The 288,358-nt window shown below is 35.6% G+C and overlaps 1 protein-coding gene across 1 annotated transcript; it reads left to right on the top strand.

Moving 5' to 3' along the window:
- Window positions 1-72,929: 72,929 nt before the first annotated feature.
- On the top strand, window positions 72,930-271,999 carry LOC308340266 (uncharacterized protein; the record flags this gene model as incomplete). Its single annotated transcript, XM_080799408.1, has 3 exons — window positions 72,930-72,935; window positions 85,480-85,902; window positions 271,841-271,999. 3 exons carry the CDS (start codon window positions 72,930-72,932, stop codon window positions 271,997-271,999), a joined length of 588 nt encoding a protein of 195 aa, XP_080655534.1.
- Between the last annotated feature and the right edge of the window lie 16,359 nt (window positions 272,000-288,358).

Genomic DNA, 288,358 nt, shown 5'->3' with positions numbered 1-288,358 from the left:
GGGCGCTTTTCTCCAGGTTCCAGCAATTGACTGCTTTCCTCAAGGCGTGACCACAGGCCAGGGAGGCGGGGCGGTTGGGTGCTTTGCTCTGAGGGTGCACTGAGGAGCAGAACCCCAAGCTGTCGGCTCCTCCGGGCCGAGAGATTGGGAGGCCGCCATCTTCATTCCCGTCCTCCGGAACTCTAGGAAAGCGCTCAGGGAACAAAAGCTCCCGAAAGCAAACCCGAGCGGATTACTTAGCCCGGCCCCTGGCAAGGGCGGTGCGATTCCGCCTGCGGCAAAGACACTTGAGAATCACTACAACAGGCCCCTCCCCCAGAAGATCAACAAGAAACCCATCAAAACCAACTTCAGTCACCAAGAACAGCGGAATTCCACAGCAGGAGAAAGCAAATCTTATCTGGACAAAATGACAAAGCGGAAAAACCTCAAAAAAAAAAAGAACAAGAGGCCGTACTGAAGGCTGGAGACCTAATCAATACAGACATTGGTAACATGACAGATCTAGAGTTCGGAATGACAATTCTCAAGGTTCTAGCCGGGCTTGAAAAAGGCATAGAAGATATTAGAGAAACCCTCTCCGGAGAGATGAAAGCCCTTTCTGGAGAAATAAAAGAACTAAAATCTAACCAAGTTGAAATCAAAAAAGCTATTCATGAGGTGCAATCAAAAATGGAAGCTCTCACTGCTAGGATAAATGAGGCAGAAGAAAGAATTAGTGACATAGAAGACCAAATGACGGAGAATAAAGAAGCTGAGCAGAAGAGAGACAAACAAATACTGGAGCACGAGGAGAGAATTCGAGAGATAAGCAACACCATAAGACGACACATTAGAATAATTGGGATTCCAGAAGAAGAAGAAAGAGAGAGGGGAGCAGAAGGTATATTGGAGACAATTATTGGAGAGAATTTCCCTAATATGGCAAAGGGAACAAACATCAAAATCCAGGAGATGCTAAAAACGCCCCTCAAAATCAATAAAAATAGGTCCACACCTCATCACCTGATAGTAAAATTCACAAGTCTTAGTGACAAAGAGAAAATCCTGAAAGCAGCCCAGGAAAAGAAGTCTGTAACATACAAGGGTAAAAACATTAGATTGGCAGCGGACCTATCCACAGAGACCTGGCAGGCCAGAAAGAGCTGGCATGATATATTCAGAGCACTAAACGAGAAAAACATGCAGCCAAGAATACTATATCCGGGTAGGCTATCATTGAAAATAGAAGGAGAGATAAAGAGCTTCCAGGACAAACAAAAGCTGAAAGAATTTGCAAACACCAAACCAGCTCTACAGGAAATATTGAAAGGGGTCCTCTAAGCAAAGAGAGACCCTAAAAGTAGTAGATCAGAAAGAAACAGAGACAATATACAGTAACAGTCACCTTACAGGCAATACAATGGCAATAAATTCATATCTCTCAATAGTTACCCTGAACGTTAATGGGCTAAATGCCCCAATCAAAAGACACAGGGTATCAGAATGGATAAAAAAACAAAACCCATCCATATGCTGCCTACAAGAAATTCATTTTAGACCCGAAGACACCTCCAGATTTAAAGTGAGGGGGTGGAAAACAATTTACCATGCTAATGGACATCAAAAGAAAGCTGGGGTGGCAATCCTTATATCAGATCAATTAGATTTTAAGCCAAAGACTATAAGAGATGAGGAAGGACACTATATCATACTCAAAGGGTCTGTCCAAGAAGAAGACCTAACAATCTTAAATATCTATGCCCCTAACATGGGAGCAGCCAACTGTATAAACCAATTAATAACAAATTCAAAGAAATACATCGACAGTAATACAATAATATCAGGGGACTTTAAACTCCCCTCACTGAAATGGACAGATCATCTAAGCAAAAGATCAACAAGGAAATAAAGGCCTTAAATGACACACTGAACCAGATGGACGTCACAGATATATTCAGAACATTCCATCCCAAAGCAACAGAATATACATTCTTCTCTAGTGCACATGGAACATTCTCCAGAATAGACCACATCCTGGGTCATAAATCAGGTCTCAATCGGTACCAAAAGATTGAGATGATTCCCTGCATATTTTCAGACCACAATGCTCTGAAGCTAGAACTCAATCACAAGAGGAAATTTGGAAAGAACGCAAATACATGGAGACTAAACAACATCCTTCTAAAAAATGAATGGGTCAACCAAGAAATTAAAGAAGAAAAAAATCATGGAAACAAATGATAATGAAAACACACGGGTCAAAATCTGTGGGACACACCAAAGGCAGTCCTGAGAGGAAAATATATAGCGGTGCAAGCCTTTTTCAAGAAACAAGAAAGGTCTCAAATACACAACCTAACCCTACACCTAAAGGAGCTGGAGAGAGAACAACAAAGAAAGCCTAAACCCAGCAGGAGAAGAGAAATCATAAAGATCAGAGCAGAAATCAATGAAATAGAAACTAAAAAAACAATAGAACAAATCAACAAAACTAAGAGCTGGTTCTTTGAAAGAATTAATAAGATTGACAAACCCCTGGCCAGACTTATCCAAAAGAAAAGAGAAAGGATGCAAATAAATAAAATCATGAATGAAAGAGGAGAGATCACAACCAACACCAAAGAAATACAAACAATTATAAGAACATACTACGAGCAACTCTACGCCAACAAATTTGACAATCTGGAAGAAACAGATACATTTCTAGAGACATATAAACTACCACAACTGAACCAGGAAGAAATAGATAACCTGAACAGACCCATAACCAGTAAGGAGATTGAAACAGTCATCAAAAATCAAACAAACAAAAGTCCAGGACCAGACGGCTTCCCAGGGGAATTCTACCAAACATTTAAAGAAGAATTAATTCCTATTCTCCTGAAACTGTTCCAAAAAATAGAAATGGAAGGAAAATTTCCAAACTCATTCTATGAGTCCAGCATCACCTTGATCCCAAAACCAGACAAGGATCCCACCAAAAAAGATAATTACAGACCAATATCCTTGATGAACACAGATGCGAAAATTCTCACCAAAATACTGGCCAATAGGATCCAACAGTCCATTAAAAGGATTATTCACCACGACCAAGTGGGATTTATTCCAGGGCTGCAAGGTTGGTTCAACATCCGCAAATCCATCAATGTGATACAATACATTAATAAAAGAAAGAGTAAGAACCATATGATACTCTCAATAGATGCTGAAAAAGCATTTGACAAAGTGCAGCATCCCTTCCTGATTAAAACTCTTCAAAGTGTAGGGATAGAAGGCACATACCTCAATATTATCAAAGCCATCTATGAAAAACCCACCGCAAATATCATTCTCAATGGAGAAAAACTGAAAGCTTTTCCGCTAAGGTCAGGAACACGGCAGGGATGTCCATTATCACCACTGCTGTTCAACATAGTACTAGAAGTCCTAGCCTCAGCAATCAGACAACAAAAAGAAATTAAAGGCATCCAAATTGGCAAAGAAGAAGTCAAACTATCACTCTTTGCAGATGATATGATACTATATGTGGAAAACCCAAAAGGCTCCACTCCAAAACTGCTGGAACTTATACAGGAATTCAGTAAAGTGTCAGGATATAAAGTCAATGCACAGAAATCAGTCGCATTTCTTTACACTAACAACAAGACAGAAGAAAGAGAAATTGAGGAGTCAGTCCCATTTACAATCACACCCAAAACCATAAGATACCTAGGAATAAATCTAACCAAAGAGGCAAAGAATCTATACTCAGAAAACTATAAAGTCCTCATGAAAGAAATTGAGGAAGACACAAAGAAATGGAAAAATATTCCATGCTCATGGATTAGAAGAACAAATATTGTGAAAATGTCTATGCTACCTTAAGCAATCTACACATTTAATGCAATCCCTATCAAAATCCCATCCATTTTTTTTTTAAGAAATAGAACAAATAATCCTAAAATTTATATGGAACCAGAAAAGACCTCGAATAGCCAAAGGAATATTGAAAAAGAAAGCCAAAATCGGTGGCATCACAATTCCAGACTTCAAGCTCTATTACAAAGCTGTCATCATCAAGACAGTATGGTACTGGCACAAAAACAGACATATAGATCAATGGAACAGAATAGAGAGTCCAGAAATAGACCCTCAACTCTATGGTCAACTAATCTTCGACAAAGCAGGAAAGAATATCCAATGGAAAAAAAGACAGCCTCTTCAACAAATGGTGCTGGGAAAATTGGACAGCCACATGTAGAAAAATGAAATTGGACTATTTCCTTACATCACACACGAAAATAGACTCAAAATGGATGAAGGACCTCAATGTGAGAAAGGAATCTATCAAAATCCTTGAGGAGAATGCAGGCAGCAACCTCTTTGACCTCAACTGCAGCAACTTCTTCCTAGGAACATCACCAAAGGCAACAGAAGCAAGGGCAAAAATGAGCTATTGGGATGTCATCAAGATCAAAAGCTTTTGCACAGCAAAGGAAACAGTTAACAAAACCAAAAGACAACTGACAGAATGGGAGAAGATATTTGCAAACGACATATCAGATAAAGGGCTAGTATCCAAAATCTATAAAGAGCTTAGCAAACTCAATACCCAAAGAACAAATAATCCAGTCAAGAAATGGGTAGAGGACATGAACAGACATTTCTGCAAAGAAGACATCCAGATGGCCAACAGAAACATGAAAAAATGCTCCACATCACTCAGCATCAGGGAAATACAAATCAAAACCACAATGAGATACCACCTCACACCAGTCAGAATGGCTAAATTTAACAAGTCAAGAAATGACAGATGCTGGTGAGGATGCGGAGAGAGGGGAACCCTCCTACACTGCTGGTGGGAATGCAAGCTGGTGCAACCACTCTGGAAAACAGTGTGGAGGTTCCTCAAAAAACTGAAAATAGAGCTACCCTACGACCCAGCAATTGCACTACTGGGTATATATCCTAAAGATACAAACGTGGTGCTCCGAAGGGGCACGTGCACCCGAATGTTTATAGCAGCAATGTCCACAATAGCCAAACTGTGGAAAGAACCTAGATGTCCATCAACAGATGAATGGATAAAGAAGATGTGGTGTATATACACAATGGAATACTATGCAGCCATCAAAAGACATGAAATCTTGCCATTTGCGATGACGTCGATGGAACTAGAGGGTATCATGCTTAGTGAAATAAGTCAATTGGAGAAAGACAACTATCATATGATCTCTTTGATATGAGGAAGTGGAGATGCAATGTGGGGGGGTTGGGGGGAGGTAGGAAAAGAAAAAATGAAAAGATGGGATTGGGAGGGAGACAAATCATAAAAGACTCAATCTCAAAAAACAGACTGAGGGTTGCTGGGGAGAGAGAGGATGGGAGAGGGTGGTGGGGATATGGACATTGGGGAGGGTATGTGCTATGATGAGTGCTGTGAAATGTGTAAACCTGGCGATTCACAGACCTGTACCCCTGGGGATAAAAATACATTATATTTTTATTAAAATTAAAAAAAATTTAAAAAAATATTTTATTTATTTATTTGACAAAAAGAGACACAGTGAGAGAGGCAACACAAGGACGCAAGCAGGGGGAGTGGGAAAGGGAGAAACAGGCTTCCCACAGAGCAGAGAGCCTGATAGGGGGCTTGATCCCAGGACCCTGGGTTCATGACCTGAGCTGAAGGCAGACGCTTAATGACTGAGCCACCCAGGCATCCCTAGATTTATTTACTTTAAGAGTCTACTGTAATGTTAGATTTTTAAGCTCTTCTGATTTTTAATTTTTTAAAAAGGGATGCATGTGTGGGGTTCCTGGGTGGCTCAGTGGGTTAAGCCTCTGCCTTTGGCTCAGGTCATGATCTCAGGGTTCTGGGATCGAGCCCTGCATTGGGCTCTCTGCTCAGCAGGGAACCTGCTTCCCCCTCTCTCTGCCTGCCTCTCTGCCTACTTATGATCTTTCTCTTTCTCTCTCTCTCTATCAAATAAATAAAAAATCTTAAAAAAAAAAGGGATACTTGCTCATAAATATACTAATGTAGTTTTTCAAACTTAACAGAAGGATAACAAAGGAAGTGCTAAAAGAGTGTAAATCCTTCTGAAATTTTTTCTGCGTATTCTAATACTATGTGTATATATGTATATTCATATACATATAATGACCATATCAACTGATGAGTATGTTAGCAAACAGGAAGAATGAACTTTGCATGAAGTAATAGCTTCCTGAGAAAATACACAGACACCAAAGAAAGTTTTTAATGCTTATCTGGATAAACCTCTAAAGAAAACTAATTTACTAAAATGTATCTAGAATATGGCATCATATATGGTTCAGGAAATACTTATTGCAGGTGGGATTATTGCCATTGACTCTATTGTCCTACTTTTTTCTGATGTGCCAAGTTTCTGGACAAGTGTCACCTTTATCCTCTATAAGCAGATAGTTCTCAGTATTCATTTAAATTAAAATATAACATTTTCATCCTAGAAGTTGATTGAAAAGGAAGAAAGGACTCAGTGATTTTTAAGCATGATAAATGTTTTTGTCTGGCTTTGTGACTCACTCACTCAAATCTGGAGTATTGGCCTATCCTAGGCATCATCTAGATCATCAATTTCAAAGATAAAAGCCCAGTAGGAGCGATAAATCAAGTCAAATCATGTCAGGAATGCACAGCTTACCTCCCAAACCCTACCTATTTCCTAAATGTAATTGTTACTAATTCTTTTTATGAAGATCAGGTTAAATGTAGTGTTTTACACTTTGTTCCTCTTATTATTGTTTGTCTTCTGTGTAGAGGTCCCAGTATGTCCTTAGGATGTTCTGAATGGATCACTGAAAGAGAACATTTTATATATGAAGGGATAATCACGTCTCTAGAATGGCATAGCTGCCATAATTTTTAAAGGTGGAAAGACTGGATTAAAATACCTAATTAACTTTAAAAAGCCCATGCTATCACACAATGCAAGGATTTTTAAAGTGCTTTAAATTCTATAAACAGTAAGGTATATACAAAACGGTGTGAAGAATCTTTGAGGAAAGAAAGACCTAGATCATCAATAAGATAATATATACTCAAAATACATGCTGGTAACAAAAATCATTGTTGAGTAGGGATGTCTAGATCTGGATCTTGATTGAAAGGAGGTAAAGGCAGATGTGAGAAATTCAATAGGCCATGAACTTAAAACACTGGTGGATGTATGTCACCTTGTCTCAAATACAGTTGAGAGTCCAAAGTAGTAAGCTAAGAATGGATTTTCCTTAGGACTGGTTTTGAAACAAAGAGCAGGGTAGGGAATAATGATGGCACACACTTTTCTGGATGCTGACCAGAGTTGTCAAATACAGATAATCAGCAAATCTTTTAGTGCTAGTGAAACACATTTATTTCATCCATTAATTTACTCATTATTCACTAATTTTGATAATACCTATTGAATACCATATCTTTCTGTATATAGTTCCTGGAAATACAGAGAGAGAAAAACACATAGGATTTTATAGAAGGAGATTATTAGAAATACGCAGTTGTTACATGTAATAGGGAAAGAAAAATAATTGTGTGCTCTGATATACTATAATAGGTGATAGGAATTTAGCCTAAGGAATGAGGGGAAGTTTCCTTAAGAGAGTGTCATTGAAACTGAGACCTGGAGATGGAATTATTCAGACAGTTAGTCGGAAGAAGAGCCTCCCACGTGAAGAGAATAACAAGTTGAACAGCTCCAGAGTTAAAAAAAAAAAAAAAGCTGGCAAGGTTGTCAGAAACAAGGGAAGTGCAGACAGCCTTCAGTGTTGTGAATAAGAGTTTTATGTCGTGAGGATGGTGAGGTAGGTCAGTCCTGGCGGACCTTGTAGATCATGGTAAAATGTGATGTTTTATCCTCTGTGCAAGTAAAAACCATTTGAAGTTTTGGGAGAGGAAGTAATATGATCTGATGATGTATATTTTATTGATATCCTTCGGGTTGCTTTAAGGAACTGGATAGAAGGGAAATGAAAAGGTCAAGAGTGGAAATACAATAGCATTTGTCTAAGCTGGAGTTAACAGTGGCAAGGATGAGGGCAGTGTTGATGAGAAGTGTTGGCAGATGGACAGATTCTGTGGTAGGTCAGTATGCTGAAAGCATTAGGGAAGACCTTAGACCCATGGGGCCAGGAATGACATAGGCCTGCTTGGCAGACCGGACAGCTATAGCTTCAGTGACTGCTTAGAAGACAGGCATTATTAATTTAAAATCCTGCTGAGATCTAAGAAATGTTGGCAATATATTGACCCTCCATATTGCTAACACTCATATGCGCCAAAAGAACAGCTGGGATCTGTCTAGAGCATAAATTTATGAGTTCTAACTACAGTAAAGAGCTGAAATCATACTATTAGTAATGGAGTTACATCTTTGAATCACTGGCAAAGTAGAATTCTGGAAACTACATGAAGTTGTTTCTTCAGGGAATGAAACCAGTGTACACTGGAAGAAACAGAGCTCATGAAAAATAGAAAGGTGTCGAGGAGAATCCACTCTAAGGTTGGATAATTAGAAGATCCAGATAGAGCTGTTCTATCAAAGATGAACATGAACTGCAACTAAATGACTTAAAAATTCTCCAAAAACAATTTCAATCAAAAAAAAAAATTAGGGGGTGCCTGGGTGGCTCAGTGGGTTAAGCCTCTGCCTTCAGCTCAGGTAATGGTGTCAGGGTCCTGGGATCCAGTGCTGCATAGGGCTCTCTGCTCAGCAGAGAGCCTGCTTCCCTCTCTCTCTCTGCCTGCCTCTCTGCCTACTTGTGATCTCTCTCTCTGTCAAATAAATAAATAAAATCTTAAAAAAAATTAGGATGATACATAAGGTATACTTCTGATAAACTCCTGCAAAACCAGAACTAGATAGAAAAATTCTGAACATAATTAAGGTTTAAGCTAAGAATGAGTATCAGGGTTAGCGTAAGATTTAGGATTAGGGTAGGAGATTTCCTGAAACTAGTATCAGTACATTGTTAATAGTAAAAAATACCAATTACTCTTATTAAAATCAGGACTAAACAAAGATTACTCATGAAAATTAATTTCACCTTGCTCTATAAATACTAGGCAATGTAATAAATGTGAGAAAAAATGGTATCAGTATTATAAAGTTGGGAAAGTTATCATTTTCATATATTGTATATTTGTATGTCTAAAATGCTAAAAGAAACATCTAAATTATTATGAAAATAATAAGAGAAACCAGTAAAATGGTTAAAAATGAATATGGCTTTTTAAAAGTATGGCGAACTTTAAAATAATATTGTTTGCTTGTATGAGCCATACATCCAAAATGTCAATGTGTCTTTAAAAAGATTTATTAATATATACACATATATAAAATGTCTTGTTATATATTGTTACTTAAAAATGCAGGTGCAGGGGCGCCTGTGTGGCTCAGTGGGTTAAAGCCTCTGCCTTTGGCTCAGGTCTTGATCCCAGGGTCCTGGGATTGAGCCCCGTGTCGGGCTCTCTGCTCAGCAGGGAGCCTGCTTCTTCCCACCCCGTCTCTCTGCCTGCCTCTCTGCCTACTTGTGATCTCTGTCTGTCAAATAAAGAAAATAAAAATCCTTTAAAAAAATGCAAGTGCATTTAATATGATTTTGTTTTTGAAAAAAATTACAGTATCATACAAAAGAATTTATTATATATGTCCTAAAAATGTCTGGCAGAACTTATATTAATTTTTTTTTTTGGAAAGAGTTTTGTTTTGTTTAAAAGAGCACATGTGCACATGTGCAGGAGGAGGGGACAGAGGGAGAGGGGGAGAGAGAATCTTAAGCAGGCTCCACACCCAGCATGGAACTTGATCTTGTGACCCTGAGATCATGACCAGCACTGAAATCAAGAGTTACATGCTTAATTGACTGAGCCATCCATATTAAATGTCTTAATGGTTGCTTTCTATGAATAATGTAATGAAGAGTGGTGTGAAGAGTTGATATAACTTAGAGGTCATAAAAACAGTTTCTAAGGAAGGTGGTTTAAAAATCAAAGCACTACCAAAAAACAAAACAAAACAAAACAAAAAAACAAACCCTACTACTTGTTTTACTTTCCATAGGACATTATACTTTTGATAAAAGAATATCATAGATGTTACATTTTTAATCGAGTTAATATTTTGTAATTCAGTGCAAATTAGTACCACTTGCCTGTGTTAAAAGGGTTGCTCCTTAAATTGTTATATCTATTTTAAAAATTCAGATTTTCCAATACACTTTTTCCCAAAGTAGAGAAAAGTTAATATTTTTGCTGAAATTATTGGCATCATCTTTATAGTCTTTTCCAAATCAATGTTTTAGACATTTAAAATACATCCATGGGAAATGGTCAGCTCTTCCAGGAAAAAATACAAAATGATATAAAAACAATAGAATAGTTGTCTGTCTCTCTAGGTCTTCCCATTCCCATAGCAGACTTAAAATGATATCAATTGCCTAAGAAAAGGTTAAGTGAAAATTTCTTTAATTTGCTTTGAATAAATGACTGGAATTACTTGAAATAAATGGGTCTATGTTACAATGATCTATATTGGAATATCTGCAAATTTTAGAATGTTAAAATGCTCAAGGTCATGGTCTCTAAAAGTGTTATGATTAATAGAAATATATATGTTCAACTTAATTTTCTTGCTTAATTGAACATAATATAATGATGGCAATCTCCACTTTTTTCTCACTTTGCGTTTTATTTCAATACTAAATTTCATTGCACTCTTAATTCAACTTTTCTGGCTTCAGAAACAGCTAAAGAATAAAAGCCATGTGTTTCTATGATGTGGAAATATGAATTTCAATTCAGAATTCAATGTTACTTTAATAAAAAAAAATTAAAAATACCCTAGACTTTCAATTTAACCATTGTAAATAGCATTTTTCGATTTTTTAAAGTAAAGTTGACATGCACTGCTACATTAGTTTCAGGTGTACAACTTAGTGATTTGACAAGTTTATGCATTATGCTATGCTCACCACAGTGTAGCTACCATCTGCCCTGTTACATCGCTACTACAGTATCATTGTCTGTATTCCTTATGTTGTGCCTTTTATTCCTATGATTTATTCATTCCATAACTGGAAGCCTATCTCCCTCTCCCTTCACCCAACCCCCCATTTGCTTCCCCTCTTGCAACCACCAGTTTGTTTTCTGTATTTATATGTCTGATTCTGCTTTTTGTTCATTCGTTTGTTTTACATTCCACTTATGTGTGGAATCATATGGTGTTTGTCTTTCTCAGTCGAACTTATTTTACTTAGCATAATACCCTTGAAGTTCATCCATGTTCTTTCAAATGACACAATCTCATTCTTTTTTATGACTGTGTCATATTCCACTGTGTGTGTGTGTGTGTGTGTGTGCGCGCGCGCGTGCGCTGCACATGCACGTGTATGCACGTGTGCATGCTGTTTTTTTCTTTATTCTTCTATTGATGGTTTCTGTGTCCTGGCTATTGTAAATAATGTTGCAATAAACATAGGGCTGCTTATATCTTTCAAATTAGTGTTTTCATTTTCTTTGGGTAAATATCCAATAATGGAATTACTGCATCATATGGTATTGCCATTTTAAAATTTTTGTGGAAGCTCCATACTAAGTTCTACAGTGACTATACCAGTTTACATCTCCACCAATAGTGCCTAAAGTTTCCTCTTTATCCACATTCTTGTCAACACTTGTTATTTCTTGTCATTTTGATTTTAGCCATCCTGACAGGTGTGATGTGATATCTCTTTGTGGTTTGATTTCCATTTCCCTAATGATCAGTGATATTGAGCATCTTTTCATGAGTCTATTGGCCATTTGGATATCTCCAGGTCTCTTGCACATTTTTAAATTGGATTATTTGTTTTTTTGGTGTTGAGTTGCATAAGTTATTTATATATTTGTATATTAACCCCTTATTGGATAGATCATTTGCAAATGCCTTCTCCATTCAGTAGGTTGTGGTTTTTTGTTTTGTTTTCTTTTGTTTACAGTTTCTTTTGCTGTGCAGAAGATTTTAATTTTAATATAGTCCCAGCAATTTATGTTTGCTTTTGTTTCCTTTGCCTTGAGAGATGTATCTAGAAATATGTTGCTACAGCCAATATCAGAGAAATTATTACCGGTGCTCTTTTCTAGGATTTTTATGGTTTCAGGTCTCACATTTAGATCTTTAATCCCTTTTGAGTTTATTTTTGTGTGTGGGTGTGAGAAAGGGGTCCACTTTCATTCTTGGCATGTAGTTCTGTTTTCCCAGAAACTTTTATTGAAAAGATTGTCTTTTCCCCATTGTGTATTCTTGCCTCTTTGCCATAGATTAATTGGCCATATAATCATGGGTTTATTTCTGGGGTTTTTATTCTGTTGCATTGATCTGTATGTTTTGTGGCAGTACTGTACTGTTTGGATTACTACAGCTTTGTAGTATATCTTGAAATCTGGGATTTTGATACACCTCCAGCGTTGTTCTTCTTTATTAGGATTGCTTTGGCTATTCAGAGTCTTTTGTGGTTCCATACAAACCTTAGTATAATTTGTTCAAGTTTTGCGAAAAACTTGAACTATTGGAGTTTTGGTAGGAATTCTATTTAATCTATAGATTCCTTTGGGTAATATTGACATTAAATGAGATTCTTCCAATCCATAGAATGTCTTTCCATTTGTTGTGTCACCTTCAATTTCTTCCATCAGTATTTTATAGTTTTGGAGTAAGATCTTTTAATCTTTAGTTAAGTTTATTCCTAGGCATTCTTTTTGATACCAGCATTCATAGATTTTTAACAAGCATTAGGTGTATTATTTCTAAGAAACCTTATATCTGAGGTGAAAATTCATTTTTAGTTCCACTTATCCACTCAAAATTTTAGAAATTGAATATATATGCATGTCTGTGTGCATTTTCATATAGTCTTAAAAATCTGTTTTAAATCTCTATCAAGGCATCTCTTTTGTAAGCAAAGAAAAAATAAAGTGAATAAGTGCCGTAGCAATCATTTTCAAAGATATTTAATAGTCAGGTTATTTTGCCAAACCATGTGTTTTTAGACTTATTTGAAGTAATTACTTTATAATTACTTAATTCACAGTACTTAATTCAAATCAGAATAGTTTTTAAAGAGTAAATTTCCCTTTTATAAAATGTGCAAATTATTTGGAAATGAATATGTCTTTCATACCTGGTCATATGTGAAAGTAATTTGCAAAGGACAGGTGTTATATGGAAAAACCTATGCATAAATGAAAAGAAAAATAATCATATGACAATTAGGAAGCCAGAAAAAAAGGAAATTCTTTTCTTCCTTATTTGATTAGTGAGATAAACTCAATAAAATTATTGAAACAGAACTTTCGGTCGTGAAGAAATGAAAAAAATATTTCTTAGACTGAAGTAGTTCTTTTAATTCAAGAGGACATGTCATAAACTGTTGAACCAATGTCAGTGGATAAAAATTTAGTCCAATTTGTCTTTTTAATCAGTAGATGAAAAGGATCTTTCATAATATTGATTTTTAAACAAGAGAAGAAGACTCTCTGAAACTATGAACATATGCAAAAGATGGAAGTCTCATAGGTTATTGAATCTTCCGGATAACTTACATGACTAGTAATGGAGAAGAATAAATAATGTACCTATTATCTAGTTGATATGGAAGAAAAAAGGAGCAGAACTGGACAAGGTTTTTGAATAGTCACACTTCTCATCTTAATATTATTTGTTGTTAAGACTTGGTTGGTTTTTTTTTGAAGATTTTTTATTCATTTATTTGACAGACAGAGATCACAAGTAGGCAGAGAGGCAGGCAGAGAGAGAGGAAGGGAAGCAGGCTCCCTGCAGAGCAGAGAGCCCGATGTGGGGCTCGATCCCAGGACCCTGAGATCATGACCTGAGCCGAAGGCAGAGGCTTTAACCCACTGAGCCACCCAGGTGCCCCGAGACTTGGTTTTTGACAAATAATTTGATTCAGTCAACATATAACAGGACCTCTGTCACAAACTTTTGGTGTAACCTAGACAAATAAATTTACTTCGTTCAACTTTAGTTTCTTCATGTGAGAAAATGGGGATATGGCATTTTTATTGTGAGATGTGTGAAGTTTAAGCAAAGTGAAGCATGTGAAAGATTTTGACCAAGCTCCTAACAGACAAAAGATGGAGGAAGATAGGGAATAGTAGCTTCCTTACCTATAAGGGATATTTGGTGATTGAGGAATTAATATAATTTTGCATTCTCTAAAGAAAATTTATACCCTATAAGGAAAGATGTGAATAACATACTTCTGGAAGGTTAGGAAATGCATTGGAATTTCATGTCCAGGCTAAATATCTCTTTAAAACATCCCCGCACTGTGTTTCTATGAGCAGGAAGTTATTAGAATGATCATTTGGGAGCAGGGTCAAAGATTTTTTTTAAAAAGCTAACAAAACAAAGGAGAATAAATCTTTTCATCTCCAAGTCATTTAAGTCAACTATCACTTGGCCCTAATAATTGTACCTAAAGACTAAAAAAGCACTGACTTGAATAAATTCAGTATATGCCTAATCATGAATACTTAGAAGCTGAATTATTATAAAACTTGAAATTCTGAGAGCTTTCTTCTTAAACAGAAAAATCAGCAGATTAAAATTTAAAACTACAGTTTGGTATGGTCAGAACTTCAGGGGAAATTTAATTCGTCATTTTTCACAGGTGGTAAAGAAAATATATAGACAGTAATGTCATGAAAAGCACATATGTCTTGAAAAGCATGGGGAAGAGGTAAAGGACACCCTAAGGTTGAAGTTAAAAAAAGAGAGAGAGAAAGACAGAGAGAAAGAGAAGAGACTTGGGGAGGGGGCAAGTAAGGACAGTAAAGCAAGAAAAGAACCCAGGAAAACAGAGGTCTGTCTGACATGGTCAGTTGCAGCCTGAGCAGCATAGAGGGAGGGGTAAGGTCAGGGGAGCAGGAGGCAAAGAGGAGAGCATCAGGTAACTCTTAGAATTACCCTGGCTCCAGGGAAACCTGAACTCCAGTGGGAGAGCGGGTATATTTAAGGTGTTCAGGGAGCTTTAAAAAGGGGGATGGAATTGGATATCAGAAAACATTTTGTGATGCTGTAATGAGATCTCCATGGTGGTGGATTCACGCCCTAAGGAATACAATGCAAGTCCTGTCATTTGAAACGTGTTGAATTACAGAGAGAAATCTACTTGAAAGCTCTGTGAGGAATCACTCTTTTAACATCACATCATTTATTTTATGGTTAATTTTTTTTTTTTTTTTTGCAAATTCTGTTTTGTTTTGTGGTACAGCATCCTACTAATCAGAGGTACTGGAAATTAGTTGATGGGAGTTATTAATTTTTGTGTTTGTATAAAATTGCTTTTTATTCACTTTTGGTTTTACGATCTGATGACTCCACCTTTCCTTTCTTCATCTGAACCTAGACAGTGGTGAACTCAGAATCCCTCAGATAACTAGACCATCCAATTAGCACATTTATGTAGTCTTCATAAAGCATTGTGTAATTGGCTCTTTACATTGGACAATGTAAAGAACTGGAATAAAAATAAGAAATAGATACCCTTGGCTGCTTCTCACAGTTGACTTGTTTTTGCAGCTTTCTGCATGGCAGGTGGTTGCTTTGTGTTAGTTGTCGTACTAAATTCGGGAATGTTTGTCACTCACCATAGTGAAACATTTTATCTTGCTAGGGATGCAGATTTGTGCCTTTTTGCATTAACAAAAAGAAACATTGTTTGCAAATAGCCTTATATTTTTCAGTGGGGGGAAACAAAGCACCAAAGCAACACTCAATTTTTCTTAGCAAACTGAAGCTACCGTGTTTTATTTTGATAAATGATGCTAATGAAGGTTGGGGACTTGTACAGGTGTGTAATTCTTCATTTCACTATACTATTGTTTTCCATTATTTTCTGTTAAGGCACCTACATGCTTTTAAACCACTCTATTAGGCAGCCAGCTTTCCCACAGCATTGTTTTTGGCACGATATATTTAGAAAGTGAATAATCAAATATGAATCTACCCCATATTCTCTCTTCCCATCGTGCCTCCTATCCTTAATTATACTATTGCAGATAGTTCATTGAAGTAGGGGTCTTTGTCCCTGCCAAATTGCCAAAACAAGCAAATGTGAGATAGTTACTTCATAATATCAGAGTTCATTTTGGGGCCATATCACCCGCACTGGCTTACTTGGGGGGAAAAGGATATGAAAAAAAAATCATAGGTGGGCATAGCCTGCCAGTAGTTTGGTCATGGGGGATGTTACTTCCTGAAACTATATAATTTGCCAGTTTGTGACAGAAACATTTCATGACGTTCTGTTAGTAAATCAGCCTGTAGAGGTTGGCTACATCTGGCGGTAAAATCAATCCAGTCTTCATCTTCAAGTGCATGATCTTATGGGTACCCACACTTTACCAAAATCTTTTTCTCTTCATCTTGAAGACATTGGGGAAGATACCAGAAGAAGCCAGCTTCACCTAACATTCTCTACTTAGGGATTTTTTCAAGAAGTAACCAAGAACATAGACTGGGCATGAGATAGCGGCCCCATCTATTTTTTCGTTTGTGTCCCTTGGTCAGATTGAGGACACGCACCACAAATACTGACAAGTTACCCACCCACACACAAAGACCACAACTGACCTCTTACTATATATCTTATGTTGTTTGTGTGAGACTATAGAAATATTGCCTACAGTTTCACATAGTTAAGTTATGTGAAAAAGGTAAAAATGACCCCCTTTCCTTTCCTGCCCTCTGTCCCCAAAAGAAACTGGAATATCTCCTTTCAGAAATGTTCTAGGGCATACATAAACATTTTGTTAGAAATAGTATTAGTGTAGCCATATTTTAAGCTGTTTTTAGAGTAATAATGTACTCTGTCTTTTTTCAATCTTCCTCTAATGGAGTTCTTTTATGACCGTATCAAATTGTCTCATCCAAAACAGAAAAGATGACTCTGTCAACCAATATGCAGCCTGTGTTGGCCCCTGAACACAGTATAGACACTTAATTTTCAAGTACGTTCTAGCTTAGATTATACACAGTGTTGGGGATGAGGCTGAAAAAATATCGGGATCGAATGTTGGCTCTATTACATAATCTAAATCGTGGCTTTTTTGGTTTGTTGGTACAAAGTTAGAGGCAGTTTGAAATGTAAAGTTTCTTTCTAGATTCTTTAGCATTTCACTGAATCACAGAACAAGAAGGAACTACAGCAATCATATAATGCAGCTGCCTCCTTTTACAAATGCGGATGCCGAGCGAGACCCAGAGCTATCAAGAGACTTGTCTGAGGTTGTGCAGCTCATTAGTGGCAGGTCTGAGATCAGAACACTTAGTCCAGGTTATGTCCAATTACACATTATTGTCTGGGATGAATTAATAGCTTTTGGACCAAAGCTTCCAGGCTATAGTTTGCCCATACAGCTTTTTAAAATCTGCTTTTTATCTTTTTTTTTTCCCTAAAGGAAAACTCCATAAATTTACTCTGTTTCTACAGCAGCTATCACAAACATGTGAAGTATTAAGTTCCTCCCACAGTAGACCTTTGATTGCTGATGGCAAAGCTTTTCTACAAATCCTATGAAATTGCATCTCTTCGGTGCTAATTCCCTTTTTGGCATATGGTATTGGTTCATTCTAATCCTACACTTGTCTCTTGATTTTATTATTCTAAGAACTCCCCTTTGTCCCGTTGTCAAAATGGTACATATACTTAGTCCACAGATTATATAAAATACATTTTGTCACAAATTCAAAGGATTTAACTTGTTTCAAAAAACCTTTATTATCTAATATTTGCCAAACCCCGAAAGTACAGTTTTATAGGAAATGAAGTCCTACTCAATATCAGTTTTCCTAAGGTCTCCATGTGTTTCTGGCTCCAGACTGCTTTATATAAACTGTCTTCAGCACTTACATGGTAATGCTTGGAGCCTGTCTATGCAGGGGTCACAACAAAGAAAACTTTCTAAGGCCGTATGAAAGGTTCTGGAATATCTTGAAAGGATTTACGATGACTAAATCTTTCCTCTCCAATTGTAAGGTCTGGGTGACATTATTGGATTGAGGTCATTTTGAATAACCGCTGCAAGAGTGAGTTTGGTGAACTATTATTCTATCAGGTAAGATCTTGGCATCCTGTTTCCCAGAATGTTAAAAGATTTACTCTGAAGAACCTGGGAAGTATGAAATCTGTGTTTTATTATTGCTAATCACAGACTTCCCCTTCCAGGGCTGGCCGTATTTTTGTACTATTTCCTAACCAATGACCCAGGCCTGAAGAGTATTGAAGAATGAGGAAATACAAATTCCTGTTTATCTTATCTCTTGCCTTTAAGGATAAATATTTTAGCCACATAGAATATCACAACTGACATGCTTGAGGTAACTGTACACACGAAGCTAGAGACAGTTATCCTAAACTGAAACTAATTTGACACCAGTTCTTCCTGTACTTGTCCCTCTTGATTTTCATTTCTCCACTCTGTGTCCTCATTCTCCGTAACTGCTTTGACACCTTAAATTTTGAATTTAGTCAGCAAGTTTGAGTTCTCTTTTCAATTAATTAAAAGTGCTTATCATTCCCCTCCCTTCTGAATCTACTTCTGAATTTGAATCTCTAAAACTTAGAAATTCCCCTTTCCAAAAAGAATAAGTGAAACAAGATGGGATCAGGAGGGAGACAAACCATAAGACTCTTAATCTCACAAAACAAACTGAGGGTTGCTGGGGAGAGCGGGGTAGGGAGAGTGGGGGTTGGGTTATGGACATTGGGGAGGGTATGTGCTATGGTGAGTGCTGTGGAGTGTGTAAACCTGACGATTCACAAACCTGTACCCCTGGGGCTAGTAATACATTATATGTTAATTAAAAAAAAAAAAAAGAAATTCTCCTTTCCAGCCATAACTCCAAATAATACAATTTGTTGATTTAATCCCTTCTGGGAGAATGGTTTTGGCTAGTCTCAGCTTCCTTCAGAAACTGCTGTCTTTGTCCCCTTGGCTTCAGCAGTCAGCACCCCCAACAAATTCAAAATGCTCATAATCATGCCTAGAACAATTGGGACATTCACAAACGGAACCACTTGTTAAATATCTTTGGAGCTACATTTCTTTTTTTTTTTTTTAGTTGTACATTCAAGAAGTGTATACAATACAGAGCGTTAAAATGTTCAGTAGTGTTATTTCCACAAAAAATGTAACAATTTTAGAATGAAGCTTATGAACCCAAGTTTATAGCTTTGATTTCCTGGAAAGTATATCTGTTTTGTTTTGTTTTGTTTTGTTTTGTTTTTATTTTTGTTTTTAAAGATTTTATTTATTTATTTGACACAGAGAGAGAGATCACAAGTAGGCAGAGAGGCAGGCAGAGATAGGGGATGGGGGGAAGCAGGCTCCCTGCTGAGCAGAGAGCCTGATGCGGGGCTCCATCCCAGGACCCTGGGATCATGACCGGAGCCGAAGGCAGAGGCTTTAACCCACTGAGCCACCCAGGTGCCCCGAGTATATCTGTTTTAACATAAAGCATTATCAGTGAAAACTGTAGAGTCAGAAAAATGTCAACCTTGGTATATGGAGACTTGTAAAAGTATCAAAGTTAAGATAGAGACAGTGTGAAGATCTGAGGGAGTGGAAGTACCACGTCGACGCCCTTTCCATGAGTTCAGTTCTCCGGAGCAGTATAAAGAACAAGATACAAGAGGTCCATTTCCATTTTCACTTTATTCTTTCCTCTTCCTATCCTTTCTTTTTTTTATCTTCAAATAGATTACAGATTTGTTTTCAAGATAATGTTCTCCAAAATCTGTTTGAAATAAGCATGAGAATATAAGCATGTAAAACTGGGACGGGGTAGGCAATTATTCCTAATGATTTAGGAAGAAAATAAGAAACAAAATGTAGGCAGAAAAATGTACAATCTAGGCTTACTCGTCCATTCAACAGCTATTTTACTGAGATCCTATTTATGCTAGAACTTGCGTAGTGCCTAGAGCATCCCAAGGTAAATGACATATTCTCCCTTGCCCCAAGGAATATTCAGTCTAAAAGGAAGGAAGACCCAGATAACCCAGGTTTATAATAAAAAGGTATACTGACTACAGCGATGCCAATGAGGGGATGGTTTTCTTAAGTGGATGAGCAGAAATGTCATTAAAGTTCTCATACTAGACATTACATGGGAATGGTGAAGTATGGAGAATAAGGAAAAGAATTATAGAATTTCTTTTTGTAGGAACACCTGCAAAAGGAACAAAGTCATAGACAGTTCATAAAATCCTATGCATTTTGGTATTTCTGGAAAGTGACATTAGAATAGGGTGTGAAGTGTGATAAGACCAAAGTGTAATAAATAATAAGGAAACTTGTTAGCATACTGAGAATTGGGGGCTTATCTTGTGAGTAAAAGGAAGAAATGATTGTTGTAAGAAAGCAGGACAGAATTATGTCTTAGAAAAATCTCTGGCTGACAGAGTATGAATCAGAACATAGGAGATTAGATCTTATTGGTAGATAAAATATCACTTTTAAGATGATATAATAATTTTCCTTAGCATAATACCCTCTAGTTCCATCCATTTTGCTAAGCAAAATAAGTCATCAGAGAAAGGCAACTATCATATGATTTCACTCCTATGTGGAGAAACACAACAGAGGATCATAGGGGAAAGGAGGGGAAAATAAAATAAGATGAAATCAGAGAGGGAGACAAATCATAAAAGACTGGTAACTATAGGAAACTGAGGGTTTGTGGAGGGGAGGTGGGTAGAGGATGGGCATTAAGGAGGGCGCATGATATAGTGAGCACTGGGTGTCCTATGCAACTGATGAATCACTGACCTCTACCTCTGAAACTAATGATACACTATATGTTAATTAATTGAATTTAAATAAAATAAAATTTTAAAAAGATTTTATTTATTTATTTGACAGAGAGAGAGATCACAAGTAGACAGAGAGGCAAGCAGAGGGAGAAAGAGAAGCAGGCTCCCTGCTGAGCAGAGAGCCTGATGAACCACCCAGGTGCCCCCCTCCCCCGCCAAAGATTAAAAAGATGATATAATTTCAAAGCGAAAGTGAAAAAGATGATATAATTTCAAGATGATTTTAACTAGGGTAAAAGTTTGGAGGTAGGTGGATAGAACCAGCACATAACTAAGAGTTAATATTGATAGGACTAATAATTACTTGTCAAAGTGGGAGATTAAGGAGAGGAGGCAATCAAATATAACTTGTAAGATTCTTGACTTGAAAGATTGGGTGGCTTCATTGTTTAAAGCCCTGAAATAGAGAGAACAATAATAGGAGTAGATTTAGCAGAAAAGATGGTATATTCAATTTTGGATCTGTGGTTAAGGTACCTATAGGATAATTAAAGATAGGTAAGAATGTCTTATAGCCAATTCATACTCAAAAGTGGTGCCTCAGCCTGGAGATAAAGATTTGGTAGTCATCATCATATAGATATCCTGTAGTGAGTAAATGTGATTGTCAAGGAAGACAGTGTGTAATAAAGAATTCTGCAGACAAGATAATACATTGGGAGGCAAAAGATGGGCCAGTGGAAAAGATTTCGAGAATTAATAACCATGTCAGTCTGGAAGATGTCATCATACTCTATTTTGTAGATCTTTAATCACCTAGCAGATAATTAAAGGCCATGCAGTTTTTTGTTCTTATCTATGCACTTAAAATGAATCTAGGACAGAAATAAACATAAATTATAAGAACACTTTACACTTGAATATCTTATTGTTACAGGATAAATGATGCCTCTCTGAGCTTAATGGTTGAATTTAGTATATTAGGGAACTTAGCCTTTAAATTGTTTTTCACATTTTGTTTTTCTACCTTGCACTTAAACAATTAATATGGGTATTAGGAAAAATTGAAGGTAATTCATGTCAGGAAAGCAGAGACTAAAAAGTTTCACTCTTTTCAACTTTTGTCTTCATAACTCTGATTAGAAATTTATATGAGTAGATTAAAAATCCTGAAAGAGAAAAGATAGACCCATAAGAAAAGCAGAAGAGTAGAATCCAGGTGGGTGTGTGTATTTGAGGGTCTCATACAGAGAGAAAGCTAAACTCACACTAGGATTCAGATATTCCTTTGGAGACTGTAGTATCACCAGGGGTCTGTTTCATATAGTATCCGCAAGGGTTGTGGGAAAGAAAGAAATCCCAAGTGTAGAAGGAGGTAGACATGTAGGTTTGTTGCAGTAATAGAATTTCCATACTGATAACAAGGAGGATCATAATACAGAGCTTATCAGTCTTGGTCCTTCAACTCATCACCATGTTAATACTCTGTTTAATAAGGGAAGAGGACTAAAAATAAAAATTTCTCTTCCCCCGCCCCACAAAATCTGTAAAACATTATAAATAAGGGATGTGCAGCTTTATAGAATGTTTAAAAGAGCAATCCAGAAGTAAATGACAAATCCTATGTGATACCATTTATATGAGGAAGCTAAAGCAGTCAGACTCATAGAACAGAGAATAGCATGATGGTTGCTGGGAACTGGGGGAGGGTGAGATGGGAAGTAATGATACAAAGGATACAAAATTTCATTTATGCAAGATGAATAAATCCTAAAGATATACTGCACAGCATAGAGCCTATAGCTAATTATACTGTATTGTCTACTTCAAGAGGGCAAATCTTATGCTATGTGTTCTTATAGTAATAATAATAATAATAATAATAGGGCAGAAGGAAATTTGGGGAGTTAATGGATATGTTTATAGCAAAGATTGTGTTCTTGGTTTCATGGAGGTATAATTATCTCTAAACTCAAGTTGTATACATTAAATATGTACAGCATTTTGTTATGTCGATCATGCCTTAATAAAGTAGTTAAAAAAGTAAAGAGAGGAATTCTCATTAACCAAGACTGTGATGCTGGCTTTTTGTAGAGAAGTACTTTGGTGGATATCAATAGGCACTGTAGCATGGCAGACAGGCACCACTTATTACATCTCTCAGCCATCCCTTCATTATATTTGTCAGCAGAATGCCTGTTCTTTTTTAGTTGGAACTCTGACCAAGCTAGGAGGATAAATCATCAGTGAGCTAAGTCAATCAATATATTGTGTTAGTAAGGAGATAACCTGGCCACGTGATTCAGTTCTAGTCCATGCGACATCGTATTTATGCAAAAATTTTCCTCTCCAATAAAACAAGGAAAAGTACCTTTTTGTCTGAGTGTGTCTTACCTTTCCTTACCACTTAGAATGTTGTAATGTGAGGTGCGCTAGTAGTAATCATTCTGTAACTGGGAGGAATAATATTTCAACACATTGAATTGGACAAAGTGAAAAAAAAAATAGGTCCTTGAAGATAGCATCAAGCCACTGCATCCGTTCTGAAGTTGTTGACTTCCAGACTTTTGTTATATGCGATAATTCAGTGTCTCTAGTGCTGGAGCTACTGTGAGCCAAGTATTCTGTTAAATTCCAAAGCATTGCTGATGCATGGTAGCAGAAATAAGCAACTTCAACTTCAATCAGTAACCTGGACAACAGATGTTTCAGGAAGCAAAGCGAGGGTAGAGGGGAATGTAAATATCTTATGCTACATGATAAAGAAGATGACTCTGTGAAAACAATCAAGATCCCCCCCCCCCTATATTTTTGCTTTGGTATAGGGATTTTCAAAAGGGGCATTTGGAAGTCTACCCAAAAATCTGGGCATAAACAAAAAGATATTCTTTACTGGCTGTTATTGTGATGTTGTCATTTATCTCTTGGCTGTTGAACCCTAGAGAAACAAAGGTTATGAATTGAGTGGATGAAAATCATAGTTAGCAGCTAGTGAAATTAAACTGTAATCAGACTATAAGAAGAAGATAACATGCTAACGAACCTAGTTAAATGTCTGCCATAGGATAACTACCCCTAAAATGTCTGTTGAATCTAACTGAAACCTCGGTTCCATGTTTCTTGAAAAAAGGTAACCCTAATAAAAAGATCTTAACAAGAAAAGAAAAAATTACCTATAATTACCTCCAGATGTTAGTAATACAATAATTTCTTCTTTGTTTACTATCTGACTTGTGTTCTAGGGAAAGAATGAGAGAGAGAGATTTGAGTGAACAATAACCTATTTGGGAACTGCATGTGAGTGGTAGGAAGGTGTGGATGTGGTCCTGGAACGGGAAGGCAGTTGATAAAGGGTGTTCTGTTGAGTCAGCTACCACAGGGGGCTAGAGGAGCTTAAAACTCATGGGAAAATTCTGGGAAATGTGCAAAACACTTGCCTCAAAATTATCCCAGCCAAGGAGTCAGACAGTCATTGGTTGAGGAATGCTAGGTAAGAGGAAGAAACATACTAATTCCTTGTCATTTGCAGTTTCAGGAAGAAAAAAAACCCTCAGGTACAGATGAAGATACTGGCAGTATCACTTATACTGAAAGATCAGAATGGTGTGGGCAAAGCAAGGTCAGTAACTGCTCTAAAAAACTTTTAACTATATCTTGCTCTATTGGCTCCGCCCTACTTCCTCCCGCTTTTCTGGGAACATGATACATTTGAAAGGAGAACATGTTAGGGTAGAAACAGAAATGAATGCTAGTGAGTGGATGCATTGGAAGATTGTTGGCAAATATACCCATCTTACTTTCTTTTATCTTTCTTCTTGGCACGTTAAAACTGAACCTCGTGTGACTCATATGCCCAGGACAGGACCTCTGCAGTCCTCTGACACGCAGTGTGTGGTTTACTGCTTTCTTCTTTTCCCTTTGGTTTTGTCCTTCCACGGCTGGAGACCCTCTTCACCTGACTCCCAGGTACCTAATGCCCTCAGACTGCTCCCTGGTTGCTGTAAACTTCTTTCCACCAACCTGATCATCTCAAAAATTCCCAGTGTTCTAAAATCACGTTGTTGCAAGCCTTCTTCCTTTTGGTCCAATCCCTTATTCTCTCTGTGTCCTCGGCTAAAAAAGGATGGAACAAACTGAGGGATACTTAAGTACACGTGAACAGGAGGCTGCATTAACACCAAACATCTGCAAATTAGCTCAAAGCAAGTCACCTCTCACACTGTATGAAAACAATGTGACAAGCCAAGGGAGGAGATCGTCTGGAAAGCAGAAGTTGTTCCAGAACCTCTCAAAATGCCGCAGGAAGCCATAACTCATACACTCAAATCTGATTCTGTCTAGTTCCATATTCTGATCTCTGAAGATGACCTAAGCCAGAATTTCCAGGAGTAAAATGCAGGCTCTGGTGCTCTTCATTACAGAACAATCTGGAAAAGGCCATTTTAGCTCTTTTCTTTGTAAAATATTATTATCTTCCAGCAGGGCACCCTGGTGAGCCTAAGCTTCTAAAATGCTAATTGTTCATTTAAAAATGATCCCTGTGTCCCCATTTTCCTCATGGTGTGGCTCCTAAAAGGAATAACAAATTCTGTGCTTGTGTCCTGCCTCGTCAGTGTTGGGTGAGTAATGCTTAGTAATTTGACCTCAGTTTTCCATTGTTATGAAAAGGGAAAAAGAGATGTTAGTTGCTTTGCAATTTGCCATTCTCTCAGCAAGGGATGGTCCCTGGAACGATTTTAACTTCATCTCTTTCATCTCTGCCCTCTTCCTGCTCACCTTTATTTTCTCTTTCAGAGAGAGAATGTATCTTCTTCCATTTGGAATATTTCCCTGTCAGTTTTAAAAAATGCATTTGAAAGAGATGAATAGGTAGAGCACAGGGCATTTTTTAGGGCAGCAAGACCATTATTCTATATGATACTGTAATGATGGATACGTATCATCCTACATTTGTCAAAACCCATAGGATGTACAATACAAAGAGTGAACCCTGATGTAAACCATTTAATTTGATTTAATTATCAATAATGCATCAATATTGGCTCATCAGTTGTAACAAATGGACTACACTAATTACAAGGTGTTGACAACAGGGGTAATTGGAGAGGCTGGTGATGTGTATGGGAATTTGTATATTTCACTCAATTGTTTTTATGTAAACTTAAAACCAACCACAAAAATCTATTAATTGAAGAAAACTTAAATGTACACCTCCATGACTTAGCCACTCCACTTCTAGATACTCACCCAAGGAAAATGAAATCATATGTCCATACAAAGCCTTAAAACAGGAATGTTCATAGTAATTTCATTTCTAATATCTCAAACTGGAAACAATCCGAATTTCCATCAGCAATAAATGGATAAACAATTGTGGAAAACACATACAATGGAATACATTCAGCAATAAAAAGGAAAGAACCATCAGATGAACCTCAGAAAAATGATGTGGAATAAAAGATACCAGATGGAGTAGAGGAGTTATGAAGGGAATGAGGGATTTTTTGGTGATGATGGATATGTTCATTATCTAGCTTGTTGAGATCATTTCCTGGGCATGTCTGTGTGGTGAAACTTATCAGATTGCCTGCTTTAAGTATGTGCAACTTAATGTGTCAATTATAAAGATAAAAGTAATGTCAAGAAGATTATACCTTCCTCCACTTTCCCTCCCTACTCTTGTTCTTCCCTATATTTCTTACTCTTCCCAGGTCACACACCAAGCCCTGAGATATTTATAGTGCAGAAATGTTTTCTATCCGTTTTCTTAGTTCTGACCACTTTATCAATTTGGGGTTGCAGAGCACAGAGGAAAAAAAAAATACTGTTTCTCAGCACTTGAGAGTTAGGTCTAAGACCTTTCTCAGTACATTTTGAATTTAATTGGTGTACATGGCTCTACCCAATAATTACTCTATGAGGTGAGAGAAAGAGATGCCTTTATTCTGTTATTTACTCAAATCTTCAACCCACCTGATTGTTGCTAAATTTAGAGTTCTATGGAGAAAGGGAATCTACCACTTGAGGGAAAGATCAAAATTTATCTTCAAAAAAGAAGATAAATTTAATAAAATGAGGTTTTTAATTTTTTTTTTCCTGTAGCACCACTTCTCAGTATAATTCCTTATTGTATATCACTAAGATGCCAACACTACTGTCTGATCCTTTAGAGATCAAACTACAAAATGTCCAACAATTGCAATATTTAACATTATCTTTTTGGAAACGAATAGCCAGAATATATTAGCATATGGCCAGTCTTTTCCTTTATAGTAAGGGGAAAATTTCAATCTTCATTTTCTTAAAATTAATTCTGAGGCAATCTATTTTTCAATGTTATCAGTGAGAAGCAATTCACAGAATCTAGTACACTATGGAATTTTATGCTGGTTAATAATGGTAACTTGTTGTAGCTAGGAGCCCTCTCCATAGGCAAGCAACATGGATTTAAAGACTAGCCTACAGTCACTATTTTGTTGATATCCTCTCTGAGATTTAGTGTCTGTATCTGCAAAATGGATGAATGACTAAGACATATCATATAGTACTGTATTTGTCGTGAGGACTAAGTGAGATATGTTGAACACAGTTTCAGATGCACCAGAACTCTGAACATAATCGTTAGCTAATACAATTGTTATATAATCATGATGGCATATAATACGTGGCTACTTATGTAGTATGTTGTGTGAGAGACCTAACAAAACTGTTTCCTATGTTAATGTGCCAATTAAAGGTGTTCACCTCTGTTCCACAAAGGCTAAGCAGTCAATAACAACTGTCATCATTTCCTAAAAACTTTAGATGAAATGTTAGTGAGAAATAAACAATGAGATCAAACTGACACTTGATTGTGACCACACACATTCTTTTATGTGAGGTCCAAGTTACATAATTATAACTCAGCATTGTCTGAACTGTGAAAATTGTGATACATCCTAGGAAATCTTTCCCTTTATTAGAGACTTGCTGCATAAACATTCAATTATTTATATAACAAATATATCAAGGCCTTATTAGGCCAAGCATGAAATTTATAATCCAGCAAGGAAGGGAGACAATAATAAGTGATTTATTCGTTATAGTTAAGATAAGCCATTGAAGCAGTACAGCATCGTAAGAGGGTAAGCAAAAGGAATCCCCAACCTGTCTATAAGGCTGAGGTGGTTAAGAAAGATTTTGCCCCACAAAATGTACTTTCAAAACCATGCTGTCATTAAATCATGTTTAAGATAGTATTTCTTGAATTTGGCACTTACTAACTTTGTGATTTTGGCTATGTTACATAATTAAGTTTAAATCCTTTTGTTTATAAAGCAGGGATAATATTATTTTAAGGGATAATGTGATGATTAGAAAAGAAAATACGTAAATCACTGGCCAGTACTAATTATTGTCTACTTAAGTGCTAAAAACATCTGTCATCTACTCTTGGAATCAGATCTTTAGATTTTAAGATATTGTTACTGTAATTTTTACTGTAATTTAGCTAAACTTTAGAGATAATTATTCATAGATGGTTGTAATTTATACTTCTCGGAATGACTAGAATTGAGGGATGTGTGTGTACATGTATGTGTACATGTGGGGGTAGCTCAGTGTAGTGTAGAAAAGAATGCTAAAATGGAATCTTACACAACTTTGGCAGTAGTAATGAATTATTAAATAGCAATAGGGAGAAACTTGAACTGTTAACAGAAAGATCTAGTTAGTCCTGATATATACGTATTCCAGGCATTAGACACGTGTCACTGACATACAAATGTGGAGCCAATGTGGGCAGGTGGTGCACGATTCTAAAGAAATGATGAGTACATCTGAGAAGAGCAAAAGATCCTTTTTTCACTTAAGGAATACCATTAACAATTTCCCAACAATTTTTTCTCTGTGGATAAAAGAGAGTCTCAAGAGATTTTTTTTGCCCCCCTTAATCATCACACACCTCTAGGATTCTCAATTTGTAGGAAAAATGAAGAAAACTATTTAGCTTTTATGCCTAAAAGTATGCCTAAGGCTATCTTCTAGATTAGAAAGACAAAAAAGTTAGAAAGACTTATTATAATTATTTCTAATAATAAATAAACATTGGTTCAGTACAGTCAACTGGAACAAGTAGTATTTACTTAAGATAAAATTGGTAGTGTTGATGGAATTGGGAATATATTTTTCCTAGTTGGGTAGAGTCATCACTCACATCTTTGAACATGATATGTGTGGCTAGGTGAAATTACATTTGGGTAATAACTATTAACTAGAAAAGTGGATATTCTAGTGTCTAGTCCCTATGATTTTTAGAAGACATTTACAGTTATTATATTTTCCATGGATTCTAGGGTGTACCTACCTACCCTTTCTGGAGAGTGAAGCCTTACTGGACACTCATTTTTTTTTTTTTTTTACTTCCTTTGTCAGACATACAGGTCCTCAATATTATTTTTTAATGTCTCTTCTACTTAAATATAACCAGATTTTTAAAATTCTTTTTTAATCTAGGATTAAAAAGTCATGAGAAGTTAAGCATATCTTGGTGGGGGAGCCTGGGTGATTCAGTGGGTTAAGCCTCTGCTTTCAGCTCAGGTCATTATCTCAGGGTCCTGGGATCAAGTCCTGCATCGGGATCTCTGCTTGGCGGGGAGCCTGCTTCCTTCTCTCTCTCTGCCTGCCTCTCTGCCTACTTGTGATCTCTCTCTCTCTCTGTCAAATAAACAAATAAAATATTTAAAAAGAAAAAAGAATATCTTGGTGGCTGAGGGGAAAGGAAAAAATTCTAAAAAGAAAGGTTTTTAAAAAGAAATTAAAAAAAGAAATAGATTTATTTTAAAGGAGCAGAAAATTTATTTTAAAATTATGCCTAGTGGTTAAGAAAAATAAGGAGAGCAGAAGTAGCATTCTTTTAAAATGCTAAAACAGGATATTGTTGCTTAATGACAAAAATTATACTGGATTGTGCGATTTATAACATGTAGATATAAGTATATGAAGTCAACAGCACAAAAAATGGAGAGGTAGGATGGCTATGGAAATATAGAGAGAAAATTATAAAAAGCAAGATCTAAATATATGCTGTCTACATGAAATACACTTTAAATTTAAAGATAAGAGGGGCACCTGGGTGGCTCTGTTGGCTAACCATCCAACTGTTGTTTTTGGTTCAGATCATGATCTCAGGGTTGTGGGATCAAGCCCTGTGTTGAGCTCTACTCTCAGTGCAGTCTGCTGGAGATTCTTTCCCTCTCCCTCTGCCCCTCCCCTCTATGCCCCACCTCTTCTGCTCTCTTTCTCTCAAATAAATAAAATCTTAAAATAAATAAAGATTAAGAGAGGTTGAAATACAAATACGAACATAGATATACCATGCAAACAGCATAAGAAGGACAGTGTGGCTATGTTAATATTGAATAAAGTAGACTTGAAGATATGTTATATTCCCAATGATTAAGGCTATTTGATGATAAAAATTAATCAGGAAGACAATAAAATCATAAATGTTTATATACCTAAATAAAGATATTCAAAGAATATGAGGCCAAAAAAACCTGACAAATTTAGAGGTAGAAAAATTTATGATGAGAATTGGAGATACTTATGCCCCTGTATTGCTAATAATTGATAGAATGACTAGGCAAAACATCAATAAATTATAAAAGTTTTCACTGACATTAGCAACTACTTTGACCTATTTGATCTATTTGATATTTATAGAACACTGTGAACAACAACAGATATCCTATAGAAAAGAAAAGGCATTCTTTTAAAAGGCACATAGACAAGTCACAATATGGAACATATAGCAGGCTATAAAATAAGTCTCAACACCTTTCAGGAAAAAAAAAAAGAAAAAAATAGAGCATCTGCTCACAGCCAGAACTAACAAGAAGCAGAAAATCTAACTGTACTATAGCTATTAAAGAAATTGAATATGTAACCATAAACCATCATTCAGGAATAATTTGATCATATGTTGCGTGCTTTGTGATAAAAACACTCAGCATTAGATAGGGCAAGGATATCCATTTTCACTTTTTTCAACAATGAACTGCAGTCATGACCAGTTCAATAAAATGAGAGAGAGAGAGAAAGGAAGAAAGAAAGAGAGAGGAAGGAAGAAAATAGTGATAGGTGAGAAGTAAAATGATCACTGTTTGATTGTTTACATGAAGAATTCTGAGAAATCTACAAGGTAAGTATTAGAACCAATAAGAGAATACAGTGACATTGCTGAATATAATGTCAATTTATATGTAGGATGAGTTCTAAGATCTCAAGCTTCTGTTCATTGGGTGTATTTGTACTTTCTCCCAGTTTAATGGAAACCCTGATCCCAGTGCTGTAGTGAAGGAATTTCACAGATATAATTAAGATCCCAAATTAGTTGTCTTTAAAAGAGAGATTATCCTTAGTGGATCTGGTAAGCCGTTAAGTAGGACAGGGCTCTTGCTGGTGAGACAGATTTGAAGCAAGAGAGTGATTTGACATGAGGGAGTCTCCATTGTGAAAATGGATGGGACCATCTAGCAAGGAATGTGGGCATTGTTTAAGAACTTGGAATCATGTCCTCTGAGAGTCAACAAGGAAACAGAACCTCAGTCTTACAAATACAATGAACTGAATTATGCCAGCAACCTAAATGATCTAGATGTGGATTCTTCCCTTAAGGCTCCAAACAATAGCCGGTTTCTTGATTTCAACCTTAGAAGACCTTGAGAAGAGGAATTTCTAAGCTGTGCCTGCACTTCTTATCTAGAGAACTGAGAAATAACAAATGAGTATTATTTTAAATCTAAGACTAATTTTTTTACACAGTAATAGTAGACTGATACAACATTTAAAGGATACTGAAAGCAAATAATTGGAGAATGAAATGAGGGCTGGGGGGAATTCCATTTTCTAATAGTATCAGCAAGTAGTTGGAAATGAAGTTAACAGAAGAGGTTCAAGACCTCTAAACTAATAATAGCAAAATATTGCTGAGAGAAAGCAAAGCCTAAATAAATGGTACCATCTATATCATATTCATGAATTTTGAGAATATGAAATGTCAATCCCCTCAAAATTAGGCTATAGTTTCAATGTGACCCTGATTAAAATTTCAACGAAATTAGTTTGGGGAGAATTTGACAAGTTTATTTTAAACTTACATTGGTATGCAAAGGACTGAGAGCGGTCAAAACAATCCTGTAAAAATTTGGAGGACTCACACTACCTGATTTCAAGCTTGATATAGAGCGACTATTTAAAATAATGTGCCATGGGTGTAAGTATAAACAAACAGATCAGGGGAGGGAAAAGATGATCTGGTAACAGACCAAGACATAGATGAATTTCGACAAAGATGCCAAGACAACTTAATAAGAAAGGATAGTCTTTTCAATAAATAACGTGGATAAAGAGGATGAGCAAGGTGAAAATGAATCTCTACCTCTGTCAACAAATTAATTTGAGATGGATCGTAGACCCAAAGGTAAATGCTGAAACTGTAATGCTTATGAAAAAATATTTTGGGCAATATCTTTGTGACCTAAGTTAGGCAAGACTTTTTCAGAGAGCATACAAGAAGTACCGCTCATAAAATGAAATATGAGGAACAGGAGTCCATCAAAATTAAGTATTCAACTTACCAAAATCATTATTAGGAGAATGAAAAGGCAGTAAGGATGAGGAGAAAGTATTCCCATTACATATATTTGACAAAGGTCTTGTATTTTGAATTTCTATGAATGTGCAACAAAAAGGCAAACAAATTTTAAAAATGGTCAAATAAACTTCACAAAGATGTACAAATGGCTAAATAATCCCATAAAGTGTGTTCAAAATTAGGGGCACCTCTGTGGCTCGGTGGGTTAGGCCACTGCTTTAGCTCGGGTCATGATCTCGGGGTCCGGGATCAAGCCCCACATCAGGCTGTGCTCAGTGGGGACCCTGCTTCCTCCCCGCCGCCACCGCCTCTCTGCCTACTTGTGATCTCTGTCTGTCAAATAAATAAATAAAATCTTTAAAAAAAAAGTGTTCAAAATTAATCATATGAAAATGGATTCAAAATCATCATTGGTAAATAACAAAACCAAAAGGAGACACCATATTACCTGTCTAAAATTAAAATATCCAAGACTGTATCAAATTTTGGAACCCTCTTACACTCTTGGTGGTAATGCAAGTTGCTACAGCCACTCCGGAAAACAGTATGGAAGTTCTTCAAGACATTAAAAATAAAACCACCCTACGACCCAGCAATTGCACTACTAGGTATTTACCCCAAAGATACAAATGTAACAATCCAAAGGGGCACCTGCACCCCACTGTTTATAGTAGAAATGTCCACCATAACCAAACTATGGACAGGGACCAGATGTCCATTGACAGAGGTACGGATAAAGAAGATGTGGTACACACACACACACACACACGATGGAATATTAGTCATCAGAAAGGATGAAATCTTACCATTTATATTGACGTGAATAGAATTGGAGGGTATTATGCTGAGTGAAATAAGTCAATCAGAGGAGAGAGACAATTATGTGGTTTCACTCACATGTGGAATATAAGAAACAGTGCAGAGGGAAGAAATCAGAGGGAGATAAACCATGAGAGACTTTTAACTATAGGAAACAAACAGTTTTACTGGAGGGGAGGTGGGTAGGGGAATGGGGTAACTAGGTGATGGGCATTAAGAAAGGCATGTGGTGTGATGTGCCCTGGGTATTATAGGCACCTGATGAATAACTGAATTCTACATCTGAAGCTAATGATGTACTGTATGCTGGCTAAGTGGATTTAAATAAAAATTTTTGATGAAGGTACAGAGCATCTGCAACATTCATCAATGGCAGAGGTGTAAAATACTACAACTATTTTGAACAATATTTTGGCAATTTCTTTCAAAATGGAATATGTACTTATCCTATGACTTAGTAATACCACTTCTAGAGATATGAAGTGTGTCCACTAAGACAGTTTTATTCTTAACATTGCCAAATTGGGAAGAACACAGATGTCCAATTAACATGGAAATGCGTAAACAAATTATGATATGTTCAGTTGGTAAAATAATACTCAGCAATGAAAAAAATGAATAAACAATAGTTTTATAAAACTACATTGGTGAAACACTGAAGCATTTTGTTAAGCAAAAGAAGCCAGACACAAAAAGGTACATATTATTTATTTTTTTAAAAGGTACATATTTAATGATTCCACTTTTATGAAACTGAAATAAGTAAAATCATCTATTCTAATGACAATAATCACGTGATCATATATAGGATTATTGACTGGAAGAAGGCATGGGGAACTTTCTGAAGTAATGGAAATGGAAATATTCTCTGTTTTTATAAGATGTGGGTTACATAGTCATATGCATTTGGAAATCTAATCAACTTCCGCACTTTAGTTCTGTGCAATTACTTGCATGTGGATTACATTTTAATTAAAAACATGCTGTTAGGGATTTTCTAGGAGAGCTGAATGATTTATACCATTTTACTTTGTTGTCATGTCAAGCTTTTCAAAAAAATATAATTACAGAAAAATTTTATCAGAATACTGTTAATCAGTTTGTTTTAAAAGTGAACTTTAGGATCATTAGCCATTTCTTTGGAAGTTGGACACAATGAGGTTACTAGAAGAGCATGAAACGGTTCCCCCATCAGCCTGTCTAGAGAAGTTACCTTATTTGAACCTAAAAGAATAACTTTATTTCTTGCCTTATTATAATTAATTAGGTCATTTGATCTAATACAAATGAGCCCAGTTAACATAAAGTGCCATTTAAGCATTTGCTAAATCTCAATTTAATTTCTAGCAGAAATTAATAGTATTAGTGTCTAATACCCAATTTTAATACCTGAAATTGTGGTCAACGCTTTACAAAATTTTTTCACACCTGTTACTTTAGAACTCTTCAGCAACTCCATGGGGGAGGTCAGCAACTTGATGGGGGAGGTGCTTTTATCCCCATTGACTGATGTGAAAATGAGCAGTCATCGAGGTTAAAGAACCTCTAAAAAAAATGTTAGGCTATCAAGTATCAGTCAGGATTCAAAATCAGATCTTCTGTTTCTTCCCTTGGTGCTCTAGCCAATAAACGAGATCTGAGTAGTAGATGAAAACAAGGTTATTTCTTGATGAGTTCTTAAAAGCAGAAAGAGAAATGAGAAAATCTCTGCTGCAATAGGGTTGAGTTAGTTCCCATGTCTTAAGTTATAGATTAATGAAATATTTGAAGAAACTTCTAGATGACTTCAATAAAAAGTCTGTATCAAATAAAACATCTGCTATCTATAATGGTTTTATTAGGCAGAGAGTTAATTACACTGAAGGATGTGTGCCGTAGACTACAGTTTGCTCCTGCACTGAACTGCCACGCACCACCTTCACTTTGCTCCATATACCTCCTGTACATTACAGCCTTCCTTTCACCTGCATACATTTTTAAGATAGATTTTCAAAATAAGCTAAGTGAAAGTGGCAGACAGTGTATCCCAGAATTTATGATTCACAGAAATCAACAAATGTACCCAAGTGGCGATAGAGCAGAAAATGTCAAATAATGATTAAAGTGGTTATAAAAAATGGTCATTGAACTTGTTGAGAGGAAAGGTCTGATTAAGAATCTCACCAAAATTTAGATCCAGCTTCTTTGGAGGGGGTATGGGAATGAATTGGAAAACTGGAAATTATTTGATCAGTGGACAGTACAAATAGAAATCTAGCGTATCTTTATTTCAGTTGAAAACCTTGAGAGCTTCATTGCCATGAGTACTTCTCATCTTCCTTCTGGGGTTGGATCATTTACATCCTTCTTCTCAATATCTTTTGCCAACTAACCATTTCAAAATTACAGCTAAATTAAAGACACTGCCTGTTATTTGCTGTATACTGGAACTCAGATCTCCCCTTGGAGAGCTCTGAGCTCATTCAATGAGGCATGGCACTTAATTTCATTTGCAGAATTTCTGCCATCCAACTTTCCAAATTAAATGAGATCATTCATTGCTTTCCCTGTAGGCTAATGGTACTTATATTGTTTGTCCACATTTAATGTCCTAATATCTTGGTTTCATGGTCTAATGTTTAATAACGAATCAGTAATGAAATTGAATGTACTGTTAAAAAAAAATCCTTCAGTTTATTACTTTCTTAAGGCTCTATGGAACCTTAGACCTCTTCGAGCTCAGAGTTGCAAACTTAGATGCCTACAGGGATCGGGCAGGTTGTAAATGTGTGAACTGAACTTGCTCTAAGAGAAGAGAGTAGATTAGGTTCTATGATAACCTGAAGAAATCTTCTTTATTTCAAGGAGTGAAAATTCACATTAGGAGAAAAATACATGGCATAGAAATGTATGAAGTGTCTATGGATGGAATTTGCCCTACAGCTTCACCAGTTTTTCTACCTAATATTGCCTACCTCTCCCATTTTATAACTTAGAAAATAACAAAAGACCACTTATGTAATTCATTCAACCAAATTCATTCATGATTCCTAGTATAGTGCCTGAAAAACTGTACCTACAGTCACTGTACTTGAGAGGAATTGCACATATTTGTAATTGTGACCTGGAAAAGGAAGACTGGTGTTGGATTTAAGATAGAGGAATCAGAGTACATGGTATATTAATAAGCACAATGAGTACCTCACAGCGAATAAATAACCTAGGGGTGGTCAGGCGAGCAGGTGTGGTTTACATGATGCAACTAAGTTTAGATGTGCCAACCATATGGAGAGACCACACAAGCTAGGAGGAACATTAGACAGACCGACAAATCTGGCATGTTTTTGTCTATCTTGGTTTTCAGCCTAAATTCTTAGGCATTTTCAAGGAATCAAACTACAAACAAAACTGACAAACAATACATATTTATATATACATGGCATGTGGCTTCAGTAATTAATTGGAGTATAATGTTTCTTTATGAATTGACAATTTGGAAAAGAATCACAAAATGCTTGTATAATTTGTTATAAACAGTGAAAATTACTTGGAGACACAGGGGAAAACACATCATTTATATCAATTTTCTGTTTCTTAGGAAGGAGAAATAGCAAACCTAAGCATGCTAGCTCATGTGAGCAAGATTTGAAAAAAGGGCAGTGATCCTGGAAATTCAATGCATGTTTAGAGTCACAGGATGATTTCATATATGTTAACTCTTCTGGTGTGAAGTTATACCAGTTCCTGGTATTTGGTGAAAAGGAAAAAAAACAAACAAACAATAAAAAAAGTTGTTTTCATACTGTGTTGTTTTTCAACTGCTGTGTTTCACTAAGAGCTAGGAAACCTCCTAAGAAACTCATTTTTTTTTTTCAACATAGGTTTACTATTCTTTTTCCTGCTTTAGGAAGAATTCATTCTTTGGGCCATTGTAGTCCTGAAGCAACTAAAAATATGTAAAACATGTTGGACAGGTGACATCTGGCTGGAGTATTCAAATTTGTGGTTTTTAATGCCAGGAGAGGTTCCGAAAGGTGTGTTTCTAGTTGTTATTTTCTTGACTAAAAAGCAGGCAGGAAAACCTTTCATGGCTGACACTAAAAAGTACGTTTCTGGGGCAGATTTACTGTGTATGAATGAACAGACTTGCTTAAAATTGGGAACTTTTGTTTTTTTAGTGTAGAATGGTAAAAAAAAATGAGGTAGTTTCCTTTGTAAGCTAGGTGAAGGGGGTCAGTATAGCAGGTGTAGTTTAAATGATTAAACTGAGAAAGAAATATTTCAGACGAAGAGAATGTTTCAGATGAAGGAAACAGTTCAGATTGAAGGATTTTGGTGGGGCTGAAGTTGTAAATCATATTGTCGGTGTCTACTTTTGAAGATGGTTCAGAAGGGACAGAGAAACAAATTAACCTGTCTCAGAAGTAAACTGCCAGAGATTTTCTAAAACTCTGAGATTTTAAGATCTTCTCAAGGCACACTTGATACTCTAAATAATGAGGAGAAAAGCAATTTTAATGTAATCCAGATCTGTATTTTAGTACTTGAGTATAAACTGAAACTGTTTTAATCAAGTGATGAAAGCGATCTCCAGCAATGCAAAACTGGGAGGAAATTGTGATGTTGAGAGAAATTTTGATACCGTATGCTCCATTTGAATTTAGGCTTACTAGTGTTTGTGATTTCTGGTAATATTTGCATGTCAAAGTTGGTTTTCAAGAGCGACTTCTATCTGTTAATCTGATGGATCAGTTCTTTAATGTGCCTATCCAAAGTCGTCTCTCTTGCTCTCTGACTGAACAAAATTACCTGGTGAGGGAGCGCACTGGAAAAGATCTTATCCAGTCTCGCCTACTTGAAAGCACTTTTCCATATGTCTTCCTGCACATTTCCCTTTAGTGAAAGTAACATCTTCACTGCTGAGGAAGTAATCAGATTCTAAATTATGAAATTAGTTATCACTGGGTTTAAAATTTACAGTATATTCATACGTTAAAATATTTAACTCCAATGCTTTCTTAATTGTTGATGTAAGCACAGAAAACAAGAAAACATGTTTTTAAAGCGGAGGAGAGGTCATTTGCTTATGCTGGGACATCAGAGTCTGTTATAAAAATGCCAGGAAAGGGGCACCTGGGTGGCTCAGTCAGTTAAGCATCTAATTCTTGGTTTTGGTTCAGGTCATGATCTCATTGTTGTGGGATCCTGGGATTGAGCCCAGCCTTTGACTCTGAGCTCAGTGTGGCGTCTGCTTCAGAATCTCTCTCCCTCACCCTCCTGCTCACTCTCTCTCGATGAATAAACAAAATCTTTAAAAAATGTCAAAAGAAATGGGGTCAACAATCTGGCACAAGTCATTTAAAACACTCTGCACTTAGATTGTTTTGTATTTTGTATTTTAAACATATCACAAATGCATGTATAAATTTAAAATAAATCTTACGCTCCTTGAAGTCAGGTTTAGTGTCTTATCCCCCACAGTAGATCTAGTTCTAGCACGGTGCCTAGAAGCCAGAATGTGTCCATATGTAGGTCCTATATCAAACAATATTATGTTTTGTAGAAGAAATAAATTTAGGGTCAATGTATGATTTTATAAATGACCAATTTCCCAATCCTTTTATCTTAAGATACAAAGATAAACAAATATGATACATGTAATTTTCAAGGGCATTCTCTAAAATTTCAGTATAGTTCAAGTAGCAGATCATATTTGATGGAGAAGAATCACCTTAATTTTGTGTAATCGCTGAGGAAATGGTAAGGTACAAAATGGATGTTCTTGGCCTCTTCAGTGTCTCCCAGAGCTTAAAATACCATGTTTATAAACTGGTCACATACCTCATTGGGTGAGATCTGATTATAATATTGTGCCTACTTTATGTTCTGGGAATAGATACAGTTTCCTCCACATTTAATAGGGTGCATTTTTTCCCCTATGAAAATAATACCAAAATTAATTAAGCCCCTGCTATAGGTACTCTGGGGCTACAAAAGAACTTCAAGACTTTATGAAATATGATTTGAAAACCAAGACATACTAAATTCACATTGTTAATGAAATGCAAGAATATACAAAAGACCCATAAAAGAAAAAAATCAGACATAGTGGCTTCTTTTTTTTTTTTTTAAAGATTTTATTTATTCATTTGACAGGCAGAGATCACAAGTAAGAAGAGAGGCAGGCAGAGAGAGAGGAGGAAGCAGCCTCCCTGCTGAGCAGAGAGCCCGATGTAGGGACTCGATCCCAGCACCATGAGATTATGACCTGAGCCGAAGGCAGAGGCTTTAACCCACTGAGCTGCCCGGACGCCCCAGACATAGTGGCTTCTTAAAATATGGTTTCTTAATCTAGATGGTCTGTTTTTAAATTCAGGTAGGAACAACTTATCTGGCATGAAATCTCAGATTTATTCCTTGAGCCCTGGTTGTCATTTCTCATAGTGAATGCTCAGATGTGCATTCTTAAGTTCCTAATGTGTCAAAACACAATTCTCCTGTGCATTCCAAACTCTCTGGATTCATCTATGGATTTTTTTTTTAACTATTCCATTTCAGAAACATGTTATTGCAAATCCCATGTTTCTTCCATGTTGACGTTTACAGATTAAACAAAAATATAAGATACACAGTTAAAACTGAAATTCAGATAGATGACAATTGATATGTTTGGTGCAGGTGTATGTTGTTGGCATTCGTCTCAGGCTACTCTCCATTTTATTTATTTACCTAAATTTTTTTTTAATTTTTTTTTTATTGTGATATGTTAGTCACCATACAATACATCATTAGTTTATGATGCAATCTTCCAAGATTCATTGTTTACATATAACACCCAGTGCTCCATGCAATCCATGCCCTCCTTAATACCCACCACCAGGCTACCACCCACATATGCACATAATATGAATAATGCTGGAAAAAAGAATGGCATTGTTTGGACAAGGAACAAAAGACTGATGACAAATCTGCAATTAGATCAGTTGACTGAATTGAAAAAGAATGTATTGAAATGAAGAAACCTTTGACAAAACGCCCAGTGTTATTTTGCATAAAGTATCTTGAAGAAAGTGAAGTTTAGTAAAAATTGCCCTTATCTATAAATAATTGGCAGTTGCTAGACCTTAATTATTTAATAAATGATATCATATACAGAGAACTTTGTACTCAAGCTAGTGTACGGTTTTTAAATATATAGCCTATATAATTTTTTTAAATTAGACTAAAAAAATATTTGTTCCTTGATTTCTCAATAGACATCAACAATCTTCAAAATGTTTTGGGCAGGAAAAAATGTTTGCAGGTAATAAAATCCTACTTAGCCCAAGATAAAGAGATTTTTAAAAAAAATTTAAATTTAAAGAAAATAGTGCAACTGAATTTCAGCATGTCTGGAAACATGAAGCTCTAGGGAGATCTGCTGTAGGAGTTCATGGACCTTTACTCTAATGATCTACCATTACCTCAGCTAGAAACTTATTAGGTTTCTGAGTATCTTAGTTCAAATTCTCAAAAGGGAATCTGATTAATTCAGATTAGTTTATGGATTGGTTCCTCTGGGGTTGGATAGCTACTCTTGGCTCAATCAGCCATGTCAGGGGAATGACACTGCTAATTAAGGATAAGTTAGAGGAAATGAGGTCTTTCTTTAGTAGAGATATTTACAATGCCTGTACATATTTATTTATATGTAAATGTGTAATGGAAAGCAGACCATGTGGAATTGATAAAATGTAATTATCTCATTCTCGGGAAGTGTATATATGGGTGAATTGTTGACAGTTGTTACTCTTGTGTATTAAATATCAGTGCATGCACACAAGCCACCCAGTTTACTTGAGTTAAAACCCAGGTGTCTTTCTTGACTGGCACCCTTAACTTGCTCTTCACATCCGATCACCAAATCTCAGCTCTTGTATAGCCTAAGTAACAAATATATTGAAATCACCTATCTATACGTATAACTTTCCCATTATGTTATAAAATCCACAGAGGAATGAGTTGTGTGTGGCTTTTTCATATTTATATCTCTACTACCTAGTACAGTGCTTCACACCAGCAACCCTAGTTGATACACTGATTGTAGCTTTGTGGCACCCTGCAGCAGACAACTCTGTTAAACCATGTCCACAGAAATTTATATCATAAACATGTGTGGTTTAAGTTGCTAAGTTTATAGTAATGTTGTTAGGTAGCAGTAGATAATTAATGTAGTCCTTTCTTTCTGCATTATATTTTTTCTGCATTATGTTTTTAAAAACAAATGACAGTCTCATTGTAAATTCTTAATCTGTAGCTTTATTTTCAGCAACAATCTATCTTTAGCGTTTAGTAACAATTTAATATTAAATTGGCATGGAACTCAAAATGGTAGAATGTGTCAGCAAGATGAGAAATACATGTGGGTAAATTATTGATACTTTTTCTTTTGGCTCTTCTTCCCTGTCTGCCCTCCGCTGTCTGAGAGTGACATTGTAGGTCCCAAACTGTTAAAGTTCAAGGGACTTTTTTGTTTTAGTGAGGAGTCATACCTGAATCTTTGTTTAGCTTCTATGTCATACTTCTGCATTTCCTTATCTTTACTATAAGACACCATGAAAGTAGCAAGTGCTTGTTTTTGTCTCAAATTTAGATCAATCCCCCATAAGTGTTTCCTTGTTTCAAGAACAGAATGAACATTCTTATCCTATTTAGAGAACAGTAAACAATTATGGCTCCCAATCTGTAAAGTTTCATGTCTCTGTGTGTGTGTGTGTGTGTGTGTGTGTGTGTGTGTATATATATATATATATATATATAACAGAGATCATTCAAAATAACTGTTTCCTACTGGTGACTCTAGAGACCATGATATCCTGAGACATCTAAGAAATCCTAAGACATGAAAGAAATATTTTCTAGCCAATTGGCCTAATGGTATGTGTGGTGAAATGAATTTTACCACTCAAATACTCAGAAAAATCACAAAATATGTAAAAAAATGTTGACATAAAACTAAAGAAGTGGAATTTTTACATAGGTTAAAAAACCTTCCTGAGTATTCATTCATCACTGCTGTTATCGAAATACGAGCTTCTGAAACTCTGTTCTGGTCTCTCTTCCTATCAGAAGATAATAACCTTCTAGAGGGTCAAGTTCCTCCTCTTCCTCTCTTTCTGGAGTTACCTAAGTCCGCATTTGTCTCAAGTTTCCACATGCCACTTGAATCCCTGTTTCTGGGATTGCCAGGAACCATTCAAATTGCCCAAGAGTAAGACTGAGTCTTCAAGGCACCATCACCAAAGACCTTGAGTTTTGTGATAAGCAGTCTTTAAAAATAAAGAACTCAGAACATCCAGGAGACCATTTAGCTGTTAAGACAGACATTCAAGTAATTGGAAATTGGTCAAAATAGAGTAATTCTGTATTTGCAGTAAACCTAGACAAAACACAAGATAAGAAGGCAGAGGACATGTACTTGAAATTGGGAGCTCTAGGCTATCAAGAGACATAGAGTGGACTCTGAGATTTCAATTATGAATACCTGTAAACAACTCTGTTTTTACATGTTAGATAATTGTTCTGGTGATAAAAAGATCTATTCCCTTGAAAAGGAACTCTGGTTACTATAATTCATAAAACCACATTATATAAACTTAATAGATCTTGAAATATATTCGCATATGTCAGGGTCTGAAAAATGGTTATAGGGGATGAGAACTACAAATAAGCAAAAACTTAAAAACTTTACTGTAAACACTGTTTTATTGTAAAAGTAAACAAATGAAACAAAAGTCTGAATAATTTGCTGCAGTGGACATTCCTAGCTACAAGGACAGAATGACTCTGTGAACAATGTGACTAAAAATCCTGGAAATTACCTATTTGTAAACCAGTAATTATTTCTTTTTGGATTCTGTGAAGCTCGTAAATCAACTCATTATTCTTGATAAAACACAGGTAGGAAATAAAAGGCTTAGGTGCCTGAGGCTAGATGACTTAAAAAATTATTTAGTAATTTCAATGTTTGCCAATTTGTTTTCTTAAAAATAAGGATTGTATTTAAAGAGGAAAATTTGGGGCGCCTGGGTGGCTCAGAGGGTTAACTCTCTGCCTTCGGCTTGGGTCATGGTCTCAGGGTCCTGGGATGGAGCCCTGCATTGGGCTCTCTACTCAGCAGGGAGCCTGCCTCCTCCTCTCTCTCTGCCTGCCTCTCTGCCTACTTATAACCTCTCTCTGTGTCGAATAAATAAATAAAATCTTTAAAAAAAATAAAGAGGAAAATTTATGTAGCCTTAAAAAAGACGTAAAGTATTCTATGACTAAGAATTGATGCTTAACATTAATTTTAAAAGTAATAACTCTATTGCTTTCTTCTGTATTGATAAATGTGGTTACTCCAAACACAAAATAGTCAGTTGGTAGCATGGAATCCTTTCCTTCTGAGTAATTTTGATTTGTGCACTATAAATTAATAGCTAAACTTTTATAGAAATGTAAAGTAGAACATAGTAATTAAAAGAGAAAGTGTGGTTATTAAACTGTGTAACAATTGTAAAATCTAGTGTTTTCTATTAATGTTTTAATGAACCAGATAATCTAAGTTTTTATGATTCTATAGAAAAATTTTATTTCGGATATTTAGGAAAGTTTCAAGGTACGAGTCTTAAGCATTTTTTGTGACAATATTTTAGTAAATTAATTACTTAGTTCTTAATAAATTTTGTTTTTCTAATATTTTAGTTGACTAGGAAATTTAAACATGGTATTTTAATAATGGATATGTTGGAATTCTTCATTAGACTTTCTATAATTTAAAAAATTCCAGTTTTATGTATTCAAAATTTTGAGATATAAGAAAATCTCAGACAAATTTTCAAAAAACATTTTGTGTGTATACTAATTGAGCAATAATAGGGAATTCTAATATACTAGATCTCTTCCTCAAAATCCTCCCGTAACAAAAAAAAAAAAAAAAAAGGAATTTAGTGGTACTAAGTGATAATGGTAACTGGAAACTGCATGTGTACATTTGTAAGCCTTGACATAATAGCACAAAACAAAATGTATTAAGGTTTGTAAGAGAATATTATGTTTTATTAAAAAAATGAGTTTGAGCTTATTAAAGTAAAGAAGTTAGTAAAATAGTAGAACAGGATTTTGCAAGGCCAAAATTTAATTGAATATGTTAAAACATGTAGATTTTAATATTATTTGAAACTGAACACAGAAGATAGAATTGTTTTGCCCAGCCTAAAGTCATACATATGAATCTTATGCATATAAACATATATTTAACTGTGGCAGATAAACCAGATGATGGCTAAATGAAACAGTTATGCAGGGTTTCAGAGATTAAGTTGCTAGTTTTTCTTTTTCCTACATTTCATAAAGTAGGCCAACAGAACTGATTTCTACTACTCTACCAGAACCTAAATATCAATATCTAAAAATGCCATTCTTAAAAAATAAAGAACTGTCATCTGTTGAAATGATAGCACCTTGAATTTGAAATAAACTGCAACAAATCATATATCAAGTAAATACTTCTGTAGCCATTCAGGGTGAGTTATGAATGACTCTAAAACGAAGTAAATTCCATACATATGCCTATTATGATGCATACTAGAAATAGATCTATACAAGAAAACTTGAACTTAATTCAGTAGTTTCATTAGTTTATTAGGATTCCTGTGTCCTTTTGAAATTATGTCATTAATCAGTGAAAGTTTGCTTTATTTAGGGCATACTAATATATCCAAAATCTATCTTGTATTTTTACTGACACAGGTATGAAAATTCCATTGATTGAAATCACCTTGGATCCTTTTATTTGAGAATTGTGTTAGAGGTCATAATTGAGGTGCTGGGGTTGCATTGGAGGTTCATGTTGCTGGGGTAACAGTGTTCCTAGGTCCTATCAGTATACAAAGGAACAAAATAAACACACTGGGTTTACTTTAAATGTGTGCTTCATATTGATATTTCCACTTAGTTTAACACTATGGTACTTATATTTTTCTTTGATTCATTAATTGCAGTTTTTTTCCCTCATGGTAAAAATGTTTATTTCTGATATAAAAATTCATAAATCCTAATATAATAGATAACAAATGGAATTAGATAACAAAATCTAAAGTTTGAGGAAAGAAAGAAACAGGAAGAGAGTAAAGGAAATGTAAGGTGATAGATATAAGACCTGAATTATCAAGATTCTCTAATCAATGGAGAAAACATCAGTTATAGGTGAAAATTGCCTATTTGATTTTTTAAAAATCAGCTATATTTGATGTGATAGCCAGACTAATGTCCCAACCCCTAAAAATGCTCAATCCCCAGACAAAATGTTTTAATCTCCAGACCTATGAATATGTTAATTTACATGGTACAAGGAACTTTTCAGATGCTACTAAGTTAAAGATATTGAGACAGTCATTCACCATGATAAAGTGGAATTTATTCCTGGGATGCAAGAGCGGTTCAATATTTGCAAATCACTCAATGTAATACATCACATCAGTAAGAGAAAGGAGAAAAGCTATATGATCATATCAATAGATGCAGAAGAAGCTTTTGACAAAGTATAAAATCCATCTATGATAAAAACTCAACAAGGTAAGTATAGTGGGAACATACCTCAACATAACAAAGGCCGTATATGAAAAACCCACAGTGAACATCATTCTCAATAGGGAAAACAGAGTTTTCCCCCAAGGTCAGAAAGAAGACAGAGTTGTCCGCTTTCCCCACCTCTGTTCAACACAGTACTAGAAGTCCTAGCAACACCAATTAAACAACAAAAAGAAATAAAAAGCATCCAAATTGGTAAAGAAGAAGTAAAACTTTCATTATTTGTAGATGACATGATACTATATAGAGAAAATCCTAAAGACTCCACCAGAAAATGTGTAGAACTGATAAATTAATTCAATAAAATCAAAGGATACAATTGCACTCAAAATAATACCATTCCTAGGAATAAACCTAACCAAAGTGGTGAAAGACCTGTACTCTGAAAACTATAAAACATTGCTGAAAGAAATTGAAGATGACACAAAGAAATGGAGAGACATTCCATGCTCATAGAATGAAAGAACAAATATTGTTAAAATGTCTATACTACCCAAAGCTGTCTACAGAGGTAATGCAATCCCTATCAAAACATCAACAGTGGGCACCTGGGTGCTCAGTTGGTTAGGCAGCTGCCTTCGGCTCAGGTCATGATCCTGGATTCCTGGGATCAAGTCCCACATCAGGTTCTCTGCCAAGCAGGGAGTCTGCTTCTCCCTCTGACCCTCCCCCTCTTGTGCACTCTCTCTCTCTCTCTCTCTCTAATAATAAAATAAAATCTTAAAAAAACAAAAAACAAAAAACAAACAAAAACATCAACAGCATTTTTCACAGAAAAAGAACAAAAACTCCTAAAACTTGTATGGAACCACAAAAGACCCCATAGCTAAAGCAAATTTGGAAAATAGAAGTAATGCTGGAGGTGTCACCATTCCGGGCTTCAAGTTATAATACGAAGCTATAGTAATAAAACAGTGTGATATTGGCACAAATATCTAGAACAATGGAACAGAATACAAAACCCAGAAATAAACCCACAATTATGTAGTCAGTTAATCTTTGACAAAGCAGGAAGGACTATCTAATGGGGAAAAGACAGTCTCTTCAATAGCACTGAGAAAACTGAACAGCTACATGCAAAAGAATGGACCTTTCTTAAAACATATACAAAATATACAAAAACAAACAAACAAACAAAGAAACCAAACTCAAAATGGATAGAAGGCCTAAATAGGAGACCTGAAACCTTAAAAATCCTCAAAGAGAGCAAAGGCAGTAATGTCTCTGAGATCAGCAATAGCAGCATTTTTTCCAGATAAGTCTCCTGATGCAAGGGAAACAAAAGCAAACATAAACTATTAGGGACTACATCAAAATGTAAAGCTTCTGCACGGTGAAGGAAACAACCAGCAAAACTGAAAGGCAACCTTCTGAATGGGAGAAGATATTTGCAGATGACATATACAGTAAGGGTTAGTATCCAAATATATAAGTAACTTATAAAACTCAGCACCCCCAAAAATGAATAATCCAATTAAAAAATGAACAGAAGACATGAACAGACATTTCTCCAAAGACATCCAGATGGCCAACAAACACTTAAAAAGATGCTTAACATCACTCATCGTCAGGGAATTGCAGGTCAAAACTACAATGCTATATCACCTCACACTTGTCAGAATGGTTAAACTAGAAAACACAGGAAACAACAGGTGTTGGCAATGATGTGGAGAAAAAGGAACCTCTTATACTGTTTGTGGGAATGCAAACTGGTGCAGCCACTCTGGAAAATAATATGGAGGTTACTAAAAAAGTTAAAGATACAACTACCATATGATCCAGCTATCACACTATCGGGTATTTACCTGAAAAATACAAAAACATTGGTTCAAAGGAATATATGTACCCCTATGTTTATAGCAACATTACTTAAAATAGCCAAATTAGAAGCAGCCCAAATGTTTATTAGTAGGTGAATGGATAAAGGTGTAGTATGTATCTACAATGGAGTATTATTTAGCCATAAAAAGAATGAAATCTTGCCATTTTAATGACATGGATGGAGCTAGAGAGTGTCATGCTAAGTGAAATAAGTCAGAGAAAGACAAATACCGTATGATTTCACTTATATGTAGAATTTAAGAAACAAACAAATGAGCAAAGGAGAAGAAACACACACACACAGACAAATCAAGAAACAGACTTAACTATTGAGAACAACCTGATAGTTGCCAGGGAGAGGTGGTTGAGGGGATGGTGAAATAGGTGATGCGGATTACACAGTGCACTGGTGATGAGCACTGGGTGATGGATGGAATGGTTTAATCATTGTCTTATACATCTAAAACTAATATAATATTATGTTAATATCGTGGAATTAAATTTTTGAATTTTTTAAAAAAATTTAAATATTTTAAAGAATATCACGTGCTTTTTTTCTAGTTTCAGTATGTATTCAGTGAGGTCTGTAAATAAGTACTATACATGTTTAATGTAATTGAAAAATATATATGGTAAAAGGGACTAATACCCACTACCCACAAATCACCCAATCTTCAAAGAGAGTGCTCTCTCATCATCTTTTCTGTGTCCTTGGCATTTACATGTAAAATTATGTTTTATAAATATTTAGGATATAGAGCAAACTTCAATAAGGAATTTATATAACTCAGTCCCATCCTAGAGAATTTATCATCTGCCTCAGAGACTTTCCCTGTCAGTCTTAGGTTTATTAGAGAATCTTGAACTTTCCAGGGGAAATGGAAAGGTGAAACTGGAGAGTTCAGGAGTCTGAGTATAACTGAATACCAACAGTTTTGGCCAAAATTCACCATGCTTTAATTTTTTAAAGAGTTTTACACATCTGCATTTGATTTTCTTAAATTAATCACATCAAGGAAATAATAAAGAAAACAGAAATCATAAATCATAACTTGTTCTATTTTCCAAAATAATGTTTGAAGATTTTTTTCTCCTTTGTTAATAGACACTGAAGTTACTCCCTTCCAAGTTACTTTGTCATAACTTGCCAATTCATTAAGCTTTCCTGAATTTATGGCCATCTGTTGTTCTATTTTTGCTAGAACAGAATAATGCAAAAATGCATTAAACTACATGGTGATTCATTTTGCACCTTACTCAAAACTGTCAGTTTCACAATTAAAATGAAATTGTTATGTTGGTAGATGGAATGATGGTCAATGAAGCATCATTCCATCTTCTGTTGACTCCAGAAGATCTGCAATTGACCTTACAAGAGCTCCCTGATTTGGCCAAACATGAAATGTTGTTTTAGCAAGTTGGGCTGCTGCTTTTTTCTCCCATTAAGAAGAAAGGAAAAGAGAAGAACAGAAAACAAAGACAATGGAAAGAGGAAATGAAGGGAACTAAATCTTTTATGACGGTCTGTATAATAATGCCTGGCTTCCAAAATTAAGTTCAATGAGTACCTTGTTCCAAATAAAATGCAAAGATACAGGAGAAACAACACAGCCTTAATAATAATTTTTGCCTAAAGGTTTTGCATAAAGGGAACCAGACAAAATGCATAAGTCCTTTGGTCTCCCAAGATGCAGGTGATAAAATTAGGACCATTAAACACCAACATTATGGCTCACAATATTGACTGGGCCATGCCCTAAAGTTCGTTATTAACGAAAGTAGTAACCATTTCTTCAGAGATTCTGCTTGGAGAAGGAAATACAGGTGTGGATTTCCTGCAGTAAAGAAGTCTTAAAGATGTCCGTGACCTAAATGGGGAAAAAAAAAAAAATCATAAAGAGGAGACATACAGATTTAACATGTTTCTTCTCACTTGCTTGTTCCTTACTCTGTGAAATCTGATATATATCCAAATTGTTAGGCTAAAGTGGAAATCATACAGCTGAAAATGTTTCTGCTATAAGTGATATACCTCAATATCTTTAGTTCTTTCCTTCACCACTCACCCTCTACATCAACTTTTCAACCTTTGTTTCTTTAGTCTCACACAGCTCATCTGCCGTCAGGGGTTTCATACATTGAGGGAGGTCCATCTGCAGCTTTAATTTATGCATCAAAATAGTGACTTCAGGGACTTCTGTTTCTACTGGATCTTTCCATGTGAAATGTAAAAACAAACAAACAAAAAGAAAGGGAAAAAAAAAACACCCTCCTGGATCATTCGGTTTCCTCACAATAACAGTCTCCCCTCCCCAGTAATTACTAATTCAGCTAAGAGCACTATTCTAGTCTCAAGTTTTTAACATTTTTTAAGTCATTTTAAACTTTCTTTACTACTGTCTAAATCCTTATCATGTCACACACGGATTCATCCAACTATCTACCGAAGATACCATGATCATTCTTTTTTTCCCCTTCTATCAGAAAAAATATGTTCTAGAACATTCTTTGGCATTAATATTCCCTGTGAAAGCCATTAGTGCTCCTTTTTGACTCACAGCCTGATATCCAGACTCCTCAGACTATCAAAGCTCTAGATGAATGTTCCTTAAAAAATTCCCCTAACATTCCACATTGTCAGTCAAATCTTGCTTAAAGTCTTCCACAATTTTTGAACTCTTACCAGGATGGGGGGGTGGGGCGGGGGGCGGGGTGGTATTAGTATCACTGCTGAAACAAATTACCATAAACCTTGTGGCTTAAAATGACAGAGATTTATTTATTTTACAATCTGGATACCAGAAGTACAAAATGAATTTTAGAGAGCCAAAACCCAGGACTACTCTCCCTCTCAGGTTCTCTGAGAGTTTATTTCCTTGACTAGCCTAGTTTCTAGAGTTGCTTACCTTGCATTCCTCCATTCTCAAGGCCAGCAGTACATCTTTAAACCTCTCTTCTCTCCATCTTCACTTTGCGTTATCCTCTCTGGTAAAGTCTCCTTGTGCTGCCCTCTTATAATACTTAGGATCGCATTTAGGGCCCACCCAGCTAACCTAGAAAAATCTTTCCATCTCAAGTTTCTTGAGATTGGCAAAGTCCCACATAAGGTAACATTAACCAATTCTGGGAACTAGGATGGGAGTATCTTTAGAGACCACATATATAGTTCTTTTGGGATATTGTACCTAATTCCAGTGTGTGGAGAAGAGTAATTTCCCCCACCCCAACTAGTAATTCTCTGACACCAGCTGGGTGCCCTACAATTCAAGTCATCTCTGACACTCTTAGGTATTTCGTATCATATTTTATATCCTTTTATTTTGTGCTTTTCTTGAAAAAAAATATATATATGCTTTTTTTTTTCCTTTGTGGGTCCTATTTTTCTTATTCTTATTTGTGGTTTTTGTTTATCACTCACAGAGTCCCCCTTAACATTTCTTGTAAGACTGTTTTAGTGATCCTGAATTCTTTTAACTCTTGACTGTCTGGGGACCTATTTATCTCTCCTTCTATTCTGAATGACAACCTTGTTGGATAAAGTATTCCTGGTTGCATGTTTGTCCCTTTTAGCACTTTGAATACCTGTCTGGCCTGCAAAATCTCCACTAAAAAGGCAATTCATAGCCATATGGGGTTTCCTTTGCGTGTAACTGTCTTCTTTTCTATTGCAACTTTTAAAATTCTTTCTTAATCACTGCTTTTTCCATTTTAATTATTTCGTGTCTTGGTGTGGACTTCCTTGGGTTGAATTTGTTGGGGGATCTCTCTCTGCCTCCTGATCTGTGTTTCCCTAGCCCAAATTTGGAGAGTTTGCACATACTCTTTCTTTAAACAGATTTCTGCCCCTCTTTCTCTCTCTTCTCCTCCTGGGATTCCTATAATGTGAATGTTACTACGCTGGATGGAGTCACTGAATTCTCTTAGTCTGTTCTCATTATGCAGTATTTGTTTGTCTCCTGTTCATCTTGATTGCTCTCCATTATTCTATCCTCCAGGTCACTGATATGTGCCTCTGCTTCCTGTAGCTTACTATTTATTCCGTTTATTGTATTTTTTATTTCATTTATTGAGTTCCTTATCTCTGCTATGTTATTTTTTATCTCTTTGTTAAGGGTCTCACTTCTATCTTCTGCCCTTTTCTGAAACCCAGTGAGTATTTTTATAATCATTACTTTAACATCTGTATCAAGCGTATTACTTATTTCTCTTTCACTTAGCTCTCCTGCTGTGATTTTGTCCTGTACTTTCATTTGGAACATATTTCCCTGTCCCTTCATTTTGTCCACCTCTCTGTGTCTGTTTCTCTGTGTTAGGGAAGTCAGCTACATCTTCTATTCTTAAAAGTAGTGGCTTTGTGAAGAAGAGACCCTGTAGTGCCCTGCAGTGTGCTGTCCCCTTTCACCAGACTCCCCTGAAATGCCAATGGGGAGTGTCACAGGAGTCTCCTATGTGTGTTGCTTCCATCCTGTTATTGTGTCTAGTTTTTCCTTTCAGTCCAGAAGTCTGCCGTAACTCTGCATGTTATGGGTTGTGCTTATTCTCTGTGATGTTGGCGAGACCCAGGCGGGCCAGCTCCAAGGGGCTTGACTGCAGAAGGGCTCAGAAGCAGGGTGATGGTGTTAGCAAAATTTGCACTGAATGAGTAGTCCTAAGCAGATCCCCTACAGCTTAATGATTGCCATGTTGTTGTCCTCAGCAGCAACAGTGGTGGTGGTGGCAGCCTGGGGGGCTCTTGGCATCTGTGTGCAGGGTGGCTGGGCACAGTGTACATGCAGTGTTATCAACACTCACACTAAGCTGCTAGTCCTGGGCTAGATGCCCAGAAGCTTGTGGGTATGGCCTAAGGGGTGCAGTGCTGGGAAACAGAGGTTGGGCAGGGTGTGTTCTTTAAAATATTTTAATCAAGACCTCTTATCCTTCTCCACAGCCTACTAAAAGCAAGTTTTTCAGAGTGAGGATATACAGTATAAATATAATAAGTAAAGTTGAACAATTGCTGCAAAAATTTGAGGGAATATTGATCTATCACAAAGCTATGCCTACTACATGTTGACCCTTCCAATGCAAAGATTTTTTAAAATTAAAAAAAAATTTAATTTTTTGTTAACATATAATGTCTTATTAGCCCCAGGGGTACAGCTCTGTGAATTGCCAGGTTTACATACTTCACAGCACTTACCATAGCACATACCATCCCCAATGTCTATAAGCCAATCACCCTCTCCCTACCCTCCTCACCTCAGCAACCCTCAGTTTGTTTTGTGAGATTAAGAGTCTCTTATGGTTTGTCTCCTTCCTGATCCCATCTTGTTTTATTTTTTCCTTCTCTACCCCCTAAACCCCCCACGTTTCCTCTCATATTCTTCATATCAGGGAGATCATATGATAATTGTCTTTCTCTGATTGACTTATTTCGCTAAGCATAATACCCTCTAGTTCCATCCACATCATTGCAAATGGCAAGATTTCATTTCTTTTGATGGCTGTATAGTATTCCATTGTGTATATATACTATATCTTCTTTATCCATTCATCTGTTGATGGACATCTAGGTTCTTTCCATAGTTTGGCTATAGTGGACATTGCTGCTATAAACATTTGGGTACACGTGCCTCTTCGGATCACTACATTTGTATCTTTAGGGTAAATACCCAGTAGTGTGATTGCTGGGTTGTAGGGTAGCTCTATTTTCAATTTTTTGAGGAACCTCTGTGCTGTTTTCCAGAGTGGCCCAATGCAAAGATTTTTCAGAGAAATTAGTAAATACCATCCTGTGCTTCACATCAGTACTATTTGTTAAGATGTTTATTTTAAGCATAGATACTTTGCACTGCTTAGTAATTAGCATGAATGATTCAAATGCTTGGTAATTTACAGATCAGTTTTCTTTTTTTTTAAATTACATTATGTTAGTCACCATACAGAACATCATTAGTTTTTGATGTAGTGTTTCATGATTCATTGTTTGCATGTAATACTTAGTGCTCCAGTTTTCAAAATGATTTTTGAAATAAAAGCAATTAGGTCTTATCACAAAACAGTTCTCATGGTTTTAAGAAAAGCAAAGAAGTAGAAAAAAAATTTTTTTAAAGATTTTATTTATTTATTTGTCAGAGAGAGAGAGAGAGAGAGAGAGTGAGCACAGGCAGACAGAGTGGCAGAGGGAGAAGCAGGCTCCCTGCGGAGCAAGGAGCCCCATGTGGGACTCGATCCCAGGACGCTGGGATCATGACCCGAGCCGAAGGCAGCCGCTTAACCAACTGAGCCACCCAGGCGTCCTAAGAAGTAGAAAAATTTAAGAACTGAAAGCTTCAATGAGATGAAGATTATAACGTGTCCATATAATACCATAGTATAGAAGTGATTTTGAATTTGTGTGTCAGTTCTGTGATGTGGCAAGACTGGACTGGATTATGGAGGGCTAGTGAGAAAGTGCCAAAGTAACTGTAGACAGGGGGCCACACTGCCTTTTCGGTGAACTCAGCTGGAACTACAGGAGAAGAACAAAATGAGAGGACATTTTTAGAATCAGACTTCAGAATATTTGGTTGAATGAGGCATACAATGGGGGCATTTTATTAATAAAATAAAATTTTAACTCTTTGAAATCATTAATATCACTATATCACAAATATCACTATATTTGATATGCTGAGAAGATTGCCATTGATTCCAGTTTGGTGAAGGATTTCTCCCCACCTTTATCTAAAGCTTTCATGTTTTTCTTGAGACCGATGTTTGCATTTATTTCAACAATGTTAAGTGCAATATTCATAAGCTTGGAAGTTATGCAAATTGTTTTATAAAGTGGCTACATTCAGGAATAGAGAAAATATCTAAGCCCTCCACAGAAGGTTTATATTGAAATCTCAGAAATATATTTGACTATTCTCTGAAATAATAGTTAACAAAATCAAGTATCATATACACCCCCAATATTCTTTCCTCCACTAAATATGGAACCACTTTATAGATAAGCTTTGTCTAAACTTAAATTTTGTACAACAAAGTGTAGTACTTATTAGAAAATGAAACTGTTATTAAGTGTATTCATAGGGAAAAGATTGTTAATGGACCTAAAATTCCAAAGGAGCAACACAGTAGAACTTGAGTGTTTCCAAAAATCTTTTTGATTCTTAATTAGAGGGAAGTGGATTTTTTTTCACTTATTCAATCTACAGCATCAGTTAGATGCAACTGTGTATTTTTTAAGCCTTAGAACCTTTTTACAGTACATAGGGCAATGGGAGGTAATATTTTTTCATATTTTTCTTTTTGATGTCTGATTTTAAAAAATAACAAGGAGATAATAAAAATAAAATTAAAACTAGGAATTTCTCACACTTTTGAAGATTCTGGAAAACCTAGAAAAACACACAAATAAATTTATTTAAGCAAAGCCTATTTTCAATATAATTTTAAATTATAACATTATTTAAAGATTAAGATGCAAAATATAACCCTATTAATAAACCATGTAACATACATTTAAAAAAAATTTTAAACATTCATAGATCTAAAGTAATAGAATACAGAATTTAGAAGAGTTCTTTGCCAGACTTTCTCTATGACCCTATATTGAGTCAAAAGAACTATGAACTATGCCCTATTCTCTGTCATCTTTGTGTTTTAATTAGTAATAACTAATTCTTTCTGAAACTCAGTGTTCTCATCTGCAAAATGGGAAGATAATATGTTTCCTTAAAAGTGTGCCTATGAGGATCTAATAAGAAAATATAGGGGCGCCTGGGTGGCTCAGTAGGTTAAGGCTCTGCCTTCAGCTCAGGTCATGATCTCAGGGTCCTGGGATCGAGTCCCTCATCGGGCTCTCTGCTCAGTGGGGAGCCTGCTTCCCCCTCTCTCTCTGCCTGCCTCCCTGCCTACTTCTGATCTCTCTCTCTCTCTGTCAAATAAATAAATAAAATCTTTAAAAAAATATATAAAGAAAACTTTGCAAATTGCAATTGAAACAATGTACTACTGTTATTAGGGCATTTATTACTTTCTAAAAAAAAAATTCAGGCATTTACAAATTTATGAAGCAGATAATATATAAAATGCTGGTCCTAAGCATCAGACTTCCATGAAGGAAAATATGTATCTATATTGGAAAATATTCAAGCAAAAGCAGTCACCTACTCAAGTATTTACAGAATGCTAGTGCTATACTGGAGATAGAATGGTGACCAAGATAGAAATGACCCTTTCCTCCACAAACTTACAATCTAAAAGCAATCTTTATAGGACAGGGATCATTTGATGCATATTAAAATACATATTTCTGTCCCTACCTTAGATCTACTTAATCAGAACTTGGGAATCTATGTTGTCTAAGAGCAGCCTGAGAAATTTTTTTTTTAATTTTTTAATTTTTAAATATTTTATTTATTTATTTGCGAGAGAGCACATGAGAGAACGAGAGAGCACAAGCAGGGGGTAGGGGAAGAGGGAGAGGGAGAAGCAGACATCCCCCTGAGCAGGGAGCCTAGGATCTCAGGACACTGGGATCATGACCTGAGCTGAAGGCAGATGCTTAACTGACTGAGCCACCCAGGTGCCCTAGCCTGAGAAATTCTTAGGCACGCTGAAGTTTAACACCAATAGTCTAAAAGGGAGTTTCCATGGAGTATTTTTTATATTATCGTCGGGGGAAAGTGGTGGCTATCTTTCATCTGTTGTTTATATGGTAACTCCAACTACCAGCTGGAAGGAGTATGATGTAGGATAAAGAGATCAAGATTTTGAAGATGTAGGTTCTGTCAAAGAAAATTGCACTGGAAAAGTTGAATACAATTTTCCTTAAATGTTTAAGACCATAGCAGTGGGGGAGCGAGATTAGACTTAATTCCACTGAAACAAGGGTGTGGGGGAGTTTAAGGCACTGGTGCGAGCTGGTTGAAATGGACAGGGTGGGGGTGCGGGCATTAGTGGAGACATTGGTCAGCGTGATTAGACCATCTTTGTTTACTAATGAGCAGTTATTGAATTTAGGCTACTACTCTCCCACAGAGAATGGGAAATAGGGGCATTATCTTTCTTGATGATTATAAGCTGAAGGAAACATCAGGGCTGCTCTTGATCTGTTCCACCACTGTGTCTCACTAACTGTATGAATGTGAACAGGCCATTTTCCTCTCACGACCAGGACAATGAGGGCACTTGATTACAGGGTTTCCAATAAAACCTCTAATGTTAAAAGTCTGTGTTTCAAAGGCTGTTATTTAACCACTGTGCACTATTATTGCCTTAATGATTTTTAAAATATTGAAATAATTTTGAAACTTTTTAAATAGCTGCTGGCTCTCCCTGAGACTCCCACAACTTTCTAAAATACAGTCAGGGCTTCCGAGATCTTGCTTCAATACTAAGAAATGTGATATTAGTTGTTAAATATTTTGAATATCACTTCTTTATGCTATAGTCTACAGTGAGTCAGAAAAATGACTCTAGCAAAAAAAAAAAAAAAAAGGAATTCCTAAGATTTCAATATGTCATATATCTCAAAGAATCTTACTAGCCACTATAATCCTTTACACTTGTAAAAAGTCCCTGATAGTCTATATTCACTTTCTAGACAGAATTTTTTCCTTTTATGTTCAATTAAAATCTATTGAATTTGGCCTTGCACAAAATGTACAGGAGACCACAAATGAATCAAAATATTAACTTTCTTTGAAGATTTCTTAGTCTACTAAAGGAATAGAGATAAATGACTTACCTACCAAATGCTAGGAGAATGCATGATTAATTCTGATTATAAGTGATAGGTTACAGCTGAGGTGTTTGGGAGAATTAAGACCATTTCTAATAAGATACATTTGGGGATGGTTGCTTGGATAGAAGATGATTTAGGGGACCTAGTAGAATTTTCTTCAAATTTTTAAAGGTTTCTCAAGGAGAAGATGGAGATTAGACTTGTTCTGTAATGGCCCTAAGGCTTAGAACATGCTCAGTAGGGGGAAATTACAGGGATATTTAGGGTTGATGCAAGAAATCATTTTTAAAATCAGAGCTAATGTAAATTTCCATTCTGTACTGTTAGAGCATCACGGCTAGAGCACTTGGAATTAATGTCAATGCATTAAGTTAAAGATTAATTCAATGGAATTTCTCACCAGACTGTAAAATCCTGAACAAAGACAGAATGGGTTTTGATCCAATGTCTGGTATCTTTTCCTAGGACATAACTGAGTATCAGATTGTGTCAAGTGGATGAATGAATTAATAAAGTGAATCATTTTTGGTAATATTCTGGCCCAGTCTGAAGGGCCCATTCATAGATATAGGAGAAATTCAGGCATAAATATTTGTTTAGATGAGATGAATTATCACAGCCAAACCAAAATTAGTCTTGTTAAAACATAGTTCTCTAAAAGGTCCCAGTTATACATTCTGCATATTAAAATCTGGACTTCAGCATTTAGATTGGTTTGCACAAATCAAGTATGCACAACAGTACCTGAAGAAAGTCTTTAAATACAGATGCCTAGTTGAAAATGAATAAATTGATGTTTAAGAATGATTACTTCCTCTGTATTTATTATACAAATATAAATATTATAGTTAGGCTCTGATATAAACTTACTCGTTATGGGAAGAGGGCAAAGTCTCCCACCCAATCAAATCAAAGAGTCAGTGTACTTCTGGTTTACTTGCTGCTCATAACACTCTTCATAGTAGGTCTAGCCACTACACATTAGAGTTGGCATATAAGATGAAAATTATTTTCAAGTCTGTGTCTAAAGAAGTACTCTATATCTGCTAATATGAGTATTAAATATGAGTACTAAATATCTGCTAATGAGTACTAAAATGAGTACTAAATATCTGCTAATATAAGTACTAAATATCTGCTAATATGATTCCTCAAAATTCACTTTAATACTTTTATCAAGTGGTTTGATATTTTAATACATACTCAGATTTCTAACTTACTGCTTAGGAACTACTGTTTCACAAAAGTAGGACAATTTTTTGGGTTTGAGCATGCTGTTTTCATTTTGTTAAATGTCCTGAGTCTTTGGAGATCAGAGGGATATATTAAATTCTTCTTGTGGAAAGAAACTATTGGGATCACATGTAAAAATGGATTCCCCACTGGGCGGAAGCAGTGGTTCAGTGATACATCTTTCCATGCCAATGAACTGTTCTCCAAACCCCAGAAGCTCAAAGAATGATCCCATTCCAACATTACACGGACATATCATTCTGTATACCAAGTCTACTTGTGAATCTTTAGTTTGACCTTATAATTTATTAAAGCTATGAATGAAGTCAAGAGGAGAGCAATGGTGATTGCAAAAGGTATGACTTAAGCAGAAGCAGCAAAGCCGTGGTGATTCCTGCTCGGTTTTAATTCTAATACCTCCTAATGTATTTTAACATTTCATGTTTTTTATAAGAAAACTATTGGAATCAGCCCTGAAATTGTTTGGTCTTGATCTTACTAGTTACTCTATTTGTCAATATGCCAATTGAGTATCATTCCCAGATATATTAAGCACCATGGTTAATAGGAGATTAAAAAGATGAAGTGACACCCAAACTGTATCTTTTCTATATATAATGTGGAACTGTCTCTGCTTTCTTTTTTTTTTTTTAAGGTTTTATTTATTTATTTGGCAGACAGAGATCACAAGTAGGCAGAGAGGCAGGCAGAGAGAGAGGAGAAAGCAGGCTCTCCAAGGAGCAGAGAGCCCGATGCGGGGCTCGATCCCAGGACCCTGGGATCATGACCTGAGCCGAAGGCAGAAGCTTTAACCCACTGAGCCACCCAGGCGCCCCTGTCTCTGCTTTCTGACCAAGACAGGAACTATTTTGTCTATCAAGTTCTCCGTACCTACTGTTCTTGTCACTCTGTCATAGATGGAAATTAAGTTGATTTGACAGGATTTATTTTTTACCGTGCCAAGCAGATTTTACCTGGTACCCGTGATTTTCTAGGTGCTTGCAAATTGATTTTTTGATGATAGGTTTCAGTATGTTTCCAAGTAAGTAGTGTTGATGACAGGTCTGGTAATTTTTAGGTTTTTTTTTTTTTTTTTTTTAATCTTCCCAGGGTGGGAAAAAGAAACACACTAAGATAAGTACTGCATTTCGTCTTTCTAACGTAGTTGAATCCCCAAGTCCTTTTTAAATTAAAAGATGTTGAGCTGTTAATTGTTCTTCATTGAATAGGCAGATTCTTGGGGAAAAAATGTTTTGATTCACCAGAACTTGAAGTTCAATATAACCAGTTTATAAATTAGTTTTACAATAGAATCCTTATATCACACCCTGTATCTTTTCCACATATCATAGCTATCCTGTATCTTAAGATTTCAAATAAGTCTTATGAAGCTTACCATTTGAAGACTGGCAAACTGCATCTGTTTATATAATTTATAGTACTTTTTGTAAGGACCTATTTTATATTTTTATTTTAGCCGGAGGCTTCCATTGAAGTTAAACAATAACTTTGTTGTTTAACCCTTAAACTGTCCCTGCTCCCCTTCCCCCAGGGGACTTAAAAACAAGTCCCGGAAACCAGTTCCAGGTAACAAAGCCCAGGTACAAGGGTGGGTCAGGCCAGGTGGAGACATCTGATCAGTGGGGGCACATACTGTCTCCTAGCTACCAAGGGATGGGCTAGTTTCCATGGCTACTGTGGGGTGAATTGTAATTCAATTAGCCACCTGTGTGTGGCCAGGCCCAACCACATGGCCTTTGCTCTATAAAAGTTAGTCTGGAAAGTAGGGAGGGGTCGTCCTCTCTGTAGGGGCGCCCCGACTGGTCTGTTTGATGGTCGGTCTGATTCTTGATGCTTGGCGCGAAATAAAGCTTTGCTTGACCTTCGCTTTGTATCAATCTCGCTTCTTTAATCATGGGTCCATTATTGGGGTACCCATTTTTGGGGGGGACCTAACACTTTTATGTAATAAAATTCATTGCTTAAACATGGAAGATTTAAGATTATGCTACAGTACATTTCTGCCATTGGATTCATTTATCCAAAAAACAAAAACAAGCAAACAAACAAAAAAAGGCAACATTGTCCTGAATAATATGTCATTGTAACAATAACATGTGAAAATCTCCAGATTGGTGAATAAAAGTCTCGTGGTTAGTAGGATATTGTGATTACAATCTCTGAGGAGAAAGATTCTTAATAAACTCAAAATAATATCTAGGTTAAAATATATAAAATTAAATTATCCCCAAAATTGTGGTCCTTTATAGTTTATAGAAGAAGATCACTGATATTTTAGAGCACTTTTTGGATGCTGGTCACTACACTTAAATACTGCTAATGACAGCTAACATGCACTGAACTTTTACTCCACACCAGGTACTATTAAGTTCTTAATAGACATGATTTCACTTACTTCATTCTTTTCATAAGACTTCCATTGGGAGATATTATTATCATCCAATTTTTAGGTGAGGAAATTAATGCTCAGATGCTTAAATAATGCATCTAATGTCATATAAATGCTGGTGGTTGAGCAGGAGTTTGAAGCCAGTTAGTCTGAATGTGGACTCTGTTTACTTGATCACTTCATAGGGTGGCTCAGTCATTAAGTGTCTGCTTTCGGCTCACGTCATGATCCCACGGTCCTGGGATTGAACCTCACATCTCGGGCTCCCTGCTGGCAGGGAGCCTGCTTCTCCTTCTGCCACTCCTCCTGCCTGTGTTCCCTTTCTTGCTGTTTATCTCTTTGAAAATAAATAAAATCTTTAAAAAAAAAAAAGGCAAATGTCTTAAACCCTCACAAATGACTTTGAATTAGATCTTATGTTCACTTTTATACATATGGAATCCAAGGTTCAGTGATGTTTAATGTCTATTTTAGTCATAGAACTCACAAATATCACACCCAGTTTCAAATTCAGTCTTTAAGTTAAAACATATCTTAAGAAATCTGTAGAAAAAAATGATAATAGCTAACTTACTAGCACCCATTAATGCATCTGGAGCAGATTAACTTATTAGTTCCAAAATAATAAGCAGAATCTGGATCTGATAGAGCACAGTGCAGACAAATTCTTCTAGAACTCAATCTCTCTGTGTACCCAGGAAATCAAGATTATTTGGAGAATTCCAATAGGTCCTAGGCAGCCAAGAGGGAACATCTACAAAATTGGAGCATCTAAAAAAAAGGTAAGATCTTCCTAAGAAACATTATCTCTTCCATAGATTTCCTACACAAACTTCTCTTTAAAAAAAAAATTTTTTTTTTTATTTATTCGTTTGACAGACAGAGATCACAAGTAGGCAGAGAGGCAGGCAGAGAGAGGAAGGGAAGCAGGCTCCCTGCTGAGCAGAAAGCCTGATGTGGGGCTGGATCCCAGGCCCCTGAGATCATGACCTGAGCCAAAGGCAGAGGCTTAACCCACTGAGCCACCCAGGCACCCCCAAACTGCTCTTTAGATACTTCTGACAGGACACTACTTTTTTTTTCTTTTACATAATATATAAAGCATGGAATTATAGCATCATAGATGTATTTGTACTAAAAAATTGTGACAGACACTGCTTCAAGATTATGCAATCATTTATCTTTCTTATTAAGAGAAACACAGTTTTACTTGGGGTGACAGTGTGCCCACAAAAAAGTCTTAATCTCCCAGGTTCCCTTGCAGGTAGAACTGACTATGGGATACTGTTCTGGCCACTGGGATGTAGTCAGGGGTTTCTGGGGAGGAAACAAATAGAAAATATCCTCACCAAGAGAAAACCTTTGGCTTTTCCACTTTTCCATTTTTTGTTAGAACATGTTTGTGATTTTTAGGAGTGTGACAGCTTTCTTGTAAACTTACAGATGGAAGTCACGTGCTAAGGCCGGTGAGGAAAGGCCGGTGTCATGACCTATCCTGGACTACTTCTGAATTCATTTGTTTGTGAAACTGCCATTGTATGGTTTTCAGTTTAAGCCACTGAGGCAGGAATTTCTAAAATTTGTAATCACATGAAATGTCAGTGGATTCCCAAATGTTAAGAGGTACAGTTATTTCTAAATATTATAGTCACAATATGACTTTTTAAAATTCACATATGAGCATATATACAAATATATAAAAATATTCTAAGCACCCTGACTGTTGTATTTCAGGGAAAAAAAAAAAAAAATAAGAGACTCAGAATAGACCCTGTTGTTTACTAAGGTTTGAGTTGTAGGCAGAAAGGGTAGAATGCTCATCAGAGCCAGAGACGGAAGACGGCCACACTCTAAACATATCAGAATTTCAGCTTCTCTTATAAATGAAGACAATCTTGTGGGAAGAGACGCCTGCCAAAACCCAGGTGGGACGGACAGGAACTCGGGATACTCGGTACAGAGGGAAGCATTCAACGTATAGTTCTAGGTTAGCAATCTTCAAAAGGGCTGAAAGAGGTTCTAATAAAATATATTTGAGAGGGGTTTTTGTGTTTTCCCGGCAACACATGAAAGACTCACTCACTTGCTATGACTCTTTCTTCTTTACTGACATGTCATGCTGTCTTATTATGCAGAGGCTAATATCTTACCATTGTCCTCTTCTCCAGGTCCCACAGGCCCCACCATGGGACACTCAGTTCCCCACAGAATACCATTTGTAAATTACTGATGTAGCCTCTGTTTTATTAAGTGAGTCATGGCGGATCTGACTAGAGGGGTGTCCTGTCACAGATACAGCCTGTTTTTCTTGTTAGCTAGAGAATTGCCGTGTTCACTACAGTGTAGGTGAAGAACTCATTGAGAGCACCCTCCCTCAGCAAGTAAGAACCTTGGGAAGGTCGAAGACCTATGTCAGTAGAATCTGGAGTTCAAAGTGAGTCATCCCATTTACATTTTGAAAATGCTCTTTTAAATACATAAGTTTTTTATGTATCCATTTGTGTCCTTACTTACAGAATTTAAGTAGCATCTGATTCTAAGTGTTTGAGATGGGCTAATATTTGTATTATATCATGATCTACCAAGTTTCCATTTCCCCTTGATTTGTGTGTCTTTGCTTTAGAGGGCGGTTGTCAGGTTGGTGGAGGCACTAGGGATCCGGTCCCTCTGCCTTCAATACCACAGACAAAAATTCTCTTCACCAGGAAGGCTATTTTATTTTATCATAATAAATTTTCATGTGAACTTTCTACACTTGATGATTGCTCTTTGCAGGATTTTCGATATCTTTTTTAAAAATATACATAAAAAATTATCATTTAAACTGTTTTTAAGTGTACAGTTCTGTGTCATTAAGCACATTCACATTGGGGCGCCTGGGTAACTTGGACAGTTAAACGTCTGACCCTTGATTTCAGGGTCTTGATTTCAAGCTCTGTGTTGGACTCCACACTGGACATGCAGCCTACTTTAAAAAAAAAAGAGAGAGAGAGAGAGAGAGAGAGAGAGAGAGAGAGAGATGGGGCTGCCTGTGTGGCTCAGTCAGTTAAGCATCTGCCTTTGGCTCAGGTTATGATCTCAGGGTACTGAGGTCATTCCCCGCATCAGGCTCTTTGGTGAGGAGCCTGCTTTTCCCTCTCCCTCTGCCACTCTCCCTGCTTATGCACTCTCTCTCTCTTTCTCTCAGTCAAATAAATAAATAAATCTTCAAAAATTTTTCTAAGAATACATTCACATTATAATGCAGGCATCACCCCCATCCATCTCCAAGATTGTTTCATTCTCCCAAACTGAGACTCTGGGCTCATTAAACATTAACTCTCTCTTCTCCTCCCCTCATAGCTCTTGTAATGACTATTCAATATTCTGTCTCTGTGAATTGGACTATTTTAGGTATCTCATATAAAGTTGTACAATATTTGTCCTTTTGTGACTGCTAATTTCACTGAGTATAGCATATTCAAGTTTCACCCATTTAATAGCATGTGCCAAAATTTCCATCCTTTTTTTTCATTAACATATAATGTATTATTTGCTTCAGGGGAACAGGTTGGTGAATCATCAGTCTTACTCAATTCGCAGCACTCATCATAGCACATACCCTCCCCACTGTCTATAACCAGCCACCCTATCCCTCTCCTCCCACCCCCCAGCAACCCTGTTTGTTTCCTGGGATTAAGAGTCTCTTATGGTTTGTCTCCCTCCCTGGTCCCATCTTGTTTCATTTTTCTCTCCCTGCCCCCCCTAATCCCCCCACTGCCTCTCAAATTCCTCATATCAGTGAGATCATATAATAATTGTCTTTCTCTGATTGTCTTATTTCACTTAGCATAATACACTCCAGTTCCAAACACGTCTTTGCAAATGGCAGGATTTGGGGTTTTTGGATGGATGCATAGTATTCTATTGTGTGTGCATTTGTGTACACATGCATGCACAACACCCCACATCTTCTTTATCCATTCATCTGTTGGACATCTAGGTTCTTTCCATAGTTTGGCTATTGTGGACATTGCTGCTATAAACATTCGGGTGCACGTGCCCCTTCAGATCACTACGTTTGTATCCTTAGGGTAAATACCCAGTAGTGCAATTGCTGGGTTGTAAGGTAGCTCTATTTTCAACTTTTTGAGGAACCTCCTTGCTGTTTTCCAGAGTAGCTGCACCAGCTTGCACTCCCACTAACAGTTTAGGAGAGTTCCCCATTCTCCACATCCTCACCAACATCTATCATTTCCTGACTTGTTAATTTTAGCCATTCTGACTGGTGTGAGGTGGTACCTCACTGTGGTTTTGATTTGTATTTCTCTCATGCCGAGTGATCCTGAGCACTTTTTCATATGTCTGTTGGCCATCTGGATGTCTTCTTTGCAGAAATGTCTGTTGGTGTCTTCTGCCCATTTCTTGATTGGATTATTTGTTCTTGGGGTGTTGAGTTTGATAAGTTCTTTGTAGATTTTGGATATTAGCCCTTTATCTGATATGTCATTTGCAAATATCTTCTCCCATTCTGTCAGATGTCTTTTAGTTTTGTTGACTGTTTCCTTTGTTGTGCAAAAGCTTTTGATCTTGATGAAGTCCCAGTAGTTCATTTTTGCCCTTGTTTCCCTTATCTTTGGTGATGTTTCTAGGGAGAAGTTGTTGCCTGTGTTCTCCTCAAGGATTCTGATGGATTCCTATCTCACACTGAGGTCTTTCATCCATTTTGAGTCTATTTTTGTGTGTGGAATAAGGAAATTGTCCAGTTTCATTCTTCTGCATGTGGCTGTCCAATTTTCCCAATATTTGTTGAAGAGACTGTCCTTTTTCTATTGGACATTCTTTTCTGCTTTGTAGAAAATTAGTGGACCATAGAGTTGAGGGTCCATTTCTGGGCTCTCTATTCTGTTCCATTGATCTATGTGTCTGTTTTTTGTGCCAGTATCCTGCTGTCTTGATGATTATGGCTTTGTAATAGAGCTTGAAGTCTGGAATTGTGATGCCACCAACTTTGGTTTTCTTTTTCAACAGTCTTCTGGCTATTCAGGGTTTTTTTGGGTTGCATATAACTTTTAGGATTATTTGTTCCATTTCTTTGAAAAAAACTGATGGTATTTCGATAGGGATTACATTAAATGTGTAGATTGCTTTAGGTAGCATAGACATTTTCACAGTATTTGTTCTTCCAATCCAGGAGCATGGAACATTTTTCCATTTCTTTGTGTCTTCCTCACTTTCTTTCATGAGTACTTTATAGTTTTCTGAGTACAGATTCTTTGCCTTTTTGATTAGGTTTATTCCTAGGTATTTATGGTTTGGGTGCAATTATAAATGAGATCAACTCCTTAATTTCTCTTTCTTCTGTCTTGCTGTTGGTGTATAGAAATGCATCTGATTTCTGTGCATTGATTTTATATCCTGACACTTCACTGAATTCCTGTATGAGTTCTAGAAGTTTTGGGGTAGAGTCTTTTGGGTTTTCCAAATCAAGTATCATATTATCTGCAAAGAGTGAGAGTTTGACTTCTTTCTTGGTGATTTGGATGCCTTTTATTTCTTTTTGTTGTCTGACTGCTGAGGCAAGGACGTTTAGTACTATGTTGAATAGCAGTGGTGATAGTGGACAGCCCTGCTGTGTTCCTGATCTTAGGGGAAAGCTCTGTTTTTCCTCATTGATAATGATTTCTCTGTGGGTTTTCCATAGATGGCTTTTATGATATTGAGGTTATTACCTTCTATCTCTACACTGTGAAGAGTTTTGATCAAGAAAGGATGCTGTATTTTGTCAAATGCTTTTTCTGCATCTATTGAGAGTATCATATGGTTCTTGTTCTTTCTTTTTTGAATGTATGTATCAAACTGACTGGTTTGTGAATGTTGAACCAAACTTGCAGCCCAGGAATAAATCCCACCTGGTTGTGGTGAATAATCCCTTTAATGTACTGTTGGATTGTTTTGGCTAGTATTTTGGTGAGAATTTTTGTGTCCGTATTCATCAAGGATATTGGCCTATAATTCTCCTTTTTGATGGGGTCTTTGTCTGGTTTTGGGATCAAGATAATGCTGGCCTCATAAAATGAGTTTGGAAGTTTTCCTTCCATTTCTGTTTTTTGGAACAGTTTCAAGAGAATAGGTATTAATTCTTCTTTAAATGTTTGGTAGAATTCCCCTGGGAAGCCATCTGGCCCTAATTTTTGATGACTGCTTCACTCTCCTTACTGGTTATGTGTTTCTTCGGGTTTTCTATTTCTTCCTGATTCAGTTTTGGTGGTTTATATGTCTCTAGGAATGCATCCATTTCTTCCAGATTGTCAAATTTGCTGGTCTATAGTTGCTCATAATATGTTCTTGTAATTGTTTGTATTTCTTGGTGTTGGGTGTGATCTCTCATCCTTCATTCATGATTTTATGAATTTGAGTACTTTCTCTTTTTGATAAATCTGGCCAGGGGTTTATTAATCTTATTAATTCTTTCAAAGAACCAGTTCCTAGTTTCGTGGATCTGTTCTACTGTTCTTTTTGTTTCTATTTCATTGACTTCTGCTCTGATCTTTATTATATCTCTTCTTCTGATGGGTTTAGGCTTTCTTTGTTGTTCTTTCTCCAGCTCCTTTAGGTGTAGGGTTAGGTTGTGTACTTGAGACCTTTCTTGTTTCTTGAGAAAGGCTTGTATCACTATATATTTTCCTCTCAGGAATGCCTTTGCTGTGTCCCACAGATTTTGAACCATTGTGTTTTCATTATCATTTGTTTCCATGAATTTTTCAATTCTTTAATTTCTTGGTTGACCCATTCATTCTTTAGAAGGATGCTGTTTAGTCTCCATGTATTTGCGTTCTTTCCAAATTTCCTCTTGTGATTGAGTTCTAGCTTCAAAGAATTGTGGTCTGAAAATATGCAGGGAATGATCCCAATCTTTTGATACCAGTTGAGACCTGATTTGTTACCCAGGATGTGATCTATTCTGGAGAATGTTCCATGTGCACTAGAGATGAATGTGTATTCTGTTGCTTTGGGATGGAATGTTCTGAATATATCTGTGATGTCCATCTGGTCCAGTGTGTCATTTAAGGCCTTTATTTCCTTGTTGATCTTTTGCTTGGATGATCTGTCCATTTCAGTGAGGGGAGTGTTAAAGTCCCCCACTATTACTGTGTTATTGTCGATGTGTTTCTTTGATTTTGTTATTAATTGGTTTATATAGTTGGCTGCTCCCATGTTAGGGGCATAAATATTTAAAAATTGTTAGATCTTCTTGTTGGAAAGACCCTTTGAGTATGATATAGTGTCTTTTCTCATCTCTTATTAATAGTCTTTGGCTTAAAATCTAATCGATCTAATATAAGGATTGCCACCCCAGCTTTCTTTTGATGTCCATTAGCATGGTAAATTGTTTTCCACCCCCTCACTTTAAATCTGGAGGTGTCTTTGGGTCTAAAATGAGTTTCTTGTAGACAGCATATTGATGGATTTTGTTTTTTTATCCATTCTGATACCCTATGTCTTTTGATTGGGGCATTTAGCCCATTTACATTCAGGGTAACTATTGAGAGATATGAATTTAGTGCCATTGTATTGCCTGTAAGGTGACTGTTATTGTATATTGTCTCTGTTCCTTTCTGGTCTACTACTTTCAGGCTCTCTCTTTGCTTAGAGGACCCCTTTCAATATTTCCTATAAAGCTGGTTTGGTGTTTGCAAATTCTTTCAGCTTTTGTTTGTCCTGGAAGCTTTTTATCTCTCCTTCTATTTTCAATGATAGCCTAGCCGGATATAGTATTCTTAGCTGCATGTTTTTCTCATTTAGTGCTCTGAATATATCATGCCAGTTCTTTCTGGTCTGCCAGGTCTCTGTGGATAAGTCTGCTGCCAATCTAATATTTTTACCATTGTATGTTACAGACTTCTTGTCCCATGCTGCTTTTAGGATTTTCTCTTTGTCACTAAGACTTATAAGTTCTACTATCAGATGATGGGGTGTGGACCTATTCTTATTGATTTTGAGGGGGGTTCTCTGCACCTCCTGGATTTTGATGCTTATTCCCTTTACTATATTAGGGAAATTCTCTCCAATAATTGTCTCCAATATACCTTCTGCTCCCCTCTCTCTTTCTTCTTCTTCTGGAATCCCAATTATTCTAATGTTGTTTCATCTTATGGTATCACTTATCTCTCAAATTCTCCCCTCACAGTCCAGTAATTGTTTGTCTCTCTTTTGCTCAGCTTCTTTATTGTCTGTCATTTGGTCTTCTATATCACTAATTCTCTCCTCTGCCTCATTTTTCCTAGGAGTAAGAGCCTCCATTTCTTTTATTGAACCTCATTAATAGCTTTTTTAATTTCAACTTGGCTAGATTTTAGTTCTTTTATTTCTGTAGAAAGGGATTTTATTTCTCCAGAAAGGGATTCTCTAGTATCTTCCATGCTTTTTCCAAGCCCAGCTAGCAACTTGATTATTGTCATTCTGAACTCTAGATCTGACATCTTACTAATGTTCGTATTGATTAAGTCCCCAGCCATTGGTACTGCCTCTTGTTCTTTTTTTGAGGTGAGTTTTTCCACATTGTCATTTTATCCAGTTAAAAATAGATGAATGAGAGAACAAAATACTAAAAGGGTAGCAATGACCCCAGAAAAATATACACTAATCAAATCAGAAGAGACCTGAAACCGGGGGGAGAAGAAAGGAGGAAGAAAAGAAATATATATATTAGACTGGTGAATAGAAGAGAGCCACACACACTTGATTTTTGGGTGTATTTTGGTCTGTTAGAAGAAATTGGCTCCCAAAATTTTAAAGAAAGTAAAATTTATATATAGATACAATATACAAATACAAAAATAAAGGTAAACACGATGAAGGGATGGAATATGACTGTGAAGATGAAAATTAAGAAAGATTCTTAAGAAGGTATTGATAATAAGTTGGTTGGAAAAAGAAAAAGGAAAGGAAAGAATGTGATCAGGCTGGGGACTAGAACAAAACCATGTGCTAGATTTAGGGTATATTTTGATCTATTAGAAGAAACTGTATCCCAAAATTTTAAAGAAATAAAAACCTATATGTATATAAAAAAGAAGGCTAAATACATTGAAGGGATAGAATATGACTATATGACTATAACAATGAAAATTTAAAAACCTTTTTTAAAAGGTATTGATAAGATAAAATAGTTAAAAAACATTAGAATAGGAAAGTGGAAAAACTTTTTAAAATAGAATAAAAAAAAAATTAAAAAAATTTCACTTTGAAAGACTAAAGAATCATGGTGAAAAGGCCATGAATTCCATATGCTATATTCCCATATTTCTGAGGTTTTGCAGTTCTCATTTATCAGTGTACTTGATCTTGGCTGGATGTTCTTGATCTTCTGGGGATGGGGACTGTTGCAGTGATTCTCAAATATCTTTGCCGGAGGCAGAATTGCACCGCCCTTGCCAGAGGCAAAGCTAAGTAATTTGTTTGGGTTCGCTCTTGGGGAGCTTTTGTTCCCTGAACGGTTTCCATACAGCTTTGCAAGTGGAGAATGAAGATGGTGGCCTCACAGTCTCCAGCCCCATAGGAGCCGAGACCTTGGGTCCCCACTCCTCAGTGTGCCCTCAGAAAAAAGCCATCAATCACTCCCATCTCCCTGGTCTCTGGCTGCACTCCATGCTCACCCAGCCTATGGCCAAGCATTTCTATCTCTGGTGCATGGCTCCATTTGGAGTCTCCAAACCCCACAGATTCCTATAGCACACTCCTGCATCACTCCTCCTAAAAGAGAAAGGAGGGGTTATCCTCAGATCTACCACTTATGGGGTCACTGCTTGAAGAGCAGTGGCCTGAATGTGCCTTGGATCATGGTTTAAGGTAACCCTGAGCTGAGAGCCCACTCCTCCTCTATGTCTCTGCAGCCGGCTTCCCTGCTTCGATACCTGGGGGCTCTGCCATACTCCAACACCCCTGGTCTTTTCGCGACCCCACGGGTCCTGAGACCACATTGTCTCAGCAAAGGCTCCAGCCCCCTGCATAGCCTCTGGATTGATGTCCCTCAGTGGAGCAGACTTCTAAAAGTTCTTATTTTGTGTTCTGCTGCTCTGCCATTTGCTGGGAACCAGCCCCTGCCCCCATGGTCTGTGTTCCCATATATTGCCTCAGATTCACTTCTCTGCACGTCCTACCTTCCAGAAAGCGGTCACTTTTCTTTTCCTAGAATTGCTGCTCTTCTTCTTTTCAATCTCCTGTTGAGTTTGTAGGTGCTCAGAATGATTTGTTAACTATGTAGCTGAACTCCTGGGACCTGATGATATTAGGTCTCCTACTCCTCCACCATTTTGCTCCTCCTCCAATATCCTTCCTTTTCAAGGCTGAATGATATACCATTATGTGTATATGCCACATTTTCTTCATTCATTCATTCATTCATTGATGGACTCTTGGACTGCTTCTACCCTTTTGACTATTGTGAGTATGCTGCTATGAACATAAGAAGACAAATATCCATTTGAATTACTACTTTCAGTTCTTTCAGGTATATACTCTGAAGTGGAATCTTTGGATCACATGGTAGTTGTACATTTAATTTTGGGGGAAGCAGCATATCGTCTTCCAGACCAGCTGTGCCGTTTTACATACTTATAGCAATGTACAAGGGTTCCAATTTGCCCATAACTTCACTAACACTTATTTTCTGTATCTTCTTTGTTAGTTTTATAAATGTGTTATAAGTATTTAGCTTAGTACCTCTCCCATAGTAAGCTATCATGAGCATTTATTGAATTAATGAATGCTATTGTACCTTCTTCAGTTCATTGATATTTCTGTTGATGTAACAGTGTTTTTAAAGATTTATTTCTGTTAGAGAGAGAGCACATATGAGTGCAAGCAGAGGGAGGGGCAGAAGCAGAGGGGTAGGGAGAGAATCCCAAGCAGACTTCCTGCTGAATGTGGAGCCTGACGTGGGGCTTAATCTTACAACCCTGAGATCCCAACCTGAATCAGAATCAAGAGTTGGATGCTCGACTGAGGCACCCAGGTGCCCCAGCAGAGTAATTTTAAAATGTGGGGCTCATGGGCTTCAGGTATCAGAATCACTTGTAGGGCTTGTAAGAAGTCAGATTCCCAGGCCATATTCCAAATCTATGGAATCTGGAATTCCCCAATCAGGGCCTTGGGAATCTACAGCAGTAACGGCATCTCCAGTGATGTTCACGTGCAATAAAGTAAGAAGCAGTGCTTTTGACAGGCTGTAAAAAGGCAGGATTTCTCTTTTCTAAGTCTCTGGCAACTTCCTGTGATAAACTCTAAAAGTTTCCTTTTTTTTTTGCTACTGACATTGAATTCATTTTTTCAACCTCACAAGAGCAAGTTTTGGATGAATGTTTTCCTGCAGATGTATCCTGTGTATGAGAGTGTTAGAAGCTTACCTATGTGACAGCACATCGGCTTTATGCTAAATAACAGATATTGCCTGGTACACAGGCTGCTTGGGATAATCCATAAAACATTTAATGACTATCTTCTTTTATTGCATACTAATTATGCACATCCTGCAGACAGTTTCCTGGGATGCTGCAAGATCAGTCCTTTGAGCACGGGATTTTGTTCTACAGAATTTGTAAACAAAAGCCATTTCAGTCAGCCTTTACCTGGTAAAACTTGTAAGCTGAGTACCCAGCACAAGCAGGGGTTATGGTCGAAAGTGCACTTCTCTCCTGCATGACTTACTAAATAATGTAGCTCCCAGAGCTAGCTATGAGAGATTTGGTGTCTTGTAACAGCTATCTAGCAACGTATGTCCATCATGCTTGATGTTCATTAGTTAGATGAGATCAGTGAGTTAAAGAACTGTTAAATTTGTGTTTTCCTTTAATGGATATGTAACTGTGGTAGCTGAGTCACAGGACAGGAACTTGACAGAAAAGGACATGGCGGTAAGAAAAGCTTATTGCAAATATACGACTTCATAAATTCTTGTAATAATTTGTCTTAGCGAGGTGCTTTGTCAGTTTGCTTAAAAAAATGTGGATGAGGAGATTAAAAATGCATTATTCCTATATTTTTCTCCATGTATATGAATTATGCATGCATCTTCTTAGTGGCAAATTAATGTACTAATTTTGGGTGCATTTTCAGAAAGAAAACTAATGGAAAATCTGTTTTGAGGAGGTTAAATTAGCCAGAGAAATTAATGGAATTGGCAACATTTACAGTTAAAGCTTTGGTTAGGTTTTTTTGTGTTTCTTTTTTTTTTTTTTTTTAATGTTGAAATGGCAACCCTTTGAAACTCTTGACTCATTTCTTTCACGTTCTTATCGGGTAGATAGATGTTCAGCAACTGTCTGCCAAAAGTAATTACAATTTTCCTCCCAAAAAAGATAAAAAAAAATTTTTTTTTAACAAACATTTTTAGTCACTACCTTTAGGATTTTTCTTTGGAAAAAAAAGGAGTGTTGTCTGAGAATATTTTTCAGTGACAACAAAAATACTAAACGCTTTATAATTGAAAAAGTAAGCAAAACAGAAAGATAAATTAAATCACAATAATATTAGTGTTATAATTTTAACACTTGGGATACTTACTCTTTCGGAAAGGTGCTAGTTTAATGATTTCCTTAACCTTAACTTGCTTTCTGTGGTTGTAAGACTGAGGATTTCCTTGGCAGAGAATCTGGCTCAGTGACAACACAAATTTGGCAGGTTCCTGGAAACCTTTTGTTTTGTAGTTTGAAACTGCAGCTTGCTGATGCTGATACACCCTGCAATCTTTTTATGTTCTGTCATTTTGTTGGGATCATTAGGTACTGTTTTAAAGGAAGCTAGCATTATATTTCAAAATATTTTTTCCCTTCCGGGCATATAGCTGTAGTTACCAAAGATGAGAAGCCCACTAAAAACATTTCTGTCCCACAATACATTTTTATTCCACTCTGATGTCTCTTTTATTCCTAAGTTGATAGAGCCTTCATTTTGATTAACAAAAGTTTCATAACTTTAGTTGGTATGAAAATTGTTAAATTATATCTGATTTTTTTTTTTTTTTTTTGCATATTATAGTCATGTTTAAAGGGTTTTCAGGAAACGCTCTCATCGCTGAGATGCAATGTTTAAGAGGACACTGGGTGTTGGGAAAGAGAGAACGCATAGAAACTGATAGAAATCGTGAATGGAGACAGGCAGGAGACAGGCATCTGGTGATTTTTCACACACACAAAATAAATTGATTTATGACTGAAATAATGGTCCAAAACAGCTCTGTCATGGATCCTAGACCCTCTGCAGCGTGCTATGCTTTCAGAACTTCAAAATAAATAGTAAATGATCAGATAAGTGTGAAACAGCTTTAAGTAAGCCCCCGGAGAGCTCTCTACCTGCCTGCATCTGGCGAAAGGCTTTCCATCCAGGTCGCTACAGGGAATACATTGGGGAGACTTCTCAAATTTTGGAGCTGAGTTTGTGTTCTTTTCTGAAATGACTTTTGACTAGTTACTGGATTTTAAAGCAAAGGAAGCAAGAAAAACGATATCACTTGCAGTCGGGCTCAGCTATTATATAAATATAAGTATGTATATATATATTTTCATACGGAAACCACCAGAAGGGTAAAAATGGATCACTTGCTGATTCTGGGGAGGGGTTGGTGGTGCTGTAATTTAAAACAGAGATGACTGTAGTAAACTGACTCTTGGGTTTCAGTTACCTTCAATGGTCATTCTCTGCTTAGTGAAAACTGAGAATATTGGAATTTGATGCTATAAATATTAGAGTAATGGGTGAGAAATTTAAAAATATCGCAAAAACATCCATAATGTTTGTAAAAGGCATAATGTTTTTCTTCCATGAAAGGTGGTTAACAGTTCAGTGCTGCTGCAGATGGTATTTTTTTCATTCTTTGAACGTGTGGAAAAGTCAGTTGCCTCAAATCCCAATACAAAAATGCGATTATTTTCATTTTTTCAAATGTTTCCAGTTCTTAAGCACATGCATGTATTTTGAAATAATGAAATGCATTCCCCTCTGTGCATTTCTGTGCTTAAGGTTATGTTGTAAATTTATTTTGACATTCCTGTGTATGATTCAGACTTACTAGTTCAGATGGCTACATAACTTCATTGGGTGGTGATCCTATAATGAAATAAAGCATCCCTCTTGCTTTGAATTTTAGGGTTTTCCTTTTTTTTTTTTTTTAAAGACTTTAAGAATGCTGCATGGTACATTTGCATAGAAAGAATGTTCTTCTATTAAATTTTTACTTTAGGATAAATTTCCCTTTTTGGAAATGTAGGCCAAAGGTGTGTCAGCACTTTTGTCACTCTTACCATCTATCAGGCAGTTTAAAACTTTCTACTTGCTATCATCTGTAATAATCCTATTTCTTCTATTTGGGAATGTGTTTCAAGTTGATAAATAATTCTGCTTTAAACTTGAGGCACTCTTAATAGAAACGTCTACCAAAGCATGTCTTCAAATACAAGAAACAAGACTTATGATTTATAAGAAGTCTTAATAAATCAGCCAGATGAGACTATTTACAAAGCTTGTTTAAAATTTGACTTAAGGGAAATTCAGTAGAACAGGAAAGCATTTGGTAATTTTTCTTTGCACCAGGAGTCACTCAAAGACTTAATTTTTCTTTGAGCACATTGGTGCGCTTGACATGCAAAATCATTGCTGTTCTTATTGTTTTATGATATGGACCACAAACCTTACATTATTATTACAATTAGAAAGAGGCTCACTGTTACACACATAGAGGCAAGAGGTAATTCTTAGAATTACAGAGATCACACCATATAAGAACAACTTTGTGAGAATCCAGTTTTTAATACATGGGCAACTTAACACAAATTTGTCAGCCTTTAGATAAGGCTTTTCTATCCCATCTGAAAACATTTCCCTCTACATACCCGATACTCTTCCAAAAGACCTAGCAGATCACCTGACAGCAACATTAACTCCTGGGCTTGGAATCCTAATGTGAATATCAGTTCATACCTACATAAATACATACATACATACAAAATCTTGTCCAGTTTTTTTCCTGTCAGTCCATGCAAACAGCTGCTCTCTTTATTAATGTTTCTCAAAGTATAGGTTTCAGATCACCTTCCTCAAAATTACCTTGGACATTTATTAAATAATAAGCTATCACAACTTTGATAAGTCAGGAATGCTTCTCTGAGTATTAGCAGTAAAAGATTGTGGAACAGGAGAGGGGAGAGAACTGAGGCAGAAGGAAGAGTGTTTGCAAAGGTCCTGTGGGAGGAGAGGAAATAAGGAACGCATGAGACTAAAAGGACAGAGGGATTAAACCCTAGAGACAGAGGAATGATGGAGGGGAATGTTCTCTGAGGGTCACTTACATTACCAAAACCATCCCCTAAGCAAGGAAAAATGCAGAGCTCATTTACTTAGGTTAAACCAAAACATTTTGTGTGCTATTTGTGACAGTGTGAAACAGCATGAATTTCTGGGGAAAGGCCAACATTGGTTGTGTTAAGCTCTGATGCTCTTTTTTTTTTTTCCCCCCCTAAGTCATCAGTGAGTCCAGTGGTTTCTATGGACATTTTTCAGTTTTATCCTACCTCGGCCTACCTTGCTACAACCTCAGTCTCAATGATTTGACATAGTGATATCCTAACTTAGAAAAGACACTCACTTGACAGAGAAAAGTGACAGTCGAGAATTCTCGTACTCCCGTCATTCTTGAGCACTCCTCACCTGGGCGGCTATCTGAGGTGGTGGGCCAGAACCTCCACGCTCAGCAGCAGGCCTCTGGTTGTGTGAACAGAAGTAAATCCTGCATGAATCCACATCTGTCTCATTACGTGTGAAAAAAGATACTGTAACCAACTGATGACTTTTGCAGCATGGTCACAGCGAGATCACCTGTGTGGCCCCTTGGCATCTCTATTTCAACTCAGTTTTGTTGTTTGTTTGTTTTTTAATTAAAAACTTGTCAAATTCATGACTAGGTGAGACGAATAATCAACTTTTACTGATATAGATGTATGTATATCTACATATGCATATTATACATATACATATATACACACACACATACTAGGAAGGAATCGGAGGCTTTGGTTTTGCTTTATGTTAACATTTATCAAAATGACTCCAATGGGAAAAAACATGTGAGGATGTTAAGGACAATTTATGATAAAAGAGTCTCTCATTAAGTAAATTTAGAACAACACTGAATTACTTGGGCTTCTTTTTCTCTGATTTTTCCCAACTTTTAATGTGGAAGTTCACAGTGTAGTTCTCTTCAGAAGGGGATGGATATTACATTTTTAAGTTTTGCTTGTCTAAATAATTCTTGCTGTAATGTTTTTTGAAGACCATATGGAAGACGGGTTCAACGGGACACTTTTACGAAAAACCAATGTCACATTGGTTGTCATTCCCAAAGGACTTTGAGAAAAAGAGTTTTTGCCAACTGCACATTATACATCAGCATGCTTGGTAATAAGGGGAACAGTAGCATGCATTATGACAATATTAAAGACATGTATCCTTATGATCTGCTGTTGGAATTAGATAGTATATCTCTCTTATTAAGCAAGCATGTTATAGCTGGGTGGGTCCAGTCAGGAAATATAACTGCACAACAGGTTAGACAGGGGAAATTTAATATAAAAGTATAACCACTACAAAAAAAGTGTAACCATAATATATAAGAAAACATTTTATGGTATTCTAGGGCTAAGGAAGAGTAACAAAGGAAGGACAGATTTACAAAGGGTTCAGACTTTGCTGGAGAAGGTATGGTGCAGCCCCCAAAGGGCAGAGCACCTTGCTGATTTAGACAGGCTGGAGGTCCTCTAGAGTTTCTAGAAAGCAGGAGGCCACCCTCCAGGGTGTACACTGAACAGGGGATCTGCAACTTGTGGCAAGGCCATGCACTGGAAGTCATAGCAACTATCTCGGCAAGAGGCATTCAGAGCATGGGGGCTATGCAGAGGATGACAGAGGGAGCAGCAGATCTGTGTTTATCTCCTGGGCCACAGGCAGGCTCGAAGAAGTAACCTCTGCTTTCTGTGACACCCTCCAGGTCAATGGCAGATATAGGATTTATTCCATGTTGAGAAAGCTACGGAAAGATTAACCCCAGACCAAGGCTGTACGATCATAGGGTGGCGTTCTATCCCTGTGATTGGGCGGGCTGCCCTGGATGTCCTCACATCATACAACCCCTCACACCTATCCTTGCAGGAAATTGCAGAAAGCCTATTTCCTCCTGCACTGACCCTCCAGCGCCCTCTACTGAGAAAGTTAAATATTGTACACACTTTAAAGGAGAAATAGTTAAAGGAATTCAGCATTTTATTGAGGAGCATGTGTCAGAAGACTACACTGGGGGAGCTGAGAGGCAATAATTTGACAACAGACACAGATGTCATTTAATCATTCATAATGGTGGCCTCTGCAGCGGCGTGACTCACAATCCTGTGTGCTGGTACTGCTGTCTATGTGTCTCACTAGGCCCTCTAAGTAGAATAAAACTTGGAGTGATTATCAAATGACTTGCTTGTTTTATAACATCTTATTTTTAAGTAATTCTAGATTTACAGGAAGTTGCCAAGGCTGTGCAGAGCGATCTAGCAATCACTACTTAGTTTCCTTCAACCGTGACATCTTATATGACTATATAGTAAAGCATCAACACTAGGAAATTGACATTGACATGATATGTATATATAGTTTTAGGGCATTTTATCCTCTATAGTTGTTACATTTTTACTGTAGTTGTTAATTCTTAATTCTTTATAGTCATAGCAGTGGAGAGCAGAACATTGCCAACCCCACTTCCCCAAAGATCTCCCTTGTGCTACCTCTTCATAGTCATAACTACCACGCCTTCCACATTCACAACCCTTGGCAACCACTAACCTGTTCAGCATATCTATAAACTGTCATTCAAGATTGTTATGTAAATATTTCAAGAATGTTATGTAAAGGCAATGAAGTAGTATGTGATTTTGTGGGGTGGGAGGTGGTACAGAAGTGGTTTTATTTATAGCACGGGGACAGGACCGTGGGCAAAAAGAGCTGCTGCCCCCAGGATTGTGAGGGGTGGCTGATTATATATACTATGCGGTTGGAGCTGGTAAAGAAAAGGGAGGTTTTCAAAAGGATTTTCATACATTAAAGAAGACTCACAGGATACTGGATACAGGAAGCCTTGCCATTGTCAAGTTAAGGTTGTTTTCCATCCAGCAAGGCATTAACATGAAGGTAGTTGGGAGCTTCCTGGAAGAACATAACACTCTGCCCACTTCAAGTATCTGTCAATGGGCTGCAGGTTCTAATTGCATTTAATTGTATCTGCATTTCCTTTTGGAGGCTAGGTTATTGATAGCAATTGTTCTTGTAGATTGGCAAGTCAACTAACAGATGATCCTTTATACTCAAGGAGGTTTATCTATGTTGACCACATTGGATTCAGCTGCCTCCCCTCTCAACCTTTTTTTTTTTTTTAAGATTTTATTTATTTATTTATTTATTTATTTGTCAGAGATTGAAAGAGAAAGAGAGCACACAAATAGGCAGAGAGGCAGGCAGAGGCAGAGAGAGAAGCAAGCTCCTTGCTGAGCAAGGAGCCCAATGCAGGACTCGATCCCAGGACCCTGGGATCATGACCTGAGCTAAAAGGCAGCAGCTTAACCAACTGAGCCACCCAGGCATCCCAAGCTGCCTTCCCCTTTTGTAACTCCCCTATACATTCCCCAACTGACCAATATTGACCCATAGGGAGGTACATCTCTACGCCCCTATACAGTAGTATGTGATCTTCCGAGCCTGGCTTTTTTTTCTCAGCATAGTATCCTTTCATATACAGTAGGAAAATGGTTCTTATGTTCTTTGAAATCTCTAGCTTTTCACTGATGTTTTTAGATCATTTAAATTTCATGTAATAATTGATATTATTATTATTATTATTAATTGATAACCCTGACATTTCAGTTTGTTTTACCTTAGTTTCCCCTGAGTTTTTGTTTGTTTGTTTGTTTCCTTTTCTCTGACTTCTGTGAGTTACTTGACTGTTTCTTAGAATCCATTTTGATTTATCTTTTTTTTTTTTAACATATCACACACATGCTGGAATTTTTTAGTGATTTCTGAGATACCACGTTGTTTATGTATAACTTATCACAGTCTGTTGGTGTCAGTGTTTTGCCAGTGGAGTGAAATGTAGAAACTTTACCTCTTATTCCTTTACCCTTCCTAATTTATAATGAAATTGTTTAAATAACTCCTCTACATGTACTGAACCATATCAAGCAGTGTTGTGCTTTTGCTTCAGCCATCAACCATAGTTTAGGAAATTTAGAAGAGAAAGTCTAGTGTATTTAAACATGATTTTTAAAATCTTTTCATTTTCCTTTCTTCCTGATGTCCCAAAATTCTTTTATAATTTTCTTTGTATTTTAAGAACTCCTTTAACCATTCTTTTAGGACAAATTTGGTGGCAATGAATTCTTTTAGTTTTTCTTCAGCTGAATGCCATTTTTCTTTCATTCCTAGAAGGATAATTTTCATAAAAATGGAATTTGGGGTTGGTAGTTATTTCCTTTTAGCACCTGAAAAATACTGTGACTCTTTCTCCTGGCCTCCACAATTTCTGATGAGATATCCACTGTTATTTAAATTGCAACCCCCCAACCCAAGTAAGGTGTCATTTCCTTCTTACTGCCTTCAATTTTTTTTTTTTTTTTTTTAGTTTTGTTTCCTAAAATTGTATTTTGATGTGTCTTGGTGGTTAGCTCAGCTTTTTTAATTCATTGGTTCATGTCTTTTGCCAAATTTGGGTAATTTCCAGACATGATTTCTTTGACTAGTTTTTTAGCATCACCATCTTTCTCCTCTTCTTCTAGGACTTCAGTGACATGAATGTTAGATCTACGTTATGATCTCTGGCTCTTAAGGTCCTATTATTTTTTTCTTTTTTCAATGTATTTTCTATATGTTGTTTACATTGGGTAATTTCTAACATTCTATATTCAAATTCATTGATATTTTTCTTTCGTCCTTTCCATTCTTCTGAGACCATCTACTGAATTTTGTGACTGGTTATGCATATATCTCAACTGTAAAATTTCCATTTGATTATTCTTTATATCTCCTAAGATTTTTCCATTGTTAAAAAAATTTCAAGCATGTTTGTAATTACTCATGGAAACAATTTTATGATGACCACTTTAAAATTCAGGGGTTTCCAGATGTCCGAGTCATGTCAGTGTTGATGTCTTTTGATTGTTTTTCTCCTTCAGATTAGGTTTTCCTGGCTCTTAATATGACCAGTGATGTTCAGTTATATCCTGGACATTTGGGAAGTTATGTTATAAACTTTGGATCTTACTTATATCTATTTCAGAAGATGAAGGGAGAAGAAGGTTTATTAATTTCAAGTGGGAGTAGAAGTCCAGTTTCTCCAGTTAATCTCCTTTGACTCCTAGGAGAAGAATGATCCATTACTGTTAAGTGACACTGAGATTTCACTGGTACAACCTGGTTTCCACTCCCACCCTGAACCCCAGCATTATTGCTCTCTTTGACTGTTCCACTGACACCATTGTTGGAAGAGAAACCTTACCAACATGATAGTGAAAGTTGTAGCTGCCAACTCTGTGCCCTCTGATACAAGCAAAGAAGGGAAGAAGGAGAAATATCTCATTACCTTCAGATAGTGCCAAACTACATGATCCTCACAAGGCCTTCACTGACATACTGGAGAGAGTTCTTATTATCATGGAGTGGGGATGAAAATCCTGGCTCCTCACTCAGTCTTCTCTGACACCATTATAGTGGTAGGAGGTTGGAGGAGACAACAAGGAGCAAAGTTGGTCTTTTTCAGGGTGTTTGTGATACATATGTAATGATCTCTGTCTCTAGTTCCTGGCACAGAGCTCCTAAAACTCTTGGAATCTCTGGAGTGAGAAGAGTGTCTTTCGTATGGTAATGAGATGACTGGTAGCTGGGATCCTAAATCCCTTCATGATAGGGATTGTTTACCGGAAAGACAAAAACATGCTTAGAGAGAGAACTTTTAACCACAGCCCTGACGGCTAAGGAGGGGAAAGGAGCTGGAGATTGAGTTAATTGCCAATGGCCAATGATTTAATCAATCATGCCAATAATGAAACCTCCATAAAATCCCCTAATAACCTCCATAAAATCCCTCCATAAAATCTAACCCAGAAGTTCTGGGTTGGTGAACACATCAGGGTTCTGAGAGAGTGGTGCTCTAGGAGAGGGCATGGAAATCCTGTACTACCTACTTCATATCTTACCCAACGTATATCTTCCACTTAGCTATTCCTAAGTTATCCCTTATAATGAACAGGTAAATATAAGTAAAGTGCCATCCTAAGTTCTGTGAATCATTTTAACAAATCCAACCAGATCGAGGGATCATAAGAACCCTCAACTGATGGCCAATTGGTCAGAAGTATTGGTGGCAACCTGCGGCCTTGTGACTGGTCCCTGAGTTGGGGTCCATATCAGGAGCCTGAGATCTTCATATTTAAAATCTGTGCTAATGCCAGGTGGCTAGTCACAGGACACCTACTTAGAATTCAGAGAGTTGGACAATTGGTTGATGTAGGGAAAGAAAACTTCACACATACTCATGTATTATGAGCAAAAATAGTTCTATATTTACCTGGGGTATGGCAGTCATGGTCTAAAATTTTTTGTCATGCCAAATTTGCCTCATTTCCTGTTTCTTTGGCTAGTGAGGTTTTTCTTGGGGAAGTTTCTCTGTTCCCATAAGGAGTTATTGAGTTACCGTCTCTTCCAGCAACAAGTTCTGGCTATATACGGCTGAAAGAAAACCGACGGAATTCACCACAATATTGCTCCTTAAATCTCAAAATACCGGGCACCTCGGTGGCTCAGTGCGTTAAGACCTCTGCCTTTGGCTCAGGTCATTGTCCTGGGGTCCTGGCATCGAGCCCCACATGGGGCTCTCTGCTCAGCAGGGAGCCTGTTTCCCTTCCTCTCTCTCTCTCTCTCTCTCTCTCTGCCTGCCTCTCTGCCTACTTTTGATCTTTGTCTGTCAAATTAAAAAAACAAAAAAAAATCTCAAAGTACCTAGGCAGTCTGTCTTCTATCTTCCAAAGTCCTCTTATGTTGGTTTTATATATGATTTCCAGGGGTTTTAGCCATATTTAGTAGGAAGGAAGAGAAAATTATGTCTATTCCATCTTTATCCAGAATCATAAGTTCCAAATCAGTTTTAAATATTAAGATTTTTCTCCTATAGGAGAAAAAAAAATGGTTTTCCTCCCTACTTGGCAATTTTTTTTCTTCCTGGATTTCTGTTCCTAATTCTGCAAGGTTGGCTCAGGAGCAATTCTTTCATTAAATAACCTTACAAGGTCACCATCACCAGCTGTGACAATGTCTCAGTCATTTCCCTTGTTAATAAACTCTTTTCCGAAGACCATTTACACGTGAGTCACAGACATTTCCAGCATATGTTGATTAGATTCGCAGCATATGCTGATCAGTTTTCCAAACAGATATTCAGGTCTTATTGGGTGCTACTGTTTTTTGAGATTTTTTTTATAACAAGTGACTAATCCAAACTTATTAATTAGCAATATTATTAAAGCCAAATTTTCCAGTCTGTTCAGTCTGTGGATTTGTGGCTTAAAATACCTTCATCCTTCTTCCAAGCTCTCTTATGTAGGAGGCTCATGTGTAGCATAAATATCTGAGTGATTCAAATGATATTTTAGCAAAAGATAGGGCACAGAATGGAATTAAGAGCTATTGGGGGAGGGTGTCTAATATACCCTGGAAGTTTTATATGCATTATCTAATGTATTTTTCAAAATAAAGCCATGATGTTTATAAATCCATTTTAGGAATGGAGCTTTTGCAAAGTCTCACTATTCATGAAACCCAACTTGAGTTTGAACTCCTGCTGTAAGTAGAGCTAGCCAGCAGTCCATGAACCATTTGTAGACCATTAGATCAATTTAGTGGGTAGCAATTTTTTTTTTTTTTAAGTAAAGGATTTCAGAGAGGAAAACATCACCAGATAGTTCACATAGTAAAATACAGTATTTAATGAAAGCATAAATTTGTTTCTTGTTTTTTTTTATTTATGTTGTATATGTGCTGAGTCCTAATGCACAGAATGTGTTTTATAATGTGGTTTACAGTCAAAGAAGTCTGGAGGCACTGTATTAGGTGACTTTTTGAGATGTTTCCAGGCCTTAATCTAAGTGAGATTCTGCTAATACTTTTCCAGGAAAATTCATCATCCCTCAAGAGCTAAATTTATTTGTTTATTAAAAATTTTATTTTTTAAAGCCTCAAATTTGTAGTGTAGAATCTCTGTAGAATCTCTGGATTAGAATGGAAAATAGCTGTTTCTATGGCAAAAATTTATGCTACCGTGTAATTCTTTCTCTGTGTTTTATATTTGTATGTTTCCGGTAAGGGTATATTTTGCCATTTGATTTTTTATGTTTTCCCTAATTCACCATGGAACTCTAAAACAAGGTGAAATTCTTTTTTTTTTTTTTAAGATTTTATTTATTTGACAGAGATCACAAGTAAGCAGAGAGTCAGGCAGAGAGAGAGGAAGGGAAGCAGGCTCCCTGCTGAGCAGAGAGCCTCATGCAGGGCTCGATCCTAGGACCCTGAGATCATGACCTGAGCCGAAGGCAGAGGCTTTAACCCACTGAGGCACCTAGGCGCCCCAACAAGGTGAAATTCTAATCAGGTTCACAATGGGATGTGAATTGAATGCAAAAATTAGGTTCCAGTGGTTAAAGGGCCGGTTCTGGAGTCACAGAGATGCATTTCAGATCCAGACTCTGTCACTCAGAACACTGGACAAATTACTTCTCAGTTTCCTTACCTGGAAAATAATCATCATAGTAGCAACCTATTCATTGTGATGATGTTAAGATTAAAATTATATATATATATATATATATACACACACACACACACACACACACACACATATGTAATTATTATCAAAGGGTTTGCCTTATAACAAAAACTTAATAACTGTTAGCTATTAGTCTATTACTTGTCAAGTTAAGACATTTGCGGAAACCAGTAATTTCAAAAGAAGTCCTGAACTGTTAGAGGCAGGAAATGAATCTTTTTATTTCATGTTAGACTTGTTAAATTGCTCTTTTCTCAGAATATACTAAACAATGAATGAACATTATGTAAATAAGTGTTGGGTGATTTTACACAGAAAAGAGAATGAAATCAAGTCTTCCTAGTTTTTGTCTTTTTATTTTCAAATGTCCATGGCTGTACAAATCAGTCCTCTCCATAATCTAAGTTAACTGACATACTTTTGTCAAGTCAAGAGCCAGAAATTATATAGCAAAGCTGGATATCTCCACTCTCACACAAACCCCAAGAGTTGGCACTCATTTTGAAAATGACTCACATGTCTGAGTGTATCTTTGATGAAAGATACTTTTGATATTGCAGGACAACCTGGAGCCATCCGTGTTCCCCATACAGAAGGGCTCCCTGATCCTCCTGAGGCAGAAATGGGAATCCAGTGATTACCAGAAAAGTGAGTGTTGCCCTGGGGGCAGTCGTTGCAGGCTCTTTCAGCCTCCAGAAAAAAAATTGCTTGAACCCAAAGGAGAGGTAGTGTCAGCACCTGGACCTGCAGATCCCCCTAGTCTGCCCCACCGCGTAGAAGAGGTGTTGAATGCGGAGCCTGATGGGAAGGACCCTGAGGACAAGAGTGGCAACTCCAGGGAATCTGGCTGGCCTGAAGTGCTGAAGGAGGATTCCTTGACTGGTCGGCGCAGGATCGAGCGCTTCTCCATTGCCCTTGATGAGCTGAGAAGTGTGTTTGAGGCTCCCAGGAGTGCAAGCAGACCAGCTGAGTACTGCCAAAAGGTAAGAATTGAGAGTTGAAATTTATAGTTGGCAAGCTAGGCAGCTTGTAAGCAGCTTGCCTAGCCTGCCACTTAGTTCTAAGCATGTACTGGAGTGTGTGTGTGTGTGTGTGTGCGCGCGCACACGTGCACGTGTGCGCGTGTGTGTGTGTATGTTTCTCCTCGCCTGTACTCCAGACATGTCTTGAAGCAACTGTGTAATGCTGTGTGAAATATGGCATCCTCTATCATTGACTTCCTCTATGGTCTGTTCCAGTAGGGGCTCAACCTCTTTTCAATCCCAGGAAAATGGCTTTGATGGGCTATTTCTTTTTGTACATGCCTTGTTTCCATAAATAGGTTGTAAGTTCCTTAGAGGCAGGGGCAATTTCTTACCACTTTTTGTATTTCAGACATCTAACAAATGGTGCTGTGTTTAGCTGGAGCTCAGAGAGGATTATCAATGATGGTGTTGAAATGGAACAAGTGAGGGCTTTGGAACCACAGTGAACTAGATTTTAATCCTAAAACCTGCCATTTACTTCTGTAGTTGCATGACACTTAACCTTGAGAATGCACATGTCTTAATCTGCTGCTTTGCAGGGATATTGTGAGGATTATTGATACTATATTTAAACAACTAGACATAGAGTCTGGAATGTTTTGTGGGAGGTGAGGATCGTGGTTCAGTGATGGTGGTGTACCATCATGTCACATAGGAAACATGTCTGTTAACTAAAGAGGACATTTAATCAAATGCAGGAAATAGGATTAGCAACATTATTAATGAAGACCACATTTATGCTTCTGTTTTCAATTAAAAGCAGCTACTGTTTAAACTGGAAGTGCTTGAATTTATTGCACCCATCATGGCCCTTATGTAAGAGATTATAGTTAATTTAATAAAAAATTACTAAATGATCTCAGGTTTTCCAATTGGAAGCAAACTCCATCTTTGTTAATATTTTTTATGTAGTGACACTAATCAGAAAAGTACAGTCTTACCCTTCTTAATGAATAATTAGCACTCACAGGATTCACAGGAATAGAAAATTTTCCAAAATAAATTATTTTGCTAATATTTGTTCCCAGTTTTCCTGTTGGGACATATTTAATATTTACAATGAGACTATTATTGTACCTCAAATAACTCTACTTGATTTATTGCAAATAAAGAATATGAAGTTATATTTATGAATGAGGTTATGTTAAAAATAGAGGGTTTCTCAAAAATGCAACTACTTGCCAATCCCTAATTTGAGAACTTTCCTCCCTTTTTATTATACAAGCACAATCCTTTTTGTTTGTAGTTTTATAATATCTTTTAGTTGGATGCCTAGGGATTGGGGTATACCTGACATAGATATTTATAATGTCACTTATTTTTTGCATTAACAATTTAAAGAAAGTACAGCCATAGAAAGGGTTTCTATTGAATATCTGTGATTTTAGTGTAACAATTTTGGACATTAACATAAGATAATTGACAAAAGAAATGGCCAAAAGTAGAAAAAAAAATCCTTACAAATTATGTAATATAACTTATCTGGAGTAGGGATAAATGTAATAGTAAAAAAATGAAGCATTAATAAGGGTTTCTGTTTAACTTGTGAGGTTACTACTATTGGTACAGTATGTGATTTTGGATCTAGTGTCCACAAAAATAATCGTGGAAAGAAACTGATATATGAAAATCAACATTTTAGGTAGTAAAAATGAAATTTGGTTAGCATGTTTAATACACTTTATTCTAGGTATTCTATGATACTATGTGATAAAATGTTATTTCCTTAAATGTATGAAACATGGATTATACATTTAGAAATTTCTCATCCACAGCAGATACACATGATTTTTAGAATCTGTTTACATAAATGAGTATTATGAATGTCTACAAAATTCTATATAAATTTCAAAAAGAATTCTATATAAATTGCATATGACTTCTTAACAAGGCAAAAAAAAAAAAGAGAAGGCAGTGAGGAATTAACTGGTTTTCTTCTAATGAACTTTTTTTTTTTTTAAGATTTTATTTTATTTATTTGACAGAGAGAGAGAGAGAATCACAAGTAGACAGAGCAGCAGGCAGAGAGAGAGGGAGAAGCAGGCTCCCCGCTGAGCAGAGAGCCCGATGTGGGGCTCGATCCCAGGACCCTGAGATCATGACCTGAGCCGAAGGCAGAGGCTTAACCCACTGAGCCACCCAGGTGCCCCTCTAATGAACTTTTTGTACATCATTAGACATGTGAAAGAGTCCTGTTCAACTCAATTTGAAATTGTATATTTCACACCAAAACATAGTAATTATGTACAAATTAACCATTTGTTTCTATAGATCTTTTTCTTCCTTTTCAGTTCAATTTTGTTATTATTATAAAGTAATGAGGTAATATTTATTTGCATGAATATGCAAAAATATTTTAGTTACTTTATAGCTATGATACTTATAGAGGCTCTCTGTTGAGATTTTGGTGATATGGGGAAAGATATTCAATGTTTATGATAATAAAAGCAAGCACAGAAAGGTTCTTGCAATTTAGTAAATCATCTCAATAACGAACAGTAAACTACATTTCAATGTTGCTGTAGAAGGAAACTCTTCAGCAATAGGTACTTTTTTAGAAAAATTTTATGAAATTATTGGGGTTCAATGTAGAAATGTAGAATTGTTTAAAGTGTGGAATAATTTTTATATATGGGTATGTATTTGCAGATACACACACATATATTTGCTTAAAGCATCTTCAACAAAAATCAAAGTCCATCTTTTCAGTATATCCTACTTTCATCATTCTTCACTTAATAGCCCTTTGTAAATACTGCATTTTTTTTTTTTTTTTTTTTTTTTTTACAAATTGAAAGTTGATGGCAACCTGGGATTAAGCAAGTCTATCAGTACCATTTTTCCAACAGCATTTGCTCACTTCATGTCTCTATATCACATTTTGGCAATTTTTGAAATATTGTAAACTTTTTCATTATTATTTTATTTGTCAGGCTGATCTGTGGTCAGTGATTATGGCTTGCTGAGATGATGGTTAGTGTTTTTTAGGAAGAAAGTATTTTTAATTAAGATATTAATTTTTAATTAAGGTATTATTTTAGGCATAGTGCTATTGCACGCTTTAAAAACTATAGTATGGTATTAATATAACTTTTGTATGCACTGGAGAATCAAAAAATTTATTTGACTTGCTTTATTGCAATTCTCATTTTGTTACAGTGGTCTGGAACCAAGCCAGCAATACTTCTAAGATATGCTTATATTTATTTAAAACTGTTCATTTAAAGATTGTTCTGTTCAGAAAAATATTTGTTAATTGAGAAAAAGAAAACCATAAGAGTTGATATTTTTTTCTAGAGGTAGTCAAGCTCATTTTAAAAAGGTGGTATCAATCCCTCAAATATTCAGTGTATTCCAGAGCTTTTTTTAAAAACAATTTATCATAGTATGATTGCAGTAGAAAATTAATGAGAAATTCTTAAAATAATTTTGTCTGATGACATTTTGTAAATTCCAAAGAGACATAACCTTTTGTTACCATTTCTAAAACACCCTTTAAAACTAACTTGAAATGAATTTTTAAACTGAAGGTTTTTATGCTCATGAGGCAGACTGTAATTCATAGACATAAATTCACATAGGTATTATTCCAAATAAATGATATAGAACAGGATTTTAAAAGAGTTTTGAAGAACCGTAGAATTTAAGATCATTAATCTTGGAAAGAATGACATACCTTGTAACACTAAGAAATTGTTATTATATAAGACAATGTATCAGTTAGCATTTACCATGTAACAAACTACCCCAACATTAGCAGCTTGAAACAGTAAGCCTTTATTACTATTTACAAGTCTTTGGTGAGCTGGGACCTTTATCTGGTCTCTCTCCTGCATCTATGGTCAGTTGCCAAGTCATCTGGGGTCTGACTCTTTAGGATGACTATAGAGTTGGGACAACTCAGCTCTGCCTCATGTGGTCCGTCCTCCTTCAGTAGGTTGCCTAGATTTATGTACATGCCATAGGAGTTTAAAGAAAGAAAGTAGAACAGCATAAGGCCTCTGGAGGCCCCTGCTCAGAACTTACACATCACTTCTCTATATTCTGTTTGTCAAAATAATTACAGGATTAACAATGTGCAAAGGAGACATGATGGGAGGAATTGCAAACTCACACTACAAGGTAAATGGATATAAGGAAAGAAATAATTATGGCCACTTTGCACACAATCAACCACTGGCAAGTTTATTTAAATCCATTCAAGAATCAAAATGTCTTAATATATCAGGAATTAATGCAAAAATCAGGAGGAGAGTCTAACACAAAAAGATCAATGTTGACAACTATTTGCAGACAAAACTTCTGTCTTACTCTTCTCTTTGATTCAATCCACTAGTCTGATAGTAGTTACTGTTCAAGATAGAAAATGGCCTCCCAAAGATCCACTTCTCTTAATCCCCAGAATCTGTGAATGTTTTACCTGATGTGACAAAAGGGACTTTGAAAATGAGATTAAGTTAAGGAACTTGAGCTGCAAAGATTTTTCTGAATTATCCCAGGTGAAAACAGGGTCTTTATAAGAGGGAGGCTGGAATGTCAGAGTGAAAGTGAGTCAGAGAAGGAGTTATGATGCCAGAGAGAGGTAGGAGGGATGCAGGGCCATGACTCAAGGAGTGTGGGCAACCTCTAGAAATTGGTAAAGGCAAGGAAATCAGCTCCCCTCTAGAGCATCCATAAGGAATGTAGACCTATAGACACCTTGAATTTAGCACAGTGAAACTTATTTCAGACTTTGATCACCAGAATTACAAGATAATTTGTGTAGTTTTAAACAACTAAGTTTGTGAAAATTTGTTACAGCATTATTAGGAAACTAATACGGTTATTTCATAGGCTCTTCAAACATTGTTAAAAAAGGTTAGGTCATATGTGATTTTGGATTTTTTTCTGTTCTTCTCTGATGAATATATTCCCATATTTCAAAATTAGATCTTTGACATCATTCTATTTGCAGTTGATGATATGAATGCTTGTGATGTTAAGTTATCAGAAACATCAATATCAATATATCTATATATATAGATAGATAGATAGATAGATAGATAGATACCAATATATCAATATATCTTAGTTTGATCTGTATTTGATAGGAACACCTAGTCACTTAAAAGGTGAATTGACCAGAAGAAGAGGGAGTTTGGCAAAGGAGGGAAAGAGAGGGAGAAAGAGAAAGAATATTATAAAGGAACAAATAAACACTAAAACTTTGTGGGACACACTTGTTTCAATTCTTGTTACTTCTGTGGCTGATACAGTTTCTGTGGAGTGTATGTGCAATTTCAAAATAAAACCAATTAAACTCTACCTAGTCAGTTCAGAACATCACTTAGATTAATTTAGAGTGGAAAAAGATGGTATAAGTTCCTCCTTTTTTCTTTCAAGCTCCCAGTTGTCCATAGAACTGAGACAGTGAGACCAATGAATAAACTGCCCTCAAGGGATCCCGCAGTAAATCAGGAATTTCTTGATTCAATTAATTAATTTTGACTTTTCCTATTCATGTCTTTAGACTCCAAATGGTTAATGATCTGGTTTTTCACAGTAGGTTACTTAAATGACTCATGTGGTCATTAGGTCATATGGTCACGTGTTTTTTATGCACAGTTGTGATCTTTCGCAAAAACCCCACTCACTTGTTCAATTGTGTTGAATTTACCTAATGCCCAAAGAGAAACTATTTCTATCTTTTACTTAAGCCCTCTGGTTGACAAAGACCATTCATACATGAGATGGACTAAAAAGCAAAATAAAACCACAATTACCGCATTTTAGTTGTGCTGTCTCATAATGCATTGGTTCAATCTATTGTATAATTGAAGGCTTGGATGAGAATATGAAGACACAAGGCTAAGGGACTGTGGAACTACATGGGCATCAGTGACGAAACAGGATATAAATAATTAAATATGGTATAGTTTCTAGAGTATGTTATTTTCATTCCCTCCAATAATCAAAGCCTCTGGCTTTTCATTTAATGGCTACTTTGTCATTTCCTACTTTTAGTTTTGCATAAAATCAGACCTTTAAAAGTACAGGTGAATCATGAGTGCAGTTTGGCTCCCACTACAAAATCACCCCACTAGATGCTTAAAGTTTCATTTGCTCCTGAAATCCAGGCATGTGGGGACTATGGGATTAATCTAACCTAATCTAATCTAATCTCAGAGCAGGAAAGTTTCTTTTCAAGCAGTTACCTGTCACAGCCTTCTGACTCTCTATCTCCCACCCTCCTCTCTAATCAGTGTTCCTGAGATAATTTCTGTCAAGCTTACTTTTTTTTGTAAAAGCACTTAACAGGACAGAAGTTTTTACAGCTTTGAAAAGTATTACTGAAAAAATCTGTCCACCAAACTGAAAATAGCTAAATTTTTTTTTTCCCCCTCTGGGAAACATTTTAAAGGTCCTTGAAGAAATAAAATATTTTTTCTTTGCCTGAAAAATGGGCAAGTAGTTTTTTTGTAGAACCGAAGTAAATGTTTTAATGAGAAAGATCATTACTTTTTTTATTGGGGGAATATATGGAATCATAATTTTCATTTCCGCATAGAATATAGGAACATAATATTTGGTGACAAAGCATCAGTTGAAAGCCTTGGCTCAGCTACTGCTTCATCATATAAACTTGAGTGAGTTATTTCACCTCATTAATCCTTAATTTTCACATCTATAAAATGAGGAAATTAATACAGCACAAGATTTTTCTGAAGATAAAGTTATATACTACCTGAAGGAGAAGAGGCATTTAAGTGGTAGCACCACATAAAATTTAAGAAATTGTACCAATGTAGCACCAAATGGGTATTTTTTCTATTTTGTCTTCTCTGGCATCACTTCTGTATCTTAACACATGCCTTTGGGAAATTATTTAATCTCAGTGACTTCTGTTTTCTTACCTATAAATGTAGAGGCTTACACTCTATGGTTTGTAAAAATGAAAAGGTACTTTGGGCAAAGAAGTTTTTATTTCAGACACTAGGGTGTCTGATAACACCCTAGTCTTTTACACAGACCCCACATAGAAGGGTTTTCATTGAATATTCAGTAGAGCAAATGCTAATGAAACTTTCCAACAGGAGTTATAACCTCATTTTGAGATGATGAGACAAAGGACAATAATCTGTTAAATTATAGTTTTGAAAGCTTTGTTGAAACCCTAAACAGAGACACATTGCCATCTTCATTGTCCTTTCCAGTTAATAGAGAAAGTCACTACCATTTAGGGAATCCAAATCCAAATCCAAGAGAGATGAAGCTTACATGTTATAAAAGTGTTTATTGTATTTACATCCTCACACACACACAAAGAAGAAACTTCAAAGTCACCACAAGGATAGGAATGTTTCATTTTATGCAATTTTTTCTCAGTGGTGTAATTTGCTTTCATTTGAAATAATATTAGTACTTTGTTCTTTTCACCCATTTATACGTTTATTATCTTACAGTCTGTTGTCCAGTGCTTTATGTTAGCTGGGAGGAGCAAGCAGCTCTGTGATCTGATGGTAAATTAAAAGCTGGCCTTAAAGATGTCTAGAAGTAACTGCCATGTCTTCTCATTCTTGTCTCACAGTAATTTAGGCGGTCACAATATGACATTGTTAAAAAATATAGTTCCAGTAACCACAGAAAGATGGTAAACAATATTGACTCACCTTCATCTGGGAAAACTTTTGTCAGTTTATGGGTTGGCATTCTTTGACATTTTACTTGGATGACTAGTGAGAGTTTTCGCCCTTGTGTTATAGGAATATTGATGCCAGCTCTGCTGCCTCTGTTGTGAACCCACTTTTTTTTTTTTTTTTTTGCTTATCCTATATTCCCCAGATATTTACCCAACATTTCTACTTACTGACTGAATTAATTCAATGAGCCCCATGTATGATTCTCTTTGCCCTTCCCTGTTCTCCCTTTGCTGATTTTCATATGTGAACATATTCTTCTGGAGAATCCTCTCACCATAAGGATAAGCTAAAGGGGAAATAAAGAAAAGAAATTGATAAAATTCATTAAAAAGGATGATTAAAAGAATTTTGGACTTTCTTCAGAGCCTTTGACTCCATCAAGAGCCATGGAGATGATGTTCCTGTCGTGAAAGTCCACCAGCAATCCAAGGGCTATCCTGAAATAAGTCAGCATAGGAATTCCTTTGACAATACCCTGAGAGATAAACGTCCATTTACTGTGGAGAAACCTGGAAGAAACCAACTTAACAGGAGATTAGAGTCAGTATCACCAGTGACAAGACATCCTGATATCATGTACCTCCTGATGTGATAAACTGTGCAGGGCAAAGCATCACCCTGTGGTGTCCTTGTCAACATTATGATTTCAATTTAATCATGAAAAAAACATCAGATAGATTCATGTAGAGGGGATTCTATAAAACAGCTGGCCATGACTTCAAAAGTGTAAGGCCTTGTTGGAAAAGTACTGAGAAACTGCCATAGACTGGAGGTGACCTAATAGACATGACAACTGAAGCGAGGATAAGGTTGCCCATTGAAAATTGGACCATCAAAGAGGGCATTAGTGGGAAAGTAGGTAAAATTCTAATAAGGTCTGATTACTTCCTGATTTCAAAATTGTACTGTGTTTAAGATATTAATGTTAGAGGGGCGCCTGGGTGGCTCAGTGGGTTAAAGCCTCTGCCTTCGGCTCAGGTCATGATCTCAGGGTCCTGGCATTGAGCCCCATATCAGACCCTCTGCTCAGCAGGGAGCCTGCTTCCCCCTCTCTCTCTGCCTGCCTCTCTGCCTACTTGTGTTCTCTCTCTTTCTCTCTCTGTCAAATAAATAAATAAAATCTTTAAAAAAAAAAGATATTAACATTAGAGAAAGCTGGACAATTGGTATATGAGAATTCTCCATAGTATTATAACATTTCAGTAAGTCTAAAGTTATTTCAAAATAGAAAGTTGAATAATTGTTTTGATCTTTGTTGAGGCCTTAGCACTGTGGAGTGGAGGATAATGGTCTCTTTTGTTTGAGTTTTTCCAAACCTAACAGATTATTATTTTTATATCCCCTTGTAGAATGTAGTCCTTAGCTTCACACCCCTATACTTCTAAAACCTTGAATGTTTCAGTCATTTCTCTCTGCCTATAATCTCAGGTTCTCTGCAGTTAATTATTTTCTTGGCAAGGGGAATTTAAGAAGCCTAATCAGTAGTTCAGAAGTTGGGTATCTAGACAGCCTTACAGTTAGGTCTGGATTAAATTTATATCTCATTTTCACTCACCGAGTTTCACGACATTTTCAGGGTAGAGAGCAGAGTCACTGTCTTGTTTTTACTGTAGTCAAAGCTGCTGTTGTTTAGATCCTTAGTTTTTTTTTTGTTTTTTTTTTTAAGATTTTTTGTGTATTTGACAGAGACACAGCGAGAGAGGGAACACAAACAAGGGAAGTGGGAGAGGGAGGAGTAGGCTCCCTGCTGAGCAGGGAGCCGGATGTAGGGCTTGATCCCAGGACCCTGGGACCGTGACCTGAGCCGAAAGCAGATGCTTAACCAACTGAGCCACCCAGGCGCCCCTAGACCCTTAGTTTTATCTTGACCTATATTCCTTCAACTCATTATCTCAAATTCAAGAAACTCAAATTATCTCTTGTCTTGAATGCAAACTCCAGGAACTATAGTTATCTTTGCCCTTTTCATGCTGATTTGACAGCAAGTTTCAATTTCTATGATACATTATGAGCCCTTTCAAAGTGGTCACCCTCTTTTCAGGGGATATAGTCTTTTGATGGATTTCTCAATTTCTTAGGAAGTTTTGTGATTTTGTGTTTTTTTGTGTTTTTTTTTTTCCTTCTGTTTTGGACTAGGCCTTTTGGTGGCTAACTTCCTCAACTCCATAGGCTCTCCTTTCTGGTCTTTCTTGCTGTGAACTGAGCCTCGGGACTGATATAGCAACACCCTCTTTAATATAATTGCCCTTTTTTATTCCTCAGAGTCCTTCATCTGAACTTAGAAGTCTGGAAACTTGTCAGAGTTGAAATTCAGGATATTTAGCATGGAGAAAAGTGCAGGCCCTGACAATCCAAAATGGATATGGCTATCATAATAGTTACAGCCACCCTAGTCCTCTCGTCCTGGACACCAACCAACTTTTGGACATGGAAATCTACCCTTATTTTAGCACCTGCTTCGCACTTACTATATTGTGTATGGAAACCCAATAGTTAATGCATTTTCCTATTTGGAAAGATATTTCTTTGTCTGTTTAATGTGTAGTGGTGAGTGAATGCAATGAGTTTCAAACACCTGAAACAAATTCAAGCTCCATTAATGTTTCTCATCTATACCAACTACCAAATATGATGATTTATGGTACTTAATAGTGTACTAACTTGTTTTATGTCAATGTAAGTCATTTATTGGATGCTATGAGACAAATTGCTCTAAAGCATGGTAATGCATCATAATACATGCAGTTCTCTTTCCCTTCCCCCCATCTGAGAAACATGTCAGGAGCAAACATTTAAGTTGATCAAAATGTTCTGATTTCAACCTTGATTAGATGTCAGAATTTTTTTATTAGTGCTGATATAAAATATTTCCATTTCTGATCAAGATGATTTTATGATTTAAGATCTAATCTCTTTTCCATTTACCTTTATTTTTAAGTGTTAGGAGAATTTTTTTTTTCCTTGTGTCTTGAAATATATTTGAAATTCTTATAGGAGAGGAAATTCAAGTTATGTACAATAAAAGAAAAAACAAAAGCCAGGGGTTTCACAGATACTCTCTTTCTCCCTTTCTCTCTCTCTCTCTCTCTCTCTCACACAGGCTTTTAAAATATTTCATGTCCAAAAGTAAAATTGAAAATTTGTGTGATTATATGTGTCATTGTTTCTAAAAAGATCTATATATCCAGAAACAGCAAACAGCAATTGTGTTTTTACTGAGACATGTTTCAATTCTGCTCCTTGGTTTGTAACTATAGTCTTTTTGTAGGGCCTATTCATTTCTGAGGTTGTCCCTGAATGCCTCCCCTTGTCCTAACATTGCTCTGCCCCTGGACCACTGGAGCACGAGGCCCCAGGCTGCTGCTGCTGGCAAGCAAGTAGTAGTATGGAGCACTGAGTACTAGCCATGCACTGTGCTGAGGGCTCCAAAGACATTACTGTCATTTAATACCCACAGCCATCTTAGAACATAAGAACTATCATAATTCCCATTTTACAGCTACAGGGTGAAGAAGTTAAATGTACCATTGGTACATAATAGAACAGGGATTTAAACCCAAGTATCTCAATCCAGAATCCACAATACTAAAGTACTACTCTGAATGCTGTCTGGATTCATGTTGTCCATTTCCATACAGGATCTCACAGCTGTTTCTGGTATGAATACATCCTTGATGGTCATAGAAATCACAGTAGCATTTAAATTATGAGTGCCACAAACCACATATTCTCAATTCTAAGGTGCTTACTTTTTCATACTTTTTAACATCTTTGAATAGCTTAATAAATATTCATGTGCAAAATAACTTTCACACTAACAAGGAGCTTTACAAAGAAGTGAAAACAATTGGTGACTTATTTGGTAGGAAGAATAAGTGTTATATTGAACTTCTTTCTTTCTTCTTTTAGGGACTGAGAGTGCAAGCAGAGCTTAATATAGTGCAACATGACCCAAAGAAAGATATTTAGAGATATTTGAAGAAAAAGAGAGAGAGAAAGAATTTATTTTAAAGGGGGAAAAAAGAACCTTAGAAGTTTAATACCTGTTAGAAGCCAAAAATTAATTATCCAGTTGATAAAACCAAAGTCTAGACAAAAAGTTTGAGATTTTTTTGAAACTTAAAAGCTGCTAGAAAAGGAACCCAGAGAGGAGGGAGAGAGCAGATCAAGTCAAGCAAAAAAATGTAAATTTAATGAATAAGAATGTAGTCTGCTTTTTTCTGTTTTGTGTGCTCCTTTTTAATCCTCTGAATTTCTTACTACTACAGTACTTAAATTCCTTTGCATTTGCTGTGGCATATATTTTTTACTCTATATAGGCAATACTGACTTATTTATCTCAAATTTTATTTTTTTAATTGAATTCTGTCCTCAGTTTTTCAACCTATCCTGAAAACTTGCACCTAGACATTCTTCAACTACCTAAGTCTGAGTTCATTATCCTCCACCTAAATCAACTTCTTACCCAAAGCCTTCTATTTACAATGACAACACCTTGTACGTAGCGACTGAGAGTCTTCTCTGCTAGTTTAATTTATCCTGCTCATTTGTCTTCAACCCCCGTTTCTCAATTTCTCTTTTCACTTTTCATTTACCACCTATCCCTTATTACTTCACACCTGGCTTATTGCAATACCTTCTGTGATGCCATGATTTATAACAAGAGGTAGGTATTTGGTCTTTGACCCTATTCCTGGCACAAATCTTCTAAAACCCTTGGGATTTCCTATGGTAAGAGTGATAAAGATATCTTTTCTTATATCAATGTGGTGACTTTTGGAAAGCCCTCAGGTTGCTAGGTAGTTGGTAGGGGAACAAACTATGTGAGTAGAGGGTTAGAAGTCTAAGTACTCCCCTACCAATTTAGGGGGACTGGAGAGGGTTGAGAGGTGAAATCAGTTGCCAATGGCCAGTGATTTAGCCAATCATCATTATGTAATGAAGCCTCCATAAAAACTGAAAAGTATGGGATTCAAGGAGCTTCTGGGTTGATGAACACATGGAGATTCAGGGAGAATGTCATGTTTGGAGAGGGCATAGAAGCTCCATGTCCCTTCCCATACATCTTGCCTTATGCATCTCTTCATCTGGCTTCTCCTGAGTTATCTACTTCTATAATAAACCAGTAATCTAATAAGTAAAATGTTTCTTTGAGTTCTGTGAACTGCTCTAGCAAATTATTGGAACCAAAGAAAGGAAGAGGTCATGGAAACCTCTGATTTATAGTCAGTCAGTCAGAAGTATAGGTAACAATGTGAGCTTTTGATTGACATCTGAAACAGGGAGGCAGGGGGTAAGGGGGCTGTCTTCTAGATTGAACCCTTAACCTGTGGGATCTGATGCTCTCTCCAGGTGGATGGTGTCAGAATTGAGTTTAATTATAAGATACCCAACTGATGTTCCAAAAAAAACCACATGCACATATATTAGAACTGGGTCTAGGAACCCAAAAGTTCTTCCTTTCTAGTATCTTTGTCCTTCTGGAGTAAACCCCTTTTGTCAAAGTTTGATCTTCTAATTCCCACAGCTGTGGACTTGTGTACCATATCATATATTTACATATGTTATATATATGTGTTCTTTTTTATAATGCTGCATTGTCCACTATAGAGTCACTAGCCACATGTGGTCACTTTATATTAAATTTTAATTAATTATAGTTAAATCAAATTAAAAATTCATTTCCTTTGTCACACTAGCTGTATTTCAAGTTCTTAACAGCTGCACATGGCTAGCAGTTACTGAGACAGCATGATACAAAGCATTTCCATCATGGAAAAAAATCTATTGGGCAGTATGCTCTACTGGCTACTCTGTGGCATTCTAACCTCTCCATCTGAAATGCTCCTAGTAGTTTCTAAGTGTTCTAGAATTCTTCCTGCTTGTTCCAGTCTGTATCTCTGCCTTCCCACTTCATACTAATGCCTCAGGTGGAGGATGCCTAACTTTCTCTTTTTCATTTTGCCCCCAAATGCTCAGAGACATTGTATTGTTGGAAGCACTCCAGGCCGCAGTGGCAAGGGATGGAGAAGGTAATGCAACATGAGTCTGCTTACAGTGATTTATTTGCGGTGAATGCTGAGCATGCTACTGGGACTAGTTGTAAGCCTCCATTTGATCCAAAAGAAGCTTCTCAAGAGTGTTTGTTGGAATTTTTTATTCAATGAAAAATTTTTAAAAATTTTTTCCCTTCTAGCTCTTGATCTCATGCAGATACTTTGCCAGTGGTGCTATCTTGGACCCCTTTGGGCCTATAGGCATGTTCATTGGTCTCTTTCTTTTCTTTCACTCCCCATGGCTTTTAACAGAGTGCTAAGCACAAGGTGGGTTTTCTAAGGACCTTGGGAATGGGTGGATGAAAATCTCCCATTAAAATGAGCTCTTTCATTATCTGTTATCCAGGTCATGTGAATTAGCATTCCATTCTTAGGGTTCAGCTTCAAGAAATTTTTAAGCCTACATTACCTATAGCTGTATTCCTTCTGCTCATTTGATGGCAGGGGTTTGATAACCTAATGTCCTCCATCCCTTGCATATGGTCATTCCAACCTAAGCAATTTTGTCATTGGTTATGTACCAGCTTCTCTAGGTTGGACATCCTATCTTACCATTCTGTATGCCTTATAGATGACACTAGTGAAATTGTGCAAGAAATAGACACGAAAGAATTATTGCTCTTTTATTTACCTTTCTTAGTCTGAAGTCTGACCTTACTTTGCCGTCAAGCTGTGTCTACCCGCTTCCCAAAGGATAAACTGCCTCACAATTCCTATTTCTTCCATTTTTCTGGTGCATTATTAGACAATGCCCTATATATGCAGGTAGAAGGTGCTTTCATCTCTATGTTGCAAAGACTCATGGTAGAGCCTACCTCATGATCCTCCCTTCCATCCACCCACCGCCACTGCCTGCTCAGGAAGCCCTTTTATGATGTATTGGGGCTGTTATTTGACCTTTTTTTCCTACTCTAGAAAACGTTAAGTAATAATCAATTATTTCCTACTCTTTTTAAATTACAAAATATTTCCGCTATAGAGAAAAGTCTAAAAATATATGCTGCATCTTCTTGTAGTTCTGCATCAAAAATTCAGTGGTGAGTTTATAAAGACTCTCAGGCATTGAGATCCTTTTTGTGTAGGCCACCATGGAATTGAAAGATTTTTTTTGGCTAGCAAAAAGCTTCATCTCGTGTTAATGTCCATTCCCCCTTTTCAATAATATTTGAAGATTTCTGCACAAAACAGAAGATAAACTCAACAGGTGCAAGACTCTGAATAAATAATAAATATATGCTGCCCCTACCACATATGCAATAAATAAGCCAACTAGAAAACCAGCTACTTCCTTTCTGTTTTCTTTTTTTGTTTTTGAGAAAGGAAACCAAAGGTTTATAGCATATATACCTAAGTAAATGGTTTCTAATACTCAAAGTGAAACATTCATAGATATAGTTGTGCTGAATCATCATATTTTCTTTCTTATTCTTCATCATAGAATAAAACCAAAGTTTTGGTCTTCAAGGATGTTCAGCATCTGAATTTCCTTGCTGCTAAATGATAAAACATATAGGCAACGTTCCTATCATTCCAAAGAGAATGAGGGGGTGGAAATGAAGGAAGAAAGTACTGTTAGGAAGCACAGATCCTATTTTCTTGTAATGCCACTAATAATAACTTAGAAGTAGTAGCTAGAGTATAGATGCTGTATAAGCAAAAATAAATCTATACCAAATGGTTTTTAATGCTTGAAAGGTAAAAGTAACTGCAAAGTTAAAATCAGTTTACTATAAACAAATTCTCCATAGCAACATATTTTGCCAGAGTTCTCCCTGGAGTTTTTTGGCATATTGCTTAGAAATGCCTCAAAAGAATGTACCTAGTGAGATCTTTCCCATTCATCATTTTCTACTGAGAGAAATTAGGAAGTATAAGTTCTTCCAAAGAAATTATTCTCATTCCAATATGAACATTACTAATAAGTCTTCTTCTAGCATGGGAAGATTATACTGACTTTTAACTAGCAAATGTGGTTCCAAAGTAGCTAATCATTTAAAAACCAGAGACAATCCATTTCCAAAAAGATATGACAGTTAAAGTGACTGTTGTAGAATGGTAAGAATCTCAAAGGAGAAGACTGCCCTCAGATGTCATTGAGTCAACTTTCCTCCCAAGGTTGGAATCTATATTATATCCCAGACAGATGCAGCCTAGCTTTCCTTTAAACACTTCCAGTTTCAAAGAATTCATGCTTCAGCAAAGCAGTTCTCTCTATTGTCAAATGGCTCTCTTTCTTAGAAGGTTAATTCTCATGCCGAAGAGAATGTGTCTCCTGGGAACATACACGTTTTGAGTAAGGTTTTGCCCTTTGAAGAAGTACAGAATATTTTCCATTTGTTACTGTGGGGAATGACAGGTTGTGTCTAATCTTGAGGGCTCAGGACACAACTTAGCAGTAGGAGGTGACGCCGGGATATTCCTGAGTGACTTAGGAAGAGTCAGGGCTAAAGCTACGAATGACAAGGGCACGGTGTGACTCAGCAGGTTCTCACTGAGGAAAGACAGATGCTCTGAAATCATCCCTCCCTCCAATAAAGGTTGGCTATTAATTAAGGAGTCTGTGCTGAATAGGTCAGCCAATACATTTATCTTCCTTTGTAGATGTTTTAAAAATTGTTGTTTTGTGGTTTTATGTTTTTTTGTTGTTGTTGGTAGATATATAAGAAATACATTAGTAGGGGCGCCTGGGTGGCTCAGTGGGTTAAGCCTCTGCCTTTGGCTCAGGTCATGATCCCAGGGTCCTGGGATCGAGCCCCGCATTGGGCTCTCTGCTCAGCAGGAGCCTGTTTCCCTCCCCTCTCTCTCTGCCTGCTTCTCTGCCTACCTGTGATCTCTGTCTGTCAAATAAATAAGTAAAATCTTAAAAAAAAAAAAAAAAAGAAAGAAAGAAATACATTAGTAGACCCATTTGGGAGTGCCAGCAGCTATGACAGAGACAGATGTCATTGACTGTTTTTTTGACCAAGTGTTTCAGGAAGCACTTGGGTTAGGAAGGTAGAGGATTTGACAACTGTGGGTTCCATCAGCATTTTTTATTACCTTTCTTGGGTGCAGTTCCTACTTTTCAGAACTGTTAGAACCCTGTGGTGCTGACATAATATGTCCCTGTTCAGGCTTTGGTTTTTCTGGCTAGGCTTCAAACCAAGGCCGTGTAGCAGCTTTATTTGCATAGATAGATGCCAAATGTAGCATTCTTGTCTTTTTTACTGCTACTCTTTTTTGAAAAAAAAAATTTTTTTTCAATTACAACTTCACTCACAAGCATATGTATACTAGCTTTTGTTTTGTTTTTGACTGATTGTGCTTGCACATATCATAGCCTATTCCTTCCCATGACAATTACCTTCTCTATCATTACAGGCAGATTAAGGACCCGAGTTGAAGGATAAGAGGCTTCCTAAGTGTTTCTGCTGCTAGAACTCTCTTTTTTTTTTTTTTTTTTAAAGATTTTATTTATTTATTTGACAGACAGAGATTATAAGTAGGCAGAGAGTCAGGCAGAGAGAGAGAAGGAAGCAGGCTCCCTGCTGAGCAGAGAGCCTGATGCAGGGCTCGATTCCAGGACCCTGGGATCATGACCTGAGCCGAAGGCAGAGGCTTTAACCCACTGAGCCACCCAGGTGCCCCTAGAACTCTTTTTGTAGGATGCCAAATAACAGAACATAACCTTTCTTTCAATCCACTCCAACTGTCCCACACACCCAGCTCTGTTTCTCAGCATCTAGCACTGTGATACTTTTTTTTCCAGCTTTACTGACAAACAAAACTTTAAGATACTTAACATGTACAACTTGGTTTGATATATGTGTATATTGTGAAAGGATCAATTAACTTGATCCTTAATTAACATCAAGGATGTTAATTAACATATCCATCACCTTACACATTTACCCATTGTATATGTGAGAGAGATTTAAATTCTACTCTCAGCAAATTTCAATTATATAATACACCGTTTTCAACTATAGTCACCGTGTCAAATGTTAGATCCTTAGGCCTTATTCATTTGATAACTGAAAATTTGTACTCTTGCTAATCTCTCCCTATTTTCTCCAAGCCCAGCCCCTGGCAACCACTTTTCTACTGTTTCTTTGAGGTGTTTTTTTGTTTGTTTTTAAGAGTCCATATATAAGTGATATTGTGGATTATTTGTCTTTGTCTAGCGTATTTTCGTTAGCATAATGCTCTCAAAATTCATCCATATTTTTACAAATGACAGAATTTCCTTCTTTCAAAGGTGAATAATTTTCCATGTCATATTTTCTTGTTTCATTTATCCATTGGTGGGCACTTAGATTGTTTCCATACCTTGGCCATTGTGAATAAGGATGCGGTCAATGAACATGGTAGTGCAGATACTTCTTCAAAGTAATGGTTTTACTTCCTTTGGGGATATAGATCCAGAATTGATATTGCTGGATCATATGGTAATTCTATTTTTAATTTCTTGAGGAACCTCCATGCTGTTGTCCATAGTAGTTGTACTCGTTTACATTTCCACCAGCATATTACAAGAGTTCCTTTTCCTCCACATCCTTGTGAGCATTGGTTATGTCTTGTCTTTTTGATAATTCCCATCCTATCAGAGGTAAGGTGATATTTCACTGTGGTTTTGCTTTGCGTTTTCTGGTGATTTCTTTTTTTTTTTAAATTTTTTAAAAGATTTTATTTATTTATATGACAGAGATCACAAGTAGGCAGAGAGGCAGGCAGAGAGAGAGGGGGTGAAGCAGGCTCCCTGCTGAACAGAGAGCCCGATGTGGGGCTCGATCCCAGGACCCTGATATCATGACCTGAGCTGAAGGCAGAGGCTTTAACCCACTGAGCCTCCCAGGCGCCCCCTTTCTGGTGATTTCTGATGACTAGTGGCATTGAACACCTTCTCAGGTACTTGTTGACCATTTGCATGTCTTCTTTGGAGAAATGTCTATTCAAGTTCCTTGCCTGTGTTTTTAATTGGGTTGTTTTTGCTATTGACGTTTGTGAGTTCCTTGTGATTTTGGATATTAACCCTAACTGGATATGTGTTTTGCAAATATACAATATGTTGCCCTTTCATTCTGCTCATGGTTTCCTTTGCTGAGCAGAAGCTTTTTAGTTTGATGTGGTCCCACTTGTTTACTTTTTCCTCTGCTATCTTTGCTTTTGGTGTTAAATCCAAAAAATCATCGCAAAACCAATGTCAAGGAGCTTACTCCCCAAATTTTCTTCAAGGTGTTTTATGATTTCAGTCCTTACATTCAAGTCTTTAATCCCTTTTGACTTGATTTCTGTGTGTTGGGTAAGATAGTAGTCCAGTTTCATTCTTTTGCACATGGCAATCCAATTTTCCCAAAACTGTTTATTGAAGAGACTCTCCTTTCTCCAATGTATATTCTTGGCTCCTTTGTCAAAAATTAATGGACTATGCATGCATGGCATTATTTCTGAGTTTTCTATTTTGTTCATTGGTATATATGTCTGTTTGGGGGCAGTACCATACTATTTTGATTACTATAACTTTGTAATATAGTTTAAAATCAGAAATGTGATGCCTTCAGTTTTATTCTTCTTTCTCGAGATTGCTTTGGTTATTTGTGGTCTTTTGTGGTTCCATACAAATTTTAGAATTTTTTTTTATTTCTATGAAAAATGCCATTGAAATTTTGATAGAGACTTCATTGAATCTGTAGATAACTTTCAATCTAAATTAAGATTTATGATGTCAAGTTCAAGAGTGATGGGAGAATAAGATCACTGCAAGATTTAGATAAGCCATTTTAGTTCAGAGATTATTGAGGAGACTGTAGTGCTAACATTTAAATGTTGATTTATTTTATCCTTAAACCAAAGGCAGAAACACTTTATATTCTGTCTCTTGATCAGCAAGTGAAGCTTTCAGTCTATGTTTTAGTATTATGTATTGTTAAAACTGTAATAACATGTAGGCTTTTCTCTTTTCTTTTCTACTTGTCAATACCTGTGTTAGACCTGCTCTACTCTGTGTAAGTTTTTCTCTATATTAAAAGGATTATAGGCTATACTTTCACATATAATAGGTAGTAGCTATATTTATCAAAAATCTTGTTAACTCTCCAGTTAGACAGCTGTCAGCCTGCATTCAGTATTGTTCTGTGAAACATCTGAAGGATGACTTGACATAGGTATTTAATACTTTGGTATAAAAGATAAAAGGTTTATATGGTTTTCACTGAGCCATTTAATTCTGTTTCTAAGTTAGAATTTTATTTTTTTACATTATACATTCTTTAAGCTTCTGTAATTACTAGATGACCTAACACGCATTCAGGAATATCTTTTCCATTGCTAGGTTTATTCTGGAAATTGTGATCAAAAAGGAAATTTATCTATTTTTTAGTTTATAACATATTTAAAATTTCTCATCTATTTGGATTTAATAGATGCATAATAACTAGCTCAACTCACTTTCTACAACTGGCTGTCTTTAAATAAATACATATCAGTATCATACCAAAAGTATTTATGTATATGTCTGATACCTCCCCCAGTGTTCCCATGGTTAAAGACCATGTAAACATTTTCTTGGTGTCCCCAGTGCATAGCAGAGTTATAGGCAGAGGTAAGCACGCAGTTGATGTTTGTTGAATAAACCAATCCATTTTGAAGCAATCCTGTGCCTTTGACAATTGTATATATTAGATTTGAAGGATAATAGCCTGAACTTTTTGGTTTTCTGAAGCAGTCTTCTATTATCCCATTTATTTGAGGTGTTATGTATTTGTTTCTTTCAAATTGACAGACAATTCCCAAATTTCTTTATAAAATATTTTTCCTGTCCTACCTACCTTCCTCCATTATTATGACAACTGTAAATAATCTATCATTTTTGAAATCTGGCCAGAACAATAATCTATACATTCATTCCCACCTAAAACATAGAAAGCTATCTGTCTTTATTTAAAATAGCTACTATTCCAATCCGCCGCCAGCTAGCATTTTCATAATTGCTCCTAGAAAGAGTCTTTGAGCACTAGTGTCTATTTTGTGGCATTCAAAAGGCACAAAAGGCCAACTGTAATAATCGTTGCTTTTATAACAAATATCCAGATTAATCTGCCTTATGTAATAAAATCCTCTTGCTTAGGGGCAACTCTGTCTTCTAGCACCATATGAACTTTAGTGTTGCATTTGACGGAACAGAGTCTATGTTCAGATGGCATCATTTTACTATTCGAGCTCTGTGAAGACTTTTTTCCTGACATGAGTTATCTTGAATGTTTACTTCCTGCCAAAGAAACACAATCTCATTGTCTCAGAATTTACTCAGTGGACAGACTAGAGAGCAGAGGAAACATCAGCCTCGTACAATGTTTTTCATGCTTAAAATGTAGCCTAGGATTCTACAAATAAATAAAACAGCAGCTCTCCAGTGACCCAGCAGGCAGAGTGCACCAGTCATAATATAGTCAGCAATAGCTCAAAATCTTGAGAATATTGTTTATTTTAAATAGTTAACTCTCCATTGTTCCCGGTAATGGGAGGCAAAGAGAAACATGGCCCACTGAGTTGAGAATAAAAGGTTAAAAGATACATGTTTACCATTAGTTTGAAATGTGCTCCTACTGTATTATTTTTCTGGAGTTATTTTCAAATGGGAAAACTCATAGTTTTTGTGTTTCTCTTCACTGCTAAAGACTTCAAATCTAAGGCTCAAAATGAATACCTATGGAAGTGATCATAGTCGTACCAGCAGAGGAAAGCAATGGCAGTTGACAGTTAAGATGAACCTCATTTTAGGTTTATCAAGCCAGTTTCCAGTTTCAATAATGGCATTAGTTTCAGGCGCCTGGGTGGCTCAGTGGGTTAGGCCTCTGCCTTCTGCTCAGGTCATGATCTCAGGGTCCTGGGATCGAGTCCTGCATCGGGCTCTCTGCTCAGCGGGAGGCCTGCTTCCTCCTTTCTCTCTCTGCCTGCCTCCCTGCCTACTTGTGATCTCTGTCTGTCAAATAAATTTTAAAAAATTATTAAATAATGGCATTAGTTTCTTATTGCTGTTCTAACAAATTATCTTAAAATTATTATCTTAATAAAAAAAAATTATAGTTCTAGAAGTCAGAAATCCTATATGAGTCTTACTGGGATAAAATCAGTGTTGGCAGGGTTGCATTCCTTATTGGAGGCTCTAGTGGAGTTTCTTTGCCTTTTTCAGCCTTTAGAAGCAGTCTTTATTACTAGGCCCATGGCCCTTTCCTCTATCTTTAAAGCCAGCAATAGCGGGCTGAGTCTTTTTTGCCTTTTATCAATCTGACCTCTTCTGTCCACCTTTCCACTTTTAAGAACTCTTGATTACATTGGGACACCCAGATTCCCCAAGATACTCTCTCTATTTTAAGGTCATCTGATTAGCAACCTTAATTCCATCTGCAACCTTGATTTCCCTCTACCCTGTAGCCTAACATATTCACAGGTTTTAAGGATTAGCACATGGACTTGGGGGCCATTATTCTAGCTACCTTAATAATAAAATAAAGATCACATTTCAAATTATACATGTGCTTTTTATTTTTATCTTTTCTAATACATTATCTTTTCACTAGATGGACCCTAGGTTTCATCTAGCTATAGAGGAAATTAGAAATTCTAAAGAGGGTTAAAGAATGGCTTTCTAAAAATACCCCTTCTGACATTCAAAGTTGGGATTGTTGAAAAGAATTTGTAGAAAAAATTTTTGACTCTGCCTTTAGTATATCAAGGTCCAAGTCTAGAAGAACTACCCCAAAGTGTTCTCTCATATTACAGAGAAGATATTCCTTCTCTCTACTGCAGAAAAGCCATGGATTTATTGCTATAGAGTAGAAGTACATAAAATAGGAGAAGTCTAAGAAAGATTCCTCACTCCCAGACTCAGGTGATGTTGGAAAGAAGAAAGGAAAAAATAGGATACAAAAATGTGGAGAGAAGATGGCATGAAGTCACAGAGGGAGGTATAGGGAGCCAAACTCAAGTGTCATCAGCTACAAGCACCACTGAGCTCTTGAGAAGAACATGAATTTGGATGACATCAGCTCCAGATGGTCAGGGGACATGGCCCAGTGACCAGAGTAGCTAAGGCATATCGTGCCTAGGGGCTCTGCTCTGAAAGGAGATTTTGTGAGACACACCCTTCCCTGTACACTTAATACCATCACAGTGAAGGAGAAAAGAGGAAGGTAATGAAACTGAACATCTTATCCAGAGGAGACTGAGCTTTACACAAAAGGATTAATTGGATTATCATAACAATCTGTGTTTTAAATTAAACAATACTAAAAATCATTTGGAGCTTATCATAAATTATCACATTAGTTAGGAACAAAACAATAGCAATTAGATTTCTGGTCACTTTGCATTTAGATATACAGAGAAAAATGTAACCCCTTTAAATCTCTAGAACTGGTATAATCCTTATCCCAAATCCCTCTCTACTGGTTGTTGGGAAGAGAGGTAGGCCGAGGATGAGACAACTTAATTTTAGATCTGTTTGTTAAAACTTATCCTGCTTTAATAATATAAGCAGTGTCTCTTTGGAGAATAAAATTCTGCCCCTCTGTGCTCTCATTTCATAATCCTGAATTTCCTTTCTCAACTTCTTTTCAGGATCATGTCTGCTCTAGAGGGAGAGGAAGAATTTGCTGTGCTTGCTTCTCTGTTCTCCAGGGAAACAGCCCGTTTTCTCTGACTGCAGAGTGGCCTGCTGGCCTCTCATGCTACGCCCCCTTCTTGGCCACTTTGCACTTCACACTGTTGGCTAAAGCAGTGCTCAGGGGAACCAATAACCATCTCTCTTCCTGAGCCCACCTTCCCCCTCAGATTGTATTGATCACAGATACCTGAGTCCCTTTCATTGAGACTCTAGAGCCAGAACCAGTATCTATGAAAGGGCCATGTTTTACCCATTGCAGTAGGTATGATGGGTAATTTCACTGGCTTTCAATTAAATACCTATATCCCACTGGAATGAAGGGAAGTTCAGGAGTGCTAGCCACAGCCTTCTGTCCCCAGCCATGCTGTCCTGCTCCTTAATCTGTTTGATGTGTATTAAGTTGTTACACAATACACCCCATAAAAGTATTCTCTGAAGTCTTTAAATACCGAAAAACCCTTGGGTTTTTCTTCACATATCTTATGCTCACCCACAAGATTCCTAGATGGTGGGAATAGGGATACACATCTACTACTCCATTTATCCTTCTTCTCTTACCTTTCTTTTTCTCACTATCCCTAAGAGTCCCTAACTTCAATGGCTTTCTTTTTTCAAGCAGCATCCTCTTGACTTAAGCTTAATAGTGAGAACAGTCTCAAATTAAATTGCAGTGAATAACAACTAACTCAAAAAAAGTAAGCAAACTTGGTACACAGAGAAAAGTTAAACCATCAGCTAATAGGATGGCAAAGTATGCAGTTGAATATCGTAAGCTACTCTAAAGAGAACGCCGAACTCTGCCAGGTCTTCTCTCTCATTTTCTCTCCTTTTCTAGCCATATATTTTTCCTTCCCAGTAATGGTTCAATTCTTTATGAGTGTGAACCATCTTCCACCACATGCTGGTGAATATGACATCTATCCCGTTCATCATGATCATCATGCTGGGAAACAACCTCCTTTACTCAGCAGCTGAGTTTTATATATTACAACATCTTCCACGAAGAAATACTGATTCCTAGTTCCACTTAAAATTCTAAAAAATATCTCCTGGTCTGGCTTTGATTAAATATCCACTGCATTTAAAATGTGGTGAGGGGAAGAGCCAAATAAAAGTATGGCTATCAGGAATCCATTCCTGTAACGTGGAACCAATCCCAGAGAAGGGAACGTCACTATGAGAGAAGTTAACCTAAGATTACTTGCCATCATTTAAAAATTTGGATGCCCTTGGTCCCAGTTCCCTCATGGAATTAAAAGACCTTTTGAAACCTTTGCTTTCCCAAAGTGTTTAACTCAAACATCCTATTTACATGAAAAATAGAAACAGCTGATGGAATAGAATGGTGGTGAACATTCCACACCTCTCATCTTCCAGCCAAATGTGGTTATGCTCAGTAGGTCTCTTCATGAAGAAGGGTTTCTCTGGATGGTCAGCATGAAGTAAACGTACAAAGCAAATGTCACCCTTGGGCTATTTTATTATCTCACCACGAGTTCCTTAACAGTGTAGAATTAGTATTGTGGAAGTTCCTTAGAATTTCTACTATTCAGTGTAATAGACAGTGAAAAAATTTGCTCTAGTTCTCAAATAACCATAGACCTTTGTAAATACTCTATATCAGTGATTCTCAAAGAGTGGTACCCCAATCAGCAGTTTCAGCATCACATATGTACTTATTAGAAATGCAAAATGGGGGACCCTCTGCATGGCCTACTAAATCAGGAACTCTGGGGTGGGGTAGGCAATCTGTTTTAACAAATGCTCTAGCAAATTCTGATGTATAACTAGGGATAACCATAAGACCTTTGTAAATACTCTGTATCAGTAATTCTCAAAGAGTGGTACCCCAATCAGCAGTTTCAGCATCACATATGTACTTATTAGAAATGCAAAATGGGGGACCCTCTGCATGGCCTACTAAATCAGGAACTCTGGGGTGGGGTAGGCAATCTGTTTTAACAAATGCTCTAGCAAATTCTGATGTGTGCTAACATTTGGGAACCACTGCTCTGTAAGTCTGTAATTAGACCAGGTAAGACATATTTACCACTGGAATATACATTCTTGAGAAGTGAGGTCCTTCGTAAGATAGTATTTTGGGGATCTTTCCGTGTTTATTTGTTATCCTCAACACCCTGCCTCTAGTTACATTGATAAGAATTCTGGCATGCAAAGATTATCTCCTAAATTTAAATTTGACTTTCTATGATACTTTTGAAAAACTAGTCAAAAACTTCAAGTTGCCCCTATTTACTTCTTTTTTTAGATCAACAGGTGTCCATTATTGGGGATTGCAGTATTATTAGAGTATTATTGTGACTGAATCTTTATAGTATTTTACTATAGTATTATTAGCTTATGGTAATTATAGTATTGTCAAAATACTATTGAGGAATATTTCTACCTACTTCTTCCTTGAAAACAGTGCTATTTTTGTGTTTTTCATTGTTTTATTTTATATTTGATAGTTTTTAAATCAAAATTTATCATTACATCTTTGTAATTAAATTCTTGTGTTCATACTGATTTTTTAGAAAGAAATGGTGTTTTAGACATTTTGGAGGACGTACTTCATTGGTTCTTCTCTTACATTTGGTTTCATACCTCATATGATTTCCTTAGTTATTTAAAAATCTGTATTCATTCTCCTCAAATGAATAAATGATTCTCAGTGTCGGCATAGGACAGTTTTTGTTTTTTTTTTTTAAGATTTTATTTACTTATTTGACAGAGAGATCACAAGTAGGCAGAGGCAGGCAGAGAGAGAGGAAGGGAAGCTGGCTCCCTGCTGAGCAGAGAGCCTGATGCAGGGCTCGATCCCAGGACCCTGGGATCATGACCTGAGCTGAAGGCAGAGGCTTTAACCCACTGAGCCACCCAGGTGTCCAGGCATAGGACAATTTTTAAGACTTATTTATTTATTTATTTTAGAGAGAGAGAGAGAGGGCTCAAGGAGAAAGGCAGGCGGTCTTTAAGCAGACTGCTCTGAGTGAGGTGCAGCCTGATCCCACCCTGAGATCACAACTTAACTGACTGTGCCACCTAGGCACTCTGAAAATTTTTAAGTATGTAGAAATACCTAGTCCTCACTCAAGGTCAAATTAAATTAGAATAATTAGTTGTTGGGATATTATTATTGAGAATTGTTCTAATTTAACAATGCCCAAATGATGACAATGTATAGCTAAGATTGAGTATCATGAAGTATTTTCCTTCAGATCCAAGTTCTTCATTCTTCAGAACATTGTTTCCAAGCTGCTATACTAGATCCTATTTTTTGTGTGTGTCACTAATGGATATTTTCAAGATCTGGATGATATCAGCAGTCTGGGTAAGATCTAGATTATGATTAATATAAGGTGCTTCCACTTATTTTTAACTTGATACATAATGGTCCCCATCAATTTCTCATATGGCATATTTCAGAAGTATGGGCCATCTTCTGACCACAACATCAAACACACCATTTACCACTGGTCTTGAATCTGGCAGTTAGCTGGCCAGATCCCCTTCCTCCCTCACACATAATAAGCAACCCTCCTGAAACAGGGTATTGATCACAAAAGAGCTTTTCTTTTTTATTGTCCTTGCAAATATTATATTACTACTGAGAAGGAAAGCCAATTGCAGATGTCTTGGATTTCTATTTATAGCATATATTTCAGTAAGTTCATGGAAGGTACACAATAGGTAAGCAATAAATTGTTGCAGGAGTAGTTTTTTTTTTTTTTTTTTTTTTTTTTTTTAAAGATTTTATTTATTTATTTGACAGATGGAGGTCACAGAGAGGCAGGCAGAGAGAGAGGAGGAAGCAGGCTCCCTGCTGAGCAGAGAGCCCGATGTGGGGCTCGATCCCAGGACCCTGGGATCATGACCTGAGCCGAAGGCAGAGGCTTTAACCCACTGAGCCACCCAGGTGCCCCTGTTGCAGGAGTAGTTTAATGGTTGATACATGCCAATATTGAAATCAGTTTGAAGGAAAGATACTTGATTCCATAACGTAACCTTGTATGTATTGTTTTCTTGTTTGTATAAATCCATTTGAATTAGAAAGTTGGAAAAATAGTATCTAATACACTTCTTGACTAATACTAATACGGCTTACTGATGATATTAGCAATTCATTTTAACTTCCAGATGTCAGTTTCCATTTCTCTAAAATGATGATCCTCCAAAATTTCTGTAGAAGCTCTTCTGGTTTTCTTATACTACTGCGGCTCTCTTTTCTTCCACTCCAGACATTATAAGTAACATTGTATTATCTCAGAACCTTCCTGTTCAAAAAGAGACACTTTGGAATGAGTGAGAAATTTCCAGTTTTCTTCATGTAATTAATTTATAGCTTCATACCATTGTGGTCATAGAGATGCTTGATATGATTTTATACCTCTTAAATTTATTAAGACTTCTTTTGTGACCTAACATATGATCTATGTCAGAAAATATTTCATGTGTACTTAAGAAGATTGTGTATTCTATTGCTTTCGGATGGAGTGTTCTAGAAAGACATGCTAAGTCCATCTGGTCTGATATGTCATTTAAGGCTTATTTTTCCTTACTGATTTTCTCTCTGGCTAATCTATCTACTGATGCAAGTGAAATGTTAAGAAATATCTATTGGTGGTAGCAGCAACTGTTTTTTTTTTTTTTCCAGGAAATGAGTCTATGATGTGGGGAAATAGTGATTATATAATATTATAAGAAGAAAGTATGGTGTCAAAAATCATATCTAAAATATATTTTTAGCTATACAAAATTGATTAAGCTAATAGATAAATAGATAAATGACAGATAGAAATACAGATTGCAGATAGATAGGTGGATTAGAGAGAATAGTATCAAAATGCTAACAATGACAATTTTTTAGAGATTTTTGTATTATTCTTTATGCCCCTCTATCTTTTTAAAAATTTTCTGCATGTATATCTTGTATCCCAAAGTAAAAAGTATCTGAAAAAGAAATGATCATCAGAACAAATATTCTATAAAAGAGGAAATCGTGAAAACACATTAGGTTATTTCAGGACAGTTATGTATTTTTCTTTGAGTAGAGAATTTTCCAAATATTATCTCCTATTGATACCAATCTTTACAGGAAGTCCACTAATTATATGACATTAGCCTTATGATAAAGATATAATAATATATAATATTACATATTATATATAATATAATAATAAAGTGACAATAATAAGATATATTTCTCTGGTTGTGCTCTCTGTTCTATGAATTTCTAACCCTTCAAGTTCCTGCCAGTTAATTCTGAAATTTTCCCAAAAAAAGGTATTTATTCTCTTCAATGGTTAAGATGCACTACCTTCCTCAGCTTGCTGTAACTATTTCAGCAGATGAGGCAACCGATGCTACTACAAAACTCTATAAGCACCCATGCCCTAGCAAATCTGAAGTTGCCAGAAAGCCCCATGTAGGTGGCAGAGCCAAATCCCTCTTACTGTCACTTCCATTCTACATGAAACCATCATGACCCAGTTCAGGCTTTAAAAGCTCATTGACCCTATTGCATTTTGGAATTCTTGGAGAAACATAACTTTAGGGGTCATGCAAAGACCCTTGCAACAATATAACCTTCAATTTGTATAGACCTTGAAGATAAGCAGCATACTTTCACAGATACTGTCTCACTTTATTTCTATGAAAATCTTTTGTAGACATTAAAATGCATTGCTTAATATTATTCTTTCCATCTTCTATATAAGCAAAATGATGCCCTTTGCAATTATAGTCAGTCCAAGGACATGCATCTGGTAAGTGGTAGAGCCAGCACTCAAATAAGCTGCCAAGTCCAAGATTGTTCGTTATGCTCTTTCCATAAAAATATTGTGCAATGTAGCCACAAGCATCAAATTCTATGTATTATTTAAAGACCATTGTGATTATGCATATTTCATAAACTGGTACTGATAAACAATTCCTAAGAGGAAGCAGGAAATGTTAAAATTATTATTTTCAAAACAAGTCTTTCTATTGAAAAGTTCTGCTTTTCACAGCGTCTCATTAGAAAAGGTGTATCAGTGTCAGGTATTTTTAAAATGCAAAATAAATGCTTGAAGAGGGACTGTTTTGAATGTTAAGCTCTAGAGCATAAACCAAATTGCTGACATAAGTGTTAAAAATAATTAACAACATCAAAATATTACCAATTAAATTGAAATTTTTAAATAGCATCTCTTGTGTTAGTAAGAAAAAACATCAAAATATATGTGAATCATTTGGTATAATATCTAAGGAAAGATGAATTAACTTAAATCTGCTTTTATTAAATGTGAATTCAACACCATCAAATACAAATAGATGGCTATCAGAACAATTAAATATTTTTAACTGAAACATTTCTATGAGAAACATTGTTTTCTTTGTTACTCAGAATGAAAACATTTTTTCTTCAGGATTCACTGGAGAAAAAGTGACAAGTAGATAACCAACTATATATCATTACCATAGGACTAATAATGTAATTCCTATATATTTGTATCATTTTCTCCTAATTTATTTTAAAAAGTAAAAGAAAGATAATTCAAATGTTACATAATTTATTTTTAATTTTAAATATAGTAACTCAATACATAAAAATTTAAAAGAACACTCAGAGGTGACTGTCATGAAATGGTTCTGGCTCTCTCTTTACTCTCTCCTTGCTTTGAGCAGAGAATTCCTTTGGTCTCACTTTAAAGCCTACTTGGATATATTACTTCCTTCATATGATCAGGCAAAAATATTGATTCTTTATAAAAGTGGACCTTCAGGGGTTGTTTTCAACATGTGACCAGATGTGACCATCTATCCTATATACTCTTGACTTCTTACAGCAAACAACATCCTTCTATTTCTGTTCATGTTAAGGAGTGTAGAATACCACCCTACTTCAGGAGTGGGGCAGGTAACTCAGTCGGTTGTCCTATGTCACAGTGACTGGCTGATGGTAGGCGTATGACTGGCCCTCTGCAGGTCTGTCAAAATGATGTATGTCCTATACAGAAGCAATTCAAATTAGAATTTTTGAAAGCCTTTCATTTTCATCTCTTTCTTTTCACCCTTTCTCCTGATACTTCAAGAGATGAGCTGGGTCATTGATATGATTTTCAGCTTGGGTTTTTCTACCAAGGTCATTTTCCTCTAGAGTAGAGATTCCTGTTCCATCCAGGGCTTGATTTCATGTCCAGTTCAATTATTTCCAGTTTAGAAAAACTCCTGAGCAGGAATCTTTACACACTAAATGCCTTGATGCATATAATTAGGTAAAATTGGAAATAATGAGAAGTGAAATATGGATAATGGCATCCTTTTCTCTTTGACCCTTTGAATTTTTTTCCAACCAAAAATTGAATAATTGGTACAATTAAGGTTGGCATGAAACCTAATAGTTTTTTTAAACCACATTTTAATGCTTACATTTTCTTTACTGGAATCTTATAGTTTATTGATTTCAGTATGCCTTATTTTCTCTCTTAGTTCATATTAACGTATCCCATTAATGATTATTTTATTTAGAGTGTATGTATTTTGGGGTCACCTGGGTGACTCATTCGGTTAAGCATTTGTCTTCCATTCAGGTCTTGATCCCAGGGTCCTGGGATCTAGCCCTGCTTTGGGCTCCTTGCTCAGCAGGAAGCCTGCTTCTTCCTCTACCACTCCCCCTCCTTGTGTTCCCTCTTGCTGTCTCTCTTTATCAAAAACAAACAAACAAAAAACTTTTAAAAAATAAATAAATGTGTGTGTATGTGTGTGTGTGTGTATATATTTAGATTTTATTTATTTGACACCATAGCCATTCTGAAATCTGGGGTAGTCACTATGCTGCATTCCTTCTCAGAAAGAGATGCTTTTTAGGAGAGATCATGAGAGTTAATATCCATGTCATAGGAGGGGAGGGACCAAGAGGTGCCTTTAATAATCATGGCTATATCAATCGCACATTATAGGAGCCTAACTCAAAATAGCTTAAGAAAAACAATGTATTTATTTATATAATGGGGATCACGAATAGTATTAACACTAGATATGTCTCCTAAAGTGAGGGAAACAAAAGCAAAAATAAATCCTCACTTTGGTTCCCTGAGTCCAGAGTCTCTCATGGTTTGTCTGCCTCTCTGATTTCTTCCCATTCAGTTTTCCCTCCCATCCCCTATGGTCCTCTGTGCTATTCCTTATGTTCCATATATGAATGAAACCATATGACAATTGTCTTTCTTTGCTTGACTTATTTCACTTACCATAATCCCCTCCAGTTCATCCATGTTAATGCAAATGGTGGGTATTCATCCTTTCTGATGGCTGAGTAATATTCCATTGTATATATGTACCATATCTTTATCCATTCTTCTGTTGAAGGGCATCTCAGCTCCTTCCATAGTTTGGCTATTGTGGACATTGCTGCTATGAACATTGGGGAGCATGTGTCCCTTCTTTTCACTATGTCTGTATCTTTGGCGTAAATACCTAGTAGTGCAATTGCTGGATCATAGTGTAGCTCTATTTTTAATGTCTCGAGGAACCTTCATGCTGTTTTCCAGAGTGGCTGTACTAGCTTGCGTTCCCACCAACAGTGTAAGAGAGTTCCCATTTTTCCACATCCTTGCCAACACTTGTTGTTTCCTGTCTTGTTAATTTTTTGCCATTCTAACTAGAGTAAGGTGGCATCTCATTGTGGCTTTGATTTGTATTTCCTTGATGGTTAGTGATGTTGAACATTTTTTCACGTGTCTATTAGCCATTTGTATATCTTCTTTGGAGAAGTATAAGCACTTTATGTATTATCTCATTTTATTTTTACAAAATCCCTATGACCTAGCTCATCGTCGTCGTCATCATCATCATCATCTTTATCCTTTTAGTGTTGAAGAAATCAAGCCATAGAGACATTAGTGAATGGGGACATGACAGGTAATAAGTAGCAGAGCTGGGATTTGATTGCATGCCACCTGGGCTGCAGAGACTATGTCTTGAGTCATCAGACTAGGGTGACTCAAATGCTGTTGGGTCCTGAGGTAGATCCTGGGATCGACCAGGGAGCTGCCACCAAAGAAACACCTGACAGCAGGGCTCCTGTGCTTCATCTAGTCAACTCTGCCTATTTCTGCTTCTGTCATTGTGTTGATTATATCCCCTTCTGCTTATACTGGCCTTTCAATCTAGCAAAGATTCTGACCTCCAGCAGGCTCATATTACTGACACCAGGTGATAAAAGACTGTTTGGAGTTGGGTCATCCACTCACTTCCATAATTTGAAGTGAAGCAAGTTTCCCAAGGCAGGAGAACTGCACAGCCTACTGAACAGACAAAAGCAAAACACCTCCACATTCCCCTCTAGTTCCCACTTACAAAAGGTAAGTGGTTTTGCTCTGTTTTTATTCAGTGAATGTTGTCATCCCTAAGAAAGCGTAAAGATAGGACTCTATCTTAGGTGGATTTCCAAATCCATTAAAGGACATTTTAAGAATTTGTTACTCTAGGTACATGGTTCAGGATCTATGAATTTCTTAAGGTTGGTTAAAAGTTCTACGAGGTTGAAAAATAATGGCTGGGAAAAAAAGAAACCCAAAATATGTAAATATCTAATTAAATGTTTATAAAAGTAATATATTGAAAAGACATTGGTAACCCAAATCAACTTATATTTGAGTGGATTTTAGTAGGTTTGGTATAAAGAGGGTAAGTTTTCCAAAAGTAAGAGGGTGTAGAGCCTCTGCAGGACTTAACATGGCACCACAGTACCCAAAGAGGTCAGGAAAAAAGTGAATATTATCACCACCCAGTGAATTTCATTTGCCCATATCACCTTAAAACAAATGTAGCTATTTAAACTTTGGTTATCTTTTCAAAGATTTCTGTCAGATCTCCCGCAAATGAGAAACTCTTCATCCTGTCTTGGCTCACAGGGTATAAAAATGATAATTACAATTTCTAGAGCTATTAAATATATTTGTGTTTTGGGGTGCCTGGGTGGCTCAGTTGTTAAGCGTCTGCCTTCAGCTCAGGTCATGATCCCAGGGTCTTGGGACTGAGCCCTGCATTGTCAGGCTCCCTGCTCAGTGGGGAGCCTGTTTCTTTCTCTCCCACTCTCCCTTCTTGTGCTCCCTCTCTCACTGTCTCTGTCAAAAAAAAAAAAACCAAAAAACCAAAAAAAAACAAAAACCACTTAAAATATATATATATATTTGTGGTTTTTTAATGAAAGATCTCGAACTAAGAACAAAATTTCTTGATTATTGTGGTTGAACTTAGAATAGTCTGCACTGTTCAAGTAAAGACTAATATTGAAAATGAGGACTTGGCCTTAGTGTTTGGATGTAAGTTCTAAGAGCACCTTAGGCCACTAAGACAAATCATCATTTTGTAGTTCACCTAGACAAGGAGCCCAAAGATTTGGGAAGTTTTTAAATATACAGACTCATAAATATTTATGGACATAGATTGATAGATAAGGAATGACTTTCCAGAAAGGGAAAGATCATGATTTTCATACAAATACAAAAGTAAAGTATGCCAAAGATTTTATTGAACTTATTAATTGAAGAGGGAATCAGTAAGAAATTCTAACAAGTGCAAAGAAGAATTCAAAGTACCACATATTAATAGAATAAAAAGTGCTTAAGTTAATTTACAAATACATACAAAACTGCAAAACAGGTCAATATTCAAAGAACAATTACCAGATTCCATTGAACACAATTTGCATCTCTATGGGAAAATTTCATTTTCAATGCTATCACTTCTCCACAACTTATAAAGTTGTAAAATACCTCAAAAATGTTGAAAACACAGCCTCCCCACAGAATCTAGTAACACTGAAGGGTTATGCTAAATACCTTGTTTCCATTGGTCCATTTCAATTATTACATTTTTTATTAAAAATAAGAATCTGTCATTAAATAGATATAGATAAAGGAATGGATATATTCAAAGCCAAATGTCAAATGTCAATATCAAATTAATCTTAATTGTAAAATAGGTGACATCTAAAGCATTTCTGCTTTTGGTAACAATTATCACCTCATTTTTCATAGTTCCCTTAAAACAAGGGTTCTTTGCCTGGGATTTATGGGCAGCATTTATGAATTTTCCATGGGAAGAAATCATTTGCTTTCATCAAAGTCTAAAACAGTGTTTGACACACAGGACTTTAAAACAAATCATTTGGAAGACAGTTTTGGAATATGAACTCATTTATTTAAATACTTCTTCAAATGTAAAATATATGATAATTCCACTTCAGTATGAAATTTCTTCATATACTAGAAAACAGAATCTTATTTTCAAAAAGAAGAAAAATATTTTAACTTTTATCGTATTATTTAATTTTGACATTTATGTTCATTTTGGTTACTTTTCTGTTATTTTTACTTTTTTTCAATTCTGCCCCGGGGGCCCCAACACACGCTTATTTAAATGTGCTGTTTAAAAGATTATTGTGTGGTGCCAGAACATTGTTTCACCTGACTATCTCAGCTGTAAAAAATAAGGGTAAAAGAGCTAAGAATTTTAGAGAGAATGAGCCAACCACAGTTTTGTTACCTCTGGAGTGTTATTCTTTATAATTCTTTCAACAATTCTTATGTGCTAAGAATTATTGTCCTCATTTCATAGATAATGATATTGAGGACCAGAGGGGTTACACGTTTGCCTTATCAGTTCTTGTTCCAAAGTTTTTCTAAGTCTAATATCTGTACACTTTTACTACTACACCATGATGCCTCTTTATTTCAAACTTTCCCTACTCTGATCTGCCAAGAGAAAGTTGTCAAAAAAAGAAAAGAAAAATCAATAGTGACCATATATCAAAGATTCATCTAATTAATTAATTAAGAAACCAATAGCAAGACAAGAGAGCGGGCTCCAAGAGTACTTGAAAAGCATAGTTTTGTTTAGCCAATAAGGAAAGAAATACCAGTGTAAAGATTGTTAGATACAAAGCTGGTTGTTATCCTGCCAGGTAGTAAAATTAAAACTTTTGGAGTTATCTTTCCTACTGATCCTCCACGTCTAAAATCATACCTCATCAGTTTGTTTTGTTTTGTTTTCAGATTAACCTCAAACTGTAAAGACATGAAAAACACCTGGGCCCTCGTTAGTAAAATATAATTACTTTCTCCAAGAGAGTTAGATGAGAGTTAAACAGGTTTATTAGCAAGTACTTCAGCATGATATTAACAAATCAAAGATTTACCAGTTTGCTTTCTTTCCAATTTTGAAATACATTATTATTTTACAGAATATAGTGATTTGAGATTAGAGGCTTTAGAGCAAAGTGCTTTGGAGCAAAATCTATCTCCTCGCACCAGCTCTGTGTACTTAACCAGCTTACTCACGTTCTCTGTGCCTTTTTCCCCCACCCTGAACGCGATCTCGTCTAATCCTTAAAATGAGGAATATAATCATGAAATGTACCTTATAGTGTTATTGAAGTTAAAGGTAACTTGTATGTGGCAAATAATTAACCGGTCAAGGTTGACTATTGAAGCTTGGCTTCATTTTGGTCTTTTAAATTGCTGTTACACAGTGGGCCTCAGCAATTATAGCCTGGGGGTTTTACTTTGTTTTTGTTGTTGTTGTTTTAACTCACTTTGGCGTTAGAGACATTCCTTCATTACCTTGGTTTTATTTCGCTATGTCAATACCATGTTGCACCTAATGCTATTAAATTTTATTAACCATGTTTCCATTTGTTTAAATTTATTTGTAGTTGTGGTTCATGTTAGTCGAACAGCAAGTATGACTAATGTTACTTCAAGTAGAATAAACATATTCATGATTCTAGGACCAGGTCATCAATCAAGGATTGCCCAAGATTGTTTGCAGAACCAATGCACTAGCATATGTAAAGTTCCTTGACTTTCATATAAAAATGTATCCTACATCGTATTCGTAACAATGGCATTTCTACAGTTTCTTCACTGACCTTAAAACTATAAAATGACTTCATTGAAGGGTGTACTTTAAAAATCTGGATGGCCTTGTCTCAAATTCATGCTTTTTTTCCTTTTCCATTTTACTCATCTTTTCCAGCTTAATGTCTTTGAAGGAGTGGAAACTAAACATCAGACTTCACATTTGGTTATAAAAGGATATGTCATCAGCACAAATGATAGTTTGAATTACCTACAAATAGTTTACACACCTGATGGCTGGCAGTCCCTTACAATTCCAAGATAATACTCCACATTCAATAATTTAAATTAGAAATGCAAGCCAAATGCTAAAGGTAACATTTGTCAGTGTTCTTGATTAGAATATCTGCATGTAGTATTTGTTTATTCAGCAACTGAAGTGCCCTCCCTGGTTGTTTTGCTATTTGAAAAATCTTCATAGAATCTCAAGTACTTGTTGTCACTGAGGCAAAAACTAATTTGCTTCCCATTATAATATCTGCCTTTCCATTTGTGTATTTAATTGTGGTGAGGTCTTGGGAGTAATTTCTGACTTTTATACAAGGAAAAATGAGAGTACAGTTGTTACTTTTGACAGCTCACAGATAAAAAAAAAAATGATAGAAAATAGGTTGAAGGCTGAATTAAACCCAAAATATAAAAGCCTTAATTAGTGGAAGCATAATTACAGGGAGCTATTGTAGAAGGAAATCTAAATTGTATTAAAATATTTTTTCAACTGATTTGAAGATAGAAAAAGCATGATTTACACTACAAGCAATTTCTCTAAATTACTGCCCATCATTGAATTTCATAAATTAAAACTGAGTGCTAAAATGAAATCTTGTTGCCACCATTCTTTTTGTTTAGCTGAGTTTGGAATGATTTCCTAAAGCATTTTAGAGCCGTAATATTGTATCTTCCTGTTGTATATGGTGGAAGCTGTCCAGTCATTTCCAAGGCCGGGGATATCAATAATTATTAAAATGTACAGATAATACAAAGCTCCCTCCTTAAAACGTCATTTAATCAATAAATAAGCAATTAATTGTATACGCTCAGCAGCACACTTGGTATAACCACGGATGCTGGGAAGAGCTAAAAATGATGCTTAGATTTTTTTTGTCTCTCCTTTCTTTGGTCCCAAACATTCTCCAAAGAGGCATGAATAAACAGGGGTATAACAACAAAGGAAAGAGTAGAGAATGGAAGATAACTAAAAACCATGCGTTATTACCACACAAACAGTTTTAAGCACAAATATCCATGTATTTAAGCATTCATAATGCCCTAACTAATTAAGTTTGATTCCTTAACAAAATTATCAGGTAGCCTTCCAGAGTTTCTGGAGAGTCTGTCATTCTGTAGTTGTGGCTTCTAGCTTTTTACATGTCACAGGGCAATTGAAAAACAAAACACACACACACATAAAATTTGGCCAAGTAGTAAGGTTAAGAAAACAACTGTAACTCTGTTTTCTTTGTTATTTTACAAAATAAAGTGTATTTTTTTTTTTTAACCAGGAAGGACACTGTTACAAATGAAGGGAGAGTCCTTCTAAGGGGGTTAAAATAAACATCACCTATGAATATATTATACTTTCGTATTGTTTTGTCATTTTGTCATGGATCAGGCAAAATTCTATTACTGACAAAGGTTTATGAATCACTGGACCAGAGGTTAAAGTATGATGAATGTGCCTTTCACAGTGTAGCTCCAACCTACTTTTCTACTCTCATCTCCTGCAAATTTCACCTATGAGTTCTAAGCTTCAGCTACACCGAACTCCTTGTCACACCCCAAAAGATCACATTCTTTGGCATACGCAGACTTGACATCTGCTCCCACTGAGAGCTCCTTCACGTCCCTCCTCTTTCTGTGCTCACAGGAGAGGCGGAGCGTGATCATAGGATCCTGCTTTGTTCTCAGGCCCCAGCACTTGGCAGTGCGATACGAGGAAAACCACTTTATCTTTGTGTACTTCGGTTTCCTCATCCATAACATGAGGATGGTAACATTGCTGCCCCATTGGATTGTGTGGATTAAATGAACTGATACAGGGACCTTCAAATGTGTCAGCACATTTTTCAGTTTTCTATTGCTGCATCACAAAACTACCCCAAAATTTAATGGCATAAAACACTGATCCTGAGGTTGACTGGGCAGTTCTTCCGCTCTCCATATATCACCTAGGATCACACCTGGAGCTGCATTCAGCTGCTGATGAACCACGCTGGAAGGTCCCAGAAGTCGTCTCTCCCACGTACTGTCAGTCAGATGGCCCCTCTTATTCTTTTTCCTATTGTCCCTCCCTCATGTAATTTCTTATCCTGCTTTTCCCACTCTTGGAGGATATCCTGGACTTCCAAACAACCTGACCACTGTATTCCAAGGAGTCAAACGCAGAAGGACTAAGCCTAAACTGGCAAACTTCACCTCTGCTGCATTCAGTTGGTAAATGCAAGTCACTGAGGGAGAGTGGAATAGACTTGGCCTCTTTTTTTTTTTTTTTTTTTAGATTTTTAAAAATTTATTTATTTCACAGAGAGAGAGAAGTCACAAGTAGGCAGAGAGGCAGGCAGAGAGAGAGGGGGAAGCAGGCTCCCCGCCGAGCAGAGAGCCAGATGCAGGGCTCGATCCCAGGACCCTGAGATCATGACCCGAGCCGAAGGCAGACGCTTAACCCACTGAACCACCCAGGTGCCCCTAGACTTGGCCTCTTGATAAGAGGAATGTCACACTTAACATAAGAATGGGAGAAATCGTGGACAACCACTTACGCAGATAAAATAGCACAACACATCATAGGGTTTAGTTTGGATTATTTAAAAATGGAGTTAATGCTTTCTACCCTCTCAGACTCTGTAAGGATTAAATGAAAAAAACAAAAAGATGAAAGGCACTGCCATTGTTGTCGTTAAGATCCTACTAAGGATTGTTACTTGTAAAGGATTCTCACCTCCACTATATTTTTGGAAGCTGCTGCCACAGTGGATCATCTCAGCAGATGATTCCAGAACAGGGGTACTGCAGTAAGGAGAGGCCCCCTCTCCTCCTTTCCTCCCTGAGCCCTCAGAGTGTTTCAAGCTCCAGGTCCTCCTTAATCTTTCCTCTTCATAAAGAGAGAGACGTAGGAGAGGAACTTGTGTCTTATTTAAAAAAAAAAAAAAAAAAAAGTGGTTTTATGAAATGATGTCTCCCGTAAACATAGAAGTGTTGATTATGTTCTCTAGAACTTGAATTGAAACATGTTTTTGCTATTGATGGGCTGATTTGAGAAGTCAAACTTTCTAGTTTGTTCATTTTATTCCCGAACAATTTTATTCCCTAAACATTTTCTTCCCTGAACATTTTGTTCCTTGGAACAATGATGTTTTGAACCTTAGCTGTTTCTGAAATGGGACCTATAGTGTCAAAGATATGGGCCTCCAGACCTAATTTTATGGAGACATAATTTTAAAAAATAGTTAAAAATTATTTGTTGTTCCAATTCATTGTTCTACAAAAAGCTTACACCACTAAACCATTTATAAAGTCTCCATTTCCTGCCAATCCCTTATCTTTTGAAAACTCTTATCTTTCAAACCAAACCTCTTTGCACTGTCAACGTTCACTCACTTAAAAATGAACAAAATTCACATTATAACACATTTCAATTTAGGTAATATCTGAAGTGCCGAGGTTTTTAACATGCCAGTATTTGACTTCTTAAAGTAATAGATTGAAGGAATACCCCAGGGAGACATAAGAAAGCCCATTCTTCTGGGATTTTTGCGGTTAGGACAAACATGTCTAGAATTATACAAATTTCACACCTCTCTATATCCAGAGAGTAGCTTTTTATCACCACAAACACCAATTCTCTTTGGTGATTAATATTAATATTCCCACATGAATTCTTAAATAATAAATTGTTAATAGTCTTCTAAAGGCTTAGCTTTTTGCTATAGCAACTTTGATCAGTTAATCATATTTTAAAATATAAAAGAGCCAATTTTATTCAACTTTACTCTGTGTTTTTTATTCAGACTATCCATGAATTTGGTTCTAAAGTCTCATTTCAAATAAAATTTGAATTCTGGACAATAGCAATGTTTCAGCAACTGTTAAAAAGGACTGTAATTTTATACTCTCAACTAACTTCACAGTCAGTATAGGTGTAGTAATAAATGATTAAGAAAGGCTCTTGAGGGGGGTTTGGGGGGCAGGAAAAGAATAAATGAAACAAGATGGGATCAGGAGGGAGACAAACCATAAGTGACTCTTAATCTCACAAAACAAACTGAGGGTTGCTGGGGGGAGGGGGGTTGGGAGAGAGTGGTGGGGTTATGGACATTGGGGAGGGTATGTGCTATGGTGAGTGCTGTGAAGTGTGTAAACCTGGCAATTCACAGACCTGCACCCCTGGGGATAAAAATTCATTATATGTTTATTAAAAAATTAAAAAAAAGGAAAGGCTCTTGATTTCATTATGGCTACCTCAGTTATATTGTATAGATACAGATAATGTCAAATTCAGCTCTAAAATTAAGTATTTCCACAAACATTCTTATGATTACAGATGTTGATAGAGCGATGTCAAGCAACACATGCATGATTTTACAGGAACTAACGTTTTTTTGTTTTGTTTCTTACAATATCCTACTGGGTCTGCAGCCAGCTAGGGCACTGTGGGACTATACTATAGTGTTCCATTCTGTCATACAGAATGACACTGTTGTGTTCGATACTCTCAATGGCAAATGCACAGTGTACATCAGATTGCCACTTGCAGAGCCTAGGTTAAGATTCTTGCCTCTTCAAAAGAAAATTCAACAGTATCTCAACAGAAATCTAGAACTCTTGAAGATGTAGTCTTACTGGGTATTCCTATGATGTTATCAGGCATATAAATATGTCTGAATTTTTTATTTGATCAAATTAAAGTAACAACAGATTACAAAGCAGCAACAGATTACAATTGTCACTTTCAGGTTTTATTAGTCTGGTCTTGCCTTAGGAAAGGAAGTAGAATGTTCCATCAGCTCTGAAACCAGTAGATTCTGAAGGGAGGACTCAGAATGTGCACTACCTCCCCAAAAGACCCTTATTCCACCCACAGCTTCTTTCTATTACAGGACATTAGTAAGGTATTCTTATAGTCTCTCTAATGTTTTCCTTCCTTCATTCCTTCCTTCCTTTCTTCCTTCCTTCCTCTATCTAATTCTTGCATGGTGATCGTTAATTGGTCTTTCCCTCCTTCATTTTGCCTTCATTTTTATAAAGGCAAAATGTGATTTTTATTATGCTGACAGGTTTAAAAGCACTATGATATCCCTATATTCAGATATAAAGAAATAATTTCTCTCAATAATTTATTTTCATATTTTATTTTTTAGTAATATTAAGTAAAAGTAATATTAAGATTAGAAAAGTGCTTTATAAGCCCATCATCCTAGACAACTAATACATTGTTGTGCAATCCTATTAATCTTATGTATGTGTGTAGAGGCTGGCTTCACATTCCATGGTAGTGTGAGACCATATAAAAGACCATTAAAAGAAAAAAAAAACATTTAAGCTAAATGTGCAAAGTGATCTTAATGATCAATGGGAAAATTTATAAATGTACTATAATCTAAAATTATTGTCAAAATATTAAAAACTTTCCTATCAATTATAAATGCATATGGAAACTTAAAATTAATAAAACATCTATATGTTTAGTAAACTGTTATTTAAAGCACTAGAAATATTGAGAATTAAAGTGTTTCTCTCTTTGTAAAATTTGTCAAAACGCACAAATGTTCTTACTGGTATTATTCATAAGAGTCAAAAATTGGAAACAACTTTAATGTCCATCAGTTGGTAAATGGATAGACAAATGTGGACACAATGGAATATTATTTGGCAATAAAAAACAGCAAATTACTGAAACATGTTACAACATGGATAAATCTAAAAACCGCTATGCTAAACGAAAGAAAGCAAATGTTAAGAGACCATATATTGTATGATTCCATTTACATAAAATGTCCAAAAAAGGCAAATCTATGGAGATAGAAAGATTATTGGTTGCCTCGGGTAGAGGTGGAGGAGAACAAGATTAACAGTAAATGAACATGAAGGATTTTACTGGGGTAAAGGAAATGTTCTTAAATCTTTGAATAGTAATGATGATACAACTTGATGAATTTACTAAAGAGAAAAATTACTGAATTATGCACTTGAAAAATTGTATGACATGCAAAATATGCCTCAATATCTAAAAAACTTATTGAGTAGAGTTTGAATAGTGATTGTCTTCTTCACATCCGTATAATTTATGATATGGAGTGATCATTTTTTCCTATGCCTTAGTAAATTGTCATTCTCCTTTTTCTAAGTAGGATTCAGATTCCAGGATTTTATCCATTGCACTGTGAATATTGTGAAATATTTGTGAGCATTTAATTAAATTACAGTAACTAAAATATATTCATATTGAGACTATGCAAAGCAAAGGACTGCCTGCATTGTGTGTATGTGTGTGTGTGTGTGTGTGTATTTGTAATCATTGTTTCATATCATTTGTTATATCAGTTGAAATTTGCATTCAGATCCAAGTAACAAATCCCAAGAAAACCTGAGAAAGAGTGGTTCAAACATACTAGGTGTTTTTTGTTTCTGGTTTTTGTTTTGTTTTGTTTTCACATAAAAAAGAAATCCAGGGTAGATAGCTATCAGGAACCCAGGCTCCGTCTCTTTATAAAGTCAGCTATCCTTACAAGGTAGCTTTTGTTCTCCTACATTGTTTCATGGTTTCAAGATGGCTGCTCTATGTGGAGCATGACACTGCAGAAAGAAAGGGAAGGGCCAAGGGCAGAATATATACAGATTCCATCCCTTTTTGAAAGAGCTTCCCTAGAAGATTGACTCCCACTTTTATCACAAAGGCCAGAAATGTATCACATGACCAGCTCTGGCTGCGTAGCAGTCCAGCCAATGTTTGTCTATTTTGAATCTAGTTATATTGTTACTCTTTAGAAATTGGAATTCTCTTAATTAAGAAAAAAAGAGGTTAGAATAGAATTGAATAGACAACTAATGATATTTGCACATGAAGCATTTTGTAATTTCACTTTAAGGCTTTTATACAGTGTTACCCATCTTTAAAAGCCTTGTGCCAGAATATCGTATAATATTTGATCAAAGATAGGTATCATTAATCACATATATTTTCATTTTGTTGAGTACCATATGTGTTGTTGATTTTCTCCCTTTATTTGAAGAGCTCCTTAATGGTGTTCAAAGGATATTAACATTTTATGTTCTTAATAAAAATATCAATTTGCAAAAGTCATTCTCCATTAAAATTGAATAAGGAAAAAAATGTAGAAAATGATCCTCCCAAAATTTGTATCTACCTTTTCTTAGTCCTTTGATTAAATTAACTTTCTTCAAACATCGACATTTAAGGTAAAAATATCTTTTTATTCCATTTTATATTGCTGTTTTAGTTGTTAGAACTTGAAAAGTTTCATTTCATACTATTTCCCTAGGCAAATACACGTTAATTTACATTTATGATTCAAAAGATGGACTAACCTAGGGCTTAACACTAACGATTATCTTTGTTTCTATGGATTTTCTTGATGCTGCATAAATTGTATATTTTTTGCTTGCAAGTTTATATATGGTTTGCAAGATGGGGGGTAGGTAGGACTTTTTTTTTTTTTTTTTTTTTTTTTTTTTGAAACACAGTATGATTCCTAAATGTAGAAGTGTTGAATCTTCTGCTCAGTAGAAGAACTGTGGTCTATTCTGCATATATAGACCCTATCAAGAGACAGTTCTGTGTTGAACAAACCATGTAGACAAACCCATATGAGTGATTTAGGTTCTCTTTTGGGACAATTTCTAGTTTAACTGATTTTCATATTAATCATTGGCTTTATAGCTTAACTTTATTTAAGATATGACTCCATGGGCTCCCTGCTCAGCAGGGAGTCTGCTTCTCCTTCTGACCCTCTCCCATGTCATGCTCTCTTTCTCTCTCAGGTAAATAAATAAAATCTTAAAAAAAAAATATGACTCCAGTAAATATTCTGCATTACATACAGCTGATTTCCTTTTGAAACTGTGTTATGAACTTCCTGTGATACGTCCTTTGCTGGCTGGGATTGCTCCCTACTTGCCGAATGTTGATGATAGTTGAGTATAATTACAAGCTAATGAAGGGGGAAAATCTTAAGAATCCAATATGATTGGTGATATTGAAATCTAAGAGTTGTTTATATTTGCCCTTAAAATACGGGCAAGTTAGCAAGTTGTATTCTTCTTCGATTAAAATAATAATAAATTTCAATTTGCTGTCTGAGTGTTCCCCAGGAATGCACTGACAGACAAGACCTGCTGACTCTGGGTAAGATGGTTAGATGTATACCAGACAGTTGTGGGAAGTGATCATTAAAAATGCGTGAGGAATTGTTTAAGTTAAATACATATATATACAGCAATAACAAACCTGACTCAATGGCACGGCAAAGCATTCAGATTTAAAGAAAGAGAAACTGAGGGCAGGTTTTGTTTTCCTTTGTGCATAGACTTTTAACTGTTTATGAAGGGCATTTAAGAGTTCTTTCCATATGAGCAAAATCAGATTGATGATTTTCAAGCAGACCTTCTCCCTTATACTTGGTAGTTAACAACCACCCAGTCTTGGCCCCAGCACAGCAGTATGTCACCTTGATGAATTACCAAACAATCTCATGCCTTAATTTCTCTTTTTTAAATTTTTTTTTTGTGAAAAAAAAAAAAAAATAGTAGCTGCCTCATAGAGTTGTGAAATTAAAGAGAATATATAGAAAATGCTCAGGAAAGGGCCATGGAGTTGGAAGTACTCAGTGTGTGTTAAAATTGTTATTACTATCATCACCATCATTATTATTATTCATTTTTATTTTATTGGGCAGAAAAACATCAAGAATAAGCCATCTGTCTTTCCGTGGTGGAATTGCTTCTTGTCATGTCTTTCTCTTCCAAAGTGTATCTTCTTGTTCTGGTACCTTAAAAATTAAATTATCTTCATGATAAGTGTATTACCAGCCTTCCATTCACATCAAATGCTCATGGAATTTCAATGGCAAAAAGTATTTTAGAGGACATCTCTTCCAATCCCCTCTTTGTCACAGAGGGTCAGGAGGACTTCAGCCCAGGCCCTCTGAGTATTACAGTGACGGCTCCACTTTCCATAATGCTTTGGCAGTAACATCTCTGTTTCTTTCAACATCTTAAAATTAGAAACATTCCTGAAAGAAAGTGGGGAGTCTCTGTGGTGATTGTCTTCACTCTGGACTCAAGCTATTTTATAATGTATTTTAGTGCTGGTTGTACCCCTGTTTCTTTTCGCATTGTCGTCTTTAACATTTATCAAAAGCAATTTAAAAGCAAGAAAGTGCAAATGTCCCTGTTGTAAGAAATAAATCTGAGCCATTTTCTCTGATCAAACCATGAAAGTTGCCCCTGGAGGGAGCCCGATAGAACAAGGGCTATGGAGACCTTCCACGGACTAGTATAATAATTCATTTTTGTGCATTTGCAATGCTAAGCTTTACTATGCGGTCCTGCAGATACAAGCCAAGAGCAGTAGTGTGATGAGATTTTTAATCCCATTAACTCTAATTGCTTCTCAGAAGCTGTATACTTACAGTATGTGCCTGGTTTTAGCAACGCAAGGGAAAGGGAAAGTGATGAAATATTTCCTTCATTCTGGATGGAAAATCGAAAAGCGAAGAAAACAATGCATAGGCAACAAGTTATGGAGAAACGCTGGCAGGTTTTTAACGACCATTTACGATGATTAGATATGCTTTCGGATACAGAAGTCTTCCTGACTGCCCTGAAGTTTCAGTGTAAGAGGGCTCATCTCCCTGCTGTTCCTTCCTTGGGGTTGGACTTTGACACCATTATTGTGCTTTTGATAGTTTGCCCACAAATTACTGCACTGAAGACGGTGAGGCTCGGAGGTTAAACATCTTCCATTTCACAGGACGCATTCTAGTGACTGTCTTTGTGATTCCAAGCAAGGTCTATTAAACACGAAGCTGACCTAGTGGAACTGATAAACACAATTGCTTTAAGGAAATGGAGATGAATTGTAGCTGAGGTTTAGGAAAATAGGAAAGCATAATTGAGTAAATTAAAAATAATTTTAAATCACAATTATAATCGCGCTTCATTTATTTCTACCCTGCCAGTTTCATGTCTCACGGTCTGTAATTTGAGAATGTTTCAGTGTAGCTAGACTTACTGTTTAAAAAATGAGGTTATTAACAAACAAAAGAAAATCCATTTTACTCTGCAGAGTATCTATACATTGTGAGAACGCTGTACTCAAAATGGGGTTGTTTTTAAGGAAATGGCAGCCTTGGAAGATCCGGCTGTTGGTGGAAAGCGGATATGTTAGTTGAATGACAAGAGAAAAACCATGAAAAATGAGTGGGAAAGGACCAACAACAAAATTTGTCTCATTTAGAGCTCACAGAGCAAATAGCACAAGAAGAAGAAAAGGGGAAGGAAGGAAGAAAAGAGGGAACATGTGAGCGTGTCATTTAGCCTATATTTACGGCAAGGGCAGGTGAATGTTTCAAAATTAAGGGTCCTCGGTCTCCCATCAAGTTCAGTGTGGACCCCCTTTTGCAACCCTCTGCTTTGATGATTTTCATGGGCATATTACTGGATGTTTTCACAAAGGCAGGGGACTTTGCAAAGATTTGTTTTGAATCCTTACACCGCTCTGAAGAGGGTAAGTTTATAAGGATTTGCTTGACACATCCTTTTGAATCTCAGATTAAAAACAGCATGTCTTATTGGGGAAAAACTTAGTATGAGATCACAGCTTACTCTGAGACTAAGGTAGTTTGCACCACCTATAAATCAGAGAATTGGGATCAATATCATTTATCCCAGTAGCAGCAGACATGAGCATATTTAATATTTGCAAAAGACTTGATAATGAAAGTCAAGTCAGGGGCTTTTCTAAGGACTTTATTAGAGAGACTAGAATTGGGTTTAATTCAAGCTCCCTACTTTGAAAGCACTTACTGGCACATTGTAACTTGACCTTTAACTTCTCCAAACATGGATTATACTCATTGGCAGGACACTGACTTGTGCCCTTTGAGGCATAGTATTGCTATTAGAAAGCTCAGTATAAGTACCATCATTGCATTGGATTGCTGGACTGGCTTAATTAGCATAACATGAATATGAAGAGTGCTGTTAATATAAATTGCCCCTCTCAGTCCCCCTCTCTGGGGTTCTGGATGGTATCGCATGGACTTGCTAGCAAGCTTTCAGATAAGAGTAGACTGTTTTGCAGAGAGCAAAGTTAACCCTCACTTCTGTGTGAGAGGATCAGAGCCATTAAAAACAATGATTGTGTTATTTTGTATTAATTATCATTTAGAGTGTTTCTTCCCTTGGACAGAAAGTGACCTGCCCAGCATCAAAGGGAGCTATTCCAGAGAACACTGGAACAGAACTCATCTAAATTCATTAGGATGGCATCAAATTAAACCCTCAGCATATTTCTTGAAGACTTCAGAATTGATGTCCAGTAAATTTCAGGGCCATGGGGTTGCTTTAAATTGTCTCAATAAATCCAAGTTTACATTATCAGTTACTTAAAAAAGAGAAAAACAATCAAGAATAATTTCAGCTCTGACAGTTGAATTAGCCTCCAAACAGCTTATATATCTGTTCACTTATTTTGCATTCTATTTAGAAAACCAAGAAATGAAATGAAATATGCTGTACGTAATAAGGATATGTAACAATAATCTTGATCAAGTATGTTTCTTTTTTCCCCAGTTTTGTCAGGAATAGTTACAAGAATTTTACTGTACAAGCTTCAGAAGTAAGGGATTGGAAAGGGGACAAAACATCTACCTTGGAATGTTTCTATTTATAGTGTACCAGATGGGCATCTTCTTTCCCCATCTCCTGAAAAATTCTCTGCTTTTCTCCCATGGAGCAGAAGTCCAATTCAGCATACCTGAAATTTCTACCATTAATTTTACTATTTTGGGATAGGTTAACAAATATGCATGTACTATAGCTAATGGAACACATTAAAATACATACAATCATCTACTTTTTCAAAAAAGACTTTCATTGAACACTTGCCTGGTATGGAAAATAAGGATGAATGGGGAATAAATCCAGGAGTCAGTCAAGGAATCTTTAGATAGTAGAAGGATTTGAATATGTACCTAAAGGACGACAAGAGGCTAAAAAGGGATCAATGAAGGGTAATGGCAGTTTTTAAAAGGATGAGGTTGGGGGGGGTTTTTTGTTGTCTTTTTCCAGTTTCTTTATGGGGATACTATCAGCATCCCCCTTTATGGGGATACTAATACATTCTAAATGTATTATTTAGAATCCCTAGCTCCTGTCACCCACCCATCTTGTAAAGATTGAAAAGTTAAAATATTCACATATTTCCATAAGCCATCCAAACAGCATGAATTGCCATTGTGGAAAATCAAATATTTGTAGAAGATTCAAAGGAGATTTCTTGGAAGACCTAGATCTTGGACTGTGCCTTTGAGACTAAAGATGTTCTTAGCATGCAAAAAATGGGATGGCAAATCCATCTAAGTCTGGGGAACTGCATGAGCAAAACCGCAGGAACTGTATCTATAAAACGGTGGGTGGTCTTTACAAAAACTTACAGGAGGATAGCATTATATTGCTTTAGGATGTACTCAGGGCAAATTTATCTCATTAGGACTTCTTTTAACATATGTAATCCAAATTATTTGGGGAGTCAGAAACAATACCTCATAAATATATAACAGGAAATTCTTAAACCAATGGATTACAATCTTGTTTAAAATTTACTCCAGACTTACTTCAAAAGCAAAAATAATCTAGGAAAAAGTAATGCAAAGATTTTTCTTGGACTAGATAAAGAAAAATGGTTATATAATAAAGGCATACTTTGTTAAAGTTAATTTGTCACAGGGATGATCCAAGGTCAGTAATTTATGGGAAAGGGAGTTATTCTAACTTACTACATGGGATTTTTTTTAAGAGTCTCCTATATATATATTTTTTTTTATTGGAATAGTTGACTTACGGTGTTATATTAGTTTCAGGTATACAGCATAGATTCAACAATTCTATACATTACTCAGTGCTCACCACAGTAAGTGTAGTCACCATGTGTCATCACAGAATATTATTATAATTTTATTGACTATTCCCTGTACTTTTCATTTCTGCGACTTATTTTGCAATGGAAGTTTATACCTGTTAATCCCCTTCACCTATTTTGCCCTTCCTCCATCCCTCTGGCAACCACCAGTTTATTCTCTATATTTATGAATATGTTTCTGTCTTTTTGCTTTGCTTTGCATTGTTTACATTTCACATATAAGTAAAATTGTATGTATTTGTCTTTCTCTGACTGAATTATTTCACTTAACATCCTATCCTCTAGGTTTACCCATGTTGTCCCAAATGGCAAAATCTCATTCTTTTTTTTTTTATGGCGGAGTAATAGTCCGTGATGGATGCATGTTTGTGTGTGTATGGGTATAATATATCATAATATATCATACATCTTCTTTATCCATTCATCTATTGGTGGATAATTGCATTGCTTCCATATTTTATTTATTTTAAATAAATGCTTCAGTAAATATAGGGATGCAGATATCTTTCTGAATTAGTATTTGCATTTTCTTCAGGTAAATACCCAAAGTGAAATTGTTGTATCATATGATACTTCTGTCTTTAATTGTTTGAGGAAACTCTATACTCTTTCCACAGTGGCTGCACCATTTTACATTACCACCAATAGTACACGAGGATTCCTTTTTCTCTACGTCCTTGCCAAATCTTATTTCTTGTCTTTTTAATAGTAGCCATTCTGAATGGTGTGAGGTAATATTTTATTGTAGTTTTGATGTGCATTTCTCTGATGAAGAGTAATGTTGAGCGTCTTGTGTCTGTTGGCCGTCTGGATGTCTTCTTTAGAAGAATGTCTATTCAGGTCCTCTGCCCCTTTTATTTAGATTATTTGTGCTTTTTTGAGCTTGTGTAAGTTCTTTATATATTCAGATATTAACCTCTTATCAGATATATCATTTGCAAATATCTTCTCCCATTCAACGGGTTACTTTTTTGTTTTGTTGATGGTTCCTTTGCCGGGCAAAAGGTTTTTATTTTGATATAGTCCTAAATATTTATTTTTCTTTTGTTTCCCTTGCCTGAGGAAACATACCTATAAATATGTTGCTGAGGACAAGTATAAGAGACTACTGCCTATATTTTCTTTTAGGAGTTCTATGGTTTCATGTCTCACATTTGGGTCTTCAGTCCATTTTGAGATTACTTTTGTGTATAGTGTGAGAAAGGGGTCAGTTTCATTCTTTAACATGCAGCTGTCCAGTTTTCCTAGCACCACTTATTAAAGAGACTCTTCAATATTATATATTTTTGCCTTCCAAATGGGATGCTTAGTCTGATGAAATTCCACTAAACGTTGCTCAAATGTTTTATCAAGAATATTTGTTATTTTTTAGGAGTTGTAAATTAAAGTAACCTCCAAATTCCTGTCTCAGAACCAGTACAGGCTAATTTTCTTTCTCATATCTTAATATTCTAATGCCAGCTGCTCAAAAATAAAAATGTAATGAAAAAAGATAAATAAAACTTGTTGAGGAGTGCCTGGGTAGCTCAGTTGGTTAAGCATCTACCTTCACCTCTGGTCATGATCCCAGGGTCCTGGGAATCTCTGCTCAGCAGGAAGTAGGCTTCTCCCTCTCTCTCTGTGGCTGCTCTGCCTATTTGTGCACTCTGTCTCTGTCTCTCTCTCTCTCTGTCAAAGAAATAAATAAAATCTTTAAAAAAAATAAAATTTGTTGAATAATTTATAAGCAGCGAGAGCCAAACTAGCACTGAATTCATCTTTGGTTTTTTGCAGTTCATTTCAACACTTTTTCCATTCATCCTCTCCATTCATTCTTTCAAGCTGCAGAAGATTCAGAGATGACAAGTCTGTCACTTCCATAGAGTTATATGGTCAGGGAAGGGTAGACAAAAATAAGTGAATAAGATAATTTTAAATAGATAGCAACAATTGTTAATGACAGCAATAAAATAGTATTAAGGATAAAGATATGGGGGAGGAGAGAATGTTTTGCAAGGGATAATCAGACATGGCGTATCTCAGGAAGAAATATTCGAACAGATGTCTCAAATAATTTATCTCAAGATAAATGAGTCATCAGTGCAAAGATTTTGGTTAAGAGAATTTCAAGTAGAGAAATAAGTTACAGAAAGGAACTAAGGCATATGAGGGATGGTTTTATGAACCTGATGGAAGGAAGGCCAGCCAGGCTCAAGCATAGGAAAGGGGAGTACTCATGGAACCAAAAAGAAGTCAGCGAGGAAAGCAACATCTACATCATGTAGGATTTTGTAATCAACCGTGAGGGGTTTTTACTTTATTTTAAAATCAGTGGAAAGTCCTTAAGAACTTTAAGGCAGAGGAAGTTTATGATGATTATGGCTAATCTAAGGAAAATGGAAACAACAATGTTGGGAAGCAGTTGTAATTGTGTAGGTGAAGAGATGGTGTGTTCTAAAGCTAGTGGGGGCAAGAGTGACAAGAAGTGGTTGGACTCAGGATATGTTATTAAAGTAGATCTGACAGGACTTACAGATGAAGTGAATATAGAAACCAAAGGAAAGGAGGTAAAGGTAACTGATAGGTTCTTGTTAGAGGACATAAGTGGGTTAGGGTAGGGATGGTCATTGTGTTAGCCATTATAATTTGATTCTACAGATATGCTAACTCTACATGTATGTATAAAAATTAATGAAAGCTTGAATTTTTTACTACAGCAGCTCTTTTAGATCAATATTTAAAATTATATTGTTGACATTTTCAAATATTGTATTAATCATATTGTCATTCTGTTAATGTATAAGCAAATCATTTTTCTTGTAAAGTAATGTAGAAGGACAGTACAATCAGTGAAAGTTAAAAAGTTGAAATTGTGTTTGACATAATTGTAAGGCTGTCTAAACCATACTTTTCTTTAAAGAAATGTCAGTGCTATAGGTTCAGATATGAATATGTGATTTTATCACCTTAAAATATTTTTAATTTGATTATCACAAATAGAAGATTTTAAATGACTTTTTAAAAAAAGATTTATTTATTTATCTTATAGAGAGAAAGAGAGAGTGTGAGCGGCACTGGGGGGATGGGGGCAGGTGCAAAGGGAGAGGGTGATACGCAGACGCCCTGCTGAGTGTGGAGCCTGACACAGGACTTAATCTGAGGACTCAGATCATGACCTGTGCCCAAGAGTCAGATGCTCAACTGACTGAGCCACCCAGATGTCCCTGAAGATTTTAAGTGACTTTTAATAAAAAGTAACACTTATCTGCTAAAACACATTGACAAGTCAGTTGATAGTAAGTTTGGTCTTGATCTCCTTTTACCATTTGTCTACCTACATACCTGTGGCTATAGAACTATCAGTCTGTTTCTTTCATGTCCATCTTCATTAACCAATTTGACAAAGTGAATGGTTTGGTCACCTCTGATTTAGCTGTGTTTGTGTATGTATTTTGCTTTTATATACATTTCAGAAATGTTGGGCAATATTTTGGGGTAAGTTGAGTTTGCTTCAGACATCCATCATGACCTCCATGACTCATACCTCTTCTTTCTTCTAGTAGCTCTCAATGATCCACATCTTGCCCACATAAATCATACCGGTTAGACTTAATTATGTCACAACAGCAAACAGTATCTGTAAGCAGAAGGTTTGGTTTTTGTTCATGTTCATACTCATGCTATACATCCACCCTTGGTCACTTGGGAGGTTTTGTTCATTGTAGTCATTAAGCGACATGGTCTGCAGAGCAGTAACCCCCCTGATCATTGTCAGTTCACCACCAGAGGGAAAGAGCAGGAGGGAGAATCCTACATATGTCATTAAGTACTGTAACTCAAAGCTGATGAATATCACTTCTTTTTACGCTCAGTAAACAGAAATAGTCTTGCATTTCAACCAATCATACATGAGATAATTCTAACATGTGCTCAGAAGACAGAGTCAGTAATATTTAGTGAATGACTAACCTACTAACTATTAACCTACCTGCATCCTGATTAGGAGTAGGTTTAGATATCGATATGGATATAAATCTCTGTATATATCTATGTCTATATATTTGCTATGTTGATGTTGGTGTTGTGGGTCAGGAGGTATGTCAGTCATTCACCAAATATTACTGATGCTATAGATACAGATGTATCTATCTACCTGTCTAGAAAGAGAGCCATAATACCTTCTATTATATATTAGCTTATTATTACACAGTAATTATACCAGAATATGCCTGATTCTTGCTTGTCACTAAATGTCTCTCACTTGTACTCCAGTGGTTTATTTACCTTTGTAATTTCACATAGGCATAAATGAATAAGTTAGGATTTCTACAACATCAGCAGTAAAAATAAAAGGCAGTACAGGGCTTCATGGATACTCAACAATGATAGATTTGTATAAAATTCTCTATATCCCCAGAAATTTTTTATTTTCAATTCTACACAAAACTGTTTAACAGTATTACAGATGAATGGATTAGAGATATCTGATTTATTAATATGTGGTATTTGCAGATTTGAGTATTTTTTCTGAAGTACATTTTAAACTGGCATAACCACAGGAGTATGGTACTTAATTAAGCAAGGGAGATAAGGCACATTTTATAAGAGAAAGATTCTTCTAGGGGCGAGACTTGGTCATCCAGTCCTTTACTTCCAAGTCCTATATTGTGGTTTATAGAGCATAGCAGAGGTTCAGGGCTGTATCCTTGACCTTAGGTCTAGTCATACACTCAGATATCAGACAGCAAAGGTCATGTTGTTCCTTAGGCACCTCTGCCAATCTGTATACATCCCTTTTACTTTATTTCTTCCCCCTTTCCCACATCTAACTTTTTGGTATTTTTAATCCTTCATAGTTCGACTCCACTTTGAGCCTACCTCTTGAATGGGTTATTGGTCTTCATTTTTTCCATCCAATTCTGCTATTATAAAGAGACAGATATATAGATTTAGATCATGAAGGTAGGTGATGGAAAAGAGTAAAGGCTCTCATAATGTTCTGATTATCAGAGTAAACTATAGATAATAAGAGCGATTGTAAACAAAGTCAACCTACAGTTTGTGCATATTCCATTTAGCATATAGTCTAGCACCTTGCCACTCAGGGTAAGGTGTTTGGACTAGCAGCATCAGCAATACCTAGAATCCTGTTAAAATCTCAGACCCATCTCAAAAGTACTAAATCAGATGCTACTTTTTGACAGTCCTTGTGCAATGTGTATGTACTCCAAAGTATGAGAAACCTAGCTTATAGACAATATATTACCATGCTATATGTCTCTCTTCTTTCCAGCTTTGAGTTAAACAAAATGCCACTTTCCATTGCCTTGCCTGTTTTAGTTACAGGAACCTGATAAATAGGGAGGAAGAAAAAACTCTTTTCATCACCCAGTTAAGAAACCATTAAAAAAATAATAAACTATTTGCAGAAACCCTGTAACAAGTTTGTTATTGTTGTTGTTTTGTTGTTGTTGTTGTTTTTAATAAAAGACAGACCCACTCTTAAGAGTCAAACTTTTCCCAAGTTAAGGAAAAATAGATTACTTTCACAAATTTGAAGTCTTGTTTAGTTGGGAAGCTAACTTTTCTTGAATGACATGAAAGTAATTCAAAGCAACTTAGAGGAACCACTTATTACATGTAAAGTCCATAAAGCACAAATGACATACTGCTAAATCATATTGAAGTAGATGCTGATCCTGTTTTCCAGCACAAAGAAGTTGAGGCTTCTCTGAAGGAGTATTGAAGGAATACTTTTATTGCTTTAACACAGTGGGTACTACATGATCTGAAAGCTGATATGAAAAAATACATGGTAAAGAGAGACCCCTTTATCTTATGCAAGGAGGACAGACGTCTTATGCTCACACAAAATGTTTAGGCATGCAATTTTCTACTAATAACCATATTAAATATTCTAACTAGGACTGTGACTATAATCAGTGAAACATTTCATTTACAAAGAGAATAGCTTTACCCTTTCAATCATGCCCCACATAACTATAATAGGAAGTAGGAAAGAATTTCATTTACATGATTTTTAAAAAATGACAGTGGTGATTTTTAAGTCACTGGATCTATACTGGTGAAATTCTTCTTTGGTGATAAGCCATTGCACTTTCTGTATAAATAATTGCATGTTTTAAGAAAGTCTGACACAAATAAGCACAATCTGATGATTAAGGATAGCAGATTTTTCCAGAGGAATATATGTAGCTACCATTATAGTAGTTTGTTAGTTGAGTGTCTAGAATTCTAAGGAATATACATTAACCAAATATGTAGATGGAGATACTAACTATATGAAATATATGAAAGTAGAATGAGCTTCTTAGGGGCTAATGAGTCTTTCACCAACAAAGGACTTCCCAAAGAGATACAACATGGAAAACACGCTGGAAGCCTTCTCCCAATATGAGAAAAACTCTCCAGTGTTGAGCCTTTTACATTTTAAGTTTTTTTTTAAATCTTTAACATCAAATTTATATTCTTTTATGCATATAACTGGTATGAAAAGACACTTAAGAAGAAAAATCTGATCACAAAAAATTAAATATTATCATCAAAGCATATTTTGTGAAAACCATACAGAAAATAGTCACAGAATTTGTTCTCTAAGAACATTAAGTAGAAAAACAATAACCAATTTTTAAAGGACAAGAAGATTCCAGTTTCCTGTTGATATTCATGGCTGCATGCCTCAACCATGTCCCCCTCTGGCCCCTGATATTTCATTTGCACAGAATCAGGACATTAAAGCTGGAAGGAAACTTACTTGTCAGGTTACAAAGTCTTTTTACGTAAGAAGAAATAATCTGGAAACTGGTCTATATTGTCACCATGTTCTTTTATATTAAGTGTTCTCTGTTTTCAAAAGTATGTGTATATCATGCTAGACAGTTAACATTTAAAGATGAGAAATTTGAATTTAATATTTTCTAATTTTTTTTACAGAAGCTGGTGTAATAGCATGTGAATATTTTTGACAGAAACAGAGCACACAAAGTGTTAGAATAATAATTTAAGACTGATCAACATGTAACTTTTAGTTTTTAGTTAACAAAGTAGTTTAATTTTTTTAATGTCAGCTTTAAGGGTCTTAGCTGTCTGAGTGGTTTATTTGAATCCAAGCAGAGACAATCAAACAATTTATGCTTTCAGATGGATAAATGGTTTCAAAATTAAGGCAATGTTATTTGCCAAAGGCAGTTTATGCCACTCTTGGGTTCCATATTCTTATTTGCAGAGGGGCTTAAATAATAGAGAATTTATTTCCTCACATAACAGAAAAGCTTGAGGCCACAGCAAGTGTCAAGAAGAGTTTTAACAAGTTTCGATTCCTCTTGTCTATAACTCTCACTATTACACACCGTTGTTCCATGTATCTGCTTTATCCTTAGTTCTCATGGTGGATTAAGTTTCCAGAATTTCCTGGGCTTACACTTTTCCTCATTCCCAGTTAATTCCTGGATTGAATACAATCATTGAGCAGAAGTTTGAACATCACTTTGATGAGAACAAATGAAGTATATGCCAACTTTGGAAGCAAGCACAGTGGCAAGAGGAGGGGATGGGATCAACTTCACCCACCTCAAGACTTTGACACCTTGAGCAAAAATTCAAAGGGGTTGAGGGCACAATGTTCACCAGATAAAGTAAACTTACTCATGTCTAGCCAATATTTTCCAACCACAGAGGTTGCATGTTTCCATGCATGAAAGTAGCATGAAAGAGCTGCAGCCTTTAAGTTTAACAAATAGCTGTTTATTAATATGAAATGTGATAATCCATTAAAATAATTCAAAAATCCTACTGGGTTTTGTAATGTCTTCTGCAGTATGAATGAAAATAAATCACATTACCAAAAGAAAGAAAGAAAGAAACAACTTTCAATTATTATTCCTTTAAAAATGGTTAGAATTTTAAGGCTTTATATATGAATTTTTCTAAAAGTATTTCAAAGTATCCCAACTGGGAAAGCAATTTCATGCTTGCTTTTTAAAGAATCTATTCAAAGAACTCATTAAAACCATTCATTTAAATAATCTCGTGTATGTTCATTATGCTATGTCCTTTGGGAGAAAAAAAAGAAAAAGTATGAACTGCTGCCAGAAAGCAAATGAAGGGAACAAATGTTAAATGTAAAAGGTTAGTCCTTCATTAAAATTGTTTAAATAGGCAGCAACTCCCCCTGTACCCTTAAAACCTCTCCCAAGAAACATTTGTACACATTCAGGACAGTGAATTAAAAGTAGAGACTAAAAAAAACCTGGTAGGTCAGTTTCATGAACTGTTAGCATTTGGATCATTTTTGCTTTTCATTTTTGGTTCTAGATGGGGAGGGACATTGTCTATCCACATAATGTGAAATGTTAATGGATAACATGAACCTGAATATTAGGGGAGTACTGTAAATGGCAGATTTTAGAAACTTGTATTACGAAAAGCATCTATATTTTACGTAAAATCCTTTGCATACTGTATGAATATATACTTCTAGGTTAAACTTTTTTACCCTTTGGGGTCTGAAAAAGTCTTGATGAGGGAGGCATGAATAATCTAAAGTGATTTGGTTTACCTTTTCAGACTAGGTTATAGTATGCATTTCTTGTACCTTTACTTCTTTTTTAAGTATGGAAATCACTGTAATTTTACCTGATAGTTACATATGTCTAAAATGATGTCATTTCTTGGCAAGAAAACTTCTTATTGCGTTTTTTGGGGGTTTTGTTGTTGTTTCTTTTCCAGTTGAATTCAGTTGAATGTTGGTAATCAACAGAGTAATAACATGACAGGCTGGACATAGTATTTCATTCTGTAGTCACTATTTTCTGAAATAATGAGGTGAACTCTTCTCACTTCTGGACTTTATTGGTGTGTAACACATTAGTTACAGTCTCAGCGAATGATATGCCCCTGAGGAATTAACAGAAGACATGACCAAGGGAAAAGACACATCATGATCTTTGATAGGAATATTTAATTTGGGGACAATGTCAATTCTTTCAAACTAACATATAAATTAAAAGTGATTAAAAAAAAAGTGATTCCAATAAAAATATCAACACTGTTTTCCTTTGATAGTTCACCAAACTGATTCTGAAGTTCATTTTTAAAATAAATGTACTACCAAAATATTATGAGGCCTTAAAAACAGCTCATAAATGGAGAAATGAAACTGTTTAAAGTCTAGAAACAGAACCAAGTATATATACGAGTATATGGTAAAGTGTCATCCCAGTTTTTAGGGGGATGATAGATCATTTAATATAAGTGTTAGGGCAATGCCATGGCCACCTAAATTCAATAGCCTGAATGAGTAAAGAACTAAGGGGAACATTAGATGTGTTAATTCTTTTGAGATTATTTTTCCATATCACATGTTCTCTCTTTTAATAATCACTCCAATCCATTTAATATGCATTACTTATTATAATTTCTGCTTTTCATTCTTTTAAATTATTTTTATTAACATATAATGTGTTATTTGCCTCAGGGTACAGGTTTGTGAATCATCAGGCTTACACACTTCACAGCACTCACCATAGCATATACCCTCCAATGTCCCTAAAGTAATCTCTACCTTTTAGCATTGAATGCAATTATAATTTTACTTTGTTTTATAGTTTCAATCAATCTCTTTCTTCTCTTGGAATATATGCTGCATCAGGGAAGAAACTAAGGATGATTTTGCTAATTGTTTTTTAGACCCTAATATGCTTCCTAATTCATAGTAGGAGTTGCTAAATATTTGTTGAATAAATGAAACTAATATGAAAAATCCAATTACTTCTAGGAGATAGTTTGAGGAGAGGAAAATAAAGGGTATAAATTTAAGCAATTTATTGGGCTCTAGTATTAATTTGGGGAGATTTTTAAAATGCAAATATTTTGTTTCATTAAAGCATTCATTACTTCTGATATCTCAGACTTCCTACTCACCCACTTTGTCCCACAAGCTTGTGATTTATGAGGCAGTAAATGAAAAAAAAAATTTACTTGCTAGACATAGTTAATCCCCTTTAAATATATTAGACTACATTAATATCATGACTTTTTTTCAAGGTGGCCATTTTGCAGTGTCTTCTCTAAGACATTCTACAAAATCAGACATTGACCTACAGATTGAATATAGGACTATGTTAGAAAACTTAATGAAAACTATTTTGTAGCAATCTCAGATATCCTTAGGAAAATCATTTTTAATTATCAGACTCTCAAGGATAGTATTTAAACAACATGGCATACATAGTATGGCAAAAATAGTTAACAGCTTGGGTGAAGGGCATTGCTTCTGTACAAAGGAGTGCCTGTAATTAGCATAGTATTGCATTACATTTTTAATACAAGTAACAGAAAAATATATAATGTAAATGGATGTAAAAATACAGGACACTTGCTATGGACCAGATGTGTTTACCCGAATTCATATGCTAACACCCTAGGCATGATGGTATTTGGAAGTGGGTGGGGCTCTTAATAGGTGATTAATTTTAGATCAGGTCAGGAGGGTTAGAGCCACCATGCTGGGATTAGTGTCCTTCAGAGAGGAGAAAGAGTCTCTGTGGAGTGAGATTATAGCAGGATGACTCCTGTCTCCAAATGAGGAAGAAGACTCTTATCAGACACTGATTCTGCCAGAACCTTGACCTTAGACTTCCCAACCTCCAGAACTGTGAGAAATGGAGGTTAGCTGTTGAAGTCTCCCAGTCTATGATAGTTTGTTATAGCCACTCAAACTGACATAGAACACATTTCTGTAGGGTAGAATGATCTCCATATGCATGTGAATAATAAGCAGTTCAGAGATGTTGATGGAGAAGCAGCCACCAGCTACTGATTGTCTTAATCTAATCAGGATCTGTATGTTACTGGATCTTGTTTTGCTGTGGAAAGTTCTATTTAGGAAGGAAAAGGGAAAAAATACATTTTGGTGGGGCACTGGGGAATGTGCTTTAAAACACAGTTCACATTCTGTAACTCCCACCCATAAAGTATCCCTTTGAATAAAAAATATACATTGTAGTAAAATGAAGGCATCTTGAAACTTTATTTAACTATTAAAACAAATAGGTATTCCCTGACAGGCAACATAAAGGATTTATACAGTCAGAAGAGGTTTTTGCATATGCAGATCAGGCACCCTCATTGTGAGTGGGAAACATAAGAATTGTGGTCTCCCGTCTCCAGGGGACTGTTTTAATCTTTATTCCTCTTTATTGTCATTCAGACTTAGGGTGTAGCTAGTGATAAGGGGGGAGGGATAAATTCTAGACTAAAAGGGGACTTGTCAAAAGGAGAGGCAATTTTTGTAAATCAAATATTTCATGTTCCAGATACCTTAATAATGCTTTCTAAATTTATCATCGACTTGTCTGACATGATGTGAATTTTGAAAGCACATTTCATGTTCCAGAAAGGCTTTACACAACTTTTTGTTTTAGCTTACCTTTTTTTTTTTTTTTTTTGTAAATTCTTTAAAGGTCTGAGTGTGTCTGGCTTGAATTATTGCTTCATATCACACCTCTTGCATTTTGTAGGCCATTTTCCTTTTCTGTAAGTTTACCATAGTTTGTCAAATGAAAAATTTCTTTAGAAAAGAGAGATGTGATTTATGAATTTGACAGGGAATAGAGTATTTTAAGAAAGAACTATTAAGTAAGAAGTAACCGCTTATATGGAAATGTGATGTTTCCTTATTAGAAAATCTTGGGAAATATATTTTCTCTAGGCATAACAAAATCTTCTATTCAACTAGTAAGAGCTTCTGTTATTGTTTTTTAACTTTAGGCTGTGTTCCAAGTACCTTACAAACACTGAAGACATAAATGTGGCAACAGTTTCGCCAAGTAGGTGTAATTATCCTATCTTTCCAGATGAGTATGATGTAGGAAAGATGAGGGTTTGAAGCTGACAGCCAAGAAAGAATTCTTGCAATGTCTCCGGGGCAAAAAGATGATTTTTATTAAAGCATGGGGACAGGACCTGTGGGCAGAAATTGCTGAACTGGGGTCATGAGGAGTGGCCCATTATGTACTTTCAGGTTGGGTGGAGGTTTTGGATAGCATAAGTCTCTAAGGAATTTTGAAAGCAAGGTTTCCAGGACCTTGAGGGGGCTAGCTATTGTTGGTAAAATGTCATTTATTACCATCTAATAAAACCTAAGTCATGAGACCCTTCGGATGTAAATCAGTGGGTCATATGCTTGAGGGATGACTGCCAACACATATCTTGGGGGATTTAGAGATAAGTTAAGTTTCCAAAGGAATTTTTATATGTTAAAGTACGTTTATCGGATCCTGGAAAGGTGGGGGCAGACTAAGATTGCCTTTTACTCTTAGCAAAGTATTAATATTGAGGCAGTAGAGTCCCTAGAGGACTGTCACTCCACCTGTTTCAAGGACTTGTCAATGGCTGTAGGCAGTAAAGAAATTTAATATTTTTTCTTCTGCCTTTGTTTCCCACATCAAATATATAAAGCTAAGATAGTCAATAATGGGTCCGTGATTAAAGGAGTGAGACTGATACAAAGCGAAGGTCAAGCAAAGCTTTATTTTGTGCCAAGCATCAAGAATCAAACTGACCTGCCAGGGCCGCGCCTCTTGCAGAGAGGGTGACCCCGCTTTCCTTTACGGACTAGCTTTTAAGGGCAAAGGCCATGCGGTTGGACCTGGCCACGCACAGGTGGCAATGAAATTGTAACACACAGAGAAAGCTGCACAGTGATGCTAGGTGACCAATTGAATTACAATTTACCCTATAGTAGACATTTGACCGAGCCCATCGCCTTGGTTAGGATTGGTGCCCAAATGGCTCCCAAAGGGCGGGGCCCATACTCCTTGGTAGCTAGGGAGACAGTATGCAACCCCCCAGTGATCGGATGTCTCCACCTGGCCTGACCCACCCTTGTATTTGAGCTTTGTTACCTGAGGCTGGTTTCAGGGACTTGTTTTTAAGTAAGTCCCCTGGGGGAAGTGGAGCAGGGACAGTTTAAGGGTTAAACAACATTATTGTCTTAACCTTGATGGAAGCCTCTGGCTAAATAGGTCCTTACAGTCTTATAATTTTCCATTTAAGCCTAGAAAGTGGTGCTTTTGGTAGATCATTTGTGCCATTGAAGACAATACTTCACCCTAATAATACAGTGTCTCAGTTATTTTCTATGGATGGGGTAGGAAAAAAATATGAAAATACCACAGCATGTCTAACCTTATATATACTTGGATTGTCAGACATGAAATCATTTTGTCTAATGATTCCATTAACTGTCCACTAAGCTGTGGATCTATCTATAGGTAGTGATTATTTGTAATACAGGAGCTTATAATGCTGTAAAACTGAATTTTAAAATTGAGCAAATGAAGGATTGCTAGTGTCAGTAATGGCAGAGTGTCTCACAGAAGACAAATCTATGCCAGATAAAACTTATGAACTTAGGATAAATTATGAAAGACAACTGTGTAAAGGACCATCAGAGTAACAAATGTAGGTAGAAACTGAAAGATACGTTTCCGCTGAGAAAAAGAATAGGCACTGAGAGCAACCTGCGTTTATGTGGCCTTTTCCCTGAGCTCACTCTCTGGTCTGCTCAGCACAAGTTGGCTAGCTACAAGAAAAACTGCATCCTTACTGGTTTGAGATTTCAGGGACAGGGTTTGTGAAAGAAAAATAACAAAGGAAATCCTTCAGGATGAAGAAAAATGATACCAAAAGGAAACTCTGCTCTAGAGAGAAAAGAGGAACATTAGAAATGCTACTATGTGGATTAAAAACAGGACAATTAATTTTTCTCTTTCTTTAAAAATAAAATAAGCAAAAATAAAACCCCTTAATGTGGGGTTTAAAAACTCTGTGTATATATGGAATTATGCTGTCCAAGTTCCTACATTTTACACAAAGTGGTCCAATGGTAGCCTAACCCTAAATAAACTGATATAAGGAAAATATTGTAAACAGTAGCACTGTTGCTAAATAAAAAGTAATAATTAAAGATTTAAAGCTAAAAAGAATTAAAACATGCTGTCTACAATGTGATTATATCAAAATAAAGTAGTATAGGAATGACAAAGGAAGAACAGAGGAACAGACTGGACAAATACCAAAATATTGCCAATGTGGTACACCTAAATCCAAATATATCAATAATATAACATCAAGTGCAAATGGGCTAAATATTCCAAAAAACAAGAAGTCAAAATAGATAAATAAAAAAGCAAACTCTAACAAGATACTGTCCAACTGAATCATATCTTAAAATAGAAAACATAGGTTGAAAGTAAAAGTACTGAAAAGAGTCACCATGCAAACTTTAGACTCAAGAAAGTTGGTATAACTATATTAATATCAGACAGTACTTCAAGACAAGATGTGTTTTGAGAGACCAGAAGCACAGTTTCATAATGATTAAAGGTCAATAGATGAGTGAGTCATAATAATCATAAATATTTATGCATCTAGTATGTGAAGGAGAGACTGACAGAATTAAAAGAAGAAATAGATGAATAATGGTCACATTTTTTTAACACATTTTTCTCAGAAACTGATGAAAAACTAGAAAAATTTAGGATTTAAGATTAACCCTGCTGAACAACTTAACCCAATTGATGTTGTGGAACAATCATCAAGTATAGGATAAACAGTCTTAAAGATTGCATGTGGTATGCTTGCCAAGATACACCATATAGTGAGGCAAAATTTAAATCTAAATAACTTTCAAAATTGAAACTCAATAGAACATATTCTGTGACCCAGCTGATTTAAGTTAGAAAACAAGGCAATTTAGAATGCTAGAATAATGTTAAATATTTAGAAATTAAGATACACACCCCTGAAAAACAGATATACCAAAGAAGAAATCCCAAGAGAAAATAAAAATTATTTCAAACTGAATCAAAACAGAAACATACATAGAAAAATTGTGGGATATAAATAATGTAGTTTTTAGAGGAAATTATAGGCTTTAAATTCTTATGTTAGAAGAGAAGAAACATCTAAAGTAAATTGTCTACTGTACCTCCCAAAAAGCTAGAATAGAATAAACAAATTAAAACAAGAGTGAGTAGCAGGTAGGAAATTCTACAACTAGAACAGATATCAATGAAAGAAAATACACAAACAGAAAAAGTTAAAAAGCAAAGTGGTTTTTTGAAAATATTAGTAAAGTTGATGAAACTTAAGGTGATTGATCAAGAAAATAAAGGAAAGAATACACAATATCAAGAATGACAGAACATATTATTACAGATCTGACGATATTGAAAGTACAGTAACAGTATATCATGAGAAACATTTTACTAATAAATTTGATAATTTTGATAAAATGACAAATTCCTTACGTGCTTAACTTACCAAAACTGATTCAAAAGAATAAGAAAATATGAATCACTCCATATCTATTATATGCATAGAATTTAATTTGTATTAACCCTTTCATAAATAAAACTTTGAGATGTTTTCATTTATAAATTTTGTCAAACATATAAAGAGGAAACATCAGTCTTATACAAACAATTTTACAAAATAGAGGAAGAGGGAACATTCATTTTATAAAAACTGGATAATCTTTTGTTGTTTTTTTATTTTTTATTATTTTTTGTCATACAATTGGGCAGCTGGGTGATATACAAATACCACATACAGTTAAAGTGTATGCTTTCATAATTTTTTTAAAGATTTTATTGATTTTAGAGAGAGTAAGAGAGTGAATATAAGCAGGGGGCTGAGGGAGAAAGGGAGAGAATCGTAAGCAGACTCCACACTGAGCTGGGAGCCTGACATGGAGCTTGATCTCACAACCCTGAAATCATGAACTGAGCCAAAATCAAAAGTTGGATGCTTAACCAACTGAGCCATCCGGGAGCCCAATTTGATTAATTTTGAAGTGTGTGTGCGTATAAATTGATCCTTTGTCATCTTTCCCACCGGCCTTCAATAATCCCCTACTCTGTCACCCCATGCAACCACACATTAGCTTTTTGTCACTATATGTTTGCATTTTCTAGAGTTATATATAAATAGAATCATACAGAATGTACTCTTTTTCTTTCAGCATGCTTTTTCTGGTATACACCCATATTGCTGTTTAGAGTAATAATTCATTCCTTCCTTTTGGTGAGTAATATTCCATCATACATAGACCACAATTTGCTTATTTTTTCATCTGTTGGTATACATTTAGGTATTTTCCTTTTTTTTTTTTTTTTTTACTATTACAAATAAAGCTGCTATGAACATTTATGTAGAAGTCTCTGTATGGATATAATCTTCCACCCTTTTGGGTAAATAACTAAGAATAGAATAGTTAGATCATAAGTTAGGTGTTTGTTTTAAAGGAAGTTACAACTGTTTTTCCAAAGTAATTATACCATTTTATGTTCCCACCAGCAGTATATGAGAATTCCAGTTCCTCCACAACCTTGCCAACACTTGGTATGGTCAGTCTTTTTAAATTTAGACATTGTAATTGATGGGTAGTGGTATTACATAGTGTCTAATTTCCCTGATGATTAAAGATGTTGAACATCTTTTCATGTGCTTATTTACCATTTGTCTATTTTCTTTGGTGAAATATTTGTTCAAGTCATTTGCCCATTTTTAAGTTGAGTTATTGTTACTGAATTTTGAGAGTTTTTTGTAAATTCTTGATACAAACCTTTTCTTAGGTAATTGACTTGCTGATATTTTCCTCAGTCTGTGGCTTCCTTCTTTGTTCCCTTGTGTCTTTTGAAAAGCAGAAGTTCTTCGTTTTGATTAAGTCCAGTTTTTTTTTTTTTTCTTCTCCCTTGGTGTAGGTGAAATAGAAGTAAAAAACAGATGCAAATACCCGAAGCTGAACTAGGACTTGTATAGAGAATAGAAAAAGGAGTTGCATAAAGCAATAATTAAAGCAAAACAACTCATTAAGAATTTGTTGAAGATTTGAACACATATTTATAAAAATATGTTCACCATTATTAATCAGGGAAGGCCAAATTAAAACTATGTGATACCAAAATATCGAGATATCACTATGTACTTACTAGAATAGCTAAAATTAATATGACTGATAACACTGAATGTTGGTGGGGATATATAGCAACTTAGTCACTGACATACACAAAGTTAACCATATATTTGCACTATCAAACAGGAATTTCACTCCCAGGTATTTACCTAAGATAAATGAAAATATGACCACAAGGATGTTAATGGAAGCTTTATTCAAAAGAGTCCCATTTTGGGAATTACTCAAATATGTATCAACAAGAGAATGCATAAACAAATTACGGTATATCCATATAATTGAATGCTACTCAGCAATTAAAAGAAAGTACTAATGCACACAGCAACATAAATATATCATATAATTCTTATCCTAGGCAATAGAAGGAAGATTACAAAGAATGCATATTCTTTCATGTGAAGTTTAAGGATAGGCAAAATAAAGCTATGGTGATAGAAATCACAACTGTTGTTGCCCTTGTGGGATGAGAATAGATTAGAACAATGAATTTTCTAGAGTAATAGAAATGTTAAGAGATGTTCTAAATCATAACTGGTGGTTGCATAGGGCTGTGTTTTTATTAAAACTCTGTGAATTATACACCTAATGTCTATGCATTTCAATGTATATACAGAAGTATCCTTCCGTGATTATTGTAGACAGAGCCTTAAATACCCCGACAGAGATATTCTTTGGTAGTCATCTTCTGTAATTTGGACATTCTAATGGCTAAATGAAGGCTCTTGCCACAATATAAGCCTAGTAATTTATATTCAGTTCTCTTAGAAAAGAAGGAAAAGGGGTCAATAGTTTGGTTATATAACTTCTTAAATACTACAGGAAGTTATCAAGATTTATCTTAAATACTACAAGGAATTTATTTAGTATTGATTTATTTATTTTAATTATTTAGTATTTATTTATCTTAAATACTACAAGATATATCTTAAATACTACAGGAAGTTATCAATTTTTCTCTTTAGCAGGCAACTTGTATTCCTTAACCTGTCCTGAGAGAAACAGTTTTCTTGATATAATATAATATAAATAATATAATATACTGATATACCTAATTGATATAATCCAGTTGCTGTTTTGAAAGCCCCACTTCATACTGATGAAAACATGGCTAAATATGAAAGAGATTTTCCTAGATCATCAAATAAATGCCACCTTTGTTTTGATCTCCCATTTACAGCTGCTTGGGCTAAAAATGACCTCGCTTCATCTAAGTATATGAGCACCTCCCAAACCCACTGGGCCCATGGCTGCAATAATAAGATGTTTTCTATCACATAAGACAAATCGGTGTCCCAGTGCTATCATTGTTTGTATATCCTTGTTACAGTTATCATTTCAAAGGATACAAAGGCAAGGCTATTTTATCCAAGGCCAGCTTCTCCAGCCGTGTGGCTTTCTTCCACTCTCACATTTTGTGGTATTGGCTTAAATTTATGTATTCTGAATCTTACTTAATTGGCTGCTACTTTTATGTCTCTTTGGTGGAGGGTAATAATAAATGTTTTCTATTAGTGGCTTTTCTCTCAATAGATTCTTAGATATAGTTCTTTTAAATATGTTTTTAGTGTTTCCTGGAATAGTTATAAAATGTACCTTTACAATGGACTGAATGTGCTCCTCTCCCCCCACCAAATTCCTATGTTGAAATTCTAATCCCAGCGTGTAGATATTTCGAGGTGGGGGTCTTTGGGAGGTAATTAAGTCTTAAACATAAGACCTCATGAATAGGATTATTACCTTTAGAAGAAAGAGGCTGGAGAGCTAGCTTGCTCTTTCTGCCATGTGAGGATACAACAGGAAATTTGCAGTCTGGAGCCCAGGAAATATCTCTCACCAGAATCCACCCATGCTGTCAGCCAGATCTCAGATGTCTAGCTTCCAGAAACGTTCGAAATAAATTTCTCTTGTTTATAGGCCACCCTCTCTGTGGCACTCTGTTACAGAAACCCTGACGAAAACTTAAAATCACATTATATTTAGAATTAATATCATACCACCTTTCTACTTCCCACTTGGTACCTGACACTTTCCACTTCCCACTTCACAAATATAAGACATTTATGATAGTGTAGCTCCACATATGACCTCCCATACTTTGTGCTATTGTTGTTTTACCTTTGGTTTCTCCATATCATAGCCCCCATGTTTTTTTTTTTTTTTTTAACAGTAATTTTCCTTGTAAGGAAATTAAGAGAGGAAAAAAAATGTGTGTGTGTGTGTGTACATATATATATATGTATACATGTATACCGTTTCTGGGATTCTTCATTCCTCCCTCAAGATTTTAGTTTGCATATACTATCACTTCACTATTTACAAGGTTATTTTCTTTTGGTTTTTGAACACAGTTAAAATATTTGCTTTAAAATCTTTGCTAATTCGGGGGCACCTGGGTGTCTCAGTCTGTTAAGCATCTTGATTCTTGATTTCAGCTCAGGTCATGATCTCAGGGTCTTAAGATCAAGGCACGTGTGGGGTTCTGCACTGAGTGTGCCGTCTGCTTAAGATTCTCTCTCCTGCTCCCTTTCTCTCCGCCCCTACCTTTCCCCACCCCCAGTGGGCTCTCTCAAAAAAGAAAAAAAAAATTGTGCTAATTCCAACAGCTGTATTATCTTCCTTTTCCCTTTCCAGTGTCTATCTTGTCGTTTGCAAGACAAGACTATAAATTTCCATTGGACTTTTAGTCTTTCTACACGGCACAGGTTAGTATTTTCTGTCTCACTAACAGCCATTAAAATGTCAAACTACCCCAGGTTTCTATCCCTTCTACTAAATGCCAACTTACCTCAAGTTTCTGTTTGTTTTGAGTCACTCTCTAGTGCCTTCAGTTGGGTTTGTTGGTAGTGTTATTGTTAATTTGTTTTGTGTTTGTATTTATCCAGAGCTTGTAATTTGTTATCTGTGGGGAGTTTCACTCAATCAGAGCAATTGTCCATAGTTAAAGTTCAGGTTTTTGTTTCAGTTTTTATTTCCCAGTTGTTCAGATTAGATAATTCTACTGATCTATCTTTAAATTTGCTAACCTTTTCTTCTATTTCCAACATGAGTTTTAAAGCTATCTGGAGAAATTTTACATCACTTATTGTCGTTTTCCATTCAAAAATTTACCTTTAGTTGTTTTTGTAGATTCCATTTTGTAGATTGTCATTCATTAGGACTTTACTTCACTTGAGATCTTGATCATACTTTTAATAGTTGCTTTAAATTCTTTGTCAGTTAAATCCAACATCCAGGCCATCTTTATGGATATGTGTATGCATTCCCTTATTTATCTATTCATTTATTGTATATCTAGTAATTTATATAATTAGACATTTTAGTTATTATACTGTAGAGACTTAATTTTGTTGTCTTCTTCTGAAGAGTGTCAATTTTTATTCTTTCATGTAGTCAATTGGCAGGTGGTCCCTTTGAATTTCTGTACTCTTTACTTTCATGCCTTTTCTGTGGATATACCAAAGTGTGTACCAATCTCCCTGAACTTCACTCCAAATTCTGTCTTTTTTGTGGAAAAACTTGTAGATTGTCCCAAGACAAAGAGCCAGGGTGGACATGGCTCGACTCCTCAATTGTCTTTTCACAGATAGTGCACTATTATGCCACATGTTGTCTATAATTGATTGTGTTGAGTATATATTTTGTACAAGTTTATAATTGTGTATGATAGAAGGATACTCTACTGTTAATTATGGCCAGATGAAGAAGTCCCTATCTTCTTTTTCTACCAGTTTTTTACATCAATATTATCGTATCTCAGGGCACCTGGATGGCTCAGTCAGGTAAGCATCTGCTTTTGGTCATGATCCCATGGTTCTGAGATATATAGAGTCCTACATCGGGCTCCCTGTTTGGTGGGGAGCCTACTTTTCTCACATTGTCCTCTCATGTAGGTGCTCATGTTCTCTCTCTCTCTTTCAAGTAAATAAATAAATAAATAAATAAATAAAATAAATAAATTTAGATAAATAAATAAATAAAATCTTTAAAACATTATAGTCTCTCATCCCAAAAGAAGCTAACAAACACAGTCCTTAAAATCACGTGTCTCCCTCTACCTACTACCCCATTTCTGCACTTTGTTCTATAGCCATCTTATTAAAGTATAGTTTGACACCATAAGATAAGATATAGGAATCACAAATACAAATTAATAGAAAAAATACTTCCATTTGACAGATGTTATCCTAAGGGGTTTCTTTTTTTTTTTTTTTGAGTATTTAAACATCAGAAACATATTTTTTAAATGTGCTGTATTTAAAACAATTCAGAGTGTACTGATGATGTATTAGGGAATTCTATTTTAAAGTAAAATGTCATTCTATGATTATGGAGACATATGTCAAAGATGCATGTAAAGTATTTGAATAAAATTGTTTCATAAAATGTATCAGAGTTGAGTTTCTGCAACTCAAACAGGAGTTATGACACTGAGGTGAGAGAATCAGGCCAAGGCCAAGTCACTCATGTGCCTATGCTAGTGAGTTATTCACATTATAAGACTCAACTCAAACTTCACTGTCTCTTTGAAATCAGCTCCAGTTACCATGCCCTTACCTAACCCCACAATCCTAGTGCTCTTATAAATTCACTTATTCTAATTCACTGCTTATCATTAAGTTGCAATTGTTTGTATATGTGCCATGTACCCTTCAGAACTCTTTTTGCTGGGTATGTTATATAATTCTTTGCTTTCACATCTTGCACAAAGTTGGGTCCTTAATAGTGGTTGGATTAATACTAAACACTTCCTATAATTATTTTCCCCCCCTTTGTCTTCATTAAGAATGGAAATCATTTAGAATAGCAATTAAACCAATTACGAGTACAGCAAAGTGACCCCAGCTAACAGGCAGGTCAGAAAGAGAGAGAGAGAGATAAGAAAAAAACAAATCTCTATAGTTACAAGAACTTGTAACCATGTATATTTGTTCAAACATTTAGTTGTTTTTCCTTACTGGCTAGCATTGCCAAAATATTTTTTATGAGTACTGTTTTTAATTGCATAATTACTTTAATACCTTTACTTCAAAATCTTTCTAACAATTACTGTTACTATTGGTCTGAATGTGAAGTGATATTAGGAATTTCTGATCACTCAGTGCTGAAAACAATAGTGATAATACTCCCAGGGTTTAGTACCCACCCCCAGAGGGAAGCCTCGTATTTCTAACATCAAATGGTCTAGTCATGTGGAAGGAGAAGAAACATGATGAGGACTGGGAAAGCAGGGCTCTAAACTGATAAAAGGGCACTGATGGAGCTGGGAAGCCATACCCATGTCTCCTATAGGGGCAGGAGGAGAGGAACAATGTACTAGGCTGTACCAGGGAAAGAACATATAATCTACATGCCACCCAGCTGTATTGGCAATGTCTGTATCTGATAGGAGAGGTTTTGAGACTAGGAGACACATCTTCATTTGTTTAAATTTACTAGGTTTTTTTATTATGTGTCCAAAGGAAGGCTTTGAGATTGTTCCCATAGTGGAACATTCTAACAGTCTCTGTGATTTTGAAAATATTCTCCCAGTGTCCTCAGACCTTGATCAACATAGCCAATACCTCAAAATCTCTATGTCACTAATGTTGCTACCTGACAGAAGATTTTTATAAAATATTTGTAGTTCTTTCAAGTGTGCATAAAATATCAATGCTCATTTCAACTGAAACATTTATGATGAAATATTTACATATTGTATGACATTCATTTTGCTGTCAGTCACTTATCCAGGATTGGTAGGTATATGTCAAAAGTGTAATTCTTTGTATTTCCTTACTTTAACTTTAACTTTTTTGTACAGTGAGATGGTGTCATAAAGCATGCATTTAGATAAACGAGATTGTGCTAGAGGCTGTACGCCATAAATATGTTCTATGGAGATTCTGACCTTTCTTTTCACATGCTGAAAAATAAGTAGGATTGTCTAGAGTTGGTTTTATGCATTTTGAGGATTTTACAGGAATTATATAATCCAAAATACATTCCATCCTTCCCAAATGTTTTATCTCAATGTATCACCAACCTTGGAATTCACTGAGTTAACAGTCTCATTTAGACATCAAATAAAACTTGAAAATCTGAGTGGAGAGTAGTTCAGTGATATTTATCCTACTATAACCGTGTTTAAATCCATTGCTTTCCTCTCAACATCTAGCCCATATCAGCAATTCTGAAGATACAGGAGTTTTAGCCGGGACAGAGAGAAGAACAAAATAGATTAATATAGACCCCTGCAAGGCAAGATAAGCTAACCCAAGTCTCCTCTATGTTAGTTCTGAGTAGTCAGGAGACAGCACGAGTACAGTGTCTGCCTAAGAGGTTGGACTTTGTATGGAGAAACTTAAGAAAAAAAGACCCAAAGATAAATCAATCTTGATTTAGACTCTGGGGAGGTAGATAGCAACAAGAAGAAGATCGTCTAAACTCTAACAGGAAGACCAAGTAAATAGTAAGCAGCCTGGCAACCACTGACAACCACCCACTGGACATCTCTGCATAGAAGTCTTGGATTGCTGACATCTACTCACACAATGACATGACCTGGGGTAAATATTAAGAAAATGGTATTGTTGATGTGTTCATTAAGGTTAGGTTATCCATAGCATCAGTGAATATTGGCAACCTTATCAGTGAATAAGGTTGTAAACATAACAAATCTTTATAAAACTTTTCAAAAGTATGCATTTCAACTAGCACCCAGGTCTTGGTTTCTAAAATTCATTATCCAGTTAAAGGAGTAGAGCTTCTTGTAGAAGTGGTTGCTTTCAGTGATTGGGAAGGGAAAATAGCTGTTCTTAGAACATTTTGATGTGTGGGAAAGTAAAGAAGTACTCAAAAAATGATGGAGGAATATATAAAGCGAGTAGGGTTCTATCCGAAGGAGGTCCCAACGTCCAAACAGAGGACAACATAAACAACAAAATAAGTAGTAATATTAACAGGTTACAACAAACATAATAAACCAAATATCCATGCCTGAGTTCGTATTAATATAAGTCATTGAATATAAAATGGGAAAGAATACATTCTTCCATACAATACAATTCCAATTAACTCATAGAATGCATGGTGGAAATAGAAAACAACTATTAGGTAAACTCCATAACAACTGTGGCAGGCAAAAAACACTGATGGATTCTAAAGCTAGCAAGCAAAAGTATGAAAAATACTAGGTTTGCTTAGTCTCAAAGCATCTTCCCATAAAGACACTCTTTAATTACAACCAAAAAAGAATAACTGCATCAGACACAATGAGACACATGAACATCATGAGCCTCCTGCTATGGCACACCAAAAAGGACACAACATCTTCTCTCCTGTGTTCTTGCCAGTTATACATATAACTCAATCCAAAAATGAGAAGACATCACACAAGCCCAACTTGAGGGACATAGTACAAAATAACTGCCAGTATTCTTCAAAATACCAAGTTCCAAAAGACAAGGAAAGACTGAGGAGCTGTCACAGATTGGAAGAGACACAAGGACATGACAACTAACTACAATGCGGGATGCTAGAATAGATCCTGTATCAGAAAAAGAGCATTAATGGGAGAATTGTTAAAATTTGAGTAAGATCAGTAGACTGGTTACTGATGTTGTATCACTATTAATTTCCTGGTTTGAGTCATGTAATATGGTGATATAAATGATACTACCATCAGAGAAAACTGGTTGAAGGGCTTATAGGAATTTTGCACTGTATTTGCAACTTTTTTCTAAGTTTAGAAATATTACAAAATAAAAAGTTACAAATGAGAAAATGTGTGCTTTGATTTTTTAAAAACAAAACTCTATTGATTGGTTCCAGGAAATGGCTAGTATATGCACAATGCTTGAAATTACCATTTGATATATAGCTTGTTGATTGAGTTTTGTTTAATTTTCAAGGCAAAAACATCAGTGCTCTAAGTGATGCTTTACCATAAGTGTTGCCTCTCAAAATTGCTGGATGTATTCTCAAGAAATGTTGGCCATTTGATAATCAGTTGTGATGTAACTTTAAAGATGCATGATCAATAATTATCTTTTTTTTCTGTGAAATTTTTCACATCATCTACCAGGTTCCTGGTCATATTTCTTCAATTGCTGTTAACCTTAAAGAGAATGAGAAAAAGTCTGAGTCTATTATAAAATTAGAGCAAGATTAGTTTCTCCATCCTTTATAATGTGAAGATTTAAAAAAAGGGGGGGGCATAAAAACAGTTTCCATACAGCAGTTTTGTTATGAAAGTGATTTTCAAATATGCATTTCTTAGAAGGTGGGCCACATTACTGACCTTTTAGGATGGTATGAAATTTGTAGCAGATTGAAAATTTAGGAAAATTCTTTGCCCTTGGCTGTTTCCTAGAAGAAACTTGTTTTGGCCTTCATGCCAAGCCATCAAATGCTACTTCCTATCTCAGAACTTAATGCTTCCACCTTCCTGAGGCTTACTTTCCCTTCTTCACCAGCCTAACTTGAATCATCCTTTATTTTTCCTCATCACTTTCTAATAACTAATCTCCTTGATATTGTCCCTTTTCTCTATCTTCTTCCCTCCACCATACTTTTTATATGCCCCTTGAACAGTATGGTTAAGGAATCAATCTCAGTGATTAATAATTATTTCATTTCTCAGGTTCCCTCACTAAGTTGTAAGCTCCATGAGTCTTATTCAAATGCTAAATCTTACTATTACCAAGTCTTACTATTCCCATATATCCAGTACTTTGGAGGGTGCCTGGTACTTGGTAGGAATGCAGGAATTAGTTGACAGAGGAAAAAGCAAATGAGTAAATGACTTAAGAGAAAAGAAAATAAATGGTAACTATGTGAGGTGTTGGATGTATCAGTTAGCTTAATCATGATAATCTCTTCACAATGTATAAATATATCAAAAAATCACATTGTATGCTTGAAATATATATATTTTTAATTTGTCAATTATACCTCAGTAAAGCTGAAAAAATAAAATCTGTCCTGCTTTATATAAGAAATAACTTTAAAAAAGAAAGAAAAGACAGAAAAGTATTCAAATTCAGAAAGAATAAACCAAGCCCAAGTTACAAGCTCATAAAATTTGTCAACCTAAGCAATATTCTAAAATGTATATTTGGGCATAGATTTTAGTATATTTCAGAACTCCAGGTATTTAGTGTAATGCAATAAGATATAGTCTGCCTAAGCCAAAATGATACCTGGTTATTCTCAACTTGGTATCCCTTCTTACCACCACCACACCAATTCACAGAAAGTCATGTGGCACACACACGTACTCATACACACACATACACAGACTCACCTCTAAAATTTAGAAATTCACCTGGGTGACTCAGTCATTAAGCACCTGCCTTCAGCTCAGGTCATGATTCCAGGGTCCTGGGATCGAGCCCCACATCGGGCTCCCTGCTTGTGGGAAGCCTGTTTCTCCTTCTCCCACTTCCCCTGCTTGTGTTCCCTCTCTCACTGTGTCTCTCTCTGTCAAAAAACTAAATAAAATCTTTTAAAAAAATAAAATAAAATTTAGGAATTCATTCAATCTGCAATCCTGGCCTCCATCTCCATTTCAAAATTAACCTTGCCTTTTCTTATTTCCAAAAAACTAATTAAATTACTTCAAGAAGGAGTAATACTTGTCCTTTCTAAATGACATTTCTACCTTAATAGAGAGACCATAAATAAAAACACAACTAAATTTAAATAAAAACATGACTAAGATGAAAAATAACTAAATATGACAGAAAAATGAATAAAGATAAGTTTGCTTTGCTTTGTTTGTACTAAGAAGGAAGATGTCTGCTTACCCTAAATACAGGATCATCCCTACATCTTTGGTGATGATCAGAATATATTTAGCACTGATAGTTCTTAAGAATATGAGAAGTTATTTTCACAGGATTTTAAATAATTTAATAATTTCTGGTTTTCCAAAGTGCCTGTTATTCTTTACCACATTGTTAATCTTATTTCTTGCATCACTCTTTGAACTGTGTCTTGCACCTTATAGGCATTTTTTAAAATTTTTTGTTTACTTAAAGAGCTTCAACTTGAGAGTTAGGGAGAGAAAAAAATGTGTGTTGTTGTGAAGTTCATAAATGGCTTAAGACATTCCTTATAATTCCTTGATCATACCCATGAAGTGCATGTGACTCTAAGCTCTATCCTGTAGAATTAACTTAAAAGTTAAAATACGAGATGGTTAATTTTTAGAAAACTTTAAAATCTCTAAAATTTTACTCAAAATTGACTTAAAGATTTTTACATTTCAGTGAATTTTTGAGAAAATAAGCATCTATTCTAGATTTTAAATTGCATATTATTTTTAACTTATGTCATGGTATAAAAAGTACTTAACTGAAACTATACATGCACATATACACATACACATCAAAAACAAAAACAACAAAAAAAGCATGACTATGTTTCATTACAAACTCAAAGTAAAAACCTATGGATTCTTTTGCTATACTCTGGACATAACAGGTTTGCAGTAGCTACTCTAAATATATATGAGTCCCACTCAAGTGCTATATTTGCTTCCTCAGGCAAAGTCATATGCTTTACAGAATTGGATGAAGTTAGAGAAAAGTGTTTTGAAAATATTTAGTTGTAAGTTTTTAAACATTTAAAATATCTTAATGTGGTTTGCGAACACATACTGCTTTCAAAATGCAACTCTCCTCATCCCCACCTTCATAATTACAATATAACTAATCCAGAGCATGTACATAAAGGGGGAAATTCCAGTCCCCCCTCTAAACTAAGGAAGATAGTCATAAAAATATCCCCAAATTTCAGACTTTGTTACAGGATAGTTTACATTAGATCATAGAAGTACATGGTCAATTTACAAATCACCTATTAGATCACTGTTAAAATAGAAATATATCAGTGAAATCATGGACCATTTGTACAATACTGAACTTGAAATATCAAGTGTTGGGGCACCTGGGTGGTTCAGTTGTTAAGAGTCTGCCTTTGGCTCAGGTCATGATCCACGGTCCTGGGATGGACCTCTGCATTGGGCTACCTGCTCAGCTGGAAGCCTGCTTCTCCCTCTCCCACTCCCCTTGCTTGTGCTCCCTCTCTCCCTGTGTCTCTCTCTCTGTCATATAAATATATAAAATCTTTTTAAAAGAAATGAAAAAGATAAAAGAAATATCAATAGTGTTGGGGAGGAAAAAATGTTTCTCTGCTATTCAAGATTCTTCTTCCTTCTTCCTTAACTTGACATGAGACAGATTAATTAAAAAAAAGAAAAAGAAAAAACAAAGTTTGATAACATGTAGACCTCTTTTATACATGGGAGAGGCCCAGAAAAACAGAGTAACTCACTGAAATAGTGTAAGCCATCATGTTAAATACCATTCCCAGCTAAAAACAAAAGACATAAGAACAGGGAATCAGTTATGAGAGGTTACCAGGAAAAATACAGTAAACAAGGGTAAGATTATTATGTAGACTTAAGACCATGTCTCTCCACTGGTAACTGTTTCTAAAGACTTAGTCATTCCTCTCTTCCTGGAACTAAGGGAGACAGCCTAACAGATGAAGATCTCACTTATACATGTAAATGTCTCTTACAAAAGGGTGACTTCTACTGGTTTCAGAGCTTCTCTTGTGTCTGCAGTTTCTTAAAAATATCCAGCTTAGAATAAACAATGTGCCAGAGACATATCTTGCAGTGGCAAAACTTGCTCCCATGCAATAGCTAGAGTTGGGGAGAGGAGTGATTCATGAGGCTTGCTGAGAAAGCTCAATTTAAGTCATTTTTGTTACTGTAATTTTTTTTAGTCACTGGACAACAGTCAGCAACCAGAAAACACTAATGAGCAGGGAAACTAGTGGCCATTATGATAGTTTAGGATGGATTTTCCTCTGAAATAGGAAAGGTTTTTGTTTGTTTGTTTGTTTGTTTTTATAACTCAGTTGACTTCTTGATTAAAGAGTTCTAGTTGGTGAGAAACCAATGCTGATCACTGAAACTAATACTGAATACAGTATTTGTGGCAGTAGGAGGTTTGGTTGGTTGCTGTGATGACAGAAGCTCTAGAGGAACACTGTCTTTGGGAATTGCTCATTTTTGGTGATACTGTTATTGACTGTTTTGTAAAACTGGGCTTGGACACTGCATACAGGCTCTGCACCTACTGTATCAACTAAATGGGAGCATTTTTGAAAGTGAAAGTGGATTCTGTTAATATTAGATAAGGTTGGTAGACATAAGCAGAGACTCCTGGAATAAACAGTAAATTGTTACCCTATCTGAATCTGGCAGTGGGCCATGGACTTTCTATAGGTCAGAGTACAACTGTTGCCCACTTGTAAGCAGTCTCCTGAAGCACTGAAGCTATTTGTTGCTTAGAATCTGACAACATTGGATAAAATATGGAAGACTATTACTTTTAAAGTATGAAAAATGTGTTAAATTGTGTTTAGCACTTTGGAGAATGGCTTCACCTAATGAAAAGTAGAAAATATGCAAAGGTGAATTTATACCATAAGGTTACTCATGATTTGCCTAATGTATACTTCATTTTGAAAACTAGATCTCAGAACTAGCAAATATCTCTGAGTCTGGAATACTAAGAGATCTCTAAACCAGTTTAAACCATGGGTGGAGGAAGACAATGCCTTATTTCTGTAATACAGCTATAACCTTTAATAATCTCCTCAATTTAGGATGAGGTATCTGAAAGGATACCTGAAATAATAAATACTCTGAAAGCAAAAATAAACAAGTGTTTATATATATACATATATTTATATATATAAATGTTATTTACATAAACATTTATATATGCATGATATATATAAATGTTTACATATATACATGTATATATAAATATTTACTTATATACACATGTATACATATGCATATAAATGTTTACATATACACACATGCATATATAAACGTTTACATATATAGTTAACACAAAAAAATGTGCATGTAAAGGAAAGGAAAAAATTCTCAGCGTGTTAGTCTCTTAGTTGAATGAAACAGAAATTCTCTCTGGCTAACTGAGAGAAAAGGTTTAGTGTTTTTAAAGGCTATTATGTAGTTTGTAGGAGTTGTAAAAATGTTGCATAACCATTCTTGGAAAATAGACAGGGATTTGACCTTTCAAGGAGAAGAGAGAGGAAAGATACGGATGTGCAGCTTCTACAAGGAGACATCGATGCTTTTCTTCCACTAAGACTCATAGAAGGTGAAATTCTGTCCAAGTATGAAGAATGTGAGGTGTTAGTGCCCAAATCAACAAGGTCTCTGACCATTCATGCAGGTATAAAAATCAGCTAACTTAAAAAAAAGAAAGAAAAATCAAGTTGGCCTCAGAATAAACATAAAATAGAAGGGAAAATATATAGTGTTTTGAGGTGAAAAGCTTGAGACTCAAGATTTTTATACCCAGCCAAGTTGTCATTCATAGAGAAAACAGGAGAAATACACTTTAAAGAACAAGTCTATCTAGAAACCACATACCTTTCCACCCTTAGTGGAGAAACCACTCTAGCCTAGCAGGAAACTGATTAACATAAAGAAGTGATGTCAGTATTGACACTTACATGAGGCATAGAACTGCAGAATTACCTTGCTAATTATCATAAATATAACTTCAAACATAGTCAAATTTATAGTCAACACAAATAATGTAAAATGACAAAATAATTTTAAAAACATCATATAGAAAATAAAAAATTTGGGAAGCAAGAAGGAAGATGAATACTAATTTATTTTCAGATAAGAAGAGATGGAACATAGATATTTTTAAAGAATAAAATAGAGAAATAATTATATGTAACATATATTTATATATAAATATTTTCAAAAAAATGAACTTAAATAATGGCTGGAATAAAACCAGATTTTTCTGGAAAAAATCTAGAATATAGAAATAATAGTATAATAAGTAGAGCAAAAGCTAATCATTATAAAAAAAAGAATTGACAAGGATAAATAAAATATGTCACAAAAGTAAAATCATACACCCCAAGATTTTGTAATTTAAGAAATCAAGAAAATATTTAGAAAGGGAAAATAAAGAGTGGTAGCCCATAATTTGTTGTGTTTGAGCACTGGTTTCTTTTAATTTGTGACCAAAAGCAAAGACACCATTGCCAAAATATAGACAATGTATATGCAAATTCTCATATATAATTCTACTTGTAAATTTTATGTTGGAAGACCTACTGATTATATACTTTTATATACTTCTATAGTTCATTCAAAGGCCACTTCTATTTCTATCTAATCTAGTATTTTAGACTGTTACTCCAGATTTAATTCTCAATTAAAATAAATGACTTCATTTCAAATCTATAGTCTTATAAGGAAACACAAAGTATTTTTATAAACTTCTTTATAACTTTATAACTCTTTATAAACCATAAGAGATGATTATGTTCTCAACAGTATTTTATTTTCCAACCATAGACAACTAAAAATTCAGGCATTTCAAGTCATTCTTGATGTGATTCTATATGGAAAGGCAACTATTTTCATAGAATCTACTGCTGTTCTTAAAATTATTATATCCTTCCTGGTAGCTGGAAGGAAATTATTTTTAAGAAAAAAATATTTGTTGTATAGAGATTTCAAGTAGAGCTATACATTATTTTACATTAACCTAAAATGTTTGCTATAAAGTAAACATGTGCCTGGAGTAATTAATTCTCATTTTAAATGTGTAATTACAAAAATCTCTACCCTGAAAATACTGTAAAACTTAAGTTGCCCACTGGGTTTCTTGTCATAAATATGAAAGTATTTCATTTATGGGAAGTTAAATATAATATTTGCTGGGGACCTTTAGAGAACATATTAGAGAAACATCATGATGATTTTGAAAGCATTGCTTTTGTGCCTTTGCTCATTGGTTTTTTTCAGAAAAGAAAAGGAAATTTCAGTTTCTTATTGATTCAAGATTTTAAAAAACTCCACATGTGATTATTTAGTGGGTTTCATAAGACACTTTTTTTTTTTAAGATTTTTATTTATTTATTTGACAGACAGAGATCACAAGTAGGCAGAGAGGCAGGCAGAGAGAGAGGAAGGGAAGCAGGCTCCTTGCTGAGCAGAGAGCCCGATGCAGCGCTCAATCCTAGGACCCTGAGATCACAACCTGAGCCGGGGGCAGAGACTTTAACCCACTGAGCCACTCAGGCACCCCTCATGAGACACTTTTAATCTTTCTCTTTTCTTAATTATCTATTGAAGAAATTTAGACAATTTTCTGCAGAGTTTCCCTATCTGTATCTTTTCCAGTTGTAAATCTAAGTTCCTCTGATTTCCAAATCTCCTTTAGTAATTGGGTCTAAAGTTTGTTTAGTTGAGTTTGATTGTTTTTTTTCTTTGTTGTTGTTTATTTGCTTGTTTGTTTTATGGCCAAGACCACTTCATAAGTGCTATGTTTTTGTTATTTTTTTCCAAGAAGAGAAACATGTATCTCTTTGTTATGTTAATGACCAGGGATATTCATATTTATGAGTTACTTAGGGGTTGAAAATTGAGAATAAAGAAACAATATTTCCTCAGCTATTTGTTTACCCAGAGATACAGTTTCTATAAGAAAGCTGAATAAAACTTGATTCTTTATTATTTTTAAAAAATGTTGTTTTCTTAGCATCCTTCAATTTTCAGTATCATGGATATTATTATTGGACCCAATTTTTTATTGACCTCTGGTTTTCTTCCTTATGCTTTTTGCTTTGTGACTTTGCAGATTCTCCCAATCAAAGCAAAAAATGTATTCTATGACCCCTTGACCTTGAACCAAACTATGTGATTTCTCTTGGCCAGTGGGCTATTAGCAAATTTAAAGCAAGCAGAGACATGAAATATGTTTGTATGGTTGAACTTTCTTTTCTGTGGTTGAACTTTCTTTTCTGCATTTGTCTTTACCATGAGAAGAACATGCTCTAAGAAACCTACCAACCCAAGTAAGCTGAGAAAGTTGTGAAAAAACTATAACCCAACCTGCAACTTGGAACTAAGCCCAGATAAACCCAACCTAGATCAGTTAGCCTTTTCAGCCTATTATATGCGAGAAAGAATAAATAATTATTATTTTATTCCACTAAGTTTGTGTAGGGTTTTTATGCAGTATTGTATTGTATTGTATTATATTGTATCTTTTAGATTCAGTTAGCCAACATACATCATTAATCTCAGATATAGAGTTCAGTAAATCATCAGTTACTTACAACACTGAGTGTTCATCACATCATGTGCTGCGCTTAAAGCCTATCAGCATATTATCCCATCCCCCATTCCAGCAACCCTCAGTTTGTTTTCTATAGTTAAGAGTCTCTCTTGGTTTTTCTCCCTCTCTGATGACTTCCCATTCTGTTTTTCCTCTCTTCCTCTATGGTCCTCTGTGTTGTTTCTTATATTCCACATGTGAGTGAAACTGCAGTATTTTTGTGGCAACAACTAACTAATAAGCTCACCAATTGTTTTTTTGTTTCTATTTTTTGTGTTTTTAGTACATTAAGGACTTGTGGATTTGAACACATATGTGTTTCAATCATTTGCAATTATTTTCTTGAATTAAGTTAACAATTGGCTCAAAGTTGAACATTGCAAAAATCTTCATATTAATTCTTGTGTCCTTTGACATAATTTTAATGGTCTTTGATAGTCTAACACTCAACAAGTTATGATCAGTCCTTTATCTTGTTCAATTAACAGAAATAATAAAGAACGAAATGGGTATAAGGAGTCTAGACAAGTTTTAATTGTTTTCTATAGTTACTAATTCAATATTTTCTTAAAAATTGTATGCTGATTAAAAAAAAATATTTTAGTGGTGTCAATGAGTTAGTTTTGCAAATATCCTGCACTGCTTTCTGTGCCTATTCATTAAATAACTCGAACACAAAGCACCATAAATGCCAAAATAGTATCATCAGTAGCAGTGCCAGTTCCACATTTCCTTGAGAAACATAATAGCCTATGTTCCCCATGACACGCACCCATACCTCACCTTCCTGAGTTATTTCTTAAAGGATACAATGAAAGGAAACTTTGCTGATTCAAAAAAAGTCTAGCAATTGGGCTAAGGGTTAGGGATCATATTTGATATGCAGTTACCTCATTTCAACTCAGTTATGTTTATAATAAATAATATTCTCAACATCTTTTCTTACCATTTCCACATATACAGTAAATCTTATCCTCTGAATATAGAATTATCATTTTTTGTATAAGGTAAACTATTAAACTATAAAAAATATGATATTGGGAATAATACCATAATCTGCTGGTCACCTAATTATTACTGCCAATGAAAATTTTACCAATAAAATGTTTTTCTATTGCAAATAGCACATTATCAATCAACTCTTTAACAAGGAAATGAAATATATCCTTCCTGCAAGACCTAGGATTTTCTGTCATTTCATTTCATTTTATTTTATTTTATTTTATTTTTCTCAGTGTTCCAAGATTCATTGTTTATGCACCACACCCAGTGCTCCATGCTATATGTGGCCTTCTTAGTACCCACCACCAAGCTCACCTAACCCCCCACCCTCCTCCCCTCCCAAACCCTCAGTTTGTTTCTCAGAGTCCACAGTCTCTCATGCTTTGTCTCCCCGCTCCGATTTCCCCCAATTCACTTTTCCTTTCCTTCTCCTAATGTCCTCCGTATTATTCCTTATGCTCCACAAGTAAGTGAAACCATATGATAATTGACTCTCTCCACTTGGTTTATTTCACTCAGCATAATCTCCTCGAGTCCCATCCATGTTGATACAAAAGTTGGGTATTCATCCTTTCTGATGGAGGCATAATACTCCACTGTGTATATGGACCATATCTTTTTTATTCTATTCATTCATCTGTTGAAAGGCACCTTGGTTCTTTCCATAGTTTGGTGATTGTGGCCATTGCTGCTATGAACATTGGGGTAGAGATGGCCCTTCTTTTCACTACATCTGTATCTTTTGGGTAAATACCCAATAGTGCAATTGCAGGGTCATAGTGTAACTCTATTTTTAATTTCTTAAGGAATCTCCACACTGTTTTCCAAAGTGGCTGCACCAACTTGCATTCCCACGAACAGTGTAAGAGGGTTCCCCTTTCTCCACATCCTTTCCAACATTTGTTGTTTACTGTCTTGCTGATTTTGGCCATTCTAACTTGTGTAAGGTGGTATCTCAATGTGCTTTTGATTTGAATATCCCTGATGGCTAATGATGGTGAACATTTTTTCATGTGTCTGTTAGCCGTTTGTGTGTCTTCTTTGGAGAAGTAAGACCTAGGATTTTCTAAGTGTCCCTAGTATAGAAACATATCTTTTTTTTTTTTTTATTTTCAGATATCTATATGTTTGTTCGGCTTTGATTTATTATGTTTGTGAGAATCATCTTCTTCTTGAAACTTTATAATTTCCTAAATGTAATGTTAGCTAAAAGAACCCTAAATGAGAGATCAGTGGAGAATATGTCCATTCCTTTTGATATTTGTAAAATGTTATGCAGCACTTTAATTGTCATTCTTATTGTCTTCATTTTACCTTTTATGTCAATCAGCCATAGTAGAAAATATTATTTAATTCCAGCTACTTCATTTAAAATACTTTATTTTCACTAGAAGTAAAATATTTTTGAAAAATGTTTATTCCTCACTGAAGTAAGACTCTAATTCTTTGCAAAATGACATGATTTTTTAGAGAGCAATACAAATAATTCTCAAAAGATTTACATGGTGGGGTGCCTGGATGGCTCAGCAGGTTAAGCCTCTGCCTTCAGCTCAGGTCATGATCTCAGGGTCCTGGGATCGAGCCCCACATCAGGCTCTCTGCTCAGCAGGTAGCCTGCTTCTCCCTCTTCCTCTGCCTGCCTCTCTGGCTACGTGATTTCTCTCTCTCTCTCTCTGTCAAATAAATAAGTAAAATTAAGAAAAAAGATTTACATGACATTTTCCAGGTTGAATGTGGCTCAAATATAATTAGATGACTATATGACAATATTATTTTCCTGGGATTTTTGTTAGATTCCTGTTATCTAAAATATGCAGATAAAAATAATTGAATAGCCCCAACTAGAAAGGAGAGTCAGTCATAAGCCTAGGTAAATCTGTTAAAAATCTAATCTTAACAGTACATCATTAGAGAAATCAGTTAGGCTTTGACTCAATATCCAGTACACATATAGTTATTATCATCATGATGTCACTCATAATCTTAAATAAATTTTAATTTTAATAAATCTTACTGCGATTTAAGTATATCTAAAGGGCTTATGATAGTTTTAAAATATTTATGCACTTTTCTTCACCTGGAATTTAAAATGGACAAATATGAAAGGGTTGAAATATTGATAATATTGATAATTTTCTATCATCACATGTCTGAATACTGTTAACGTTTTAAGGTACAATTCAAAAGTTTTCTATTTCTAAAAGGGAATTATCTTTCCTTACTTTGAACTTTTATTGTATTTCATTATTACTTCATGTCATTTATCAATGACTTATTTATATGCATGACATATCTTCCTAAATTTAAATTCTTTGAGAGTAAGAAATATTTCCCTGGGCATCAAATCTAATGTCTGCCATATAATAGCTTTCACTAAATATTTGTTTGAATGAATCAAAAATTAATTAATGGATTGTTTCAGCAAAATAAAAGATGATAATGTTATCTTTATCTGGTAAACAGCCCTTTAAATATTCAAATGCAATAAATGTGGTGTTAATGTATCTCAAGACATGTGCTTCCTATTTGATGCTTGGATTGTCAAATGCTCATGGCTTATTAACCCTGTAGCTTATGAAAGTTGAAAAAGAAAGTCATATTTGCATAGTTCTCTAAATCATTATTTCTTATCTTTCTCCTATTGAATAATTCATAAAATAAACAAATAGTTTTAAAGTAGAATGAAATGAAACATGTGAATGAAATGAAATGAATGAAAATGAAACAATGAAACATGTCTACATTAGAAAGAGAGGAAAATAGAGATATAACTTAAAAATAAAAAACATATATAATATTCATTAGTTGCAGGTGAACACTGCATACAAATGAGTCTCATCTATTCAGTCAACAAATTCTTGGGAAAGACTGGAATAGTTAGAGAGAAATGATGAAAAAAAAAAAAAAAACAAACAGATCATTTCCCTTGAAGAATTCCCCATTAAGATAGAATATAGAAATATAAAAACCTAAGTACGAAATGATGAATTAAGTTCTGTAAAGAGGTAACTGAAAAGTGCTAAAGGAACACTGAGAAGTACAGAGGCAGGTAAAAAAAAAAATGGTTTTGGGGGAGGGGGTTGGAGGCAGTCAGGAAACTTCAAAGGAGAGGTGGCATTTAAACTGATTTTCAGAGTGTACAATACATTTTATCCTTCAAGTATCTGTGTGGAGAGAAGCAGTGAGAGGTATTTCAGATACAGACAGCAGAAGTTCAATTTAATGAAGGATGAAGAAGTGTGAAAGATTTTGGACTAGGACGTAATTGGGTATGGTTGGATATCTATTAAATGAATATTTTGGAGTAGCTGAAGAGTTTACTCCTAAAGGAAGTGGCTTAGAATGGTATCAGAAAAAGTGCTTTAAAAGAGTGTCTAAATGTTAGACTTTATCCTCAAGGCAATGGAAATCTGTTGGAGGTTTTTAGGTGGTAATTAAAATAATGAATTTGATATTTAAACCAATAACTCCAGTTGATGTTACAATTAAAAGTTTAAAAAATACAAAATATATTTAAGCGTATTTTTTGGACTTTGTCCTAATAAATTATGTTTCTGCTATAAAAGTTTCATCCACACTGGAAAACTGAAATCAAGTGAATTGCAAAACATTTGGTTACTGGGATAGAAGTGCCTAAATTAGGATGTCCCTTTTTGAGGTTGGAAGGTTTTTAATTATGATTTTCTAGTCAGGGCAGGAAATAATTTCTATGTTTTCCATTCAGATAAAGGTGTTAAGTTCCTCATTTCGAAGTTCATATAAAAAAATTAAATGTCCATGGGATATTTTGTTTTTGAAGCATTATAAGGAAAACCAAAAATTTTGTCCATGAGGATATTATGAGCAATAGAGAGCAGAGACCACCATTGTTTTTAATTGCGTATTATGTCTCAGTCACCTTTTTGGGTTGCATTTATGTACATGTGTCCATTGATTTTCATTTAGCTCTATGAGATGTAGAGATGTGGAATCTAAGGCCAAGAGAAGTTTAGCACGTTCCCGAGTTCATCCCAGTAATAGGGGCAGAGCCATTTGACTAAAAAAGAAAAAAAATTCTAAATAACAGTTATTTTCAAGATATTCTATTAGTGAATTTCGTTTCCTACATGTAAATATAACTAAAGCATTTATAATGGCAAGATACTAGTTCTCAAACTGGATAGAAGTACAGTGCAATTTGTAAAAGAAAAACATCCATTATTTAGAATAAAATGTATAGATTCTCACAAAAGTAAAAGAATGGACAGTCCTGACATGTGTAATCTCCATTTATGACTAACACTTGATACAATGTACCAACGTGTTTCTCAAGTGGATTAAAGTGACTCTTGTTATATTGCCTGGCATCTATAGGTTTCCTATGTAGCAGACAATCCAACTATCTACTGGCAAGAAATGATAAATTAAAAAAAGAAAACAACTAAAATATTTTAAAAAGTACCATGTGGCAGGGTGGGGAATATTTTTATTTTAACTCTTTGGTGTGGTACATTTGAAGATAACAATTTAGAACCAATTTGAGGGCTCTTCCCATTTTTCTGAGTATATAATATGATAAGAAAGAAAGTTACTTTCCATCCTGAGTAAAATACATATACTCTTCCCACTTACTCTTTAGAAGAAGAAAGAAGAGTGAATTTGTAGCATTCTTCTTCAGAGGAGATTGGCCCAGAGCAAGGCACTATCTTTTATCTGTTTTGTTTGTCAGTGCAGTAACTACCAGGGGGAATCATGGGATGGTCCAGATGCATGGAACTTTTGAGATAGTACTGTAGCTCTCAAGTCCATCGTGCACAGATGAGGAAACTGAGATGCAGAGAAATTAAGGTTACCCAGGGAATTAGTGGGTGATGAAAATGTTGAGAATTATTTAGACCAACTAAGAATCATTTAGAATAATCATATGTTTCTAAAACAACTATAATGTTTTGGGGGTTATTCAAAGTACAATTGAGAAAGTTGTAGAATGAATGATCCCATAAGTAACCTCTGGTTATAGAGATTACTCAGTAGGAGAACTTATGTAGCTGTCATAGGTTTAACTGTAGTTTAGCATAGGGTGGGATGAATTAAATTCTTCCATAGTGGGGATGTGGGGAAAGACAAAGAAGAGGTTCTGGAAAGTACAGGCGAACTATTACATATGTCAGGAAAAATTACTTTATTGAAAGAACTGACCAATTACACTACTATTTGCTGAGCCAAGACTAGAATCAGCTTAATTCTTGACATCCCTCTAGCTTTGAGTTTGGTGTGTGTGTGAGGGTGGTGGCATTTTTCCAAATCTATTTAGTCTGGTGCATATCACATCAGAACCATAATTCTTGTCTTATTTGTAGCTTTAAAGTATTTATGTGATGATTAAGGTTGGTTTTATTAGTTTTCTAGGGCTAGCATAACAATACACCACTGACAGTGTGGTTTAAAAAACAGTAATTTATTTTCTCTTAGTTCTGGCAGCTAGAAGTCCAAGATCAAGGTATTGCCAGGTTTGGTTTATTCTAAGGAGCTCCCCTTGGCTTGCAGGTGGTCACCTTCTCACTATGATTTCGAATGGTCTTTCCTCTGTGTGTACACAATCCTGACATCTCTCTGTGTGTCCAAATTTACTTTTCTTCTATCGTCACCCAGTCAGATTGGATTAATGAACCCTCGTGCACTCATTTTAACTTAATCACCTCTTTCATGGCCCCCATCTCCAAATATGGTAATTTGTGAGGTACTGAAAGTTAGGGTTTCAATGTATGAATTTGGGTGTGTGGGGGGGAGACACAATTCTGCTCATATCATCTGTCTTCCCTTAAGAATGTAAAATTCATGAGGCTATGTACTGTGTTAATTTTATTTCTCGCTGTATTCCAGAAACATAATGCTATGTTTGGTATGTTTTAGATGTTTGATGTTACTTTTGGATGAATGAATGAATGAATCAATCAATCAATCAATGAGGATGATGCTGTGTTAAAAAGAAGTCACAAAAAACATTTTGAGGAGTTGTAAGATATCTGGAAATAAAAATGTTGAGAAATTGCTACTTTTGTTTTCTACAAACTTCACGTGATGTTAGAAGCTGTCAAGATTTTTCCCCCCCGGGAGTCATAAAGGAGAGTGTAGATGGTAAAAGGACACACAATTCCATGAAAAAAAGAACAGGGGGTATAGAAGAACCAAATTCTTTGACAAAAATGAGGGGAAAAAATTCTGGAATTGCCCAAGTGGGAAAAGTAAGCTAAATCTTGTATCTGAACTACACTTTTTTTTTTTTTAAAGACCCTTGTCACTTATTCACAGATGAGGAATATTCTTCTGTGGAAAGCATGTGTATCATTTCTGCTTTTAAAGTGAACTACATAATATTACTATAGGGTGTTGAACTAGCTGGTGCACAAGACAGCCCCTTCTGAGGTGGAAATGATACTGTATTAGTCAGAGCCAAAGCTCAGCTGAATACTTAAAATCCGTTGGGTGCAAAGGAGACCAAGCATCTGTGAAAAATGCATACAGGTTTTCTGTCAGTAGCTGAATTAAAAATCCTTTGGGTGAATTGAAAGCACTGTTAAAATTCTATCTTATCAGCAAATTTCTTTCTGTTTATAATACTTTACTTTCTTTGAATAATATTCTGACTATCATAAGGATTTATCTTATGTGCTTTACCTTTCTCATCCTTTTCATACTCTCACCTTTTCCATTCTTCTCTGACACGCTTTCTGTAAAGCTGTTCATGTTTCACTAGGGTAATCTAGAAAAGTCATATGACAATCTATAGGAACAATAAAGAAGACTTCTATGGATACAGAATCAAAATAATTAGTGTAATACACCAAAGGAAAATGACCTAAAACAGTGTAACTTAAAATGAGCGGCAATGTTTTATAAAAAAATAACACTTTCTTTAATTTGTGGCTATTTTGATTCTTCAAAGATGGTGGCAATAATCTCTATGTTATTAGAAGTAACTAATTATATCCAAAAAGGCTGATTCTTTTTTAACCTAAGTTAAAGATGCACCTGGAGACTGTACTAAAGAGTAGGAGCTAAAATGAGATTAGAAGTGATTTAGTCACAGATTCAGAAATCTAAGTTAGAAAAAATATAGCATTACTACAAATGAGATATGAAGCTGAAAGAAACATTTCTAAATGATAATTATAAGATAAATCAGCCAACCATGCCAGAGAAAGAACTGTTATCTTTCTAATACCTAATATAATAATAAGAGTATTATCCAAAAAAGATTCATAGTGTATATAGTAAAAAATATAAGGTGTTGGGAATATTATAGAAATATATCGGATGTTTAACTAATTAAAATATTAGGCAATATTTTGGATTTTATGATGTTCGTCATATTTGACATCTTTCAGAAGTGTACTTTGTTGGGTATTTTCTCGTTCTAAAAAATAATTACTTCTGGGGGGCACCTGGGTAGCTCAGTCAGTTAAGCATCTGCCTTTGGCTTAGGTCATGATCTCAGGGTCCCACGTCAGGCTCCCTGCTTGGTGCGGATCCTGTTTCTCTCCCTCCCTGGGCCCCTCCCCTCACCCCTGTGTTCTCTTTCTTTCTCTCTTGCTCTCTCTATCTCAAGTGGATAAATTAAATATTTTTAAAAAATAATTACTTCTGTACCTATTTTATATTCCAGCTGTGTATTTCTGCTTATTTTTTTTTTTAAAGAATGCCCCCCAAATTGCAAAAATTTGAGATCCCACAAAGCCAGGAGACATCCTTGGATTAAATTTACTTTATCATAGGACATGTTGCTAGATCCTTTTTCTTTACGTTGAATTCAAACTTGTCAGCCCATTATCTTTTACTTGTGGACCAAGGCTCAATCCTCAGTAACCAAATAAAACAACCTTATTTTTTTTTCCAAAATAGACCTATCATTCTCCTTATTGTCTGTCTTATTTGTGATGGAAAGTATGCTCAGTTCCTTCAAGTGCTTTTCATATGAAAATAGTAAACCAATCTCTGTTTTCCGTCTATGCTTCATGTTACTCTTAAAAATAAGCGAGACATGATAGTATGAATTTACGATAAAGCCATAAAATAGTGTTATAATACAACAGTATTTCTGTTATTCCATTTTAGATGCTATTTATAATGTAACTTAAAGAAAAATCAACTTTGTTGGTGACAGGTATGCTCACAACTAGCCTCCCTCCAGGGTTAATTTGTCTAATTAAGCAATATCATTTTTTAAGTAATCTTATTCTCATTAAATCAGGTATAAATCTACCATTATATACTGTTTGATTTTCCACAAGGAAGTCTTCTAAAATTCAAATATTTTATGCCTGCCAAATTTCTTTGCTCTGAAAAAAAAAATAAAGCTTTTTCTGAGAAGAATAAACTCATTTCTTCAGTAATCTGTTTTTTTCAAGGACTCACAAAATATATTTTAGTAATACAATATGTAACTTTAACTAGAATGGCATTGTTTGTATTTGGCTTTAACAGAACTTGCTTCCTCCATGTTTTGAATATCAAAATGACATTTGGAAGAATGTCATACAATCCTTCATGGATCTCTCCTACAGGAGAGATTCTGTAGGATCTCTTAGGATCTCTTGCTAAGGCTGGGTATGTAAGACAGTAGTGTCCTAACTGCTTTTACTTAGTTAATATCTCAGGATTGTGTTTGCAGCAAGCAACTTTTAAGGATGAAGTAATGTCTTTTTTCTGGGACAAAGAGCATGCTTGCTTACTGGTATAATAAGGTAGTAAGTTTCTTAGACTCAGAGTTCTTCTTGTGTAACATAATTCACTATGTGTACAGATACTCATGTAGGCCCATTTGCATCACTTTTATTGGAAATGGGGCTCCAGAAACTGATATAAACATGCATCTATATACACCTTTTGCTATAATAGTTTTTTGTCTCTGACCCAGGAAATTAATGTCTTCTGGCACTAGGCATGACACTATGGCTGGCTAACTTACCAGTTTGTGAGTAGGTCAAATCTCAGACCCTTTAAATTTTGTGACAAACTATTTCCTCATCTTTTTCTCTTCACCCTCATTTTACAATTTCTGAGAGAGGTTAATAATGGCAATTGGTAGAATTCTGGTATAAAATTGTGGCATTAGTTAATACTTTCTCTTTCTCTTGGAACCATCCAAATACAACAAGAAAAATTTAAAAATGAAGGTTTAATTTTCATTTTGGGTAGAAGTAGGAGACTCATGTAATTAAAGCCTCCAAAATACATGTAAAAACTGCCAGCATCAGCAAAGAGTAAGCAGAAGTCCTATGGGGCAAAAATGAAGAGCCATGGGGAATGATGAGACAGCCTAGCAGCAGTACATCTCAGTGAAAGTACTTTTCCTAAAAGGGAAAGGTGAAGCACAATTAGTATATATTAGGCATTTTATGTTTTGAACACTGGTACAAGAATGTGATAATGAATTAGTATGGCAACAGAAGCCTCTGTGAACCAAGTTTGGTTTTGAGGAGGTGGCAGTACCTAAATAATCATCCAAAAAGGTAGTATATTCCAGAAGTTCTCTATGTGGCAGCAGAGAAGAAAACCACTAGGTTGTAAGAAGGAATAAGACTACAAGACTAAAAAAAAAAAAAAAAAAAAAAATTCTGTAAGACTAGGCTACACCTACTTCCCTAACATACATTAGAAAAACCTACCTCGTGAACTGATGTAAATGTAAGGAAAGAGCAGCAAAACATAATAACTTGATAAGATAACATAGTCTAAAATTAACATAAATATTGTTATACACATACAACATCCAGATAAAGGTATAAAAGAAAAAATTATCTTTTAGAATACAAACAAGGTAGGATATCTAGGAATACCTAACACTATACAAGTCTTACGTGAAGAAAACTTTAAACATTCCAGAAGAACATTTGAAAAAGAATGACCTACACTGAACTTTGGAAATATATTAATATATTATAGATGTAATTTGCAAATATTTTCTTCTATTCCCAGGGTTGTCTTTTCATTTTTTTGATTGTTTTCTTTGCTATAAAGAAGTTTTTATTTTTTTCTTTTTCTACATAGTATTAACTTAAATTCAATTAATTAATATAGCATATTATTAGTTTCAGAGGCAGTGTTCAGTGATTCATCAGTTGCATATAACACACAGTGTTCATCACATTATGTGCCCTCCTTAATCCCTATCACCCAATTACTCCATCCCCCAACTCACCTCCTCTGCAGCAACCTTCAGTTTGTTTCCTGTAGTTAAGAGTCTCTCATGGTTTTTCTCCCTCTCTAATGTCTTCCCATTCAGTTTTCCCTCCCTTCCCCTATGATCCTCTCCACTGTTTCTTATATTCCACAAGTGAGTGAAACCATATAATTGTCTTTCTCTGATTGACTTATTTTACTCAGCATAATAATCTCCAGTTTCATTCACATTGATGTTAACGGTCAGTATTCATCCTTTCTGAGGGTTGAGTAATATTCCACTGTATACATATACCAAATCTTCTTTATCCATTCATGCATCCATGGACATCTGGGCTCCTTCCATAGTTTGGCTCTTGTGGACATTGCTGCTATAAACTTTGGGGTGCACATGCCCCTTTGGATCATTACATTTGTATCTTTGTGGTAAATACACAGTAGTGCAATTTCTGGGTCATAGGATAGCTCTATTTTTAACATCTTGAGGAACCTCTACACTGTTTTCCAGAGTGTCTGCACCAGCTTGCATTCCCACCAACAGTGTAGGAGGGTTCCCCTCCTTGCCAGCATCTGTCATTTCTTGACTAATTAATTTTAGCCATTCTGACTGGTGTGAAAGGTTATCTCATTGTGGTTTTAAGTTGTATTTCCCTGATGCTAAGTGATATGGAGCATTTTTCCTTGTGTCTGTTGGCAATTTGTTTGCCTTCTCTGGAGAAATGTCTGTTCATGTCTTTGGCCCTTTTCTTGACTGGGTTATTTGTTTTTTAGGTATAGAGTTTGATAAGTTCTTTATAGATTTTGGATACTATCCCTTTATCTGATAAGACATTTGCAAATATCTTCTCCCATTCCATAGATTGCCTTTTAGTTTTGTTGACTGTTTCTTTTGCTGTGCAGCAACTTTTTATCTTGATGAAGTCCAAATAGTTCATTTTTGCTTTTGTTTCCCTTGCCTTTGGAGATATGTCTAGCAAGAAGTTGCTGCAGCCAAGGTCAAAGAGGTTGCTGTCTGTGTTTTTCTCTAGGATTTTTCCTGTCTCACATTTAGGTCTTTTATCCATTTTGAGTTTATCTTTGTGTATAGTATAAGAAAATGATCCAGATTCATTCTGCATGTGGCTGTCCAATTTTCCCAACACCATTTGTTTAAGAGACTGTCCTTTTTCCAATGAATATCCTTTCCTTCTTTGTTGAAGGTTACTTGACCATAGAGTCGAAAGTCCATTTCTGGGCTCTCTATTCTATTCCACTGATCTATGTGTCTGGTTTTCTGCCAGTACCATACTGTCTTGATGATTATAGCTTTGTAGTATCGCTTGAAGTCGGCATTGTGATGCCACCAGCTCTGGTTTTCTTTTTCAGCATTTCCTTTGGCTATATGGGAGTATTTTCTGGTTCCATACAAATTTTAGAATTATTTATTCCAGCTCTGTCAATGTCAATGGTATTTTGATAAAGATCACATTGAATGTGATGATTGCTTTGGGTGATATAGACATTTTAACATATTTGTTCTTCCAACCCATGAACATGGAATGTCTTTCCATTTTTTAATGTCATCTTCAGTTGCTTTCATCAGTGTTTTACAGTTTTCAGAGTACAGGTCTTTTGCCTTGTTAGTTACTTTTATTCATAGGTATCTTATTATTTTTGGTACAATTTTAAATAAGATTGTTTTCTTAATTTCTCTTTCTGCTGCTTCATTACACCAGATTTTTGCAAATTGATTTTGTATGCTGTGACTTTACTAAATGTATTTATCAGTTCTAATAGTTTTTTTGGTGGAGTCTTCCAGGTTTTCTTTATATGTTATCATGTCTTCTACAAATAATGGCAATATTACTTCTTTCTTATCAATTTGGATGCCCTTTATTCCTTTTTGTTGTCTTATTGCTGTGGCTAGTACTTCCAGTACAAAATTTTAAATGTATGTATCACTTGACCAGTTCCTCTTTGGGGAATTTATCCTTAATATATATTCATACATGTGTGAAACAACTTATATATGGTTATTTATTACAATATTACATGTTATAGCAAAAGATGAGAAATAACCTAGGTGCCCATCAATAGAGGATTAGTTAAATAAATAAGCATTTGTCCATACAACAGAATAATATGCATCAGTTAAAAAAAGGCAATGCAACTGAATGATGAAATAGGGCAATTAAAGGTTCAAAGGAATTATGATTACAGCAAATTAAAATATATTAAATATATAAAAATTCATGAGTTCAAAATGACCCCCAAAAAAGAAAAAAAGTACCCCATCAGCCACTATTACAGGATGCTGGAAAACCAATTCTTTATTCCAAAAATATGTTAAATATCCTGTCTTTCCTGTAGGTATTTCATAGTACCCCAGAATTTGGTGAGTAAAAGTTCTTTATCAAAAATTACAGCAAGCTAAAGCAAGAAGGATAACAGAATTATTAAATTACTATTTTACGACTCCTTATGAGATAATGGATCTAAGCAACCATCATCAATGGCTACTAAAAGCATTATGGAAGACTTAAAGGGGAATTTTATACTGAATGAACCAGGCCAATACCACCTAAATGTGCTGATTAACTACTACAAGTGTAACTATCCCACGATACATGCATCCTGCTAAGATGCATCAGGAAGAAGATAGAATCACTTATGAAGGATGCTTGTAAATAGTTACAATTGAATCTAATAAAGCACTGGTAAAAAAGCCTCTAGTTCTAACTATTCCTTTACAGGAAGTAGAGTTGGAAGAGGACCATGTTAAATTCCAAGAGGTTATAGTCATCCACACTTGAATGTTGAAACAACTAATTCTGAATATGGGAAATTTTACAAGACAGTGATCCTTACATTTAAAAAAAGGAAGCGGAGGAAGCCAGAAAGAAGAAAAAAAAGAAAGAGAAATATAGATTAGAAGAGACTTTGAGACATATCAACCAAATGCAATCTACAGACTTGTTTGAACAGTGATTCAATTAAACCATTTGTCAAAATGGATTTTGAGCAAAAATGGGGAGGGACTTGAACACAGTCTGATATTTTGGTTACATAAATGAGCTATTATTGATTTAGCTGAGTGTGATAGTGGCTTTGTGGTTATGCAAGTAAACAAATGTCTTTATCTGTGAGAGATATATACTGAAGTATTCATTGATGAAATAAAATAAGTGAAATCTGTTTTAAAATACTCCAAGAAAAAAATAGAAATGGAGATTAGATAAAGCAAGATGAGCAGAGTACTGATAATTAGCCCTAGAACTTCATTATATTATTCTTTTACCTATATTTGTTTTTAAAGTTTCCATAATAAAAAGTGCAGGGGTACCTTGGTGGCTCAGTTGGTTAAGTGTCAGACTCTTGATTTCAGCTCAGGTCATGATCTCAGAGTTATGAAATCAAGTCATATGTCAGGCTCTGTGCTAGGCATGGAGCCTGCTTAAGATTCTCTCTCTTCCTCTCTCTCTCTTCACCCTTCACCTCCACCACACCCTTCCCCTCACACTCACTCTCTTTCTCTTTCTCTGAAAAAAAAAAAAAAAGGAAGTAGAAATGGAAATCTCTTTATATATGTATGTGGAACAATTACCAAACGTAATTTGGAAATGATTGTATATGCTAATTGTATATAATTGTTAATATTTTTATAAAAAAGAGGAAAATAAATAAAAATGTAGATTCATGTTTGTGTATCAAAACAGAGAGAAGCTATGAAAGGTTACAGAAGAAAATAACAGAAGTGAGTAGCTATGGAAGGGAATAGGGGAAGAATTTAAGCATAATGTGAACTCATTTAGAGCACACAAATAAATAAAAGTAAACTAAGTTGTTTACATATATCATTATGAAAACTGAAAACTAAGCATAACTGATATGAAATTAAAGAAGCACACAATTAATAACGTACCTTTGCATATTCTGAGATCTTAACTGTGTCCAAGTAACATCTCTTCATCTAAGCAAAATCCATAGAAAATGGCAATTTGGGGTTTTATTCTTCATGTTTTCTTAGTCATTTTGGATCTATTTAATCAAGACTAGGGTACTGTACTTAATTTTCCTCCTCTCTGAGTTCAGGAGAAACTCCTTTTTACCTAATTTAGAATTTCACAAAATTCTAAACATATTCGTCATCATCACAGCTTTTTAAAATACATATAATAATATTTTAATAGATAACTTCTCTTTTATAATAACAGTTGTTGTAACTCCCAGTTACCAATGTTTATTCTTCTTATCCATTTAGCAGAGTTGAATGAGTTTCTACTTTAATGAGTTTTTACTCTATTCTGTATCTTGGTAATATAAAATCAATCAGACTCGGTTTCTGTCCTCAGTTTAGTGAGGGAGACAAATGTGAGCAAGTAATTATAATACAAGTGAAAAAACAGAAAGTAAGATTTGAGAAATCTGGCTTCCTTCTCATGGCTAATAAGATTATACCACAATCTCCACTATGTAGTCTACATCTATGAGCCTATGTCTTTCTAGAGCTGAACTTTCCTGTCATTATTCTGAAATAACTAACCCACGTGCTCATTTTTCATATCTTCTCATGTCTCTATGTCCTTGTAAAGCTTAGTGTTCAGCTCCAATGGTTCTTTCAGCTACATTTCTTGTTTTTTTCTCCATTGGAATTTTAAGTGAATTTTTTGGGAGTGCTTCTCTTCTGACCACATTTCTTTTAGAGACTCAGGTGAAGGGATCATATCCAACATTCTTTTTTTTTTTTTTTTTTGAAGTTTACTTGCCCTAATCTAGCCTGTCAGTCTGACTATTCCTTGATTTCCCTTGTTATCACAGACTAAAACAGCTAACTGCTTCACCAACATCTTATTATTTCTAATTCATCAGTTGGTTCTTACATGATGGTAAAAATTAGGACAACAGTAGTAAAATTTCTTGTCACTTGTTCTTCCTTCTCAGTGGTAAAATCAACATTGGCATCAATTAAAGTGAAAAATTGATCAGCCATCCTGCTTTTACACTGAATCATCCAGAAACTGTCTGCCTAGTTAAAAAGTCCAACATTACTATATCTTATCTTTGATTCAATTTTGTCATTTCTAATAAGACCAAGCCAGTTATTTTCTTTTTGCCTTTATTTTCACCAGAGTTTTCCAGTGCATGTCTGTTCCCAAGTACATGAATTTTCATGCAAATAAATGAACTGAAATGCTCCTCATTGTTCTTCCCTTAACGTTTTTATGAATATGTTATACCAAATCTTGCAAGATTTTGAAGTATGATTTTCAACATTAAATATATCAAAAGGAACAACCAGTTCTAGAATGAGGAATAATGACACTCAATTTGATCCTCTTTCCTATCTGCTGATGCAGACTTTAATGAGCAAAAGAATCACCTGGGGACCATGTTAAAATGCAGATTCTGATTCAGTAGATCTGGGACAGGCTTAAAAATCTACATTTCTAACAAGCTTCCAGGTGAAAGTGATACTTCTGGTTAGTGTATAGCAGAGCTCTTCCTCATGTTAAAAAATGTATATCAAATACATTGATTATATAAGAAGCTCTAAAATAATACAAAGAGTACATATGTGAAAATATAGTAGTATTTATACTACTATAAATATAGTAGTATATTTATATACTACTTATAGTAGAATAAATACTACTATATAGTAGTATAATAACATAGTATTCATATAGTAACTGCAACACTGTTCTTTTTTGTATTTGTTAAAGACAAATATGTCTGCCATTTTAGTACACACTTCTAATGTGATACTATTAGTATTCAGCCAGTAGATTAAAAAGCCACTTATTATCAAATGATACCTGGATATCTTAAGTAGTTCATTTAAGCTTTAAAATTATGAATGTACATTTAGACACAATCTTTTCACTTAGACCCAAGGTGAGTATACACTTCTTGATCTTACCCTACTGTAGGGTAATTGACTAAATCACTAAGGTATTGACTAAATAGCTAATATCAGTTTTTTTTAAAGGAGTATGAGAACTTAAGACACTAGTGAAATAAATTAAATGAAAATATTCTAGAAGTACAGCATTTAAGCAGTTTTATCATTGCCTTGCTTACAATTAATCCAGCAGTAATGATTTTTAGTAATTATCTGTTGTTGAAATTTACATAGAAATAATAACTCATTCTCTCTCTCTTTCTCTATTTTAATTCATTTACCATGTCTTGCCTACTGGTAGTTCATACAGATTTCCCCTTTCAAGGAAGAGACAGACCAATGCATGGTGGCAAAAACAAAAGAGATAATCAAGGGTCAGTAGACATCTGAGGAAAACCTATAGAATGAAAAAAGGCCCCCCCCAAAAAAAAATGAAAGACCATCCAAACTGAAAAGAAATTTATGTTTCAAGGACTATGTCAATATCTAAACAAGCTAGCTGGCTAGATATAAAAAGATCTAGATTTAACACCAGGGAAAATCAAGAATATATTGCTTCCACAAAACAAGAATATGATTCTATAAAAAGGAAAGATTACAGAAAGATAAAGCTCTTAGACATTTGAAACATGATTACCTATTTTAAAAATCTGTGAGAGGACTTGAGGATAAAATGTGATAGAATCTTTCAGAGCATAGAGCAAAAATACAAAGAAGTAGAAAATATAAAAGGAAAGATGAAACAGAACAATTTAATAGAATATCAGACCAACAGAAGGTCAAAAAGTAAATAGTGAAACAAAGGGAAGGACATTATAGAAGTTAATTTCCCAGAGCCAAAGAGAGAAAATATCTTCAGAATAAAAGGACCCATGAAACATTGATTCATTCAAACAAGCTGTGCTTTTGTTGAGCAAATAGCGTGATGTAATAGTAACAATAATAACATTCCTTACTGTTTATTGTGTGCCATTTTCTGTGCCCAATGTTTAGCCCTCTTTTGTAGTTAGGAAAATGAAGACTTACAGAGGTTAAATCATTTGCTCAAAGGTACATGGCTAATAAGTAGTGGAGCTGGATCTAGACATTACTCTAATTTCCCCACTCTTTAACACAACAGCAATAGAGCATTCTTTATTGCCACCTGATCTCACCTACTTGTGTAGATTGTCCAGTTCAACCATAATTTTGCACTTCCACCAATCTCCTTTGAAGACTAAAACATTCATTTTAGTTCACACTAAAATGTTCATACAGGCACAGCATGCCTGGCTTCTTTTCCTGTGAAAACGAATTCTTTCCTAGGACCCTCCTGAGTCCATACATAAATTGGTCATAAAGAGGCCACCAGACACTACCTCATCAACTAAACTCATTGTAGACTCAAATCTGAATAATTTTCTTTTTTCCTTTTGATTGATACCCATAACAGTTGCTTAGTTTTTAGACATAGTATGAGAATCTTTGTAGCAATTTTTATAGTATGTATTATTGCTAGTCAACCAATATAAATCAGTAAAGGATGCCATTTCCCCCTACTTTGAGCTGTCTTCAATATTCTGGAGTCAGTCATATATATGTATATTTGTAGGTGTTTTTAAGTGGAAATGATGATATAACTTCTTCCATTTCTCAGCTATCTTCTTTTTTCACTCTGGATAGCCACCCTGGGTAATCTTAACCACTTTGAGAACATTTATTATATATGTTAACATTTACCATATCTTTGTCGTACCGATTCTCTCTCCTGACCTTCAACCCATATATTGAACAGGTAACGCTACTTCCATTTTCCCCATGTACCCAAACTCATGACATCTGATGCCTTTTATGTTCTGTTCCAAGATTCCATGTTCCCTATCTTCACTACCCTTTGTTCAAGTGAATCTATAATTTATCTTTGTCAATTTCCTTCTTATCAAACTTAGTCTGTAATCAGTCAAACCAGTCTTAGTTAATCTTAGTTAGCATAATCTCTCTTAACTTTGTCCGTTACTCTCCATTCCTACAGTCAGTTTTACTAGATGTAGTCTGTCCTCTTTCCTAAATCAAATATACCTATGTTCCTTTCTGGACAAAGCTGAGTGAATCTAATAAAATACAAATCTTACCTAGCAGTCTCCTTTGATGGCTCCCTAACCCCCTAAGGAAAGACAAAACTCCTCAATGTGGCAAGACAAGACAAAACAAAATATCATAATTCAGTTACGTTCCTCCATTTTGCTGTATCTTTTTAAAATTCATACTCTCCTGAATACCCATATGTACCCAGTGTTACAATCAGAGAAAACATTGATTTATTCAAGCAAGTTGTGCTTTTGCCTCTTTATTCCTCTAAGAAGCAGCTTCCCAGGTAGATTTAGATGAGAAGATGTTTACTGGAGGAAATGTCTGTGATGAATGAAAGGGAGAAAGCAGGTGTAGTAGGCAAGGAGTGCGTTCAGGTCTGGCATCTGTAGATGAAAGGAGAGAAGTAAGGAAGGACAAGTGAGCAGGATTCCCAGCCTGCAACACAGTTCAAGCAGGTTTCAGCCAAGCTAATGGAGAGTCCTTTAACGAAATTTACCCATTAAAGGAGTCCAGTGATCCTCCCAAATGAAAGTGCACTGGCACCCCCATCATGCTCAGTCACCGGCTGGGAGTAAGACAGAGGAGACATAGCTTTGGGTTGCCAGCCTGTTAGATGGTGGTGGTTCTAACAGGCTGGCAAACCATGTTGTCATTCAGCTACCTCTGATTTTTAGGTTATTACATTAATTATAGTCTCCTGAATTCTGACGGTTAAGCAATGCCATCTCATCCCTAATACTGGGATGGAGGTGTTATCCCCATGAATGTTAATCACCTTAGCTCTGTGGCTGGCTTTCCTAGTATCATCCCTGGCCTACAGAGAAGCATCACCACTAAGCTCCTTAATGATGCCAGTGCATTCTCTCTCCAGTGCATTCTCAATGGTCATGGTGAATGCTGTGTTCTCTGGGCCCTCCTGTAGAACATAATGCCCTAGGAGGTCTTCTGGCCTCATACAATATATTTATTCTAGTATGCTCAATTCCTTCATTTCTGCTCATTCCTCTACCATCTGCCAGTGCAAATCAGGCATTTCCATTTTGCTCAGCATGGGGAATAACTTCTTCAGGCCTGTAAGAACCACCCAAGCAAAAAATTTGCCTCATACCCTAGGGTAATGCAGGGTGTTAAATCCTGTACCCCCAAAAAGTGCTCCCCAAGTAAATAAGTTCTTGATTACTCATCCTTATATCTCACCCCATTAATAAGATGTGTTCAAAATTGAATCCCAGTGTGTGCTAATACTCATATTTCCTTCATTGTTTCTATCTTTCCTCCCTTAAATGTTGGGATTTAACCCTAGTTATCACCCTGGTAGCCAGGGAAGGAAGTAGGTACAGCTCCTGAAGGATGCCTTGTTGTCTTGAAGGGGAGAAGCCTCCATAGCATCTTCTAGCACAGCAGATGTCCTACCCCTTACTAGGAAGAGGAGAGCCCCTGTTGCAAACTCTGATATATCAGGGAATTCTTCATGCCAACATACCCAGGGGCATTCATTTATCCAGCTGCCTCCAAACCATCCTAACCAGAGCTGTGAATTCAGCATAAAGGATCGACCTTGCCTGAACATTTGGACATCCGTGGAATTCTATGAATCTAAATATCAAGTCATGAATGGATCCAGCTGGGTCCATAGTTGCACTTCAGTAGACAAAGCTTTTTGCAACCTCTAGACCTCACATGTAGACTGTTACTGCTTGCTAACATTCCTTGGTTTCTCATTATTCCCGTGCAAGAAGTCAACTCAGTGTAGCATTAACCAGCCAACTCTGAGGTCCTTGTAGGAACTGTTGCCTCCATATTTTTTAAACGTTTGAATCTTTCACCTTCATGGGGCTTCCCTTGTACCAGGGCATTTTCTCAGGTTACCTTCAGTGAAATCATCAGCAGTTAGGCCACGACATTTGCCAAGGGCTAACCAAACCCAAATACCACTCAGGATGGTGTCCTCTTTACTTACCATGCTACAAGTGAGCCAGTCCTCAAACCCCATTTTCCTTTACCACTCTCAGTATCACCTGTGTTCATTCAGATTTTCCAAGCAGTTTCCAATAGAGGATAGTCATAAAAGAGATATTTTGAGGGTGACAAATATGAAAGATTAAAGGGGAGGAAGAAGAAATGAGAAACAATTCAGTACATGGCGAGAGGTCTGCCCTGAGAAAAGAGAGTGGGGAGGAAGGAGGACCTGGAAGATTCTGTCTTTGGCACAATTCTAAGAAAGCTTAGATTTCTGAGAGAAGTGGAGCCAAAGTCATACCTTAGAAGAATCACACATCCCACAGGAATGGGCCTGAACAAGGTCCCCATGGCTCTCAGTTTTGGACTTTGAAGAGGCCAAGAAAAACATGATTTCTTTGTAAATAGAGTCATGAGTCCAGCTGGGGCTGTCAGTCAGCTCTGCTCCCTGCAGTAGAAGATGTGAACAGTGCGTTTTCTTGGCCAGCAGAGACATGAAGCACCATTTCCTACCACTTGCTGACATTTACCGAAAATTCAAAATTTGACTTACTATTTATTTCCACTGGGGAAATTTTGCTTCTCACTTCCCTTCTCTTTCTCTGTTTCCTTATAACATGCAAAACTTTTCATAAGTCCCCCAGGATCCCAATGTACACCAAAGTCTGCTTGCTTTGATCTTTGATGTGAACGGCTGGAAGGCAAGGATTTTTTTTTTTTTTTCTTTTTTAATCTTTGCATTCTTACAGTCTAGCACAGTTCTTAGGACGTGGTAAATGCTAAACAAGTATTTGCTGAATGAATAAATACATGCACGAGGGGCCAAAGGAGGTCTACTTAGGTTAGGTGTTGAAAAACCTGAATACCACAGTGATGAAGACAAAGTACCAAGGAAACTCTAAAATCTCTCTGTAAACAGTGAAATATTTTTAACTTCCTGAGATGGTTTAGACTTAAAACTTTGAAGTAATTTAAGAAGTAGATGACTCCTCAAGGTACCATTCACTCCTTGCTGTTATCAACGTCTGAGAGGCAACCTATAAAGAAAAAGTTAAAAGTTTGTATTTTAAACTAATAACAAAATACACACTCTGACTGCAATAGTGACCCCAATAATAATACCATGAATGACAAAGGTGAGATGAAATAAGTTACAATGGAGAGGGTAAGAATGGATAATATTATTAAAAAGAATGAGAATTTAGGAGAAATATAAATATAGAGAGACTTGACCTCTTTGCTACAAATCTAATCTCTGGGGCAGTGTGGTTGTCAAGAATTTTGTCTTCATTAAAGAAGAAATTCAAAGTGAAAAAGAACAAGGCAATAAAGCAAATGTCAAACATCCCCAATTAGCCAGCCAGGGTTAAGACCTTCAGTCTTGAATTAAACTCAGATTTGCAGTGTTTGCATTCATTTTTTTTTTTTTAACTGAGAAGTGGCAATGTGTTCAGAAGATTTTTCCATTGATTAAAGCAAATTTAATTTTTAAAGTATTTCCATAACCTTGACTTTTTATTAGTAAGACATTTGGCAAAAATATCAGGAAATGAGTTATATACTTCAGGGGTTATGAATTCCTAAAGTTATTATACTTTCCCCATCTGAGAAAAATATCACATTTTTATTAACACATAAAAATGAGATACATTTTATAGCAGTCATTTCTATTGCCAGTCTAAGTGCTTCTATTTGTAGTGAGATTATTTTTTTTTAAAGCTTGTATTTTTACTTTCTGGTTTTCAAAAAACTTATTGTGTGGCTCACAAAAAAATACATTATTAGCTTTTAGGGAATAGATTCTAATATCACTCATTCTTTGAAGCATAATCAAAGTATGTTCTCTGATGATATTGTTGCTATCTATATTTAGAGGATGTGTTTCAATTTTCATAGAGGCTGTATTCAACCAAAATTAAAAGTGAAAAAAGAAATCCAGGATGAAAGAACGTGTAGGTGATCCTAAAAATTAACACTACAATCTTCATTTTTATGTCATCTATCAGGCAAAAGTTCATTAACGAAGTTTTTAGTTACTTAAATAATTGCTAAAAATATATTTAATATTTAAACATAACATTTGTTAATAATGAAAGATACATTCTTTCCTGTCACCAAAGGCCAAGTTATTTAATCTTTTTAAAACGAACTCACATGTGTGTATATGTAGGAGTATATTATATATATTATTATATATTATATATTATTACATATCATATTATATATACACACACATACTATGGTATATAATATATAACAGCATGTCTTTTTTTTTTTTAAAGATTTTTTATTTATTGGGGCACCTGGGTGGCTCAGTGGGTTAAAGCCTCTGCCTTTGGCTCAGGTCATGATCCCAGGGTCCTGGGATCCAGCCCCGCATGGGGCTATATGCTCAGCAGGGAGCCTGCTTCCCTTCCTCTCTCTCTGCCTTTCTCTGTGCCTACTTGTGATCTCTGTCTGTCAAATAAATAAGTAAAAATCTTTAAAAAAAAAGATTTGTTATTTATTTATTTGACAGAGAGAGAGCATAAGTGAATATAATTTATTTACTTGTTGTTGAGTAGAACCAACCCACTAATCCAGTGGTCTTCAAAGTTTATTTCTCAGATTCTTGTGTTGACAAGGGTGGGCCACGTAAATGTGTTTCCAAATCACCCTCTAATTCTTCCAGAGCCTCATTGTCACCCATGGCTGCATGTTAGAATCACTTAAAAGGATTATTATTTTTATTTTTTTAAGATTTTATTTATTTATTTGAGGAAGAGACAGAGAGTGTGGGAAAGTGGGGGAAGGGTCAGAGGGAGAAGGTGAGAGAGAATCTTAGACAGACTGTGCTTAGCCCTGAGCACATGCAGGGCTTGATCTCAGGACCCAGAGATCATGATCTGAGCTAAAATCAAGAGTAGGACACTTAACTGACTGAGTCCCCAGGCACCCCTATTATTTTTAATTGTCTGTGAGCAAATCTGCTTTCCATGCTTTTAAAACTTCCTAGATGATTTTCACATAAAATCATTTTGACACTCATCATTCCAGAGAAGCTATGATTTCAGATTGTTTTGCAGTGTGATTCCTGGCACGGTCTTGTTTGAATAAATCATCCCACTGCAAAAGTTTCAGTGTTATGCTTTATTGCTCTATCTGCAATGTAGTTCTTTAGTCAATGACTTCAATAATTTTTGCAGGAAAAGTTCTATGGGTATATAACTGTTTACTAATTATATTCTGATATCTTTTTTTCCAAAGTATATTATTTTTATTATATTGTGGTAGTTGAAAATTTATTATTAGTAATACTGAACTTTATTAAAGCTCTTACTTTTGAAATAGTACTTTCAAGCTCCCTATTCCCTTTTTTTATTGGTAGTTTCTAAAATTTGTTGGACAGTTTTCTTTTAAAAATTGCCATTATAAGGTGCCTAGGTGTCTCAGTTGGTTAAGTGTCTGCCTTCGGCTCAGGTCCCAGCGTCCTGGGATTGAGCCCCAAGTTGGGCTCCCTGCTTAGCAGGGAGTTTCCTTCTCTCTCTCCCTCTCTCACTACTCCCCTTCATTCATGCTTTCTCTCTCTCACTCTCAATAAATAAATAAAATCTTTTTTTTAATTGCCACTATAAAAATGATTCATTATTATATGAAAAATCTGCAAAATTGGTATCAACTTTCTTAATTATTTTTTAGATTTATTTTGTCTCATCATATTAGTTCTTTTAATTTTGAAAGTTATAGAAGTAAAGGTCCAAAATACAGGATAAAAATGAAATTTTAATAACTTATTCACATCTAATATGTTAATGACCACCACAATAGTTTGCTGTACTTGAAGAACTTTTCAAAGCAGCTCTAAATATGAACCTTTTAATTTTTTTCTCCTAGACCATACACATACACACAAATGTACAAAGGTTAAGATGGAATATTCTAATAGACGATAGAGTAAGAGTATCTAAACTTATGGTGGTAGCAGGACTTGGGTTCCTGAGACAACACCAAATCCTATGAAACATCAAAACTTTCCAAATAGAACAAATAATCAACATTATAAAAATTTAACAGCAGATAACCTGAAAATAAAGCTTTGTAAAATACGTTAAATATGAGTAGTTTGTTTAATCAATATTACCCTGTATTTATTGAGTACATATTGCTGGATATTATTCCATTAATTTATTTAATTTTCCTCAGCATACCCATCATATATTATGTGTCCATTCTTATAGGCAAGAAAACAGAGGTCTGAAAATGTTAAAAACACACACAAAATGAACACCACAAAATTATTTAATTAGTAAGTGACAGAGCTGGAGTTTGTACCAACATATATTGGTTTCAATCATTGAGTTCTTAATCACACCACTCTCCCACAAGGGTCAGGGGTCACAGATACTTCTCTAGAGGCAAGTATAAAAAACCATAAGCAGGGGGAACCTGGGTGGCTCAGTGGGTTAAAGCCTCTGCTTTCGGCTCAGGTCATGATCCCGGGGTCCTGGAATCGAGTTCCGCGTCGGGCTCTCTGCTCAACAGGGAGCCTGCTTCTTCCTCTCTCTCTGCCTACTTGTGATCTCTGTCTGTCAAATAAATAAATAAAATCTTTAAAGAAAAAAAAAAAAAACATAGGCAGGTAAATCTCAAAAAATGAACTAATGACAATCCAATTTGAAAAAAATCCAAATTTTTCTTGTAAACAAATAATTACAAGTTAGAACACCAGGTTCTTGTTCCTGTAACAGTTGTCTAGTAAATATTAAAAATGATGGTAAAGGTATAGTAAAATGAGATTTCACACACTAATGGTAGGAGGAGAATAAACTGTTATAACTTTTTTGGAAAGTGATTTGATACATTAAAAAACATTTTATTCTTTCTTACATTAACTCTACAAGCATAGTTCACATTATGATAAAACCTATTCAATATAGTTTTATTAGAATATTAAACATTTTCCAATCACAAATGTCGAACAATAAGGAAATTGTTGATTTAAATTATGGTAGTATTTACTCTATGCCAGGCATTTTATTAAGTACTTTATTTGCATATCTCATTTATTTCTCACAAACACATATGACCTACTAACTACAGTTATAGGTGAAAAACCTAAAACCACAAGATATTATGTATTACATGATCAATGACATAAGAAAAATGTTATAAATAATAAATAAGGAATCAAGATAAAAGACTATATGTAGAAAATTATCTTAACTCTATGAAAATATGAGAAACTCTATAATGACTTTAATAAGTCAAATTTGCAATTATATCAAAAAAAGCAGGCATTGTTATTTCTAAATTTCTAAATGTTTCTGATGATTTTTCTTTTTTTCAAAAAATTTTCTCTATTTTAAATTTTCCTTCAATAAGATTTATCTTTTTTGAGGCAGAAAAATAACAAGGTAAATTAAATTAAAATAGCAAATTGGATGAAACCTAATATTTGCAAACATAGAGAAAAGAGCAGTTTGCCAAAGTCTTTCAATTTGTGTATAGAAGTAATTTCAAGACTGGGTCACCTGTGTGGTTTAGTGGGTTAAAGCGTCTGCCTTCAGCTTAGGTCATGAATCTAGGGTCCTGGGATGGAGCCCCTCATCAAGCCCTGCACTGAGCTCTCTGCTCAGCAGGGAGCCTGCTGCCTCCTCTCTCTCTGCCTGCCTCTCTGCCTACTTGTGATCTCTGTCAAATAAATAAATAAAATCTGTTAAAAAATATTTTCAATACAAATATTTTAATTTTATTTAAGAAATTTCACATAATTCACATCAGCTTTATATGACAGTATTTCCTTTGGCATTGTAAGAATTTTTAAATGAAAAATTAAAATGTCTTGCATTGCTATCTTTATAGTTCAAAGTTGCTACTGTTTATAACTATCTTGATTTAGGATTATGTAAAATTTACTAACTTTGTTATTTACATCATCTCCTCAATTGTCAATGAAGCTCAAAGAGGACCTAAAAATCGGTCAAGTATGCCATACTTACCTATAAGTACAAACTTTTTATAACATACTTTATTTTCATCTTGTTCCAATCAGTATCCATAAAGATTATTGTGCATTAAATGATCATTAAAGTCCATGAATAGTGGATGTAAACATTATCCTATATAATAAGATTAAGCTCTTGCCCCAGAAATTCTATTCAGAGCAATCTTAGTTTTTGAATTTTTTAATCTTTGTTATTGAAATAAATTATAAAATTAATGAGACAAATCCCTTTCTTGTTTTTCTTTCATTTTCCATTTAATATATAAATTTATATAAATAGTAAACCTAGAACAATAAATGCTAATATTTATTATTTAATTTTTTAAAATAGAGTCTTCATTATATTCATACTAATAACTTGAAATGTAATCTCAGTGATTTAGGGATAATTGTTAGTTACACAGTACTCATGACCTTGGAAACTTTGACTAATCTGGTTGTAAAACTCAGCATATTAAAGCATTGATAAGGATTTAAGAATTGTGTGTGTGGTTGTGTGTAGGCACAGAGTAAGTCTACAGGGAGCCAATCAAGTTAGTCAAATCACTAAGAAACAAAACCAAACCAAAAAAAATGTACCAACATGTTCAGTCAAATTTCTTTTCGTGATGAGATCAAAATAGTTGAACACACTAAACTTTCCTAACAAAATTTATTTTCAATATAAAAATATTAATTCCTTGAATCACTTTCATGTAATACTTTTCCAAGGAGCATTCACTGTATTATTCAATTTGATCTTGACAAAAACTCAATATGGAAGATATACATACACATAAGTACACCTAATTTCAATAGAAGAAGGACTTGTCACAAAATAAAGACAATTCTAAAGAGCAACAATAAATCTAACTTTGGCAAGTCCCAACCTTTGTGAGAAAGATACATTTGTTTCACTGGTTTTACTGTCCTTGTTTATGAAGCCCTCTAATTTTCCTATATTCATCTGTACATTTATTATCTGCCCATTTATTCAACAGTATTTGCTATATGCCAGACACTGAAAGTCATTGCTAGGAAAATACACAGTAAAAAGTTGTAGAACCTCAGAATTCAGGTGTGAGAGAAAACAAGGTCAAGGAAACAAGTAATTATGAAGCAAGGTCAAGAGGAAATTGCAGGGAAAAGCACAAGTCTGTCTGGAGGGAGTTAAAGATAACTTCTCATTCCTATTGCTAGGTGGTTGAGAGAAGAGGATTCCAAAAGATAGAACAGTATGAAAGAATCCACAAAAAAGTGGTATGGTGGGAATGTGTGGAAAGGGAGGAGTAGAGATAGTGAAAGCCAAGGTTGGTACACTAGGGGAAATGACCTTGTACAACATCATACTGATTATTTGTGCTTTCTCCTGTAGGTGATAGGAGCTACAAAAAAGTATAAACATTTACATTATATTCTAACTTATATGCTTGGTTAATTTTAAGTTGTAACAATGTATTGGAGGACAATTTGATACTGTGTATTCAGTTTGAAGAGACTCCTAACTTGTAACTGAACAATTTCACATACAGACAAATATGCACTAAAAAATCTAACACATAAGCCAAAAAAAAAAAAAAAAGGATAGTATGTATCATTGTTAACTGCGGCACCCTCTGTAATAACAGAAACAGAAACAAACCAAATATTTATTAGTAAGTAGATGATAAAATGTGGTATGTTCTATAATTTTTTAAAGATTTTATTTATTTATTTGACAGAGAGAGATGCGATGAGAGAGGGAACACAAGCAGGGGGAGTGGGAGAGGGAGAAGCAGGCTTCCTGCTGAGCAGGGAGCCCGATGCGAGGCTTAATCCCAGGATCCTGGAATCATGACCTGAGCCAAAGGCAGACACTTAACAATGAATAACAATGAAATATACTGAAAGGAGATAATCATATGATTATCTCAATACCTTTTTAAAGGCATTGTAAAATGTTCAACACATATTTAGTATTTTTAAAAGTCAGCAAACTGTGAACAGAAAGAAATTTTCTAATTAATGAAGAAACTCAATGAAAAAATATTAAGTGAAATCCCTGTAACAGAAAAAATAAGGACATCTACTACTTCAACTATTTACCATTGTATTACAGATTTTGATCAATATTGTTATAAAGAAAGAAAAACAGAAGGGTAAAAATTCAAAAGGAAACGAAAAAGTTATTTCCTGATGGTATGTACATCTATCTAAAATAATCAAAAGAAATAATATATAGACTAAGACAACTAATAAAATAATTCAATGAAATTTTAGACATTAATATTAATTATAAAACAGAGCTGATAGTCATAATCACCACTTACTTATGGTTAATGTCAGTTCTGATATGCCAGGCATTTATTTTGTTAAGTCTATGGCCATGCAAAAGCACTTTTGAACTATTGTGAAAATGATTACTCCTACAAGGTTCAGTAATGAAGGCAATGAGGCAGAGTGAATTTAGAGGAATGCATAAATACAAACTTATAAATCCATCCTGACGTATCCTTTTGTTTAGTAGTTGTTTAAGGTTAGCTTAACTTTACTATCACTATGTAACCAAATGAAACCTACCCAAATATTTTGTCAGGGCGCCTGGGCAGCACAATCTGTTAAGCAGCAGACTTTTAATTTGCTCAGGTCATGATCTGGGGGTCATGAGATGGAGCCTCGCCTTGGGATCTGGGCTCCATACTGAGTGGTGGAGGCTGCTTGGGATTCTCTCTCCCTCTCCCTCTGCCCCTCCCTGCTCACTCTCTCTCTAAAAATAAAAATAAAAATAAATTTCATTTTATCACGATGATAGATTTATAGTATTGTTTAATATTATGGCTGTGAATGCTAACATTTATGAAAGACATTAACTTACCCTTTTTTAATTACAAAAGTAGCAGCTCTTAAGTTCCAGAAATGGAATTTTTTGTTACAGTTAGTGATACAAATACCTTAGCACTATTTCCTTACAAACAAAATGCATATTTTAATAGAACAAATGCAAGTTAAGTTGAGAAGCTGGTACTTCTACTAACAAGCTTTCAAGGCTTGTTACTTAAATATTAGTGAAAAATGAATTTATCATTAAATATTTTTATTGAGCAACTTCTACATAAGTAACACTTTGCTAGGTGTTATGAAAGATACAAAATCATGTAAAATTTGGACTTTACTCTCAAAAGATCATACAATTTGAATGACCCATATATTTAATAAATCCTATGAGTTTATTGGAGAAAGGTTTTTTTTGTTGTTGTTGTTTTTTGTTTGTTTTTGGTAAGCCAAAGTGGTTGGGGGGAATAGGTAAAACAAAGGAAAACATTGATCATTATGGTAATACGTTATCCTAAAAAATTAATACTTGAATCATTTCACTGAGGACACTATGCGTGCAATATATTTACTTTGAAGATAGAACACTTGAAACACTGATGACTTGCTTTATCATTAAAACAGAATTAAGACTATAAAAAGTACACAAATAGGTATTGAAACAGAGTAACTTCTAATATGACCTGCCTGCCTACAAAGACATTCATTTTAAGATGTTTATTAAAAAAAAAAAAAAAAGCTTAGGGTGCCTGGGTGGCTCAGTGGATTAAAGCCTCTGCTTTCAGCTCAGGTCAAGATCCCGGGTCCTGGGATCGAGGTCTGCATTGGGCTCTCTGCTCAGCAGGGAGCCTGCCTCCCTTCTCTCTCCGCCTGCCTCTCTGCCTACTTGTGATCTCTGTCTGTCAAATAAATAAAATCTTATAAAAATAAATAAATAAATAAATAAATTAATTAATTTTAAAAAAGCTTAGAGAGAAAGACATCTCAATAATACATAGGGACCATCAATTCATTTGAATAATTCCTCATAATTTTGAAACACTTATCTAAAACTCATGTAATGATTTTAGGTCTGAAGGACTTTAGGTATCTCATTTTTTAGATAATGAAGGGTCAGAGAATTTACATGATTTTCTCAAATTCACACAAGTATTAGGTGATAAAACTTGAATTAGGTTGCTATATTAGTTACCTATCATGCTGTAACAAAATACCTAAATACACAGTGATTAAACTAAAAGAGAAATATTTTCTCTCTCCATCTTACACACACACACACACACACACACACACACACACTGCTAGAAGTGTTTTGAGTATTGCATTCAACTTATATCAATTTAGTGAGAATATACATCTTTATAATATTAAATCTTCCATATTATGAATATGGTATACATCTTCTTTCATTTGAGTCATCTTTAATTCTTTTTGCAAGAATTCCACATTTTTCTCCATCTTCCACATCTTTTGGTAGAATTATTGTTTGGTATTTGGCATTTTTAATGTTATTATAAATGATAGGTTTATTTAAATTTCTTTTTGTAAATTTTTTTAGAAATTACTATTATGTACTATATTGTTTTGGGGGTATATTTTGCATATTAGAATTCTAATTCATCTATAGATTCTAAAATTGTTCTGTATACAACAAATATGTTCTCTATGAAAATTACCATTTTCTTTTTTTCCCATCCCTGTATAATTTTTCTTGCCACAAGGCCCTGGCTAGAACCTCTAGTACAATATTATATGGAAGTAATAACTGGCATTCTTATCTCATTCCTGATCTCAAGAGGAAGGCTTTAAATATTTCACCATTAAATGTGATGTTTGCTATAGGTTTTTGTTAAGTATTTATGATTAATTTATGCTGTTTGATCATTCAATCTTGTTAAGATTTTTTTATCATAAATGGGGCTTGAATTTTTTTAGGTTGGGCTGGTGCAGAGGGAGAGGGAAAGAGAGAATCTTAAGCCAGCTCCATGCCCAGTGCAGAGCCTTAAATGGGGCTTGATCTCATGAACCTGAGATTGTGACCTGAGCTGAAATCAAGAATTAGCTGCTCAACCAACTGAGCCACCCAAGTGCCCCAGAGCTGACATATTTTATCACAAAATTTTCCTTTTAAAATTATTAATTTAGTCAACCATTTAATTCCTGAAATAAACTTTTATTCATGAATTATTTTTTATTATGTTTTTAAAATGTATTTTAAACCTCACAAGTCACTGTTTTCATCGCTGTAATCATTTAACATTCTTTTTCTCCCTTCAGACACTAACCTCATTTCTTTTCTTTCTACTTTACTGCATTCTCATATTTCTCTCTACAATAGTTTTTCTTCTTCCTGAAGAATTTGATTGAGGGTGATAAATTCTTGGGGTTTGGGTGGGGCTTTGAAAAAGAGTGTGTCTGGAGATATTTTTCAGTTGCTTTTTGTATTGAATAATATTTTCCCTGTATATTGAATCTTTGAGTGGCAATTATTTTCTCTCATCACCTTTAATTTACTATTCCATTGCCATCTAGTTTTCATTGTTCTGTAGAAGATCAGTAGTAAACCTAATGATGATCCTTTATAATGAACTTGTCTTTTCTTTTTTCTAGTTTGTTTTAAAATTTTATCTTTGTTTTTAAGTATTTTTACTCTGATATTTCTAAGTATGGTTTTCTTTGATTAATACCACTTGAGGGTCTAGAATTTCTTCAACCTGTGGTTTTATGTGGGGGAGGGGAGCTTTTTTTTTTTTTTTTTAAATCTTGGTAAAATTCTTAACAACTTCTCTCCAAATATTGCTTCTAATCCATTCCTTCTCATCTCCCTAGTTGGCCTAATTATACAAGCCACATACATATTTACTGTGATCGATATGTCTCTTATAACTTTTTTCTGAAATGTATTTGTATTTTCTGTACTCCAGATTATATTCTACTTCTCTATATTGATATACAAACTGGAAAAGAGTCTTCTTTCTGTGTGCCTGCTCTTTTCCTCCATGATCTGTGCATGAAATTCTGGCTGCTTTCATATCTGTGAATTCTGTTTTTATCCTCCCCCAAATTGTGAGATTGTTGAAAGCCCTACTGGTCTCTCAGCCTCTTAGCTGCTTCTCTCTGTCCAGCTTCTAGGTTCCTCTCCTAAACTAAAAGTAGGCAAATGCATGGAAGGGAAAATTAGTATGCAAAGATTTGGGCTTACATTAGTGAGTTACTTTCTAAACATTTCCCCCCATACTTCTGTCTCTTTCTCTCTCTCATTGTTTTTCTCTATTTCTGGCTCTTTTGATGTCTGACTCTAAGATGTCTTCAAACAGACTGATTTATTATTGGTCTTTGTTAGTTGTTCTCAGTGTCATTATTGGTCAGGTGCAAGCTTTGCCACCTTGGCTAGAAATTGAACTACCTTTGATTTTTCAATTTGCTTTTATTTTAAAATTTTGTCTGTATTTTGTTTACTACCAAATGAAAACCAACATGATATGTAGCTGATGAATGATATTACATTTGCTTTGTTTATATTTTAAAAAGTAAAGTGTTAATAGTACAGAATGTCATAGTTTCTATTTCTTAACTAGTTATTATGTATTTCACAGATATATTTTACAAATAATGGAGACTCTACCGAGAAAAATCACATAATTAAGAAATGTACAGTTCAACTTACTCTTTCCTCAGTTCATAATCTGTTAAAACCCTTTAGTGAATCCTAAGTTTATATCTTTTGTGCCAATCTATTGAAAATTTTTAGCATAGGAATTATCTTTCCACATCCACAATAAAAACATTAGAATGTTTGAATTAGCTTTTGTCTTTATATCTGCTATTTTTGCTGGACACTTTTTTGGGAAACACTAATTATTTTCAAGTACCAGTTCATTTCAAATGGAGAGAAAACCAGAATTAGAAGATAAATGAAAAATGATAGTGTGAGATAAAGTAAAAAGTAGTAATGGGAACTATGTGGTAGGAAGTTTCCTGCCAGGAGCCCATGATGAACATAGTAGTCTTTGTTTCCTCTCAGCTACTGCGGCTATTTACAAGATGAAGGATTTAAGATTTCACATTCCCTCAGGCTTTGATTTGGAAGAAGCTATTTCAGGAATGAGTTTTGGATGCTAGCTGAGTTGCCACACATTATGGTATGGAACTTTTTTTCCACTTTAGTACTTGAAATTTGAACAGCATCTGTCTTATCTATGCAGAATAGTGTTCTATGCGCTTTGAAAGCCAGTTGCCAATTTACTTGACTTTTTGCTTTTCTTATTGTTCCTAATGTGACTAGTGATGGAGTAATTGCCACAAACCTGAGCTATTGTTCTGAAGTACAACTTGCCTTTCAGCTGTTTACATATGGAAAAGCATACTCCAGTGATATAGATAAGATTTTAACAGTGATTCAATTTAATTTACAAGTCTCTCCAGACTACTTGGTTATCGCAAATGTACATGATGGTCATAAGAAATCTGTGAAAACAGGAGCTCTAATTAACACATTTGAGAAATGTGTGTGTGTGTGTGTGTGTGTGTGTGTTTATTTCATTATCTAAGTGAAACCAAAGTGATGGTATGACAAGGGATTGTATACCTGGAAAGTCACTATGAGACAAATAATGTAAATGAAATGATACTTGGACATAGAGTTGTTAAAATGAAACATATGCACTGGACCTGATAGCACCAAACAGGGAATGCTAGATAGAGCAATCTAATGGAAAAGAAGTCCTAAAATTTTTCTCAAAGATCATATCACCAAAGCAAAAACTTTGTGAAACTAAGAGAATTGATCAAAAGATTAGAATCTGGTAAAATCAGGTTATTAGTGGAACCAGAGGGTTAAGTAGGGGGTGAAACAGAAAAGGAAGAAGACAGCAACAAGTGGATGTAAGTGGAAAAAATAGAATGGTTCAGGACTGACACTGTAAATATTGAGCATCTGCCAGACATTTCTTGTGTAATTGCTCTGGCTGCCTTGTTGGACAGCGGGGAAGAGGCTTAAAGGAAACACACAACACCACTGAAATGATGCTCTGTTGTCTACTGTAATGAGTTTAAACATTCTCTCCTGAAATTAAAACTTCCATAATACATACACAAAGTTCTGTTTTTCTAAATTCTCATAATTCCTCTTCAGGCACTCTAGGCACCAACAAACCACACTCCTCTCTGTGCAAGGAAAACACCTAGTGCCTTCTCTTCTTAGAGCCACATTTCATACTGGTCATTACCCTTCCTCCTCATATGTGCACTTTCCAGACCTCCTTTGAATCCCAACCAAAATCTAATCTCTTCTACCAGGTAGTGTGAGAATTTCATGAGGCCTTCTGTATCACACTAGCCAGAAATGATGGTATCCATTGGATCCTAAAACTGTAAGACACTTGTGTCTTTATGTCCATATTTTTTTAATTGCCTTAACATTAATAGTGTATGTGTTACCTGCCTTAATTTATTCTAATTTATTTGGTAACAGACACTATGGATTATACGTTTTGCATTTTCCACAGTACTTATAAAAATAACTTGAACATAGTGGACACTAAACAAAAAATAATGATTTTCAACACATGAACAATGTAGAGTTAGATCATTTAAACATGATCAACTATTTTATTGTGGGTTTTTAAAGAGTTTAGTTTACATATCATTTTATAAGTTCTACTAAGCATTTTATGAAATGTGTTCTATTTTTTTAAAACTTTTTTATTAACATGTAATATTTGCTTTAGGGGTACAGGTCTGTGAATCATCAGTATTAGACAATTCACAGCATTTACCATAATGCGTACCCTCCCCAATGTCCATCACCCAGCCACCCTAGCCCTTCCCCCCACCCCCCAGCAACCCTCAATTTGTTTCCTGAGATTAAGAGTCTTTTATGATTTGTCCTCCTCCCCAGTCCCATCTTGTTTCATTTTTTCCCTCCCTATCCCCCACAACCCCTCACCCTTCCTCTCAAATTCCTCATATCAAAGAGATCAGTGTTTGATATATGATCAAACAATGATATGATCAAACAAATATGATCATTGTCGTTCTCTGATTGATTCTCTCATTGATTCATTTCTCTGATTGATTCATTTCGCTTAGTATAATACCCTCTAGTTCCATCCATGTTGTTGCAAATGGCACAATTTCATTTTTTGATGACTGCATAGTATTCCATTGTGTGTGTGTGTGTGTGTGTGTGTACACACCACATCTTCTTTATCCATTCATCTGTTGATGGACATCTAGGTTCTTTCCATAGTTTGGCTATTGTGGACATTGCTGCTATAAAAATTCAGGTGCAGATGCCCCTTCGGATCATCACATTTGTATCTTTAGGGTAAATAACCAGTAGTATGATTGCTGGGTCATAGGGTAGCTCTATTTTCAACTTTTTGAGGAACCTCCATACTGTTTTCTGGAGTGGCTGCACCAGCTTGCATTCCCACCAACAGTGTAGGAGGGGTTCCCCTTTCTCTACACCCTTGCCAATGACTGTCACTTCCTGACTTGTTAATTTTGGCCATTCTGACTAGTATGGGGTGGTAGCTCACTGTGGTTTTGATTTGTATTTATCTGATGCTGAGTGATGTTGAGCACTTTTTCATGTGTCTGTTGGTCATTTGGATGTCTTCTTTGCAGAAATGTCTGTTCATGTCTTTTGCCCATGAAATGTATTCATTTTAAGGCAACATATCCATTCTTAAAATCTTTAAAGCAGTATAGCAAAATGTTAATATCTGGATAAATCATGTTCTTATATTATTTTGAGTATGCTATAAATGATCTATTTTTATCTATTTGGTCAAAGTCTTTCATAATAAAATATTTTAATACACATAAAGATAGTTTACATAAGAAACCTTGGCAAGTACTTTAGAAGAAATTTTCAGCGATGACCATATGAATCATTAACTAAGTTATATAGTCTTTCTCTAACTGAACTTGCCTTTAGCAAGCAAATGGTGACATTAAATTTGAACTATCAAGTGAACACCCACTTCTTAAAAAGTTGTCACTGCAACTTCTTAGTATGAATTTGATTACATAGTAATTACTATAAATATGATTTTATCAATTTGCTTCTTTTGTCTTTAAGATGAAAACATTGGGTTTGTTATTTTATAGCTAAGAAATGAAAAATAGAATGACTGCCATAAGCTAACAATATAAAAGCACTTGAGAAAAAGAGATAAGAGATAAACCCTACCCTCAAGGATATTACCTTTGAGTAGGAAAAAATAAATTACAGCACAATGTAATATCAGATATCATCCTCAAAATAGCCTTGGAGAGTAAATGCTCTTCTCTTTTTTTATATGAATAAGAAAACTGAAGCTCAAAGTAATTGCTGCTTTACTCTACAACAAGATTACCAATATGTAGAGTTTCTTTTATATTAAGTTGTTATAATATAAGAAATTTAAATGGATAATTTTTAAGCAAAGGGAAGATGGTATCTAAACTCTGTCTAATCCAATTAAAATCAGTTTATGATATTTCATTTTATTTAATGCATTGCCTTGCCTTAATAGCATGATACCCATGATAGGGTAGGAATGAAGATAGCTTTTATACCATTAATTCACAGTATGATGTAGGTAGTTGACTCAACATCTGATCCTATCCATAATACAAAAGTATTACCTTGAACCAGTTAGTCTACAAGATCACATTTGGTATAAAATACCTATGATTTTCTTCCTTGAATCTATTTAATAGTCCTTTTTAATTTGTAAAATGATAATCATTTATTTATGGATAGTGGGGCTAGGCAGGAAATCAGGATAAATTGAGACAAATACAAAGAAGACATATATGCCACTATAGAACAAAATAAACACTCTAATCAAATGGCATTTTAAAATAATTGGTGGTAGAAACATTAGGCTCATTGTTTTATGAGGCCCCAAAGACAAAATCATTTCTACACTGTCACCCAAATAACCTGATTAACAGAGATGGAGTACTGATCTTCTTAATAAACCTAATGTAACATTTCCCCTTGAGTAGGAGTTAAGGTGATGGAAGAGTAGGGGACCCTAATTTTGTCTGGTCCCTGGAATTCAGCTAGATAGTTATCAAATCATTCTGAACACCTGTGAAATCAATAGATCTGAGAAAAGAATTGCTGAAGTTTTAGAAATAGAAAAGTGACCACGTTTTGCAAGGTAGGTGGTGTGGAGATATGGATCTGGATCTGAGGTGATACACTGGAAGATAAACCACAGAGGGGAGGGAGACCCTAATCAGGCTACCAGAAAATAGTATAAGAAGCAGAGTGAGAAATTGGAACATTCAGAGTTCTGCTGTAGTTGGGGACATCCCTGGCTTAAAGGCAATCAGGTGGCGAAGTGGGACAGAATCGTAGGTGAGACAGTGTGATCTCAGGATCCACGGTGTCACAAAAAGAATGGGGGTCCCCGAGTGTGGCAGAGTTCCCAAGCTTTGGAGTAAGGAAGCTGGCTGCAAACAGAGAGTCTAGGCACCGGCTTTTACCTCTGTGTTACCATAAACCACAAACCATTGGATAGCTGGGTGACTGCTCTCCACTCAGGGGACCAGGAAAAGACAGAAGAGAGTTGAGACCTCCCCAGGGGAAGATCAACAGGGGTTCATGTCACAGGAGACCAGGAAGGCAAGAGTGATTGGCTGATTTTCCCTGAGGGTGCAGTGAAGAGTGAGGGGCATGAACTTTCAGCTCCAGGGCTAGAGATCAGGGCACCACCATTTTCATCCTCCCATCCATGCTGAAAGCCTTCAGGGAGCAAAACAGCACCACCTACAGCAATCTGAGTCTGCTTACACTTAGTCCAGCCACATAGCAAGGGCAGTACAATTCCATCCACCAGGGCAAAGACACCTGAGAATCAGTGCAATAGGCTCCTCTCCCAGAAGACCAGAAGGAACAACTGGCTGAGACCACGTTTACTGATCACAGAGATCTTTAAAACTTTAGCTCGTGGGGAAAACAGTCTATAGCATTCATTGTTTTTTATTATTATTATTCTTTTGTCTTTTTTTTTCCAGCTATTTTCTTACTAAATATTCTCTTGTTTTATCAATTCTTCTTTAAAACCCTTGTGTTTTTATTTTTACATATGTTATGTGTGTGTTTATTTATTTATTTATTTACTTTTGGTTTCCTTTCATTGTGTTTTAGCTTTACAGATATATAAGTTTTTTCTTTCTTTCCTATTTTGGGATCCAGTTTCCTTTAACAAACAAACCAAATTACACCCAGGGTCTAGTTTATTATTTTATCCTATTTTACTTGGTGTTTGATTTTTTTTTCTTATTTTATTTCACTTTTGTTTTCTTCTGATTTGTTTTGTTTGTATTTTTCTGATGTTGCTGTTGTTGCAATTTTTGTCTTTTCTCTCTCTTTCATCTATTCTTCTCTGGATATATAGAGAAACTTACCCCAAAAGAAAGAACAGGAGGCAGTACTCACTGCCAAGGATTTAAACAATGTGGATATAAGTAAGATGTCGGAACTAGCATTCAAAACAATGACTATAAAAATACTAGCTGGGCTTGAAAAAAATCATAGACAATGGTAGAGAATCCCTTACTGTAGTAATAAAAGAACTAAAATCTAATCAAGCCAAAATTAAAAATGCCATTACTGAGATGCCGTCCAAAATGGAGGCTCTAACTTCTGTGATAAACAAAGCAGAAGAGTCAGCGATAGAGAAGACAAAATGATGGAGAAGGAAGCTGAGAAAAACCAAGAAAACAACTACTTGATCATGAAAGGAAAATTTGAGAAATCAGCAATATTATAAAGTGAAATAATGTTTAAATAATAGGGGTCCCAGAAGAGGAAGGAGAGGTGGACAGAAGGCTTATTTGAACAAATTATAGCTGAGAATTTACTTAATCCGGGGAAGGAAAAAGCGTTCATGTCCAGGAGGCACAGAGAACTCCCCTCAAAATCAGTAAAAATCAGTCAACACCTCAACATGTAATAGTGAAACTTGGAAATTTTGAGATAAAGATAAAATCCTGAAAGCAGCTCAGGAAAAGAGGTCCTTAACTAACAAGGGTAGAAACATAAGGGTAGTATCAGACCTGTCCTCAGAGACCCAGCAGGCCAGAAAGGACTGAAATGATATATTCACTGTGCTAAATAGAAAACATGCATCCAAGATTACTTTATCCAGCAGTGTTGTCATTCAGAATAGAAGGAGAACTAAAAAGTTTCCAGGGCAAACAAAAACTAAAGAAATTCATGAACACTAAACTAGCCCTGCAAGAAGTATTAAAGGGGTCCTGTGAGCAAAGAGAACCTAAAAGTAACAAAGACCAGAAAGGAACAGAGACAATCTACAGAAATACTGACTTTAGAGGTAATACAATGGCACTAAGTTCATATCTTTCAATAATTACTGTGAATGTAAATGGACTAAATGCACCAATCAAAAGATACCATATCAGGTTGGATGAAAAACAAAACAAAACAAAAACAAGACCTATCAATATGCTTTCTACAAGAAACTCATTGTAGACCTAATCTAAAGAGACCTCCGGATTGAATGCGAGGGATGGAGTACCATTTATCATGTTAATGCACATCAAAAGGAGCAGCAATCCTTATATCAGACAAACCAGATTTTAAGGCAGTTTTACTCTAAGTAATCCTTTATGTTAATAGGGTCATTAAATATTTAATCTGAAACTTGTAATTGCTGACCTTTGACATCTTACATTCCTTTTAGCTCTTAAGAGATCAAACAACAAAAGCACATTGCTCAGTAAATGTTCATGATAATAACAATGGAGGAGAGTCAGATGTTCTTGGTAAGAAGCAGGCTGAGCAAAGAGACACTAAAAATTGTGACATTTTGAATAGTTAAATAATATTTCAGGGAAATTATTTACATGATGGCTGAAGAATTACCTTGTATTTGCCCTTGAAATTTTCCTAAACATATTGAGAATATAATTGCAATAGTTTCCACAACTAAAGTTGACAGACTAAACTTCAGTAATGGTATGACTGCTTAATATTTGAACAGATGGCCAACACAATACTTTGCATTGATTGCTTTAAAAAAATGTACTAACACAGTTTTTATCACAATTTCAACTAAAAGATGAAAAATGAACAGAAAAACATCCTTACTGTATCTCTATTTTCAACAGAGTTTTCACACCAACTACAATAGATGCTTTGCAGATTTTGATCATTAATGGTCTGTTCTATGATAGAAGATACTTAATATCTTTGATTAATGCTTTAGCAAAAACAGTTGTAAGATAGTAAAACCAAGGGGCGCATGGGTGGCTCAGTGGGTTTAAGCCTCTGCCTTTGGCTGGGTCATGATCTCAGGGTCCTGGGATGGAGCCCGCAGAGGGCTCTCTGCTCAGCAGGGAGCCTGCCTCTCCCCCCGCCCCCGCCTCTGCCTGCCTCTCTGCCTCCTTGTGATCTCTGTCTGTCAAATAAATAAATAAATCTTTAAAAAAAAAAAAAAGATAGCAAAACCAACTCTGTAATGATTAACATGGTTCTGAGGTCAGTAGTAATCAGGATCATGTTTTATCTTACTGTTGACTTACCATCCTTGAATTAACCTTTACTGGCAAGATAGTGTATGTGATTTTCCAGGCCCAACTGAAAGTTATCTTAATTATCTTTGTCTCTGTCTTTGCTCCCCTCTCTTTCTCTCTCTCTTGCTCTTGCTCTCTCTCTGTATGTGTGTGCCTGTCTGTCTCTGTCTCTCCATCCATGTGCTCATAGAACCTAAAAGATGACACTGACATTTGAATTTACCTTCCAAATTAAAATAGATCATTTTGAACCATGATACATTATTTTTTGTTACATAAAATACAAAACAAAACAAAACAAAAAAACCCATTTCAAACCTTGCTTCTTAAAACAGTTGTTTATTTAGCTCACAAGTCAATGGATCAAAATTTCAACCTAAGCTGGCTGTAGGGCTCTTTTTTTATTTTTTATTTTTTTAAAGATTTTATTTATTTATTTGACAGACAGAGATCACAGGTAGGCAGAGAAGCAGGCAGAGAGAGAGGGGAGGGAAACAGGCTCCCTGCTGAGCAGAGAGCCCAATGCGGGGCTCGATCCCAGGACCCTGGGATCATGACCTGAGCCGAAGGCAGAGGCTTTAACCCACTGAGCCACCCAGGTGCCCCTATAGGGTTCTTTTAAAGTCTGAGCTCAGTTGGACTGACTCATGCATCTGTGGTAAACTGAAGGTCTACTAGTTATGGTAAAATCAGAAACCCAGCTAAGCTTCAGATACTTTCTATTAATGTGTCCTTTTTATTGTATCTCAGTATTTTGTGAAAGTGTTGAAAACTCCTTCCTTTTTAAACATGCTAAGGACAGCAAAAAGAAAGATTCTGTGTCCATGCTTGAAGAGGAATTGAAAAAGAAAGGAAAAGGAAAAAAAAAAAAAAAGGCAGTGTATATCTGAGGACTAAGTAGACTAAGTAAGGATAGAGAAAATACAATTCAAGAACAACTGATGTGGAGTAACTCAATCTAACTGCAAGCTAACTGCTCCTCAGCAGCTAGTGTTACCCTTCTAGTAGTAAAACATTGAGGATTTATGTGTTTAGCTTAATTAAGGAGGAGATTCCTTACAAAAAGGTATTTTTCATTAAGGATATTGTGTAGAACACTTCATCTAATAAAATTATAATCTATAAATTCTATACTATAAGAATAAATATGAAAGAATTTACATGTCATTTGCTGGAGACTATCAGAAATATAAGCCTTTCTCGTCAATGATTCTAAAACATATAACTTGTTTTAGTTTGGGATGCAATAACAATGGAACATAGTCTAGGTGACTTATAAACAAGAGGAATTTATTTCACACATTTCTGGAGGTGGAAGTCTGAAAGCAGGGTGCCAGCAGTGTCAAGTTCTACTGAGAATCCTCTTCTGGCTTCAAATTGCTAACTACTCCTTGTATTCTCATGTGGTAGAAAGAGGGCAAGAAAACTCTCTGGGGTCCCTTTTATAGGAGCATTAATCTTATTCAGCAGGGCTCAACTTTTATGACCTGCCCACTTCTCAAAGGCCCTACCTTCTAGTACCATCACAATGGGAGTTAGGATTTCAACTGATGAATTTTGGAAGGGACACAAATGTTCAGTCCATTGTACCCCTCCTGATCAAAACTATGAAATGATAATGTAGACTCATCTCTGAATATGCTTATTTTACTCAATAAGAAACTCAAGTAAATGAACATATTTATAATACTAGCCTTGTATATGAAAGAATATATTAGGAAAGTAAGGAATGCTTTTAATAAAAATTCTAAAATGGGGTTTATTGTTATAATCTAAAAATTGCAACCTGATCTCCTACTAGGTTGCTACCATCTTCTTCATCTTCATTTATGTATTTTTAGAGGCATAGAATAAAATTTTATCTACTACTTTGGACTCTGTGCTGTATGATTTAATTTTATATGAAATGAGCTAATATAAAAACATTTGCAAATTTAAATGAAGCCTAATTTCATAATTAGATGGGATACCACAGGCCTTTGTTCATAAATATACCAGGTCTAGTAAATACTTCCTATTTCATCTGAATTTATTTCCTTCCTCATTAGTTCTCATTTTAGAAAGTAAAGATGTTCCTTAATAAGTATATAATAAAAATTAAGCCAATTGTCTTTAGAGCACAAACCTCACCTGGATTAGAAGCAGCAGCTAGGTTGGCATTTACTAAGGAAACTGAGTACATCTATTATTTGTTGATGGGCCTGGGCTTCTGAGTAACTGAGGGAAAATAAGAGGGTATTCCTCTCATTTCTGGCTAGAAGCCTGAAATTATAAAATCAATGTAACATAAATGTGAAATTACTTTTTCTTTTATGGACACATTTCTGCTGATTGATTAAAGTGGTTTCTTGTCCATTTCTGCATGTTCTCTCTTTATATATTGAAAGTCTCAACACATAAATCTAATTATTGAAAGTCCTTCTGTTCAAATAGCAAGAAATGTGAAATTTTATTTAAAATAAATATTGGAAATCCCCAGTTTATGTAAACTGTTTCTTTATATTTCCCTTTCCCTAAGGCCTTTTGAGGAGATAGTGTGACAGATTATAAACTCAGTCTCTACTCTTAATTACTCTGCTCATAATCACTCGATATTTTTGTGATTGTGGGCACATTAGTTAGCATTGCTGAATATTGGTTTCAACTATCAAATAGGAACAAGGATAACAATCATATACGCTTTGTTAGTTTAGAATAGTGAGAGATAGTGCAGGTATAATGGGCCATTTTGGATAAATTACATACACATGTTAATGTGAGCAGCTCCTCTACATCTTGCCTCCTTCCATATTTGTTTTTATTCTCTAATAAGGGAGCTTTGGTTACAAAATTGAGGAGGTGGATTGGGGATGTGTTGAAAGTGCCTAGTGGCAGTCAGACCTAGGTGAGCACATAGAGTGGAATAGGACACACATCCGGCTCCTTGAACTAATTTGTGCTCCTATGATTAGAGGAGTCATAAAGAAAACTGATGTAATTTCTTGGAAATTTGTTTAATTTGGGGCAATTTAATCTTTCTAAGTCCTAAGTCCTGTCTGTGAACTGGTGATGATAGTGATACTGTTCATGGAGGTGCTGGGTGCATTAAAAGAGACTATGGATAAAAAAGGAAAATGATGGGGCACCTGGGTGGCTCAGTGGGATAAAGCCGCTGCATTCCGCTCGGGTCATGATCTCAGGGTCCTGGGATTGAGCCCCGCATCGGGCTCTCTGCTCAGCGGGGAGCCTGCTTCCTCCTCTCTCTCTCTCTGCCTGCCTCTCTGCCTACTTGTGATCTCTGTCTGTCAAAAAAAAAAAAAAAAAAAAGGAAAATGATTAGCCAATGATTAGTATAAGGGCCTGGTTAACCAGAGGGAGCCATTTCCTTATAAACTTGGATTGACCCTGCCCCTCCCAGAGGAACTTACTTACGGGGCCCAGATACAAGGGCAGGCCAGGACGGATGGAGACATTCAATCAGTAGGGCGCGCATATATTTACTATGGTAAATTGAAATTCATTTGGCCACCGGTATTGCCGACCTAGCATGACTGTGCAGTTTTCCCTGTGTATTGCAATCCCATTGGCCACCTTTGTATAAGCCAGGCTCAACCACCTCTATAAAAGTTAGTCTGTGAGGCTGGGGTAGCATTATCGGGAGCGTCGTTGCAGGGAGTGTCCTCACCTCTTTGTAAGAGACCGCCCGACCAGTCGATGCTTGGCACGAAATAAAGCTTTGGTTGACTTTGGCATTGTGTTGGTCTCGCTCCTTTGATTATGGACCCTAACAATTAGTAAATATCTGATCATTAGTACTACTACTGCTTTTATCATCTATGAGACTCTTTGTACAAGCTGATCTGGTTAGGGGCCCAAATAATAAGCAGAGAAAGAATTGTGCAGGGATCTATCTCTCCCAGACATCCACTTGCATCTCAAACCAAAGTGTCACAAATTTGGGAAAATATAAGGACACTGCAATCTCAGTGTGGACTGGATTTTCATGGTGGGAAATAATACTATGAGATTTCACCAGGTAGATTTGTGAGCAGAGACATAAATAAGTGGAACCAGAACAGGAGAATAGCATCGTAGCTTTTAGATGATGACCATCTTCAGGAAACACAGCATGCTGAGATTTGGGACACCTGGATTACATAGGTAAAGGTCTTAACAGTGCAGCAAGCATTCAGAAAATGATTTTTATAATTATTGTCATTAGGTCTATTTTCCATTTATTACAGGAGTTAGATAGCTGAAGAAAATGAACTCCTAAACAGCTTTAGTTATCTACAATAGCAGTTTTCTTAGCATGGCAACAGTTTACAATTGCTTGGGTTTAAAATAATGATACAGTATTGTAGTTTCAGCTGGTTAATGAAAATAGAGACAACCATAAATCCTGGGGGGATTTTCTGCTTGGTGAGAAGTAAAGAAAGATAAGCCAAAACATATTAGAAATACAGGATACCTTTATCACTTTGTTTAATACTTAGTATCTCAACATCTTGAAGCATGTGTAGGATTTCAATAGGCACATTCTAGAAGGAAGTAAAAACAAGAGCAAAATGAAAAATAATTTAAGGGAAAGTGAGTAGCCCAATTTGTCTAAGGACATTTTTTCCCTTGTGTATGTTTTGGTTATTTATTGCTGTATAGCAAAACATCCCAAAATCTAGTTGCTTAAAAGTGATTTGTTATTTCTTGTGATTCTGGGGTTGACTAGTCAGATCTGATCCAAATGGCTGAGGCTGTGATCACTCATGTGGCTACATTCAGCCAGGTGTCATGCTAGAGTGTCTTAGTTCTCCTTGACATACCCTTTCTCTCATTACATGAAGTATCATCAACCAGGGCCTCTTCATGTAACCTCTCTCCAGCAGAATAGCCTTTGTAGCATGGCTAGTGGGTTCCATGAGAGAACATTTCAAAAGGATAACTCCCAGTGTGAAAATGCATATATGCCTCCGCTTGAATCATGGTTGTTAAAACCCCCTTGATGAAAGCAAGTCATGTAAATGTGCCTCTGGAGTGAATGTGAGAGATACATAAAGGTATGACTATTGGAAGATATGACTGTGGGTATACTGAGAATGGGAGAAGTTGGCAGTTCCAGTACAAAAGATCCAAAGATGGAACCAACTAGGGTCATCTCATCACCACAGAACTTTATGGTAGACAGAGCCTACGTGTCCACTTTACTTTCAACCATAAAACCCAGAGAAAGGGTGGAAAAGATATTTGAGGAAAAAGAGGAAAATTAAATTCATCACAAAAAGGAAAAATAATTGTAAATTTAAAAGTTGGTACATATCATTAGGAGACTTAGCTATAATAACGTTTAGGTTAACTTATAAAGAAAGTTGCTCAAAAAAAGCCTTATAAAATATCTCTGCAAAGGAAACTGTCACTTTAGAAAAACTAGAATAGTCTGATAAAAGAGAACTACCTACTCCCAGCTCCTAGTTGTGTGACAGTTATTTTGGAGGTCCCCAGTGAAATGCATTTCCAGATTACACATCTAGTATCTTCTTCTCCAGCATTAAATTTGGCCTTGTCTGTGTTACTTGCTTTTGTCAATAAGCCATCAACAAGCATGGTACTAACAGACATTTACAACAGCTTACCCAATGAGGTGTAGCCACATGGGAAGTGTTTATTAGCATCCTGCTGCCCTATCCTTATATCATTATAGAGCTCTGGCTGTGAGTGTCAAATCATAAGAGAGTACTTGGAGAGAAGCCCTGAAGAACTGATGGATATCTTGGACATTTCTATCTCAGCTGAGCTGCTAGCAGAATGTACCCATGTGAGCAGCCCCAGCTGATGTCACATGAAGTTGAGGCAACCAGATTCTAACAAATTCTCTCAAAATTGCAGAATTTTGAGTAAATAGGTGCTTTTTTTTTTTTTATAAACAACTAAGTTTTTGGATGACTTGTCATGCAATAATAGAATATGAAAACAAAAACCGATAGTTGGGGGGGGGGGAAGACTAGAAATGCTATGTAATTCCATATATATGGAACACGAGGCAGAATATAAAGGAAAAAGAAGAAAGGGCAACTTATATCCATTAGTGAAAAACACTAAATCTCCACCACCCCTCCTTAGTATGGCAATTTGGTGGGAGTAGTATGTTCATGAGAAGATACAACTATATCAAATTCTTCCTGTAAATATTTCCTTCCCACTGACAACTAAGCCTACAAAAATGGAAAGTATTTTCCCCCTAACTTTTCTTCTGTAAGTTTTCTTCTTTTAGTTCCTGTGTTTATGATTTGTTTTGAGGTATTTCTGGCATGTAGAGTATAAAGGAAGGACTGAGTTTCATTCTCTGCATGTAAATATCCAATTGACCAAGGCCCATTTGTTGAAATTCCACAACTAGTTCCTTGAAACTTTTCAAACGTCATTGATAATATATGTGTGGGCCTATTATGGAATCTATTTTGTTTCATTGATCTATATGTTTATCTTCATGCTAATTTAACACTATCGTTTTTAAAAATGTATTTAAATTCTAATTAGTTAACATATAGTGCAGTATTGGTTTCAGGAGTAGAATTCAGTGATTCATCACTTACATGCAACACCCAGTACTCATCATAACGAGTGCCCTCCTCAATACCCATCACCCATCTACTAGCAAATCTCCCTCCATCACTCCTCAGTTTGTTCTCTATCATTAAGAGTCTCTTATGGCTTGTTTCCTTGTCTCTTTTTTTGCCCCTTCCCATAGGTTCATCTGTTTTGTTTCTTAAATTTCACATCTGAATGAAACCATATGGTATTTGTCTTTCTCTGACTGACTTATTTCACTTAGCATGATACACTCTAGCTCCATCCATGTTGTTGCAAATGACAAGATTTCATTCTTTTGATAAATGAATAATATTTTGTTGTATACATATACACCACATCTTCTTTATTCAATCATCAATTGATGGACATTTGGGCTCTCTCCATGATTTAGCTATTGTTGATAATGCTGCTATAAACATTAGAGTGCATTTACCTCTCTGAATCTCTATTTTTGTATCCTTTGGGTAAATCCATAGTAGTGTTGGATCATAAGGTAGTTCTATTTTTAACTTTTTGAGGAACCTTCATACTATCTTCCAGAGTGGCTACATCAACTTGCATTCCCACCAACAGTACAAGAATGTTCCCCTTTCTCCACATCCCTGTCAACACCTCTTGTTTCTTGTGTTGTTAATTTTAGCCATTCTGACAGTTGAGAGGTGGTAACTCATTGTGGTTTTGGTTTCATTATCAGGGAAATAATTTAATACTATCATCTTAATTTCTTTAGAGTTATAGTAAGTCTTGAAATCAGATAGTACAAGTCTTTCCAAATTTATTTTCTCTTCTTTTTCCAAATTTACATTGGTTATCCAAGTTCTTCCCAATTTCATATAAACTTTAGAAAAACATGAAAGAATTTTGGTTGAGATTTCATTAAATTTTTAGGCCACTTTATGAAGAATATACATTTGAACAGTGCTAAACCTTCTGATCTATGTTCATGTATTCTCTTTATTTATCAAGGTGTTCTTTGTCACGGCAATATTTTGCAGTTTTTAAGCATACAATATTGAATATATATTACTAAATTTATCCCCAATTATATCATGTTTTATATAATTAAAAATTGAATTCTTTCATGTCAAGTTCCATTTGATGCCAATATGTAGGAATACAATTGACTTTTATATGCTGATCATACTTGTGACAATATTAAATTTATGAATTAGCTTTAATAGCTAATTTGTACATTACTTAAGATTTTCTACATGTGCAATCAAGTTATCTGTGAATAAGCACAATTTTATTATTTTTTTCTTATCTATATTCTTATCTATATCTATATATCTATCTATATATTATCTATATCTATTTCTTATCTATATTCTATTATCTATATTTCTTTTTTTTTTTTTAAGATTTTATTTATTTGTCAGAGAGAATGAGCACAGGCAGACGGAGAGGCAGGCAGAGGCAGAGGGAGAAGCAGGCTCCCTTTTGAGCAAGGAGCCCGATGCGGGACTCAATCCCAGGACTCTGGGATCATGACCTGAGCCGAAGGCAGCCGCTTAACCAACTGAGCCACCCAGGCGTCCCATATTCTTTCATTTCTTTATTTTGCCTTACTTCACAAGTCTGAACCTGTAGTAAAATATTGAATAAAAGTGGTGTGACCAGAAAACTGCCTTTTAAAACAAATCTTAGAGTAAAAGCATGTGGTCTTCTAAGTCTGATGTTAGTGGCAGATTCTGTGTAGATACCATGGGCCCATGTTTACTCAGTATTACAGATTGAATTGTGTTCCCCAAAAGACATGTTGAAATTATAACCCCCCAGGGAATGTAAATATGACGTCATTTGGAAGTAGGGTCTTAGGGTCTTTACAGATATAATCAAGTTAAGATGAGTTTTATTGGGTCTGTATGGGCCTTAATCCAATATGACTATTGTCCTTATAAGAAGAGAAGACAGAGACAGGAGCAGGGAAGGCCATTAAAAATGGAGGCAGAGATAAACCATGGATTGCTAGCAACCACCAAAAGCTAGCAAAAGACAAACTATAGATTTCCTTCAAGGCTCCAGAGAAATTGTGCCCTACTAACAACTTGATTTTGGATTTCTAGCTTACAGAACTGTGAAACAATAAATCTTTGTTATTTTAAAACATTCAAGTTTGCGGTAACTTGTTCTGGCAGCCCTAGGAAACTAATACACTCAGTTTTTTAAAGAAATTTCCATATATATTTTTAAAATTTTATAGTATGTTAATATGGTAAATTATTTGAATTGATTTTTAAGTGTTAAACCAGTGGTATGTTGATTGCACACATTTTTTCAAACTCTACATTCAGTAAAATAAAAGCACACCACTCTGTTAAACCAACTTAGACTCACTAATAAATCTGCTAGTCTCCATATATAATTTTTTGTATTTTTTTGGAATTCATTTGCTAAAATGTTGTTAAGGAGTTTTATATATTTGTAAAAAAAAATTAAAAATCTAAAAAAAGAAGTGTTATTTGTTTGTTTTCTTGTTCATAAGGGCCATTAGAATCAAGTATTCTTGTTATGTTATTGTGTGGTTTTGATAACAGGTAATATAGCCATCATAAAATGAGTTAGGGATTATTGCCTTCTCCTCTACTTCTGGAGAATATTGTGTAAAATTGGTATTTCTGCCTCAGTGTTTGGCAGAATTCTCTAGTGAAATACCTGGGCCTCAGATTTTCTCTGTGGAAAAGTTTTTACTATGATGTCTATGTCTTTAATAGATATAAGGCTATTCAGGTTATCTTTTCCTCTTAGGCAAGTCTGGTAGTAGCTGACATTTCATCATTGAACTGCCCATTTCATCTGCGCCTAAGGTTGCTTATAAAATTCCTGTGTAATGTTTTCAGTGCCTTAAAAGAGTGATACCTCCCTTTCATTCTGGTATTTATAATTGGTGTCTTCCTTCTTTTCCTTCCTCAGTGTGACTGAAGTCTATCAACTTTGTTGATCTTTTCAAAGAACCAGCTTTTGGATTTATTCATTTTATCAATATTCTTATTTGTATGTTATTAATTTTTGTCTTTATTGTTTTTTCATTTTGCTGAAGTTTAATTTTATCTTCTATTTTCTGTCTTCCAGACAGAAGCTTCTAACATCGATTTGAGACCTTTCTTACTTTCTAAATGAAGTGTTATTTACTCTGAGTTTCCCTCCAAGAACTTCTTTAGCAATGTCCTTTAAATATTGTTATTTTCAGTCTTCAAAATATTTTCTCATTCTTCCTGTGAATTCTTCTTTATCTAAAAGTGTATTAATTTCCAAATATTTGCATATTTTCCAAAAATATTTTTCTTATTGATCTCCAATTTAATTTATGTTCAGAGGCTATGTTTTATATAATTTCAATCCTTTTATATATATTGAAACTTGGTTAATGATCTATGATATAGTCTATCTTGGAAAATGTTGTGTATATACTTGAAAAGAACATGTATTCTGATTTGGGTTGGAACACACGATGAATGTCAATTTGGCCAAGTGGGTTGTTGTTGTTATCCAAGTATTTGTATTCTTCCTGATTTTCTTTGTACTTGCTCTATCAGTTATAGAAAAACATACGTTGAACTTCCCAATATAGCTGTGGGGGGTGTGTGTGTGTGTGTGAATGTGATATGCTTTATCTATTTCTTCTTTCAGTGCTATCTGTTTTTGTTTCATATATTTTGAAACTCCATTAATGGGCATATACATATTTAAGTTCATTATGTCTTAATAAATTGATACCCTTTAATTTTGAAATGTTTCACTTTACTCCTAGTAATACTCCTCATTTTAGTGACTGACTGATATTAATATAGTCACTTCAGCTTTTTTAAAATTTGTGTTTTCTAAGTTTATATTTAACCATTATCCTACTTTCAATCTATGTATTTATTTTAAGTTGGCTTATTATAGATAACATATCTCCAGGTCTTGCTTTTTTTTCAAGATTTTATTTATAGATTTGATGGAGATAGAATACAAATAGGGAGAGCAGGAGGCAGAGGGAGGGAGAAGCAGGTTTTCTTTTGAGCAGGGAGCACAATGAGGTCTAGATCCCAGGACTCTGGGATCATGACCTGAGCCAAAAGAAGACACTTGACTGAGCCACCCAGGCACCCCTCCAGATCTTGCTTTTATTTTTTTTTTTTAAGATTTTATTTATTTGACAGAGAGATCAGAAGTAGGCAGAGAGGCAGGCAGAGAGAGAGGGGGAAGCAGGCTCCCCGCCAAGTAGAGAGCCCAGTGTGGGGCTCAATCCCAGGACCCTGAGATCATGACCCGAGCCGAAGGCAGAGGCTTTAACCCACTGAGCCACCCAGGTGCCCCCAGATCTTGCTTTTAGATTCAATCTGACCTTTTACCTTTTAAAGATTTATTTATTTATTTGAGAGAGTGTAAGCAGAGGGGAGGGGAGGAGAGAGGAAGAGAGAGTCTCAAGCAGACTCTGGGCTGAGTGGAGCCCTGATATGGGGCTCAATCTCAGGACTCTGAGATCATAACCTGAGCAAAGCCAAGAACTGGTTGCCCAAACTGTGCCACCCAGGTGTCCCTGACTTTTTACCTTTTAAATACAATGTCTAGACAATTTATATTTAGTATAATTATTGATTGGGTTAGATTTAAATAAATGATCAACCTATTTCTTTCAATTTTTCCTATTTGTTCTTTTTTTTTCTGTTCCCTTGTCTTTTTTAAAAATTTTATTTTATTTCCCGGTTTGCTAACTTTGTTTTATTTTATAGTGGTTGCTCTAGAAGTTACAATATATATCTCCAGCTTATCACAGTTTTCATTCAAATGGTTATACCACATTATTTGTAGAATAAGAAACTTATAGCGGTATACCTCTATTCTCTTCTACCTGTCCTCTGTGTGATTGTTATTCATATTACCTGTGTATAATCTAAACACCAAATACATTGTTATTTTTGCTTTGAACTGTAAATGATCTTCTAATTTATTTTTTCAAAAATTTTATAGAGTAAATTTGATGTGTAACACTGTGTAAGTTTAAGGTGCACAGCTTATTACTTTGCTATATATATTCTAATGTGATTTCTGATACAGTGGTATTTGTCACATTATATAATTGTAGCACAATATTATTGTCTGTATTTATTATACTGTGCATTAGATCTCTGTGACTTATTTACCACTCAATATAAGTTTGTACCCTTAAACACCATCACTCTTACCACCTCATTAATTTTATTTTTAATTATGGATAATGCACATAACAAAATTTATAATCTTGGGCATTTTTTAAGTATACAGTTAGTAGTATTGAGTACATTCATGTTATTATGCAACCAATCTTCAGAACATTTTCATCTTGCAAAACCAAAGCTCTGTAGGGCACCTGGGTGGGTCAGTCAGTTACATGTCTGCCTTCGGCTCAGGTCATGATCTCAGGGTCCTGGGATCAAGCCCTGCATTGGGCTCCCTGCTCAGCGGGAAGTCTGCTTCTCCCTCTGCCTCTCCCCTTACTCATGTTCTCTTTCTCGCTCTCAAAAAAACAAATAAAAATCTTAAAAAAAAAAAAAAAGTAAAACAACAAATCCCCCAACTCTTCTTCCAGTCCCAGCAACCACCATTCTACTTTATACCTTTATGAATTTGATTACTCTAGTTATCTCATATATGTGGAATATATAGCATTTGTCTTTTTGTGTCTGGCTTCTTTTGCTTAGCATGATGTTCTCAAGAGTTATCTATGTTGTGGTATGTGTCGGAATCTCCTGTCCTTTTAAAGCTGAATAATATTTCATTGTATGCCTATACCACATTTCGTTTATCCATTCACCTGTTTATAATCATTTGCATTGCTTCCACCTTTTGACTACACTGAATAACACTGTTATGGACCTAGGTGTACAAATATGTTACAGAACCTTAATTTCTGGGAAGTATATACCCAGATGGGGATCTGATAGATATTATGGTAATTATATTTTTTTTAAATATTAAGGAATTACTATACTGATTTCCATAGTGGCTGTACTATTTTAAATTTCCATGAACAGTGAAATTTTATTCTGATGTAGATCAATTAATCTGTATTTCTTTTATTGCCTGTGCTTTTGGTGTCATATCCCAGAATCAGTGCCAAATCCAATGTCAGATAAATTAACTTTTAAAAAAATTTAAAGGAAGAAATTTCTTTTATGTTTACCTACATATTTACTACTTCTGACTCATTTAATTTCTTTGTGTATATTCAAATTTCTGTGTGTTATTTCTTTTTCTGTTTGAAGAAATTTCTGTAATAATTTTTGTTTTGTGTACCTCCAGGGATGCATTTTCTCAGCTTTTGTTTAGCTCATAAGTCTTTATTTTTCTTCATTTCCAAAAGAATTTTACACTGGTTAAAGAATTCAGGGCCAACAGGGGTGTGTGTATGTGTGTGTGTGTGTGTGTGTGTGTGTGTGTGTTATGTTTGTTTTCTTTCAGTATGTTAATAATATCCTTCCATTCTCCTTTCACATGCATAGTTTCTAATAAGAAATCTGTGATAATTCTTATCTTTGGTCTCTATACATAATGTGTATAGAGGCTAGCTTTTTACCTCTGGCTTTTTTTATTCTTAATTACTCTAAGTTTTAAGCAATTTGATTAAGATATACTTTGGGGTAGTTTTATTATCTTTATCCTGCTAGGAGTCACTGATCATCTTGAATTGAATCTATGGCATAATAAGTTTCAGAAATTTAGGGGCACCTGGTTTGCTCAGTTCATTAAGCTTCTGACTCCTGATTTTGGCTGAAGTCATGATCCCAAGGTCATGAGATCAAGTCCTGCTTGAAGCTCTGCTCTGGGTGTAGTCTGCTTAAGATTCTCTCCTTCTGCCCTTCCCCCTTTCTTCATCTCTAAAATGAATGAATGAATGAATGAATGAATGAATTGATTAATTTCACATGATTGGACATTTCTCAGTTATTATTTCTTCAAAAATATGTTTTGCCTCACTTCTCTATGTTCTTTCCTGAGACTTCAGTTAGCTTGTATCTTTGATCACTTGATAGCATATCCTGATTCCTTGATGGCCTGTCTATTTAATTTTTGTCTTTTTTTAATCCATGCTTTATTTTCAACATTTTCCATGACTATGTCCTCAAATTCACTGAGATTTTATTCTGCAATGTTTAATTTGCTCCCAACACTGGTTGGGATTAATTTTCAATTTCATATGTTGTATTTTTATACCTACTATACCTAGTATAGATATATTTATAATAAGTATTTTGAAACTATGAAGATATTTATAATTGCTGCTTTAATGTCTGGGAATTGTTTGTCCTATTCTTTTCTGAAGGCTTTTTCTCAAGCCTCACATAGTTTTTAGCTTTCATTATTCATGTACAGATCATAACTCAGCCAAAGCCTTGAAAGACCCTTTCTGCACATTGCTGGGACTCTTTTTTTATGTGTTCTCTAGAGCTCCACACCTTTCCTAAGATTTAAAAGATTCTCAGTCATCCTTTCTTGATGTTTGCTTCTGCTCATTCTCTTTACTCAGTGAGGGACTCCAATTTAAGTTAATTTAATTATAATAATTCTATTCTACATGTCATAAATACCTTTATACATTTTTCCCTTTTTTTTCTTTATGACTCAATAACCATTTTTCTAATGTCCTGTATTTTTACATTTTACTAATCCTGGCTTAATGTTATTTACCAAAAATATTCTTCATAAAGAATTTCCCTTAGATTTTTTCTGTTATGAAAATCTTCAGTTTACCTCCTATATTTTCATCTTTTTTTCTAACTCCTTGACCATATTAACACAGTAATTTTAAAATCTCCCTCAACTAATACCAGTATCTAAATCATCTTTATATCTTTTCCATTTGTGTATTTTTTCTCTTGGTTTTCAGTCATGCAGTCCTTCCTTTAACAAGAATAGTTTTTTTAATTGAGTGACAAACAGTTTGCATAAATAATTGCAGAAGCTCCAGAGAAAGGGATAGCAATTATTGTTTTGAAGACCACATACTTTGGGTCTCTATCTCATATTTTTTTTTTCTTTTTCTTTCTCTTTATTTTTGGGAACAACATTTTACCAATGAAAAACACTTTAGCTTGTGGGCCTTACAAAAACTGCCCACAGTAGATTTGTCTCAGTGACCATAGTTTACCAAGCCCATGGTGACTGGCACTAGTTCAATACTGTGAAATATCAGAAGGCTGGACGTTCAGAGATGGAAACTAACTATTAAGTAGGAAATAGGATGCTAGTTGTACAGGTATAAACATCTTTCTGAAAACAGAGTTAAAGGGAAGACAGGAAACGAGGTGGCGATTAAGTAATAGATTGCTATCAAGATAAGATAAGACTATCTTTTTCAAGAAGATAGTCTAAATCAAGGTCAAAGTTACAGGTAGGGCTGAGCAAAATGGGAATCAGGGTTTTTTGTTGTTGTTATTTCTTAGAAAAATATATCTGAAAAAAACTTCTATAGAATATATATTGAGGCAGCAAATCATATTTTTTAAATAAATTTTTAACTGCAGAATAGACAGTAATGTGTTTGAAGCTTACTTGTGAATACCCCATGTGACCTCAGAACAGTACTGAGAAAACAATGCTCTTTTAACATACTTTGGTACGAAATCAGCCAAATAATAGTGTGCATTTTTTTAAAAGATTTTATTTATTTATTTGGCAGACAGAGATCACAGAGAGGCAGACAGAGAGAGAGGGGGAAGCAGGCTCCCCACTGAGCAGAGAGCCCAATGTGGGGCTCCATCCCAGGACCCTGGGATCATGACCTGAGCCAAAGGCAGAGGCTTTAACCCACTGAGCCACCCAGGTGCCCCAATAGTGTGCATTTTTTGAAATGACTAAATATATACTTGCATAGAGGACTATCCAAGGTCATTATAGACTACTAAGTAAATAGTAATATTCAAAAGTCCGTAACTACACATTCTGTAATAAATAGCTGTTTTCTTTAATAGACCAAATAATGTTACTTCTCCACCATGATCTTCTACCAATATCCATAATACCTTACATAGATTATTTTTTAATCTAATCTTGAATATATATAGGGAGAAAAGTCTTTATTTTTCTTATGTAGAAGTTCTGATTAATATTTAGCAATTGTTTGTAAAACATTTTGGCATTGACTACTATTATAAAATATTATTTTATTGCCTTGATCTAAAGAGTCTTAACTTCCATTATAGAACCTTCCTTCTGGTTACACATAGAATGGTGGTTGATCACCTTAATATAAGCAGGGACTGTGCTGAACTGAAGCTGATTAAAAGCCTGATAATGTTCTGTCTACCTCTGCTGTAACCATGACCCTTCAGCACTTTTTATTAAGAATGTGGTGTAATCTCTAGTGTGTCATCAGTTCTAATCACCCTCTTGTAAGAATTCTAACATTTCCACTCTGCTTTCTAGAGGCTTTCTGCTCAAATTTTTAATCTCCTACCCTATTCATCTCAATATTTGGAAGATATCCTGAGGGCAAAAATGGCCCTATACTTGAAACCTGCCAAGCCTCTGGTGTCCACCCTGAACCCTCCACACCACAGTGGCCTTCCCCCAAGGATTCCCACCAAACTTAAATGTGGATTTTCAATTTCCTGCCCATTCCCAGAATTGGCATATGCCCCTAGGTTGGGGTTCTCTAGTTGGCTCCCTCTTTGTCATCTTAGTCTCTCTATTTTTCATTGCTTCTGTAATTTTCCACTTCCTTCCAACAGATGACGCCTGTATTTTAGTTGGTTTTCCTAGCTTTTCTAGGAAGGAGTGCTGTCCTGCCACGGGCTACTATACCTTGTTGGAGGCAAAGAAATTTAAGATGGCTTAATATTTAAGCAAAAAATCATCAGCTTAGCCTTCTACAGTCTCACCTCAACCTATATTACAATCATATGTCTACGTATCTACTACATGCCTGAATGTATGTAATGATTCAGTCCTAACTTGCTGAATGTTCCATATACTCTCTGAATATTCTTTTTTTACTATTTTTTTAAATTTTTTATTAACATCTAATGTATTATTAGCCCCAGGGATACAGGTCTGTGAATCTCCAGGTTTACACACTTCACAACACTCACCATAGCACATACCTTCTCCAATGTCCATATCTCTGAATATACTTGACTGGAATTCCTTAACCTAACCTCTCTGGATCTTGGCCTGTAGAAGTTATGTCCACTTAACTCATCTCCATAGTCACATACTCCTTGAAGTTAGAGATTGGGTCTTGCTTATATTTGGATTCCCTGGTGTCTAACAGCTCAGAGCTTTGCACATAGCAGGAACTCAATAAATATTTGATGATCTTTGCTGAGTAGCCTTTATTTAGTGTTTCGACACCCTTTGGCCTTTCTTTCTATGACCTCCTAATCTAGGAAAGTTCAGTTTCAGATAAGTCTTTTGTTAGTTAGTTGATTTTTTGTTTTTTTTTTTCCCCCTGGTGAAAGCGTCACATTTCTAGCTCACTGACCTTCAGGTTAACCACATAGAACCACATATACAGAAAATCTGATATCTAAATGAATTTTAGTAATTGAACAGGCTAGTGAAATTGAAATCTTTATCTTCGACATATTCTGAATTTAATGACTGAATATAGTTTGGAGTTTAAATTCAGATACATTATTCTTTAAAATGTCCATAGGACCCCAGATGACTATTTCTTATCACTCAATAAAAATAGCCTTTCTTATCATCATTTTTATCTGTTCTTTTCTTTTATGAGTTTTTATTATAGGGACAGCAATATGTCTGCTGGTGGAAAGTCTGCCATTAAGAAAAGACTTCAGTTGGAGCAAACCAGGTTCACAAAAAGTTATTTTATCCATACCATGGTTTTGGCATTTTTCTTTAAAGAACAAGTTCATCTTGATACCCTTTTGTCAAATTGATTCATAAGGGGGAAAATATCTTAAAGAAACAACAATATGCAATAGCAATAACTATTGCTTCTTGGAAATTTGCTATATTGACATCACTGTGCTGAGCATTTATCCAGAATCTCTCATTTAAAATTCACAGCAATGTCACAAGGTGAGTATTCTATCACCCTCATTTTGTAACTCAGGCTTGGAAAAATTAACTAGTTTGTCCAAGAGCAAACATCTAGCAACTGCCAGGATGAGGGATTTACCAAATTTTTTTCTGAATTCCAAAGCTTATGCATTTCATATATGGGTTATTAGTTCTCTACCATGACATAGGAAGTCACCAATAATGATTTATTAGGGAAAGAGTCAAATTAAAACAACGTAGTATGAACAAATGTGATTTCAAGTCGACCAGGATTGTGTTAACAGACTATAAATGAATTTTTACTATTAAACCGGTATGAAGGACAACATTTTGTCTACAAAATTTTATGAGTTAATAAATTAGAAACAGACTCCTGAAATTATCTCTACCAAAAGGTGTCCATCATTAGGAAATAATATGTCACAAATACAAGAATTCCAAGAGAAGCCTAAGGTGTATATACTGTCGTAGTTCCTACATATCTGGGCATGCATACCTAAGGAACTAGAGAGGACTATTGTCAGAAGTCTATTTTACTTGGGACTAAAATATCTTATGGGAGCAAACTTATAAAAGAAGCTTGGTCTCATATTAAAACCATACTTTTCTGAAGGGAAAGGGGATTCTAAATATACGGTGGGGTCTGTCACCCAGATTTATCTCCTGGCTCATTTTCTCACCTATTCTTATCTGCAAAGGGAAAAAGAAGCTATTAAACTATGTAAGGTAGCATATCAAAACATGAGAAATAAGAAAAGGGAGACAGTATTATTAACTTTAAGTCTACTGAAAGCCAATAGGCCTTCGAGGAAGGGGTGCTCTTGACAACGAGGCACATTGCTGGTTTAATATCTGATAAATGTGGCATATCTTCTGTGAGAAAACATAGCATCAGCCATTCTCAGGGTTCAGCGGTATACAGGTGGAGAATCAAGAGCCCAAACAGGGAATACATCTGGTCACTATCAACATCATATTTGGTGAGAGAGAGTATAATGTGAGGCATTTTACTCAGAAATAATTAACAGGAACTTAGCAGTGAACTATTACATGCCACACATAGAATAGAGTATTTAAAATAATGGTTATTTAATAGAGCATCACAATGGGGTAAATACTTATTAATATGTAAAAGGGTACAATATATATATGTAGATATAATGTACATATATAGGCATGTGTATCAGATATGTGTACATGTTTGTGTGGTATGAGTGTTTCTGTGTATTTGTAAGTACATCCATACATGCATACATAACTGTATGCATGTACTAGTATTTCACCTCTCAGGTGATCATTTATATATGTTTTATTTTATCGGGAAATGTACATAGAAAACAGTGATTTCATATATTTTACATAATACTAGGCAAAAATTTGAACATATTAAATCAGTAAACATGTAATCCTTGACTGGATTGCTCTTTTCACCACTTTCTGCCAAGCAGACTCTACTTTTCCTTTACTTGATAAGGTGGTCTTGGTTTTTCATTCTAGGTTAGATTGCTCTGCTGTAGGATCATCTTGTACTCTGATTCCCTTTGTCATAGCACTGATTATACTTCTTTGATATGACAATACCTATGTCCTATTATTCAGCATATATAGACTAATTATGTATTATTCTAATCCTCAACCCAAGTAGAGTGCCAAGCACTCCATAAAAACGTTCATTTGAACTATATGTTCTCCCGAATAAAATCTTCCCTCAAATGAGTATTTATCAGGCTTATACACTAAACTGATTTATTATTGGGTCACCTTTACAATCAATATTTACACTGTAAACATCATTGTTTAAATAAAAATATTATGTTCAAGTTAGATTTTCCCATCCTACAAAGCAGATGGGAAGCATTTGAGGGTTCAGAAGGGTCTTCCCTAGCCTCCTAAATCCAGTCACAGAGAGGGCTACATGCTATGCGTAAAGTATATTTACAACGTGGCATATCACAATTTTCTTTTTTTTTACAACATAATTTTAAATATGGATTTTTTTAAAGCATTGTACATTTTCTAGTTTAGTCTTATTCTACTGGTTAACAAAAAATAAAAAGATTTTAAAAATTTCAAAAACCTTGATTCATTCAGTAAGCCAAAAATAATGATTTTAAAGAGGAATTGAAGATCATTACAACAATTCATTTAAACACACATTAAATGATCATTAATCAACTCTCCCAGCTTTGAATTATTATTTCAAAATGGCTTATCTTTTTCTCTGAATCACCTTCCATTATCAGTGAAAGTTGACCTTTGATCTTTTAGTTTTTTTTTTCTGTCCAACATTTCCTCTAACAATTAGTATAGCAGTACTTAAATGCCTTGAAGAAGATATCCATTTTTAAAAATATGAATAAATTCCTTTGTAATATAAGTATTTATTTTGTCCTTTATTACATAGTGAAAACATATTAAATTTTTATCTATATATGATCCATGTTCCTGTTTTATAAGAGAATTCTTCAGTAGGTTATTGGTGTGTCCAAAAATCTACTGCAGCCAGCCTTTCTTTCTCTTTCTTTCTTTCTTTCTTCTTATTATTTTTTGTTATTATTATTATGTTCAATTAGCCAGCATATAGTACTGCATCCTTTCAACCAACTTTGCAAGATCTGCCACTTAACTTTATTTCAGTCTTGCACTGAGCTTTCATGGCAACCAGATATGAGTGTCATCACGTTCATTATGTAGTGCCTCATTAAGATTCAATCCTTCTTTTGTAGCAAATGTCTACCTGTCTAAACCTACGGGTAAAATTAGAGGCTTGAGTTAAGGAACAAATAGATAAATTAAATTATAAAAAAAGTTTCCTTAAATGTATCAGTCAAAAACTCTCTGTTCTCATAACTATGGAATATTTTCATGTGTATGTGACCCTAACTATACTGGGGCCAGTTTTCCATTTATTATTTCTAAAACTAAATTGTGCCCTTTACTGTTAAGCAGGAAAAACTTATATAGACTTAAATAAGTAAACATTTTAGATTTATTGACCTCATCTTTGAATGTCAAATCAAGTTTAAGGTTTTTTTTTTTAAAGATCTTTTGAATTTATCTGAGGGGGGTGGTTTCATGTGTGCACACTAGTTGGGGTGGGGGACAGAGGGAGAGGGAGAAGCAGACTTCCCTGTGTAACGAGAGCCAGATACAGGGCTCCATCCTAGGACCCTGAGATCATGACTTGAGCAGAAGTCAGACACTTAACCATCTGAGCCACCCAGGCACCCCAGCAAGTTTAAATTTTTAATAGTATAGTTCAGCTTAGCAGTTTTAAATATTTTTTCATTTGGCTATTTGGTTTTCCCTGACAGTCAGCATGCTTTAGGAGAAAATGAACTGGACCCAGCATCAGAAATCCTTGTTTCTAGCACCATGCTTTCACCATTTAATTAGAAAAGTGATCTCAGACATCTACTTAAAAGAAGCTCAAAATCATCAGATGTAAAATGGGGATTGGATGACTTATCTGTGTGTTTACTCCCAGCTTTAATATCTACAATGTGTACGTGTGTGTGTGTGTGTGTGTGTGTGTTTTCTCAGTATAAATCCTGTTAATTATTTTTATCTCCACAGCATTTAGAACACTGTCTGGTCCCTACTGGTACTGCATGTTTTTGTTTTTTGTTTTTTGTTTTTTTCCTTTAGAGAAAAAAGGAGCAAAAAACAGAATAGAGATGAGAAGGAAGGAAGAAAAGAAGGGAGGGAGGGAGGAAGGAAGGAGTGTTTTAAAATGTGGCATAAAAAATAACTATTGCCTATTTAGTAGACTTTTCAACCTGGTCAAACAATATCAAGAAAAGATTTGGAGAGTTACTTGCTTTTTACAATCGAGCCCTTCCCCCACTTCTGGAATGACAGTTAACTCACACTCAGGTGCACCATTTTTGACAGTTTCACAGCTGCTCTATCTAGGTCTTGTCATCATTTCTTAACAAGAGACAATTTTATTAGATTGTTAAAAGTTTGCTTCTGAGTGTCTCTAGGTTTTATTTTCTCTGTCCATTTTTTTTGAGACATCATTTCCATCCAGAACCAATATTTTAGAAGAGAGTTAAGAATCCTCTTGTCTCCTTTAGTAAGATTTGTCTTTCAACAAGGTCTAACGAGTGTGCACTTTGCCAATCCTGCAGAACAGGCCCTTCTTTATTGTTCTCTTTGAAGGGAAAATAGATTCCTGGAGTATAACCTTCATAAGATGCGGAGGATGGTATCATGAGAGTGAGCGACAGATGTGTACTAATTATGATAGAAAATGGTGGCTCACTTCCCTAGCTTCTATTTTTCTGAAATGTAAATGATCTTAAATTATTAGGTATTCAAATGATAGGTGAAAGTTAGGGTAACATTTCCAAAGAAATTTAGAAGCGATTTATATGGCATCCAAGCAATTTCTGCCTTAGAGTATACTCAATCTTTTATTTTAATGCTGACAGTTCAAGCTGAAAGTCTTTCAGTTACTGTTGAAGTTAAAATAACACAACAGAGGGAGGTGAGTAAACTGTTATAAAATACATGATGAATGTTCAGAAAACATTGTCTATTATATGCAAGAGGAAGCCCATGGAAGAGGGAAAAATGAACCTGCAAAATGAATCAAGAAATAAAAGATGGTTGATATACAGAAAAATGAATACAGACTGGAGAAGGAAAGAATTTTATTAAAGAAAAACAAGGACAGAATCTTCTTCCTTAATTACAGTTTGTAAGCTCCAGAGATATTCTCCTTGCCTTTTAGCTGTCATTTGTTAGGCTTCAGTCTAGGTGAATTTACATGTTCAAGTTGTGAAAATTATTTTTGAAATGGAGGATTCACTGTGTTCATAAGCATTGAACGTACAAATGTATTCATTTGCCAGGGAGCAGATACTAAGAAAATATTTTTCAACTTTAAGGTAACAGCTACTGTGATTACTTATTTGGTTTTGCTTTGTTTTTATGAATTATTTTGAGGGAAAGAAAAGCAATTATTTAATGACAGAGAACCTTTGTGACAGTGAATAGAGTAGTTTGGTGAGCTTTGTCAGATTATACTTAAAAACTGGTATTACAATCATTTTATTTTATTTTATTTTTTTAAAGATTTTATTTATTTATTTGACAGAGAGAGATCACAAGTAGGCAGAGAGGAGGCAGAGAGAGAGGAAGGGAAGCAGGCTCCCCGCTGAGCAGAGAGCCCGATGCAATGTGGGGCTCGATCCCAGGACCCTGAGATCATGACCTGAGCCGAAGGCAGAGGCTTTAACCCACTGAGCCACCCAGGTGCCCCTACAGTCATTTTAATGGAAGAGTATGCTTCTCTGATATTATACTACTTGCCATGCTTTCTTGGTATCTATAATGAAACATTTATTCAAAAACTAATTGTTGAGTGCTATTATGTGGCAGGTGCTAGTTTACACACTGAAGATGGAAGAGTTAAAAGAAAAAAATAAGCAGAATTTTCTCCATTTCACAGTTGATTTTCAGGTGAGGGAACATAAAATAAATGAATACATACACAGTAAGCCCTAAGTGCTAGAGAAAAAGAATAATGAATAGTAAGAGCACAGCAATTGCAGAGGTGAGGGTAGATTAGGATTTTAAATAGTGCAACCAAGTCACTGAAATACATCTGAATAAATATCCGAAAGCCATAAAGAAATAAGCTATATGGAAACCCCGGGGAAACTGGTTCAGCCTCACAGAACAGCAAGCAGTAGGACGCCAAGGCAAGGGCCTGTCGAGAATGTCAGTGGAAAGACCTATAAGCTGCTTTTAAGGGTCTGGCTGTGAAATGGAGAAGCTGTGGAAGGTTTTGAGCAGAGAAGCAACACTATCTGTTTCAGGTTTGTACAGGATTATTTGGTTGTCCTGTTGAAAATAGTCTGTTGGTGTGTAAGAACAATAAAAACAGTGACCAGTTAGGAGGTATTGCAATAATCCAGGCAAGATACAATAGTGACTTGGACCCAAGGAGTAGCAATAAAAGACAAAAAAAAAAAGTCAAAAACTGATTTGATTTTGGGTGCCTGGGTGGCTCAGTGGGTTAAGCCTCTCCCTACTGCTCAGGTCATGATCTCAGGGTCCCGGGATCCAGTCCCACATGGGGCTCTCTGCTCAGCGGGGAGCCTGCTCCCCTCCCCCACCCCCCTGCCTGCCTCTCTGCCTACTTGTGATCTCTCTGTCAAATAAATAAATAAAATCTTTAAAAAAATTTTTTTTTAAATGATTTGATTTGATCTGTGGTACTGTTTGCTGCAATGGTGACCCTGGTTACTTAGATTAAGTCTAAAATAAAGCTGCAGGGAGACAAAAGTAAGAATTTTTGTTTGAGCGCTTCAAGGAACTGACCAGATAGCAAGAAATCTCCGAATAAATCCTTAAACAAAGCCAAATTGCAGAAATAAAACAGAACTCTTAAGATTCATGGGCCCAGAACATTTGCTGGTACTGCTACAGTAGCTACATGATGGATTTTCAAAGGAGGGAGCAGAAATTAACGCCAGGGGGTTCCAAAGGGCAAGTATCCAATGTGACACCATGTGCACTAATGTGCGATGATGAAGGGGAAGAGCCAGAGCAGGGTGAGGAATGCCAGAAGTCAAGTCAGTCCCACTCACCCTCTGGGGGATGAAGAGAAGAGCAAAGAAGTAGAAGGAAGAGAGGCGGAAACAGCTCGGTCTCATTAGTGAGGTTTGGAAACAAATATATATTTTTGGCTAAGTGAATTAACTCATGAATTAGTTTACTGTGTGAACGTTAGTTTGTGCTTTGGAGTTGTGGAATAAGAGCATTTCTGTCTGTAAATAAAGATTCCAAAGGAACCTTTCCTTACATGAAAGAACCATTTCTGGAGAGAAATATAACATTTCCATGATCACAATTTGTTTTTTTAGCCATGTTTTTATAGAAGTTTCATAAATGTGATGTTTAAGATTGAATTAAGGAAATATTTTATAATTTCCAAAATATTAGATATGAAAACTTTGAAGGTTTTTTTTTTTTTAAGATTTTATTCATTTATTTGACACAGAGAGAGCCAGTGAGAGAGAGAATACAAGCAGAGGGAGTGGGAGAGGGAGAAGCAGGCTTCCCACCCAGCAGGGAGCCCGATGCAGGGCTGGATCCCAGGACCCCAGGATCACGACCTAAGCCAAAGGCAATGGCTTAACCAACCAAGCCACCCAGGCACCCCAACTTTGAAGGATTTGAAACAACTTTCTGATCTGTATAACTTCTGTGTTAAAATGAGGGCTCCTAGGTAGCTCGGTTGGTTGAGTGTCATGGTCTCAGGTCATGATCTCCAGGTCCTGGGATTGAGCCCAGCATCTGGCTCCCTGCTTAGAGGGAAATCTGCTTCTCCCTCTCCTTCTGCCCCTCCCCTGCTCTCTCTCATAAATAAATAAAATCTTTTAAAAGTAAAAATGAAAATAAAATGATTTGACCAAGAAATACTGGAAGAATTAAGTCTACTTTAAAAATTTGTACATATATTTATATTACTAAATGAAACAACTGCATAGATCACTTCATAGTATTATAGCTTCCAAAGGAGCCAAAGAACCTTCATTCCTCCCATGAGAAGGAATCAAAATATATATTACATGGTTACTTTCAATAAGAAATTGTCTTTTATTAAGAAGATAGATGAACTGAAGACTGTTCTTACATAAAGCATTTTCAATTTCTGAAAATCTATGTTATCTTTTGTTATTTATCTAAAATGAAGATTTGCCTCTCTTCCTTTTTTTTTTTCTTCAGATTTTATTTAAATTCCAGTTAACATACAGTGTAATATTAGTTTTAGGAGTAAATTTATTGATAAACCTCTGAGTTGGAAGCCAGAAATTATTTAAATATAGATCCCTTAACTTATGACTGGAATGAAGCTATTCAAGACTTAACAGAAACAAACACACGAAAATGTATAGCTGACTTTGATGTATGATTTCCTTTTAAATTTTTTACAAATACTGAAGGGATATCAAGTTTGGTGTTTCTCTGTGAGAAAGAATATTTAGAACTAGTGGAATCATGCAGTTATATCAATTTAACCATGTATTATAACCAATTAAATGTATTCACATAAAAGCTTATCAAAATATATAAATCATGTGAGAATATTTCACTGGGCACCATTACATTTCTGGCAATAGGGATCTTAAACTTTTCCTTTGGAAATAATAGCAGGTTTAGATGGGCAGAATCTAGGATATGTAGAACTATCAAATTGTGAAATTGGGCAAAAATTAGAGAAATGTTGATCTGGGACATATACAACATTGTAGTTATACTCTCTTCCTGCCTCAACCCCAAAACAGGAAGTCTGTCAAAAATTCCTGCTGTTCTTTATCCCACCCATCTCTTAGGTATCCTTCAGGTGTTCACATCTAAGGGTCACCCATTCACTGACATGTATCCTGGGTTACATTTCCGTCTTTCAACACCACTACCACTGCACTAGAGAAAGACATGTCATCTCTCTCCTGACTTTTTCCTGAGGTCCTGGATTCAAGCTCAGATCCATTTTCCACACTATGGCCAGAAGTCTCTTTCTCTCTCTTTCTCTTTTTTTAAAGTTTATATTTTAATTCCACTTAGTTAACATATACAGTAATATTAAATTCTAGTGTGCAGAATATAATACTTCCATACAACACCCAGTGCTCATCACCCATGCACCCCTTAATCCTCATCACCTATTTTTTTTATTTTTATTTTTTTAAAGATTTTATTTATTCATTTGACAGAGAGAGATCACAGTAGACAGAGGGGCAGGCAGAGAGAGAGAGAGGGAAACAGGCTCCCTGCTGAGCAGAGAGCCTGATGCGGGACTCAATCCCAGGACCCTGAGATCATGACCTGAGCCGAAGGCAGCGGCCCAACCCACTGAGCCACCCAGGTGCCCCCCCCCATCACCTATTTAACCCAGCCTCCACCCACCTCCTCTCTGGTAACCAAAACTGTGTTCTTTAAGTTAAGACTTTTCTTGCTTTGCCTTTGTTTCTTTTTTTTTTTTTTCTATTTGCTGATTTATTTTGTTTCTTAAATTTCATATATGAGTGAAGTCGTAAGTTATTTGTCTTTCTCTGACTAACCTATTTTGCTTGGAATGATACTCTCTGGCCCATGCAGTCTTTGCAAATAGTAAATTTCATTCTTTTTTATACCTAGGAAATATTCCATTGCATATTTATAGCAAATCATTTTTTTTCCCCTCACATGTAGCATTAGGGTTTGGTTTAGGGCCAGAATAAGGATTGGGGTTAGTGTTAAGGCTAGGGTGATGGTATGTGCTTATTATCCTCCAGTTAAGAGACCTCTCCAGAGGGATAAGATTAGGGTTTATGTGATGGTTTGGTTTAGGGTTAGGGGTTAGTTGTTAGGACTTAGGGTTATTGTTTGGGTTAGGAATAGGTATTCACCTGGAATAATACTCTCTACCTACAGCCATGCCACTGCAAATTCCAAGATTTCATTCTTCTTTTTGGCTAATATTCCATTATTTATATATAACAAATGTTCTTTTTTTCCTCAGCTCTTGGATTAGGGTTCATTCTAAGGTTTGAATAAGGGTTAGTCTTGAGTTTAAGATAAGGCCAGGGTGAAGGTGTTTGCTTACTATCCTTCAGATCAGAATCCTCTCCCGAGGGATAAGTTTCAGGTTATAAGTCAGGGTTATGCTGGGGTTAGGGTTAGGGGCTTATGGTTAGTGTTTTGGTGTTAAGGTTAGAATGTGGGTTAGGATGAGGTTTAGAGCTAGGGTTAGGGTTGGGTGAGAGTTTGTTTCTCATATTCTGAAGTTCAGAGACTACTCCAGAGGTTAGGAATAGGGTTAGAGTTAGGGTTAGAGGTAGAGTTAAGTGTCACTAGTTAGCGGTATTGTTAGTTTTAGGGTCAGGGTTAGGGTTAGGGTTATGTTTTGTGCTTCCCAACCTGCAGTTCAGAGATCTTTCCATCAAATAAAACCTCTGACTTCTATTTTGGTGAGAATAGACATGGCACCTGTCCATCAGTCTCAGGTAAAGGTGGTTTTGTGCCCTAAACAATCTTTAAATGGATATTCATTTTTTCCTTCTGTTGATTTTCTTTAAGATTTTCTTTAAATTCCAGTGAGTTAACATACTGTGGAATATTAATTTCAGGTGTACAGCGATGCAACACCTACATAAAAGACTCTGTGCACATAACAAGTATACTCCTTAATCCCCATCACCGATTTATCCCATCCCCCTACACACAAACCCTCTGTAACCATTATGTTTTGTCTATAGTTAACAGCTATTTCTTGGTTTTCCTCTTTTTTCCCCTATGATTAATGTTTTGTTTTCTTAACCTCATAAATGAGTGTAATCATATGGTGTTTATCTTTCTGTGACTGACTTATTTTGCTTAGTATAATACTCTTTAACTCCATCCACATTGTTAAAAATGGTGAAATTTCATTGTTAGAACAATGAAATAGATGGCTGAATAATATTCCATTGTGTATATACGCCACATCATTTTATCTATTCATCAATGAATATTTGGGCTCTTTCCATAATTTAACTATTGTTGTTAATGCTAATATAAACATCAAGGTGCATGTATCCCTTTGAAATAGTATTTTTGTATTCCTTGCGTAAATACCTAGTAATGCAATTACTAGATCATAGAGTAGTTCTATTTTTAACAGTTTGAGGAAACTATATGCTGTTTTTCAGAGTGGCTGCACCAGCTTGCATTCCCACCAACAGTGTAAGAGGGTCCCTCTTTCTCCACATCCTTACCAACACCTGTTGTTTCTTGTGTTGTTGATTTTAGCCATTCTGACAGGTGCGAAATGATAGCTCATTGTCATTTTGATTTGTATTTCCCTGATGAGTGAAGCTGAGCATCTTTTCTGTGTCTCTTGGCCATCTGGATGTCTTCTGCCCATTTTTTAACTGAATTATTTCTTTTGGGGTATTGAGATTCCAAAGTTTTTTCATATGTTTTTGATAATAACCCTTTCTCAAATATGTCATTTGCAAATATCTTTTTTTCATTCTATAAATTGCTTTTTAGTTTTGTTGATTTTTTCCTTCACAATGCAGAGCTTTTTGTTTTTATGTAGTCCCAATAATTTATGTTTGCTTTTGTTTCCTTTGCCTTAGGACACATACCTAGAAAGAAGTTGCTATGGCCAATGTCAAAGAGCATTCTCCTCTAGGATTTTAATAGTTTCCTGTCTCACATTTACATCTTTAACTCATTTTTAATTTATTTTTGTGTTTGGTGTGAGAAAGTGGTCCAGTTTTGTTCTTTTGCATGTTGATATACAGTTTTCCCAACACCATTTGTTGAAGAGACTGTTTCCCATTGCATATTCTTTCCTGCTGTGTCAAAGATTAATTGACCATACAGTCATGGATTCATTTCTGCGTTTTTCTATCCTGTTCTATTGACCTATGGGCCTATAACATACTGTCTTGATCACTACAGCTTTGTTACACAACTTGAAATCCAGAGCTGTGATGCCTCCAACTTTGCTTTTCTTTTTCAAGGCTGTTTTGGCTCTTCTGGTATTCTTATATCAATGTGGTGCATCACATTGATTGATTTGCAGATTGAGCCCCTTTTGCATCCCAGGAATAAATCCCACTTAATCCTCGTGAATGATTCTTTTCATGTATTGTTGGATTTGGTTTGCGGGGTTTTTTTGAGAATTCTGCATCCATGTTCATCAGGGATATTAGTCTATCGTTCCCTTTTTAAGTGAGTCTTTATCTGGTTTTGGTATCAGGGTAATGCTAGCCTCCCAGAATGAATTTGTCAGTTTTCTTTCCATTTATATTTTTTGGGATAGTTGGGAAGAATAGGTATCAAACTTTAAATGTTTGGTAGAATTCACCTGTGAAGCCATCTGACCCTGGACTTTTGTGTGTTGGGAGTTTTTTGATTAGTGATTGCTGGTTTTCAGTCTTGTTGTTGGTTTTGTTCCTGTTTCAGTTTTTGTAGTTTATATGTTTGTAGGAATTTATCCATGTCTTCTAGGGTGTCCAATTTGTTGGCATCTAGTTTTTCATAATATTCTCTTACAATTGTTTGTATTTCTGTGGTGTCGGTTGTGATTTCTCCTCTCTCTTTTTTGTGATTTTATTTACTTCGGGTCTTTTCTCTTTTCTTTTTGATGAGCCTGGCTAGAGGTTTATCCCTTTTATTAATTTTTTTCAAAGAATCAGCTCCTGGTGTTATTGACCTGTTCTAGGGATTTTTTTCCCCCCCAAGTTCCTTTATCATTTATTTCTGCTCTAATTTTTATAAATTTCTTCCTTTTGCTGGCTTTATGTGTCTTTGTTTCTTGTTCTTTTTTCTAGTTCCTTTGGGTGTAATATGGGATTTTTCTTGCTTCTTGAGGTAGGCCTGTATTGGTATATGGTTCTCTCTTAGGACTGCTTTTGCTGCATCCCAAAGGTTTGAGACTGTTGTGTTCTCATTTTAATTTCTTTCCATGTATCTTTATATTTCTTTGATTTCCTAGTTGACTCACTCATTGTTTAGTAGCGTGTTGTTTAACTTCCATGTACTTGTGGTCTTTCCAAATTTTTTCTTGTTTTTGACTTCAAGCTTCACACCATTGTGATCAGAAAATATACAGGAATAGATTTCAATCTTTCGGGACATGTTAAGGCTTGATTTGTGACCAGTATGTGATATATTCTAGAAAATATCCCTTGTGTACCTAAAAAGAGTGTATTTTCTACTGCTTTCAGATGAATGTTCTGAATATATCTATTAAGTCCACCTGGTCCAGTGTGTCATTCAAAGCTATTGTTTCCTTCTTGATTTCCTGTTTACATGATCTGTCATACACACACACACACACACGTGTGTGTGTGTGTATATATAAAAATGTATGTATGTATATATATTTACTCTTGTGTTGGCACATAAATATTTCTAATTGTTAAATCTTCTTTTTGGATTGTCCCCTTTATTATGATATAGTGGCCTTCTTCATCTTTTGTTACATTCTTTAGTTTCAAGTCTAGTTTGTCCTATATAAGTATTGCTACTCTAGTTTTCTTTTGATGCCCACTAGCATGATAAATGTTTCTCCATCCCCTCACTTTCAATCTGCAAGTGTCTTTAGGTCTAAAATGAGTCTTTTATAGGCAGCATATAGATGGGCCTTGTTTTTTTATCCATTCTGATATCTTATATCTTTTAATTGGAATACTTAGTGCATTTACATTCAGAGTAATTATTCATAGATATGTATTTAGTGCCATTTTATTACTTATTTTGACATTGTTTCTGGAGATTTTCTCCCTTCCATTCTTGTCTTTGTCACTTTTGATCTTTCCTTTCCACTCAAAGAATCCCCTTCTACTAGGTTACCATCTTAGCACCCCCCCCCCCATTTTTAAAAAATTCTAATTGGACCATGTCAAGGTCCAACTTTAAACCATCAGTAAATCTATCTTCTGGGATAAAGTTCAAAATCTCTAATTATGTCCATAATATTACAAGATTTCAGGGTGACCAATCACTTCTTCAGCCACCATGGCTGCCACCCCTTTTCTTTTTGCATATTGACTTCTCTTAACTTCATAGCATGTGTTCCCTGCTCTTTCATAATTTAAGTGCATTGGTTTCCTTTCCGGAAACACTTTCCTATCTTTTATCCTAATCAACACTTGCTCCTCCTTCAGGTTTAGCTTACAGTTTACATTCTCTCAGAAAAGCCTTCCCTTCACCCAGACTAGGTCACACTTCCACAGCACTCTGAATTCTTCTCCTGCATCTAATTATAAGTTCATTCTCTCATTTGTATTAGAATTTCTAGGAAGTGGAAGATTCTGCCATTTTCCCTTCATACCTAGAATTTAATTAGCATTCAATAAATGCTTGGTGAATAAATGAATAAACTAATGACCTAATAAAAGTAGAGTAGTAACCCTTATACTATAATCCTATCTCAGGATACTAGCAGTATGTTGCTTAGGATGCTATTGGCTTTGTCTTCAGGTAAGCCACTTTCTACCTTACAAAATGGTTATCATAGTTCTGGGCATCACATGCAGAGAGGACAACATCCAGTGGAGGAAGAGCAACTATTTTTTTTTTTAATAGAGCAACTATTTTTTTACAGGTGTCTTTTTTTATAGCAAAGAATTTTTCCCCAAAACCCATTATAAGACTTCCCTTTATTTCTCATTGGCTAGACTGTCAAATTTCAAAATCTAAATAACTGTAGCTCATCCATTAATTGTTTTTTTCAAGTAGCAATGGCATTCCATAAAGAAGCAATTAGTTCATCTCCCAAATGATACAATCACCTAAATACTTCTCCTCCAATCATCCTACTTCAGCATGTAGGCAAAATGCTTTATGCTTGATTCCCATTATGCCACAAAGAATACTAAAAAGATGTGTACTCAAATATCAAGCTTTAATAAAATCAATAATTTCTACTGCTTCAAGAAGGACATTCTTTAAAAAAAAAAAAAGATTTTATTTACTTGTTTTGAGAAACAGAGAGTGAGAGAGAGCATGACTTGGGGGAGAGACAGAGGGAGAGGGAAAAGCAGACTCCCCACTGGGCAGGGATTCCAACCTGGGACTTGATCCCAGGACCCTGGCACCATGATCTAAGCCAAAAGCGGATGCTTCACCCACTGAGCCACCCAGGTGCTCTCCAAGAAGGACATTCTTAAGTAGACCTGTGTGTTTGTGTGTGTAGCCCTCAAGTCAAACCTAACCCACAACTACTTTTTTAAAAATAGCATTTTATGGGAATACAGCCATGCCTATTTATTTATATGTCATCTGCTGGTGATTTTGCTCTTCAGCTGCAGAGTTTAGCAATTGAGACAGAGACTACTTGGCTTTCCAGTGCCTTCAAAAACTTTTAAATATCGGTCCAGTTTTCAGCTAATTAGTCTACCATCATTGGAAGTAAATTCTGGATTAGGACATCTCTGTGAGGGGCTCCTGGGTGGCTCAGTCATTAAGTGTCTGCTTTGGGCTCTGGTCATGATCCCAGGATCCTGGGATCAAGCCCCACTTCGGGGTCCTTGCTCAGCGGGAAGCATGCTTCTCCCTCTCCTACTCCCCCTGCCTGTGTTCCCTCTCTCACTGTGTCTCTCTGTGAGAAATAAATAAAATCTTAAAAAAAGAAAAAAAGAGAGAACATCTCTGTGATTGCCTATTCCTCATATCACTCTTCATTACCTCATTTTTTTGTACATTCTTTTCTCTGGAGTAACACATAGGTCATATCCTATAATATTATGATATGTTTAATTTTTAGTATCATGGATTTCAATAACAATAGCAAAGTTTTCTTAACTTTCCATCTGGAAGTGATATTTTCATGCTTGAAGAAAGACCTTATCATTGCACTTCTATGTCTCAGTTATATTCTAATCTTAATTACACAGAATTGCCCAATAATAAAAAAGCAGTTTATAAAAGACATTCCATCAAATAATATGCTTTTTGAGGAAAAGTATTTTTCCCTTTGTGACATTACAATTTTTTATGATTTGTCCCTGGACTGCATTCTGGATTTAGTTTCTATGTTGAATCTAAAAAACTTTCCTAATCAAGCAGCATTTCTTGGACTCCATAATAATTCTTGCCAATTATCTTCAATAACTTTTTTGGCTTCTTGCTACGTTATGTACAGATTACACAATTAAATATACCAATGCCATGGACCCATTGTGGTTTATCTAAGGATTGGCTATAAGAAAAAACATAGTTATAGGATGATTATTATATTGATGATTATTTGTGAGTTGTAGAAAGAGATTTAAGCAAATTACATGCCAGATACTGATCTGGAAAGTGAAGAATAGTGAATTTTACTGAAGAATAGTGAATTTTACTGAAGAATAGTGAATTTTAATTGGAGTATAAAAAGACTATAATAGCAAATTAAAATTTAAAAATCTAGTATATATATTCCCTAGAGAAGTAACCAGAACTAAATGCTTTATTAAGCTCTATGATAACATGATTGTATAATGGAAGCTAAAGAAAAACATATTTGTGCAAATAGATCTAAAAATGAAAATTTATTTCTTGTTCTATAGTATCCTAGCTTTAACTTGTACCACAGTGGTTTAACTTAAACACTTGGAAATAATGATGTAATATATATATAATTAGTTATATTAATTAGTTTCATAATGCCATGATATATAACAATATATTAAATAATACTAAGAAAATATAATTTATATAGCAATATAATATGTAAAATATGTTTAATAATTACATATCTAAATCAATATGTATTGATATATATATATGAATGCATGTATATTTTTTTAAAGTCAATAAAATTCTTGTACAGATTACCTCATTTATGCCTCACCACAATAGAGAACTGAGATCAGGAGACATTTTACAGAAATGATTCAGCCAGTGAATAGTTGAAATGAGATATGAACCCAGGCTTATATGATCCTTCAAACCATGCTTTTCCCACTACATCATAGTGTCAAATAGGAGGAAAAAATTGTTAAGTCAGATATTTGTTTACAAACATATATAATCTATGAAATATCGTGCAAAGAATTCTGGTTATGACTAGGATGGTTAATTGTAAAAAGTTCTTTAGGAAACAGTCACTTCTTTGAAATTTTTTCAAATTTCATATTTTGTCAAGGTGCATAAAATCTCTAAAGTTCAAGGTTTATATGAATGATAAATAACACAATTGTTGCATGAAAATTATTGAACCATATCTGAGATGCTAGCCTGCTTGTATTATTATCCTGAGGACAGGCTCTCCCATTTAGTAGCTCTAAACTATCCCCCAGGGACACAAACCAGTAAAAACTATAGTACTTTTCCCTTGGCCTGAGAAGAAAGCTACATGTAGTGTTAATATTTTCAGCAGACTCCTTTAGCAATTATGGTCTATAATCACTCACCTGGGACTGAGCATATGTTGTGCCGAATTGTCATTTGTCTTTCTAGATTAAAAGCAAGTAAGTATCTTGCCTGCAATAATCACTCAGGATACTGGTTGATGAGAAATCAAAGAGCTCCCTCTTGTCAGATCTGTGTGTGCTACTTTGATCTTCCGACCTCTATCCTCCCCTTACTCCTTCCATCATTAGTAATTCCCTGCTCCCATGTCCTGGATAGCATCATGTCTTAACACATCTCCTCATTCCTTGCAAGAAAAATAAGTTATGGAGAAAATAAAGCAGAAGTTTATTTCTTACAAGTCAAATAAAAAAGGATCTTTTTGTGCTAATTTCTTTTTTGTTTTTACACTTGTTCTTCATTCTTTTTTTTTTTTTTATCTTTACCCAGAGGCTCACTTGAGGTCACTTCAAGGTCACCTGGAGGCTAAGGAAAAAAACCCTGATTCTTCGAGTTTGTAATTTTGCAAACCTGAGATTTAGTCATTTCTTCCCTGTATTCTAATTCTTTTTTTTTTTTCTTTTTTTTAATTTGACAGACAGAGATCACAAGCAGAGAGGCAGGCAGAGAGAGAGGAGGAAGCAGGCTCCCCGCTGAGCAGAGAGCCCGATGTGGGGCTCAATCCCAGGACCCTGGGATCATGACCTGAGCCGAAGGCAGAGGCTTTAACCCACTGAGCCACCCAGGCGCCCCCCCCTGTATTCTAATTCTATAGGTACAACTAAAAACTATTATGCATTTCACATATCAGAATAGTATCTAGTTGCGAAAAACATGAAGAAGGTCTATATGTGATGGTATAAATAATTTACATGTTTCATTGTTAACTAAAAAGGACTGTGTGAAGAGTTTAATCTCATTTGAAAAATATAGCAAAATTATTTGAGTATGTACATACATAATTTTATATGCATTGACTATGAGTAGACTGTTACTTGTACTTGTTAACGTGTACACTTTTTTGTACCATTCAAATTTTTTAATGAAATGCTCAGGGTAATTTCAACCCCAAAAAAGTTAATAAAGTGACACAATTCAAGAGCGCTCAAAATATGATTATATAGACTATAACACATCCATCCATCCATCCAAAAACCACTTATTAAATCTCCATAATGTGCTACCTTTCAAACTTGAGTTGTTTGGGGAGGAGAAGAGTAGGAAGAAGGGGAGTCATTGTGCCTCCAGGACACAAGTAGAGAGGTAGTATCAGCATTTCTGGAAGTTAAAAGTGAATGCTTGTCTGGTCAAGGCGAATTTCACAGTCTGTGTCCAGGTTGTCCTAGTGCTCATTAGTGGTCTCAGCTGAAGGGCTTAATTGCTCATGTTGGAAAGTAATGGGGAGCTTGTTGAACCTTGGTAGTAACTGCTTGATTGAATTAGCGAGGACACCAGTTCACAGGGAGCAAACTAGAGATTGTGGAAGTAGAGTTGTGAGACATGGAGGGGCATTACAAAGTGTAGATGTTAGAATGAAATCATCAGAATCCTACAGCAGAGAAATCCTTTGAGACTGAGATCATCCTTTTTCACTGGCCATCTTTATGTGCCTTAACATGGCAATGTGTGAACCACTTTCTGCCAAAAATAATTGCAATAGCAGGCATGCTGGTGTGCATATAAACTACTTAACATACAAATAAACATTATAAAGAAGCAATTAGCTTCAAGATAGCTAAGAATTATAGCTAAAGCTTGAAAACATGCTGTGTGAAAACTACACTTACTCTATCCCTAACCTAGATATATTACTATGAAGAATTTCATTGTAAATCTATCATTTAAAATGGTGAAGATAGGGGTGCCTGGGTGGCTCAGTGGGTTAAAGCCTCTGCCTTTGGCTCAGGTCATGATCCCAGGGTCCTGGGATCGAGCCCCACATCGGGCTCTCTGCTGGGCAGGGAGCCTGCTTCCTCCTCTCTCTCTCTCTCTGCCTGCCTCTCTGCCTATTTGTGATCTCTATCTGTCAAATAAATAAATAAAATCTTAAAAAAAAAAAAAGGTGAAGATACCAATTTTTTTTAGATAGAATAAATTTGTAATATATGCTCTCCTTAAATCTCCATTAAAAAAAAAAAAAAGCCATCTTCAGAAAAATCAGGAAGACAAAGAGACTACCAACTCAGTTTTCATTACACACCTCCTCTGGTTTGGACTTGATGTACAGTGTCAAATTCCCCCCACCCCCAATTCCTGTCTCTCCACAGGATATAGCAGACTTTGTTTAAGTAGATTTTGTGCTCAGCCACTATTTGGTTTTCAAGTGAATTATTTTTTCCTTTGAGATTGAGGTCTTATTCTTTACCTCCTGAGCCATTTTATTTCAATATATATATATTTTATAACTGGCCGGTCAGACAAAAGATTAATTCCTATAAATAAAAAGAATAATATCCATTGGATTTTGCCTACTGCAGTCTACCAGATTAACTTTTTATTATTATTACTTTCAAAGAAAGAATTGTATCTTATTTTGGCACAGTACTTGGAGAATTGGCTTTTTTTTTTTCTTTTCCAAATTGAAAATCATTAGCTATGCTATCTGAAGAGGATAATGGTCTATCACAGACAAAACTTGCTTTAGTTTTTCTTTTTTTCTTTGCAGTTGCTCTGTGCTATTGGCCTCTTCAGGATTTGCACAGTAAAATCTTTCTATATTTCTTACCCAAACAGGATTTTCCAACAAATCTCGAGATTTAGGAAGTCACTGCTGCTTCCAGGAATTTATGTTGCCCAAAGCCAGCAAACAGACTTAGCCAATATTACAGAATGCTCTGGGCTACAGGAAAGCTGTTATTTGACCAGATGTTATTACAGAGTAGAAAAACAGATTACTCTTTATATTTTGGTTCTACAGAAACCTTTCGTAACATAGTTATACCTAAGGAAATACAGAAATTCATTTGTCAGAAAACACTTTAGCTAAATGGTGTCAAACACTAGCTGTGTCCTTGCCTAGCCATATAAAAACTCATGCTTATGACTTCACTTTTAAGAAAAAAAAATTAAATGCCAAGGCCAAAATGTAGCTAACTTTAAATGTAGCTACCCTTATCACTAGACTCTATTAAGCTACTGCATTATTACCAGCACAAATTATTGTTTTTCTGCCCTCATCTGTATTCCCCTTTTGGGCCAGCCTATACTCCTAGTGAAACCTTGAATGTTATAGTTATTGTTAGGGATCCTTTAGAATTTCTCTTATAAAGTGTTCATTTGGGTTTTGCATGAGAACAAAAACTAAGTTACCAGCCCACCAGTTGACATGAACTGATGCGCTTCTATGATTAGTTCTTAAAACAAGTTGTCATTTATTCCATAGTTTTTCTCATGAAAGTTTTTAGTATTTTTACTTGTTTGGATAATCATCTTAATTTTTCCTATAGAATTTACCTGAGTATTTTTCATGTTTCATTTTTATTTTCCACTTCATTCATTTTAAAATTAGTGAAGAAAAAATGTCCTGGCAAAAAGTTAAAAAAAAATACCAGCACATGTAGAATAAAAATTATAAGTTCCCCTTCACACTTTTACCAACTCTACATAACAATTTTATTCCTTCCCCCAATATAGCCACTGTCCTTGCAGAATATTCTCAATTTACATTTATATACTCTCACAGATTCTAATTTTCCACTTCTAACACATCAAATAACCAAGCTATTTGAAAATTTTTTCTGAAGTAAAATTAAATGAATAAAGTAATGACCTGGATCAAATGCTTGTGCTATATTGTTTGAACTTAGTGACATTTCTCGGTTTCTTAGAAATATTTATTTGTTTTTATGTGCTTTTCTGAGTTCTTAATAATCGTAGTTGCCAAATAAGTAACTGCTGGGTAAATACTGTGTTTTTGTGGTTTTATTTCAGCGTTGCTTATTTTATTTCTTCTTACTTGAAACTGAGTTTTTGTTATCATTAGTAGTGTTAGGCATATGTATGAATCAAGTCAGTTGACCCACAGTCATAGTCATGATGGATTTATAGCATCACAGCTACTTTCAACTGGCTTTCTTTTGATCACTCAAAATGCCTCTTTATAATAACGTTCAGTTGTCCTTATTCTGCATCTACCTTTTAGCTCATTTAAACCAATAGTCCAAATGATGAAATCATCCACTATAACTGTTTACTAACTGTAAAAGTAAGTTCCTCAACTATTTTTTGCTAAATTGATCTATGAAATGTTAATATATTTGAATAGCAAAATCTACTTTTTAAAAAATTGAATTATATTAATTAGGGAAATATATTCGATGAGCAATACATGATCCATACAAGTGTCATTTCAAGTGCATCACTATTGTTTTGTCTTTTTTTAATTTAAACTCCAGTTAATTAACATACAGTGTAATATTAGTTTCACGTGTACAATAGAGTGATTCGTCATTTCCACACAATACCCTGTGCTCATCACAGTAAGTGCATTCCTTAATCGCACCACTTATTTTACCAGTCCCCCCACCAACCTCCCCTCTGGTAACCATTAGTTTGTTCTCTATAGTTAAGTTGGAAAGAACACAAATACATGCAGGTTAAATAACATGCTACTAAATGATGAATGAGTCAACTGGGAAATCAAAGAAATTAAAAATACATGGAAAGAAATGAAATTGAAAACACAACAGTGTCAAACCTTTGAGATGCAGCAAAAGCAGTCCTAAAAGGGAAGCATATAACAATATAGGTCTATGTCAAGAAGCAAAAGAAATCCTAAATAAATTACCTAACCTTACACCCAAAGGAGCTAGAAAAATACCAAGAAACAAAGACACATAAAGCCAGCGAAAGGAAGAAATTAATAAAAATTAGAGCAGAAATAAATGATAAAGGAACTGGGGGGGAAAAAAAAAGATCCCTAGAACAGGTCAATAACACCAGGAGCTGATTCTTTGAAAAAAATTAATAAAAGGGATAAACCTCTAGCCAGGCTCATCAAAAAGAAAAGAGAAAAGACCCGAAGTAAATAAAATCACAAAAAAGAGAGAGGAGAAATCACAACCGACACCACAGAAATACAAACAATTGTAAGAGAATATTATGAAAAACTAGATGCCAACAAATTGGACACCCTAGAAGACATGGATAAATTCCTACAAACATATAAACTACAAAAACTGAAACAGGAACAAAACCAACAACAAGACTGAAAACCAGCAATCACTAATCAAAAAACTCCCAACACACAAAAGTCCAGGGTCAGATGGCTTCACAGGTGAATTCTACCAAACATTTAAAGTTTGATACCTATTCTTCCCAACTATCCCAAAAAATATAAATGGAAAGAAAACTGACAAATTCATTCTGGGAGGCTAGCATTACCCTGATACCAAAACCAGATAAAGACTCACTTAAAAAGGGAACGATAGGCTAATATCCCTGATGAACATGGATGCAGAATTCTCAAAAAAACCCCGCAAACCAAATCCAACAATACATGAAAAGAATCATTCACGAGGATTAAGTGGGATTTATTCCTGGGATGCAAAAGGGGCTCAATCTGCAAATCAATCAATGTGATGCACCGCATTGATATAAGAATACCAGAAGAGCCAAAACAGCCTTGAAAAAGAAAAGCAAAGTTGGAGGCATCACAGCTCTGGATTTCAAGTTGTGTAACAAAGCTGTAGTGATCAAGACAGTATGTTACAGGCCCATAGGTCAATAGGACAGGATAGAAAAACGCAGAAACGAATCCATGACTGTATGGTCAATTAATCTTCGACACAGCAGGAAAGAATATGCAATGGGAAGAAGACAGTCTTCATATATATACATATGAATATAACCACAAAGGGATATTACTCAACCCTGAAAAAGAGTGAAATCTTGTCATTTGCAACACCATGGATGGAACTAGAAAGTATTATGCTACATGAAATAAGTCAGTCAGAAAAAGACAAATACCATATGATTTCACTCATATGTGGAATTTAAGAAATAAAATAAATGAACAAAAGGACAAAAAGAGAAGGAGGAGCAAATAGACTCAGCAAAATCTACATTTAATTAATAACTAATTACCACAAATGATTTAGTAAATTCATTTTTAATTAAGCTTTATTTTGAGAAAATTATAAATTTATATACATTTGGAAGAAATAATAGAGAGCCTGCTCACCCTTTACCGTGTTTTGCCCTAACAGTGAAATCTTGCAAAGACTCTAGTACAATATCACAGCTGGGTTATTCACATTGGTAAAAGATACAAATTATCACCTTCACCACATAGATCCTTCCTATTCCCTTTCACAGTCACATCTACTTCTACCTCCTCAGCCCTTGACTAATACTGATCTGTTCTCCATTTCTATAATGTCATTTCAGGAATGTTCTATAAAAGGAATCATGCAGTTTGTAACCTGCAATTGGCTTTTTCATTCAGCACAACTTTCTGGTGATCCATTCAAGTTGTTGAATATATGTGTAAATGGTTTGTTTCTTCTTATTGCTAAAAACTGTTCCATGATATGGATCTACCTGTTTGTTTAACCATTCACAAGTTAAAGGATGTGTGTTGATTGCAATGTTGGCCCATTACAAATACAGGCACTACAAACATTTCATGTGCAGGTTCTTGTGTGAACATAAATTTTAATTGTTCCAGGACAAATGCCCAAAAGTGCAAATGTTGGGTTGTATGGTAGTTTCATATGGGTTAAAAAAAAACAGAAACTGACAAATGTTTTTGAGAATGGTTGCACTATTTTATTCCCACTAACAACGTATAAATGATCCAGTTTCTCTACATCCTTGCCTGCCCTTTTGCTGTTAATACTACCTTTATTTTGACCATTCTGATAGTGTGTTATGATAGTTATCGAGTTTTAGTTTATAGTTCCCTGATGGCTAATGACATTGAACATATTTTCATGTACTTGTTACCATCTGTATAACTCTTTGTGACTTTCACCCATTTTCTCACTGAATTTTGGGTATTTTTTTTTTTAATTTTTGCTGTTGGATTTAAAGAGTTCTTTATATATTAGATACCAGTCACTTGGCATGTGATTTGCAAATGTTTTCTTCCATCTGTTGCTTGTCTTTTCACCCTCCTAACAAGGTCTTTAGTTGAACAAAAGTTTTTAATATTGATGTAGTCTAACTTATCAATGTTTCTTTTGTGGTTCATTATTTTGTGACAAGTCTAAGAACTCTTCAACTAATTCTAGATCCTAAAGAATTTCCCCTATTTTTTTTTCAATTAACATATAATGTATTATTAGCCCCAGGAGTGCCCTATGTTTCTTCCTAAATGTCTTATAGTTTGTACATTTTACATTTAAGTCCATGATTCATTTTGATTTAATTTTCATGTAAGGCGTGAGGTTTATCTTGGGGTTTTTATTGTTGTTGATTTCTTCATTTTTGCCTATTGATATCCAGTTGCTCCAGTAATTGTTGAAAAAGCTAAAAGCTATGCTTCCTCCATTAAATTGCTTTTGGACTTCTGTCAAAAATTAGGTGGGCATGTTTGTACGAACCTTTTTCTAGGTTGTATACTCTGTTCCATAAATCTGTGTGTCTAACTGTATTGATTACCGTAGCTGTATAATAATTCTTAAAATCAGGTTGATTGCTTGGTCCCACTTTATTTTATTTTTTTTTTTTTACAAAATTGTTTTAGCTATTCTGGTTTCTTTGATTTCCCTACCCAAGAATAATCTTATCTATAACCACAAAAAATGCTCTATTTTGATAGGAATTTGTTAAACCTGTCTATTAATTTAAGCAGAACTGGCATCTTGGCTAATTCTTCTAAATTCTGAGCACAGTATGTCTTTCCATTTACTTAGCTCTTCTTTTAGTTCTTTCATCAGTGTTTTGTAGTTATAAGTGTCTAAGTACTGCATGTAGTTTGTTACATTTATACCTAAATATTTCATTTTTGAACAATTACAAATCTACTCTTTTTTTACTTTATTGTCCAAGTGTTCATTGCTAGTATAAATAAATTCAATATTTTTGTGCATGTGTATCTCATATACTGTGACTTTGCTGAACTCACTTTCTAATTCTAGAGAGATTTTTGGTAGGTAACTTGGGATATGTTATGTAGACAACCATGTCATCCACAAATAAGAACAGTTTTATTTTTCCCTTTCCAATGTGTATGCTTCTTCTTTTTTTTTTTTTTTTAAGATTTTATTTATTTGACAGAGAGAGAGAGATCACAAGTAGACAGAGAGTCAGGCAGAGAGAGAGGGGGAAGCAGGCTCCCTGCTGAGCAGAGAGCCCGATGCAGGGCTTGATCCCAGGACCCTGAGACGATGACCTGAGCCGAAGGCAGAGGCTTAACCCTCTGAGCCCAGGTGCCCCTCCAATGTGTATGCTTCTATTTCCTTTATTTGCCTTTTGTATTGGCTATAATTTCTAGTATTATCTTGAGTCAAGCCAGTGAGAGTAGATATCATTACTGTGTTCACCATTAGTTTCATGTTAGTTCTAGGTTTTTCATAGATGCTTTTTATCAAGTTGGGGAAGTTCCCACTTTATATTTACTTCTTAAGATTTTTAATCATGAATTCATGCTTAATTTTGTCAAAACCTTTTCTGCTTTAAATCTTATGATTCTAAGATTTTTCTTCTTTTACCTATTAATATGGTAGGTTTCATAGATTTATTTTAGAATACCAAATCAGCCTTGCATCCCTGTAATAAACTTCACTTGTTTGTGATATAAAATTCTTCTATTTACAATGAATTGTATTTGAAAACATTTTAAGAATTTTGATAAAAAGATATTTATGAGGATTGTTGATTTGTAGTTCTTTTGTTTTGTTTTGCTTGTTATTACCTTTGTCTGGTTTTGATATCACTATAGTAACAGCTTCATAAAGTGAATTGAGAAGTGTTCCCTTCTCTTTTACTTTCTAGAAGAGATTCTGTATGATTTGTACTAATTCTTGTAGAAATATTTGGTAAAATTCTTCAGTGAAACCATTTTGAATTTAGATATTTCTTTGGGAGGATTTCTGAATTACAAATTCAATTTCCTTAATAATTACAGAGTCATGAAAAACATATATATTTCATGTTGGGTAGATTGGGTATTTAGTGAATTTCAAGGAGTTAGTACCTTTCATTTAAACTGTCATATTATGTATGGAAAGATGAACAGAGAATATTTCTTTCTTATCCATCTGATGTCAACAAGGTTGATAAGGAATTACAAATGTATAGATGGAAATCACAGAGATGAGAATACTTACATATTTAGAGAGAAGAGAGCTATGATGGAACGAGAAAGAAATCAGACAGAGTGGCCAGAGAGATAGGAGAAAAATAAAGAGTACAGTGTCGGAAAAGCCCAGGGAAGAAGATAATTTCAAGAGGAAGAAAGATCCCAGAGTGTTAAATGAGTTAAAGACTGAGACATGTCCATTGATTTAAACAGCAAGGAGGATACTGATGAGATTGACACCATGGGAAGATCAATACTATGAATCAGTAGAAGCAGAGGCTGAATTGGGGAGGACAGAGGTGCAAATGAGAAGTAGTGAAGTGGGGGTTGTGGCAGTAGACAGTTCTTTCAAGGGCTTTTACAGAGGAGGAATAAGATAGGGAGATCTTAAAAAAGAACCAGGTCACTATGTCAAAAACTAATGATGTATTATATGTTGGCTAATTGAACGTAATAAAAAAAAATTGTATTTGAGAACCAAAAAAAAAAAAAAGAACCAGGAGATGATTGGGGTTTTCTTATTTAAATTTTAACATTAGATAAACATTACCCTCTTAGAATATTCTCTGGGAAGAATCTAAAAACTGGAGAGAAGTTATAAGTATTTAAAATAATAATTTTTAAAAAGGGAAAATCATAACAAATGAAAACATAAAGTCAAAAATTTTTATATAACTCATTAATTAATGAAGACAGCAGTGAGATATTATGACCTCTTCCTATGCCATCCAAGAAGCTAAGATATTTAGAAGCAATACAACAAAAATGCGTTAGGATAAGATTACTAGGTTAGATGTGAAACTTTTTTATGTGCAATAGGCCATAAATCACTACAGTTATCTGTTCTACCAGCCAGAAACTATTTGCATCTCTATCCAAAAAAAATACACACATTAAGATATGTCTTCTCTAAATCTTGGTCTTTGGACTTTTGATGAGTAGTAAAGGCACAAGGTGGATTAAATGCATTCCACACTGATTTCACCTTTTAGATATATTTTTTTTATAAGATACATTAGAAATGCCAGATAACTATAGAGTAAGATGCCCGAGATAACAAGAGGACGGTGTTATGACCTTGGCTGCACATTGGAATCTCCTTAAAAAGTTTTTTTTTTTTTTTTTGAGGATTTTATTTATTTATTTGTCAGAGAGAGAGAGAGAGAGAGCACAAACATGTGGAGCAGCAGGCAGAGAAGGAGAGGCAGGCGGAGGGAGAAGCAGGCTCCCCACTGAACAAAGAGCCGGATGCAGGACTCTATCCCAGAACCCTGGAATCATGACCTGAGCCAAAGGCAGGCGCCTGACTGACTAAGCCACCCAGGCATCCCTCTCCTAAAAAAGTTTTAAAAAGTAGTTAAACCCTGATTCCACATTGAGGGATTCTGATTTAATTTGTGTAGAATAGAGCTCGACAAAAGCCAAAGATGAACAGTGGCAGAAGGTGTGCTAATAAGAGTACCTGTGAGAGAATTGGCCTTAGAGAAAAGCATGCTACCATCTATAGAAAAGAAACAAGGGTGGACTGTTGATGCAAGTTCATAGATTTGGAGGGAAAAAATCATGGCTGTTTTGTTTCATCTCGGTGCAAAAGCAGATACAGTTTCTTTGAAATGGAGCAAAATTTTAATTGGGTTAAATAGAGTCACCTCTCTAATTTCCTATGTGCATGGACAGAAAGAACATTTTAAGGTAAATTTAACGGTCTTCATAGAATATTAGTTGTTAAATTCACCCCATTTAACTTAGCTTCTTAGGTGTTCTCCATTTACAAATGTGATTTCTTTTCTTTTCTTTTTTGAGCAATTTAATTTTTAATTTTTTTTTAATTAAATAGGTTCCATGCCCAACAAGGGGCTTGAACTTATGACCCTGAGATTGAAATTCACATGATCTGCTGACTGAGCCAGCCAGGCACCCCACAAGTGTGATTTCTTAAACAAGAACCACTTTTGAAAGCAAAAACCCAATGACAAATGACTCTTTCAACTCTTGATGTGAGACTAAGTAGTCTCCATGGCCTCATTTCTAAATGCACATGATAGATGGTAGTGATAACAATGATGCTTTTTCCTAAGTGAAAAACTCATGGTTTTTGGTGGGGTTTTTTTGTTTTGTTTTTTTGTTTTTTTGCTGCAGTGTTTGGACTTGCACCCTTTCTCAATTGAAACAGAGTGAAGAGGGAGTATACGTTGCCCACTTGCAGAGTTCAACACTTATGACTCACTTTGTCCGAGGACCATTGCCCTGGCCTATTGGTGCTTTTGCCAGACTGTGAGCTCTTAAAGGACAAGCTCTTGACTGTACTTTGTAAAATCTCAGTATTTGACCAAGTTCTGGCATTTGTTAGGTGCCCAATAATATTTGCTGAGTGAACAAATGTATTATGGTTATGATGCCCACAATTGTTGCAATGTCTACAGAAATCATTACAATTCAAAGCACACAGGTTCAGAGTTAAGAAGATTGAAAATTTCTTAATATGGCACATGCTAAAGTTCAGTAGTTTATTTATAGGACGATTTTGTTTCTGCTTCTCTCCCACATTGCTGTAAATGTTAAACATCAGTCTGTCACCCATGCAAAGTACTGATCTAATTGGCCTATAAGAGCACTGTGTTCTCTTTCAGCATCATAAAGACGTGATATGGATAATCCACTCAGAGCCTCCTGTTCTGTGCTACTATATTTAAAATAGCTTGTTGTGTTGTTCATGGGGATTTATAAAATGAGTTTCTGGGAAATGAGAAATCATTGAGTGCTGGGGTGCTTTTCACTTTCTACTGAGCCTTTAAAAGGATTTACCTCAGTCGCTGTGGGGCTGATTTCCCTTGACATTTTGTGACCATCTGTAGTCCAGTAAAGTGGAAACAGGAATTCTCTCAGGAAAAGCTTTAGAAAAGATGAGGTACTTTCTGTACTTCTTCAGTGCCACTCCATGAACCCTTTCTCTCAGGGGCCATATCTGGCTTCCTCGAGCTCCACATTGTTATTTCTAGCAGAGAGCACAGTCCCCAAGGAGGGAAGGACTTGAGAAAGCTTTCTCTGCCATCTGTTCCTCCTTGGTGCTGAGTGTTATGTTTCCTAAGAACAGCAAATAACTGTGTTAGAGTGGGCAATACTTTCTTTCATGAGTCTTAAAATTTCTATGCCTTGATTCAGTACAATTCTAACTCTGAATGAGAACACACTGCCTCCAAGGCATGTAAGGCATTTTATAAACGTTGTTTTAAGTAATTATTCTCATTATTACTGCAGCAGGTAATGATACTCATTGCCCTCATTTTATAGTAAAGAAAAAGAGTTAAAGGGAGTTTATATTTAAGTTCCCAATTGCTCTTAAGAAATGAAAGAAGAAAAAAACCCATCTCTTTTTTTTTTTTTGATAATTAGAAGACTCTGTCTTCTATAAAATATGGACACCCAAAAGTTTCATAAAAGCATGTGTATCAGGCTCTTTTCTTACAAATCTCAACATGGCATAATTAGCCCATGAATATAAATATATATACCTTATAAGGATCACACTTTCTTAGATATTCAATTTAGTGTCAGAAGAGAGTTTACAGCCAAAAATCTTTGAATTTAGAAGATTTAGTTTGCTTCTTCGCATTTCACTGGTAATTGTTACAATTTTGTATTGAAATATCGATGGAGTAGCCATCAAGTATTGAATGCTTACTGTACCAAATGCCATATTTAGTATGGCAAAGTGAGAGATAGTATCATAATATTACAGATGAAGAAATAGAAGCTTACAGAAATAAAGAAATTTTCTCAAGTTCACTAAGTTGGAAAGTGGTGAACGTGGGATTTAAACCCAGGTCTGACTGACTTCCAGATATTTTCTAACATGTCACCCCGACTCAGCACAATTATGTGAATGTTTTACCTGTACTCCTCAGATAAACAGAATTGAGTCAGTGTGAGAATTGTTAGATCACCACCCACACAAATATACATTTTTCACTTTACTCTTTTGCATATCTTTAGTATAAGAGCTTGAATACAGAAATTTGTTTTTAGCTCATTCATGCCACTCTAGGGAATATCACTGGGTTATCTCATTTTCAAAAAGTTAAGGGGAAATGAAATAACAAATGAATGTAAGAATAGGAAAAGAAAACACTTTGCATGCTAACACCTAAATCTCAAATGGCACATCAGTTTGAAAATGTGTTAAAGTAGATTAGCTTTAAAAGGTTTAGCCATTAGGGATTTTTTTCCATTGCCAGTAATATGGTCAATTGAAACTAGTTAGAATATTTTAATAGAAGTTTTCTTTTCATTAGAATTATTTCAAGCCTGGATATAGTCTCCAACTAATAAAGATAATCATAAAATACTTTAGGGCCCTATTTAAGAAAATGGGAGTGAGTAGGGCAAGTTGCAGAATTTTATTCTTGACTGAGAAGGGAAAGAAGGCATTATTTCTGCTTTATATGGAAAATTAACTGTCCAGTTGTGATGCCAGCATGAAAATAAGAGCACAGAGCAGTAAAAATCTGCATCTCATGGGGAATTTGTGTTCAGTTCTCCCTGAGCATAAAATGGCACAGGCTTTCTTTGGCACACAGCAAGTCAGAGGAACGTGGTCTCTGAAGAAGTGAAAAACAAAAGAGCATAATGATACACTCAGCCACTCAAAGCTCAAATAGAAATGTGATTTATCTTTGTACATGGGAAACCTCAGTGAACTTGGAAACATTCCTCTTTCAGTTTTGCAGCATTCTTTCTGTTAGGTCAAGAGCAGATAGCAAAATGATGGTGTACATGCCCAGCTTCTAAATGAGACCAGTTAATCTAAAGAAATTAGGGAATGTGCACATGTGACTTGAATCAGCTTTTCTTCTCAAAGTCTTTCTTCTGAGAATATTAAATAATGATGCATGCCCACATGCAGAAAATTTTCTTTCAAAAAATTAGGACATATAAATTATAATTTTGGACCCAACCAAAAATGGGGTGTGAGCCAGGACTCTAATTATGACACCTTTGTATTTAATATCCTCCACCTAGGAAATAGAGATAATGACATCTAACCATATAGGACACATTACAAAGTTTTGCAGGTGACCATGCGCTGAATGGTTTTAACCCATCTGCACATTCTAAAAGTGAGGAGGAACAGTCTCATTCTGCAAGGAAACAGGGTAACGGGTGTCTGAAAGATTGAAGGACTCCCCATAGATAATAGCAACATTGTTTCCAGTCCCAGAAGTAAGGTTTGTGTGACAGTGTTGGCCTGGATGTCTGGGCTCACTGGCCTCTCTGGCCATGGCACAGGCACCAGAGAGCATCCTCTGAAAGCCCCTGGTTCTGCCTCTGTGGGGATCAGAGGTCCCTGTGGCTGCCTACTAGCTGCATTTGTGAGCGAAAGGCTCTTTTTTTTTTGAATAATATGTCTATCAAATTCCTTGACAATATGGTAAGGATTGATTGGTGCATCAAACTGGATGATCTGAAGAAACTCAAGAAACTGTCTTTTATTTTGAGAACATTTCAGAGTGCATGCCTTCTCCATCCCCAACCCCCTTTCCTAAGTGGGAAAGGTCAAAGACAGAGGAAATGTAGCCTGGTTCCTGAGGGCTATGGCATCCATTCTATGAGTCCTACAGAAGAAATGATGGGGTGGGGTGGGGGAGTGGATTGTAGTGCACATCTCAGTTTAGGGATCGTATGCCAGAGTGATAAAATTCAGGATGTCTTTATATCATTCCGGAACCAAAGTTGGGTGAAGAATGGCCTTAAGTGGTGAATCGAGAATTAAATGACAAGAAATTAAATGTAACACAAAATAAAACATAGAATGATCGTGATGGTCAATGCTATTTATGCATTCATACTTTTTTTGTTTTCGGTCTTTACTCCAGGAAATTCTATGGGACGCTGTGCCTTAATTTGTGCTGGCTTGTCGAGGGCCAGGTGGCACTTGTATTCATTTCACCCGAGGACCTAAAAATCTGTCAAAATTTAATAAAGTTGACTAGAATGCAGGCAGAGTTACAGTGAGAATGTGTTTGAAAAATTCAGCATTGTAAGACTGTATCTCACTTTGATCAGGAGGTTATAAAATAGCTAGGCTACATTTGCCTGTGGCTTTGTCTCAGAATCTAGGGCCTGCACACCTTATATTACACGTGAGCCTTAAACCCGATGCAGAATAAACATGGTGGGACAAATGTGCATTCATATGAGTGTGCAACCACTTTGATTGTTGTTTTGTTATGTTCATCTAGTAATGTGCAGCAGAATCAGTAGCAGTTAGCAAGGAGTTTTTAGGCTGGCTGATGAGACACAATCAGTTAAATATATCTATTGATTTAAAGCTACTGAGGAACTTATAATTTAGTAGTTATTTTCAGTGCTGGTTTATATCATTATTCCCTCCAGTCTGAGTGGAGCATATTAGTTTGCTGGGTCTGCCATAACAAAATACCACCGGTGGGTGGGTTTTAAGAAGAGTTTATTTTCTCACAGTTCTGAAGTCCACAAGTCCAAGATCAGTGTATCAGCAGCGCTGGTTTCCTCTGAGGCCTCTCTCCTTGACCTGCAGATGGCCACTGGCTTGCTACCTCTTCGGATGGTCATCCCTCTGTGCATGTGCACCCCTGGCATCTCTTTGTGTGTCTCAATTTCCTCTTCTTGTGAGGATACCAGTCAGATTGGATTAGGCCTGCTGAAATCGCCTTGTTTTAACTTAATCACTTCTTTAAGGTCCTATTTCCAAATACAGTTACATTCTGAGGTTCCTGGTATTAGAGCTCCAATATACAAATTTAGGGAGAGACACACCATTCAGCCCATTACAGTAGTAAGTGAAATGAATTAATTAACGTGGCTGGATATGCTGAGCACATGGGAATAGAAACAGGAAACTATAGAACTACTTGCGGAAAGTGCCTCTTGGAGTGACATGTATGGTGTTGATTTATGGCCACAGAGTAAATAAAGATTGATAAAAGCAATATGAAGATCATAAAAATTATTGATGCATTTTCTTCCCTGGAAAATGGTAGCTTCTATTTTTTTAGTCAATATTTAAACCCATTCTGGAAGGAGTAATAGAAATATCATGAGAACTGATGAATCAGTCTTTTTTAAAAAGGAATTGTTGCGTAATGCTCTAGAAAAATGCATATTTTTCTCATTTATAGATAATAATTTTAGTATTCCTATTATTTCTCTTGTATATCAGGGATTTTTGTTTGTTTGTTTAAACGTTTAAAAATTATGGTAGTTATTTTGCATTTCAGGTGCTAAGTTCTATCTGAAGGGACATTTAAAAATATTGGCAGTAAAGTTTTGGTTCATCGTGTGTAAATTTTGTTTTCCTTCTCTACCCAAGGGAGTTAGCCTGTTTTTTTTATGTCTGCCCCTTTCACTCTTTGAGACATGTCTTCCCCATCTTTGGACATTTTAAGATTGTATTTTCTTCTGAATGCTTTATGTGAATATAAAATCCAAGTTATTTGAGTCCATTCAACAAACATTTAGTAAGTATCTGCAGTGTTTAAGGAAAGCAATGTGTTAGATTCCATGTGGGCTATAAAGATGAATAAAGCATGTCCTTAATGAACTGACCGTGTAATGGGAAAAACAAGATGTGTCAAAAATGACTAGCATACGAAGCAGAACGGAAAAAAGGCACTAAGGAGACTGCAAATGCTTGAGGTGTTTTGACATAGGAGGGATTGATTACTTTTAGCTGTGGCATTAGGGGCAGGCTTCCTAAAGCAAGTGGCCCTTGAACCTCATGGGAAAAGACAGTGGTAATTTCTGTAGAAAATTATGGCAAGTGCGGTCATTGGAGAGTGCTCTTTAGACAAGTACACATGAGCACAGGAGGAACAGAAAGTGCAGAGATGATTCAGGAAACACTAGATGTTGTTTGAGAACAGCCAGAGGGATGGTCCCTCACACCAGTGGGCCCTGGCAGAGCCAGGTTAAAAGGTTCTAAATGCTGAGTTATTGAGAAGTCACTGGGAAATGAGGCAGCCCAGTTAACCCAGCAGCTAACCCCCACATCAAAATTCTTTCTCAAGTGTGGTTAAAATGCGGGGGTGGTTTCTCTTGGCCCTTCTTGGGTGACATGCACCTAGAGTATGATCATATTGTGACAATCATTATGATCTCCCCATCTAGCTATTGTACTGGCCTATTTCCTTTGCTTCTGGTCCTGGATGCTATGCAAATATAAAATGTCATGAGATTTTGAAAATTTAGCTCAATGTTTCTTAAATGCTCACTGTGTATAAGGCATAATGCTGAGAGTTATGAAGAGGAAGAAGACACGCTTACAACAGTTACGGAGCTGATATTTCACCTGCCATCCAATTCTAACTCGTATTACTTCAGTTTCCAGGACAAATTACACCAGATAAATCAATAAATTACACTAGCAAGACACGCTGATGTGGCAATGAAAAATACTGACTTAGAGCCAGGCCAGCTTTTGAGACCTAGGTTTATCTTTTTCTATTATATGGCCTTGGGCAAGTCACTTAAGCTCTTCAACCTCAGTTTCTTCACTATAAAATGGAGTAACGGCCTCAAGGTACTGATAGAAGTATTAAATAAAAACGATGTACGTAGAGCAGAGCAACCGCCACAAAGTAACATTAAAGAAATGCCAGCCTTGGGGCACCTGGGTGGCTCAGTCGGTTAAGTGGCCAACTCTTGATTTTGGCTCAGGTCAAGATTTCAGAGTCCAGGGGCGGAACCCCATGTCTAGCTCCATGCTTAGCAGGGAGTCTGCTCCCTACCCCACTGCCCCTCCCCCGTGTTCTCTCTCTCTCTCTCTCTCTCTCAAATAAATAAGTAAATCTTAAAAAAAAAAAAAAAAAGAGAGAGAGAGAGAGAGAGAAAGAAAGAAAGAAATGCTAGCCTTTTTGATTTCTTCAAGGAATAATTTTTCTCCATTTTCTTATGTCTGAGTAAAAAAAATGAGGGCCACACAAGCTGAAAAATAGGATATGTGCTGTGTAAGGATACTATTTTCTGGCTATTTTTTAATTGCATAACAAGCCACTCCCAAATTTGGTGACCTAATACAATTTATTTGTATTTCTCCTGGTTGTGTGGCTTGCCTTGACTCAACTGGGCAGTTCTTCCTGGGGATCTTCGCTGCAGTTTCCATCTAATGTGGCCTAGGGCCATAGTTCATAGTTATCTGAAGGCTCTACAGGACTGAACAGCCAAAGTGGCTCATACACCCTGAGGTTTTGATGCTCCTTCCACCTGGGAAAGCCGTTGGGACTGTAGAATGAAGCACCCACAAATGATCTCTGCAAGTGGTTTGCGCTTTTCAAAGCACAGTGATGGTTTCTGAAAGGGAGCATTCCAAGAGACTTGGCTGGAAGCTGCAAGAATTCTTCACTTGCATATCGCATGTGCTGCCTGCTTTCTCTCCTCACCTCTCCTCTCCTTCTTCAGGGCTTGTACTCCATGGTAGTCAGTTGTAAGCACACCTGCTGTACTCATTAGGGAAGGCCGCCACAGGGACTACCCTGATTCAAAGAGGTAGAGCACTAGACTACTTCTCCACAGGGAAGTGGAAGGTGACTTTGCACGTGAGCATGTGAGTGAGGACTACTGTTGTTTCTTTGCAGCAATTCCTATAAAAGTACTGTAAACTGGGGTAGGCAGTGGTTGTCTTCATTTTTCTTTTGAGGAACCTGAGGCTCAAGGATGTTTAGAGTTGGCCAAGGTAATTTTGTTATTAAATGGGGTAGCTTCACATTGAACTCTGGCCTTCTGAATCCAAACTGGGTCTTATGGGAAAACTACCCTCTGCCTTTCCTCACATAACTCATCATGAGCTTTCCTCAGAAATGAGAAAGACCGCTAAGGCTCAAAGCACTGATCTCGTTCCCACTCCCTACACATCTCCGTATCACCTTCACCTTCTATGCTCTTGTCCAACCCCTTCTAGGAGCCTGAGTGTCATCAACTTTAAAATGGGGTAATAGGACCTTCTCGTAGAGTTGAAATGATGATTACGTGAGTGTAATACATGAAAAGTGCTTGAAACAGTGCCTGATATGTAACGAGTATTCAATATTCTCCAGCTATTATTATTATTATTATGAAAATTCAAATTCCACTAGATTACAATAGGTATTTACATCATTGTCTCTGTTCATTATCAGTCCTTTCTAGACGAACTACCTTATCTAGTTTTCCTTCTATGGTTTTTATCTAGGTCACCTCATAATTGCCCAAACCAGGGGATATGGTTGGTTCATTGATTATTTTCCTCTAAACTCCCTGCTGCCTTTACAATGCCCTACATCCTTGGTGTTCATGGTGTTTACTCTTCCTTGAAGAGGGTACATATACAGTTGTGCAGATTGTAAGCTACCCAAGGTCACACATCTGAGGGAAAGACGTGCACGTCAAAAATAAGTAGTGGCACTTCTATTAGAGCAATCTCCAGCAGGTGGCAGTAACATGTTCTGATCTAACAAAATCAGTGTATCGTGACAACTTTCTGAAAGACAAGAGTAAAATGTCTTGAGGAAGAGGCATCTTTTTACTAATTCACACAGAGGCACCGTGTGGGCTGGGAGTGGCCCTGCTTCTGACTCTTCCTCCTCATTGCCTCCCCAGATACTCTTCCTTTGCCTGTCCCTTGAACGCCACTGAGCTACTTTTCTCAGGTAGTGCTGCACTTATTTTACATACCCTAATTGGGTAATTTAATAGACTCTTACTATTATAACTATCACCTTCTTGCTAATGAGTCCTAAATCTTTCACTCCGACACAGACTTCTCTTTTGAGAAATCTAACTGCCTCCTAGGTGTCTTCATCTAGATGTCTCATGGAAAACTCATATCCAACGTGTCGAAAACTTCATTCACTGCCAGACCCTCAACAGTGAAACCCAGGCATCATTTTTAAACCAAGAGAATGTGTTGTTCTTTATCAATGTTTCCAGAAAAAGGTTCAGCTTCACTTTCATGTGTGAAATGTATATTGGAAGGAACAGAGGACTATATGTTTGTGAGACTCCTCCCCCTGTGGCTCTCAACCAGAGCAGTACTGTCACAAAACTGATGTCCCAGGGTCCCTGCTAAATCACTTGATGCATTGTCATGGGTCCAGAAGGGAAACTGAAATTGACTTCACTCACTGAGGCTCTGATTGTTTGAGGGAAGAGATTCATCTTTATGTATTAATTTCAAAGAGCCACCAAATTAGAAAATCTATGAGTTATACTAGAATTTTTCCACTCCTCCTACAAATTACTTTATCCTACAAATTACTAATTTTATGCTCACATATTTTTTTAATGTGTTCTCTCTCTCTCTCTCTCTCTCACTCTCTCTTCCCTCCCCTACTCAGTATTTGTTGTAGGCTTTTTCTGTTTCTTTGTTGGAAATTTTAATAAATTCCTTACTACACTTAACTCTATACGATGTTGCCATCTTATCCCATTAGTATATAGTTTTCGTATAGCTGACAAATATATCTATCTAAAGTATAAATGTAACCCTGTCACCCCTATTTAATTCATGTTCAAGGTTTCCTGTTACCTACAGGATGGAGTTCAACTCTAGCCCATGATTCAGCTCTGATACAACTTTCCTCAGGAAGTTTTCTCTGACCCAGAAATCCTCCTTCTGTGTGTCCATGTCTCCTTATTATTGTATGTGTGTCCATGTTTCCTTATTATGTGTCTATGTTTCCTTATTATTACACACTCATTTTTGTACTCTAAGGTTCAGTCGGTACATCTGTCTCTGCCACTAGACTATGAGCTTCTTGAGGACCCAACGTGCACCTTAATTATCTTTGTGTTCACGGTGACTCAAGCAGTGCTTGAGACATATTAAATGTTAAAAATATATATTTTGGATGAATGAAAAATGAGTATAGAATGAAATGATTGGAAGAGCTTCATAGAGGAGGCTGCACTGGGTTATGAAGGAAGGGATACTTTGAGTATGAAGAGGGAGGAGGCAAAGTCTTCCAGCAAAGGGACTGGGAAGAAGGGAATAAAAAACAGTCTTCTTGGGGCGCCTGGATGGCTCAATCAGTTCAGTGTCTGCCTTGGGCTCAGGTCATGATCCCAGGGTCCTGGGATCGAGCCCCGAATCGGGCTCCCTGCTCAGCATGTCTGCATCTGCTCTCTCTCTCTCACCCACACACTCTCTCTCAAATAAGTAAATAAAGTATTAAAAACAACAGCAGCAATCTTCTTGTTCATTCATGCATTGTTCAAGCCATGATTGGAGTCCTCCTCTTCCCCACAGTGTAACAGAATTCACTGTGAAGAGATCTCTTTTCTTGTACCTTGTATTTTGGTAATTTCCCTTTCTTTTTCTGCCCTTCTCTTTATATTGGCATAAAACTTCCTACATTTGCCTCTTTCAACATTTTTATTTCTCTAAAGGCAAGAACGCACTGAGTTTGGGAATGTGCATGAACTAGCTCAGCATTTTAAGTATAGACAAGTCCAAACAGTTTCGTTTTATTAGTCTGTGCTCATCTTTCACTTCCTCCCTCCTCAGTGACTTCTTCACTCAAGGATCCAAACTAAGATGAAAAAATATAAGGTAATAAGGCAAACCGTTTTCTTTTGAAATGCCTGGTAAGATGTTCTGAATATTTTAGATGATCCTACATAGCTCCATGATCTCTTGTGAAGTAAATGGTAGCTCATAATTAAAGGTTGTCATTTTCCATTCTCATATTATAAAAATATATAATTTATCTTCTAAGAGTATAATTATACATTATATTAAAGAAAGAAATGTACATACATAACAAAGAAAAATTATCTCATTTTCTTTTAAGCTTAAGTTTTCCATATCTTCCTGGTTTCAAGGTGTCTTAAAGCTAGAAAAAATTATAGACATTATTGAGAAATTTTATTTGTTTAGATATTATTTAAGCCAGAGCTTCTACCAGTGCTTCTGGTATTACTTCTCCATAATCAGCAACAACTTCTGTATCCTCCAGTTCTTCTCTAAGTGCTTCCTCTACCTTCATGCTTAAAAGAAACATGGCTATCCCTGAAAACCTCACTAGCCCTGAGTCCTGATGTAATTTGAGAACATCGTCCTTTCTAACCATTTCTCTCCCACTCTCTTATTAAAAACTTGACTCATTTGAGGATCATGCTAGTCAGATGTACTTCCTTATCCCCCTTCATCACTGCTATTTATTAAATTTTGGTTAAGTTTCCCTTGTTTTCTAGAAGTGTTGACACTTAGTCTTTCTCTGCTTTCCAAGTGCTTCCATTATCCTGAGACATGAGCATATTCTCTGAGTTTTTAGCTTTTCTCCTATTTAATGACTTTCTCCTCTGTCCCCTCTGCATCCATTTTAGTGGTCACAACCAGATCCTAGCCATTGTAACTGTTCTACTACTCAAGTCACTAAAGCAGACATCTTGGTCTCCTCTCTTTCCAATTTGCTTTGCCAGGTATTTACAGTACAAGCAGTCTTTAAATTCACCACGATTTCACCCTGTTGATCCCTTTGCTGTCTTCCAATCTACCCTTCCTTTACTTTCTTCCCTTTTAATCCATCTTACATTCCATGGTGTATCATTCCGTCACTCTCTCAACTGTCTTAACAGGAACCTACATTCTCTTGTGCCTGTCCTCCCACGTGGACCTTAGCCTACCCTGCAACACACATTTTCTTTTCATTTTTTCCTCACAAAACCTCTACCTGGCTGAAGTCAGCTCCCTACTTTGTCATCCCCTGAAGTACAACTGTGGAGAATTTTCAGACAAAGTCACTCAACAGGATCTTCGTGTAGCCCTGTAATTTTAATATCATCAACTCCAAATGAGTTCCCAGTGCAGCATTACCCATGGTCATCTCTGTCTGCTCATCTCACTTCCCCATTCCCCACAGCAATGAAATTAAACTTTCTTTATTCTTTACAAATACTCCTCCCACTTTCATCAGATCTCACACCCTATCAGAGAAAATAAATAATGTCAGACAGGAGTGTACTTATCTTGAGGCTACTAAGCATGCAGATTATATATACTTTAATGTCACTTTCCTTTTTCTCAGTGATAATGAGAATGCCCTATGTTCTCTATCTTTGGTTATATGTATATCTGTGCTTTGGGTTCCAACTTCTTGCCCCTCTCAGGAGTTTTATATTATTATTTTTCCATCTCTCTTCTGTATAGCCAGGAGTCTGTTAAAATTAGTCTCACTAAATCCTTCCAGTTGGTTTTTCAACATACACAGCCTCTCCCTTTAAAATGAAACTATACAAAATATGTCTTTCAAGTTATTGCTCTATTTCTCCTTTCCACTTTAACGCTAATTTATTCAAGAGGTTATCTACACTCACTATCTCCCAGTCAATCCTTCACCCACTACAATCTGCCCTCCAACCTTTTTACTTCACCAAAATCATTTTGCTCAACAGTTTATATCTGAGTTGTTAAACGCAAAGGACATATTTAAGTCCTTACTGAATTTACACTCTTAATAAGAGTTCAGTATTGTTAAAGATATCCTTTCCTTCTGATTTTCTTGTTTCTTCTTGTCTGATTTTGCTTCTCTACTATAAAATTAAATGTCAGCATTTTTCAGGGCTTGGTCCTGGACTTGCTTGTCATCACACTCAAAGCAAGTGCATCCACATCTGTTGTTTCCATTACCACTAAAAGACAGACAACTCACAAACTGCTTATTCAGTTAGGACCTTGCCTCTAAGCTCCAAGGCCAGATGCCATTTGGACATCTTTTTTTTTTTTTTTAAAATATTTTATTTATTTATTTGACACAGAGAGATCACAAGTAGGCAGAGAGGCAGGCAGAGAGAGAGGGGGGAAGCAGGCTCCCCGCTGAGCAGAGAGCCCGATGCGGGACCCGATCCCAGGACCCTGAGATCATGACCTGAGCCGAAGGCAGAGGCTTAACCCACTGAGCCACCCAGGCGCCCCCCATTTGGACATCTTGATGCCCAACTCATGATCTGTCTTTTATCCCAAACCAGCCTTCTTCTGGTGCTTTGAGTTTTTATTGATACTATAATCCCTTTCATTGTATTTGCCAAAAAGAAAAATGAAATTCTCTCCCCTCAGACTTAATCCATTAGCTAACCTTGTCAGTTTTGCATCATAGCTTTCCACTTAGTTCACTTCCCTCTGCCTCCATCACCACTCTGTCCAAGATGGGTATCGCTTGCCTGGAGCACGGTCATAGGCTCCTCACTGATCTTCCCATGTATAATTTGACCTTCCTCCAGTCTATCCTACTCTAGAACTATCCTCAGGCAGGAGTGATTTTGCTCCCTGAAGAAGATTTGGTATGACTGTGGGGGGTAATGCTACTGGCATCTAGTAGGTAGAACAGAAAATGCTGTTAAATAAACTGCAATGCACAGAATAGGCTCCCATAACAAAGAATTGTTTGTTTCAAAATGTCAATGATGCCAATGTTGAAAAAACCTACTCTAGGAAAAGACTGAATGTTTCACAATGCAAACTTAATTATGTTGTGTGTGCATATGCGTGTGTGCATGCACGAACACACACACGTGTGCGTTCACATACTTGTTTAAAATTCTTCAGTAATTCCCCATTTGATTAGAACCACAATAGTTAATTTGGCCTTCCAGATCATACTCTAACCTCTACCTACCCCTGCAGGTCATCCAGTATCTTGTTCTCTTTCAGGCTCCTTGCTTCAGTCTCATCTCTACCCACTGAGCTTCCTCCCACCCCAGGACATTTGCACATTTTGTTCTCTCCACATGAAAAGTTCTTCACTTAGTTAAGCCCCACTTCTTCAAATATCAGCTGCAGATCTTTTCCCCAGGGGAGTTTTACATGACCTTTCTCAATAGGTTAGTTCCCCCAGTTTAGACATTCACTGTTTATATACCTCTTTTTTCTGATCTGTACATAACTGCATATTTACATTGATTTATGTACTTTATTACTGTCTCCCTCACTAGAGTAGAAGCTACAAAAGATGAATAATAACCTTTTATTTTGTTTTATTTCATATAAAAATGCCCTACAAATGGTTGGTTGTTCAATGTTAGATATTTAGTGACTAAATCTCTTTACAGAGCATATGAGAAAACTTAGTTCCAGATACATCAAGGAACCCAAACAAGGTCACACAGCTTCATAAATATTGAGAGGGCTTGAATCCAAGTTTCTCATCATCAAGTGCTGCATATTTTCCCTCTAAACTGGTGTTTTGTGCATTTGTTAAGCCTGTAGATTTTTACTTAAAGTAAATATTTTTGTGGAAACAGTGTGTAACACAGATTAAAAGAGATTAAAGCAGATCGCTGCTGTAATTAGAGACAACCCAGTTCAACCTTATCTAAGATCCTTTCTGTCCCTACACAAACCTCTCCCTCCCACTTGACTTAAGGAATTTACTCTAAGGAACTTGCCACAGAATGACTTGGATCTGAAGGTCAAGGCTTGGAAAAAAGGTCTATCACATTCATATGTGGACTGTGGGATCTTTTACCACCTTGGTATATGATGTATCCTTGGTATTTGTGAGTTTGAAGTTGAAAACACCAATAAAGCGTAAGTTAGTGTCATCACTGGCTGAGATATTTTCTTGAACAGTTTCACCACATCACATTACCTTATTTCTATATTAAACAGAGAGGTGATCTTTTCATGTCATCAACTGAGTCCAGGGACCATATTTAGCATTCCACCCTTTGTCAAAACAAAATTTTCTGAACAGGAATCACTGCTTTTTAGGCATCTTCATTTTCTCTTTATCTTCTTTTATTTTTGCTGGTGCTAGGAGTTGGGTTAAATTGCTGAAACAAAGGCAAATGAATACTGCATCCATTTTGTAGCATTCACTTTACATGGTCGTGAGAGAGGATACAAGAATGAACCCAAGTGAGGACTCTGCATGTTCACTAGCTAAGGAGCTCACACCCACATGCATGTCTGACATTGTGTCTCAACAGCATAAACATCACTACTGTTATGGAACTTTGCGTTTTTTATAGTAGTTGCAAGCACAAATGTTAAGGGCAATGCCCTGAAAAAACAGAAACCCCTCTTCCTCTGTTTTTCTCCTGTGAATGTTTTTAGTTCCAGACCAAGTTCACAGTAATGAAGATAGTATGTATCATGTATTTGGAGGGTATTTGAAGATGAGATGATTAAATGCATACCACTATTTTCTAATTATGTATTGATATATACATTTGATATGATGATATATGTAAATGGATGTGAAAATTAGAAAACATAAGCATGCTAAGAAGTTATTTTCCAAAAGCCTTGCCTTTCCATCCTGTCATAGACATAGAAAGTGTATATCTATTCCAAGAGATATTCTGGAGTTTATAGCAGTCTCTTAGTCTTAACTCATTCCTTCCAGTATATTTTAGGTGTAATGAACGTGAAGAGCAATTTGTCACATCATTGTTTGAATTGCTGTTGTTTAGAAAATATAACTTCATATACAAAAATCGAAAATGTATGAGTATCTATTGAGGCAATTTTCACTATATTACTTGATTTTTTAAAAAAATATATATATACTTTTGCTTTTCAAGCTGTCTTAGCTCATTTACAAGCTTTTTACAGTTTTTTATATGAAATAATTAATCTGATTGATGTGGTTTGTTTTATTAGATTCTATTACTTAATATATAAAATAAAGAATAGTAGATTCCCTCTATTTGAAATATTCTTTATCCTTTTTTTTAGGGGGGGACTTTTATCGCTTGGATTTTAAGTCACTATCTTGAAGAAGTAATTTCACAATCTTTATGAATTGCCAGACTTACTTACTTACTATATGGTGGCTGAATGGGTTTGTAATTTGGGAGCTCTATAATTTCTAAGATTATTATTACATGGTGAGCATGGCATTAAAAAAAAAACTCATTTCCTTCTCTCTTAAGCATTTAATGTCAATATATTGCTATTTTTTTGAAGTCCCTCATGGACATTTCTCATGTCTTGGGAAGTTGCATCTATTAACATATATTACATTGCATTGTGACCCTTATTTCCACTTTCTCTCTTTTATGAGAGTAAAAAAAAAGGCACATGAAAGAAAAGCTAATTCAGAAGTGGAACTAGTGGCAGAAAAGTAAACTAAGTGTCAGATATGTGTTTGCAATTCTTGGCTAAGTTCTAAAAATTTTACCCGAAGCATATTGGAAAATATCAGTCATGGGAACCCCCCTCCTCTCTCATTCCTGCCTCTAAACCCCCTGAAAACCACATCTGTTTCCCACTGATAGCTTTTAATATGCATCCCTTTAATGTCTTCTAACAGGAAGTGGGAATTGAGAGAAGTTTATGTTCACCAACATTTAAGAGTTACCCCGGGAGCCAGTCCGATGATTCTGTGAATGATTCAGACAAGAAAGGCGAGGAAACATCTTTTGACAAGATGTCACCTGAAAGCGGTCACAGCCACATCTTTGAAGGTTAGCACAATATCTTGATGTGATCTCTTGGGATTGTATATTGTACAACATGAGTGCTTAATAAGAAAATATGTAAGGTTTTGTTTTCAAAATTAAGAAGAAAAAATGAGGAAATATAGCTCAAGAAACAATTTAGGAAAAATAGAGTTAGATTTAAATACTTCTATCCCTATTATATTTACTTTAATTTTTAAAACTAAATTAATATATTTTAATTGATTCTAAACTAGCACAATAAGCATTTTCAGTATTAGACTTCTTGAACAATCCTTTGGCCATCATCTGACTGTTTCTTTTGTGAAAAGAAAGGAAACATATTTGTCTCTCTGTCTGTGGGATAATAAAAGGATAAAATATAGGCAACCATCAATGGCAAAATTAAAAAAAAAATTAAAAATGCCTTCAGCATCTCTTTTTTCAGACAATTAAACTAAACGTGCCTAATGAATTTGGAATAAAAAGTGACATGAGAGTGTCACAATTTAAGAGAAAACCTCATAAATTTGATTAATCTTTTACAAATGTCATTAAAAAGTTAATAGCTCATATGTTAGAAATTGCACTGTTAATAAAATTTTCAACTATGACAGAAGTGTAAAATACAAATAATTTGTTGGAAATTATATCATTTATCATTTCTGATTAGTTGCATTTTGCTTTCTTTTCATTTCAGCCAAGTAATGCATATTATAGTATTTGTGATATTTGTGGAAGGTCATAATCAGTACGTCTTTTAGGAAGTCAAGTTGCCAGTCAGCATGGACAGGCAGTTCACAATTTGGGAAAGCCAATAATGCTCAGCTTTAAACCTTTACTATTCAGAGTATCAGCATCACCTGGGGGCATATTAGAAATGCAGAACTCTGGGCCCTGGACCAGTCCTATCAAACCAGAATCTGCATCTTAACAGAATCCTCAGATAATTCATGTGCACATTCAAGTCTGAGAAACTTTATGCACTTCTGGATAATTTTATATGTGATTCAGCCCATTCTGATGCTAATTGATTTGAGTATTGCAATTTGGAGTGGGAGGTGGGTGTGGAAAGACTAAAGGGGAGTTTGCCAAAGATGAACTGGTTGGACATGGATTTCTAAATACAGATGATTTGGGATCTCAATTTCTAGCTTTCATTTTAAGTTCATTTATGTATGCCCATTTGATATCCTCATATGATTAGTATCAGTTTTACGGAATTTACTCCACATAATTAGGGCTTGTGATTCAACTTTATGGGCACCTGGCTGAATGCAATAGAATTAGATTAGAGAAGGCCAAAAAAAGGAAGCTTTAGGGATGATTTATGTTCAGATGCTGCCCTGTGGAGATCTTAGCACAGGGAGGCAAAGACGAGGTTTGCAAACTGACCAGGGTCACATGGCGAACACCTTGAGTCAGCCTGCCTCGCTTCTCTCCTCTGTTTTCCTAGATCCCATGCAAAGATTTTTCAAAAGCCTCTTTATTTTACACACTTAAAAAGGTATTCTGGAAGGTAACCATTATTGAGTGTCAACATATGACTTAAATTTAAGAGTGACCTCAGGTTTCAATTTCCAGGTATATTAAAAATATCAAGAGCTAAACTGAAAACACAGGGTGGGAAAATGGCACTAGGGATGAACATGGCAGCTAACTTTTATTTTATCTGCACAATGCACAAGCACTGTAATTTCTATGTGTCACTACTTGTAAAAGAAAGAAACTTCCTTCATTATAGGATCCTTTTAACTCTTCCAAGGTGCGCAAAATTCCTATCTTTGGTGGGACAGAAGTATGAGCCCTTTTAATGCTTGTAGTTAGCTTTGACAGGCTTTGTATGAGCTTGACAAAACCTACACAACAGAAGAGTACACTGATGTTGCTGTTCTGCCGCAAAGAGAATTTGTTCCAAGAAGATAAACATGTGTGTCTGAATAAAAAGTGAGAACAAAGATGTCAGAGTGTAGGATCATATGAGTAATTGTGATAGCTCACATGCTAAACATCTTAAGTAGCCTCAGGGGTTTCATACTTGAAAGCAAAATTTATTTATAGCTCTTTCATAAACAGTAGAATCTTAGAAAGAGACTTCAATAGATCATCACAATGTAGCTACCTAATGACCTGCGTTCTTAGAATTAAGTAAAATCAATGCAAATGGCTCAAAGGATGCATCTCAGGACTCAGGAATAGCAATGGCTGTTGGGTTAGTTCCCACCCCTTATCCTCAACCGCAGGTCCTGGGTAGCTGCACAGAAAGGCACTGGGAACCCTCCAGATTTCTTTCTATGCTTGATAATCCATCCACTCCCAGGTTGTGTTTAATTGTTTCCACTACCCTCTATTATGTTTGCTCCATTTTCCTTATAGATATACATGTGTTGAAAAAAATCATAGTGCTTCATGTGAATGTTGGTGCATTCCATTCACATTTTCTTTGGGATGTATTCTAATTGCTAGCTGTTCCAGTGATTCTAGGAAGACTCGGCTCACTTGAAATTAAATGTCAAGCATGACAAATCCATAATTTGACAAATCTGAGTGATGCAATAGATACAAGAGAAACAAACAAATTCATATAAATGGTTTGACTAACTGTACCACAGTGATATAAAATCTTATCTGTGAAATTTCTTTTAGATATTTTAAAACCAGTAAGTTGGAGAGTGAATATTGGGAGTCTTAGATAAATACGTATCTATTTAAGTATCTATCTTATTTATATGGTTTGATCTACTTCAGTTTGATCTACCTGTATGTAGAGTGAGACATTTATTTTCTCTGTAGAAAAACTCTGGATCAAAGGGTGCTTCAAATAGCACAAGTGATTGGGTAATGTCCATCAAGTTTAAGTGTTTTAATATGATAATTACCTGCTTTTCACTTCTGGTCTCTAAACCATAATTTTAATATTAATCTTCTAAGTCATCAACATGTAAAATGCTAATAGATAACATATACAAAGTCCTTCTTTCAAGGCTTTTGTAATAAACCTTAGAAATTACCTGTTGTACTTCTCTTTTTATTCTGCTCCATTAAAGCAGATTAATTCTTTATTCTTAGAATGGCCATTCATCTCCTCTGATAGATTTTACAAATCAAGCTGAGGGCTCTGGTTTTTCTTTTTTTGATTTTCTACTGCTCTTTAGGTGGTGGGATCCTTTCAGTTATCAGTGTTTCTGAAATACTGATATATGTGCAATATATGTGTTTATGTCTGTTATTGTTTATATATCTTATTTTTCATTTAAAATCATTTTAGAGAAATGCTTTCGTATTATAGAAGTGCTCCATATATTTACTGTCATATATATACTAGCCACTAGCACACTGTGGCTATTAAGCACTTGAAAAATCACTAGTGCAACAAAGCAACTTGTTGATTTTATTGAATCCTAATTAATTTAAGTAGTCACTGTTTTGGACAGCCTGGTCTTTGCAGATGTCATTTCTCCAAAGAACTCATCCACCCTTTTCATTGGAAGGGATTCAGATGCTAGTTGTTGATTTTAAGTTACCCTTTCTCTGAGATTTACCTTAATTAAAATGTATGTGGATAAGTGTAAAGATAATCCATGTTTGTAAAATAAATCGGAATCAATAATCCACATATTAAAAAGATTGCCTTCAAGAGCTAGTGATGGTCTCTTCTCTGTAGTATTTCCTAGTGATAAAATAAAGAAAAAAACCGTTTCACCTGTGTTTCCTTTTCAGCATACTGAAAAACAGTGTTTTTACCATTGGAACAGAAATATCTACTGTGAGGTTATGCATTTTTCTGTAACATCTTTTCTAGGGCTTAATTTTCTTGGGAATGTGAATCCTCTCAGGTCAGGAAGCAAACTATGTTCTAAATACCTAAAGTCAACAAATTTAAAGGAAATGCAGTAAAAGGATATTTTAAAATTAACAGAACTATTCCTTTAATAAAAAAAGGACTTTGTTTGGAAACATAAATAAATTAGACATTTAGTCACAGAGCAGCTCCACTGAAGGCCATCGGCTCTGACTGATTTGTTCTGTCTAATGAGACTCAGACAACAGGCTTTAGACCTAGTCTCCGTACAAATACCATGGTGGACCCAAGACTCCCAACACAGGCTCCATATCTTCTTTCATGCCCCAGACAATCTCCTATAAAACAGCCTTGTCAATTTAATACACATAGGAGACTTTTCATTAGTAAAAATGTTGTCAGTGAAGCACAATTTAAAATAATCCTGAGGGGGCGCCTGGGTGGCTCAGTTGGTTGAGCATCTGCCTTCAACTCAGGTTGTGATCTTGGGGTCCGGGGATCAAGCCCCATGTTGGGCTCCCTGCTCAGTGGGGAGTCTTGTTTCTCCCTTTTGCTCTGCCCCTCCCCCTGCTTGAGCTCTCTCTCTCTCTCTCAAATAAATAAATAAAATCTTAAATAAAATAAAATAATCCTGAGATAACACCCTTTACAAAATGAAGAATCCTTTTGTCATATCATAAGTATTTGGTATGTTTCATGTGTTTACTCAGATGGTTTCCCCCACCCCCCCCCTTTCTTAAAGTGGGTTTTACCTGCAGTTTTTCAATGACTCCCACATGTTCCTTTTAGTTGCTTTTATAGTCTGTGAGTCAAAACAAATTCCAGAGTTAAATCATGGGCTCTACTGGAAGGGGCAGCTGGGAGTTTTCTATTCTGAGGAAATTGTAATGAAAGGTCTATTCATGAGATCTTTCACATGGAGGCTATAAATCAGCACCTTGGAATGCTGGATGATTTCCATTGATTAATAATCAAAATCCCAGGACCTCATTTTGAGCTTGTGTATGGTCATACTTAATTTTAAAACATGATGCCATCAAAGAAAGAGAACAACAAATATAAATATCCCTCTTAAAACTGATTCATTCATTTTACCTCCTTGCAACCAGAAAGAACTGTTATTTTTAAATATTCTGATTATAGAGTCAGAATGTATATCTATTCCTAGAGAACATTTTTGATGTGGTATTTTCATTTGCCCATTTATTCATTCACTCAGTAGGTGTTTTTTGACTGTCTAAATCTCCCAGGTACTAGTCTAAGTCATTGGGGACATCAATGAATAAAACAGACCAAAAAGAGAGAGAGAGAGAAGAAAAGAAAAGCCCTGCTTTTGTGTGACACACCCTGAACAATAAAATAATGAAGAAGTAAATTACACACCAGAAGATAGTAAGTTCTATAGAAAATACAACTGTGATAAAGGGAACTGGGCATGGTGGAGATTTGCATTTTTTTATTGGAATGGTTATGATCAGCCATAACACAAAGATGACATTTAAGCTAAGACTTGAAAAAAATATTTTCCCTTTTCTTTCATTCTTAAAAGCATACAAAGTTTTATTTTGATGATATTCAGGAAGATTTGGAGCAGAATCCTCCCTAGGTGATCTTCTTTCCCATCAATAGAGCAACTATACTGCTAGTTTCTACCTAGTACCTTGAAGCAGAGGAAAGATATACATCAATAAAACCCTTACACTTTATCACTATTGCCAATGCAAAGTGTATGGAACTACTTCTCCCTTTGTTCCTCTGTTTAGGTCTTGCATATTTGAGGTATTTTTTGCTCTCTTGTGGTCTCCAGAGGACAGATCCAGATAGGAGGCAAGGAGTACAGGCAGAATTGCAGAGCTGGCTGAAGAGGTGGAGTCCATACATGGGAGCCAAACAAGGAATTTGTTATTCTAGGGAAAGGGACTTGAGAATTACCTAATAGTTTGGAATTAGAATGTTAGCGCAAAGGTGAAACACAAGAACCCAACATCTTAAACTGAGTTTATGATTCAATGTGTTTATCCAGGTTGGGACAGCTCATATAACCATCAGTGTTCCAAAATAAAGGCAACGTTAGAGGTTCATGAATGCAGAAGGTCCATACTGGACACGTTTGGTGACAGGTGTTGGTGATGCAATCCTAGTTGGGTTTAAGGAAGAAAAGCTCTGTCACTAAGGATTAGCACATGACTAAGAGAATGCACTGGGGCCATGGTTTTTAATGAAAGGAAGGAAGGAAAAAAGAAAGGAATCAAGAGTGAGAGGGAGAGAGGAGAGGACAGGGAGGGAGGAAGAGAAAGAAACAAAGAGAGACAAAACAAGAATGGAGAGAAAAAATTAAGAAGAGAATGGGAAAAAAAAACAAAACAGTTCTATGAATCTTTTGAGAAGTAGCTAGAGTCCAGTTATTAAAGAATTATTTTGTTGTTGTTGGTGGTGGTGGTGTCAGAAAGAAACACAGAAAGGAAGTAGTAGCAATATCCATAAATTCAGTAAACATTTACTAAGAAGGAAAGGTGAAAATTCCAGGTAGATCTAGCAAAATCATGAAGGAGCATTGAAGGTAAGAAATCTGGGATGAAATAGGGATGCTTTTATATGTTTGATGCATATCAATTCAATAAATGTCTTTCTATCCCCATGAGGTAGGGCAAGAGAAAGTTCTAGATTCTAAGCTTACAGTAAAACAATTCAGGTTAATTATACTCAGCTGTCAGATTAACAAGGATATCAGGTTTAAATGAAAAGGGAACACTTGACTTTTGTGCTTTCAGAGTTGATTAAAATGTTCATTGACATGTTTTTAAAATGTTAAAAAAATTAAAGGAGTGCAGTATTTGGCTATTTTTCACTACGATAGAAAACTTAACATTCTAGGGACAATCCTAAACTCTAGATTTCCCCAGATATGGGAAGAGGGCAAAAAGCCACTAAGAGTATTCACTAATTAATGACTTTTTTAAAATCCATTTTTCAAAGTATATGAAATTTGTGACGTAATCATATTTTCAGATTTGGGGTCAAATATATTTATTAAAAATGAGTATTTTCCCTGTAAAATTTGTATGGATATTTAATATTAGAAATGAAAAATTTTAAATTAGAAATCAAAATTAATTACCAATACTTAACTTAAAACTTCTTATTCCTGGTTAATGCAGATTCATATGCCCTTTAAAATATATAGAGTCTGTGATGAATTCTAAGAATAACAACCTATTAATAATAAATGTGAAACAGAAATAATAATAGCACATGAAACTTTCTCTTTGTGAAGAAATACATGATTCTATATTTGACTCTTTTTCCACACCTATAAATATGGGGATGGAGCTAAAATAATATTCTATGAATAAATTCTGCAGGTCACAGTTAGGATTCTTTATTTGCAACACCAAACTGATGAAATAGTATATGAGGCCTCAATTAGAAGAGTACACAAAGTCCTAGCCAGAGGGTCTCAGAAATTCTTAGAGAATACCATAAACTTTGTATTGCCTAAGACAAAGAACCAGTTGTTCCACTTGTTTAAAAAAAAAAAAAAATCCTTTCTTGCCAAACTCATTCTGTTTAATAGTTATTTGGTCTAGTATTTCAGCACTTAAAATTCTAGATAGTTCCAGATTTATTAGAGGATATGTAATCACTCTCTTGTGACTTGGTAGGACCATTGCTTTTCATAAACATCAGGGAAGAATTGATACACCACCTTCAAACTTATTTTATACCAACAAGTCATAATACTTTCGACTCATTGCTTGAATATCTTCGTTCTCCATTCCTAAGGCTGACATACTGTACTATGGGAGATGGTATTAGAACAGGTAGTCCATTATTTATATTACAGACAGGAAACGATTAAGGAATTTTAATATTAATTTATAATGGATCCAATTTGGTAAATGACTAATAGAAGCAAAATATAAATCCTCTCTGGAGAAATGTAGTTTCAACTGGGGCCTCAATAAAATCCCAAAGATAAAGTTCCAATGAACGTGAGCTCACAATCAAAAATCACAATATAGATAAGAAACATGGCTATGTAAGAGCCAACAAGTAGGGTTTCCTGGGTGGCTCAGTGGGTTAAGCCTCTGCCTTTGGCTCAGGACATGATCTCAGGGTCCTGGGATTGAGCCCCGCATCAGGCTCCCTGCCTGCTTCCCCCTTTCTCTCTCCCTGCCTCTGCCTACTTGAGATCTGTATCTCTCTGTCATATAAATAAATAAAATCTTTAAAAAGAAGAGCCAACAAGTATAATAAAGTAGAATTATACCTACATAGACATCAGGTATGAATCAGAGATTCCAGAAGGGGAACCCTGTATCCTATGGAATTTAGTTTGTAAAACATTTAGCATTCAAGTTAGTTGAAAATGGATAGACTGAAATAGGACTTGGATAATTGTCTGTCAAAATAAATAAATAAATAAACAAAAAAATCCTGCATTTCATCATACACAAAATCCCTTCTAGATGTTTTAAAGTGCCAAACATAAAACTCAAAACTCTAGCATACATTAGAACAATTATAGAAGGTTGTATTTATTAAGCCTTCAGAGGGTGGAAAATAATTCGTAAGAAACACTAAAAACAGAAACCAGAAAGAGAAAATATGAGATTGATATCACAAAAATAGTTAAACTTCTGTTCTATGAACAATATATTAACTAATTTAAAAACTAGAAAAAAAGAAAGAAAAAAATATAGCACATATAAGCAACAAAACGTTAATGTCCAGGATATATAGGAAGCATATAGAAGACACAAGCAAATTTAAAATTGGAGCAAAGTATGTAAACCAAAGCAAAACTATAAATGGGTAATAAACATATGAAAATGTGAAGAGCGTTACAAATAATTGAAAAAATAAAATTAACATCATAAGCATAATATTTTTCATCAAAATGAAAAAAAAGTTGTGTAACAATTCATATTTGTACCATATATAAAGAAATAGACCCCGTCATATGTTGGTGGTGGTAGAACAGAAATGGTATGCTCTCTTGGAGGGACAATTTAATAGTTTTAATTAAAATTTTAAATATCAGCCAAAAAAATTCCATGTCAACTTTTATCTATTTATGTAAAAGAAACATTATGCATGAGTACAACCAACAATGATGGAGGATATTTATTGCAGTATTGATTTTATAAGAAAATATTGGACAAAACTTATATGACTATTAATAGGGGAATGAGTAAATTGTGGTTCGTTCATATCACAAAATATTATACAGAATTTTAAAAAAGGGATAGTTCAGTTGGTACTGATATGGAGGACTTTCTCAGATGTATCATTTAGGTGTGGTGCTGTTATAATTCTTAACAGCAAGAAAACACTGTTAATGTATTACTAACAAACTTTAAAATAAAAAAATCTCTACAAGTGTAACAACTTTCTAAGTAAATTTATTAAAATTTCTGTAGTACTATAATACTAAAAATTTTATAACCTATATACCCATGAGCTTAAGAACTGTAAAAAGCTGTAAAAAATTTTAAGTTTAAATTTTTTAATAATAACATGAACAAAAACTATCATATTAAAATATGGTCACTTGGGCAGTGAAACTGCCCTTTTGTTGTTTAATTGCACATATTTTTAGATACCACTGTTTTAATTTCTGTTCAGTTTTGTGAAAGATTATTAGAGATTCACAATTTTAAAATAGTAGTGAATAAAGTATTTTAGGAGAGTTAATATAAAATCATATAACTTGAAATAAAATGTATTTTTAAGAACATTTCAATTTATGACATCGCATTATCTGACAAACAAAATCTAGATTCATTTGCTGGTTTGTAAAGGAGTGAATTCAACTTTTATTCATTTGTCACTAAGCAGTTTGGATGGGTCCCAGTGGCTATAGGACTTTGCCTAAGTTTTTGTGTTCAACTGACTCTCAATAAACAATTCAGATATCTTAAGTGACATTGGAAGTTGCTAATGGTATAAAGAAGGCTCTCATTAAATATAAGTCAATAGGTTGAATTTCTATTGTGGCCAAGCCAAAGCATAAGACAAGAAATAATAGGAACTGAATTCTGTGGCAGAAAGAGTTTAACAAAAGAAGATAGATCATGAAAAAACAGATTTCCTAGGGAGCATAGACATCTACATTTTAAGGGAGGTTGTAAACACCAATTATGTGTCAGACATAGGCACTGACAGTGCAAGGTTGCATAAAACATCTTTTTTAGACTCCCAACTCATGATCTGGCCCAGAGGTTCTCAAATCACCCTCCTAGCATGATTATTAAAATTCAGATTTCTCTGTGCAACCTATAGTTTAGAGCAAAATGTAGCTTACTCTCAGTGATTTAGACTCTCTGAGTATCAGTACATTTTTATAAACTTCCCAAATGATTTCTTGCACTCTAGTCTAGTAAGCCATTATCTTGGATTTTTGTTTGCTAAGGGAAATACCACTGAATTCTCATTTGTATCAAGATCTAGCCTGTGTTTGGAGAGAGGCTGGAGTAGGGCTGGAGTGGGATCAAAGTTTCAAGATTTGGGTACAGGTCAGTCACCATGGAAGTAACTAACAATATAAGGCATATAAACACAGAAAAGTACTATAAAAATTCAAATTAACAAAAAGTTTCTTTAGATAGAAATAGACAAAACTATTTTCAGTTAAGTCCTGGGATCTTCCCTCTCTCTCCACTATAGTCATTTATTGAAGTTTTGTCTTGGAATTGTTTGCATCAGTGAAGCAATTTTGCAATATCTGGGTGGAAATAATTCACTGAACCCTAAATGGTTGAGTATCTCTTTCAGAAGACACAAATACAAGTTAAGATTATAATCTTGTTCTCACGGATATTCTTCTCTTCTTTTGGAGAAGAGGGACATGTATACAAAAATATTGAGTAAATACTAATAGAACTATAAAATCACTATTCATTTTTTTTCAAGCAGCAAATTCATGGAATGACCCTGTGTATCAGGCACCTGCTATACCATGGTGAACAAAAACATGTCTCCTGCCCAAATGGGACTTTCATTCTGGTGGAGGAGGTGGACAGTAAATACATAATCCCATACAAAATAGGCAGTTATGAACTGTGAGAGTAAAGGAAGAAAACTGGGTCCCCTGAGTGGCTATGAGATTATTAGGGACAAGGGAACCACTTAAACATAATTTTTAAAATTGAATTTCTAACTGGGTTTCAATAGAGTTAGCTCTTGAATCTGGCAAGATATTTTCTGAATTCTTTATGTGCTAGTAAGCTGTCAGATGATTGTAGAAGTGATATCAATCCTCTTTTCCTGTTGGCATATTTGTAAATCAATTTACAGCAGTTCCTGAAGTAGCTCCTGTGCCTGATACTTCTTTCTGTAATAGAATTGTTCCGACCATCTATTTTCATTTCATTCAGCTCAAGCTTACTTTTTTTAGTCCTGCTATTATTGCTTTTTTTATACTCTTCATTTATACATTTATAATCGTTTACTTCCTCACAATAATAGATTTGGTATGTCTTCTATGCCCAGCATATCCTGGACTTGAAAAGCAAGACAAGTCAAACTATCATTAATCAGGACTGGAAAGACAGTATAGTAGAAAGCTCAGCTCTAGATATGTGAGTAGCTGTTTCAATAAGAGACATTAGTCTGTGGAAAATTGTTCACCTCTTTGATGTCCCCCTATGTAATCACTTTGAGAAGTACAGGATTCTACAAAATAGAAAATGTTGGATGGCTTAAAGGGAAGTTGGTGTCCTGAGCCACTGGCATTAGAGTGACAGATGATGTGATCCCAGGATGTCTCCTTCTTTTTTTTTTTTTTAATTATTTTTAAAATTTTTTTATTTTAATAAACATATAACGTATTTTTATCCCCAGGGGTACAGGTCTGTGAATCGTCAGGTTTACACATTTCACAGCACTCATCATAGCCCATACCCTCCCCAATGTCCATTTCCCCACCACCCTCTCCCGTCCCTCCTCCCCCCCGCAACCCTCAGTCTGTTTCTTGAGATTGAGTCTTTTATGGTTTGTCTCCCTCCCAATCCCATCTTTTCATTTTTTCTTTTCTTACCTCCCCCCAACCCCCCCGCCTTGCATCTCCACTTCCTCATATCAAAGAGATCATATGATAGTTGTCTTTCTCCGATTGACTTATTTCGCTAAGCATAATACCCTCTAGTTCCATCCACGTCGTCGCAAATGGCAAGATTTCATGTCTTTTGATGGCTGCATAGTATTCCATTGTGTATATATACCACATCTTCTTCATCCATTCATCTGTTGATGGACATCTAGGCTCTTTCCACAGTTTGGCTATTGTGGACATTGCTGCTATAAACATTCAGGTGCACGTGCCCCTTCGGAGCACCACGTTTGTATCTTTAGGATATATACCCAGGAGTGCAATTGCTGGGTCGTAGGGTAGCTCTATTTTCAGTTTTTTGAGAAACCTCCACACTGTTTTCCAGAGTGGTTGCACCAGCTTGCATTCCCACCAGCAGTGTAGGAGGGTTCCCCTCTCTCCGCATCCTCGCCAGCATCTATCATTTCTTGACTTGTTAATTTTAGCCATTCTGACTGGTGTGAGGTGGTATCTCATTGTGGTTTTGATTTGTATTTCCCTGATGCTGAGTGATGTGGAGCATTTTTTCATGTGTCTGTTGGCCATCTGGATGTCTTCTTTGCAGAAATGTCTGTTCATGTCCTCTGCCCATTTCTTGACTGGATTATTTGTTCTTTGGCTATTGAGTTTGATAAGCTCTTTATAGATTTTGGATACGAGCCCTTTATCTGATGTCGTTTGCAAATATCTTCTCCCATTCTGTCAGTTGTCTTTTGGTTTTGTTAACTGTTTCCTTTGCTGTGCAAAAGCTTTTGATCTTGATGAAATCCCAATAGTTCATTTTTGCCCTTGCTTCTGTTGCCTTTGGCGATGTTCCTAGGAAGAGGTTGCTGTGGTTGAGGTCAAAGAGGTTGCTGCCTGCATTGTCTTCAAGGATTTTGATAGATTCCTTTCGCACATTGAGGTCCTTCATCCATTTTGAGTCTATTTTCGTGTGTGGTGTAAGGAAATAGTCCAATTTCATTTTTCTGCATGTGGCTGTCCAATTTTCCCAGCACCATTTGTTGAAGAGGCTGTCTTTTTTCCATTGGATATTCTTTCCTGCTTTGTCGAAGATTAGTTGACCATACAGTTGAGGGTCTATTTCTGGGCTCTCTATTCTGTTCCATTGGTCTATATGTCTGTTTTTGTGCCAGTACCATACTGTCTTGATGATGACAGCTTTGTAATAGAGCTTGAAGTCTGGAATTGTGATGCCACCGACTTTGGCTTTCTTTTTCAATATTCCTTTGGCTATTTGAGGTCTTTTCTGGTTCCATATAAATTTTAGGATTATTTGTTCTATTTCTTTAAAAAAAATGGATGGGATTTTGATAGGGATTGCATTAAATGCGTAGATTGCTTTAGGTAGAATAGACATTTTCACAATATTTGTTCTTCCAATCCATGAGCATGGAATATTTTTCCATTTCTTTGTGTCTTCCTCAATTTCTTTCATGAGTACTTTATAGTTTTCTGAGTATAGATTCTTTGCCTCTTTGGTTAGATTTATTCCTAGGTATCTTATGGTTTTGGGTACGATTGTAAATGGGACTGACTCCTCAATTTCTCTTTCTTCTGTCTTGTTGTTAGTGTAGGATGTCTCCTTCTGATGCTCCCCCAAATGTAGGCCCTCCTTCAAATGCACCGTCATCCTCTACATATATCTATATGATGATCCTCGTATGTTCTACACTGTGTTATGATTTATTGTCTGTGTTACTCACAATTACATATCAGTATGTGCCCTGTGTGGAGTATATATTCAAAATACTTAAACAATACATTACTTAATTTTGAAATACTGAGAATCACTGGACACAGCTATAATTTGTGAACATATGAGAGTATCCTTTTTCATATACAGACTCATGTGATAAAATTTTTGAAAATATACTTTGGTGGGGCGCCTGGGTGGCTCAGTGGGTTAAAACCTCTGCCTTCGGCTCGGGTCATGATTCCAGGGTCCTGGAATGGAGCCCCACATCAGGCTCTCTGCTCAGCAGGGAGCCTGCTTCCTCCTTTCTCTCTGCCTGCCTCTCTGCCTACTTGTGACCTCTGTGTGTGAAATAAATAAATATAATCTTAAAAAAAAAAAAAAGAAAATATACTTTGGTGATAGGCAAGCCCAGGCTAAATCTTGTATATCGCATGTAAAAATTGTATGATCTAAGAAAGTTAGTTCAATTCTCTTGGCTTTAGTTTTCTACTTTTTAAGATAATAAAGTTATTAGTAGTATCTCTTGGACATATTGTGAATATTACCTGGAATAATTATGTGAAAAGTATGCTGCATAGCATTCAAAATGGCAGTAGTTTTAATAGAAATTTAAAACAGAGTTTTTGTTTGCCAACCATGGCAAGTGCATTCTGTAAAACCTCTATAAGATATATTTATAATCAGAGTGAACTAGTTTAAAACATCTCTGTAAGATGTTTGTTTCCAGGGGCACCTGGGTGGCTCAGTGGGTTAGGTCTCTGCCTTCGGCTCGGGTCAGGATCTTAGGGTCCTGGGATCGAGCCCTGCAATGGAGCTCTCTGCTCAGTAGGGAGCCTGCTTCCCCCTCTCTCTCTGCCTGCCTCTCTGCCTACTTGTGATCTCTCTCTGTGTCAAATAAATAAAATCTTAAAAAAAAAAAAAAGATGTTTGTTTCCAGGTTCTTTGAATCAATAAACAACCTTAAGTTCATCAAGTGCAAGACAAGTTGTACTTGCCTACTCTGTGCCTAGCACACAGGCAAGGAATGTTGTTTGTATGAATACATGATTTCCCACTTTGGGGCAAGGTGATCAGCTGTGAACTGTGCTTCTAATACAACTGAAATGATGAGCTCTGAAGAAATTTTGTGTTAAACAGAGCTGCCAACACCCACGTTTTTATGACCTGTCAATAGCATATTATTTTTTTAAATGACTGAGGCTTGAAGAGTAAGAGAAACTGAACCTATCAACCTAAAATGATAATTGAAGCAAAACATGACCAGCTGTTTGGCTAGTCAATAAACACAGATGAGGAAACGATGTTCAGTTAAAGCCTCAAAGACTATGACACCAGCTGTTCTGGATTTCCCTCTTCCATGCCCAGTGACTTTTTGTTTAGAGTTTTATTTCTTCTTGCTTATTTTTTCAGTTCACTGTCTAAAATGCCCATGCTAAGCCATTCTTACATATTCTCCCAATTCCCAATAGAAACAAACCAAATATTACTTAGAAATGTTGACTATGCTTTGTTATTTACAATAACAAATGCAATGAAGGATGCAAACATTCTTAATAGACACACAAAACAGTTTATGACATTCTTGAAAAAAGTGGTCAATTCATGAGAGGGCCCGATGTTCCTAGTTGTGTATTGCTAAATCTGTCCCTCAAAAACTCTCAACTTCCATTTATTCATCCATTCATTCTTTCACTTATCTATTTTTTATTACATATTTCATAAGAAAAATATGTGTTTCAGATGTGTTTTTGATTTAATTCATTATTCTTGTTCGGGATAGCATTAGATCCTAGAACATTCAGTGGGATGTTGTTAAATCACAAAGTCAGTATCTACTTTATACAGATGTTGTTCTTAATTTATGTGAAGCAAAGAGAAATGTCTACACATATATTACACTGTGTAAATATAAGCATATAATGGCTCGGAGGTTTTCCTTTGTCTCCTTTCTTTTTAGAAACATCACACACACACACACACACACACACACACACACACACACACACACGAAGTTCCCTAAAAATAAGTAATTTTTTATTACTTTGAGAAAAAGTGTTTGGAATCCAGAATCCTTGCTTTTCTTTCCTCCTTACAATCTGTGCAGTTTGTGAAATGTTACTAATTCTACACTCTTAGGGAAAAAACAAAGAACAATGAAAATCCTTGACAAAGCTGCTGGAGATCATTAAGAAAAAAATGTTACAATGGAAGGAACAAACAGTGTATATGTACACAAGCCCAGGTACTGATGAAAGAAGGAAAAATTATACTATGGCTTCCTCTCGGCCATAGTGACATATTTTAGCTTGATATCTGTCTAAACTTTTTGGTGAAAATATTGTAGGAGAGACTATTGAGAGTGAAAAACAATTTATGAAAGTAATTTCTCTTCTCCCTAAAAATAAAGGGCATCAAATATGAAGTTATTTATCCACTTAATAAATGCCTTAACTAGTTTTCAAGGTATGCCATAATATAAACAGTTAGCCATCAGAAACTATCATTTTCACTTAAAGATAACAAAAGAAGAATTGTAGCCAATTATATGTGTCTTATCAGGTTGCAAAGAGTGAATAACATTACAAAATGCACCTGAAAATAGCTAATTAAATTAAACAGTGCACGAAAGTTTTGGTCTCTGATCACATAGTTTGCTCCATATTTTCTATCGTTGTTTATAACAACAAATATGTTTGAGGCAAGATTACAGAAGACTTTGGGATATAGTTGAATAATATTATGTATATTTTTATGATATAATATTTACCTTTTGCAAAGTTGAAAGCAGTTGATTTATG

Source organism: Martes martes, assembly GCF_963455335.1.
Source record: "Martes martes genome assembly, chromosome: 3".
Taxonomy (NCBI): domain Eukaryota; kingdom Metazoa; phylum Chordata; class Mammalia; order Carnivora; family Mustelidae; genus Martes; species Martes martes.
This window is presented reverse-complemented; position numbering and strand designations above follow the sequence as displayed.